This window comes from Rattus rattus, chromosome 6 (genome assembly GCF_011064425.1).
Source record: "Rattus rattus isolate New Zealand chromosome 6, Rrattus_CSIRO_v1, whole genome shotgun sequence".
NCBI lineage: Eukaryota > Metazoa > Chordata > Mammalia > Rodentia > Muridae > Rattus > Rattus rattus.
The window spans coordinates 56,760,518-57,016,535 of NC_046159.1; the positions used below are offsets into that span (position 1 = coordinate 56,760,518).

The following is a 256,018-nucleotide window of genomic DNA, read 5'->3' on the forward strand; positions in this document are numbered from 1 at the left end:
GAGCACACGTTTTGCTTTGTTTTTTTTTTTTTTTTTCTCCCAGAATTTTTGAAGCATGGTCATTAAGGAAAGGTAGTGACCAGCAGGCCTCCTCATTATAATACACCATTTACTGGTAAATAGTAAGACATCTTTCAAAACTAAAAGGCTGGGTGAATGGCCTGCTCCTTAACCTTCCGTCTTGTGGCTTTAATATGTTTTGATGATTTGGGCCAGCTTCATTAAATTTTACTGAGGGCAGCAAAATGGCAATTGAAAAAAAATCTTAATATTTTTGGCATTGACTAGCTGGTATTTTTATTTATAAAGAAGAGATTTTGGGGCGACTGAGATGGCTCAGCAGGCAATGGCACTTTGCCCAGTGTAATAACCTGATATCAAGCCCTGGACTCCACAGGGCAGAGGGAAAGAACTGATGTCCACAAGTTGTCTCCAGACTTCTACACCAGCTGTGGCATGCATGTGACCATACACACACACACACACACACACACACACACACACACACACACACACGCAGTCTTCAAAAAGGAAAGCTTGTATCCTTTTCACCATTTCTATTTCCTCTTTCCCCGTTACGATGGGATCATGGAGCTGATGAGTTGGCTCAGCTGGCTAAAATGCTTGCCTGATAATCTGAATTTGATTCCTAGAATCCGTAGTGGAAAGAGACATTCAACTCACATAACTTCTCTTGACCCCCACATGTGCACAGCGGTACATATGAGCTCCTCTTATATCGTGTGTGTGTGTGTGTGTGTGTGTGTGTGTGTGTGTGTGTGTGTGCACGCATGTGGCAGCTACTGGAGTGTTCAGTGCACACCCTCCCTGGAGGGCTTATGGTATCTCAAGGGTCCCCCAGGATCTCTTACAGCAGTGCAGAGGGCACCGTTTCAGGGGTTCCCTGGCTCTGACTCATTTTGTGGGGTGGGGGGGAGGTCATTATATTAATCACTTCATCATCTGATTCAGAATTTCCTGAATGGAGAAACCATTTGAGTCTCCTAGGAGAACCTGAAAATGTCTGGGCTATGTAATGGATATTTGAGGTTTCTCACTGAGATTTTATTTACTGACCATTTCCCAGTGCTGTGGTTGTGGGACATCGGGGAGTCACATATGTCACCTTCTCTAGGGAACTACCCTCAACTGCCAATGGCTGCCTGATATGGCATGGTCAAAGCTGGTGAGTGGCTTCAACCTGGTCCCATGGGAGCACTGAAGTACAACTTTAACAGAATTGTGCCCAGGTTTGAGCCCCACAGCACCCCACCCAGCTTATTAAGGTATAAATGACAAAGTAGGTATATTTAAGGCCTACAACAAAACTTGACAAATGGCGAAAGGGGTCACCACAATCAAGGTAGTTAATCTATCCATTGATTACCACTTAGTGTGTAGTTGTGATCAAATTTTAATCATAGAATAATATTCAAAAATATTTTACGTGTGTGAGCCTTTTTCCTGCATGTATGTCTATGCACTATGTGTATGAAGTGCTTAAGGAGGCCAGAAGAGGGCATCAGATCTCACACCTTTAATCTCAACACTCAGAAGGCAAGTTCAAGACCAGCATTGTCTACATAAAAGTTCTAGGCCAGCCAGGGTGTCATAGTAAGACTCTGTCTCAAACAACAACAATGACAAAGCCAATTACCTATATTTAATTAATAAAGATCATATGCATTCAAAGTGAACAAGGTATATGAATACCTATATGCTGTGTAATACTTATTCCAATCAAATTAGTCAATATGTCATTCACAACTCTAGCTGTACACTAGATCCCCAAGCCTTTTCATCTTATGACTCAAGTTTATGTCCTCTGATCAACACCTTTGTTTTCACTGCAGAGCAAATAACCTATGAGTTATAGACATTTGCTCCCTCATTGTGGCTACTACGGACAATGCTACATGGAACATGGTGGTACGACTTATCACTTTGAGACAATACTTCCTTAGAAGATGTGTGTGTGTGTGTGTGTGTGTGTGTGTGTGTGTGTGTGTGTGTGTGTGTGTATCCCCCCACTGTATTTTAAAAATGTGAGGAACTCTTGGCCCACAGCTGCCTGCTCCCAAACCCCGTGAGAGAGAGAGCTCATTACCCAGACAGGTGGGCACTCCGGAGACTGCAGGGCAGGAGAGACCTCCAGTACTGCCCACCATTGCCCAGATCCTTGGCCCAAGAGGAAACTGTATAGGGCCTCTGGGAACAGGAAGATAGGGGCACTCAAGCTGCAGGTGCCCTGCGGTCCAGACTGCGCCCAGATCTGAAGGGACCCAGTCAAAGAGCTCCCTGCACCCATATCCCGTGTGAGGGAGAGCTAGACCTTCAGAGGGGCAGACACACCTGGGAAGCCAGAGGAGACTACTCTCTGCCCACATTTCTGACTCTAGAGAAAAATGCCTAGTGTCATCTGGGCCCCCTGTGCACATGGACCCACGAGAAGGTGGGGCAGGCCCTTCTGGTTCCTGCCCTCAGGGAGAGCTAAAACCCAGCCTGGAGGAACAACTTCAGGCCCAAGACCTGAGGTAAGACCAACTTTTCTTCTCCAAGTGACCTGCCTGGTGGACTTAGGACACACACCCACAGGAACAGCAGAAGACCAGTAGACAGGAACAACTATACGCCTGAAACACTCTGTTCCCATAACTGGCTGAAAGAAAGCAGGAAAACAGGTCTACAGCACTCCTGACATTCAGGCCTACAGGACGGTCTAGCCACTGTCAGAAATAGCAGAACAAGGTAACACCAGAGACAACCTGATGGCGAGAGGCAAGCACAGGAACCCAAGCAACAGAAACCAAGACTACATGGCATCATCGGAGCCCAATTCTCCCACCAAAGCAAACACTGAATATCCAAACACACCAGAAAAGCAAGATCTAGACTTAAAATCACATTTGATCATGATGATGGAGGACTTCAAGAAAGTCATAAAGAACTCCCTCAGAGAAATGCAGGAAAACAGAAATAAACAAGTAGAAGCCTATAGAGAGGAAACAAAAAATCCCTGAAAGAATTACAGGAAAACACAATCAAACAGGTGAAGGAATTAAAAATGGAAATAGAAGCAATAAAGAAAGCACAAAGAGAGAAAACCCTGGATATAGAAAACCAAAGGAAGAGAAAAGTAAGCATAGATATAAGCATCACCAACAGAATACAAGAGATAGAAGAGAGAATCTCAGGAGCAGAAGACCCCATAGAAATTATCGACATAACTGTTAAAGATAATGTAAAACAGAAAGAGTTACTGGCCCAAAACATACAGGAAATCCAGGACACAATGAAAAGATCAAACTTAAGGATAATAGGTTTGGAAGAGAATGAAGACTCCCAAAGAACCAGTAAATATCTTCAACAAAATCATAGAAGAAAATTTCCCTAACCTAAAGAAAGAGATGCCCATAAACATACAGAAAGCCTACAGAACTCCAAATAGATTGGACCAGAAAAGAACTCCTCCCATCACATAATAGTCAAAACACCAAATGCACAAAACAAAGAAAAATATTAAAAGCAGTAAGGGAAAAAGGTCAAGAAACATATAAAGGCAGACCTATCAGAATTACACTAGACTTCTCACCAGAGACTATGAAAGCCAGAAGATCCTGGACAGAGGTCATACAGATGCTAAGAGAGCACAAAGGCCAGTCCAGGTTCCTGTATCCAGCAATACTCTCAATTAACATAGATGGAGAAACCGAGATATTCCATGAAAAAAACAAATTTACACAATATCGTTCTATAGATCGAGCCCTACATAAGGATAATAAATGGTAAAGTCCAACACAAGGAGGCAAGCTACACCCTAGAAAAAGCAAGAAACTAATCGTTTTGCAACAAAACAAAGAGAAGGAAAGCACACAAACATAATCTTACCTCAAATACGAATATACCAGGAAGCAACAATCACTATTCCTTCATATCTCTCAACCTCAATGGACTCAATTCCCCAATAAAAAGACACAGATTAACAAACTGGACCCAGCAAAGAGGTCCCAGCATTTTGTTGCCTACGGGAAACACACCTCAGAGACAAAGACAGACACTACCTCAGAGTAAAAGGCTAGAAAACAATTTTCCAAGCAAATGGTCTGAAGAAGGAAGTTGGAGTAGCCATTCTAATATTGAATAAAATCGACTTTCAACCAAAAGTCATCAAAAAAGGTAAGGAAGGACACTTCATATTCATCAAAGGAAAAATCCACCAAGATGAACTCTCAATCCTAAATATCTATGCTCCAAATACAAGGGCACCTACATACATAAATGAAACCTTACTAAAGCTAAAAGCGCACATTGTACCTCACACAATAATAGTAGGAGATTTCAACACCCCATTCTCATCAATGGGCAGATCATGAAAACAGAAATTAAACAGAGATATAGACAGACTAACAGAGGTCATGAACCAAATGTACTTAACAGATATTTATAAAACATTCTATCCTAAAAGAAAAGGATACACCTTCTTCTCATCACTGCATGGTACTTTCTCCAGAACTAACCATATAATCGGTCATAAAACAGGCCTCAACTAATACAGAAAGATAGAAATAATCCCATGCATCCTGTCAGACCACCACGGGCTAAAGCTGGTCTTCAATAACAATAAGGAAAGAACGCCCACATATACATGGAAGTTGAACAATGCTCTATTCAATGATAACTTGGTCAAGGAAGAAATAAAGAAAGAAATTGAAGACTTCTTAGAATTTAAAGAAAATGAAGGTACAACATACCCAAACTTATGAGACACAATGAAAGCTGTGCTAAGAGGAAAACTCATAGCTCTGAGTGCCTGCAGAAAGAAACAGGAGAGAGCATACATCAGCAGCTTGACAGCACACCTAAAAGCTCCAGAACAAAAAGAAGCAAATACACCCAGGAGGAGTAGAAGGCAGGAAATAATCAAACTCAGAGCTGAAATCAACCAAGTAGAAACAAAAAGGACTACACAAAGAATCAACAGAACAAAAAGCTGGTTCTTTGAAAAAAATCAACAAGATAGATAAACCCTTAGCCAGACTAACCAGAGGACACAGAGAGTGTGTCCAAATTAACAAAATCAGAAATGAAAAGGGAGACATAACAACAGAATCAGAGGAAATTCAAAAAATCAGATCCTACTACAAAAGCCTGTATTCAACAAACTTGAAAATATGGAGCAAATGGACAATTTCCTAGACAGATACTAGGTACTGAAGTTAAATCAGGAACAGATAAACCATTTAAACAACCCCATAACTCCTAAAGAAATAGAAGCAGTCATTAAAAGTCTCCCAACCAAAAAGAGCCCAGGTCCAATGCAGAATTCTATCAGACCTTCATAGAAGATCTCATACCAATACTATCCAAACTATTCCACAAAATGGAAACAGATGGAGCACTACCGAATTCCTTCTATGAAGCCACAATTACTCTTATACCTAAACCACACAAAGACCCAACAAAGAAAGAGAACTTCAGACCAATTTCCCTTATGAATATCAATGCAAAAATAAATTAAAAATCAATAAAATTCTGGCAAACCAAATCCAAGAGCACATCAAAACAATCATCCATCATGATCAAGTAGGCTTCATCCCAGGGATGGTTTAATATACGGAAAACTTCAACGTAATCTGCTATATAAACAAACTGAAAGATAAAAACCACATGATCATTTCATTAGAGGTTGGTAAAGCATTTGAGAAAATTCAACACCCCTTCATGATAAAAGTCCTGGAAAGAATAGGAATTCAAGGCCCATACCTAAACACAGTAAAAGCCATATACGGCAAACCAGTAGCTAATATTAAACTTAATGGAGAGAAACTTGAAGCAATCCCAGTAAAATCAGGGACTAGACAAGGCTGCCTACTCTCTCCCTACTTATTCAATATAGTTCTTGAAGTTCTAGCCAGAGCAATCAGACAACAAAAGGAGATCAAAGGGATGCAGATTGGAAAGGAAGAAGTCAAAATATCACTATTTGCAGTTGATAAGATAGTATATTTCAGTGATCCCAAAAGTTCCACCAGAGAAATACTAAACCTGATAAACACCTTCAACAAAGTTGCTCGGTATAAAATTAACTCAACTAAATCAGTAGCCTTCCTCTACACAAAGAGAAACAAGCCGAGAAAGAAATTAGGGAAATGACACCCTTCATAATAGTCCCAAATAATATAAAATACCTAGCTGTGACTTTAACCAAGCAAGTAAAACATCTATACGATAAGAACTTCAAGACTCTGAAGAAAGAAATTGAAGAAGACCTCAGAAGATGGAAAGATCTCCCATGCTCATGGATTGGCAGGACTAATATAGTAAAAATGGCCATTTTACCAAAAGCAATCTACAGATTCAATGCAATCCCCATCAGAATTCCAATCCAATTCTTCATAGAGTTAGACAGAACAATTTGCAAATTCATCTGGAATAACAACAACAACAAAAAACAAACAAACAAAAAAAAAACCCAGGATAGCTAAAACTATCCTCAACAATAAAAGGACTTCCAGGTGAATCACTCTCCCTGAACTCAAGCAGTATTACAGAGCAATAGTGATAAAAACTGTATGGTATTGGTACAGAAACAGGTAGATAGACCAGTGGAATAGAATTGAAGACCCAGAAATGAACCCATACACCTATGGTCACTTGATTTTTGACAAAGTAGCCAAAACCATCCAATGGAAAAAAGATAGCATTTTCAGCAAATGGTGCTGGTTCAACTGGAGGTCAACATGTAGAAGAATGCAGATCAATCCATTCTTATCACCCTGTACAAAGTTTAAGTCCAAGTGGATCAAAGACCTCCACATCAAACCAGATACACTCAAACTAATAGAAGAAAAAGTGGGGAAGAATCTCAAACACATGGGTAGTGGAGAAAATTTCCTGAATCAAACACCAATGGCTTATGCTTAAGATCAAGAATTGACAAATGGGACCTCATAAAACTACAAAGCTTTCTGTAAGGCAAAGGACACTGTTGTTAGGACAAAACGGCAACTAACAGATTGGGAAAAGATCTTTACCAATCCTCCAACTGATAGAGGCCTTATATCCAAAATATACAAAGAACTCATGAAGTTAGACTTCAGGGAGACAAATAATCCTATTAAAAATGGGTTTCAGAGTTAAACAAATAATTCACAGCTGAGGAATGTCGCATAGATGAGAAGCCCCTAAAGAAATGTTCAACATCTCTAGTCATAAGGGGAATGCAAATCAAAACAACACTGAGTTTCCACCTCACACCAGTCAGAATGGCTAAGATCAAAAACTCCGGTGACAGCAGATGCTGGCGAGGACGTGGAGAAAGAGGAACACTCCTCCATTGTTGGTGGGATTGCAGACTGGTACAACCATTCTGGAAATCAGTCTGGATGTTCCTCAGAAAATTGGACATTGAACTGCCAGAGGATCCAGCTATACCTCTCTTGGGCATATACCCAAAAGATGCCCCAACAAAAAACAAAGACACATGCTCCACTATGTTCATAGCAGCCTTATTTATAATAGCCAGAAGCTGGAAAGAACCCAGATGCTCTTCAACAGTGGAATGGAAACAGAAAATGTGGTACATCTACACAATGGAATATTACTCAGCTATCAAAAACAATGACTTTATGAAATTCATAGCCAAATGGATGGACCTGGAAAAGTTCATCCTGAGTGAGGTAATCTAATCACAGAAAAACACACATGGTATGCACTCATTGATAAGTGGATATTAGCCCAAATGCTCGAATTACCCTAAATGCACAGAACACATGAAACTCAAGAAGGATGACAAAAATGTGAATGCTTCGCTCCTTCTTTAAAAGGGGAACAAGAATACCCTTGGGAGGGGATCCGGAGGCAAAGTTTACAACAGAGACTGAAGGAACGCCCATTCAGAGCATGCCCCACACGTGCATACATATACAGCCACCAACCTAGATAAGATGGATGAAGCAAAGAAGTGCAGGCTGACAGGAACCAGATGTAGATCTCTCCTGAGAGACACAACCAGGATATGGCAAATACAGAGGCGAATGCCAGCAGCAAACCACTGAAATGAGAATGTGATCCCCGTTGAAGGAATCAGAGAAAGGACTGGAAGAACTTGAAGGGGCTCAAGACCCCATATGAACAACAATGCCAAGCAACCAGAGCTTCCAGGGACTAAGCCACTACCCAAAGACTATACATGGACTGACCCTGGGCTCCGACCGCATAGGTAGCAATGAATATCCTAATAAGAGCACCAGTGGAAGGGGAAGCCCTGGGTCCTGCCAAGACTGAACCCCTGTGAATGGGATTGTTGAGGGGAGGGTGGTAATGTGGGGAGGATGGGGAGGGAAACACCCATATAGAAGGGGATGGGTAGGGGTTAGGGGGATGTTTTCCTGGAAACCGGGAAAGGGAATAACAGTTGAAATGTAAATAAGAAATACTCAATTTAATAAAGATGGAGAAATAAATGTGAGGAACTTCTCTATCCTTTCTCACATTGGGTGTGCCACTTTATATTTCCATCAACTGTGTGCAGGAGTTTCCTTTCCTTCGTGTTTACCCATAGCAGTCATCGCTTGTCTTTTTGATAAGAGTTATCCTAACAGACGGTGGTGATAGACTGTGGTTTTGATCTGCACTTCTGAGATGACTGGTAATGTTTGACACTTTTTTCATGTGTTTAGTTGCTATTTGCATGATCTTAGGGATTGGGGGGAGACTATTCCAGTCCTTTGTACATTTTAAACTTGTTTTTGAGTTAATGTCTTGGATATTATTAACGCTTTAGTATAGGCTATCTGGCTGGCAAATAATTATTCTTTAGGTTGCAATTCACTTTCTTAGAAGCTTCCTTTGCTATGTAAGTCTTTTTAATTTTAAAATTACATTTGTCAATGTGTGTGTTTGTGTGTGTGTGCGCGCGCGTGTGCTTGGGCACATGTGTGTGCATGCATGAGCACACATACCACATTCATGGCAAGCATGTAGAAGTCAGGGAACAGCTCATAGAAGTAGTTTTTTGATACACCATGCAGGTCCCAGGGAACAAACTTGAGCAGCAAGCACCTTTGCCTGCTGGATTATCTTACTGGCTTGTACAAAGCCTTTCCTGTTTTGTTGTTAGAAACTGTTTTAAGGTTTATTCTATTTTATGTGTATGAATGTTTTACCTGTGCCCAGAGAAGTCAGAAGTGGGTATGGGATCCCCTGAAGCTGCATGCATGGATGGTTGTGAGCCACCACTTGAGTGGTGGGAATTGAATCTAGGTCCTCATTAAGAGTAATCAGTGCTCTAGACCACTGAGCCATCTCTCTTTAATGTAGTCTTGCTTGTTTTTGCTTTTGTTCACTGTGGTTTTTGGTGTCATAGCTAAAGGCTTAGCGTTAAGATCAACATTAAGGAGTCTTTCTTCTATACTTTCTTTTAGGGGTATTTCGGGTTCAGATCTTACATATGAATTTCTAACCTATTTGCAGTTGACTTTTTGTGCACAGCACAAGGAAAGTTGTATTATTTTTGAATGTGGAAAGCAGTGTTTGTAACATCATGTATTAAAGACTTTCACTTTCCCACTGTGGGTTGGAACCAAAATTAGCTGCCAGACTTTTATTCCTAGGCTTTAGTCTGTGTTCTGCTGTTTGGATCACATTAGCTCTGCAATGTCGTTTGAAACCAGGGCGTGTGATGGCTAGTGTTAGTCTTCTTCCTTAGGATAGCTTTAGTTGGGTACCTACCAAAATGGGCCATGTTCATACCAAGACTGTAAGAAGATAACCTGGGTCATCGTCAAGAAGTACTATATGTACCCAGTCCAAGTGCGTGTATGAGGAGATCACCATTATCACCAGCAAGAAACTCTGCAACAAGCTCGCCAGCCCTGCCATGCCTTTGATGAAGTGGATTCAGAGAGGTTCTGTAAGAGGCATTTCTATCAAGTTACAGGAGGAAAAGAGAGAGCGGAGAGATAAAATCAGTGTTCCCAAGGTTGCTCAGCCTTAGATCAGGAGGTCACTGAGAGAGCCTGATGCCAAGGAAATGCCGAAGGGTCTAGGCTTTGGCAGCCTAGCTCTTCTTTGTCTTTACTGATTTTGTTAAGCTGTAGCTATTTTGATAAACTGAATCATACAAGGAACGGATGTTCTACAATGGTGTACTGTAAAAAGACCAGAAAGTATAAAGTTACCATACTCCCTAAGTACTGTATTTATAATTCAATATTTTATTCTGATAAGCTTTATTTAGTTCTCTGCATATATTTTCAAGGTTAAACCTAAAACCAGAAACTAAAGAACAAGTAAGGTTCACTTAAAAATCAGGTATACTTAATACATGGCCCTCAAAACTTTTCAGAGATCTACTAAATACAGCATTTAAAATGATTAACAGAAATATTCTTTCTATGACAGATAGAAATGCCAGCTCCCAAAGATGATGCTGGGGTACAGATAATAACCAGTGTGAGAAACTGCCCCTGGCATCAGAACTCTGCTCACACTGTGTGTTAGGTTCACCACTCCACTTCATCCCAGTGGGCCAGTTGTCCCAGGTTCCTCCTCCACAGGAAAACCTCTCAAACCTTGGTCTGGCAGCCGGATGTCTATTAAACTGAAGATGTAAAACTGCCTGTGTGACAGCTGAAGACCGACTCCTTCTGTGCCCCCAATAAAGCCACGAAGACCACAGAAGCCTAAGGTACCTACCATGGTAGCGGTAAGTTGGTGTCATTTTGGTGGATATGTAGGCTATTTGGTTTATACTTCCTGCTATAATTTATCCTTCTCAGATCTCTGATGGTGATGACGGCTAACGGTAGCTTTATCAGTTTAGCAGCAGCTGCCTGGTCAGTGCATTTCATATATAAAAACCAGGCTTTGCTTTCCTAGAGCTATTATGTCACCTAATGAAAAGAGCAAACTCACAGAAAACTGGTGCAAACCAGTCCCTTTGATGTGACTGCTTCCTGTCTTCAGCTGAGTCAACGAACCAGATAGATTCTTCTGATGAATGCCCCATTGCCTGAATCCCCTCTGGCCTTTCACCAACAATCTATCCTTCCTGGGTCCTAATAATCATGTCCTGATTTCAACAGGAAGTAGTCACAGAAGAGAATACTCACCCATTATCCTCAACAGATGGCTGGAACATTAGATCAAGAGGAAACTCCCTGGCAGAAGGGACAAAATGGCTACCTATAGTACATATTGGTGTGCTGAGATTATATGGCCTTAAAATTTTGGTTATTTCTATGCTAACCAAATAGATATAAGTTATGAACGAGCATTTGTACTGACTAGTTTTGTGTGTCAACTTGACACAAGCTAGAGTTATTACAGAAAAGGAGCTCAGTTGTGGAAATGCCTCCATGAGACCCAGCTGTAAGGCATTTTCTCAACTACTGATCAACATGGGAGGACCAGCCCATTGTGGGTGGTGCCGTCCCTGGGTTGGTAGTCCTGGGTTCTATAAAAAAGCAAGCTGAGCAAATTAGGGGAAGCAAACCAGTAAGTAACATCCCTCTATGGCCTCTGTATCAGCTCCTGCTTCCTGACCTGCTTGAGTTCCAGTCCTGAGTTCCTTTGGTAATGAACAGCAATGTGGAAGTGCAAGCTGAATAAACCCTTTCCTCCCCAACTTGCTTCTTGGTCATGATGTTTGTGCAGGAATAGAAACCCTAACTAAGATAGCATTGTATCTTTGTTGGATTGCAAATTTTGCACTACCTCCGATAAAAAATGCCAGGACCCTATCAATAACTTGGCAGGGACACATGAGACAAAGGAGAAAGATGAGCTAACCTGCTTCTACCTTAGGCTTGAAAGCCATCTTATAGTAAAGACAAACTAGGTTATTTTCAGTTTATGATTAAATCTCTGTTTCTCAAGTATTAGGCTACACTCCACCTATAACATTACCTACAAATGATTCTGTACTGCATGCTCCAGGAAATGTCAACCATGCTTTTGTTTCAAGAGTTTTTATGACCACCTGTTGCTATGATCACCTTCTGTAGGCATAATATTAATGTGCACTATGTAAAGATTATCCTTGTTTTATTCAAATGCTGATTTCTGTGCTTCCATATCTAGTCACAATCCTTATTCTGAGAATCTCCTGTTTCAATGTCATGTAAACATTGTTCCTCAATTATTCCCTTATTGGTCAGCAAAGAAGCTCATCAGCCAGTGACTGAGTAGAGAAGAGAATGTGGCTGGACTTCCTCCTAGCCAGGGGAGGGGAAGAGAGAGAAAAAGTGGGGATTCACCAGGAATACAGGGTCCAGAAGACAACATGAGAAAATACATGAGCAGAGAGAGTCAATTCAGTACTGAAATGCAAGTATCTCAGGGATTTTGGCTTTGAGTTAGCCAGATTAGTTTAGAGGATTAAAATAGATTAATACTGCTCAGTTGTTGTGCCTTAAAGCTGTTAAATAAATCTAACAGTCCTGTCTCCATTATTTAGGAGCTATCTGGGTTAAGAGTAAAATGTCAACACATAAATTCTCACTAACAATCTTGTTATGCGTACCTGTTGTTATGACCACTTTGTCATGAGTACCTTATTAGGATCACCTTGTGAGAGGATCTAACCCACTCCATTTTAGAACAGACAGCCATGTTAGGCCTTATGTTTCAGTTTCCCAAAGAAACAGGCAAGGCTCCTAGGGACAGCCACAGACAATGGGCCATTAGTCAATATTGACCCTGACTTTTGGTAGAGAGGGAGGACCACAGCTGAGTCAGTTCCTGAAATTTCTCTAAGGCCTGACCAAAAATGATAAAACTAATATAGCAACCAATCAGAAGTTGTACTAATGTAACTGCCACATACCTAGCTAATCATGTTAGAGATTACTTAACCATTTAAGAAAATTCCCTAGCCCTGCATTAAAAGAGCTCCTTTTCTGGTCACCATTTTGATGAATGGTTGACCCATGCATGCTGGTTGTTTCTGCAGAATAAATGTTCTTTGCCTTTACACCCTATTTGAGTCTGGGGTCTTCCTTCAGTGATTCTCAGACCCTAACACTTGCAACCATGTTGTGGTAGTTTTAATAGTAATGCCCCCTATAGATTCATGTGTTTGAATACTTGGTCCATAAAGAATGGCACTACTAGGAGGTGTGGCCTTGTTGGAGTGGGTGTGACTTTGTTGGAAGAGGTGTGTCACTAGGGTGGTATGCCTTCTGAGGTCTCAGAACCTCAAGCCATCCTACTTCCTACTGCCTGTCTTTCAGGATGCAGAACTCTCAGCTCCTCCTCTAGCACTATACCTGTCTATATGGTGTGTTGCTTCCCATGTAATGGACTAAATATCTGAAAACATAAGCTAGTCCTAATTAAATGTTTTCCTCTTGTTTTTTTTTTTAATTTTGTTTTTGTTTATTTTTAGACAGGGTTTCTCTGTGTAACAAGCCCCGGCTGTCCTGGACTCTCTTTATAGACCAGGCTGGACTCAAATCCACAGATATCTGCCTATCTCTGCCTCCTGAGTGCTGGGATTAAAGGCATGGGCCACCACACAATGGTAAATGATTTCCTTTTTAAGGGTTATCCATGGTGTCTCTTCACAGCAATAGAAACGCTAAGACACATGTCTTTTGTTTCACAAGAGGTTGTTAAGACCAACTAGTTATATTCTGCTTCTATTTGCCTGCCATACTCCCACACCTCAGATTTGGAAACCCCCTACCCTTGAGCTGGGAAAACCTTTTCCACCTCAAAGGCCATTCTCTAGGAGGAGGCAGCCCTGTATTCAAGAATAAAGAGTTTACTTTAATTAATTGCTTTGCTCTAATTTGCCCAGGATGGTTTGGGTTGGTGGTCTTTCTCCTCTCATCTTTGGGATTAACAGTTGGTCCCTAGCATAGTCTTCTCTCCATCTTCTCATGGTGAACTACACTCACCTTTAGATCTTAAAGACTCCATCTGTGAGGTTACCATAACTTATTAATTCATCTCGTGGTATTACAGTGCAGTTTCCCATGCACTACAGTAAATTCAGGTGTGTTTGGAATTTTTTTCTTTCAAGACTGAAGCTGAGGGAGGCAGGTCACACGGAGTGGTGCAGTACATGCTTGCTGAATGCTAACATGAACATAGATCATTAACAGTTGCCTCAGTATCCTTGGTAGTTTATTCTCAAAACACGATTTTTACTTTGCTTCAGGGATAATATTTATAAGAAACCTTGACCTCGCCTCAGTGGCTGGTTTGGCAGGCCCTCTATCCAATTTTCCAACTCACAGGCACCCCTGCCTCAGGGAGCCACGCCCTCTTAGGAAGCAGAATGCTGGACTACAAATCCCACAAAGCAACGCGCTCCAGTCTCAGCAGCCAATAGAACGAGGTATTGCTGGCCCGTGTCCCGAGTGACGAGCGCAGGCCGCTGAGCAGCGTCATCCTGGTTGCTGTGGAGCCGGCTCGCGTGGCCACACGCCTTGCCCGCCTCCTGACATGGGCAGCGCTGAGAGCGCCGAGGCCCGAAGGGTGTCCTTCGAGATGGATGAGGAGGAGCGGGTCCGGGTGCTGCAGGGCATCCGGGTGAGCGGCGCGGCGGGAGGGCGCGGGCTGTTGGAGTGTGCGGGCGGGAACGGGAGCCGCCTTTCGGGGACCGGATAGATGGAGGGGGCCGGTGGCACGTGGGGGGCAGCCGGCCGCCTCAAGTCCGTTTCCACCGCCTTGTATCTCCGAGTTCCGGATTTGTCCTGTGCTCTACCCGGTTTCACCCTTGTGTGCATTTTGTTACGTGTGTTGCATCACTTCTTGAAGGTTTTTGCCCGTTTCCAATCTTGTTCACGTGCCTTTCTCCGTGAGGCAGCAAAAAGAGAGTTTTAGCTACCATCTATTAGGTCATATACCTTCTCCGCCCTTCACCTAAAAGCCTACAGTGAGTCCCTACCACATCGAAGAGGGATAACCTCATTTGTTTTTACAAGATGTCCTGGACCCTTCCCCGGCCTGTACCCTCATCTTCATAATATACTTATTTTGCCTCAGAACCTCCTTGTTCTTCCCAGAAGATCCCAAGTGTTTGATGTTTCTTCTGTTATCGCTAGCCTGGCTGTCTTCATGGTACAGCTCAGATGTCATCCAAGAATCCTTCCTTGACCACAGTCTCAAGCAGCTTCCCACACCATTGCCACAGCTTTTATGATTTTCACAGCATTCAGCACAGTTTGAAACAAATTGTGTTCGTTGCTTTTCCCATTAGAGTTCTAGTTGATAGCTTGGCTGATGTTCTGTGTGATTCATGACTTTATTACCAGAACTGAAGAGAGTAAAAGCTCCTGTTTTATTGCAGACTGGCAGCTCTTTACAGGTATTACTTAATTTTCAACAGATCAATGAGAAGTAGAATTGTTAGTACCCCTTATTCTGTTTTGTTTTGAGACAGGGTCTTGATATTTAGCTCGAGACCCCGTATCTACCTGTTTCCTGAGTGCTAGGATTAAGGAGGGCATATACCACCAAAAGTCTGATTAGTCCATTTTGTAGCTTATGGGGAACTGAGGTGTTAGTGGCATATGTTGTCCAAGGTCACAAGGTAACCAAGTAGGAGACCTAAAACTATAAAGTAACTCCAGAGCTGTCTGTTAAACTTCTTGCTATACCTCCTTCTACACCTGTGCATATGACATGTAGTGGGTACTTGGTCAATAGTTGTTAAGTAGTGACGTGAGTGGACTCAATGAAATAAGTCAAACAAATTGCTCTGCATTGGGGCCAGGTGAATTAGAGAGGAGGTTCGGAAAAAGACTTCAGAGGGTTTGCCATCTAAGCTCCTTAGTTGTGTGACCTTACAAGAGCGAGTAGTTTTTTGAGTTTCACTTGCAGAGAGAGGGGGCAGGGGACGGGGAGGGAGAGATAGATGGTGGGAGGTTACCCTGGGTACTACCAAGGATCAGATGAAGATGTATGTGAACTGACGGAGAAGACATGCAGAATGCTCCGTGGGGGCCTCAGAATGAGCAGCACATCAGGTGCTGACCAACTGGAATGATTGACCTGGCTTGTGGCAAGAAGTAAGCTGGGGAAGAGAGTTTCTGTTGAAAGGCCAAGAGGTAAGGAGTAGGGTAGAATTTAGGAAGAGAGCTTTAGCTCAGGATATTCTCCACATTTGTTGCTGGGTCTCCCATCTCAGGGGGATACAGGCCTGAGTATTCAGAGGTTCAGAGAAGCACCATTGAAGGTGGCTCAACTTTTCTAGTTCTCTTAATAATTCTGTAGAGTACCAAGTCTTTACACTTTTTTCCCTCCTTAAAAAAAATGTGTGTGTGTGTGTGTGTGTGTGTGTGTGTGTGTACCTGCTTGCTTGTCTGTAGGTGTACCACATGCATGCAGGTGCTCAGGGTGGGAAAAAGATGTCAAATCCCTTGAAACTGGAGGTACAGATTATTGTGAGCTGCCGGTTCTGGATGCTGGGAACCAAACTCAAGTCCTTTTGAGGAGCAGTAGCATTTTAAACCACTGAGACATTCTTCTACACTCTAGTACAAACTATTTAAAGATGGAAAGTCAAGTTCAGAGACAGGAAGGACTTCCTAAGGCACCCCTTGAGTAGCCTTTGGAACTAACCTATCAGACGTCCCTCCAGCCGGAGGGCACGTCTTGGTAGTCTGAAATTTTAACACTGCTTCTACTTGGCCTGAGAGGGATGCTAAGGCTCTGCTTAGTTTTACCAGGCAGTTAAACTGGAGGGAACTTCAGTAGTTGTTAGCTTTCTTTTCTAGTTGATCTGAGAGAATAATGGCTTGTCCAGAGGTAGTCAGTGGGGTGGTTGGTCCAATGTTGGGAAAACATGTCTAGTGTGCCTGGTTTTAAAGAGGAAGATGGAAGAAAACATAACGGTAAATATTTTGGTAGGGAGGGTCTGTTATTAGTAATTACTTGAGGACTTAAGAGTTCTTCTGGTCTTCAGAGAGATCAGTATAAATAAATAAATATTTTTAAAAAATCAGATCAATAAAGTAGTTGCCCTACTGAACACATGAGAAGCCATAAGAGATAGAAGATTCCAAAAGAATATCTGCCCTGGTTCCTTCAGAGAAAATTAAATATTCTTAGAGACCACTTGTATTTAATCCCTGGGGCCTGATCCCAGCGCTCTCGTTTCCTTAAAATTAAGTGTTAGGGCCTTGCTCATTTGTGTGAGAATTTGCATAAATTTACATAGTGAGTTCAAGCCCTAATTCTGTGGAAAGTAAAAGAAATTTAATTGATGCAAAATGCTGCAATTATATTCAACTCCTGATTTCAGAGCAAGCATGCACAAAATACATAAAGATTGTTTCAGCCAGTACATTGACCCTCATGGTCTCCTAAGAGAAGGCAACAATATCTTATAAATGTCTATTTTTCTCTTTTCCACCCTGTATAAGCAGCCTTCCTCATCATTCAGCTGAGCTTGGTTGATTGTTGAAATCCAGATCCCTTGAAGTTCCCAAACCACTCCCTTTTCATCGATTTACCTCTTATTTTGCCACACACTTTGGGAACCTAGCATGGCGCTGGCTGCCTACGCTTATTCCAGGCTCACTCCATCCTTCTGGCTAGATCAGCTTTATCCTTACTCATTGCTCCTGTGTGGAGTTCTGGACCACTGGGGAAGGGAAATATGATGACAGATGTGTCCGATACACAAGAGACAATCAACATTCACATGCCAGGGAGGCTGCTTGCCAGTGTACTGCCTGGGCTCAGCAAGCTGCCAGTGTGCTATTTACCTGATACTGGTCTGGTCCTACAGAGATGGGAACAAAGCCAGGCTCTCTGCCATCTTGGAGACCGGAAAGAAAACAAAAAGGAAAAAAGAAAGCTGCAGGTTCTGAGGAAGAATTAAAAGCATGCAAAAGTAGTAGGCTTTAGATGTCTTTGAAGTGAGTTGGTAAGAAAATGCCTCTCTGGTATGTATAACCTGAGCTGAGCTACCCTTAGGAAAAAATACGTATGTCTACTGTGCTAAGTGCTGTACCAAGTGTATTAAGGACATTTCTTCAGGTTCTGCACATGCTGACCTTGTGCAGTGTCATCGCCCTCATCCATCTTAGAGGTCAGATGTCACATAGTTAATTAGTGGACGTTTTGGTTCAAGCTCTGACTCTGAAGCAACATTAAGATGATTGGCCTCCACAAGGGTAAGGATACTTAAGGTTTGCCATGTGGCGGGGTCAACCTGGGCTCTGGATGCCAGGCAAGGCTGTGAACGCATTAGTCTGGAGGCCACAGTGCAGATCCCTAGACAGTAGCAGTTGGGTGGTCAATTTTTTTTTCATTTTAAATAAAACTGTATTGAGACATATTTTAAATATAAATTTACCACTTTTTTTTTAAAAAGTAAATGTACAGAACTGAGCAACTGTCACCTAATCTACTTATAGAACATTTACAAGATGTGAGAGCTATCTTGTTCCTAAGACACTTCCTATTGCCGACCCCAAACCTGGGTAACCATATTCCTCCTTCCTCTACAAGATTGCCTTTCTCAGATGATTCATATAGGTGAATTTGTGTATCTTGCAAACCTGGCTTCTTTTGCTTAGTGTAATTCTTTGTGCAGTGTGGAGGTAGAACCTAGCATCTTGTGCATTCTGGGCAAGTGCCCCACTACTAAGCCACACCTAGCATGCTAAAGTTCCTTTTTTCCTTTTTCTTTTTTATTTTATGTGTGTGATTATTTTGCCTGAATGTACATCTGTGTGCTACATACACATAGTGCCCACAAAGGCCAGAAAATGATGTCAGATCTGATGGGACTGGAATTATGTACTGTTGTCAGCCACCGATGTGGGAGTTGGGAATTGAACCCAGGTCCAAAAGAGCAGTCAGTGCTCTTAACTAATGAGCTATCTTTCCAGCCCGTGTTGAACCATTTTGGCATTGCTCTGTTGGTAGGGGTGTTTGCCTGTCGTATGAAAGTTTTAGTTGCTGAATCTACTGTGTTGTGTGGATTAATGGTGTATTTGTTTCTCCAGTTGGTGGGCATTTGTATTGTTTCCATTCTAAGCTATAACGAATAAGGCTGCTGCAGACATTTCTTATTTTTTTCCCTGTCCTCCCACATATGTTGTCTTTTTGTATGGATAGAAACTCAATAGTCTATTTTCAGGGTCATTCTTATATGTTTAACTTTAACATTGGAGAAGCTTCATTTGTTCCTCAAGATAGCCCGTTTTCTGGTTTCACCAGCCACACTTGAATGTTGTTCACGTCCTTCCCAGACTTGTTCTTGCTGTTTGCTTTGACTGCAGTGACTCTAGTGCTGAGCGATAGCATTTAGATGGTGATTTGAACTTGTTTCTCCAGGAAGTCTCGGGGGCATCTTTCATGGGCTTTTTTGCTACCCACATACTTTGTTTGGTAAAATGTTTATTCAGACCTTTTTGCATTTTAATTTGGTTGTCTTTTTTAACATTGAGTAATGTTTTGATTTTGCTAGATCCAAACCCTTTCTTATATTCTAATTTGAAACCATTCTCTTCCAATATGTGGCTTGCTCCTGTTTTTATAACAGTTTTTGAAGTGCAAGTGTTTGCAGTTTTAAACTTCAAAAAATACTGATTGTACCTTTGGTGTTATATCTAGGAAAACTTTGCCTGCTTTAAAGTCATAAAAATGTCTTTTGTTTTCCTTCTTAGGACTTACAGTTTTTGCTGTTTGGGTCTATCATATGGGTTAGTTTTTGTGTATGGTGTATATCACAGCACTTTTTAAATCGGGATTGACAGAATCATCCTAGGAAGGACATAGTAAATACTTGGGTTTTGTATATCAAAAAGTCTTTGTCTTAACTGCCTAGTTTTGCCATCATGCATGGCTGAAGCTATGTCCCACTGAAAATCTGATTAGGAGGTCAAGTGGTTGGCTGGACTTCACTTAATAATGTTTGCCAAATTCTGAGAAATACAGCTCCCCCCCTCCCCAAGGAGATACCTTTTTTTGGTACTGTTTATTAAGAGGGCTTGTTTTTCTCACTGAGTTACCGTATTGCCTTCATAAAATGCATTGAGTGAACACAAGGTTATATCTGGGTGCTCAGTTCTTTCCATTGGTCCCTGTGTCTGCCTTTGGGCCTGGACTACACTCTCCAAATTGCTTCAGTTCTGTACTTTCAGAAGTTGGCAGTGCACAAACTCTGACCTTGTTCTTCAAGATTGTCTTGAACCCTTTTCATTTCTATGTACATTTTAGGATTAATTTATTGAATTTTATAAAAAGCCTGTTGGGATTCAATCTGCACTCTATTTTGGGAAATTACTGGTTTTATTTTGCATGTGGATGTATGTGGTGTACATACATATGCACATTTGTGTGTGAATGGCATGTACATGTGTGCATGAGCTTGTAGAGGCTCAAAATTGGCTTTGGGCCCTTGCTCTCCATTTTCCTTTCCTCTCAGAGTCTCACTGTGAACCTGGAGCTTGCTGTTTCTAGCTAGTCTAGCCAGTCACTTTACCCCGACTCCCCTGTCTCTGCTGGGAATACAGGTGGCCCCACCTTTTATTGCCTTTTACCTGGCTCCTGGGGTTCCGAACACCAGCCCTACTTGAGGGGCAAGTGCTTCATCTACTGAGCCATCTCCCCAGTCCCCATGTTGCTTGTTTGACAGTGGCACTGCCTATGGATCTGAGTTCTCCAGTAGGAGGGGAGTCTCATTTTCCTCTACAACACCTTTTTGCTTTGAGTGCATAGAAGTGTGCTTCTTTTCTTCAGTGTAATCCAAAGGTTTTGTTCTTTTGGTATATTGTGAGTGAAATTATTTTCTTAATTTTATCTTAGTTCTGCCTTTGCTTGTATGTGGTTGATTATTGAATATTGATCTCGCAGACTGTTTAGTCCCTTTATCCTAGTGGTTTGTGCAACTTTTAGTTTGTGTTCTGGGAATTGAACTCAGGCCATCAGGTTTGTATGCCAAGTTCTTTTATCCTCAGAGCCATGTTGCCAACCCTCTTTTTCTTTTCTTATTCCATTGGCTAGACTCAGTAGTGTATGCTGAATGGAAGTGGTAAGAGTAATGTCCTTGCCTGATCGCATGGAGAAAGCACTGAATCTTTCCTCACTAAGCGTGTTAGCTACAGGTCGTGTTGTAGGCTTCCTTTAGGGCTTGATGGCCTTACCTTTCAATCATCTGTCACCCCTCCCTTCCAGCTCTTGTTTACTGTTTTTCTCTTGGAAATTCTAAGAGTACAAAAATTAACTTTTAAAAATTGGAATGTCTAGTTTATCATGCTGTACATTTTAGATTCCAGACTTGGCTTAAGGAGTCGACAGCCCTTTTATCCAAGCTGACACTGTGGCAGCTGAGTTGGAGATTCATATCTTTCCAAAGCTTTATGGACTTGTTTCATATTCGTGCAGCAGACTCCTTTCTCCCATGCTAACATCAACCAGTGTTGCACTGGCCTCCTCAGATGATGCACATTAGTGCTGTGTATCATGTTGTATAACATCACACTGTCCTGTTCCCTGACTTTCTTTTGCTCTTGTTAGATATTACTCTGCTTAGGATCCTGTCCAGTCTACCATGTCCGCTCTCTGGTTGCATCCTTTATTTTAGTTCGACTTGCTTAAAGTCAGAGACAAACCAGTGATCTCAGAAAACCTGAACAATGGCCTTGCTCCTGGAGAGGGGCAGACGGGATGTATCATTTTCATGCACCATTTAAGCACAGGTGCACATAAGACCTTGAGCACAGGTCCCCTCCAGTGTTCTTCAGCTGTAAAGGTGAGTATAGTTTGATGGAGCCACAAAATGCCAACTTAGAAAGCCAGGAGACAGGCAGCTAGCTTCTCTTCCACTTTTGGAGTTTGGATTTAGAGTCCAGCAGCACATAGTCCCTGAGTGCACACTGCCTGGGCTAAGTGCTTCCCACGTGCAGTCCTGACCAATGCTCTGACACTAGTCCCATCTTGTGGATGGTTTAGGTTTTAGAGGACAAAGCAGAGCAAGCTCTAATGGGAATTGGAACATTTTAGGCCTTTCTGTTCCTTCTCAGCTGAGGAGACAGAGGATTTGAAGGCCCAGCCTTCCCTTTGGCACCCTCCATTCCCCTTGCTCCCGGTTCCCTGACTGACGGTTTGTGAGATGGCAGCCAAGGACTGTGCATGCAGTTTGAGATACTTTTCCCGATTTTGACCCCTTTATAGCCAGCAGTAGTGTTTAAACAGCACAGAGAGATGCAGGGACTTCCATCTGACCTTCTGAGTTGGGGTGCTACCTTCTTGTAAGATGAAATTCTGCAGTACCCTTTAACTGTGGCACAGAACCCCCAAAACAGTGTCGATATAGGGATGGCTGTTGGAAGGCTGATGCCTTCATTTGGGAAGGAAAAGTGTCACTCTGGAGGCATCCTTGATCCTTGAAGATGTCAAGTCCTGTTTTTTGGCAGGCAGAGCTCTGCTTTTTCTTAGTATTTCTGGGTCTAGGATGAAAACTGCAGTTTATGTATGTGGTGCCTAGTTTTGGTTGTCAGGAAGAGAGAACTTCAACTGAAGAATTACTTTCATCAAGTTGACCTGACCAGGTATTTTCTGGCTCGCTACCTATTGTAGGGTTGTGATGCTGTGAGCAGTAGTATCCGCAGGCAAGTGGCCCTGGGCTGTACAGGACCGGCAGTTGAGCTTGAGCCTTGATCAGGCTAGTAAGCAGCTTTCCTTCATGGTTTTCCCTTTGCTCCTGCCCGAGTTCCTGCCCTGTGATTTGTAATAAGCCCTTTCCTTCCCAGTTGCTTTTGGTCAGAAAGGTATTTAGGATACTGCTCTTTGCCTGGGTCTGACAGAAGGTTCAGGATATTTTCTTGTTCAGTCTTCTGCCCCTCTTGTACCCTGACCCCAGTCATTCTTTGTTGTCTTCATTCGTTAGCTGATAACATTTGGAGTCTTGAGTTTCCAGCCCAAAGCTGTTACAAATGGCCTGTTCATGTCCCCTTGCACAGCACATGTGCTGTGTGTCCATCTCATTCACTGTCCACATGGGATCTGCCTGCACTCGTCCTTACCTCCCTTAGAAAGGACCCATTTCTTAGATTAATGGCTCTGCCCTCCTGTCTGTCATCTATAAAGTCAGCAGTCTCCTTCATTTTTTTCAACTTTTAGTGACAAGTCTTTCCAGCAGTTTCTGTTTCATTGTCCTTTTGTCTTTACTATTCTTCCCCAGCTGCCTGTACCAGGGATGGGTCAAAGGCCTGTGCCTGCTAGGCAAGCTCCCCTGAACCACGTCTCCAGGCCTCTTCTTATTACTTCCCCCTCAGTTCAGGTCCACACCTCCCTTCTTCATCTGACTTTTGGGCTGGTTTTCTGGCAAATGGTCATAAAACTCAGGTTCAAAGGAGGCAGGTCAAGAAACTTCATCCCTGTGCCCTGGTCTGTCCTCCTCTCAGAAGCAGCCTGTTTCCTTTTCTTCTGTCAGAGATTCTGTTCAGAGTCAGGGCTGATTGTGTCACAGTTGAATTCTGCTGCTGGCTTAAAGGCTATTGCTGTGCCAGGCTTCCTGGGAGCCCCATGTGCTGGCACACTTTCATCCAGCTGGCCTGCAGACAGCACTCTGCTGCTGCTGTGCTCTGCGCTAGTCCCTGGCTGGCCTTTGGCTCTGCCCTCTGGATTGTTTCTTTTCTCTCTTTGATTGGCTGAATCTCCTTCTTCCTTTGGACACTGCAAAGGGACTGCCCTCTGAAGGAGCCTTCCTCGGTGGCACCTGCAGACCTACTAGCTTCCTACTGCTTCCTGCCCTGAGCCAGAATTGCTCTTACTTGTCCCTTTATTTCTGTCTGGTGAGCAGGAGTCACTTGGATATGGCACAGTGCCTGCTACAGATTTGTGTGATACTAGCTGGATAGAATTTGAAGACATTGGCTGGTTTTCTTGCCCCCAACTGTGAGCCCAGAAACTTTATGTTATTAATAGGTTTGAATTAATTGCTACCAATTAAAAATTGGGAGGCTTTACATAATTTGATTCTTAGCATTTTTTGGAAGGGGGAAAAAAACCTATTGACAGTCTGGTGTCTTTCCGTATGGCAGCACTTTGTGTGAGCGACAAGTCAGTTGTCCCCCTTTTGCCCTCAGCACTCTTCCCACCACAGAGCCTTACATGATTTGTTTTTCTTTGATATGCCTGTTTTGTTTGCTTCTGTCACCTACCTGGCCCCAGTAGACACTTATGAGTGCTGCACTTGGTGTCGTGTGCCGTGCTTGGTGTTGGAGGTCCCCGAGGGCTTTTCTTGTCCTGACATTCTGGGATTTACATCTGTGCTGAGCAGCCGGTGGGTCTAATTTCAGCCCATAAGAAGTTGAAGGACAAGGAACGCTGTCTCCAAGGCAACAGCCCCAGCTAGTAGAGAAATCTTAAGTGCTACAGGAATAGGCAGTGCCTCTTCAAGGATTGGGGTGTCTGGGTCCTAGGAGCATCACCCAATGAGATGTCACGTAAAACCGCTTCCTTTAGAGATCATCTAGTTGATATTGCCTTGATGCAGGGCTGAGCCTGTGCCCTTGCCCACAGGAGCTATGGACCTAGGCAAGGAGAGAGCATAGAACAGATTTGGTTTTCTAGTTGTCCTGGGCTTGCACAGTGCCTGCACTCAGGGAGACCTTAGAAAACATGGTACTGCATGGGCAGAACATGTTCACATAGGCCTGGATGGCCTGCTAGCTACTTCTTATCTCTAGTGACTGTGGTGACACCTCTCCTGTCTGTAAGGGAGCTAATATCTTACCTATTTCATGAAGTGACAAAACTGCCTCCACACTGTTAGCTCTTAGCTGTGTCTATACAGTGAGATTTGTGAGGCTAAGAAATGCACTAACGTTCATACTGACAGCTTGCTGAGCTCTGTAAAGCCCATCAGTGGAGGTAATGTGGCTGAAAATTCCTGAGCTAGCCCTTGCATAACATGGTTTGTCCACCTCCAGGAGCACCATGTTCTACCTTCCTTTGTACAGGTGTCGACATTATTGCCAGAGTTCAGGTTGGGCCTTAGCACCTAGGACATCTGTGATCATGGTTGGCTTTTTAGCCTCCCTTACTGTTTTGTGTAAAATAGCAACGCACAGGAAATACATTTAGCTGGAGCCTTGCATGTGGTGTGTGCTCAGGAGTCCCTGTGATGCACAGTGCTTTTTCATTTAGGTCTGGTGCTGCCTCTAGTCCAGTTTTGTCGCCTGTATTAGTCAAGGCTCTAAAACTGTGGGGGACTCCTTCGGAGGTTGTGTGACCCTTTCACAGGGGTTGCCTAAACCATCTTCATATCAGATACTTACATTATTATTCATAACAGGAAAATTACAGTTATAAAGTAGCAACAAAATAATTTTATGGTTGAGGGCCACACAACATGAGGAGCTATATTATTAAAGGGTCACAACATTAGGAAGGTTGAGAACCACTGCTCTAAAGTCACAGAGAGAGAAAGGGATTTTTTAGATTGATTTACATGCTGTGGTCCAGCTAACCCAACAAGGGCTGGTTGTGAACAGAAAGTTTTAAGAGTCCAGTAGTTGTTCAGTCTATGAGGCTGGGTGTGTCTCAGCTGGTCTTTAGTATATACTGGAATCCCAAAGAAGTAGGCTCTAATGCCAGTGAAGGAATGGACTTGCTAGCAAGGAGAGGGCAAGCAGGCAACGAGCCAAAGCTTGCTTCCTTCCATGTTCTTCTAGTAGAAGGTGTGGCTCAGATTAGATCTGGATTAAAGATTTGAATTAAAGGTATGTCTTTCTGTCTCAAGATCTGAGTTAAAGGTGGCTCTTCCTACTTCAAAGATCTGGATTAAAAGAGGATCTTTCTATTTCAGATTAAGCAAAACTCCTCACAGGTATATCCTCCATTTTGGAGTGTTAGCTTCAGATGCAGTCATGTTGACAACCAACGATAGCCATAATGTTGCCCTCTTCTGGAGTTTGAGAAATGACCTCCTCCTTCCAGTCTGCCTCTGTACTCTCTCACAGGGTCCTTCCATGACTTCTTCCCCTATGTTCAACCAGTTTTGCTTCTGGAGTGGCAGAGGGTCAGAGCTACTGGGGTGCATTCGGAACACTTCACACATCGGCTGTTCTTGGCTCAGCCATGACACCTCCTCCTTTACAGCAAGCCAGGCTGGGAGTCTCACTGTCATCTTTTCTCTCCTCCATTGCTTTATGACTTTTTTCTTGCAGAATACATCTTATTTTTAAATGCCAACTGTTCACAATTTCTCATGAATCCTTTCCGACTTTCCTCAAACTTCTATACAATGTGCTCTTCCCTTCAGCTTGTGCAGTGAGATGTGTTCTGTGAATTGCTCTCACCTCTCTGTGCTTCAGACAGGTCTTAACTAATTTCTCTTCCTTTGTGTCTTCAGTGTCCACCCCTTCTGTCCACCGACCAGCCAGTGCACATCTCAGCCTCTCCTGTGCACCCCTGTGTCCTCACACTTTCTCCGTACTCTCATTTTCTCAAGCCCCCTTTCTCCTTTGCTACTCTTGAGCAGAGAAAATCCTGGCTGGACCTTTTCAGAAGCTACAGTGGTTCTAGTTGATGGCAGAATAAACTCTAGCTTCTCGTCATTTGGAAGCCTCATCAGGTGGAGCCCAGCAACCCTCTGCACCTTAATTTTTGATAAACCCATTGTGCTCTTTGTGACTGAACTTCAGGACCTCTGTATTTTTGTGGGTATTTGTTTGTGCCATTCCCAACTCTGGCAGGCCACTCTCTACCCGACCCCTGACTACAAAGCATATTTTTGTTCTTCCGGTATATGGGATGTATTCAAGGCCTCATTTAGTCTCTCTTTAGGGGCTGGAGCACTTAGCTGAACTGCTTGTGTTTCTGTATGTTCTGTCTGTCCTTTTCACCTGTCTGATGACAAGCTTGCTGAGAAGTTGAAGCTAAAGAACTTGGCTTCTCTGGTTTGAATGTTGCCTCCAAGGCTATGAGCTGAAAGCTTGCTTCCACAGTCTTTGGTAGGACTGGGAGGTGGAGCTTTAAGGTGTGTAAATTCTCTGAGAAAGGAATGTAGGTCATTGGAAGTATGCCTCTGAAGGGGTTGTTGGTACCTCGCTCCTTGGTCATTGCTTCTCAGATGCTCTGGAAGTGAATAGGCTTTGCCCTAGCTTTCCTTCTGTTGTGATAAAATACTGATCTTAAGCAACAGACACTTCCAAGTCTCAGTTCATTATTAAGGAAGTCAGGGCAGGAAATTAAAGCAGGTACCTGAAGCAGAAACTGTAGATGAATATTACTTGCTGACTTGCTCATAGACTCAGTGTTAGCAAGCTTTCTTAGATAGCCCAGGACCACATGTTTAGGAATAATGCTGCTCACAGTGGGCTGGGCTCTCCAAATAATTAGTATTTAAGACAAACCCCACAGACATGTCCACATGCCAATCTGATCTTGGCAATTTCTCAATCTAGGACTTTTTCTCAGATGACTTGATCATTAAAGCTAAATTAGGATAGACTTCCTTTGCTAGAATGTACTGAGTTCAACAGGCCCAGAGCAGTAGAGCCAAGGCCCATGTGCTGAATGAAGCCAGGAATCAGAATAAGCATTTCTTCCGTTTAAGTCGATTTTCTCAGGTAATTTTTCATGATATGGAAATCTGACTGATAATACTCTGTCGCTTGCATGTAGTGTTATGTACATGAACCTTTACTACATACTTAATTTAACAAGTGTTTCAGCATTTCTAATGTGCCTGGGGACTTTTTCAGGCACGGAGGATGCAGCTAGAGCAAAGTGGAATCCTAGCAGTCATGAATGGGGCTTATATTTTGGGGTTGGTGTACAACTAATCAAGTGTACGTTGTGTCAGCTTGTTCTATGAAGAGAAACCAGGCAGAGTACTCTGAGTGGGAGGTGGAGGCAGGACTTGGTCAGGGAGATGTGCCAGGTTTCTTTGTGCTTAGCCTTCTCTGGACTAAATTGCATTCCCTGTTTTCTTAACTGTCTTGACATCTCTAGCTATTTCTGCCCTGTTGCCTGTGTGAGCCTTCAGAGGCTGTTCTAGTGTCTGAGGGTCATAGAGAGAGTTGCATGGAGAGCACATGTCTTCTTGCTCTTGAGAACAAATACTCCATTGCTCCAGGACAGAGGAACACAGTTTAGAACATGGACCCAGAATTCAAGTGATCTGTTCTGTGCTGGGGTGGCTTCTTCATGCACTTTGCACCTTGATTACCAGGACTAGGAGGTGGGTGTGATGAGCGCCAAGCATTTGCTCCCTGGCACGTTAATGCATACGCTATACTTCATTTGACTCTGATCTTTAACTGGATTAGAGGATGCAGCTCATCTGTCAACAGTTCTTCTATTGGATACTTCATTTGGTAAAGCAGCACTGGCTCCCCACAGCTTCCTTTCATGGCATGGCCACGTGATTTGACCAGACTATGTAACTATCTGCACAGTTCTTTATGAGTGACTGGAGAAAGTAGGAAAGAGGCCCTTCTTGGACTTTACCTCACTCTGGGGAATTTTGGAAGTGTCAGCCTAGCATGCTACAGTGTCAGGAAAAGACCCTTTCTCCTTAGGGTCCCCTGCTATGATAGCATGAGTTCAGGTCCAGGTTTCACACTTGGATGGTATCAGACCGGGAAGTTGCATTAAGTAGAACCCACCATCATTGTGTGTGAATTCTGGGCACTGTGGGAAAAGACTTGCACAAGGTCAGTAGAGCCTGGGTACACCACTTTCATAGTCCCTTTGTTCGATGATCCTCTTACTTACCTGTGTGCACTTGGCATGTGTGTGGCCTGAATTATAACCCATGTTGGTCTGGTGTGTACCAGTCATTCTGAATAGCTAACATTTATGGTTTTCTTTGTGCAACTGCTTTCTGCAGTTTACCTCAGTGAAGCCCTGAAGTCACTACTATTAATTATTTCCATATCACAGATGAGGAAACTGAGTTAGAGATAAGAAGGCCCCTGCCCAATGTCATGCAGCTAGTTAGGAGCTTAGCTGGAATTCAGACCTGGCTGGAGCTGACTACACACTTTTCTCCTAGGCTGTAGTGAAGCCAGCAGCCTGAGCATGCTTCTGTCTTAGGTCAGGAAAGTACAGATATAAGAAGAGATCCTTGTCCCTTGTTGCTTGTCCCTTGCCACAGCTCTCTGCTGGTCACACGGGACACTTTCTGTCTAACTCTGGTGGTACAGTGGCCAGAGGGCTAGTGGCACCGAGCACTCAGCCCTGTCTGACTTTGGAGGCCTCTGTTCTGGTTCTGTTGGTGCAGGGAGCATTGCCCAGATGGTGTTTATTCTCGCATGACTACTGTGTGTGTGTATTTGTTGATTAAAAATATTACTTGCTGTATTTTGTAGCAACATTAAAAAATATTACAAATTTCTTACCGCCAACAAGAACTGTGCCAATGTTTTCCTTAACCCTTCATTCAACAGGCAGTGTGGTTCTGTTGATGCCAGGGCTGGCAAATCAGAGCCTGTGACTCACCCGTGGCAGCCCTCAACCTTGACTTCCTCTTGTCCTAGAGTCAGGGTTGACCTCTTACCCTGATCTACTCCCCACTCTCCCCTCCAGAAAGAGCCCAATGGGTAGTGTTTGCTGATTTCTGAATTTCTGTAGTGGAAATACTCCCTCCAGGTCAATTTCAAATGACTATCATGAAGTCAGTCAAGTTTGCTAATATTCTGAAAACTTAAAAGTTAACTTTCAGGAGCTGTTTCCTGCACAGTGGTAGGATGGCCACATTCTCTTTCCATCTTGTTATGTTCACACCTCGGAGACTCCCTTCAGGAATATTTTACTCAGTGTACCCTATCCTGCCTTAATCTCAGAATGTGACTGCTCTTTCTTGCTCTGAAGCTAACTGTCACTTTCCCAGTTGTGTTCAGTTGCTATAGCTCAGAGAAGGCTCTTTCCCTTTTCTGATCTCAGGATTTTAGTATCCACACACTAGTGTGTTACCTTCTTAGCGGGTTCTCTTCCCTTCTCCTTTACCCATGTTCTTCCAGTAATGTGGGACTCACATTCCTTCTTCGTCTTTAAATCCTAGCTCTCATTCATTCCCACTAGGCAAGGCAGTGGCCACTGGGCTATTCATGTTTGCGCTCTCTCTCTCTCCCCCTCCCCCCATGAAATATGATTAACATGATGTACAACTTATTCCTCGCCCCAAGCTGCTGATAATTGTGTTTGTGTCTGGAGATGTTCCTGGATGGATGGATCACATAGGTCTATGTTATGCAAAGCTTTGGATGTCTATGTATAGCTTCTTTCACTTAGCATGTTTTCTGGGATTGTCCATGTTATGGTAGGCATCAGTATTTCATTCTTTTTTATTATTCAATAGTACTTCATTGTATAGATGTTTTTATTTTACTTATTCATGCATTAGTTGAACACCTGGAGCTCTCTTTTCGGCCACTCTGGATAAGCTGTTGTGAACATTAGTGTAGAGGCATGTGTGGGCGCGCTTCCTTGCTTTTTGGCTTGAGCTGATTGTTAGAACTGCTGGATCATTTGAGTAACTCGGTTTAACCTCTGGAGAACCTTCCAGACTCTTCCTAGTCCTGTCTATACTGTGTTATGCCCCACATTGTATGAGGCTTCTGATCTCTGTAGCTTTGCAGGCACCTAATGTGTGACATGTGGATGGCAGCTGCTCTGATGGATGTGAAGTGTTCTCTCAGCAATGCTTTGATTTTGTATCTCTGTATTGACTGGTGATATTAAACGTCTGCTCTTGTTCTTCTGTCTATTTTTGTTAGACAACTTTCTGTTCATATCTTTTGTCCATGGTATTAGCATTGGGTTATTGTGGCTAAATAAGTTAAGGCATCAGGAGACTACCCTGGCTCATGAGTCTGCTCCATGACTGCTGGTCTCATTGCTCTGGGCACTGATAAGAGTGGTGCATCATGGGAACATGTGCCAGAACATATGGTTCAATTCATAAGACAGGAAGGAAGGAGAGAACAGAATGGGATGCCTCAATTCCTGTGAGGGCACACATCAGTGACTTAAGGACCTTCTATTGGACTCCACTGTCGAAAGATTCCACCACCTCCCAGTAGTGTCACTTAAGTACCAGCCTTTAGCATGTAGACCTTCTGGGACACTGAGCCAAACCACACCACTCACTTTTCAGTTGGGCCATTTTTATTTTTATTGTAAGTTGTAGGCGCTCCTTGTATATCCTAGATATCTATTAGGTATTTTTTGAAAATGATTTATCCATTTTGTGGGTTATCCTTTCAGTTGCTTTAGAATGTTTTTTGATAAACAACTTTAATTTTGATGAAGTCCAATTATCCATTTAATTGGTTGCTTTTACTTCTGGTGCCACATCCAAGAATCTATGCCAAAAACAAATCATTCAGATTTGCCTCTGCTTTCTTCTAAGAGTTTTTGTTCTCTTACTTTTAGATTGCCAGTCTGTATTAAATGAGTGTTTTAGTGTGTACTTTAGTATGGGGTCTAACTTTGTTACTGCATGTGGGATATCAGGTTGTGTGCAGACCCTTAGTCGTGAGGCTGCTCTCTCCCCATTGACGTATGCTGGCAGTGGCACTATTCTGTATTTTGCTACTGTGTTGAAATACCCGAGACTGAGGACTCACAAAGGAAAGAGTCTCATTTAGCTGTAAGTTCAACCACACAGGATGCTTGTTGAGGTTTGCCGGTTGCTATGTATTATATTGCTGAATTCTATACCTAGAGGTCTAGGCCATGAGTGACTTCTCATGTTTATAAGCTTTTATTGTGCAAACCTTGTTCCTTGATTTAAAACCATTGGTTAAATAATATTGGCTTTGACAACTACTGGGGGGTAACCCCTAATCTACTCTTCTAACTGCTGGCCTGGCTACTTCCCCAGTGGTGTAGCCCAGATACTTGCTGTTTCTCCTGGCTATGTGTTCATGGTCCATTTTCTTTCATGGCAGCTTCTTCTCTCCCTCTTCTTCTTCTTCCTTCTCTGGTCTCTCTCTCCCCCAACTAGGTCATTCCAAACCCTTATACCTCTAATCCCACCAATAATTGGCTGTAGCCAACAAGGTTTGCACAACAAAAGCTTATAAACATAAGTCACTGTAGGCCTAGACCTTCAGGTATAGAGTTTAGTATTACAATGCATAACAACAGATCAAACCTTAACAGGTGCTAGGTCTGATGAGTGAGCCTCCGGCTGCATCAGCTCATGGCACTTCTGTAGAAGTTCGATTTCTAGAAGAACATGTTAGAGAGACATCATATTCCAGACTGCCAAAGAGTGGACAAGAGTAATGGTTGTCCCAATGCACGTCTTACAAGTCCGTCACCTTTCAGCATGGTCATACTGAACCATGGCCATAGACAAACAGGTTCATTCTGGGCCTTCTGTTCTTTTTTCACTGATGGGTGGGATTGCCCTCTATCATTAGTTACTTTATTTTATATCCTTATTTATTAATTATAATAATAATTATTATCATATCTTCAATTATTAATTCACAGTCAAAGAAATGATCATGGCAAGAAAAAAGTAAGGCATAAATTCACATACAAATACACATAGATATACATAAACATGCATACACGTCTTAGTTTGGGTTTTATTGCTATGAAGAGACACATTAACCAAGGCAACTGATACAGGCAAGCATTTAATTGGGGCTGACTTATAGTTTCTGAAGTTCAGGCCATCATCATCATGGTAGGAAGCATGCATTGTGCAGGCAGTCTTGATGGAGTTGCTGAGATTTCTACATCTTGATCCAAAGACAACAAGGATGCAGCCAGCAGGAGGGTCTGAATCATACTGGTCAGACCTGAGCATGTATGTGAGACCTCAAGGCCCCACCTCCAAAGTGACACACTTCCTCTAACAAGGATTCCGATAAGGCCATACCTCCTAATACTGCCATTTCCCCTGGGCGAAGCATATTCAGGCCATCACAAATGTACCTTGCCCATTTCCTCTCCAAGACTTTGGTGTGGAGCTATGTGACTTGCCCTTCTGAGCAGAACCTGTGAATTCATGTGTGCAGAGGTGTGAAAATGACTGGATTTGTGTTTATACATGTGCAAGTATGTATTCAGTTTAGTTAGATTTGTTTGCATCTCCATAGTCAGTGTCTTTTTACTGCTTTGAGATACAGAGTTCCAGGACTTGCTAATGGTCAGCAGCGGGTCACGCTCCTTCCTGATGGTGCCTACTTGCCTTGTCTCAGTCTTCTTCAGTGGCTCCTGATGTTTCACAGGATGTATGCACTGAGTTCTTTAATGATTTCCCTCCCAGATGTTCATATTCTGCAGCTTTTTTTTTCTATGCCTTTTGTTTTTTGAGGCAGGGTTTCTCTGTGTAACTCTGGCTGTCTTGGGACTCCCTCTGTAGACCAGGCTGACCTAGAACTCAGAGATCTAGCCTCTGTCTCTCAGGTGCTGGGATTAAAAACGTATGCCACCACACCCAGTCCTGCTGCCGTGTTTTGGTTTTGTCTGTCTCCTACAGTGAGCATCCTAGCACAGCCCTTCCCTCGCAGGGGACTGCTTTCTTTCCATAGGTATCTGGAAGTAGGACTGCTGACTGTGCCTTTTGTCCTGAAGCCATTTTTAATGTCTTTCCCTCAGCTGTGCTTTATGATGGCCTGTGAGTGTTAGGCACTTAATAAATATTTACTGAAGTGAACTCAAGGGTTTGTATCTGGGATTTATCTCTAGCTCACTACTTCATCTATGTAAACTGTTTTATGATACCCTCATGCCCATTTTACTTTCTTTGAAACAAGTGAGCTTCTCAGTTATGCAGGCTTCATTAGGGGAATCAGGTGAAATGAATCAACAAGTATTCTGATTATCTTCCCTGTGTGGCGGCTGGAGCAGGTGAGGAATGAGTGCCATTTGGCCCAGTGCTGGAGCTTTTCACACACCAGCCAGCCAGGCCTGCTGCCTCCCTGGCATGCATTGGACCGGTGGGCACAGGGGCATGGGAAATGGAGCTTCACCTGAGTGAATCGGAAAGCTCCTGTGAGAGGAACATGTGACAGCCCTCGATGGAGCCCTGATGATGGACTGCGGAGGCCATTGGGCTGCTGAGGCCGAGGGGGTCAGTGTGAGTGCAAAAAGGAAGGGATTTGAATCACGTAACACCAGGGTAGGGTGTGTAGAGAGTGACAAGATAGAAGAAGAAGCTGCCAAGTCCAGCCGGCTTCCCTGAGATAGGCTTGGAATTCCAGGTGGGCTGGCCCTGGGCCACCATGAGAGGCTTTTGAGTAGAATTATATTACTGGGCTGGTTTTCAGAAAACTTGAGTAGTTCTGGGGCGTGAATTTTCAAGGTTTCTGTGATGTAACTTTCCCTGTTCTTCTCTTCTTCACAAAGCTGTCCGAAAGTGTTGTGAACCGCATGAAGGATTGCAGCCAGCCTTCAGCAGGGGAACAGCTGGCTCCTGGTCTTGGTCCTGAGTGCTCCTGCTCCGTTCCTGTGCCCATTGTCCCTCAACCAACCATTCCAGCGCTTACTGTTCCTTCACCCTCTGTATGTGGGCCCGCAGAAGGCACCTATAAAGCCCCTCACGGAGGTATGTTGGGAGAGTGGGAACAGAAATTGGGAGAGATATGCCTGGCCACTGCTAGGCTTGCCTTTCTCCTTGAATGATGTGAGTCAGTGCCTTCTGAGACAATAGCCCTCCATGCAGCAGACACTGTCTGGTGTGGTCTAGGCTGCAGCATAGTCAGAGCTTCTGCACAGTGTTTTCATGTCTGCACATAAAACAATAAAAGATGAGGCAGAAGGTTGTGGTCTGACAGCTCAGGTAGGAAGCCATCTGCTTTTCAGGACCCAGAAGAAGCAGAAGTGTCAGTCACTCAGTTGTGGCAGCTCTAGTCTAGCTGCTAGTCAAAGAATGCGGTATATGAAAATGGGTCGTTGGGGTACATTAGTGTACTGGCCTCAGACACCCTGATCCGACCCTTCCAAGATACCTTGGCCACTGTGGAACTGGCATCTATTGAGCTCTTCCCCAATAATTGCTTGTAGCAAATACAAAGAAGCAAAAAGCCTTGAATAGAAGGCTGTGAGGAAGAGTAGAGACAGGGTATTCAGAAGGCTTTGGAGTGCTTGCTGTTCTAGTCAACGAACCCCTGTGAGAATGTGGTCTGTTACTTAGAATTTGTGTTTTGTTTGTTTCTGGTTTTGTTTTCTGAAGTAAACCACTGCAGAAGGCAGACTGTGCCCAGGGTAGCCCCTGGGTGTTAGTTTTGGCGTGTGGCCTCAAGTTGCTGCTGCCCTTCCTACCCATCTTCTTTGAGGATTGTAGTAGAGACTGGGAGTGTCCACTTTTGTTCAGTAGCATTGCTGGGACACAAGGCAGCTAGGCATCTCTCTCTCTGAGAGTGCACACAGCTCTGATTAAAGTCCATACATTCACCCTGGGGCTCATAACATGGTATCACTATGTCACATCAAAAGCTCATACCAGCTGCCTAAGGCCTGGGGTAGTGAGATAGGCAGAGGCTACCTGCATATGGGAAGACAAGGCTGTGGTGGGTGAGATTTTCAGGCAGGTGAACAGTAGGAGCAGAAGCTTAGAGCTGGGGTACAGCCTGGTCTGTTGAGGATGTAGAAGCAGTTTGCTCTCTCCAGACTACAGACTACAAAGGAAGGGGAGACATTGGTTGTGCTCACCTCCAACAGTGGCTGGAGGGCTCTGACACTCCTCTCACTGTGTTGTAAGCCTCAGGGCTTCTCACAGGTCCTAGAGCCAATCAGAGCCTGGATTTCACTCTGAGATCTTAGTGAAAGGGCTGCATAAGCTCACCTTCCCAGTCTCCATCTCCATCCCAGCATGCCTCTTCCCTAGGAGTCTTTTGCCCTAGAGATGAGAGAGACTGAAAGGGGTCTAGCTTGACCCAGTGAGCTTTAATAAGCAGATTAACTGAAGAGGGAGAGAACCATGGGAAAATGAGAGTGTCACAGTGCATTTGTCATTGCAACTGTGGAAAACACACAGACTTCAGTCTCACTAAGTTCCAGCTGTTTGAAAGGAGTAACAGGGCTTCAGTTGTCATTTAGTTTTAGCAATAACAAAAGATTTTGCTGAGCGTATTTTAAGTTTCTGAGTGTAGAAAAAGATTTGACAGGAATGGACCAGGTTAAAATGGACTAATTTTAAGGTATCTCCTAAGTATAGTTTTTGCCTTTATGTTAGTGATAGAACAAAGTTAGAAAACATGGTTAAAGTTAAATCATTCCCTCACACCGTTGCTCAGGTGCAGGAGCCAAGGCCATCGAGATGAGTGGGGTTTCAGCCATAGCAGACTACAAGGAAGGTGGAAAGCTCTAAGAAATTAGTCAGTTTAGAGGAGAAATAAGTGGTTAACAGATGACAGGAGGGGAGAATAGAATGCCGACAGAGTGCTGTCATTTGGTGTGTGGAGCGTGTGGAAAGTCTTTATGTTGGCTCAGGTGAGAATGAGCACAGGACAGGTTTGCTGGAAAAGTTCCTTATCACTGATACTTGCAGAAAGATTCTAGAAGATGCTTAGTCCTGAGGGATCAGGGAACCTGGTGGGTCCCACAGGAGGGAGGTTAGTGGGTCAGTGCCTCATTTTCTACAGCCAGGAAGCATTGCTGGTCTTTTCTACTTTGTGGGTCTTCTTTTTTCCATCCTTTATCCCCACACCCAGTTTCACCCCCATCACTAGTAGGAGAGAAGGATAAAGGGGAAAGAGAGAGAGAGATCCCTAAATCTAATTTCTTTCCTCTTACTCTTTGAGCATGAGTACTAACAACCTTCAACCAACCCTCTTGAATAATCAACAACCACCAGGGCCCCTCACATTTATATACACTCTGAAAAGTTTCCAATATTCCAAATGTCACACAATCACAGAAACTATCTGGGAAAGCAGCTGGGAAAACCATGCCTTTCCTAGAGCACAAGGCAAATCATAGGTGCTACAAACAGTTCAAAGTGGGTCCCCCCCATAACCCCACACCTGGGATTAAAACAAAAGCACATTCTAGTAGTGTTCCTGTGTGTGTGTGTGTGTGTGTGTGTGTGTGTGTTAAGAAACCAAAATTCCAAAATTGTCACTGTAGGGAAGGGTATTTTTAAGTTGGGAAAGAGAACATTTATTATTTTTTTGAGTTAGGGTCTCATGTAGCCCAGGTTGGTCTTGAACTCTTTGTGTAGCTGAGGATACCGTTGCACTCCTGGTCTCCTGTCCCAGCTGTCCAGTGTCAGTATCACAGGTATGCATCATAGTTGGTGTACAGGTGCTGGGAGGAACCTAGGGCTTCTGTTAGCAAAAGCTTGGAAAGCACCCTACCAACTGAACTAACAAAGGAGAAATTCCTATCAAAACCAAAACCAAGCAACACCATTTGTACACAAACACAGCCTTCAGCAGTGAGTGGGAAGAGCGTTACTGTAGAGTGCAGACCCAGCAGCAGGCTTCCTCTGCCTCAGTCCCAGCTGAGGAAAGCCTGGTATATTACCGAGGAGCATGAGGTCTGCCCTCTTCAGATCTCAGCTGTGCCACTGCCCTCACATGAGTGCGTGTGGCCATTTTGGACCTGCTTTTCCTCCTGGATTGGAGTAGCAGACCTGTGCATCCCCTTCCTGGCCCTTTGTTTATATTTGGTGCAGGTGTTCTTGCCTTAGAATCTTGGGCTAGAGGTGGGGGACTCAGAGAGGACACATGAGTTTGGAATGATGGAGGCTGGGGAGGGGAGGAGTGACAAGATCTTCACTGTCGTCACGAGAAAAGTCTCTAACAACCCAATAGCTCTAGATAATTCTGGAAGTAAATAAGTCTCTAACAACCCAATAGCTCTAGATAATTCTAGAGGTAAATAAGTCTCTAATAACCCAATAGTCTAGATAATTCTAGAGAGCGCCACACTAGCATTAGGAGTTTGTAGAAATGGATGCTGTTTTCAGTCGCTGTAACTAAATACCATAGGTGAGATAATTTATAAAGAAGTAAATTTCTACAGTTCAAGGGGCTGGGGACGTCCAAAATCAAAGAGCATTTGGTCAGGACTTTATTTCTGATGGGAACTGGGTAGAGTCCCAAGGCAGCATAAGATATCACCTTTTCCTCTGGTTCCTTTGCAGACTTTAAAGTGTCCAGGGCAGAGAGTAGTGATGGCCAGCAGTCCTCAGCAGCGAAGGAGGATCTCAAGAGGTAAGCCCAAGAGTCTGTATCCCCTCGCTGCCCCCAACCCGCAAAGCTGCTTTCTTCCGGTGCATCCCACGCCTACCCCTGACACCTGGAGCACAGTGCCTCATATTTTGTGTTGGCTTGTGTTGAAACACAGTGCCATGGTGGCTCTGGTCCATGAGAAGGGCACAGGGGAATTGGTTACCAAAGATGGATTCTTAAAAATCCATCCTTAAAATCCAGAATTGAAGAGGCAGGATCTTGGAAGAACGAAGGAAGTGGAGTTTGCCCAGTTCTGTGTGATGAACTTCCTGCCAGCACGGGCCGTGACCTTGAGAGCTCACAACAGTAATGAAACAGCACCTCTGTTCCTAGGATGTGTACAAAAGTGGCCAGGCACAGAGGCAGCTTCCTGACTTGTTGACCCACTAGTTGTCACCTGGAGAAATCACTGCCGAGGAGGATGTTCTTAGTGGGGGCATAGTCAGGAGTAAGCACAGTGCCTGCCCTCTGTGCTCTCTAATCCTGGGCTTCCACACCATCCTTGAGGAAATGCCCTCTGTATGGTCCCAGGGCTGAGTCTCAGCCTGTGGACAGGATCAGCCCTGGCTGGGGGTTTGCCCTCCGGCAGGACAACCTAGGTAAAGACTCATGGTCTCAAAATTTACCCTCCTATATCCCAGTGGTATCTCCAGGAAAGTACAACCCTCTCTGCTCCCTTCAGTAACTTTTAATAATTTTAAAGTAATTCATGCTGATAAAAGATTTAAAAAAATACATAAAACCAAACCAAATCCCCATAGACTCCTCATCTCAGTGTGACGGGTGCTCCTCTGTGTCTCTTGCACTTGCTGTCTTTACCTTAACTCTGCATATTAACATCATAGGCATTTTCATATCTTGCTGCTTTACTTTCTATTATAATTACTTTCCATCAGTTATACCTGTTTTCAGGCATGTTTATTGCTAATCAGATTGTTTGTTCATTCTCAGTTTTTAGATTCAACTTGTTACATATACATCCAAGTTAGCACTGAGACTGTGGCATAGCGTTTCATGATGCGTGGCCTTTTCTCTACTGTGACTTTGCTGAATGCTGCATGTGCTATTTTACTTCTGTGAACAACACAGAGAGCATCTTAGTCCTCCTAGCTTTTATTTGCTGTGACACACTAGCAGAATGCCAGGATAGGTCAAAGAATAGAACTGTACTCTGGACAAAGTTAGATTTTTAAAACCCAAAAGTGCTGCTGTCTAAAACCTTCAGGCTTTCAGCCAAGCAAGAAGGTCATACCCAACCCTGCCTACTTGATTGAAAGGATGGCTCACAAGGGATTCAGCCCTGCCCTGACACACTTCCACTGGCAGCTGACTACCTATTCTTTGCCTATGGCTAGCTCTCCTGTTCTTGATCTGAGTTGTCCTAAATGTCATTGTCTCCTTACTTCGGGGCTGTCACTGAAGTTTCCTTCCCCTCAGGTGCAAGAATTGGCTTGTGGTTTCCTATTCTGTTCTGGGCAGCCAAGGACTGGAAACCCCATCCCTGCTTAGATAGGTGCAGTGAGCAGGCAAGTCTTTTCCTGCCCATGTTCTTCTAGCCATGCCTTCTGTGGCAGCTTCTCTCTGTTTCTCTTTGGCCTAGGTTCCAACAGGAGCGGCTGGCAGTCCAGGATGAGCTGGTCAAGGTGGCAAGAAAGGAGAAAGAGGCAACTGAGAAGCACTTGAAGTCATCCCTGCCCAAGAAGAAGGCCACCCATGAGCAGCAGCAGTCAGATCGCCTAGTGAGTGTCTTTCTGAGCTGGCCAGTCTGCCAGTGTGTGCAGGGATGGGCGGCAGAGGCCTTGCGCTGGAAGCTCAGGCTGCTCCACAGCTGGCTACATCAGCTGCGGCTTTGAGGTGTTTTCTAGGCACTGGCAATTTGGAGTCTTCAGACTCTTGACTCACTGATTTGCTTTGCTACCTTGTCAAAGTCCATTCTTGTGGCTTCAGGCCTTTAGAGCCATGGGGGAATCGAGAATCTCATTTGTCATAGCTATCACTATGAGGTATGAGGGCTGCAGTCCTATGTGTGTCAGGAGGGCATGGGGTTAGGTTTGGGGGCATGCAGTGTATGATACCAAGAGCATCATTTTCATAGCTAGACAGCCCAGATTCAAAGCCTGGCCCTTTGCTTAGAGTTTCAGCACACTGAGCCTTGTTGGAGGATCATGATGCTCACACACAGGATTGCCCCAGGGGTCAGGGATAATAGCTACCCAGGGCTTAGGAGGAGCTGGCAAACAATGAAGGACTGTTGCTACCGTTATTAATGCATCTAATTGATCGGAGCTGTTAGTCAGGATTCTTCAGCTTCAATGCAAAGTTTATTTTACAAGTGAGGTGTCTAGGAGCACCTGGTGGGCCAGTTCAGCAGCTGCTGGCATCATTAGGGATTCGGCACTCCTCCTTCCCACTGTTTCCTCAGGGAACCAGTCACACTCAGGATGATTGTTGCCACAGCCATGGTAGCTGCTGCCTCCTCGTGATGTATCAGCCAGGACAGGTTGCTTAGAGTGCTACCTCCCAGCAGCATTTGTCTTCCAGTCCATTGGTCTGAACTGCACTGGGTGACCAGGGCTAACATTCAGACACAGAAGGACTAAGGAGACTGTGCTATCTGAAGCTAGGATCCTTTCATTGCCATGGTTGAGAAGTGGACAGACAGACCCAGGCTGATGGCAAGTGGGGTAGTCTGGCTGTTGGCAGCATCTAATGACACTTGCTTTGGAGACCATGGGTTTGAGACTAGGGCCAGTTTTGCCTCAGTTAGTAGGTCAACAGCCTCTGTACACAGAACAGTGAAGAAATTGGGATGAGATTGTAACTCTGGGATGAGATGAGCAGAAGGAAAAGCTAATGGCCCTGACAGTCACACAGTGCGTGGAATGCTCTGGAAGGTAGAAGTCCTTGGCTCCTGGCCCTCGAGACAGGGAGAAGATAGACGTTTGGAAGAGGCGAGTTGGTTCCAGCCCAGTGTTAAGTGGCAGAGATGAGTTATTTGGGAGCGTTGCAACCTGTGGTAGGCAGAAATGACATTGACCTTCACCCTGGGAAGATGGGCAGCCACTGGGACTAGGGAGCAGTTAGGACAGATGGTAGGATACAGGATGAGAAGGTCAAGGCCGGGCAGCCTGACAGCCAGTAGTACAGAAGATCACTTTACCGAGATATAAGGTTAATCATGGACCGAGCAAGGCAGGTGTCATTCACTTGGGACAGTTCTAGAGCAGAGCATGCTGTCTGCTTCATTCTCACCTGAAGGTGAGAATTAGTGAAGGGAGTTCACAGCCTCCCTTCCCTCCACCTGCAAAGGAGGTTCCCTTCTGCCTCCACTTTCTGACTGTCTCTAGGGGAAGCGTGGTGAGTGCTGAGTGCTCTGGGTGCAGGTGAGTAGATTTCGTTTTCGTGCTTGTACTGAGTTGCTACCTTAGGATGAAGAGAATGTGTCCCTGCCAGTTTCTCCCAGTTTCCTAGATGGGTGTTGTCCTCTGCAAACTACTCCCAGCGAATAGTAGAGCAAGTCCCTTCAAGCTGAAAATATTTTATGTACTTTTGTAGGCATTTCTACTTTTGGCTACTCAACATCTTTTTCTCCTGTCACTAGAGTTCAGATCTTCTTTCAGGAGCTTTTCTGTCTCCCGTGGTTGCGGCCTCAGAAAGATTCTAATTTGGTGCCTCTGTGGAAACTGGATCTGGGCATATGTCTCAAGTTCAGCCAGGGATAGATAGATAGCCCCTTCCTAGGGACTTCAGTCTGAACTGAGTACAGAGGGAGAGTGGGAGGCCAGGGCGGCAATTATTTATTGCAGACTAGGTGGGCTATGAGGCTCCTCATGCTGTTAGGTTATGTCTTTTGCTTTTTCCAACCCCTCCAGGGTACTGTTGTTTTTTCTGCTCCTCCTGCCATCTTGAAGATCATGTCATTTGCTGAGAGCTATCAGTTCATTGTTTTTAAGTTTGCTAGAGTTGTTTTCTGCTGGGCAGTGCTGCAGCAGGTGCACCTCTTATCCGAGGACCTGTGGCAGGTACATCATTGAACTGTCTAGAAGAGATGTTATAGCAGCTGGTTCTGGAGACCTGCAGTCACCTGTGGAAGGGAACTAAGGCACCTTTTTGTGTCAGCAGTTAAAGTGGTGGGCAGGTGCTCTTGCATCAAAGGAAGCAGCTCGCTGTGGATGGTAGGGTTGGCAAGTGCTTTCAGTAGAGAATATTTTATCTGTGGTACATTTAAATGAGAGGGGAAAACATTTAAATGAGAAGAGAAAAGATGGAGAAAAAACCTGAACTAAGTATGGAGATTTTTTTTTCTCCTTCGTGCATGCCTTCCATGCCTTCTGCATACAAGTGCTGAAAGGCTAGGGGTTGATTGGTAGACTTCAAGACAGAGCTCCCATGGCCTGGTAGTCTGGAAATGTGTGTATGCCAGAGCTGCTGCTTGCTCTGGAAGCAGGTAAACCTGAGGCACACTCAATGACTGTTGGAGTGAATTGGCTCCCAAGCCTCCTTAGGGCCTCTGTGACTTAGTGTCCCTGAGTCACACATCCTTGGACCTGTTGCCCTGTCTGGACATAATGAGAGGCATCAGGTATTTGATGTGTTCTTCTGCCATTGCTGTTTGCCTCTCACTTTTATAGTATTGATTTTTCATCCTCTTCTGCATGAGGGAACAATTACGCTCATTATTGGGAAAAGTTCATAAAATTAATGAGAAGGAAAAGTATAAGTTTTATAACTTGCTTCTGCTGACAGAAGTGTTAATGTTTCCCATCTAATGCAGCAATAATGAACAGTTCTGTGTGCAACACCTGCTCCTGCCCTTGCAGCTGAGTCCAGCCCCAGCTCCATTATGGATGAAGGCCATGAATGTCATTGGAGCCTATGTCAGCTGAGAATTTCCCTTTGTGTTTGTGGAGGAAGCCTGGAGTTCAAGTCAAACACTCTGGCAGAAACAGTTGAGAACGAAGTGGTTTAGGGAGCTGAGTCTTCTGTTCTGAGGCATAGTGGATTGAGAAATAAAGTCCTGGCAGAGTGAGCATCACAGTTTTATCTGGGTGGGGATTAATAGGTATGAGAGCTCTCAGTGCACCCAACACACCCAACAGCACAACCTCCCTTCCACCCTCCCTTTCTCCCTCCCTCCTTTCTTCCTTTCTTCTTCTTCCGTTCTTTTGTGAGTCAGCCAACCCCCTCCCCCAGCATAGCACTCTAGGCACTGAGCTAGTTTTCTAATAAATGGAGATAACTAGGCTGCTCCTGCGCTTAAGCAGGTGTATTTGTTAGGAGAGTGACAGAGTCTCATGAGGGACATTACAGAGTTGAAAGGAGGGACTGGAAGATGCTGGAGAAGCAAGGTGATGAGCTCTTGGAGGATGAGAGAGGCCTTGAGGAAAAGGAGACAGTTGAACTGGATCTGAAAGATGAGTAAAGGTGCTAGGTGAGGAAGATGAAGGATGCTGGGACTGAATAAGCCTGAGACAAAGGCTGGTGAGGAGGGGTTGAGTCTCTGGCCAGAGTGGAGGGTGTGACAAGCAGGGAGGCCACTGAAGCCAGTGTGCAGTAACATTCAGGAAGGTTGAGGGAGAACTTGATACCGAAGGAAGAGCTCAGCATCAGCTCTGGGAAGTACTCAATTCCAAACCCAGCCATGGTGTCAGAAGCTCTTAGAGTTGGTAAGCCTCTCCATTCTCAAACGTGGCCAGGCTAAGTCTGAGAGTTCGCCTAAAGTTCACCTAAAGACCGGCTATTTTGTCGACTCCTCAGATAAGGTTCTTTCGGTCATTATCATAGTTCTTGCATTGTTTGATTATTTGAATGCTTCCAGAAACTGCCACATACTTGAGCTGTGTGAATCTCTAGCTTATGATGTGAGGAAAACATTAAGAAGTTGCAATTTTCAAAAGTTAATATGGCAGAAGTTTTAATCCTTCTCCTAAATATCCCCCTCTTATAGTTTTGTAGGCCTTTCCACAGGAACCGTTAGAGAGAGAGAACTATGTGGTGGTGTGCTGGTCTCTTCACTCAGCATATAGACAGTGATTGGCTGGTTAACGGCAGGTCTGGAAGGCTACTGCCCTGTAGTGACAATTTTAGAATTTTGGTTTCTTAAACACCCACCCCCAACACACACACACAATAATGTGCTTTCCTTTCAATCCCAGGTATGGGGATGTGGAGCTGCTTTGGAAGCAGTTTATTATGATTTGCCATATGCTCTAGTAGAGGCATGGGTTTGCCCGCTGCAGAGTTTCTGAGATTGTGTGATGGTTGGAATGATGGGAACTTTGCAGAGTATATATAAATGCTAAGGCACCAATAAGCAGGGTTGGTTACAGTTTGTTAGTAGTCATGCTCTCCCTCACTCTTTTCCTCTCTCTCTCTCTCTCTCTCCTTCTCTCTCTCCCTCTCCTCCCTCTCTCTCTCCCTATCTCCCTCTCCCTATATCCCTCCTTCTCCCTCTTTCCCTCTCTCACTCTCCTCTTTCTCCCCTTTTCTCTTACCCTCTTTTCTCTCCTATCCAGTGAAACTGGGAGGATAAAAGGTAGGCAAAGAAGAGCCCTCAAAGTAGCACAGACTGGCTTCATTGCCCAGCTGTCCTTGGGTCTCCTTGAGGCCTGTTGTTAATAGTGGGAAGCAGGTGCCCATCACAGCTCTCACAGCTAGGATGGATAGCAATAGGAAATTTTAGCTTTTTTAAACAACAGCAGCAACCCCAAATCCAGACCTGGCTTGTTACACTATACTGTAATCCCAGCATTCAGGAGGCTGAGGCAGAAGGATTTCCATTAGCTTGAGGTTAGCTGGAACTGCAAGTTCCAGGTCTCAAAAGAGAGGTAGGAGGGCAGTTGGATGGTGGGTAACGGTGCTTGCTGCAAGCCTGATGATCTGAGTGCATCCTCTAGGGACCCGCATGGTGGAAGAAAGCTGACACTTGCAGGTTATCTTCTGACCTACACATGTGTGCCGTGGTACAAACACACAGAGAATAAATACATGTAATTAAAAATTCAAAGAAAATCAACTAAAAAGATGTTTATTTGATTTCTAACCAGTAACTTAATAGACTTTAAGCTTCATTTGCCAGGAAGCGGAACAAGTGGGTTTTGGGATACAGGCCTCATGTCATGAAGTTGGGATGACATTTAACTGAGCTTGCTGGCACCCAGATGGCTGATAAAAGGTTAAACTAGGACAACAGCCTTGCCATTCCTCTCTTCTGTCCTTCAAGTCCTTAAATATTTGTTTGTTTTGTTGTTGAGCCTGGTCTTTAGATCAAATCAGATCAGAGGCTGCTTTGTTTTTTTTTCTGTTAAGATCCAGAGAGGAAATACTCCCAGCTTTATAGGCTACACACAGCCTCTGCCTGCTTTTGTAGTGTTTGTGACACTAAAATGTGCCTGGAACATTCTTGGATCAGAGGCCATATCAAAAGATCTCTGGGCTGGATTTTACTGTGTTGCAGAAAACTGGCCCACAGTGCTCACCTCTGGTGGTTTGATTTTATTTTTCTGCTGTTGGAGACCTGGTCTCTGGAACTTACTATGTAGTCCAGCTAGCTTCAAAGGTGTAGCAATCCTCCTGTTTCAGCTTTCAGACTGCTAGGATTTCAGGCCTGGGAACCACACCCAGCTGGGCTTTTGGTCTTAAAACTGTCCCTGAGTACCCAGTTCATTGGCTATTGTATGCTGTGTTGATTCAGTTTTTTAGTGGATATGGTGACCCAGTCTTTCAATCTTTTGATTTTTTTTTTTTACACACAATAGAGTGAGCATTTTATTTTTTTCTGAAGAATTATTTATTTATTAAAAATAAGTACACTGTAATTGTCTTCAGACACACCAGAAGAGGGCATCAGATCCCATTACAGATGGTTTTGAGCCACCATGTGATTGCTGGGATTTGAACTCAGGACCTCTGGAAGAGCAGTCAGTGCTTTTAACCACTGAGCCATCTTTCCAGCCCAATCTTTTGATTTTTTTTATAAATAAAAAATATTTGTATGTGTCTAGAGAGGGAGGTGGGAAGGAGAGGGAAGAGAGGGGAAGGAGAGGGAATTGAGAATGAATGAACTTGTGTGTGTGTGTGTGTGTGTGTGTGTGTGTGTGTGTGTGTGTGTGTGTGTGTGTGCAGAAACCTGCAGTGGTTATAAGAGGATATTAGAGCCTTTGGATCTAGAGTTACAGGCATTTGTGAGCCACCCAATATGGGTGCTGAGATCTAAATTCTGAACCTTATAATAGAGTAGGGAGTGTTCTTTACCACTGAGCCATTTCTATAGCCTTCGTCTTTTTATCTGTGAAGTAACTTGGAGTTGGGTGGCCTCAGCTTTTGTAGTGGGAAGATTTTGTGTTGGCTGGTGTCTGAGCCCAGGTCTTATTTTCAATGAATATTTATTGTTTCTCTGGAGACGAAACAGTGATCTGTGTGGGGAAAGCCCCACATCCCCTTTCACTCTACTTTCCTTCTCTTGCCATTTTATATCATGTAAAAAGTGCTCGTCCCTTACAATCACTGCCACTCTTCTGTGCCCCCCTACCAACATACACTGTGCCACCCTTTTCTGTGCATCCTCTGAGCATAGGATCTAGAAGATGTACTTAGACCTTGGTCATCTCTAGATCTGACTGTCAGTTGACCAGATCCTAACACTGGTTGACAGAGTGTACTTGGCTTTATTTTCAGTTCAAGAACTGAGCAACGCTGCATTCCATGAAGTAGACTAGTGTTCTTATGGCTGGACAGGAGGTCCGAGCAGTCTGACCAGAAAGACTTTGTGAAGATAGTAGAAACAAACTCAAACAGGAGACTGATTGAACTATACCAGCCATTTCTTTCTAAGGTTAGGACAGAGAGACAGGACAGATAGATCACTTGAGAGTGCTGTGTTTTATGTAAGTATTTGGACATCAGGAGCTTCATGGTCAGTCCAATTTATACTGGTCTGTGTGTAAGCTTGGCTGTTCTCTTTCTAATCCTGTTTCTGGGAAGGTTGGATAAACAGCTTGGCAGAAAGGAATTTTAGCTTGAGTGACTCCATTTTCTTCTTAGCCTGGTCCATACTGGAGTTTAGTCCAAAACAATGGCTTCATCTTGATTCCACTTAACAGTTCTATTGGGTTTTCTTTTTTATAACAAGCCACCTTTTTCTATTTTTCTATAGATTTCTTGCCTGGACATCATCTGTAGAACAAATACAGAGCAGTGTTTTTTCTCTAGCCTAGGGTAGCTTGGGAAGGTAATCATCTGTCTCTAGGGAAGGGGTGCAGGCACTCTGAGCTTAGCCTTGTAGGAAATAGCTATCAGGAGTTTGCCATGGTCAGAAAATGATTGATTTTGATGATCCCTGGGGAATCCCTGGACTCTGAGCAGGACCTGCAGCCCAGGCCATGTAGGAGGCTACTACCAGAATGAAAAAGACCCTTTGCAAGCCATTCTGGGGCACATGAGGTATTATTGCTGGTCCTCTTACTGATAGGTCATTGGGGAATGTCCTTAGGCAGGCCCAATAGGCCTGCAGGTGGAGGTTTCAGCTCCTCTCCTGGGAAGCTCATTTCTCACCTGAATCAATGTGTAGTAATGACATCTACGCCATCAGCTACCAGGCAACTAGAGGCCCAGGAGGTGTAGTTCGAGAACAGGGCAGTGAGGCTGGGGTAAGTATTAGGACAGGAGTTGGTGTAGATAAGGTGGCCTGAGTTGTTCCACATAGGAAAGGCAGAGGTGGGCAGTGGTTTCCCTAGGATGAAGAAGGGAGCCTGAGGACCCATTTAAAGAAAGCTGTTGCTCTGTGGCCTGCTCAGAGTCACTTTCAGTGGAAGCCCCATTTCTCAGTAGCATAAGTGTGCATATTGTATTCCAATGAAATAGTAAGGATTTGGGGTGGGCTTTGAGCCTGACCCCTATCACAGGGTTATAGGTGCCTTCAGCATAGCCTTGTAGAGCTGTCTGGGGGTACCTTAGTGCCCTTCACTGTGTGCCCACAGAAGCAGCAAGTCCTCATTAGTGCGAACTTTGTTAGGCAAGTGGCTGATTGTGGTTCCATCCTTGACGTCGTTACTTTTAATTAGCAGATTGCATGTCTATGAAAATTTATGTTAGCGCTAGGCACAAATGAGCAGGCTGACAGCCGAGGCTGGGACCTGGAGAAAACTCTTAGGGAAGCATTTTCTCTTCAGTTTCTTGAAGATCAACCAGGCTGACAATTGCAGTCAAGCCCTTGGCCTCCGTGTATCCAGTGGGTTCTCAAGAAAGCAGCTGCCTGCCAGCTCTGGGGGTGTTAGAGTGGCAGGGATGCTCTTCTTCACTTTCTGCAACGTTCTTGTGGACGTTGTGGCTTGTGGACGGCCAGGCCTGACTGGTCCTCTGGGCTGTGATATGAGCAGAGCTTTAGGTGCCATGCATAGGCTTAAGCTTGTGGGTTAACTGGCTTCAGCACTGAATCACCCTCCTTGCTGGTGTGAGGTGGTAAACAGAGAGATACCCAGGTGCCCATTCTGCCCTCTTCCTGTGGTGGAAGTCACTCACCCTGCATTTGCTGCTCCTGTTAGCTTGTGTGCCTTTTTTTCTTGGTGGGAGGGCCTGTGCCCACCTCTGTACTGCCTCTGAGAGGCTGGTAGGTCTGGGTGTGAGTGTCCCTGTGACTGTGCACGATGCCACTTTTGCCTTGTTGCATAAGCAAACTGTTTGCCCCCTGGGTAGATGCCACTGCCCAAGGCAAGGCAAAGAATTGAAAAAGGTTAAGTTTACCCACCAATTGAACAGGAGCCTTAAGGTCTTAGATTCTCATCTGTGTTATGACCACTCAGTGGCTGGGCCACACCACCATCTCATGTTTTGATATACCAACATATGCACCAAATACAGAGAGTTTTTGCTGTCATCAAAGCCCATTTGTCAGTGGCTTAAAGAGTAGGGCATATTTATTTCATGCTTCAGATATCCAGGAGCAGATTGTCCAGGCAGATATGGTAGTTTTGTGTATCAGAAGGGGTGTAGTCTCTTTCTGGTCCTCGTTGTACCTTTCTTCTTGGATATAGAGTGCCTGTCACATCATTTTCTAATTCAAAAAGAGGGAAGGTCCCAAAGACCATTTCCTAATGAGGCTTTATTACTTTCTTTTGAAAAGATCCAGAAGTCTCTGGCAGAACTGTCACATGAGCACCTCTAGCTGAAAGGCAGGCTGGGATATTTTAGTTGGGCACAGAACTTTCTGACATCAAGACACTGGGGTTATGTCATTCAAGAAGTGGTAATCTGGTGACTGGTAATAATGACCTTCTGCAGTGTGGCAGCTTAGAAGCAGCTGACCTTTGGACTCTGACTTCAAGACTCTGCATGTACTGTTGCTGTGACCTGTGCCTGTTGTTCTGCCTCTGTGAGAGTCAGCTTCCTCTCTGGTCCTGTGCCATACTTCCCCTGGAGTCTGCAGGGTGCCTCAGCCCTGAATGGCAGACTCAAAGTACCCTCACTCCAGTAGGTCAGCGAATTCTTAGCATGGAGCCCAGCTTCCTCAAAATGCAGAGAAGACCAGCAGGTGACTAAAAGGGGACCTGAGGATCCTGGCAGGTCATGTTTCAATTTAGTAAAGAAGGGACAGGCACAGAGTGCTCCAGTGGCAGAATGAGGACTGCTTTAGGACACTGGAGATTTCTGCCTCCCGCTTCATCCCATCTCTTCTGGCCCTGTGTTCCCTCAGAGTCATCCACTTCTCTTTGGTGCTCCCAAGTCGATCTTGGAGCACTTGGAAAAAGGCAAGCTTTCAGTACTTGACACTAGGACTTAGGGTTGTTGTTAGCCATGGACCCATGTGAGGCTGAGGAAGGAGTTTTGGGTGCTCTGTTCGCTGGCTACCTCTGCATCCTCTTTGGCAGTCGCATGCCCTGTTGTCTTCAGCCCTCCTCTCAGTACCACATCTCAGTAGGACTTCCCTGTTGGACCCTTCTGTTGTGCTCTTGGCTGGAACCCGAGGGAGAGTGGACAGTACTGAGGAGAGCAAGCCTATTGAATAGTACATCCCAAGTGACAAAGATCTAATGCTATTGGGTTGAAATGCCCGGGGTGTTAGAGGTGCAGTGCAGGCTTCTGTGATTATACAGTGTCCTTTCATTTGGGAAGGATGATCCAGCACAACTCTTGCCCCTGGGTCTCCTGGTCCTGCCTGTTCCTCTGCCCAGCTGATCTGTCTGCACCTCTTTGTGGTGTATGGAATGGGTTGCTTGACCTGGCCTTGAGCTGATCTCTTTGATGCTGCCACACTGTGGTCATGGCAGCCAGTTCTAAAGCATACACAGGCAGTGGGGCCTCCACTCACAGGCATCCAGCGTCAGGCAGTGTTGAACATGGGCCCATTCTCTAGCTGACTGGTTGGACATGATGTCGGCACCTTATCTCCGCTCTGACACACACTGGACATTAATAGAAATACAACTCGGCAGTACGTGGGTGGAATTTCAAGCAGCCACACCAGGCCAGTGCTCTCGATGGCCATTGTGTGCTTAACCTCTGCCGAAGAGGTTTTTGATGAGAAACGAGCGAGCGAGACTGTTAACTCGGCAGCTGGGATATGGCAGGTTTCCTCCTTTGCTTTCTTAGCTTTCTTCATTCTTTACAGTGCCTCCCTAATCCCCCCTCAGGAGAGCTGGCTTTGCTGCCTCACAAGTTTTATTTAATCCACTGTTACAGGGTAACACTCTGTGGCCCAGGGACCTTGGCTGTTCACAGGTACAGTATTCCTGTGGTGGTTTCACAAGGTGGCGGGGGACAGCAGGAAAGCCTGCACCCTGTCTGGGATGTTTGACCCAGGCTTCCTGCCCAGGTCTCCAACTTCCTAAATGTACACAGTGGTTTTGGACCTGCAGCCTGCTTCCTTTCTCAGGCACACTCAGCTTTCAAAACTCTTTGCTTTCTCCTCTTTGCTTGCCTCCTGTTCCTCCTTAGGTGCTAGCTAGGATGATGTCCCAGCCCTTCTGACCAGAGTGAGGACTCAGTTCTAGGTGTATTGCATGGGAGCCAGTTGGCCTGCTAGACTGCTGATGACTTTGGGACAGATCCCCTATGCCCATCCCCCATTCTTACTGTGACAGAAGATAATAGGATGACAAACCCTCCACAATAGTGACCCCTAGATCCTGAGAGCCAGGCCAGCAGGGGGCCTTGCAACAGCATTCTTGATTCCCTTTCCAAATCCATCACTCGGCCTTTCTACATTTCAGGGGCATCCTTTTTTCTGGGCTACGTCTTAAGTCATTAACTATGTTTACTTTCTCCTCCTTGCTATACCAACTTCCTCCCTGCCTTTCTCTAAGGCTCGCAGTGTCTCCTAGTCTTAGGCATTATGTTTGACATGCAGAAGTGACATAGAACTATGTTTGTCATTCAAAAGTGACATAGAACCCACCCTGCTGAGGCCTAGACTTCCCTTAGAAAAGCAGACATCAAACAAGAAAACATTCTTGAGCGACAAACTGAGCTAAGAGTGATGTTAGTGAAGAGGACATTGCTTAGCGAGAGCAGTAAGCAGGCTGAGGTGAGCAAGAGGCTTCTCTGGAAACTGACACTTGGGCCAAGCCTGAGGGTTCAGGAGGACTGAAAGGGAGGAAGGGAGAGGTCTGAGGGTGAGGAGCAGCAGCACTGCAGTCAAGGTCAGAGGAGCATGTGTTGACAAGCCTGGGGGCACATGCTGAGAAAGCTGTGACTTAAAACAGCAAGCAAGGGGGCCCTCAAGTCCCAAGGTTTCTCCTCTCTGGCACGGGGAAAGCCGGGGTCAGAGATAGGAGGGAGCTTTTGGGAGGTTTTTATCAAGGGGAAGGAGGCCGCAGAGTGGAGGAGGCAAGATTGGTGGGAGGTTCACCAAGAATCCCAGGGAAGTTGTAGTGATCCAGACAGGCCAAGGATTGTCTTAGAGGACAGGCTGTTGACTGGGAGCCCAGCGGCACTGTAAGTGACGCACAGACACAGCCCTTTGTTCATAGCTTGGTGGTGTGGGCTCGTGGGCCCTCCAGCCTCAGCACATGGCTTCCAGGTGGTTGCTCCACCTCTCCCTGGTGGGGAGGGGGCCTGGTGAGATCATCGCCAGTTTAAAAGCAAGAAGAGAACTGAGTTCCGTTTCTGGACATATCCTGTTGGTTGGATGGTTGTCCTGTGGCCTCTCTCAGCTATAGGCTGTTGAGGAATTGTGTCCAGCTGGCATCAAGCTGAAGCTGTTATGGGGAGGAGGGAGGCATGCCTGCTGGGGACAGATGGAAATCTCCCTCTCTTCTGTTGCCTCTCACTGCCCCACCTTCAGCGACTCCCACATCCAGCTTGTTCTGAACTCTGTGTGGCTTCTGCTCTCCAGGTGCCATTAGGAACTGTGCTAGCTACAGTGACAAATACTTGACAGATACAGTTGAAAAGGAGGTGAGACTTGCTTGGGTCTGCCCATAGCTGGCTTCACTGCTGGCTGTATTTCTGGCAGTGAGGGGGCAGGTGGAAGGACATGGCAAAGCTAAGTTGCTCATATCATGGCCAGGAAGCAAAGAGAGACAGAGGGGCCCAGGATAAGGGCACAACCCTTCTGACCTCCTCCTCCAACTTGACCACACCTCTCAAACTTTCCATTTCCTCCCAATAATGCCATGAAATTTTAGGTTCATAAGTGGATTAATCCACAAATTAGGCATAGTCCTCATGATCTGGTCACCTCTCAATAATTAAATTGACTAAATGGAGACCAAGATTCAACACAGGAACCCTTTGGAGGGAACATTTCATATCCAAAGTATAACAGCTTCTCTTGAGCTAAGGGTACCTGTGAGTTTGTAGTCTCCATTAAACCTGCGCTTGGACTATGTATTGAGTGTTTGCTGCTATTGGCTCTGCCCACTCCTTCTTTAAGGTGCTTCTGAGGAGTGGGTATAGGGATTATTCCCCTGAATTGACTTGCTCTGACTTTTTCTTTCTAGTGGTCAGTTGGTCTTCTAGGCAGTGTCAGGCTTCCACCGAGATCTCAGACACATGACTCTTCTATTTTGAAGATTTTCTGTCAAGATGCTGACCCTAGCACAGCACACAGCTTTCCCCCAGCCATCTGTCTCCAGCTCTGGTCAAAAACCTCACCAAGAGTCATTGTTTTTTAGCATGAGGCAGACAAGTTAGGGCCTCCCTCTTGTGAATATGATCAGGACAGGGACTGAGAATGGGGCTAGGAAACCTGACTTCTGACTGTTAGAGATTTGGTTGAATGAGACCACCCCACTTCCTAGTCTAAAACTCAACCTATATACTACTAGTCTTGTGGGCCCCCGGCGAATTTCCCAGCTTCCTCTCTGACGTCCAGGTAAGTTGAGCACTCTTCTCAGCTTCAGTGTAGTCCACATGCCGTGAGCCCCAACTTCCCCGTTCAGCCAGAGCCAGGCTCTCCTGCTCCATGTATCACTGGACTGTAGATGGTCAGGTGTAACAGGTGGACAGACAGTACTCCCAGGACAGTGAGGAGTCTACAGAGTTCCTCCAGGAACTTGGGACATTGTTGTAGGCCCAGCCAGTGTCCTATTAGGAAGATATAACTGTCCAACAGCAGTTGGTGTTTTGTGTTAACCCCAGAGTGTCAGAGGGAGGGGGAGAGGAGGGCTAGTGTGCTCTCATGTTTCTCTTTCTCTCTTGTTCCTGGGGTTATTATCAGGGGGAGGGAATATGTGTTTTTATCTACTGTCCAGACTTGGTAGGGCCCCTGGGGCTGGCTTCCTTCCTGGACTTCATTGAACACAGTTGCTTTTCCCCTAGTAAGAATTTACCTTCTTGGCACACCTGATTCTTAGGCTTCCTTGGGGTGGCAGGAGTCTTCTCATTTGCTATGCTCTGGGCCAGAGTAGATCTGAGTTTTTAGGATGTGGGGGAGGATTTTATTTCTTCAGTGACAAAATTGTAATGACATAAGGTGAGATTCAGGAACCAGGCCACCTGTCCCACCCTGCTTCCCTCTGTGTTCTTGAGAAGCAGTGTTATTGCTCATAGTTCTTCTGCTGGACCAGGTAGAACTGGCGCTTTGTTTTTGGAACATCTCAAGGGCTCTTTGAGGGAATTCACAGACCAAGTTCAACAGCAGGTAGCATGCAGTAGTTCTCTGGTACTCCTGCCAGTTAGTGTCACCATCATGTACAATAGGTCTGTCCAACCCTCTGCCCTTTACCAGATACACACTCTCTAGGCTCCTATCTTTCTCTCAGGGACACCTCTTGTGGAAAATGTCCATGTGAAGTATTTTCTAAGAAGTTCATGTCCTTGAATATGTTTGGAAGGGGCAGCATAGAAGGGCATTTTGGAATTGGTGTGCTTACTCCATGAACTTCCTTTCCTGTATTGCCATGGGGCAGGTGTGGGCAGGAAAGCAGTTGTCTATTCTTAGGAAGAGTTGGGAAGAAGGACAGACTCATAAACTGGCTTCTTTCTGCTTTTCACGCTGACTCCTGAGTAACTGTTTCCTCAACAGTTTGGGTAATTGCACAGTCAGGGAGAACCCCATTGAACCTTGGGAATGAGGTCACACTCCTGTATATAGACCCCCAACCCCTCTGGGTTCTGGCCCTTCTCTGTCATGCTTATTGAGCAGAGCCCACTAGGTGGCAGTCCTGGGCCACTTGTTGGTGGGGAGGATTGGAATGCTGCAAAAGACCCAGTGGGGTGGAGAGCCAGGGTCCTCTTCCCCAAGTGCCTTTTTAGCCTACTGATTCTAGAGACAGTGAACCTGATTAGGAAGCCAGAGAGGCCTTTTCTCCTGGCAGACTTTCCACCTCTCCTAGCCTTCCATGGCTTTGATTATGCTATCTCTACTTTCCTTTTATTGTGGCTGCTCTAGGGTTGCTGTAGTCCTGGAGTCCAAGTGGTGCGCCTGGGGACCTGAGAGGGGATCTTCCAGCCCCTGTAATGCACTGGCTGGAGTATGGGCTCCCTCTTCTTGCTATGTTTTGCTTCTTACCCAGGGTGTTGCTGGTGGCAGCTTGGCTTGAGTCCAGAACAATAAAGGCACAGTTAGGCTTAGATGGGGGGCAGGGTGAGAAATGCTGGGGTTTAAGGAAGGATTGTCTGGGTCATTCTCTTATCAACTTTAGGTTACTGTTTTCCCAGGCTGTGTAGTCCCAGACTGCTCATTGCCTAATACCTCAAATTGGGGTGGGATTAAGGGTGGTTCTATGGACTTTGTCCTCAGGCAGATGGTTAGGAGACAGAGGGTTCCTTGCACCATCTTCTCTGAAGAGCTGGTGGCATCCTTCAAGTGCCTTTTCTTGGCTTCCTTGTACAAAACAAGCAGATTCTGACTTTCTGGTAGGCGGATGGACTGCCAGTTTTGGCAGCAAGGGAGATTTTTTTTTCAAGGCCCAGAGAAGACGCAGAGGGAACTCAGCTAACCTAGCAGTGACTTGAACTGTGGTGAGTACCAGTTAGGTTTAAGGATCCTAATGCTGGTTCTAAGTACAGCCACTGCTGCTCATTTCTCTGAAGAAGCCAGAGTCCAATGGAAGGAGTCCTATTCTGTGTCCTGGAGAGTCTCCAGGCGGATGGCATGGCACCATGGTGCGGATCATCTGTGACATTCCTATGAGCATGCCGTAGCTGGCCTGCATGCCTACCATAGCTTTGCCTTTCCCTGAAATGGTTGCTGCCAACTCCACAGCAGGGTGGAGTCTCTTGTAAATACGGAAGGCCTCTGTGGGGATGACTTCCTCAGAGCTGGTCCCAGCCTTACTCTCCTCAGGTTCTTGGCAGCCACTCCAAGGTACTGATTAACTGCTCCCACCTCTTTTGGCCTTCCTGCCTCTGTTGCATCCTAGTAGTTCCTCAGAGCCTTCATGGCTATCCTTTAGGTAGCAGTGGGTGAAGAGTCAGCTCTGGGTTTGACCCTCCTGTCCTGCAAACTCCTGTATTCCATAGTCTCAAGGGCACAGCATACATGTGTTTCCAGCCCACTGGAAGTTGGTGTTACTCACAAGGTGCCACAGTGTGGAGAAGACTGCCTTGAAAGTGGTGTGGCTATTCAAGTTCCAGGTGGAAGAAGGGAACTACATTCCTTTGTCCACATGAGTTCTTCAAGTCCACAGCAGTGCCGATGTTCCCAAAGTTTCTAAAATACAGGTAGAAAAAGGAAGGGACTTAATATGCATTATCTGTCCATAAATTATCCTAGCAGTTAGAATTCTGGTTCGTTGTGTTACAGTCTGAGTCGCCAAAGAAGTGAGAGTCAGGAGAAATCCCCCTGTAGGAAGAGGATGCCTGAAGCTGGCCATGGTCAGCTGTGCTTTCTTCAGCTCTCGGGACTGTATACTTCTGTGCTTGCCCGGACACTCCTTTGGGGCAAAGCTGGTGCTAAGGTGCTGGGACTTAGCAAATGGGGAGGGGAGGTAAGCGTATATAGGATAAGTTCCTGGGTTTATTCCTGATGTTTTATTCCTTATTCCTCAGGTTTCCTTCCAAAGCAGACTGTTTAACAGCCCCACTGCAAAGTGGAAAGCCTGTGTGCTATCCCGAATTAGTTTACAAAGAGATTGATTTCTGCCTCTGTGATGCTGCCAGGAACCCCAGGGTCTTTCTTTAGGGATCACATAACTCCAAATACATTCCATTTGTAGCAGCTTTAGAGATGGAACCCCAGAGATGAAGTGCTAGGCACCTTTAGCTGAGCCTCAGAGCAGTACCCATATTAAGAAGCTGGCCAGCAGAAGAGGAAATAAACGGCTACCATGAGAGAGCAAGGCCCCTGCCAGTCTTCCTGGGTCTGGCATTTGCTCAGAAGAGGTAGTTATTCTCTCCTGGAGAAGGGAGATTGTAAAGAGAAATCTGAGAGAGCATTCCTAAGTTTGTGCAGAAAATGTTCTGAAAGAAAGTGGCCAGCTTCCCTAACTGCCATGCACTGTGATAGGTATCAGCATAGGCAGTGCTAACCAGGAAAGGGAAGGAGAGCAACTTCCAGGGATGGAGGATGAGGCTTTCCACAGTGGCCTCCCTGCTTGCTGGCAGTAGATCTGTGTCTCCAGGGGAAGGTAGAGGACAGCCACAGAGCATCAGAGTGGGTATTCATCTTGCCAGTCCCAAGAGGGTCATGACAGTAGTTGTATCTGCAGGCTCCTGTGTCCTGACTTGGTACCCTATCTAGAGGGGCAGTCCCTTCTGACACTCCAGTGCACAGCAGGTATCTGAAGTATCTTTCCCTTCCTCCTGAATCCCTGTGGGTGTGCACTCCCCAGGGATTCTGCAGGGTGTCTGCATTTGAGTCATTGTAGCTCTGTTTTTGGCAGCTTGATTATTTAGGCTTGACAGGTAGGCACAACTGTCTCATTAGATGCAAATATATTTGTGTGGTTTGAAAAAAATGAAACAGTCCATTAATCTATAAAAAATACCAGTAGCCCCCTTTGTTATTAAACTCAGTATATCAAAATCTGTTGTCATTAAATTTAGGAAGTGGGAATGATGTCATCATTGGTGTCTTCTTTTCATCAACGCCTAGATGTTTGTGGTTGTGTTGTATATCTATGGGTGTGTACACACCAATGCCTGTGGGTTTCTGCTTGTTTTCCTGTGTGTGTGTGTGTGTGTGTGTGTGTGTGTGTGTGTGTGTGTGTGTGTGTGTGTATACATGCCTGGGTCTAGGCTTTGTATATGTTTCTTATTTGATCCTTAGAGTCCCCTGTCAGGTAGGTAGGAACAGTGTCACTCCCATTTTGTAGTTGACTCTGAGGCTGCCCTGACCTCTATAGTAGATGCATGTAGAACTGTATAGTGAAGTTCTGCTGTAGCCAGTGTCTATCTGTAGATGTTAACATTGGAGAAACAAGTGGATGTGGCAGCTAAAAAGCAGGACAGAGCTTCTGGTTTTGGATGCCACCTTACCTCATCCCTCCCTGGTTCATGCATTAGGATTTGTAATGGGAGTGGGAGGGGAAGTAGAGATTTCAGAGGCCAGGGTAGTTCTGTTAAACATGCCCACTATTAAGAATCAAGTTTCTGTAAAAGGAGAGCTAAGAACACTGCTAAAGCACTATGCCTTAGTGTCAGTAGAGCTGCAGAGAGCCACGCTGCTGTATTTTACCTTACCTCTACCTTATTGTCCTTCTCCTCTCCCCATCCCCAGAGAAGGTCCTCTGACCTAGAGGCAGTGGGATTAATAGGGCTTGTGTCTTGCCACATTCTCTCAGAATCTTTCAACATGTCCTATGTTCTTTTATACTCATGTTGTAGGGTGCTGGTGGACCATCTTGGGTGTGTGCCCTATCCCTCAGGGCCTCAGGCCCTGGGGCCTCAGGTGGTAGCTCATTTGTAACATTGAAGTTACAGAGTATAAAGATGGAGACAGGTGTTGCTCTTTCACCTACTTGCTACTCACCCAGCCATTACCTACTGCTTGGGGTAGGCAGGATAGGAAAGGCAGAAGCTCCATGGTCTACTTAATAGTGTAGGATTAGGGTGGGGCCACAAGGCTACCCCATGCATCCGGAAGACTTAAAGTTTCAAACTTTAAATTCTCTTCAGTGACAGAACAATAGGTCTAGCAGCAGTGAGGCCTGTTCTAGTTGAGCCCAGGGGTGCCGAACTGCAGGCACTGGTTCTAATGTCAGGATCTAATTCAGCTTTTAAAACAAGGGGAAGGATATCTGCAGAGCAGAAGCAAAGGCCAGCATGCCCAGCGCTGCTGGATTTAAGCAGGCTTGGGGGTGCAGGTGATAAGGTATTGCACTAGCATTACGACTAAGCTCTAGGACCCTGCTGATAACCTTCAGTTTGTCACCTGTGCAGCAGGCCACCACCAGCTGTTCCATGTCTGGGGAGCGTTAAAGTCTTGATTAAGAGGGCTCAGCTAAACAGAAGATGCTCCTGGCAGACTGACAGTCTTTCCATGGCCATCAGTGCCCCCTCAGCAAGTGCCACCCCAGTGTCCTCCGAAGCCTGTAGCTGTCTGCTATTTTTAGCTCTTGTGTAACTCCATTAACCACATCCACCTTCTCGTGCTGCTTGTCTTATGTTTAATTATGTAAATGGCATTACAAATCACAGTGGTGTTGAACTACAACTCATTTCTCACGGCAAATCAAATCATGATATGCTGCCCTGTTGCCTGTCCACTACATCCAAAGGGAGATGCAGCGGAGGGTTGTGTAAAAAAACAAATTGGGAAAAATGAAAGTATCTGTACAGAGTTCTCATGGGATGAGCACAGGCTCACCTCAAGACTGGTTGTATGCCTATAGGAGTCAGTTCACTGCCAATGTATTTTAGGGCTTTGGCTTTGATTCTCAAACCACTGCACTACTAGCGTGTGTGTGTGTGTGTGTGTGTGTGTGTGTGTGTGTGTGTGTGTGTGTGTGTGTCTGTGTGTGTGTGTGTGTGTGTGTGTGTGTCTGTGTGTGTCTGTGTCTGTGTGTGTCTGTGTCTGTTGGTAGGCTTTGGACTATAGAAAAGGGTCTGCCAGACCTGGAAGACTGTCCCTTGCTGGTTGCCTGAAGAAAGGACTCAGGATTCTTTTCCCCACCTCCTTGACAGGTTAAGTTCTCCAAGAGGATTTTCCTGCTGTCTGCATGGCCCTCTGGCTATCATGTGATGTGTCCTGGATGGACAGCTGTGAGAAGGCCTGGCTTCACTCTCTCAGTCTCTGACTGCTTCTTGTGTGCTTATGGATCTGTCTACTCTTGCTACTTCTCTTCCTGAGATGCAGTAGGCATCTGACTGCTCCTCCTCAACAGCCTCCCTGCTGTCTTCCCAGCCTCCTCTGCAGCAGTCCTCAGCTCTTGTTCATTCCTTTGTGCAACTTTTAATCTTTGGCCAAACTCCTTACTCTTTGGGTATGATCTTTGGGTGCCTTCCCTGCCCTCTGCATGCAGCATTTGTCTCTCTCTATCAGTGTTGTGATTATTGAGTCATGGCAGGGTGACTCGAGACCCTGTCATGTCATTCTAAACACTTAAGCTTGAGTCTCATTTCCTAGTACAGTGGACACACTGCATATCTAATGCATAGGCCATGGTTAGTCTTCCTGCCTGCTTCATTCTGTCTGTTGAAGTTCTTTCAGAATTCCATGATGTGATCAGAGCACACACAAGCTGTGTATTGTTATAACTTTTGGGTTCTTGAACCAAATGGGAAGGTTGTCCAGGCCTTGTTCAGTTGTTTATGATATAGATATTGCTGAAGAGTGCGGGACTCCGGTCTTGTAGACTGTCTCTCACTGCATTTATCTGACCTATCCTTGTGTCTAGATTTGGGTCAAAGCGCCAACCAAGTTCTCAGCAGGTGCATCAGGAGATACATGGCACTAGCTGCATAACTACAGGTGACAGTAAATTTGGTGACTTGGTTAAGGTGGTAAAGTTCCATGCGAACAGTTCTTTATTAGTGACTTTCTACCCATCAGTGTGTTCATGTTTGAGATGGGTTTCACTGTGTTGCCCAAAGGGTCCCAGAACTCCAAGGCTTCCATGACTCTCAGTGCCTCAGTCTCCCCAGTAGCTGAGATTATAGGCACACACTAGAGCTCCTCATTTTTTAAAGAATTCTTTTCTTGGGGCAAACTATGCCACTAAAATTTGTCATGTGGGACAATTTAAATACACAGTTCAGTGGCATTAGTTACAGTCACATGTGGAATGTCATTACAAACTGTAGCCATACATGACACTGTCCCCTTATCCCCTGTCAGTTGGCAACTGCCACTGTACTCTTACTCTGTAAATTTGACTGCTGTAAAGGTGTAATAACTTTGTTCTTTTGTAACTAACTCATTTCAATAAACATGATTTTTGAGTTTCATCTGTATTATAGCATATGTCAGCATTTCTTTCCTTTACAAAGTTGAATAATATTCCATTTCTGTGTATACCATAATTATCTTTCTTCATGGTTAAATTTCTCTACCACATAATAATTTTATTTTTAATATCTTGAAGACCTGCTATAGCAGGTGCATAACGTTTAACATTTTTTTAACTTAAAAATATGTATGGGTGTTTTACTACATTTATGTCTGCATATCACATGTGTATGGTTCCTTAAAGGCCAGAAAAGAGGGTCAGATATCTTGGGTCTGGAGTTACAGCCAAATGTGCGTGCCATATGGGTGCTGAGAATTGACCCCAGGTCCTCTATAAGAGCAGCTGGTGCTCTTAACCTTTGAGACATCTCTCGTGCCTCCACTTTTGCAATTTAAAGTAGCAGAAGCAGTTTCTGAGGGATCCAGTATCCCTACATGTTGGCTAGAATATTTGTCTTTTATAATATATAGACATTGCTGTCTTGGTACATACAAAGTTACTTCATTGAGGTTTTGCCTTGCATTTCTCTAAAGATGGCAACCATCTTTTAATGTGCTTGGTAGCCATTTGTATGTCTTCGTTAAAGATGTCTATTTAGAGTCTTTGCCCACTTAATTATCTTTTTATTATTGAGTTATGGGAAGAGTGTGTGTGTGTGTGTGTGTGTGTGTGTGTGTGTGTGTGTGTGTGTGTGTCTGTGTCTGTGTCTGTGTCTGTGTCTGTTAGAGTCTCACAAACCTCATAGGCCTATCAGCCCATTGGCCTTAAATTCCTGATCCTCCTGCCTCCCTCTACAAAGTTTTGGGATCACAGATGTGAGCTACCATGAGTTGTAGAAATACTTACTTTTAGGTAATCTCTTAACAGGTGAAAATATTCAACATCCCCCCCCCCACATCTTTTTGAGTAGACAAATATTTCAATTTGTATGAAATCTAACTTACTAACCCTGCCTTCCCCACCCTTTTGCTGGTGCTTTTGGTATTTATGCACTACTCAAGCCAGGCCTAGTGTCACTTTCTCTTCCTCCCAATCTGGATGTAGCACTCTCAGCTCCTTCTCCAGCACCATGTCTGCCTGCGTGTCATCATGCTTTCTGTTGTGACAATAGTAGACTGAAGCTCTGAACTTGTAAGCCAGCCCCAATGAAATGTTTTTCTTATAGGAGTTGCTGTAGTCATGGTGTCTCTTCATAGACATAGAAACCCTATGACAGTAACTGTATCAAAAACTTGTTTCTAAACACAGGGTCACAAAGATTTACCTCTATGTGTTCCTCTAATATTTATGATTTTAGCTCTTAGATTGAGATTATTTACTTTGAGTTAAGTTTTTGTATGTGGAGTGAAGTTAGGGTTCACAAACTTCTGCATGAGAAATCCCATTGTGACAGCATCATTGGTCAGTAGACCATCCCCCTTCAAATGGTCTTGATATCCTTGTCAAATTAATTAGTACTACGTATTTGGACTTATTTCTAGACTTCCCATTCAGTCTCATTATGCATGTCTGTTGTTAAGCCAGTCCCATATTGTGCTGGTAACTGTTTTCAAAGCCAGTAGTTAGCATTGAAACAGGTGTTTTAGTCCAGGTTCTCTAGAGGAACAGATGAGTAAATGGATGTGTGTTAAAGGGGCTTATTAGGTTTGCTAGGGACTGCACTGGGAGAAGCTTGAATTGGTAGCCGCTCATAGCACAACCCTAGGTTCCCCAGAAATTCTGGAATTGTGGGAATGAGGGATTCCTGAAAAGTCACTGCTCTTCAGTCCATGTTGGAGGCTGAAGAAGTAGGCTGATGTTAGGGCTGGACAGTGGATGGACGGCAGCAGCGGCAGCAGTGGCAGCACACCCCAGACAAAATGAAAAGTGTAGTAAGGCATGAAGGCAAGCAGCCAAAGAACAAGAGCTTTTCTCTTTGACTTCCTGTGTCTGGACCACCTCCAGAGGGTGCTGCCCATATTTGGGCAGGGTCTTCTCACTTCAGCTAACCTAATCTTGAAAATTCCTTGTGTATCTGGAGACTTGTCTTGTAGTTGAGTCTAGATCTGGTCACTTCAGACAATCAAGATTAACCATTACAGATCCTCTACCAATCTTTCTTCTTTGATCCTTCACAATTCTGTGTGGATTTGATTAACTCCTGCATTTCTACAAGCCAAGACTTGGAATTGGGTTGAGTTAGCACTAGATCTTTAGATTGCTCTGGGCAGTGTGCTCACTTTCCAGGGCTACTGTGACAGTGCTGTGACTAGCATGAATTTAACAAGCTCTGAGCCATCTCTCACAGCTCGAGAGATTGGAAGTCCATTGCTGGAGCCCATCTCAAGGATCTAGTTAGAGTCTGGCCCTCCTTGCTTTCCTCCTGGACTTAGCATTGTCTGGAAGTCATTACTGTGTCCTGTCTTGTACCTGAGTAATCTAGTCTGTCTCTACCTTTATATGGTTATTCATTCCTCCTACCTCTCGTCTTCCTACGCTTTTCCTTCTTCCCATCTTTCTTCTCCTCCCCTCACCCCTCCTTGTTTGCCTTTTTCTTCTGATAGGGTCTGACTATTCTAGTACAAACTGGCCTTCAGTTCTCAGATCTTCTTGCCTTGCCCTCCTGAATACTAGCGTTACAGAAATGTACCACTGTGCCCAAGTCTTAAGTTTTGTTTTGTTTTCCTGCAAATAGTAATTTTACTTTTCTGTTGCCAATTTGAGTACCTGCTGTTTCTTTTCTTATCTTATTGATCAGAAAATTCTGGTTAAAACCAATTTTGTCTCATTCCTAATTCTAGGGGAAGGCTTTTCCGTCTCCACTATTTGCATTTTCATAAATGACCTTTATGACGAAGTGTCCTGTGCTGGTTTGAAAATGAATGGCCCAAAGGCTCATATATTTTAATGTTTAGTCAAGAAGTGGCACTACTTGAGAGGGATTAGGAGATGTGGCCTTGTCTGGGAAAGAGTGTCACCCGGGGTGGGCTTTGAGGGTTCAAAAGCCCAAGCCAGGCATAGTGGCTCTGTCTTCCTGCTGCCTGCAATTTATATGTAGAACTCTTAGCTATTCTGTGTCTCTTCACAGGAATAGACACTAAGACATGTCTGTTTTAGTTGGGGTTTTCATGAGTCTAAGGGGGCAATTTCTATTCAAGCCACCACATGTCCTAAGGTGGGTGGTGGTTATTGTTATTGTTCTTTTAATCTTACCACGAAAAAGTACTATATTTTGTCAAATACATTTTCTACATCAAAATGATTGTGTGGATGCTTTTCTGTGTCTGTTAGTATAATTGAATGATTTTCCCACTGGGTTTTTAGTGTTGAACCAGCCTCCCCTTCTGTCACATCCCACTTTGGTTGTGATCCTTTTGACAAGATGTTAGACTTGCTGAGGATGTTACATTTATGTTCATAAGAGAGACTGGTCAATGTTTTATTTTCTTGTGATACCTGTAGCTGGATTTATTTTAAGCTGTTCCCATGGAATGAGTTAGAAAATTTTGCAAGAGTCCTAGAAGGGTTGGTATTGCTTCCTTATGAGTTTGATAGAATTTACCATTAAAGCCATCTGTTTATGAACTTTTCTTCAGGAGAAGCTTTTGGCTACCCTAGTTACTTTTCATGTGTTAATGGGTATTTAAACTTTTCTGTGTAGTTTTAGTCTAATAATTTGTGAATTTCTCAGAATCTCTTACTTTGTTCAGATCATTAGCACAATCTGTGATGTCTGCAGAGTGCTCTTACGGTTGTATTTTTACAATGTCATTAATTGTGCACCCACTCTGTTGTTCTGCTGTTTCTATCTGCTTTCATTTTTACCAGAGCAGCTGAAGATGTGTCAATTTCTTGATTTCTAAGAATCGATGCTTTTGTCTTATCTCTGACTTTTCTATCTTCTTTATTTCCACTCTGTTGATTATTTCCTTTTGTTAGCTTTGGATTTAGTTCGAGACTTTTTTTCCAGTTGTGGAATCAACTCTACTGCCTTACACATGCCAGGTAAATGCTTTGCTACTGGCTACATCCCTGCTGTGTGCTTGTTGTTGTTGTTGTTGTTGTTTTGTTTTTTGTCCCTCTGCATATAAATACGGGCCATTGGACTAGATGTCTTCCTTTAAATTCAAGCATTCTATATATTATTACAGCTCTCTTTAGTTGATTTTTGCATTTTATTTATTTAAAAACAGTCTTTCAGTTTTAGCCCATGTACTTGGTGCTAAAGTAATCTACCTGTAGGAAGCAGAGCAAACAGGATGCTTTCCATCCATTCTTCCTGTTCCTGCCTTGAAGCATTTGATCCATTTACATTTACAATAATGATTGAGAAGGATTTCTGCTTCCTGCTCCTTTCTCTGATTTGGAGTTTTGACTTTTGTTCCCCATTTCTTCTGTTACTGATTTCTTCTCTGTGGAGTTGTTTTTGATGGGATGAATCAGTTCTCTTTTTAGTTATTTTTGTTTATATTGTTTAGGCAGTTTCTTTCATTCACATTGGGGATTGTATTTAACATCTTTCAAAGTTGTAAAAATATGCTGTTAATAATTCATATAGGTAGAAAGTAGGCTGAGATAATGTGGGTCTCGGAGATGAGAAGGTGGTTTATTGTTAATTGATGCAGAGTTTGTGTCACATGATGACATATTATAGAAATGGATATAGCTTTACACACTTTATGTATTTTTATTTCCCAAGACAGGATTTCTCTGTGTAATCCTGGAACTTGCTCTGTAGACCAGGGTGGCCTCAAACTCAGAGATCTGCCTGCCTCTGCCTTTCACGTGCTGGGATTAAAAGCGTGCACCATCACTGCTACAACACTTTACATTCTTAAGGCTCCCTAAATCATGTACTTAAAAATAGCTGCTGTGGTGATTTGCATGTGCTTGCTCCAGGGAGGGGCACTATTGGGAGGTGTGGCCCTGTTGGAGTTGGTGCGTCACTGTGGTTGTGGGCTTTAATACCCTAGTTCTAGCTGCCTGGAAATGAGTATTCTGCTAGCAGCCTTCAGATGAAGATATAGAACTTTCAGCTCCTCCTGCACTGTGTCTGTGTAGATGCTGCCATGCTCCCACCTTGATGATAATGGTCTGAACCTCTGAACCTGTAAGTCAGCCCCAATTAAATGTTGTTCTTCATAAGACTTGCCATGGTCATGGTGTCTGTTCACAGCAGTGAACCCCTAAGACAGCTGCAATGGTAAATTTTAAATAATTTATATTTTACTATAATAAAGGTTCAAAAGTCAATATAACTAGGCCCTTACTTTTCTTACTGTCACAAATTACATTTATACATTGTTTCCTAATAGCATAAATTTTTAACTGTTTATGCTTGTCTTAAAAATCATAAGTAATAAAACAAGTGGGTATATAAGTCCAAAGCACAATACTACATACAGGTCTACCTGACTGAAGATTTTGATTTCCTCATGTAGAGCTGAGGTCTTGTCAGGTATTCTTTGCTCTAGTAGGAGAACTTCTTGGTACACATTGCTGTCACACAGATTTAAAACCCCTTCTAATTTTGTCTACTTGGAGTTTCCTAGGCTCTTCTTCATGTTTTGAATGAGGTTTACAGTTTGGTTGAATACAAAATCATTGGTATTTAAGTTTGTTATCTCCCAGCCTTCTTGTCAAGCAGAGCTCCAGGTGGGCTGACCATTAGTCTTTCTGGTGATGCTTTACACGTGACATGTCTCTACCTTGCTGCTTTGGGGATTCTGTTGTAGCTCTAGCAGTTTGCCATTGTGTATGGGCATGGATTTCCAGTTCAGCGCCCCTGGAGTTTACTGAGTATCTTACATTTGTGGGTGTTACCATCAGATTTGGGGAGTCTTCAGTCATTGTTTCTTACATGTGCTTTTCTGCTTTTCCCTCGTCTTGATTTTTCCTTTGTGGGACTTTTGTAAAGTGTGTTGCTATCACACTGTCCCCCTTGGCTGTGTTCCCTTTTGCGATGCCTTTTTCCCATTTGCTCCCAAGATGCTGTGACTTTCATTTCTACAGCTTTGTTTTCACACAATTCTTTCTTCTGCTTGTTGGGGTTGGGTGGTAGAGCACAGTTGCTCCTAGCTGGTATTTCATTCTTTGAGCATATCTAAAATAGTTGTTTGAGGCGTATCTGTTTAATAAGTTCACTATCTGGACTTTGAAGACATGTGACATCAATTAAATTTGTTTCTTTGAATGAATCATTCTTTCATGTTCTATGATAATGGTGACCATTAGGCCACAGTCTGGGCCTAAGCTGGAAAGACTCAAATGCCTGAGAGCTGCAATGTGCAGGTTCTTCACCCTCAGTGGGATAACTGGAAGGCTGCGCTCAGTTAAGAAGGCCTCTTATGGCCTTCCATGGGGCTTGGAAGGGCTAGAAAAGAGGGCGTGCAGGTACTCATGAGCAGTTGTTGTGCAGAGCTAGCTCAGGGAGAGGAGTGATCTGGGAAAGGGTCTCTGTGGGGTAACCTTCAATGACAAGTTTGTCTAGGAACTAACATAACTCGAGTGGTGCCGTCTCTGCCTTGTCCCATGAGTTGAAACAGTCATGATCTCATTCACATTGAGGAGAGAGACCCTTCACTTCAAGGGTCCTGTTTCAACTCATGGGACACAGGATTGTAAGACAGGTATATAAACAAAACATTTACCGAAAATAGACCATAAAGAAATTCATTTGAAAACAATTCTTTGGAACACAAATATTTTACCACTTATTAAAAACAAAAGAAAGTTTTGGAGTAAAAGAGATGGCTTAGCAGTTCAAGAGCTTGCTGTGCATACATGGGGACCCAAATTTGCATCTCTAGCCCCCATGTAAAAATCCTGGTGTAATGGACTACATCATGTTCTTGTACTTCTATTGGTGGGAGGTGGAGACAGGTGGATCCTGAAGGCTTGCTGGCTAGATCTTCTAGGCAGTCAATGAGCTCCAGGTTCAATGAAAGATCCAGCTCAAAAACTAAAGTGGAGAGTGATGCAGGAAGACACAGAGGGTTGACTTCTGGTCTCTACAGCTATATGCACAGACACATGTACCCATATACTTGTGTGTGTGCGTGTACACGTGCATGTGTGCACATCCCCACCCCTACCCCCACCCCAGTATACTTATGGGATTACAGTGGGAATTACTTTTTGGCTGAATAGTAGGACACGGAGCATCTGTAGTGTTTTTTTAATTGCTTGATATTTTTGTTTTATAATCAACAGTGTTGAGAACAGTGTAAACAGGACAAAATGGCAGAATTATGTTTGAGGCCATTTATGAAATTGTTGAAGACTGTGCCCTAATCCAAAATTTCTTTTAACAGTGTTTCAGGAAATACAAGTCAGCAACTTAGACAGCAATTTTTAAACTCATTCTAACACAACTCAATCCAAAGACATACTGATTTGCTACTTATATGCTGAGGAATGCTGGTAGGAAAACATTGAAAGCTGTTGTTTTCTATAACTAATCCATTATGCTTCTGTAAGAGCAGTAAAGAGCTGAGGGGTTTCAAACTCGCCATTGGTGGTATGTGGTGTGATGACACTGTGTGTTCAGAACCAAAGCTGCAGTGACGTCAGCCATGTGATGACTGAGTGCTGCCAAGCTGTCCTGCGTTCATTATGCATTTTATTTTGAATTAATTTTTGATCATTACAAACCTTTCACTGTACCATGCCATATGTAGTTTTGACCCACAGTTTAAGCAGTGGTCCTGGTGGTATTCTGAAATCAGAAGCAACAGAAACCCAGTGTACAAGCCCTCTGGTGTGGCTGCTCCTAAGCACATGTTTAAGGAGACTTGGTGCTGAGTCATGAGGCCTTTGGTCAGACAGCATTCCTTTTATCACAGTCATCTTCTGGTTTTGTGCCTGCTGACTGTGTGATTCTAGCTGTACTCACAGAAGGAATAGGAAGGCACGAGTCTACTGCATTGGTGCCTTTTTATTTATTTATTTATTTATTTTTACTTAAATTGCAAAGATTTGGGACAAATACCATCAGTTCCTTCTATAAACACACACACACACAGACACACACACACACTCACACACTCACACTATCTCACACACTCTCGCACACAAACACCCACACACCCCCTCACACACACACACACACACACACACACACACACACTCTCTCTCTCACACACGATGAGGAGATAATGTCTTGTCTATCAGCTATAATCAGCCTAGTCAGGCAGTAGAAACCACAGCCTTCTCTGGACAGAGAGGGTTTGACATAAGAGCTGATGAGGGTGCAGGGTGTTGGCAGGTTCCCAGGAGGGTAGGAGGAGGAGTCTAGCTGCCCATTCCCTCCAGTGGCAGGCAGCTGGACCAGCTGAGCTGGGATTGAAGAGTACTACCATCCAGGGCCAGGTCAAAGAATCCAGCAGAGAACAGAAACTAGAGCTTAAGAACTCAGTGTTGTCCCATGATGGGTGCTACCTGGGGCATATGTGGGGTGGGAGACCTGAATGAGCTGCGTACTGAGTTGTTTTTCTTTGAATAGTTCAGACATGACACCACACAGAATATGCTTTTACTGCAGATGTCTGGTTTGGTACAATATGGCCTCCTAGTTGCATTTTGCTCATGTATAGTTCACTTCATATGCAGATAACCATGTTGAGCACTACCATACAACTTCTTGAGAGAGGCCCAGAGCACATTTCAAGAGTAGTTTGGATTATAGTTGTTGTGTTATATCAGCTATAACACATCAGTCTATGAGGCACATCTCCAGTTATAACCCAGACAACCCGGAGGGTACATTGGTTAAGTATTGAGAGAAGTAGCCATGTGTTCTATATGGTTAGTGTTCACCAGTGCCAGCTGATCAGTAGTGACTAGTACTGCATCTAGGGTTCCAAGGTGAGTGTTATTTTCAGTCCTTCACTGTTGACTTGTTGGTGGTCTTACTTGAAGAGTGTGTGTGTGTGTGTGTGTGTGTGTGAGAGAGAGAGAGATAAAATGGTCATAATCTTTCTTACAGTTGTCTTACAGTTGGTAATGTTTTAGGTTTGCTTGGGTATAATGCTCTTCTTAAACCAGGAAGCCTAGGACAGGGGTAGAGTGAGTACAAATAAAGCAGCAGACTTTCCTCAAGCTTCAGAGTTGTTCCTGCCATCATCATTGACTGGCTGTTGCCTGCTTGCCTTGACTGAACTCCACACCAGCCATGTTTAGCTTAGTCCTCAGTGGCTTTATCTGCCCTCCAGGAAGCTCTTTTCTCCTCCTTGAGACCTACACATTTCCTAAGGATCCTACCTCGCTAGGCTTATACACTGAATTCTAGCTAGAGTCTGATCTCCCCAAGGCATGGAAGCCCCAAATCAGCACTTGAAATTAAAGCCAAGCATAGTGCAACTGACTGTGGCAGCCTCTGGGAAGGAAGTGTAGTGAAGTTAGTTAGGAGAATCCCTGTTTGAGCATCAGAGCAGAGCAGGTGCCTTCCTAGCAGGAGGCCCTGACCTAGCATCTCAGTACTTATTCTGCAGCAGTTGGTTGGAAGCAGGTGGGATCATCAGCAGGGTTTGGGACCAGGTCGAAGGAAGAGTTCTGATGACCAAAGCTAGACTTGGGAGTGTGGGGAAATGTCCTTTAAGAGAGCCAAGGACTGTGGCTGATGATGGACTTCTTCTTTATGCACAGTATGCAGTACCTCACACTCAGGCTCTGCCTCCCTGACAGCACTGCAAGGCTCCTTTATTTCATCTCCAAGGCCTTGTTCATTGAGATGATATCAACACTCTCCATTTTCCAGATATAAAACAATAAAATCGCCAGTGTGGTAGTGCACGCTGTTAATCCAGTGCTTGGGAGGTCAAAGCAGGGTAATCTATGTGTTTAAAATTAGTACCCCAAAGCAAGGACAATTCTTTGTTTCACTTACAGCCAGAGAAGTGCAACAGTGGACCCACAGTCATGGAATCCACTGGTCTTACCATGTTCCCCACTGTTCTGAAGCAGCTGGCCTTTAAAAGGGTGGAGTGGTCTTTTGAAAGCATAGTTACAATGGCAGTTAGATGGCAGCAGCCTAAAGGGCTGTGGCAGGATTTTCCAGAAAGAAGTATATACTTTGAGTCAGCATCCAATAAATATATGATAGCTTCTCCCTTAGTTAGGATCCATGGATCCAGGAATCAAGGGGTAGAAAAGGAAATACAGTTGTTCTCACTGTTAACCTTAGTGACCTACTAGAAAAAGTTTTACTTCCTGATCCTGTAACCTTAAGTTTTGCTGACTTAGAAGTTTTGGCCCCAGAAATGGGAAGGCTCCTGCAAGGAGCCATAACAAACATACCAATGAACTGGAAGCTTGGGCTTCTTCTGGCCATTTTGTGCTTCTGATGCTTGTAAGTCAACAGTCTAAGAAAGGAATAACAGTATTAAGAGGTATGATTGATCCAAAATACCAAGGAGAAATTGGACTGCTTCTCCATAATGGAGGTAAGAAAGATTATATCTGGTGTGCAAGAGATCCTTTAGGGTGTCTCTTGGTGTTACCATTGTTCTGTAATTAAAGAAATAGGAAACTACAACAACCTAGTCTAGGCAGAATGACAAAGGGCACTGACCCCTCAGGAATGAAGGTTTAAGTCACTCCTTTAGGAAAAGAGCCAAGACCTGTTAAGATGTTTGCTGAGGGTGGAGGAAATACAGAATGGGTAGTAGAGAAAGGTAGGTAGTTATAAGTACCTGCTAAGGCTACATGACCAGTTACAGAAATGAAGATTATAATTAACATGAATAATTGCTCTCTTTTGTTAAGAATGTGTTGTACATATATTTGTGTTTTCTCTCCTCAATTTCTTTATAATATAATATAATATAATATAATATAATATAATATCAGTTAAGAGAATATCATTGGTTATCAAATATTTAAGTTTGAGATACTAAAAGAATGTCCCTCAAGGGACATTGCCACCTATTCTAAATTTATAATGCTTTTGCAATTATATGAGAGATAGTTAAATAATGTTAGATGTAATTATGGCCTGGTTATTGTTTTTATTTGGAAATTAAGCATGACATAAGATTTGATTTTGTGTTAAGCTGACAAGGGTTGGACTTGTGATGGCTATTGTTGTCAACTTGACTACTTAACTATTAATTAAAACCCAAGTGGCTGGGCATAACTGTTCAGGATGTTTTCCTTTTTCTCTTCTCTTCTTTTTTTCTTTTCTTTTCTTTTCTTTCTTTTAAAAATAATTTATTTACATTCCAAATGTTGTCCTCCCTCCAGGTCCCCTCCCAGAGTTCTTCCCCTCACCCTCCCTCCCTTTTGCCTCTGAGAGGGTGTTCCCTTCTTACTTAAATCATTTGAAGTAGGAAGATTCACTCTTAATCTGGATTTTTGAGATGGGAAGATACACTTTTAATACAGATTTTTGAGGTGGGATTATCCACCTTAATCTGGGCCACACCTTCTGCTGGCAGCCTACATAAAGGACATGGAAGGAAGAGGCTTGCTCTTGCTCTTGCTAGCAAGTCCATCCCTTCACTGGCATTAGAGTTTATGGTTGGAAAGTCCAAGAATCCAGTAGTCATTTAGCTCAGAAGGCTTGCTCTCTTTAGTATGTACCACTAGGCAGAAGAAATAGGCTCTGATACCAGTGAAGGAATAAACTTTCCAGTGACAGTGAGGGTGAGCGGGCAGAGAGCAAGCTCCCTTCTTCTATGTCCTTATGTAGGTTCTAGCAAGGGAGTGCAGCTACTCAGATACCTTGACCAAAGTCCTCCTCTATTCGGGGAAGGTCGTCCTCTTCAACTGAGTGCAGCTTAAGGAAGGATGCCCATGAAGTGGTGAGCGGGGAAGGGGACACCTGCCTAGCCAGCCAGATCAGCTGAATCAACCCTGACGATCAATGGGGTGACAGATATCAAAGCCAGACCACCCTCGATGGCTCAGTGGTTGAGAGCACTGACTGCTCTTCCAGAGGTCCTGAGTTCAATTCCCAGCAACCACATGGTGGCTCACAACCATCTGTGATGGGATCAGATGCCCTCTTCTGGTGTGTCTGAAGACAGCAACAGTGTACTTATATAAATAAAATAAATCTTTTTTTTTATATTGGAATGGGTCTTACTGAGCCTGTGCAGTTTATTTTATAAGACGTACTAACAACACCTCAACTATGTTTTAGTTTATAAATGCTCTAGAACATGAAGAGATATCTTGTCTGTCCTTTTTTTTTTTTTTTTTTCCTTTCAATTCAGCTCAGTATAGAATGCACATCAGACTTCTGAGTGGGTGGAAACGAGTAAGAGCTTGCTTCCATGAGCACATGCCAGCATCCCTGCACTGCAGGATGTCCCAGGAAACCTGGCCTGGTTCCATACTGGCTGTCCTAGTGACTGAGTTGTTCCCTTTAACTTTAACTTCTGACTACTTAGAAAGACAAGCACAGTTTATCTTCCTGTTTAGTAGAGTAGGTGACAGGCTCAGGAGCTTGGGCCACCTCATGTAGACCCTGAGTGGTCCGTTTTAATCATGTCTACATGTTTTTACACATAGCTTCTATTTATGGCAAGTGACTGTTCTCATTCTTGCTAGTCTAAAACCAATTTAGGTTTTAAAAAGCGAAAGTAGATTAAAACCAAACAAACAAACCACACCAAAACAAAACAAAAAACCTCTACCAGACAAGACAGAGCACAAATTGGTAGCATCAACAGTGTAATGCCCACAGCGGAGTCTTTCCCTTCTTTGTTTGCTAATTCTATTTTTAACGTTATTTTTGAGTAGCTAATGCACTGAGATTGCCAAGTCAAGAACTTGGTAGGTTTACAGTAAAAAGGTACTGTTGCTTAAATATCGACCTGTGCTCAGATAAAGCACACTAAGCCAACAGGGTTCCACGTGGAGAGGTTTAATGAGAGAAGAGGAGGAGAGGAGAGGAGAGGAGAGGAGAATAGAGGAGAGGAGAGGAGAGGAGAGGAGAGGAGAGGAGAGACCTGTCATGAGCATGTGGAGGGAAGGGGGCAGGGATGAGGAGAGAAGGGACTGGGACAGAGGGGAAGAGAACAGAGAAGCAAGAGCAAGAGGGGGTAAGAGAAATGAAGAACAAAGGGAGCAAGAGGGAGAGGAGGGGGCAAGCAACTCCTTTTATAGTCAGGCACAGCTGGCTGTTGCTAGGCAACTGTGGGGCGGAGCATACCTGGCTGTTCCCAGGTAGCTGTGAGGGTGAGCTTAGACAGAATACCAACAGGTACTCTACCCAAGTCCTCCAGGTGCCTGACTCCCTGCTTTGGGAAAAGATCAACATTTACTTCTTTTGTTTTCATCTAGTGGCCAGTTGGTGATAATGGAGAAAATATCCTATTTAACGTTCCCCATTTGTTTTACCCAGATCAGCTCTTTACTGCAGGCCTCACTCTCCTCGCCTTGCAGAGTTACCTTCTTGCCCTGGCTGGCTTGGGTGGGTTTGTGGTGGCCAGGATGGCTCCTTTCATACCCTGCTGCTCTGCCCTGGGCATATTACCTCCTTACAGATCCTTAGCAGTGTTTCACAATGCTGTGGATGTGATGCCATAGGCTGTAAAGGGCAGGAGGTACCAGCAGAGGCTTAACACCAGTACCCACTGCATCTTCTGGTGAAGTACTAGGGGAAGGATGGGACTGTGGGTGTGTCTGCTCAGTACTATAAAATAGGTGTTTTCTCCACAGTGCTGTGGTCATTCCCTCAAGTGTCTTCAGCAGAAGGAGCAAGGAGGAGGGGGTACTGGCAGCTTCTACATAGGCCTCATTGGCTACACCTGAGACATGTGAGCATCTCTGAGCTGGATTGATTTGAGCTAGATTTCAAAGCCTTCCTCACAGTGGCTAGAGGGCTGTCTTTTGAGATGGAAGCTTCTACCTCCTGCAGACTGTCTTACGAGCTTTTATGGTAGAGGTGCACAGATGCAATGGAGACAGGCTGCCAGGGAGTATCCAGCTGGACCATGGAAAATGCCAGAAAAGACCCAGGCAGATGTCTGCTTTGAAAAGCCTCAACTGTCATTGACTTGCATAGCTCAGAAGAGGAAACAGAAGTGGTGTGATGTAGCCATGACTAAGGCAGTTTGGGCACTGGAGTAAGGCAGGCCCTGCTGCCTGGAGGCTTACTCATAGGCCTGTTTCCTCTTCAGGGTTGCCCAGAGGGAGGAAGAGCCAGGGAATGCCTTCCAAAGCACTTCTTGTGGAGAGATGGTGGTCTAGCTTGCTGTAAGAAGACAAAAGGGTCTGCCCTCCCCTGCAACTGGGTCAGAGGGAATAGCTGGACATGGGCCAAGGGGTCAGAAGTAGAGATGGGTTAACTGACGTCTGTAGGAAGATGCTGATCCAGAGAGGATCCCATGCTTTCTGAGCTAAGTGTTTATGCTGCTATCCCCTGGTTCTTCCGGTGCCCACCTAGCTCATCCATCTTTCTGCCTTTCTGTCATCTTGTCACAACCTATCCTCAACTTCTGTCCCACTCAAGTCTCCAGCCTGTGGAGCGGAGACCAGAGGCCAACAGTGTTAGGAGCCCTGTTGTCCCAAGCAGTGAAGGGCAGGACACTGCTAAGAAGGTGGAGACTGGGCAGGGAGGAGTACAGCAAATGGGAAACAGGCATGGGCTCTGGAGTGGCTGTAGGAAGAGAGGATGAAGGGCCTAGAGGCTGGACTTTGGTGATCACAGCCGTTCACATGGTCAGTGCTTCTGTGGCTTCATGTGCTCATGGAGTAAGCAGCTCCCACAAGGCAGTGCACAACAAGGCGATGATTAATTGCCCCTTTTAAATTGTAATTATGTCACTCACCAGAACCTGTGAACACTAATTCTTGATCTGCAGAGGGAGTAATTGGATAATGAAGGGCTGCCTGTTTGCTGGGCGCTGTTCTTGTCCTTGCATTCTCACCATGCCAGGCCCTTCTGTCTCTAGTCTTTGGATGTCGCTCACATCCCTGGAGGTTTCAGTGCCTATTCAAGCCTCCTGACTGTTGCTGCCTGGCACTGCCATCCACTGATGGCAAGTGAGGCTGAGGTTGTATGTGCCAGAGGAGAGGAAGCCAGTCGCTTGGGAACCCATCTGATGCTGCTAAGTTTTCTTCAAGCAACAAAACCTGCCGTGGTCAACTCCATCCAGAGAGCCAGAAGCCTTTCTTGGAAGCATGAAAAGCTTATGTGGGGCAAGAGGACAGCTGAAGAAGCACACCTTGAAGGGGACAGGCACCAGTCAGCAGGCAGACCACAGCACCACAGTGTGAGAACAAACTTCCATGCATTCAGCCTTCTCACACTTGGCCAGTTCAGGCTACTTGATCCAGACACAGAGACAACTTGACAGTGGGCACTTCAGCTGTCTGTCCAGCAGTTCAGGCGTTATGAGGGAAATGGTTCTCTTCCTGTACTTCATCTCTCACTACCAATGGGCTTTTAACCAGAGAGCGGAGGATGCTAGCAGGCAGTTATTGCATAGGCCCTGTTGGTTCCACCCCCAGCCTTGGGGGTAGTCACCTCTAATTTCCTGTCACATGGCGAAGTGTTCTCTTCTCCACAGGAAGTGAGCTCACAGGTAGAAAGACCAGCACCAAATGGGTCTGAAAGTTCTTCCTCTCTCTGGGCTCACATTTCAGTCCCCCTCGTCAGTTGACATTGTATTTGCTGAACTTAGACTATAAGAATGCACAAGTCACATTCTTCAGGTTGGGTACCCCAAATGTCCATTTGATCCCCCTGGACACCCTGTTTCACTCCCTACAATAATCATATGCACAAGCTCTGACATCACTGGTTTGTGTCTCTGCCTCCCTCTGTTTTATTGATCTATTAGTGATAGTGAAATTCATTGTCAAGGAGTCTATCTTTTGAGCCATGGTGTGCACAGTCACAGTAATGAGCACTGGCACCACAGTTCTTACTTTGGTGTGGAGTAATACACCACCTTTCCTTTTGTTAATTTCCAACATGTAGTGTATTATTGGTCTTAGTTACATGTTGTATGTTAAGTCCTCTAAATCTTTTTGGCTTATAAGTAAAAGTTCATTCAGACCCTTAATCACATCTCCCCTGTCCCTGTCTCTCAGCCCCAGTAGCCATTTTACTCTTTTTCATTGTCTATTCCAGATTCTGCATGTGAGTGAGAGCGGGTAATACTCATCTTTCTTTGACTGGCGTATTTCACTAAAATCCTTCATATAATCACCTCACTTGGTATATCATCCTTTTATAATACAAACTCTAGAACTCATGTCACTTGAGAACACTAAGGCATGTGTGACAAGCCCACAGCTGACACAGTGGTAAAGAATGAAAGCTTTTCCTAGAAAAAACTATATGGTTGCCCACTGTACTTCACTATTTCTATACAGCACAGTACTAGAAATACTAGCCATGGCACATAGGCAAGGAAAAGGAAGACATCCACACATAAAAGGATGTCAGTAGAATCTCTACACTTGAAATGACAACATTCATAGACAGTCCTTAATGACCTCAGACAGTGTTGGAACCAACAAATTTAGTAAAACAACAGGACCAGATGTGAGCATACGCAATCACTGTGTTTCTGTATGTTTACAGCGAACTATCTAAAAGGCCATTTGCAAAGTCCTTAGCTTTAAATTTTGAGAACTTTTTGCAGGATTGAAACTTTTTTGCCTTGAGTTTCTTAGACTTTTTTCTTGCTGTTATTGCTGTTTTTTAAAGTCCTGGAGCCTCTTGGCCTTTTTTGTTTGGTTGTTTGTTTTGTTGTTTTTTAAATCAGCAGCTGTCACAATAGCTGTGGGCACAGAGGAGACTGGGACTGCAGTCACACGTGTAGGCTTATCAGTATGGATGTGGTGTTGGACATAAGTTGAGATCCGTGATCTTCACCTTGTAGGTAAAGTATAAATTGTCGTGGAGCTGGAGAATTGTCACTCAGTAATGGTGTAGCTTTCGTAAACTACACATATGCATGCACAAGCACATACTGTTACCCTATGTGACCTGATGGAGCGACGTTGATGCTACTTGTATAAAACAGAGTGCTGTGGTTCTGAACAGTAAGACCCGTGATGTAGTGAGCACCTGTGTCTGTCGCTCCCTACCATATTGTGTCTCACTGAGCTGCCCAGTGTGTTCTTTCTGCCCACTCAAGAAAAGATGGTGTGGTAAGCTGTTAGGTGTCTACAGTACATATGTCTTGTGTTTGCTGTGCCTTTCAATTGTGTTCAATGCTCAGACAGAGTGACTGACTCATACTTTCATGGTTTGTGCCAGTGTGCTGTGATGCCCAGTGAGTGATGGGATTGCCCAGCAGCACATTTCTCAGAGTAGTTCCCATCATTAGTCAGCACAGGACTCATCATTGTTCTCTTTGTCTCTCCTGGAAGACACAGAGCCTTGTAACAAGTCTTAAAAAAGGGCCAACAGGGAGCTCCTGGGATAGCCTGTGGGATGCATGTCCTACAGAAAAGCTAGCTGTGGATTCCCTTCACATCCATGCATGGTCCAAGCTTTTCTTCTCCATTTTCCCCTGCCTGAGTAACCCAGACTTCTCCCATTGGCACCTTTAGACAGTTGAGTTTCTTTTCTGCTCTCCTGGTGAGCGAGGGCCTTTTCTCTGCTTCCATTGTACTCCCAATGCTTCCCAAAGCCTTGCTTTGTCTTGTCCCCGGGGCAGCCCCCATTGGCAGATTTCATTCTCTTCCCCAGCCTATCTCCCTCCCTTTAAATAACCTCGCCCTCCCAAAGCCATTTCCTTCTTTCCAAAATTATATCTTTTCTGTGTGAAGAACTTCCCTTAACAGTTGTGTAGATCTTCTGGGAGCAGCCTCTTCTTTCCTTTTACTTGAACTTCATTTCTACTTTTGGTTTCCACTTTTGGTTACCTTCTGGAGTCAGACTTCTGGTGGTTAACAATTCTTTTATTCCAGTACTTAGGAAATGCGCTGTCCCTTTCTGCTGCTCTCTAGGGTTCCTGCTGGAAACCCATCATCCTTTGTCCCGCCTTTCAGGGATAGCAGAGCATTTCTCTCTAGCCACTTTCAACAATTTTTCTTTCCCTTTAATCTTCATAAATTTGTTTACAGTTTCTTTGAGAGTTCCTTTGAAGCCTGGTGTGCGGGGTGCTCTTCCTTTGTGTTACTCAGCTCTTAAATTTGTAGGACTTTTACTTGCAAACTGAGAAATTTTAAACAGTTACTTGAGCAAAATTTTAATGAAACTTTTCTCCTTCCCTTTGGAATTGTAATGTACCTCCTACATTTTTGTTGTAAAATATTGTTTTCAAAAATTATAATTCATATGTATACATACGTGTATATGGATCGTTTGTAGAAGTTTATGTTGTCTAAGATTAGTACAGACTTTGTTGGGTTTGGTGGCATGTTCCTATGATCCTAGCAGTAGGAGACTGAGCTGGAAGGATTTTAAGTGTGAAGCCAGCCCATCTCAAAGACCAACCACAGCAGGAGAGGGAGAGGAAGATGGATCAGTATACCCCACAGGCACCTCTTCTTTTTGCTTGGTCACTTATCTATCTAGATTGCTCTATTAAGTAATGCTTTCAATTATGACTCTACAGTTGGGCCTTGTGAATCTTATCTGTTCTGATCTGAAAATCTACTTTATTCTTGCAGGCAATGTATACAACTTACAGGCTGTCTGAATGCACTAGCTCTTTGAGGAGTCTCCTCCTGCCTTCTGATGTCTAGCTTGGCCAGTGAGATCTTAGACACAGCATCCATCCTCCTACTGTGGGCACTCCCATAGCAAACATCACCTTCTACGGTCTCTGTTGAGTGATCAGAAGCCAGGGGGATTGTTTACTAATCTAAACAATGATTTTACTAGATAGAGCTAATAAGTCAATCAGCAGATAGTCCATGTAGGTTTGGACTGTGGGAAGCTACCAGGAGACATATACTTGACCTGGCCTTTAGGACTCTGGTCTTGCTTATTATTTTTTTTAATTATTTATTTATTTGTTTGTTTTGCTTATTATTACTATTAGGCTACTTTTTTTTTTTTTTTTTGACTGAACATACTCTTGTCACTTTCAGCTCTACAGTCCTGCCCTGTCAGGGGTATATATGGTTTTACCTTGTGGTGAATCTACCCATTTCTTGCTCACAGCAGCTGGTGGTATGATGAAAAGATGTAGATGGACTTTAAGTGCTAAGATATCAGCTGAGTCCTCCCTAGTTCTGAAGTTCATTAGGTGTGGCCCTGCCAACAGTGATATGTTTTGTAAAGCCAAGGATGTGTTTTGTAGAGCATGGTGGTGGGAGGGTTGCCTCAGAGGGTGCAGGTTCCAGCCACAGGACGAGTCTAGTGTAGAATAGAGTTTATTTAGGAGCATAGGAAGGGGAGTTGAGAAGGGAGTAGAGACGAGAAAGAAAGGGGACAGAGAAGAACAGAGGGGGAAGAGGGGGAGAGCGAGAGCAGGAGGAGAGGCCAGGCAGAACACATGGGCTGGGGCGGGGTGGGGGAGATGAGAAAGAGGGCAGAGAGAGCTAAGAAGGACCAAACAGTCCCATTTATAGCAAGTGAGGCCTACCTTGGGTGAAGCCTGAAGGAATGCTAGGGTGGTAACAGACCGGGTGCTCATCCTTTTCACTTCAGTTTTTCTCATGTGAAATGAACTCAGAAGTGCCAGCCAGGGGGTTATCCAGCAATAAATCAAGATGTCACAGATCTAGAGCTGGCAAGCAGGTGGCCTTCAGCAGATCCTGTTCTTTCTCCATGTCTTTCTGAAGCTTGAGAATTTCCCTTCCTGGCTGGGTTAGGAGTTGAGTGAAACACACTTGCCCACATTTGTTTGCTGGTGTATTACAACAGAGGAAGGAGAAAGAAGTTACTCATTAAAGATTCTACTAGAAATTTAAGAAGTCAGGTTTGGTATAACTCTTTGCATCAGAGCTTCATTGTCAAGCTTTTTGTCTTGGTGTCATCGTACAAAAGCGTCCTGTGAGCCCGTCCCCCAGGTGTTATGTATTGTTAGGCCTTATGTGAAGAGCAGCACAGGAAGTGAACGGTCTCCAGCTTTAGCCATACTGAATGTTCATTAAGTCCAGCGCACGCCTCTCGGCTTCTCATCTCCAGAGAGTACCTCTAAGAGAGTCCAACTTCTTCTGTTCTGGCTTGTCACTTACAGTCACGGGATCTATTAGGACATGCCTATGCATGTGTGCAAGTATGTATATCATGTTTGTGTGCCAGTGCATGCCTGGTGAGGAGGAGTACAGGTGAGAACTTACTTGTGGGTGGTTAGGTATGGGCTTCCCTGCAGCTAGATGGTGCCTATGTGTCTCTTCCCTCTTGTTTCTCACTTGTCAGGGACACACTGTTCTGTCTGCTCCTTCATTTGCCTGCACCCCCTTCTTTCCCTTTCCTTAAGTATATAATCCTATATATTTCTGGCTGAATATTTTACCATCTTCTTAGAATGGCTTAGAAATTTTTAGAGGGAAGTCCTTTGAGGAGAGCCATAGTCTCCAGAATACCCTGGACTGACTGTTGAGACACTCTGTGCCCTCCGATGAGCATGTTGTGGGGTGTTCCTATGGGCAAGGCTGGGTTCGGTAGCATGGGGACGTCTGAATCCTCCCAATAGTGTGTTAAGAGAGTTTTCTGTGGGAGAATCCCCTGACTTTTCCCCTTTCTTGGCCTCCCTGTGTGGCCAGTGAGGAGCTTGCCTTTGTGCATACTATGCTGAGGACGCACTCCGGATATGTGCAACCTTGGGCAGTAGGGCCAGGAGTCCCTTTGAACTTAACTACAAGCAACCCAAAGAAAGTGTTCTCAGACACTTTACTCTTCCTGCCATTTCCCTTTCTTTGCTCTTAGTGTTTGTCAGACACTCTGTGGGTAAGTTCTTCCCTCTTGGCTTCTTCGCTGGAAGGCAGAATGGTATGGTGGGCCCTTAGCTTAGCTTCTCAGGACTCTGCCGGGTGTACAGGAGAAGGAGGTAGCAGATAGACAATCAGAGAAAATCTCCCATTCCTAATTCCCTTGTTACAAATGTTAAGGATACCAGTGGTGATTAGATAGAGGCAAGGGCAGGAGAGGATTGGTGAAAGAAAGCAGGAATAAATGGGTCTGCCTAGGATGGTAGAATGGGGCAGGAAAACAGTATTCAGAAGTTGGTGTTACCTGAATGTTCTTGGTCTGAGGAGGTGATCTGTAGGTCTCTGTCTGGTAGCTCATCCCCTTGCTTGTGGGCAGAAAATGGAGAGTGCCAGGGATGACCTGAGACTGAGTCTACTTTAGGCTTCAGGACTTTTATTTACCTTAAGCTCTTTCTTTTTTTTTTTTTTTTTTTTTTTTTTTTGGTTCTTTTTTTTGAGCTGGGGATCAACCCAGGGCCTTGCCTAGGCAAGCGCCACCACTGAGCTAAATCCCCAACCCCTTAAGCTCTTTTCTTTATTCACAAACAGTAAATATGGTATGTGCTTTCAAGCATAATACACTGTTTTAAGATTTTGTTTGAAGCCAGGTAAAGGTGCTGCGTGCTTTTAATCCAGCACTTGGGAGGTAGAGGCAAGTGGATCTCTGTGAGTGTGAGGCCACTGGCGTACAGAGTGAGTTCCAGGACAGCCAGGACTACAGAAAGAAAGCCTGTTTCATGGTGGTGATAAAACTTATGTTTAATACCCCACCACCACCATGTGTGTGCCTCTCTGTGTGTGTATATCTGTGTGTAGGTGCCCACAGAGGACAGAGGCATCAGATGCCTTGGAGCTGGAGTTCAGAGCTGCTGGAGGTAGATACTAGGAATTGAACTTAGATCCTATGGAATATCGTTGCATGCTCGTAACTGCTGAGTCTCTCTTCATATCCCATTAAGCACCCTTTGAAATGCCCGGAAGTTCTTAAATAAGAAGTGGAGGTCTGTCTATGTACTCCCTTCCTCCCCAGGGTCATTCCTAGGATGGCTTGGAAGGATGGATTCATTCTGGACTTGTTTTTACCATGTGAGATCCACCACCAGGGCCCTCTGTCCCTGCCTTTCTGATGCCAGAGGTGGTGCAGTTACTTGGGAAGGGACAGGAGGGAAAGTGGCAGGGTGACCCATGTTTGTGCCTGCTGCCTTTGTCAGAGGCTGTTGGGAAGAGAACACTTTTCTAGCTGTGCTCTTTCCTCTCACGCCTATGCTGCTAATGTGCATTTAATAACATTTCCCTTTCTTAACAAATGCTTTATAGTTTAAATCACAAAGTTGTAGCAGAGGGAATGACAGGAAACCCAGGTAGCCTGCAGGTGGCAGAGGAGCTGAGCTCAGAGTGACAGTGCAGAGGGTCCCCTGCTCCAGTGTAAGACTTGGGGGCCACTCAAAAGTGAGGTTCCTGCTTCCTCTGCATAGACAAGTTAAAGAGAGCTGGTTCTTGGAGTGACTTTTATTTTTGTGTATTTAGAGAGTAAAGGAGAGAGTGAGCCCAGGAAATCCCTGTGTTGTTCAGACAACAGAAAGTGGTTTAGTGGAAAGAGCTTGGACTTGCCAAGGTCACCTGAGCGATTGGATCTGGACGCTAGTGTTTCCCAGAGTGCATGCTGTTCTCATCGCCTTGCTTTCTTTCACAGCTACTGCAGTCACAGGCCAGTGGTTTTCAAGTTCCCACACAGCACTGATGTCTGTTAGAGTGTGCTCAAAGTCCATGGCTAAGCTGCCCACTGAAATCTTTTGGTTTTGTTTTTAAAGATTATTTTTATATGCCTCTGTGTGTGTGTGTGTGTGTGTGTGTGTGTGTGTGTGTGTGTATGTGTGTGTTATCTCCCACATGCATGTAGTACCAGCAGAAGTCAGAAGAGGACCCCCTGGAACCAGAGTTACGCAAGGTCACGAGCTGCCACGTGGGTTCCATAAACTGAACCTGGGTCTTCTGCAAGAGCATCAAGTGTTTTAACTGCAGTGCCGTCTTTCCCTCTCCTCCTGTGGACTTCTACCAACAAAGGGAGGATCGTTGAGGTTTGCAAAAGACTGCTCAGCCATTACACACAGTTGCTTGGTGATTTTACACAGGACTCAGGCATGGCCAGCACCGTTCCACTCTGTGTGGCTCCCAGTGCTTGAGTCTAGACTGAAGAGATTTCTAGTTTTGAACAATCCAGGTTCTTTTGTTCCATAGGTAGTTGTTCCCATACCCTCAGACATGAGTTTCTTAGATTAAAAGGAAGCTGCCCAAGTCCCAAGGGCTGGTTAGATGTCCTGGTCCTGATTTCATCATTAACATTGTCATTTCCTCTCCTGAGTCCCCGAAGACATAGTCATCTCTGAGTCTGTAGCATTGGGCCAGGAACTTGGTGAGAACTCATAAAACAGGCACTGGGTGGCTGAAAGAGTCCTGTTCCTCACTGTCTTCGCTCCACAGGTAGGTGTAGTAGGGTTGTAAAATACACACACAATAGAGCCAGAGGGAAGGTCATGAGACTGAGTGAATGCTAGGCCCGAAGTTGTACAGGCTGTAGGAGTTTGTACCTGTGTCATGTAGCTCATTGTTTTTTTAAAGGGTCTGTTCATGTCCACAGTGTTTAGCTAATGAAATATGGTTCATTTTGCCTTGTCTGAAATTGTCCAAAGAGGCAGGACCAAAACCAATGCCAGCCAAGTTGTACTGACTTGAGACTCAGAGGAAGTGGTAGCCCTTCTGGTCTTGCCTTCCATCTTCTTATGCAAGGCCCTGTGAAAGCACCACAGTATAGCCACAGCACATTTGGTAGGTGCCAGACCGCTGTACTTTTCTACCTTATATCATTTCCCCTTCCAAGCAGCAAAAGTAGATAAACACCAGGACTGTGGTTCTGAGGGAGAAAGATACTATAGATTCTTGGCCCCTGTCTTTCAAGTGTACATGTACAGTATACCATTTGTAAACAGCCTTTCTCTTTGCAAATGAGAGAGAGAGGGGGAGAGAGAGAGAGAGAGAGAGAGAGAGAGAGAGAGAGAGAGAGAGAAACATGCGTATGTACCACAGTGAGTACCTGACAGAGAACAATTTACGGGAATTGGTTCTTGGTTCTACTGTGTGTATTATATATTCATTTTAGGAAGTCTTGGACATTTTTTGTTTCTGCCTTGACACAGTAGTCATTTGGTATAGAGTTGTTCAGTTTCCATGAGTTTTTAAGCTTCCTGTTGTTGTTGAAATCCAGCTTTAATTTGCGATGGTCTGGTAGGATACAGGGGATTATTTCAACTTTCTAGTATTTGTTGAGACTTGCTTTGTGGCTGAGTATGTGATCAATTTTGATAATGTTCCATGAGGCGCTGAGAAGATGGTGTGTTCTTTTTTTGTTTGGGTAAAATATTCTGTAGATATGTTATGTCCATTTGGTTCACAACTCTGTTACCTCTATTATTTCTCTGTTAGCTTTTGTCCGGATGACCTGCCCGTTGGTAAGAAGTCTTCCACTATCAGTGTGTAAGGGCTGATGTGTGATTTAAGCTTTACTAGTGTTTCCTTTGCAAATGTGGATGCCCTTGCATTTGGTGCAAAGATGTTAAGCATAGAAAGATTATCTTAGTAGATTTTTCCTTTGACGAGTATGAAGTATCCTTCCCTATTTCTTGGATTAATTTTGGTTTGAAGACTATTTCATTAGATATTAGTATGGGTACTCTAGCTTGTTTCTTAGGTTCATTTGCTTGGAAAATTCTTTTTCCATGCCTTTACTCTGAGGTAATGTCTGTCTTTGATGTTGATGTGTGTTTCTTGTATGCAGCAGAAGAATGGATCCTCGTTTCACATCCATTCTCTTAGTCTGTGACTTTTCATTTGGGAATTGAGTCCAATAATACTGAGAGATATCAGTGACCAGTGATTGTTGTCTCCTGTGTTATTTTGTTGTTGTTGTTGTTGGTGGTGGTGGTGGTGGTGGTGGTGGTGGTGGTGGTGGTGGTGGTGGTGTTTCCCTTCTTTTGGTTTTGCTGGTGTGAGATTATTTCCTGTATTTTTATAGGTGTAGATTACCTTAGGGTGGAGTTTTCCTTCTAGTACCTTCTGTAGGGCTGAATTTGTGGATAGATATTCTTTAAATTTGACTTTATGCCATCTCTTGTTTCTCCATCTATGGTGATTGAAAGTTTTTCTGGGTATAGTAGTCTGGGCTGGTGTCTGGGGTTTCTTAAAGTCTGCAGGACATCTGTCTAGGCCCTTTTGGTTTTAATTTTGGTAGGTCTGTCTTTATATGTTGCTTGACTTTTTTCCCTTATAGCTTTTAATTTTCTTTCTTTGTTCTATATGTTTAGTGTTTTGATTATTATGTGGAGAGGGGACTTTCTTTTTTTGATCCAATCTATTTGGAGGTCTATAAGCTTCTTGTTTGTACCTTTTTAGGCATGTCCCTCTTTAGGTTAGAAATTTTTTCTTGTATGATTTTGTTGATTTTGATCCAGTTTTGGAACTGGATTCTTCTCTTTCTTTTATTCCTATTATTTCTTTTTATAGTGTTCCAGATTTTCCAAATGTTTTGTGTTAGGAATTTTTTAGATTTAAGATTTTCTTTGATTGATAGATCTATTTCTTTTATCATATCTCCAACACCCGAGAGTTTCTATTCCATCTCTTGTATTCTATTGGTGATCCTTGCATCTGTCGTTCCTGTTAGCTTCCCTTGATTTTCTATTTCCAGAACTCCCTTGGTTCACGTTTTCTTTATTGCTCCTATTTCTTTTTTCAGGTCTTGAACACTTTTGTTTGTTTCCTTCATATGCTTGTTTTTTTTTCTTGGCTTTCTTGGATTTTTTTTAAAGGGATTAATTCACTTCTTTTTCCGGGCCTCTGTTATGTTTTAAAATTTGATTTAAGGTAGTTTGCTTGTGCTTCAGCTGTGGTGGAATATTCAAGACTTGCTGTAGTCGATAGCTAGACTCTGGTGGTGACAGATGGCCTTGGTTGTTGTGTTCCTAAGCTGGCATCTAGCATCTATGTTTGGGGTGATTATAGGTCTGGGAACTGATTTCTGAGTGTCTTTGTTGGATGGTCGCTTTGTCTTTGGTTTCTGTTTCTTCTTTCGTCTTCTGGCTGGAGTGACCTGTGCTTGCAGAGAGGGTCTCCACAAGAGTTGAGGGATGAACTTCTGGTAGCTGGCATAGCCTCTGGTTCAGCCAGGGGTCCTCTACTGGAGTTGGGACATGGAGCCTTGGATGTCAGCTTGGCCTCTGGTGGAGCAAGAGGTTTCTGCTGGAGTTGTAGGCCAGGATGTGGAGATGAGGAGAGGCAAGGCTGTCACCAGCAGGCTGGGTAGGCACTAAGGCAGTGGGGGAAATTCTCTAGGCGAGGTACTTATCCAGGCTTCAAGCAGCAAGTGTGGCCTCTGGTGGAGCAGAGGGTGTCCTTTGTTATTTTCTTTGGGTTAAATACCTAATCATGGAATTTCTTATTCACTCTCTAAGAAAGATCTCCAGAAAAAAATCAACTTAAGTCAATGTATTTGTTTCCTAGAACTGTTGTAACAAGTACCACAAACCAAGTGGCTTAAAATAAGTAAAAATCTATTGTGTGGTAATTGTAAAAGTTAGAAGTTTGGGGTCTGGAGAGATAGCTCAGTGGTTAAGACCACTAGCTGCTTTTCCAGAAGACCCAAGTTTGATTCCAGGCCCCCTGTGAAAGCTTATAACTGTAAATCCGGCCTAGGGGATCTGATCCCCTTGTCTGGCCTTCATGGACACCGGTATGAATATGGTGCATAGAAAATATATGCAGGCATACACACACACACACACACACACACACACACACACACACACACACACACACACACAGAGAGAGAGAGAGAGAGAGAGAGAGAGAGAGAGAGAGAGAGAGAGAGACCTTTTAGGACCCCTCTGTTCTTTTGGAAGCCTTAGACATTCCTTGGCCCTTCCCATGTCTTTACACCCATTCTTCAAGTACTGTGTGTATGACCCCCCCACATTTTGTCTGTTTTATCAGGACCATACTGGGTTGGGGTTTATCCTACTGACCTAATTTTTACTTGATACCCCATGCAAACAGCTTAGCTTCAAATAAGGTCACATTCTAGGAGTAATGGGAGTAGAACTTCCAATTTTTCAGGGCCACAATCCAGACCCCAATAGTTGGAAATAATATGGCTGACTTGTATTTTAATCTGACAATATGGATAGTGGCTTTAAGGGAGAGAGAGAGAGGCTAGAGGTCAAGGAAAGTGGGAAGCTGGCTGTACAAGGGCCTGGCCTGTAGAAACCAGAGTGGACTCGAGAAGAGACGATTAAGAAGATGCCCAGTGGGTTCGGTCCCCAGCTCCGAAAAAAAGAACCAAGAAAAAAAAAAAAAAAAAAAGAAGATGCCCAGTAAACAGAATGATAGAGCTCCGTGGCCATAGTGTATGAGGGTGAGAACAGCCATGGTCTGTGTAAATGGCATGATGAACACAACCAGTTCTCAGGTTCCATCCCCACGTCCAATTAGAACAAGAGCGAAGGTGGGGGCGGCAGCACAGTGAAGCTCTGACGGCAGGGCTGATTGCTTAGGGGACTCTGGCCAGTGGCTGGCTGCACTTCACATCTGCCTCAAAGGGAACCCTAGTCCTAACCCCTGTGGGGTTCCAAGAGAACAGAGAATGGAAGGACTGGAGACGTGGCTCAGTCAGAAAGTACGAAAAGACTCCTTAGACGTCTCCTTGAGACAGCTTGTCACATGACAGCTTGCTGTGTTGGTGGGGGCAAAATGGGCAGACAACAGTCCATCTCCCAAGTCTTGGGGGATGCCCTACCACTTTCACCCTGTCTGTTTTCAGAAGTGAGACCATAAGTCCAGCCAGCAGTCAGAGAGGAAGCTGCTATCAAAGGTGTGTTAACCAGTGCTTAGTCTGAACACTGAGATGCAGATGATGGAAATGCATGGAGAAGACGCAGATCACTGGGGCTTTTTTTTAGCAGGCTATGGAAAAGAGAGGGGGGAGAGATGGGAGAGATGAGAGGGAGGAGAAAGAGAGAGTAGGAAAGGGGGAGAGAAAAATGATAGGTTGTGTGAAAGAATCACTCTAAGCCCAGGGCACTGGAAGCCACAGGACAGAGCTGACAGAAGCTGCAGGAGGAACTGTCTCTTCAGAGTTCCAAAATGAGAACAAAATTTGATTCTGCAGGAAACAGTTATTCTAGAAAAGAAATCTGAGAACATTCCATGGCTCAGCTGTGAATAATACTGGCTCAGTCATAGCATGCTGTATCCTGCAAGTGATGAGGGCTATAGACATTGGAGAGGCATCTGTAAAAGTCAGTAACTGGCAGGATTAGAAACATGGAGTGTGTTGTTTGATTTTAATAGGAAATACTTGCTGAAGAGATAGGATCAAAATGTAAAGTGCTCTCCTATCTTGGATTCTGGAACACCAATGATAACAAAATGATGGCAGTGGGTAAGCTTGGGCTTAATAGACTTTGGTGGTGAAGTAAACTCAGTATGTCAGAGGAACCCTGCTATTGTAAGATTCTACCTCACGTTAGGAATGTGTACATACTCCACGGTGTCTTTACAACTCTTTATGTAAGTCTACAAGTATCTCTCACCAGAAAGCTTACTTAAAGAGAGAGGTACACACAGGATGAAGGTGTTTCTGTATTAATGCTGTCAAGCAACTAAAAAGGATGGTAGGTACCTCTCAGGCTCCTGAACACAAGAGGGGCAGGCTGGTCCTGAGCGAGCCTGGCTCAGCTGTGGACACCTCAAGCCTAAGTGTCCGGGCATATCAGATGTCCTTATAGGCAGGACTTCTAGTCTGAGACAGAGTGTCAGGCACCAGCTCATGGATAATTGGTCAGGAGCAGATGGGCTGTGTCTGTGGGAAATGAGAAGAGGAATTAAGACAACGCTAATGAGGACAAAAAACATTGGTGGGGGATGCTGTTCTTGCTGCTTGGTTTTTATTGCAAATTGTGCAGGCATACCTTTTCCCTGTGCTTTGTTCTGCTGTTTTTGTTTGCTTGTTTGTTTACAACTAAGGGTTTGTATCAGGCTACATCAGCAAATTTATCAGTAGTGCTTTCTCACTAATGTATGCTTGCTACCTATCTTTGTGTCATGTGGTGATTCCCATAGTATTTCAAGCTTTCTCATGAGTATTGTATCTTTTATGTTGACCTGTGATATCATGGTTGTAATTATTTTGGACTATGTCTGCATAAATCTGAATCTAATCAGTAGGTATTATATCACACTGCCTCCTGCTTTTCAGCCTTCCCTATTTCCTAAGATACAACAGTATTAGGGCAGTTATGACGTAGCCTTTATGTGTTCAGTCAAATACTAGATATGATTAAGCTTAGAGAAGAAAGATGTTGGATGCTGTGATGGGCCAAAGGCAAGACCTGGAAACAAACAAGCAAATTGTGAATGGTGAGAAGTGACTGGTGCTAGACAGGGACACAGGAGGAGGAGTGTGGAGCAGCCTTGCTGCTGATGTGGAGAAAGTGTTAGTGGATAGATGGAAGCTCAAACCACCCACAGCATTTCTTTCAGCCAAAGCCTAATCCAAAACAGCCCTAATTTTCTTTAGTCCTGTAGAGGCCAAGAAGCTGGCAGAGACTGGTTCATGGAATGTAAGGAAGGAGGTCTCTTTATAATAGTAAAGAGCAGGGGAAGCCGCAGGGGCTGATGTGCAGGTTGCAGCAAGTGACCCAGAATGTCTGGGAAGGGCGTTGGTGAAGATGGGTGCAAACCACAGTGGGCTTCCAGAACAGGTAATATGGCCCCGTATTAGAATACAGTGCTGTCCAGGACTCAAATAGCTATCAAAAAGAAGCCAGTGCCTGTCTTCAAAGCTTCAAAGGACAAGCAGATTCTCTTTTGAGGGGCTGATGCAGCTGGTGGATGACTAAGCCAACCAGCGCTCATTTGCCATTCCAAAAATCCTGAGACTTATTTATTCTGCCTGTGCTCCATAAATGAAACAGCAAAGTAGATGTGATAGCACATCTGTTTACAGCATGGATTGCTGGGCTTTTCAAGCTTATTATTTAGACCTGCTGCAACCTGACAATTCCTGTGGTCACCCAGAGCTCTGATGAAGAAGAATAGTGATGTCAGTGTTGGCACACCTCTATACATGGCATCCATTCCCCAGCCACACAATCAGGGAGTGATTTTGACGTTCGAGTCTCATATTTAAGAACTACTTTTAATAGGACTATAGCTACACCTGAGGCATTTCTGTTGGTGATCTAGCAGGTTCAGCCAAAAACTTTCTAGACAGGATTCACCACTCTGCCATTAAGAATGTCTGTGAGTCAAAGGAATGATGAGGTAATGGAGCTTTGGTAGTTGATTCCATCCTTTACAGATGATTTGCAGGGTTGAGCCTGAAATGGAGGCAGTGACTGCACGTGGTAGCAGTGACAGGAAAGCTAGAACTGGAAATAGAGCTTGAAGATGTGCTGCCTGACAGAACATCATAAGAAATGCAATTGAGCTGCTGCTTAGGGTAAGCAAAGGCAGTGGACTCTCCAGATAGAATCTGCTCCTTGCAGAGATGCTGGGATCCTTGTTGAGAACACACAGTGGGTTCAGGGTATTATAGAAGGACAGTTGATAAGGCAGCATCAAAGCCTGGGGGTTAAACTCTTAACTGTGAGCAGAAGTGCTATGCCAGTAAACTGCTGCCAAAATAGCAGAGTGGCCCAGAGAAACCATTTGTGAGAAGAGCTTTCCTTGCAGCCTGTAACAGCCATTATCCTGATTTGCCAGCAAATGTTAGGATGTAGAGACTAGCAAAAAAAATTAGGCCTCTCTGAAGACTCAGATGATCATAAGCACATTTACCAACAATGTTTTTTTCTTTTAAGATAGGGTTTCTCTATGTAATAGCTCTGGCTGTCCTGGAACTTGCCCTGGGTTCCAAGCTGGCAGAGATCTGCCTGCCTCAGCTTCCTTAGTGCTGGAATTAAAGATGTGCACCTCCACACAGCAAAATATATATTTTTTGATCCAGAAAATATAATTTATTGAGCTCCACAGTAATGGTTTAAAAACAATAACATTTACTAAGCAAATTGATACTCCACATTAATTTTCCATCAGACAAATGCACTCTGTGATATAAATGCAGCATGCAGAAATGTGTCATTACAAGTGCCTTCTTTTGGTGTTTTTTTTTTATTTATTTTTTAAACTTTTAACACTCCTTGTGAGTTTCATGTTATGCACCCCAGTCCCACTCATCTCCCTGTTCCCTCATATCCACCGTTCACCCTTGCAACCTCCTCTCTGACAAAATAAAACACATGCACTCGGGCACGCACACACACACATACAAACAAACAAAACCAAAGCATAGAAAAATGTCATTGTAGAAGCTATAATATATCACAGTATGTCTCATAATATATCCCTTTGTCCACACATCTTCATCTGCAAATATTCATTGCAATGAGTCACTGGCCTGGCTCTAGATCTTTGGTTTCTGTGACACTATCAATATTAGATCCTCACTGGGACTCCTCCCTGTCATCCCATTGTTGCCCTTGTCATGGAGATCCTACGGCTTTGGGTCAGCAAGACTGGCTCTTTCATGCATCCTACCCATTTGCGGATGATACAGATTTTTGGGGAGGCCAACTCAGAGCCCTTGGTCTGGGCCTAGGTGGCAGCTGAACTGGTCAGTGACCTAGTTCTCCCCTATCTGCACCACCAGTGTGAGCTCTCCAGTACTGCTCCAGCTAGGCCACCCAGTGAGAACATTGGCAAGAGGTGAGGTCAACTATGCTCTTATACCCTTGGGCCAGCTCACCTGCATCTTAGCCATCAGGGCCAGCTCTACTGTGTTGTCCAGGTAATATGCAGAGCTCACTCTCCTGGGTGCTACAGCCAGTAAGGGAGCAGAGCCAGCTCTCCCACTCAAGTGATCTCAGAATCAGCTCTTATGACTACTGCAGGTGGAGGGGCAAAAGAGGGAGAGCATCATTTCTGCACCTGTACCACTTCACAGCAGAGGAGTAGTGGGGCCAGCTCTCTATCACAGCCTTTGGGGTTGGCTCCTCTGCACCCCTTCTACCAGGACCAGCCCTACTATGTTGCTCAGGTGAGGTATGGGGCCAGCCCATCCACTCTCTTGATCTTGTGGGCAGCTCTCCTGATTTCCGCAGGTGGCAGGAGGGGAGAGGCAACACACTCACATCACTTCATGGCAGAAGAATGGTGGGTTCAGCTTTCTCACACTTAAGCCCTTGGGCCTTCTCATCCCTCTCCCTTCCCTTGCCATCAAAGCCAGCTCCACTGTGCTTCCTGGATAAGGTGCAGGGCCTGCTCTCCCAAGTGCTGCTCCCTGTGAGAGGTGAGGCCAACTCTCCAGGCCACATTAGCCAGTGAGGGACAGAACCAGGTCTACACAGCCCCTGGACATTGAAGTGGTCCCTGTCTGGTGCCCCAACCAGGGGTGTCCCCATGTTCTCTAGTGGTAATACAAGCCACACACATTGACACGTTGATCTCTGCTGCTGTGTAGTCATAGACCCAGACATAGCCCTTAGTGGCAGCTGGCACTAGGACCTCATTATGACCCCAGGTGGCAGAGTTGGCCAAAGGATATTCCTCTCCACCCTAGAATCTCCAATTGCACTCTCTTCATAATGCTTAAGCTGCTCCAATTCTCTTTCTTTCCCATCTAACCATGTGGTGGCTCCCACTGCCGTTTGTCTATTCAGCTGGTTGGCCCCTTGGGTGACATCCTCTGTGGTGGTTTGAATATGGTGGCCCAGCCAGTGACACTATTTGGAGGTGTGGCTTTGTCAGAGTGGGTATGGCCTTGTTAGAGGAAGTATGTACGACCCTCTCCTAGCTGCCTAGAAGCCAATCTTCTAGCAGCCTTCAAATGAAGATGTAGAACTCTTAGTTCCTCTTGTTCCATGCCTGCCTGGATGCTCCTATGCTCCTGCTTTGATGATAATGGGCTAAACCTCTGAGCCTGTAAGCCAGCCCCAATGAAATGCTGTCCTTATAAGAGTTGCTTTGATCATGGTGTTTGTTCACAGCAGTAAAACCCTAACATAACCTCTGTTCTATGTGGTGTGGCACCAAGTGGGTATCTATAGCCAGCCTGTGCTGTGTGCTGGAGGGCAGGTCTGTGGGTTGCATGGCGGTCTGCTGGCCTCTGTCTTCTTCCTCCCACACTGGGCTTCGTGGTGGTAGGTGGGGCTCTGTGTATCTATAACCCCCATGCCATCACTGGAGGGCAGGACTATGGGTAGCATGATGGAACAAAGGTCTTTGTCTTCTTCCTCCAGTACTGTGCTGGCAGGATTTGATTTGTATGTGTCCTATGCATATAACAGCTTGGGCACCAAGCTAGGATGAACTGGGGACTGCCATCTGCTCTGCCACAGACTGACTTAAGAGCAACACCACCAACAAGGTGTCTCTTTGCCTATTGCTGGGGGATAGAGGAATATTTTTTTATTAAGGTCTAAACATTGCTTTTCAGATTGTGCTTAACAGACTATAGGAGTGTATGCACTGACCTTCTTCCCATGATAATCACTGTACTGAGTGGTCTGGGACAGAACTGTGATGCCTCTGATATATGCCTGTAGTTCTTTCTGTTGATGCAGCAGTGTTTTGAGACTGGTCATTGAAATTCTAAATAACATAGTTCCAAGCACTAACCCCCACACTTCTAGAAATTGTGTAGGCTTGAGCAGAGTTTATATGTAATGGGCCGCATTGTTTTCTGTGACAACCCAAACTGTATGTGCTCTGTCCAGAAAGGTGACTTCATCTTCAATGGATTGTTGCTATATAGAAATAAAGGATCTTCTGTTGACATATTTCCTTATTTTACAAGTCAGAAATTAAGAAAGTTTTAAGAGCAGTTCATTAAGAAAGTTTTAAAGCAGTTCATTCATCCTTGATTGTATTATCAAGGCAGATTATGTATGTTGAAAAGGTGGCTTGCACATTGCCTGCTTGTTAACTCTATTCAATTCATTCCTGTGATTGTGGCTTCTTTCTGTTCCTGCTCTAAATTTTGCTCTATGCCCTAATTGACACTACACCCACAGCCTGGCAGCCAAGTGTTTGATGAAAGTTGTTGATAGGTTTGAACCTTTTCCTACACATCCCTGCTTACGAAGTCCCTTGCCTGCCCAGTCACAGACTTCCTGATGCTGACTGATAAAGCTGGCCAGACCTTTAGTTCTTTTCTTAGGCACTTTAGCTTATTGCCATGTGATGGGGAAAGAGTTTACTTTCCTGCCAAGAGAGACAGTGTGGTCCTGAGACCTGTGGGACTATTGCACTATCCTGGAAGTCCAACCCAGTCTTGTAGGCTAGTCCTTCACTCAGCCATAGTACAACATAGCAGGCTCCTTCAGATATATGTAGAGAGGTTTTGTTTTATTTCCACCTCTGCCCAACTGGTGATGGTAGAGGAAAGAGTATATCAGTATTAGAGAAAAATGCAAATTCTGAAATGAAGCTTGTGAGTCAACAGTTTTCCAGACTTTTGAGAAAATTAATTTTATGTGTGTATGCACCCACACATACATGTGCACAGGTGCATGGCACATGTGGAATCAGAAGGCAACATTGTTGGGCAGGAAGGACCAGTTTGATCCTTTTACCTTGTAAAGGCAAGTCCTCTCTTATATTTATGCCTAAGAGCTTCCAGCAGATCTTGTCTCTACTCCCATCTCTCCATAAGAATCCTAGCATTGCAGACTGGCACCACTGAAGCTAGCTTTCTTCCTGGGTTCTGGGGATGAACTCAGGTTGTCAGTCTTGTGTGGCTGGCACTTATTTGCTGAATCCCCCAGTCCATAGGTTTATTTTTCATACATACAAACACCACAGTGGCTCTTTTACAACTTCAAGCATATTTTCAGTCCTCTATGAAGCCTTATAAATCTAGGATTCCTGGAATCCTTTTCAGCCACTTTCTTGAGTGCTTTATGATACTAGTTTGGGGGCACAAATCTGATTTGCCTTCTTTATTAGTCAGGGTTCTCTAGAGTAACAGAATTTATAGAATGATTCTCCTTCAGTCCATCCATCCATCCATCCATCCATCCATCCATCCATCCATCCATCCATGGAATTTATTAGACTTATTTACAGGCTGTGTCTAGGTAATCCAGCAATGGCTGCCTATGAATGGAAAGCCCAAGAATCCAGAAATTGCTCCATCCACAGGCCTCCACAGCAGATTTTCAGAATATGCTGTAATTCCAGAAGTAAGTTTTAATGTCAGTGAAGGAATGGACTTGCTAGCAAGGTAAGGGCAAGCAGGCAAAGAAGAAAAGCTTTTCTTCGGTGTCCTTATATCAGCTTCCAGCAGAAGTTGTGTGTCTTTCCACCCCAAGATCTGGATTAGAAGAAAATCTTCGTACTTCAGATTAGGCAAAAATCTGTGACAGGTATGCCCTCCATTTTTAGAATTTAGTTAATTCCAGATGCAGTGAAGTTAACAACCAAGAACAGCCATCACACCTCCCCCTCCTCCATGTGGTCAGGTCCAAGCATTTGATTCACAGATGACCTTGAATCTAGGGGAAATGAACAGGATTAGTGCTTCTCATGGGAACCGTTATCAGCATTGATATAAAAACTGGCCAGAGCCTCTTTTTCTGGCACCTGACATCCCTGGAAAGCCCACTGGTGCTAATGTCTCCTACTAGAGAGTGCACTGGTGTTTGGGCCTTTTGATCCAAATGTAACTTTCCTGTTTCTCCCTTCTGTGAAGGATTGATTCCTCCTTCTCTCTACTGATTGATATCTTGGGAGTTTTACATGCATCTTTGAATGTTCCTCTGTCTTTTGTCTCCTGCTTGAAGAAGTGCCTGGCTATCTTGTAACCTACCATAATTCTGTGTTCATGTATTATAGAGCTGATTGAATTAGCAAAAATGGAAGTTTGTAGGTCTGGATTGTTTTTAAGATTTAATGTAGTGTTTTGAAAGAATACCAACGCAGAATGAATTAGTTCAGATATTTTACATGAAAACTCTTTTGGCAAATAAACCTTAAAATGTTGACCATTTTGAACATTTTGAGTGCAGAACTCCACTTTGCCTTTCATTGGCTGCATGGCCTTGGGCATGTCATGCTTCTCTGAGTTCTGGCTTCTCATCTTCTAAAGAGGATGCTCTCCTTACTTCACTGACCATGCTGGATTGTTATTAATATTCAATTGGATTATGACTGAGAAGTTCAAAGTGAATGTCAGTAAGTTACCTGCCTGTCCCTGTGTGTACACATTCCAGGTTACTTGATAAGAAGTTAAGAAGACATGAGTCAAGACTACAAGATGGCTCAGCCATTACAGCATGTACTGCTCTTCTAGAGGACTCAAATCAGGTTCCCAGCACCCATGTCAGTGATTCACAGTCACCTGTAACTCCAGGTCTGTGGACTCCCTTGTCTTCTTCTGGCCTCTGTAGGTATCTGTTCATGTGGAGCTTACACTTACACAAACATGCTGGCACATAAATAAAAATGAATTTTAAAGACACGAGTGGACACAGGATATGAATGGTTGCCTTCCTTCAGTGAACTTCCTTAGAGCTTAGTACCTGTTAGGTGTGGCCACCATGTGCTGTGCTCACCTGGGTCATCACAGATACCCTCGAGGAGAGCGTCAGCCTGGTTTCTCAACAGAAGCAGTCTCCTCTTCACTAGTGAGTACAACTTAACACACATGACTCATAGGTATGAGCACCACTCTGAGCATCTGGACAGACTCTCCCTGTATTGACTGAATGAACCCCAGTCCACGATGGACTGCTTTTGTCCTTCAGCTCCAGCGTACACCAGCTGTAAAGGCATAGAGTTGGTTTAGGTTGGTCACAGGAGTTTGTTGGCCGGAGTAAATTGCATTAGTGACTTGAAGGCTACTCACTGTAACTTGAGGAACTTCAGGAGCTGTTAGTTCTAGATCCTAGTTAGGGTCCAATTCCAACCCAGACTTTGTGGGGTAGACTCCCCAAAGGGACTATTTGGAACCATGTTTGTTGTAAATAACTTTGCTGATGACATCACACCAAACATGCTAATTTGTAGCTTTATTTGATTTTGCACTTGTTCATTGAAGAGCTCCTTCCTAAGAGCTCTGGAATGTGGTTAGAAAAGGTACAGGTAGGGAAGGTATAAAGCGGAGGGGACATGGGTTTGCTTTATAAGGTTGGAGGTAGCCCCTTGTTGCTCCTGTGCCTCATTAGCCCTGGTTCTCTTGTGATTGCCGTAGTTTCCCACCAAAAACTATGCAATGGATGTCTTTCATGTTTGTGACCAAATCTTCCTCTCTATAACCTGGAAGTCAAGGTATGTGGCTGTGCCTCTGCTGGCCTCACCCCAGATTTCTTCAGGAGAAGACACAGCTTTGTTGGATATACAAGGAACCCCTCAGCATGTGCAGAGCAATTAACAGTCCTGAATGCCCTCATGTCTACCAACCCCTCCATGCCCTCTGCATTCTTCCCATGCTCTCTTTCCTTCTCATCTCCGCCTGTCCTAGCCCTACAGCAAAGCTGGTAGGACACTCCTGTGCTCATAGCCCTGCATGAGGACACACTAGCCGCCTATGAGCAGGAGCACTATTTTAACAATCTCTGCCAACCACTAGTTGGATGCTTGAGAAAGATTTTTCAGGGGAATTAAGGGAGCTTACATGGAGGCTTAGTGCTTTCTTGTTGGCTATGTTAACAGCCAGTTCGAAGAGTGATCTTGTGGCCATTGTTGTGATCTGATGGGGTGTGATGACCAATGGCCTCAAGTGGCCAGCACTCACTGTCACTGAGGGAAAACTGATGGCCTTCTAAAGGAGCTTGTTCTCAGAGATTTAGGCCTCCATTAGTGCTGAGTGGGCCTTTTCTGATTCAAGACCTGACTGTTGTTGCACTTTATCTTGAGATAGATTGACCTAACGTGGACAGAGCACAATGGGCTCTTGCTTCAGACTCACAGAGGATCCACAGCTGGGAACTTGTAAGGATGAGGAGGCTTCTGCAGCCTCGACCACCTCCTCTCACTTTTAGTAGCTTGTAACATGTGATCTGGGTTCCAGCAGCCTTGCAAAATGTTGTTGCCTGTCTGTGCTGATGCCTGAAAGCCAGAAGGCAGCAGAGTCTTATGCAAGAGAGAAGTGTGGTTGGGTTGTTTTCTCTTTACAATCAAGTATGTTGGGGCTTTGCCAGATAGATTTTCCTCTTGCCTTTAAAAAAATTTTTTCAACAAATGAAAAGCTTTTCTTGGCAGATGTCGTAAAGCCACTACTAGGGCATTGATAGTTACCTAAAAAAGCCCCTGGCTTCCTCCTCCCGCCAGCTGACTGTGCATTTCAGTGCCCCACATCTGTGCTGTCTTCCACAGAAGGCTGAGACTGCAAGTGCCTGCTCTGGTGAAGGCCTGGCCTGCGCCTGCGGCGCCCCCAGCACGGGTCTGTCCCTCCTGCTTAGTCTCTTATGACCTCACTTTCACCCTCCCTCTGCTGGACCTGAATCTGCTGCAGCTCCCACATCTCTTGTGGCATTCAAGGCCCTGTGAGAACTGCCTGCATCTGGCCTCTCCTATACTCCTCATTGCTGCCTCAGCTTAACTCTTCCTTCTCTCATTGGCCCCGTGCTGTGCTGTCTCTTTTACTGTCTGCCCTGATCATCCTCATACACCTTCTTCCTCCACTTCCTATTAGAAGAGCAGTCTATCCAGATCATGTTACATGACACTTATGAGCAGTAGAATGTACCTGGGGACAAGGCAGAAAGGCCAGGGTTTGTGTCCTGTGTCCAGTCCAGCTCTTGACAGAGCCTTTTCTTTTAAGGACAGGGTGAAATGCCCTGGTAGACTTGGTAGGAAGAGTGTATAAGGTGACCTGTAAAGCAAAGAGTAGCATCAGGACATGCCTCCAGGTGTCTGTCTGCTGTAGATGACTCTCTCCTATGCTGCTTGACTGAAGTACTTCTTTCTGTACCCATGCCTTGGCAGCTGACAGGTAGAAGTAGCATTTCTCAGTATATTGCAATTGTTTTCAGAACGACTCTTCTCTTTCTTTAAACAGGTGCTTTGACTTGACTATGTTGGGCTCATCCTCCACAAAGCCACTCAAGCCCTTCCTAGATGCCTTGCTCCATAAGTATGTGCACAAGGTGTACCACTAAACTCAGAGGTTCAGAGTCAGGCTCTCAGAGGTGGCTGCTCCCCATGGAGATAGGCAGCCCTCCTCTCTGCCATTCATTATCTTTATTACTTGAGCTGATTTTGACTCTGTATCAAAATGTATTTGTAAAGAGAAAGGAAGTGAAGGCCTTATAAAGGAATAGTCTGTCAGTGTGGGGCCCTGTGTTCTCTAATGCAGATCACCATGGCAACGTAGTAGCCTTAACATTTCACTAGTTAACAAAATGAACTCTTCTGTCCACAGAATCCGACTGGATTGGCCACCATCACTTAGTGTTCTGTGCAGCAAGTCTTCCTGAAAGCCAGCAGACCTTATTACCAGGGACCTTTCCTCAGCAGGGCTCATCACCCAGCTGCCGAGGCCCTTCATGTCCCCCCTCTTGACCTGCATCAGGCCTTGTAGCGCTGTCTAAAGCAAGCCTGGAGTGAGCAGTGGCCCATATGGCTTTTATCTGCATACCTGCTGCCTCTGTTCTGGGCCTGTGAGGGCATGATGAGGGGGGAGTAGATATTTCCAAGATGTTTGTGTAGTAAATCAGCCTGACTTCCAGTGTGGTGTCGTCAGCCTTACCACACCTCTCGGCAGCTTCCACATCCTCTGGCATCTCTCCGCACCGGAAGGTGCCAGTCTCTCTTCCGTCCTTATTCATAGAGAGAGTCACTGGGTAACACAGTCTCAACCTGAACTTTTCAGTCCTTGTGCTAACTCTTGAGTGCTAGGATTTCATATGTGCTACCATGGCTTGCATGGGCCCCTTTTTCTGTCAGCTCACTATCCTCTGAAATCTTCCTGCTTACTATTCCACTCTTTCATGATGGAAAGACAGGCTTATTTCTAGCCTTTCTCTGTTTTGTTTAATTTAGGGGAGGGCAGTAACAAGATATTAAGGCTGGGTGCAGGCACACTAAGTCTGGATTTTACCAGGAGCTCTCCAGAAGAACAGAACAGCTATCTCAGTCCCAGAATGCTGTGTGGCTCCTGGGGTTCTGCATGCTGCACGAATGCAACTCTGCTTGGGCTGAAGCTAAGGCTGGAGGATTCTAGTCCACCCTTAATATGGTACTTGCAACAGGAAGATAGGCTTTTCTGCTCCTCTCCCCCACTGTCAAGCTACAGCATAGCCAGGCAGAGACTACCATGAAGGAGTGGAAGCCAGCTGGCTGCAGTCCACCAGAAACCTGCTTTCCTTGGCTCTCAGCTGCTCTTTGTTGACTGAGGTCTTAAGAGGCCACACCTGACGGTGTGAGGTCTCTGGGCAGATGGAGGCCCATATGCCCATTAGAATGCTAGCTTTCGATGGTGGGCCCCCATGGAAGATTGGGAAAATCTTGGAATCATTTGGGCATAAAATATACTGAAGGATAATATACCTAAGCTGAGATTCTAGCCGTGCCTGGTTACCAATGTATAGGAACTTGCTGGACCCTGTTCTAAGGAATTCTCTGCTGATAAGGATATCTGAGGGTTGCCTAATAGAAGGCGCCTGGGAGTCTAGTTTGGATAGCTGCCTGAGCCGTTCTATCACAGGGAATAGTAGCTGTGATGGAAAGAACCAGCTCTGGAAATCCCCACTCTTCTACCTGCTGCTGTGTGTTGTTGGTATGGGTATAACTTGAGGAATGCATCTAGCGAGCCCTGAGTAATGCCTCTGGAGGCCATAACTGTGCTCCAGTTGTTTTCTAGCAATCTCTCTAGGAAGTAGTTATCACTGATTTTCTACTCTTTGGTCTCTAAAGCCCCATTGGTTGGTCAGGGTTTTTTTTCTTTTCTTTTCTTTCTTTCTTTTTAATATTTTTTAAGGTGTGGCAGTAAACATGTAAATTTGAAGCCGTTAGCTCCATACAGTTTTACATGGGCATAATTACTCTCTGGCCCAAAATGTAGACCATTTCTAGCATCACAGAAGGGCCCCCGTGTTGACCCTGCCATTGCTGACTGGTTTGTGATCCCGTGGAGATGTGTACCATGGTGCCTCTGCTCTGTACTGTGCTTGTGGAATTTACCTGTGTTGCATTTGACAGCTTTCTGTCTGTTTCCGGTGGTGCATAACATTTCCATCTGACTGTGCCATGGCTTACTTGTCCAGGACATGTGCTGGATGCCGAGGATAGGCTTGTATGAATAATGTTGCTGTGAATTTTCACATTTTTTATTCTTAGATCTATTTTTTGCATGTATGAATCTTTGTCTGCGTGTATGTATGTGTACTGCATGCTCACCTGCTCCTGCAGTGTCAGAAGTGTTGGATCCCCTAGCCTGGAAGTTTGTACGGTTGTGAGCTACCATGTGGTACTTGAAACTGAGTCAGATGCTCTGCAGAAGCAACAAGTGTTCTCAAGCTCTGAGCTGTCTTTCTAACCCTGCTGTGACTGTTGTATAGCTGAGCTTTGGTAGGCATAAGCATTTATTTTTGTTGCGTACTCACCTAAAAGACAAGTGCTAGATCTGAGTGTGTGTATGGCTTTAGTAGATACTACTGAATATTCCTCTGAAGTGATTGTGCCCGTTTGCACTCCCATAAGTAATGTCTACGAGTTCATTTATTCCATGTTTTTCTTTTCAGCGTTGATGGCTTTGATGTTCATTGTCTTGGGGGAGATTAAACATTAATTATCTTACTCAGGACTTGTTCCGTCCCCCAAACATTATTCATTAACTCTGGACTTCTCCATTTCATCCCTCAAGCCCTATACTACAATAGTTAGCTCTCAACCTTGTCTAGCCTGCAGGAAAATTAATACGCCTTCTGTCTCTGTAGATATTCCTGTTCTGGCCGTTTCATGGAAATAGGATTGCCTATTGTGGTCATATACCATGTAGCCCTTGTGCCTGGTGTCTTGGGCCACACATGTTTTGGGTGCATCTCTGCAGCATGTGAGTGTTCAATTGTGTGAATAGATGATATGTACTTACTCCTTAACTGACCAGTATTCGAGTCGTTTCTATTATCGAGTTTTTATGAATGGTGCTTATAAGAATCATAAACCAACCTGGGCAGTGGCGGCACACTCCTTTCATCCTAGTGCCTTGGAGGTGGAGGCAGTCTTGTTACTAATGAATGAGTTCTAGGAGAGTCAGGACTACACAGAACATTCCTATCTTGAAAACAACACCACACACCTAAAAAACAGACCAAAACAAAACAAAAATAAAAGAAACCAAAAACTAAGAAATGTATCATAAACCAGTTCTAGACTGTATGTTTATTCTTTTGTGTACTGGTTATCTGACATGGCAATTCAGGTTTAGCCCCTGAGACTCTGTAATGTCAGATACTAAAAGCTATTGTGTCCTCTCCATTTCTACCAGGAGCCAAGGTTCCTGTTCCTCGTGGCTCTGTCAGTGCCTGTTACTCTGTCTCTTTGATGATGGTGTCAGAGTGGTGTCTCACGGAAGCCCAGGTTTGCACTGTATTGAGGACTAGCAGGACCACATACCTTCCTACGTGCTATTGCACCTGTCTTTGAGGAAATGGCTGCTTCCTTTGCTCAGACAGATTATTTATCTTTTGGATTTTGGCTTAGGTTGAGTTCTCTCCATATTTCAGACACAGATTCCTTACAATGCATGACTGGCAAGTGCTTACTCCCATTCTGCAGATTCTCCCTTCTTGTTTTGTTTTTGTTTTTGTTTTTGTTTTTAAGGTGTGTTTGAGGTGTCTCACTGTGTAACCCTAGTTGTTTTGAGATCCTACCTAAGTCTACAAAGAGCCATGACTGAGCACATGTCATCAGGCTGGCTTGTCTTGTCACGTTTTTGGATGTTCTTTGAAACATGGAAGGTTTGCTTTGTCCGGGGGAGTTGAGGCATGGTTTGTGCTTTTGGTATTGTATCTAAGAACAGTTGCCAAATTCAAGATCATGACGGTTGATTCCTGATTTGTTTCTAAAAATTGTATAATTTTAACCTTTTAAATACTGAGTTTTTAATCTGTTTTGAGGTAGATTTCATTATGGTGTGGTATAGGGGTTTGCATTTTTCTCTTGGAGTAAAGTTAAGCATCACGCTGGTGTGGACTCAGCACTCCCTAGCAAGTCATTTGACTTAAATATGAAATATAGGTATCCTATACCAACCACACTGTCTTTATTTGTAGTTTTGAAGCCCAGAAATGCAACACTTCCAGATTTTTTTCTTTTTCCTAACTTAGTTATTTGGTGTTCTTTGAGACAATCAGTGTGAATTTAGGGTTGCTATTCTACTTCTGAAAAATAGGCAGCTGAACTCTTGGTGGCAATTAGACTATGAATCTATAGATCATTTTACACAGTTCTCGTTGGTCTCAGTCAGCCATCCGATGAATTAGGCCTATGTAAGGTGTTCAATGCAATGCCTATTCACTCATGGCACCCTTCTTTGGTTCATGGGACTACAGGAAGGCCTTGTGGATCATCCCACATGAGGGGGCTGCTTCTGGACTGTGTCCTGCTTAAGTCGTGTTACGCTGGTCTGTGCTACTTTCCTTAACTGAATGGTACTCTATTTTAGCTTTGTGATGTCTTGTACCTTGTGTGTGAGTCCTTCATTTTGCTGCACTTCAAGATTGTCTTTTCTTTTGCAGATCCTTGTCTTTTCTATATCTGTTTTAGAATCAGCTCATCAAATTACCATGTACAGATGGGTTTGGACAGAATTACTGTTGTGACATTCTTGGGTCTTGCAGTCCATTTTCATATGTAATGCTTGCATATAGAGAAGACACTCTAAGACAGTAGTCCTGTGGGTCTAGACTTCTTTGGGGGTCAAACTACCCTCACACAGTTGTTACATTTAAGATATCCTGCATGTTAAATATTTTGTCTACATGATGATTCATAATAGTAGCAAAATTACAGTTATAAAGTAGCAACAAAATAATTTTATGATGGGGTCACCTCAACATGAACACCGTATTAAAGGACTGAAGCATAGGAGTGTTGAGAAGCACTGCTCTAAGGTAACGATTGTATGTACAATATGTAATGCAAATCCACATATATGGTAGAGTTTATATTATATGTGTTATGTTTGGTTTCTATATTTGGGAATGTTTGCACTGGCCTTCTCAACGATGCTTCCTATATTTCTCCGTAGCATTTTAGATATTTTCTAATCAGATATATTCCAGTTTTTATTATATTTTTACTAATGACAATGCTTTTTTTTTTAAAGACAGAATCTCCCATATCCCTGACTGACCTCAAACTTGCTGTGTAGCTGGGAATGACTTTGAACTTCTGATTTTCTTACCTCTTTCTCCCAAGTCCTGGGATCACAGACTGCACCACTACACCTGATTTGTGTGGAGTCGGGAATCAAATCCAGAGCCTCCTACAAGCTAGGCAAGCACACAGTCACCTGAGGCCAAAATGCTATTGTTTTAAGCTTCATTTCCTCATTTCCAACTTTGTTTATTGCTAGTAAATAGAATAGAATTGATTTTTTCTTTTATGTTGCCCTCATCCTGCAGCCTTGATAAATTGCCTCATTACTTCTTGTCATCTGCAAGTCATGGTAAGCTTACTCCTTCCTTCTGGTCAGGAGGTAGAACTTTCAAAGGCTTTGTTCCTGTCTTTGGCAGCTATACTGTGGCACCTCTTGGACAGTCTGAGTGGAAGTCACTACAGTGGGCAGTCTCTGGGTCGCAGCCATGGTGTGCGTGTGTGTGCGTGTGTGCGTGTATGTGTGTCGGGGGTGCTGGTAGCTGACTGTCCTGTGCTGTCAGCTGTGGGTTCCTACAGATGTCCTGTCGGGTGTGTCTCCAGGTTGTTTAGGATAGTTTTCAAGACCACCATTTGCCTTTCCCGATGTCTTAATTGCAGTTCCGTTTCTGTCTCAGTTTCTGTCTCACCAGCTCCTCATTACTGCTGTTGACTCTCTTCTTTTGGGCTGGGCTGCTCTTTTCTTTACCAGCTTCTTGTAGTGGTGGTTTGGGCTGTTGATTTGAAGTGCTACTCTTCTCTGGCTGTCTTCTGACGCTGTGTGTGCTCCTCTAGACACAGTTTTGATGTTTTGTATTTATCGTTAGGTAGCTCAAGTTACTTTCTAATTCTATTGTAATTGTGTTTTGATTTGAGCCTTGGGTTTCAACACTTGGGATCTTCCCAACTGCTGAGCTGCCTCCCTGCAGTTGAAATCTATTTTGTTGGTGGTCGTGGATTTTTTTTGTAAGATTTCAGTTCATGACATGTGTTAGGACATGTCTTATGGCCCGTGATCAGTTCTGGAAAGTTCCCCTTATGCATGGATGCAGCACGTCTTTCTTTGGGAGTTGGTGGTTGCTGTCTGCTCCCTATTATCAAGCTGTCTGTCTGTCTGTCCTCAGCTCTGCCATCTGTTCTCACTAATATTAAAACACGTTTTTCCTGCAGGTCCCTGATGTCCAGTCTCCACTCATGCTTGTTGGTTTGTCTATTTCTCCTTTTACTCTTGCAAACTTTTAATATATAAAACATGTAAATTATCATTAATCACATATTCTCCCGTGTTGGAGGAAGATAGCATTTAAGTCTTTGTGTTTGCTGAATACTCTCCTTGCAGCCTTTATTATCTAAAGGCGTGTTCCTTGTGAATAGTCTCTTGCTTCACTCTTGGCTTTAGCCCGGCTGCCTCTGCACTGCTGCTTTCAGAACCGTGTAGGCAGCACATTCACCTGCACCTCAGGTGGTTCCTTCTGGCATTTCTGCTGTCTGGATCATTCTCTCCCTTCTGAAGTTCTTCCTGGGGATTTCATGTAGTAGTGTGTTATCCAATGGTCTGTCTCCTTGTAGTTTTTAACCGTAAGTAGTGCGCTAATCAGGATCATTGAAAATCAACCTTCACAAAAACTCTGTCATGGCTACACTTCATCTGCACAAGCCAAAGCTCAGGTGGCTTGTGCAGCTTACTAGGATCCTACACCCAGTGCCTTGGACTGGATTTGAACTTCTCATGTTCTGTGTGACAAGGGAATGATGACTAAATGAATGAGCAGCTAGCTATTTATCTGCCATTCTCATTAGCTAACTGTGTGAGCTTGAGATCAGGGAATGTGTTTCTGCTTCAGGGTCTGGCACTGGGTATATACATAAGAAATGTCAGGAAGAGAACAGCAGGTGAGGATAAGTGCTTAGCTAAGAAGGGAACCAGCATTCCCTTCTTGTAAATCATTAATTTGTTAAGCCTGTTCTCTCTCTCTCTCTCTCTCTCTCTCTCTCTCTCTCTCTCTCTCTCTCTCTCCTCCCTCCCTCTCCCCTCCCTCCTTTCCCCCCATCCTCCTTCACTCTCTTGCTGTTTTATTCTCAAGTCTACAGTCTATAAAAGGGAAAACATCTTTTGCTTCCAGACCTAATAAATGGCTAAGTTAATTGGGCAAATGGACAAGTTACTGGCTGAGCTCTAAACACAACTGAGCCATGAACTGAAGATCCCCTCTAATGTGTTGGGGAGATCGTGACACTCTATCCTTACGAGCAACAGAAAACAGTCCTCCTGCCTTAGTCTCTTAAATCCTGGGATTACAGGTGTGTACCACTACACCTGGCTCTTGCCTGGGCCTTAAACCATCCTTCGGTAAAGGACATAAGCCTCCCTTGGAAGAACTGCTGCATCTTCACTTCAGATGCTCCTCGGCTCCAAGGGGCTTCTCATGGGTGCTTCTCTCTCTGTTACTTCTTGGCCATGGGAAAGCTCAGCTGGACCTTCTGCCCATGTTGCTCAGTCCCTCTGCTGCAGTGCCGTCTATGCATGTCTGCTATTTGGACCTGGCCAGGGATGCTGAGTTGCGGCTGTCAGTTGCGACTTGTTAGTAAGCGACAATAGAGATCACCCAGCTTAAACAATAGGATGTGAGGCCTCCAGAGCTGACAGGCAGCTGATGAGTTGACCTGAATGGAGCCTGTCCTAGAGTGTGGGAAGCAGGAATTTGTCTTGCTAACCTACCCACTGGGTGGGAAGAGGCCAGCATTTTAACCTCTAGCACTTCAATTCACAGTAGCCCTCATGGGTTCCTTGAGGCCTCTGGCAATAAACGGAATGGTGATTAGCCTGGGGACAGAATGGGTGGCAGGTCCTTGTACATGTTTATTTCAGCCCCCCAACCCCTATATTCAGGCTCATCTGCCTTTAGGGAGAGGCTCCCCTCAAATATGGCTAGCAACAAAGCCCTTTGTATCCTACTCAAGCCTGGGAGCCTGCACTGGTTCCTGTTTCACTACTGTTATTTTTGGTTTGCGGGTAATGATTATACACTAATTGCAATATGATGATGTCCCTCTGTGGTCTCTTGCATGGATTATTTGTGTTCTTTACTTGTGAGACATGGTGCTGTCCCTCCTCTGTCTTGGGTGTTGATGGTTTGCATTCTTTGTCTTGATCAGTCGGGTTTGGGATATATTAATTTTTTTGATCTTTTCAAAGAACCGGCTTTGACTTCATTTTTCCCTATTTGATTTATTCCTCTGTTTCCTACTTTAAGTTTAATTCTTGGGTTTTGTTTGGTTTTCTGACCTTTGAGTCTACACTGTGTGGATTTGGTGCATTCCTTGTGTACCTGGGGCTCAGGTGCATGCTCCTTTTAAGGACGTCTTACTGTGTTTTACAAATCCTGCTCTGTGTGTAGTTCGGGGCCAGCAGATTTCAACACGTGGGAGGTAGGACTTCCTTTCTGGGGTTCTGTTTCTTCACGTGCAGCTGCTGTGGTGCCTCAGTCTTAAATTCTAGATATTCTGACTGATTTCCAAGCTTTTGGAGCACCGCCAGGTGATACCTTTTCTCAGGTCAAATCCAGAACAGTAGTGAGCTCAGCCAGTGCCTCCCTGCTCATGCATCAGCTTCCCAGCCTCCGCCTACTCTAGGCCATCATCCAGGGTTGTGATCTTCCAGTTTTGAGATGTTGTGAATCAAACGTCTATGTCTTCCCCAAATTCACAAGTTGAAATAATAATTCCCAGTGTGATGGTATATGGAGAAGGCCCCTTGTTGGGTAACAGTGGTTCCTGGGATGTCCTTACTGGCTTCATAAGAAGAGAAACAGACCAGCACTCTCACCCCATGTGAGGTTAGAACAAGAGAGCAGCTATGCGTCCGATGGACACCCTCTGTTTCCAGACAACAGCTCTGTTGACATCTTGATGTTAGACTTGTAGCAGCCAGAAGTGTATCCCATCAAACCACTCATTCTGCTCTGTTCACTTACAGCCAGACCTAAAAGTGAGGCTAGTCAGAATGAGCTGTGCTCCCACATGAGAGGAGGGTTCCTGTTTGTGCAATCTTGGAGCCTTCTCTGGCTCCCATGGAGCAGCAGAGACAGGTTTGGCTGACTCTTTCTTTTTCTCCACTGTGTCCCACTTACTCTCTTTGGTGAGGAAACATTTTCTATCCTTCAGTTCCTCTTGCAAAGGAACCTCATCATGGCCACTACTTAGCTCCAGGCTTCAAGATTGTGTCTTAGCCACACATCGGCTACGTGGTCTTCTCATCCTCATCTTTGCTCCCTTTGTCATCTGCTCTTCAGATGGACAGAGAGCAGTAGTGGGCTAGAAAGGTGTGGTTTCTCCCACTTGTGGTCTACTGACTGATGTGGGGTTGTCCTTTCATTGTTTTTAAAGGTTGGATCATATCCTACTGGGTGTGCCCCATGTGGTTAAGTTTAAAGGACTGGAGAGATGGCTTAGCAGTTAAGAGCATCTGTTCCTTTTGTAGAGGATCTAAACTCAATTCCCAGCACTCACATTAGGCATCTCATAACTCTCTAATTCCAACTTCAGGACATTTGATGCCTTTGGCCTCCTGTGCCCCTGGTACCCATGTGCACATAAGCACTTGCCCACACACGAACATGTACACATGCACATAATGAAAATGTTTTTTAAAAGAGGTTTACAGGAAAGGCACAGTGCAGAGACATGGTATTCCCAGGAACAGAACCAGGATTTCCCTAGGCACAATGGCAAGTCACTAGTTGACTGTATGTGAACTTGCTATCCCACAGGCATGTGTGTGCTCCCACACCCTAGGTGTGGGCATCAGTGTACATGCACACACATTCAAAACACAGACATACAAATGCATGTATGTGCCCCCCCCCGACATGAGCACAAGTGCACTTCAGTAATCTAAGTAAAATCAGAACCATACTTCAGAGGGCTACTATTGTAGAAATGTCTTTAACAGGTGGGTATACACTTGTACTCTGGCTCTGACCTCTTATGCACACTTCTTCCATGACCTAGAAGCAAGAAGATAAATAGTTCTTTCTAGAAACCTGGTAAGCCACTTAAATGTAAAAGTGCCATTGCTGTTAGAGGTTTCAGTGTGTGGTCATTCTAAGCTGTTTCTAAACAGCGCTTTGTGCAGCAGCAGCTTTGTGAAAACAGTTTGTACCATCCTCCATGTGTGCATTTGTGCATGTGTACGTGCCTGTGAGGGGCATTCTTCGATGATGCTGAGTGGAAAGAGCGTAGGTTTCACACCCACACCAACCTGGGTCCTCATCCAGCATAGCCACCTGACAGCTATGATGTCTGATCCCAGGGTCCTTATTTAGCACCTATTAGGTGGACAGTAGCTGTCAAAATGATGAGTTAGAGAATAAAGATCTGACCTCAGATACAATGTATGAAGATTACAGCACAGCGTTAGTTGGTCTAAGCTGTAATAACTACTATCAGTGCTTTTTGACCATTCTGTCTGAGAATGGACTAATTAGTGCAACTTGAAGATCTAAATCTATTCAACACATCTGTGTGGTATGTCACCTGCCAGGCCCCATGGCGTGGGGAGATTAGACAGAATTGACTGAAGGTTCTTGTGAAGCATCTGGATGATCAATAGCTATAGATAAATTAGTGTAATAATAATTAGAATAATTTTAAAAGATACTCAAGTGCTATAGGAGTGCAGATGGGAGATACAATTCTGTTCAGATAGAAAATAAAAAATAATGTTAAGCATCTTAATTGCAGTCATAGAAACCAGCTTGGGCCATCTTGAACACAAAAGAAATGGATTGGATTACAGGCCCTTACCAGTGGGTATTGGGAGTGGCCATCACACCTGCCAGTTGTGCCTGCCACAGCCCTTGGCCCTGTCAAATCAGTCTCCATCAGCTCTTCTATCTCTGTCACTTTACAGGATTTAGTTTTGTGAGATGGTGACTGTCTGAGTCAAGTCTGACATTTCTTCTTGACCAGTCCATAGCAAAAGACATACACGTACATATCTGGAAGTACTTGATTAGGTCCTAGACAATTGAAAAAAGCAGAGCATTTGAACAGAGCACTGAAAAGTCGCTAGGCAGCAAGCAAGAAGAGGTTTTTGCTTTTGCTTTTGCTTTTGTTTTTTTAGGCAAAGAGCAAAAGAAGCCAGAAGCAAGAACCATGAAAACCCTGATGTCTGTAGACAGAACTTGGCTGTGCTAATTAAGGACATTATTTTATAGTTGGCTAAGGCTTGGTCAGCTTCTGATACCTGTTCTTACAAGAAAGAGCCTGGACCTAGATTCTAAGTGGATCCAGTTTCTAAGTAGCTTTTAGGTTCCTAGTGGGACAGCTCTCCTAATGTCCAGATCCTATAAGCCCCATTTTCCCTCTGTGCAGCTCATTATCCACTGTCTCAGCCCAGACAGTGGACAGGACTAAGGCTCACATAGCCCCTGATACCCTTAGGAGATGGGTGACAACTGCCATCTTTGTAGGCTGAGGGTGGCTAGGGCCAGGCAACCTTTTTCTGGTTGGTTGCAGATTGCTACTCTTCTTAATCTCAGAGCACTCTAAAGACCCTTTCTAACTTGGTAAAAACCTCCACTCTGAGGCTGCAATGAGTGTAGGGCATATCTTGCTTTGGAGGCCCTGAGCCTAGAGCAGTGGTTCTCAAGCTTTGTGTTACAATACCATAAGCAGGGATCAAACTACCTTTTTATAGGGGTAGCACATCAGATAGCCTGCATATTAGATAGTTACATTATGGTTCATAATAATAGCAAAGTTACAGTTATGACATAGCAATAAAATGATTTTATGGTTGAAGATCACTACAACATGAGAAACTGTTTTAAAGGGTCCCAGCCTTAGGAAGACTGAGAACCACTGTCTTAGAGAAACCCATGGCTGGCTATGAATTGCCTTCTGATCAAAAGCTGGGGCTATCTCTCAGCTCTTGTTCTCTGCAAGGAGTCGTGATGTCACACTGTCACGTTAAGCAACTTCTCTGAACACATACTCCTCAGAGCTGCAAAGGGAAGCAGCAGGCCCCTGAACTGAGTACTCATCCATTTCCTCTCCCCCAGCTGCCTTTCTAGCCTGCAGAATCAGTCCACCCATGAGCTCTACTCTACCGGACTCTGGCTTGTTTCAAGTGGCACATTGTTACAGTGCACTCAGAGACAGCCCCTGCCTCCCTCACAGGCAGGGATTTTATTCTCCATCATTACTTTTTAAAAGGTGTCCAGCTAGAAAATTGCATATTATTTCCTCTGTAAAGGTTTCTCCTTGCTGCCTTTGTGCATCTACAGCTGTCATAACCACAGTTGATATTTTGTGTGCCTGTGCATACAAGTGCCTGGTGCGGAGAGAGATAATCAGGCCGTCCTCTTGGGCAGCCTCCTTCTAGTTTGGCTTTTATGAACTGGATTTAAAAAATAAGTAAGTCAGATCATATCATTCTGCGGCTCTCGCCTCATAGAAGTCAGCATGAACCTTTCACCACAGCCTGCTGGCCCGACACCTCTGGACATCAGCCTGGTTTTCATGCATTTGCTCCACCCCTTCCCAGCTATGTGCCATTGTGTTTGTCATGCTCTTATTTCTAGCCCTTGGATGTGCCTAGTGTGTTTCTGCTCTGAGGCCTCGGTATTTTCTGCTAGGAATAGCCCTGCCTAGACAAGTCCTTATCTTCTGCTTTAGCTCGTGTTCGTTCATCTTCCACCACTCCTTGTCTTCCTCAATTCAGTGTGCTACCCCAGCTCTGGGAGCAGTCCAGGACTATGGGTATTCATTCCGTGAGGTGTCCTAGCTCTGAGAGCAGTCTCAAGCCACAGGTATTCAGTGTGTTTTTGTTCTAGACTAACAGAGTAACAGAAGCTGAAAGTAACAGGATTGCAGTAGGACTTGGCCAAAGTGCTGGCAGGAGAAAGCATATTGCAGGGAGATACAATGGGCCCCTTGCTGACCTGGTCTCGGCTGCTTTGTCTCTGCTGGTCCTTCTTTCCTTCCAGAACTACACTCTGATGATATGGTATGGGAAGGCAGCAAGCTAGAGTTGCAGGTAGGAAGCACAGTGGTGGTGCAGGAGCAGGCTGGGTGTAGTGCCAGCAGTCCCACCCCCAGGCAATTTACAGTGTGAGGGGTCCTGTGTTGCTGTCATTCTGTGCAAACCTGGGCTTCGTCCTAGCCTGGGGCAAATGGGGCATATACTAAATGAGTGCTATGTCTTTTTCCAACCATGTAGTTTTCCTTCCTGGGACTTGATGAGACTGTAGAGTGATAAATGGCTTCTTACCACAATCTCACTTGAAAAATTATATACCAGATGGACTTTTTCAGAAGAAGGAACCTATTATGTGACATTTTTCTGTGTAGTCTTGCTAACCAACCCTACAGTGTCATTAAGAGGAAGAAGGTTCAGATGCATCCTCTCCCAGGACCAGAGGGCGTCAGCATTTGGTATGTAAATAAATACATTTTTAAGAAAAGAAGAGGAAGAAGGCACCAGTAGGTACACTGCATAGAATGTCTTAGACACATAGCTGTCTCTGGAGCTTTCTGTTTTCTCCTTTCTGTGGTTTTATTCTTTGCTTCCATGGACCACATGGAAGATAACCATGCTTTGGCTATGTAGTCCCTCACAGCTGAAGCCTCTTTTCTGCTGTCTCCAACATGGACAGTGCATGCCCAGTCTGGGTGGGAGTGGAGATGTACCCTTAGCATGACAGCCTGTGAATAGAGTTTTTGGACCAATATATCAGGCACTGTCTCCAAATGAGACCTATTTTCATGCCTCTTTCTCTGGTAATAAAAGGAAATGGGGGCTGCAGAGAGAGCCTACGATAGCTCAGCAGATGGTCTTGTAATAGAATGTTTTCTCAAAGTTTTCTGAGAGACATCAGTGAATCTCAGGAATGAACATGGAGTAATAAGAAACAAAAGACAGGACTTTGAATGTCCCTCTCAGCCGAACATTTATGAATAGGATCCTTTCTGGCACAGGTACATGGTTGGAAGATGAAGGATGTGATTCTAGAAAAGTGGGCTGCCCTGGTTACTTTATGTACCTGGGCAGTTGTCACCTTATCCTGTGATATCACACAGCGAGTTTTTCCTTGGCTCCTTCCTGTTGCATTTGGGTTTGATTTAGCTAGGCCATCTGATAATTCATAAAAGATGTCTGTACCTCTGTAAGCCCCTTCCTGAACAGTGCTGACTCTCAACGTGGGTATTCTGACACGGCTAGGATAGGAAGCCAGAAGGAAGGGAAGGACTAGATCCTGTAAGGTAGTTTCTCTTCAGACGCAGAGCAAGCAAACACAGGCATGTCCAGGATCCCAGCACTGGAGCATAAGTGCACCAGTCTCCCACGGCAGCATAAGTGCACCAGTCTCCCACGGCAGCATAAATGCACCAGTCCCCCCACGGCAGCATAAATGCACCAGTCTCCCACGGCAGCATAAATGCACCAGTCACGGCAGCATAAATGCACCAGTCTCCCACGGCAGCATAAATGCACCAGTCCCCCCACGGCAGCATAAATGTACCAGTCCCCCACGGCAGTGCTGCAAACTGAGGAGGCACGGAGCAAAGCAGCTCCCCGTTCAGTGCTCCTGACAAGTCACTGTTAGAGCCCAAGCCCCTGAGCCATCTCTCTCACTGTTCATGTCTTCCCCTACATCAGCAGAGTTGTATTCCTCCTGTCCTCTGACCACACACTAGCTGTGTGTGTGGACTTGGAAGACAGTATAAGGACCTACTGGAAGGGAAGAGTACTGGCAAGTAAGCAGGCAGACAGGTCCACATTCTCTTTCAGCTTATTTCCTAGCAGACACAAGAGCATACACAGTGAGGTCATTTCTGGCAATAATATGGCAGTTGGATGAGTATTCTTTATGCTAACTGCTGTGTTCTATGACTGTGGTGATGATGTGAGGGCCATTTAGAAGAGGAAGGCTGCAGACAGCATTTATTATTACAGTATGGGTAGGTGTGGCTTCCCATGTCAGGACAGAACCCCAGGGCCTTGTGTTCTGCATTCAGTGACAACAGAAGTAGCTGCTGCTGCTCTCTCTTTCTTCTCTTTCTCCTCTTCCTCTTTTTCCTTCTTGCCAATTTCTTATTCTGTATCCCTGGTTGACCTCGAAGTCACCCAGGAGTTCTACTGAAACCTGTGGTGATCCTTTTGATTCTGATTCCATGACGAAGACACACATACACAGTTTAGGGCTCACTCTTATTCTCCTGGATGCTGGCCTCTCCTTGGGTATTTCAGTGACTATATTCCAATATGCTCCATTTCCTTGGGTCTTCTATAATCAGTGTTGGTTTTGATATAGAGTTTCACAGCTAAGACCAACCTGGAACTCATCATCATACTGCTTAGGAATCTCAAGGGCTGGGATTATAGGGATGTACCACCACGCCTGGCTATTCTTTATTGAAATGTATGCCATGGAATCACCCGTGTAAAGCACTCTCTTCTATGGGTGTTGATATATTTGCTGAGGTGTACTAGCCATTAGCACAATTGAAGCTTAGAACATTTTATTACTCCCAAGAAGAATCCTGCTGATCTTAGAAGTCACATCACATCCCAAGTGCTGGCAGGTCTTCACCTACTTCTTCTTGCCTCTGTGTGTGTCTGGCAGGAGTCCCCATCTGAGCATGATTGTGCAGTATGTGGCTCTTTATATCCACCCTGTCTCCTCCCACTCCCCCAACACCCTCCCACTCCTGCTGTCCTCTCTCTCTTGTGTTTTGCATATTTAGTACTACACTCTGCTCTGACCAACCCCATTCCTACCCAGCCACTCATCTTTCTGGTTTTTTTTTCCCCACCTATCAAGTCAAATTCGTGCTGCCCGTATATTCCTGTAATATGGCCTTCCACTGCAGAGTGGTTGGCTTACCAGTGTCTATATACTTAAGGCTCCTTAGATGGGAGTGAGACTTCATACCCATCTTCCCCTTCACACTGGGATTTGATCTACCTTGAGCTTGCACAGGTCTTGTGTATGTTGTCACAACTGCTGAGTTTATGTGTGCAACCGCCTCGTGTCCAGAAAATACTATTTTATCATAGTCACCTCCATCTGTGGCTCTTGGATCCTTCCTCACCCTCTTCTGCAATGACCTTTGAACCCTGGGGGGTAAGGGTGTGACAAAGATGTCCCACTTAGTGATGAGCCTTCAATAATCTCTTATTCTCTGAACCTTGGAGGTGTAGGTCCATGTTAACTACCCTCTACTGTAGAAAGGAGCTTCTCTCATGAGGGCTGAGAAAAGCACCCACCTATGGGTATTGTGGTAAATCCTAGGAGTCAGTCAGAGGAGCCTGCTACTACTGTTCTGGTAAGTTGTGCATTTAGGAGAATAATAGTGTCAAGCTCCTCTAGGGCCTATACCTGTCTAACCATGGGTTCTTGGCCTAATAATGGTGTCCAGGTGTGGGTGTAGAGTGGGGCTCACGTGCAGTCAGAAAGTGGTTGGTTATTCCCATCATGTTTGAGCCACTATTGCACCAGAGGGCGTGTCTTGCCAGGACAGTCATCATTGTCCCTTGGAGGGTTCATAGGAGGGTAGGTTTGGTAATTAGTTTTCTCCTCTGATAGCAGGTAGCATGCTTAGCACCTTACAGCACTATGGAAAGAGCCAGTGAGGATGAATTCTGGGTTTATCCTTGATTTTCTCCATGTTCTATGACTCAAGTATGTGGTGTCTTCAGCAAAAGGATTTTACTCCCAAGTTTAGGGGACTCTGGAACATCACTGGCTAACAACCTCAAATGAGGTAGTGCTATTGCAGGCACTAAGATTTTTTTGTTGTCCTGTGGCTTATTTCTTGCTGGTTTTCAAGATTCATTTGTGTATCAGGGCTTTCTTCCTTGCACTGGCCAAATTGTATCCCATTGTATAGAAGATTACACTTCAAATCTGTTCAATAGTTGATGTCATTGTGTGTCTATGTGTAGGAAAAGGGAAGGGGCCTGCTTCTGAAGGTGGGATATATTGTATCGTGTTATATTGTTTTATATTATATTATATTTTATATTATATTATATTATATGCAAACTATATATTGATGTTTAAAGTACAAGAATGTGCCTTAAAAGCCTATGACAGGTCTGCAGGTGGCCACCTGGAGGCAGCGGGTCAGAAAATACAAGTAAACACATTACAGGCACTGACACCACCTCCCAGAGGTCTTCGTGCTGGTGCCTTAGTGGAGATGATCTCAGATCATCTCAAAATTCTATTTGTCTTTGAGATTTGGCTTTTTCCATTGAAAGCCGGTTCCCCATCGCAACAGTGGATAGGCATGCCTTTTTTCCTGATTGAATACTTAATAATAACACTTTTATTATCATGAAGGCAATTCTTGGCTGACATTTAACTTGAAAGCATTACATTGAATCAGATACTGTGTTGGTGCTTTATATGCACACTCTTAATTAACCTCACTGCAGCCTCATGAGACAGAGCTGCTGTCAGTCTTCTCGGTGTAGAAATTAAGAAACTGAGGCTTAGAGAAGCTGACCATGGACACTCAAGCAGAAGACAGATTCAGGTCAGGATTTCTGACTGCACAGCAAGCCTGTTGTCTGGAGCCCTTTTGTACATATCCTTCAGCGCTAGTGAATACCTTGACAGATGTAAAGGAGGGACTTTAGGGACAGTGATCTAGATGTCTTATATTTACTCTCTGCTTGTGTCCATGCCTTGCTGCCTAGCATCTGTGAGCTTTTGAGCTTATCTCTAAACCTGGTGCTTGACAAACGGCCCTTTATCAACATCCTGGGTAACTCAAGTGAGCACCAAGTGTTTGAGACACATTGTTGCCATACAGGTTATGCATGGCATCCAATTTGAGGGTCCATGGTTTTCTTTTATCCAATCATATCTCCAGATAGGCTGAGTGCTTGAAGTTGGTTACCTAAGTGAAAGAAATCTGTCTTCATAACTCCACATCTGTACCATCTGCACCAAACAACTTGCCCAGAGTCTTATTTTCTTTGTATGAGAGATTTGTTTAAATCTTAAGTTTTATAAAATATTTAAAGCTGGGAATTTACCTCGTATTCATTGGCTTGTTATGCAGTGTTTTGCTTTTATTTTTTATTAATTATTTATTTACTTTACATCCTGTCAAAGCTTCCTCTCCCTCTTCTTCTCCCAGTCACTCCCTCTCACCTCCCTCATCCACCTCAACCCCCCCCCACTGCACCCCTTACTCTTCCCCCATCTACCCATCTTCCCCTTCTCAGAAAAAGGGAGGCCTCCCTTGGATATCAGTCAGCCTTGGCAGATCAGGTTGCATTAAGACCAGGTGCATCTTCTTCTAGTGAGGCTAGACAAGGCAGCCAAGATAGGGAGGGGAAAGGCGGGCAGTGTAGTTTGCAAAGACAGCGCCTGCTCCCGTTTTAGGAGTCCCACATAAAGACCAGCTGCACACCTGTTACATACGTGCAGAGATTGGCCATGTACTTTTAAACATAAAATGTTTATCCCTTTTACAAATTTCAGAGTATTTATTTGACATAATAATTATGCATATTCATGGATAACAATGATAAGTTGACTGATGTATATAATGTCTACTAATTAAAATTTCTATTATATTCTCTTAGTTCCCAAGTCATTTAATAGGATGCATTACTAAAACTGGCTTTCAGTTATTCTTTTCACTGTATTGTGTAGTTGTGTTGTGTTGTACCTAAAGGAGTGATACGTCTTTACAGCTGGCAGATGAACTCTCAGGGAGTGGAAGCACTCAGGTAGAAGATGGCCAGGGGTGGGGGTTGGGGATTTAGCTCAGTGGTAGAGCGCTTGCCTAGCAAACACAAGGCCCTGGGTTCGGTCCCCAGCTCCGGAAAAAAAAAAAAAGAAAAAAAAAAAAAAAAAAAAAGAAGATGGCCAGGGGTGTGTGTGTGTGGGTGCTCTAGATGTGCCCATTCATCAATCTCCTTGGTGGATTTAGCAAACATTCTAAGCCCTTCCTCATTTCTCTTCTTTTATCTTGAGGGAAAGTGTTTCACTAAGCCAGTGTCAGTGTCACATGCCTTACTTGGTCTTCAAAAATGGTCACATTTTGGTAAATTGTGCTGGTCATTGCCCCGCCCCCACCAACAAAGATGGCTTTCCTCTTGAAAACTTACCTCATGTTTGAGATGAGCTTTTGCTTTTTGGAGAGCTAGGAATAGGGAGAGATGGTGACATGGACCAGTTAACTGAATCTCTAATGTGAGTTTCTAGCTGGCCTTAATCATTGGATCAGAACACAGATATTCAAAAGGCACACATATATAGACATTTACACAAATTATATCCATACACAGAAACTCATGTCTGCATACAGTCCTACTCTTACAGCCATCTGAAGCCTAGCTCAGAGCTCTGCTCTTCACTCTCCACAGCAGGACCTGAGGAAGGCCTTGCCTCCTGCAGGTTGACCCAGGCAAAGCCTCTGTCCTCACCTCAGCAGTTCTGCTGCATCTCCTTGTCTGCCATGTACTCTCTTCCTACGTAGGCTTGGTGAAAGGTACCAGGACATCATCTAGACCTTCCTGGTAAGTGTCAGAAAAACCTGCTTCTCACACACTAGAATTTAGAAAAATACCTGCATTACAAACCACACTGTACTGGAAGATGCAGTTTCGTGGTCAGAAAAATACTCATTTTTTCTACCCTCCAAAACATGATGCTGATGGACCAGTGATAGATAGCATTTGGGAGAAATAATGTGGTCTGGATTTCCTTTTTTCTTTCTTTATTTTTCCTTTTATTTTTAAGAAATCTTTCTCATACCCAAATCTTTGCTTTAGCTCTCTTCTTTCCTCCTTCTTCCTCTTTCCAAATTAGCCGTCTTTTTTCCTATTTTTCTTTTATCGAAAATAGATTTTTCCATATAACATATTTTGATTATGACTTTCTTCTTCCAAGATCCTCCTTGGCTCCCTTCCCACCCAAATCCACACACACCCTTCCTTTCCCTTTCTTGTGAGAAAACAGGCAGGCATCTAAAAAAGTAATAAAAATAATAAAATAAAACAAAACCAAACAGAGTAGGACAAAACAACCAAACAAGAAAAAGAGCTTAAGAACAAGCCCAAGAAACACAGAGACACAAAAATTCCATAAAAGCACTAACATATATATATATATGTATGTATATATATATATGTATATATATATATAAATCTCCATGGTTTAAAAAAAATGCCAAAGCACTAAGACAAGGAACCTCCAACACTGTCACTGAGTTCCTTTTATGTCAGCTACTTACTGCTGAGTATGGGGTTTCCACTTAAGTGGTTTGTATGCCCAGTGAGACCCCACTTGGGGAAAAATAATTTTTCATTTGCAAGCAGTTATCAATTGGAGATAGTTTGGGGGTTAGACTTGGGGCTTGTGTCCACTTCCTTGTTCAGTGCTGTGGACCCAGCTGGCTCAGATTTGTACAGACATGCCACCATTGTCTCTGTGAGTTCACATGGTGTTAGTCGTGCTCCTGGGCCTTGAAGTAGGCCATCCAGCTCCTCTGGCTCTCAGAATCTTTCCACCTTCTCTTCCAGAGGGCTCCCTGAACCCAAGGGTAGAGATTTGATGGAGCCGTGCCATCGTGGGCTGAGTGTTCCAAGGTCTGTCACTCTCACTCCTTGTCCAGCTGTGTGTTTCTGTATTCAGTCCAGTGTACTGCAGGAAGAAGCTTCTCTGTTGATGGTTGAGCCAGGCAGCCATCTATGAGTATAGCAGGATGTTGTTAGGAGTCATTTTATTGCTACATTCTGTAGCAGAACTGAAACATTTGGTTTGTCCTAGGTCCCTGGCCTCTCTAGTCTTAGGTTCTTGACTACCCAAGTGGTGTCAGGGTTGGGTTTCATCTCTTGAGAATGAGCCTTAAATCCATCAGATATTGGCTGTTACTCCCACAGACTTTGTGCCACTCTTGCACTAGCATATCTTGAAGGCAGGTCATCATTGTAGATCTAGGGGTTTGTCTTTGGGTTGATCTTTACCCTTCTCCTTTGATCGAGTGCAGAGTACTTTGCAGTACTATTAACACTACTGATCAGTAGGAGTCAAGACTCAAGGTAGGCTCAACCTCTCCACATTCAGTGAGCTGTGCAGGTATTGCCTTCAGCAATAGGGCCTTACCATTAGCTTGTAGAGAGCAAGCAATAGCTTTGGCAGTAGCCTGTGTTGTTTAAGGGTTTCCATGAGGCTCCTTTGACCAAGAGCTCGATTAGATGTAACCCCTATTCTCTAAACTGGAGGCTTAATTTGGTAATAAAGAGATGTCCAATTAGGACTCCATCTCTCTTGTTAGTGATTCCATTTAGATCTCATCATTATATATTTATTATATTTACATTTTAAAAGGGTTTACTGTAATAGGTTTCCATACCCTTCAAAGAGCCCTTAGTTTTAGCTATCCTTCCCCTTATTCCCTCTCTTACCCCCAATCCCCTCCCAATCCCCAGTTGATCCTCCTGTTCCAGTTCTCCACCCTATCCATCATAACTGTGTATTCTATTTTTCCATCCTTGCAAAATCCGTTCCTCCACCGAGGCCCATACTCTCTACTAACCTCTGTGGTTACATGGGTTGTCGCTTGCTTTTCCCAGACTGAACAGCTCACATCCACATATAAGTAAGCATGTAAATGTAACCATGCTTGTTAAAGTTTGTGCTCATGGTATCTGTGCTATAGCAAAGTAAGTCCCCATCGATTTCTTTTTCTTTTTATTATTTTTTAATACACTGAAGAAACCTTGGACTCCTACTTCAAATCCAAGTCATGGGGCATTAGCTTGCATTTTCTTTTAATCTGAGTAGAGCTGATTTGCCAACTCACTATTATTAGGAATTTTCCCTTCATTTTTCTTGGATGATTGGTCTGTATATGTCTTTTCTGATCATGTTCTTATCTGGTTTCATATCACAATTACTGTGGATTCTCAAAGACTAGGAGGCATCGTCTCCCTACTCAAAGAACTTGTCCTAGTATGGGCACTTCTCCCTTAGGAACCTGGTTACAGTCAGGGGGAAATTCTTCAGAGGGAACTTGATTTTTTAGAAATGCAGGAAAATGGTTTGTTTTAAATGATCAGGTACACAGTCTTTATATTTCTGCTTTAATCACATTGCTTTATTCGTGAGTTCATCATTGAGCTGGTTTGTGCTTTATAACACATATAGCAGGTCCAGCCTTTGTTCTTAGGCTCTCAGATGCTTTTCCGTTGCCTCTGTCCCCCAGGAGGCATGCGCCTCTCTGCTCCATGTGTTTTGAGCACTGAGTACTCAGTGGTGCAACTGTCCCTCAGTCCAAGCAGACTGTCAGTCAGGTTGTGTGGTCATGCTTATATATTCCTGTCCTCAAGAAGTCTTCTTATTCCATCAGCACTTCCACAGGAGAATATTGAGGCCTCCAACTGTGGTTGCAGAATTATTTGTGTTACACATTTCCTGTCAGCTTTGCTTTGAGTACTTTAGTTCATTTATTAAGTATGTGTACAGTTAGCGTTGTTATTTCTTTGGGAATACTGATCTGCTTTATTGGAAACTGCCTTCCTTGTGTTTGGGAACATTTTCAATCCCAAGCTTTCTTGTCTGATATTAACATATCCACACTGGCTTTCCTCTACCAGGGAGGTGTCTGTGTACCTTCCTTCATTCTGTTTTAGAATCTTGTGATTTGTATCCAAGGGCTCTAATTAGGACTTTGTGTTTTCATTAGGGAAGAGTAATGTGAACCTTTAAGATCTCTAGAACCTGTGACTATGTCCCATATGCAAAAGGGACTCTTCAGGTGTGATCAAGTTAAAGACATCAGGAGATGCAGAGGTTGTCCTTTTTTGTCCAAATGGCCTCAGAGTAACCCAAGGATCCCTAGAAGGTAAAATAAAAGAAAGTCAGAAAAGCTATAAAGAGGGGTGAGGTCAAGCTCAATGTATGGTCACAAGCCAAGAGAAGACAGCAACCCCTAGACCCTAAAATCCATAAAAGCCAGAGACAGTTAGGAAAAGAAGGCTCCCTCCCTGAGAATATCATGGCCTAAGGCAGGTACTCCTCATCGAAACATCTGTTTCTGCACCTGTAGGATACATATCATTGATGTGCTTTTAGTCACAAGGGTTTATTCATTTTGTTGGTGGTGGTTTCTTATACCAGCTGTAAGAAATGATACAAGAGTTCATCCACCCCTGAATAAATCGTTTTTTTTATAAATCTGTGACCTTTGTTGGTTTTTATTTGGTTACTTCTTTAGGGCTGCTATAAAAATTACATTATTTTTCTCTCTCTCTTTTTTAACTGTGATTTCCTATGATCAAGAATATTTGGTTCCTTTAGGACTTATTAAGAAGTTTACAGGGGTTGGGGATTTAGCTCAGTGGTAGAGCGCTTGGCGCAAGGCCCTGGGTTCGGTCCCCAACTCCGGAAAAAAAAAAAAAAAAGAAGAAGTTTACAATGCATTTGCTTAGGTTTTTTTGCATACCTCAGGTCTGTAGTTTGGAGATCCCCACCCCCTCCTAGGCTAGGTCTCTGCTTGTTTGTGTCTGAGCTCTGGAGGTCTCTATTCCATTGTGCTCACATCTAGCTGTTATTAATTTTTAAAGTGTTTTTCTTTGTTTTTCTATGGCTTTTAGTTTTTACAATTTTTAGTTAATTAAAATTAATTCTTCAATAATTTCACACAGTGTATTTTGATCCTATTACTCTCCCCCAATTCCTCTTGGATCTACCTCCATCTCCCTACCCATCTAACTTTGTGTCCTCATTTTATTTTTTTAAGTCCATCAAGTCCAATTTGTGTTGCCCATATAGCTTTAGGGTTAATGGCCATCCACTCGAGTGTGGTCAACACACTAAGGTCACATTCTAAAAGAAAACTTACAGTTCCTCTCCTAGCTACTATCAATTGCTAAAAGCTCCTTACTTATGGGTAGGACTTTGTGTTCCCTTCCTCCCTTCACACTGGGATTTGATCTACCTTGAGCTTGCACAGGTCTTGTGTATGTTGTCACAACTGCTGAGTTTATGTGTGCAACCGCCTCGTGTCCAGAAAATACTATTTTATCATAGTCACCTCCATCTGTGGCTCTTGGATCCTTCCTCACCCTCTTCTGCAATGACCTTTGAACCCTGGGGGGGGGTAAGGGTGTGATAAAGATGTCCCACTTAGTGATGAGCCTTCAATAATCTCTTATTCTCTGAACCTTGGAGGTGTAGGTCCATGTTAACTACCCTCTACTGTAGAAAGGAGCTTCTCTCATGAGGGCTGAGAAAAGCACCCACCTATGGGTATTGTGGTAAATCCTAGGAGTCAGTCAGAGGAGCCTGCTACTACTGTTCTGGTAAGTTGTGCATTTAGGAGAATAATAGTGTCAAGCTCCTCTAGGGCCTATACCTGTCTAACCATGGGTTCTTGGCCTAATAATGGTGTCCAGGTGTGGTTGTAGAGTGGGGCTCACGTGCAGTCAGAAAGTGGTTGGTTATTCCCATGATATTTGTGAAAGGTAGCCAGTGAGGATGAAGCTTCAAGGTCAGTACTCACTTGATTTCTCCATGTTCTATGACTCAGGTGTATGGGTTCTTCTTTAGAAAGATCTTACTGCAAATTTCTGAAGAGTAATCAATAGATTGGCATCGTTTAGGGACCTTACAGGCCAACAACAACTCCAAAAGAGGTCCCTGGCACTGAGATTTTTATTTGTTGTCCCATTATATGATAGTTCCATTAAAGTATTTTTTTTCTAATGCATATAGATGTTTTGCTTGGTATGTGCACCATGATGATGCAGTGCTCACAGAGAACAGAAGAGGACATTGAATCCCTTGGAACTGGAGTTATCCATGATTGTGAGCCAAGTGTGGCTGCTGGGAATTGAACTAGGTCTTGAAAAACAGTCTCTTAAGTGCTGAGCCATTTCTCTAGCCCCCATTTAAAGACTTTTTTATATGTCTATATTTTATGATGCTTTTATGGAAAGTTTCCACATAGCTCTTTTGTTAATTATCCCTTTTCATATTCCCTCCTTCATTTTGTCTTCCCTACCCTACCCTTAACCCTTTCTGTTTCATCATTCCACCTTAACTTTTTCTACCGCCATATTCTGTATCCTCTACTCTTAAGCTCTACTTCCCAATGGCCCACTACTAGTTCCCTGACCTCTATGGGTATGCCTAATAAAACATACATACCTAAAAGGTTAAAAGCTAACAATCACAAATGAAAGACAGCATATGACATTTTTCTTTGTGAGTCAGAGTTAACTCACTCAGAATGATTTTTTTTCTAGTTCCATCCAGTACTTGTGCATTCTATAATTTCATTTTTCTTAACAGCTGAATAATAATTCATTGTATAAATGTAACACACTATTTTTTATCCATTCATTAGTTGATGGACATTTAGCTTGTTTCTACTTCCTGGCAATTGTGTCTAGACCAACAATGAGCATAGTTGAGCAAACATCTCCACAGTAGGGTATCTACCCCTTCAGTATATGCCCAAGAGCGAAATAGCTGGGTCATGTGGAAGGTTTACTTCTAGCTTTCTGGGTACCTCTACACTGATTGACTTAACGTTTATGCACATTTATCCACCACTGTCAGCGAATCAGTGAATAAGTGTCCCCCTTTCCCATCCATGGTAGCATTTTTTTTTTTTTAAATCTTAGTCCTTTTGACTGGGATAATAAGAATCTCGAAGTTGTTTCAGTTTACATTTCCCTGATGGCTAAGAGTGTTGAATATTTTTTAAGAATATCTGTGTTTTAGGGGGTTGGGGATTTAGCTCAGTGGTAGAGCACTTGCCTACCAAGCACAAGGCCTGGGGTTGGGTCCCCACCTCCGAAAAAAAAAAAAAAAAGAAAAGAAAGAAAAAACAAAAAGGTACTTGCACTTATTCAGTCCTTTATACATATAAAAAAAAAAAGAATATCTGTGTTTTATCTTTTAAAAATTCTGTTTAGTTCCATGCCCTACTTTGGGGGGTTATTCATTTTGTAGATGTCGACTTTTTTTTTTTTTTTTAGTTCTTTATATACTCTAGATATTTCTGTTTATTTCTCCTGTTCTCGTCACTTGAATGTTAATGTCCTTCATTAAAGAGGTTCTTTAGTTGCATGAGGTCCAGTTTATCAATTGTTGGTCTTAATGCTTACAGTTTTAGGGTCCTGCTCAAAAAATATTTTCTCGGGCCTTTACTTTCAAACATTTTAAGTTCATAAGTTTCTGCTCTATACAAGTGTCAATATCTTTGATCCATTTGGAGTTGAGTTTTGTACAGGGTGAGAGATTAGATCTGGTCTCATTCTTCAGCCTGTAGCTATCTAGTAGAACAGTATACTCAGATAGCTGTAAGTGTGCAGGCTTCACAGGTCTGCCCTGTCGATCACGTGTCTCTAGACCACAGCATGCTACTTTTTGTTACTGTCATCTCTGTAGCACCTCACTGGGGTGCTGATAGCTCCAGCTTGTTTTAATTGTTCAAGATTGATTTTTGGCTACCCTGGGGTTTTTGTGTTTTCATATGAAATTTAAGGGTTTTTTCTTTTCAATTTCTGTAAAGAATTGCATTGAAATTTTGGTGGGAATTTCATTGAATCTGTAGCTCGGTTTTTGTAGGATGGCTCTTTTCACATTACTAATCCTACCAATCCGTGAGCACGGCAGGTCTTTCCGTCTTATGGCTTTGTCTTCAGTGTTGTTTTGTTCTTTGTCCAGTGCTCTGTTTTTATTATACAAGTCTTTTACTAAAATCATTCCAAGTTTTGGGCTTTTTTTTTTTTTTTTTGGGTGGGTGGGTTCTGATGCTACTATGAAAGGTACTGTTGCTTTGATTTCTCTCTTACGTTTGCCATTTGTATATTGGAAGACAAATTATTTTTTTAGTGTGAGTTGTGTATTCTGCTAGCTTCATGGATGTGTTTATCAGCCATGGTTTTCTGGTGTAATCTTTAGTGTCCTTCATGTAAAGCATTGCATTATCTGTAAATCAGGATGCTTTGACTCCTTTCCAGTTTTGGTCCCTCTAGATCTCCTTTACTTAGCTTAGTGCCTTAGCCAAGTCTTCAAGCCCTCTATTGAGAGACGGGGAAAGGTGAGTGGTTACCCTTGTCCTATTCCTGAACTTAGTGGAAATGTTTCCAGATTTACTCCACTCATGATATGGCCTGTGGGCTCGCTGTAGATTGCCTTTACTATGTTGAACTATGTCTTCTGTATTCCTGGATTTCCCCAGAAATCCAGGATATTGTACCATAAAGGATATTGGATTTTGTCAAAGACCTTTTCTCATCTTATGAGATGATCATATTGTTTTTGTCCTAGTGTCTTTTTATGTAATGGATTACTTTTTTTTCTTAATTTATGAACGTCAAACCATCCACGGTATCTCTGGATGAAGCTGACTTGATCATGGTGAATTATCTTTATGTGTTTGTAAATATTTTGTTGAGAACTTTTGTGACCATGTTCGTTATTGATATTTTTCTGTTGTTAGACATTTGCCTAATTTTCATATTAGAGAAGCATTGGACTCAAAAAAAAAGTTTGTATTGTTTTTCTATTTTATAGAATAACTTCTTCTTTGAGGGTTCAATAGAATTCTGCACTGAATCCATCTAGTCCTGGGCTTTTTGGGGTAGGGAAGGGGATTGTAATTACTGCTTCTATCTCAATAGATGTTATGGGGCTATTAAAATTATTTATTTCATTTTGACTTAGTTTTGGTAAGCCATATATACCTAGAAATTCATCCATTTCTTTTAGATTTTTCAGCTCCCCATTTTTATTGAAGGTTCTTCCATACAATAACATATTAACCATGTTGCCCTTCCCCAGATCCTATCCCCCTCCCTACCCACCAACTTTGTTTTTCTCTTTCAAAAAGAAAACAAACAAAAATCCTTAAGGAACAACAAAACTAAACTACCCCCCTAAAAATTAAATTAAAAAGCAAAGCAGAAAACCACTAGGACAAAAAAGAAGACCACTGGGACAAAAAAGAATGTCCAGACAAAGCAGATAAAGCAAAAAGTCCGTAAAATACCAGAGTTGCTTTGTAGTTGACCAACTACTCTTGGGCACGAGGCAGGGTCCTGGACTCCATTGGAAAAACTGGTTTTCTTTTTGCAAAAAAGAAATAATAGCAGATAGCTTCTTAGTTAGGGATTGGATCCAATCTACTTCTCCCTTTCAGTGATGAGACCCCCATCTGGCTTGAACCTATGTAGGTCTTATGTGCTGCTCACATGGGTTCATATGTGCATCTGTCCTGTTGTATTTGTAAGATACTGTTTCCTTGGAGTCGTCCATAACCTCTGGCTCTTATAATATTTCTTCTCATCTTCCACATAGAAATCTGATCCTTGAGGGAGGATGGCTTTGATGAAGACATTCCATTTAAGACTGGGTGTTCTAAAGTTTTCAATCTCCATACAGTGTTCAACTGTAGATCTCTGTCTTAATTCCCACGTGTTGCAAGAGGAAGCTTCTGTAATGTAGGTCAAGCAAGTCACTGATCTATGTGGTATAGCAGTATGTAATCAGGAGTCCTTTTATTGCTGTGTTCCTTGTTCAGAATAATAGTATTAGGTTTTTCCCTAGGCCCAAGGCCTATCTTGTTTCATATTTTTGGCCATTTTAGTAATGTCAGGTACGGGTTCCATCTCAAATAGTAGGCCTTCAATCAAGACATGCTTGTTCACTCCTTAACATCTGTGCGACCTTTGAAGCAATATATTTGTAAACAGGTCACTATTGTAGGTCTCAGAATTTATAGCTGGTTGATATGGCTAATTACCTTTCTCCTCTAGCAACATTCAGAATACCTTTGAGTATCACAGTAGTAGTAAAGCTTCTAGGTAGGCACCAGCTCCACTTCTCCATGTTTTTTTTTTCTTTTTTCTTTTTTTCGGAGCTGGGGACTGAACCCAGGGCCTTGCGCTTGCTAGGCAAGCACTCTACCACTGAGCTAAATCCCCAACCCAACTTCTCCATGTTTAATGACCTAAGTAAGTATTGTACTCAGCAATTAGTTCTCATCATCAGGTTTTGGAGGGTAATCAATAGTCTTCACAAACCCTGTGATATCTAGGGGTTTTCCATAAGGCCCCTCAGTCCAACAACTCAACAAGATGTAACCCATTCCTATTGCTTGGTGACAGAGATGTCTTACTGGGGCATTGTCTCCCTTATTATTTGATAACTACATTTAGATTCCTTTTATATTAGGAAGCTTCTACAGTATACTTCCATAAGGCTTTTCAAATGACCTGTTATGTTAGTTATCCCTTCCCATAGTTCCTCCTTTATACTTCTCTTCTATCCCCTTCCCAATTTAATCCTACTGTAGTTTCCACTTTGAATCTCCATAACAAAATATTGTGTTATCCTTTCCTTGGGAGATCTTTCCTCTGCCCTGTCCTTTTCTGAGTATCTCACCTCCGTGATTAATCAGATTATAAAACATTTTTAGAGCTAGCATAAATATAATAGAAAACACTATATTTGTGTTTTGGGGTCTGGGTTACTTCACTTAGGATGATTTTTTTTTTAGTTCCATGAATTTACCTTAGAATTTCATAATTTTATTTTCCTTAACATCTAAATAATGTTTTGTTGTGTAAATATACCACATTTTCATTATCTACTCATTAGTTGATGGACATCTAGGTTGTTTCTACTTCCCCGTTATTATGAATAGCATAGCATTCATAGAATTATTAGTGCTAATACAAGTAGATCTCATCATTTAATTAATCATCATTAATATTCTACTGAATGAGCTATTTGTGAGCAAAGCACATCTTCCTTTCTCCTAGGAGCTGTTTACAACTTCTGTGTACTAGGATGTTTGCTTACCTCTTGATGACTACATACAGCTGTAGCATTTTCTTTCTTTTTTTTATTCCATTTGTTTACATCTTGTATGATATTTCACTTCCTGGTTACCCTCTCCACCAACCCCTCATACCATAATATCCCACTTTCTGGTTACCCTTTCACCACCACCCCCATCCCACAGACACCCTCCCCTCTTCCCTTTGGCGTATGAAAGTGCTCCCTAACCCACCCACACTCTCCCACCCCACCCCTCCAGCACCCCTCTATGCTGGGACATCAAGCCCCCCTGAGACCAAGGGCCTCCTCTCCCATTGCTGTCAGGCAAGACCATCCTCTGCTACATATGTATCTGGAGCCATGGATCCCTCCAGGTACACTCCTTGGTTGGTGGTCTAGACTCTGAGAGAACCGGGTGGTCAGGCCAGCCTATGTTGTTCTTCTAGTGGGGTTGTGATTCCCCTCTCCTCCTCCAGACCTCCCACCAGCTCAGCCAGGTTCCCTGAGCTCTGTCTAATAGTTGGCTCCAAGGATCCACATCCAACTGAATTTCAGAGAAAACAACTTCCCAACAAGTGTTCACAATGGTCTAACAGTACTGTGAAATACAGTGCTAGAAGTGTCTAGCCAAGGAACCTGACCTAGGCTGGATTTGCAGAGAAAATGACACTTGAACTGCTCCTATGAGATGAAGAGCTGCCAGAGGAAGGAAGGAAGCTATTACAGCATGTGCAAAAGCCCTAAGACAAGAAGTCTTGTAGTTCACTTAAGGAACTGAAAGATGGCTGTGTAGCCAGAGTAATGAGCAGAAGAGAGGTGTAGGTGAAGTTCTAGAAGTAAGCAGGGGCTGTGTTGATATCACATGGACTATTTTACATTTGTTGTTAAGAATGCAAAGTGCATCCATGTGCTATTTTTATTTAGTAACACCTCAAACAACCTTGGACCACATGGGCAGTAGCCTAGAGGAACACAGTAGAGCTGAACACTTACTTCTACAGCATTGCACACCAGTGTGCACAGACCTCTGAGCAGCCAGTCTTGTGAGACAGCAGCACAGGACGCTGTGTACAGCACACCATGCTTGGTGATCACCGCTAATTTCTTATCTCCAGCTAATCAGCATTAATCGTCCCAGTAGTCCCTTTTATTTTTGACTAAAGCCAGAGACACATGGCAGAAGCTGCTGAGTTCTGCTGCTTGCAGGAGCTGGAACATGATCCCCTTGTTCTAATACATTATCACTACCTTCCTGGTTTCCAGCTCTTTCACTGCCTAAGTCTGGCTGTCCTGAATCTTGCTCTGTAGATTGATCTTAAACTCAGAGATCTGCATGCCTGTCTCCTGTGACTAAAAGTGTATATCACCATGCCTGAAGCAAGTTCACCAGGAACTCGCTCTCAAAAAAACTCAAAAATCTTCTGTTTGATCTCTTAGAACATAGGATTCGGCTCCATTTCACTTTCCGGTGGCCCCTTTAAGACTAGAAACATATATTTTATGTTTTTCCTTTCTCAACTTGCTACACTTGTTCAAAGTATTCTTCATGAGACTTAACCAGAGAACAAAGAGTATGATTGGCATCTCTGAAACTTTCTTTCTCAGTGTAATTAATCTGAGTCTCTTTACCTTAGCCTCAAGCAGACTCTTTAGACATGGGCAAAAAATAACCATATTCTTCACCAAAATATCACAGACAGTCTCTAGGCCACATACCAAAATTCTCCACTGAAACCATTTGGGCCAGGTCCGAATAATTCAAATCACTCTCAGTAACAAAGTCTTCCATATTCCTACTAGGATAGCTCATTAAATCCCATTTAAAGAATTCCACTGCTTTCCAAATCCAAAGTCCCAAAATCCACATTCTTCCATACAAATGCATAGTTAGGCCTATCACAGCAATACCCCAGTCCCTGTTACCAGTTCCTGTCTCAGTTAGGGTTTTACTACTGTGAACAGATACCATAATGAAGGCAGTTCTTATAAGCACAACATTTAATTGGGGCTGGCTTACAGGTTCAGAGGTTCAGTCTAGTATCATCAAGGCAGAACATGGAAGCATCCAGGCAGGCATTGTACAGGAGGAGCTGAGAGTTCTACATCTTCATCTGAAGGCTGTAAGTGGAAGACTAGCTTCCAGGCAGCTAGGGTGAGGGTCTTAAACTCACACCCACAGTGACACACCTACTTTATGAAGGCCACACTTCCAAATGGTGCCACTCCCTGAGCCGAGCATATGCATTTCATGTTCAATGAAAGCCATTGGCATTTCGTCTTTTGGAAACTCTGCTCAGTTTTGTTTTGTTTTGTTTTGTTTTGTTTTGTTTTTTTGTTTTTGAGGGTGCAGCAAACTTTATTGATGGTATTCAAGAGAGAATGGAGGGCTCCCTAGGCCCCTCCTGTTATTATGGGATCTGGGATGGAATTGTGAGGGAGATGCTCAGTGTTGGGGCTGAGGTGGGACAGGGACTCCTCAGGAACTGAGGATGCCTCTCTTGCTCTCAGTATACTTGCTGGGCTGGGTGGTCCAGAGTTTCTTACTCCTTGGAGGCCATGTAGGCCATGAGGTCCACCACCCTGTTGGTGTAACCGTATTCATTGTCATATCAGGAAATGAGCTTTACAAAGTTGTCATTGAGAGCAATGCCAGCCCCAGCATCAAAGGTGGAAAAGTGGGAGTTGCTGTTGAAGTCGCAGGAGACAACCTGGTCCTCAGTGTAGCCCAGGATGCGCTTTAGTGGGCCCTCAGACGCCTGCTTCACCACCTTCTTGATGTCATCGTACTTGCCAGGTTTCTCCAGGCGGCATGTCAGATCCACAACGGATACATTGGGGTTAGGAACATGGAGGGCCATGCCAGTGAGCTTGCCCACAGACTTGGCAGCACCAGTGGATGCAGGGATGATGTTCTGGGCTGCCCCACGGCCATCACGCTACAGCTTTCCAGAGGGGCCATCCACAGTCTTCTGAGTGGCAGTGATGGCATGGACTGTGGTCATGAGCTCTTCCACGATGCCAAAGTTGTCATGGATGACCTTGGCCAGGGGGGCTAAGCAGTTGGTGGTGCAGGATGCATTGCTGACAATTTTGAGGGAGTTGTCATATTTCTCGTGGTTCACACCCATCACAAACATGGGGGCATCGCTGAAGGGGCAGAGATGATGACCCTTTTGGCCCCATCCTTCAGGTGAGCCCCAGCCTTTTCCACGGTGGTGAAGACACCAGTAGACTCCACGACATACTCAGCACTAGTGTCACCCCATTTGATGTTAGCAGGATCTCACTCCTGGAAGATGGTGATGGGCTTCCTGTTGATGACAAGCTTCCCATCCTCAGCCTTGACTGTGCCTTTGAACTTGCCATGGGTAGAGTCATACTGGAACATGTAGACCATGTAGGTGAGGTCAATAAAGGGGTCATTGATGGCAACAATCTGCACTTTGTCAGAAGAGAAGGCAGCCCTGGTAACCAGGCGCCCAATACGGCCAAATCCGTTCACACTGACCTTCACTATCTTGTCTATGAGACGAGGCACTGCACGAGAAGATGCAGCTGTCTCTGGAACAGGGAGGAGCAGAGAGCCTCTGCTCAGTTTTTAATTGATTTTTGGTCATTGTTGTTTTAATGCTTAGGTTTTTTTTTTAGTTCTTTATATATTCTAGATCCTAACCTTCTATCAGATATATAACTGTTTTAAAAATGTTTTTTATTTTGTTGGTTGCCACTTTGACTGAATGATAGTGTCCTTTGTAATACAGAAGTTTTTCTGTACCATAACAAATGAAAATTAATTTATTAATTGTTAATGTTTGGCACATAGATGTTTTTCCCCTTAGATTATATATCCTCTTGTTGGATTTTTCCTTTATTGAGTATATATTATCTTACCCTGTTTCATTTTAGTTTTTCTGTTTTTTCAGATATGAAAATTGCTACTATACTGCTTGTTTCTTGGGTCCATTTGCTTGGAATACCTTTTCTCTTTTTTTTACTCTGGAGTGATATCTATCCTTGATGATGAGATATTTCCTGGATGCAGCAGAAAGATGAATCCTGTTTTCTAGCAGTCTGTGAGTTTGTATGTTTTACTCAGGAGATGAGACCATTAATGTAAAACTTGTTAATGAGCAGTGTTTCTTGATTTCTATTATTTTGTTGTGGCCTGGAAATTTTTCCCCTTTCTTTTGATTTACTCTTCTGGGGTTATTTATTTATTGTATCCTTTTGGGTATGGTTAACCTCCTCAGAAGTAAGTTTTCACTGTAGTTTCTGTACAACTGAATTGGTAGATAGGAATTGCTCAAATTTAGTTTTGTCATGAAATGATTTTCTTTCCCTGCTGTTTGTGACTGATGGTTCTGCGGGGTCTGTCAGAGTTTGTAGTACATCCATTTAGATCCCTCTGGCTTTCACAGTTTCCATTGAGAAATCAAGTGTTACTCTACTGAGTCTGCCTCTATATGTGACTTTGTCTACTTCCCTTACAGCTTTTAATATCCTTTTCTTATTCTCTACATTTAGTGTTTTGATTATTGTGTTGTGGGAAATTTCTCTTTGGTCCTGTCTATGTGGTGTCCTGTATGGTTCATGTACCTTGATAGGCACCTCTTGCTTAAGATTGGTGAATTTTCCTTCTCTGATTTTGTTTAAAAATATTTTTATGCCTTTGACCTAAGTTTTTTCTCTTTTTCTATACCTATTATTCATAGGTTTAGTCTTTTCATGGTGTCCCAGATTTCCCAGATGTTTTGTGCCTAGATATTTTTATATTTAACTTTTTCTTTGACCTATCCATTTCTTCTTCTTTGTCTACACGCTCTGACATTCTGTCTTCCATGCCTTGTAATCTCTTGGTGAGGTTTCCCTCTGAGGTTTTTGTTTGACATCCTAAATTTTTCATTCCGAGTTTTATTTTGGTATGTATCTTCTTTAGTGATCCTTGTAAAAGTAACTTTAATTCACTTGTAGGAAATGTTGTCTCTGCAGCTTATAGCTTCCCTCTGCTAACCTAGGCCTAGTCCTGGAAGCTTCTACCCTTCGTACAATTTAACCTAGGCCTAGAATGTGTTCAGTCTCTGAGTCTTAATGCTGGCAAAGGCCACCCTTTCTAGTTTTCTCTTAGCTCTGCTGACTGGTCAGCTCAGCTGTCCCGGCTCAAACTCCTCTCCAAGCTGACTGATTTAAATGGCCTTCCCTCACTTCTGAGTTACTCCACGTGGTCTCAAACTAACTCTCTAGCAGTCTGTACTGATCTTCTGGCTCATTTTCATTCCCTGGCGCATTCTGTCTTCACCTGTGTCTAGCTGCTTCTCTCTTCAACCTGTCTCTGTACAACTCTGCTGGTAAAACTGTCTCTGAGGTCCACAAACTGACTGAGTAGAACTGACTAGAATTCAGATATCTGTTTGCCTCTGTCTCCTGGGATTAAAGGAGTATGTATATCTCAGCCAGATCACATAGACCTAGAGAGGTCTTTGGATGTGATCTCTTGCCAGGGCAGCCATGTTCTGAATTAAAATTCCTCTACAGATCCTGTTTTTACTTCCATGTGTTGAAATGTTTCCATTATTTCATTCATTTTTGTGTTTTCACTGCCTTAAGGCATTTATTCATCTTCCAGGCCCTTGAACATACTCATAATTACTATTTTGAACTTCTTGTCCTGTGCTTCAGCTGCATTGCATTTCTCAGGGCCCATTGCAGTAGGGCTGCTGGTTTCTGAAGGAGATGTTTGTGATTGTGTTCGGGGGCTGGGATCTCAACTCTGGAGTTATGGTGTTGATATCCAGTTTGGTCTTTGTTGAGTGACTGTTCCATTCTTTACTTGCTGTTTCCCACTCTGGATCCTGGGCAAATATGGTGGCCAGAGGGTCTCTAGTAGAAAGTGCTTCTATAGGTTGACACAAAGGGATGGAGATGAGCTAGGAGGAAAGGCTAATGGCACCAGACAAAAGAGAACCATGGCTCTGCCCTGGTGGTGGAGTATCCAGGTAATAGAGTGTGAAGAGGGGCTTCTTCAGGCAGACTGCAAGGACTAAGTTTGGAGAGACAGGAATGAAAAAGCTAGAGGTACCCTGAGTCTCCACCCAAAGCCGAATATGGAATTTTAAAATATATCCTAATCCTCTGAAATTCCTCAATATCTATTGTAATGTCTCCATTTTCTTCTAATTTTATTATTTTAGACCCTGGTTTTTGGTTAATTTAGGTTTGTCAATCTTGTTAATTTTTTAAAGAACTAACTGTTTCTACTTCATTAAGTTAAGCTCTGAGTTTATCTCTACCTATCTACTTGTTTTCTTTTTCTTTCCTTTTGTGTGTGTGTTGGGGGGGGTTGTTTTTCTAAGGCCTCCATGTGCATCATTAAGTTGTTAATTTGAGATCTCTCAAAAATGTTTATGTGGGTACTTAATTCTGTGAACTTCCCTTTTAGGACTGCCTTCATTGTATCCCATAGTTTTAGATGTTGCCTTTCCATTTTCATTAAAGTCTAGGAATTTCAAATTTCCTTCCGAATTTCTTCCTTGACCCAGTTATTGTTTGCCCATGTGCTGTTTAGTGTCCGTGTATTCGCATGCTTCTTGCCATTCCTATTGCAGTACATGCCTTTCTTTATTGCATTGTGGTCAGATAAAATGCAGAATATTTTCATTTTTCCTGTATTTGTTGAGACTTGCTCTGTGTCCTAATATGTAGTTAATCTTGGAGAATGTTCCTTGGGCTGCTGTGAAGTACACGTATTCTTTAGTGTTTAAGTGTTATGTTTTGTAGATATGTTAGGTCCATTTGGTTTGTGATGTCATTCAACGCCAGAGTTTCTCTGTTACCTTTTCTTCCCAGATGGCCTGTCTATTGATGGGAGAGTGGTATTGACATCACACTATCACTCTGATGCTGTGAATATATTATTTCAAATCTAATAATGTTTCTTTTATGAAATTGGGTGCTTTAGAGTTTGATGCTTACATGCTAGAGTTTTAATACTCTCTCCTTTAATGACTATGAAATGACCCTCCTTATCCCTTCTGACTAGCTTCAATCTGGTCTGTTTTGTCAGAGTTTAGAACAGCTGTGCCTGCTTGCTTTTCAGTTGTTTGAGGTGTTCATTGGGAATACCTTCTTATATCCATCTACCCTAAAGTGGGGGGTATCATTGTGGCGAGGTGTATTTCTTAGAGGCAGAAAAAATATAGACCTTATTTTCTGATCTAATCTATTTGTATCTCTTTATTGGGAAATTGATATCACTAAAATTAAGAGTTATTATTGAATAGTTAATCAGTGTTAATCACTCATTTTGTTGCTTTTGTGGTGTTTCCTTAGACCTCTTTTGATTAAATGTTCTGGGTTTATTCACTCCCGGTTCCTTCTTGTGCGTGGGTTTTTTTTTTTTTTTTTTTTCTTCAGAATTACATATTGCTTAAAGTAGTCTCTGTAGACTGGTTTAGTGGCACTTCTTAAATCTATTTTTACCTTAGGGAATTTTTCCTTCTTCAGTTACAACTGATAGTTTTGCTGGTTATGGTAGTCTGGGCTAACATATGCTATCTTTCGTAACTTTTTGTAGGACATAAGTTCAAGCCCTTCTTGGAATGAGAGGCATCAGAAGAGTGGTCCACTCTGTTTGGTCTGGATAGAGACTTGTTCTAGGTTCATGATACTTATCATGGGCTGTGTCTTCCAGTGTGCCAGTAACCCCTGATTTTATATCATACCATCTGCCTGTCAGTGCAAATGGTGGACTAAGGTCCTCTGCCAATCAATAAAAACATTGCCAAGTATTGAAAACAATTACAGAAATAGGGTTTACGTTTTCATATTTTTTAGACAGGGTCTCCCTATGTAGTCCTTAGTCTAGAACATACTATGTAGACCTGGCTAGCTTCAAGCTTGTAGAGATCTGCCTGCCTCTGCCTCCTGAGTGCAAGTAATGGGATATGGGATTAAAATGTGTGTCACCACACCTGACACTTTGCCACAGTTCTGAAACCCAATACAAGAACATTGCATGGCGGTGGGAGGGGGGGAGAGGATAGCGGGTTTCTGGAGGGCAAACCAAGAAATGGGATAACATTTAAAATATAAATAAAAATGCAATTAAAAAATAAAGGATCATAATAGCAAAATATGGGATACTTTTCAGTCAGAACAGCAAAGCTTTGGTCGTTTTTTAATTTTTTTTTAGATGGTTGCTTTCTTTCTTTCTTTCTCTCATTTACTGGATTTTTTTATTTACATTTCAAATGTTATTCCCTTTCCCAGTTTCCTGTCCATAAACCCCCTATCCCTTCCTCTCCCCTTCTTCTATAAGGGTATTCCCTTCCCATCCACTCTCCCTTCCTGCCCCTCCCCCCACATTCCTTTACACTGGGGGTCCAACCTTGGCAGGACTAAGGGCTTCCCTTCCTTTGGTGCCCAACAAGGCCATCCTCTGCTACATATGCAGCTGGGCCAGTCCACGTATAGTCTTTGGGTAGTAGTTTAATCCCGGGAGCTCTGGTTGGTTGGCATTGTTGTTCTTATGGGATTGCAAGCCCCTTCAGCTCTTTCAATCCTTTCTCTAATTCCTCCAACGGGAGTCCCGTTCTCAGTTCAATGGTTTGCTGCTGGCATTCGCCTCTGTATTTGATGTGCTCTGGCTGTGCCTCTCAGGAGAGATCTATATCCGGTTCCTGAGAGCATGCACTTCTTAGCTTCATCCATCTTATCTAGTCTTGGTGGCTGTATATGTATGGGCTATATGTGGGGCAGGCTCTGAATGGGTGTTCCTTCTGCCTCTGTTCTAAACTTTGCCTCCCTATTCCCTACCAAGGGTATTCATGTTCCCTTTTTAAAGAAGGAGTGAAGCATTCACATTTTGATCATCCGTCTTGAGTTTCATGTGTTCTGTGCATCTAGGTAATTCAAGCATTTGGGCTAATAGCCACTTATCAATGAGTGCATACCATGTGTTTTTTTCTGTGATTGGTTACCTCACTCGATGATATTTTCTAGTTCCATCCATTTGCCTATGAATTTCATAAAGTCATTGTTTTTGATAGCTGAGTAATATTCCATTGTGTAGATGTACCACATTTTCTGTATCCATTCCTCTGTTGAAGGGCATGAGTTTTTGGTTTTTTGGTTTTTTTTTTTATCTTAATCATTCTGACTGGTGTGAGGTGGAATCTCAGGGTTTTGATTTGCATTTCCCTGATAACTAAGCATGTTGAGCATTTCTTTAGGTACTTCTCAGCCATTTGATATTCCTCAGCTGAGAATTCTTTGTTTAGCTCTCTACCCCATTTTTTAATAGGGTTATTTGGCTCTCTGGAGTCTAACTTCTTGAGTTCTTTGTATATTTTGGATATTAGTCCTCTATCAGATGTAGGATTGGTAAAGATCTTTACCCAATCTGTTGGTTGCCGTTTTTTGTCCTAATGACAGTGTCCTTTACCTTACAGAAGCTTTGCAGTTTTATGAGGTCCCACTTGGCGATTCTTGATCTTAGAGCGTAAGCTTTGACCATTTCAACTGGCTCTATTTCATCTCTTCCTCTTCAAAGCTCCTTGATAGTCTCAAAAACCAGCAGCTCACAGATAGTGTGTCAGCCTCTTGTCAGACATCGTCAGACACTGGAGCTGGAGCTCCTGTCAGTGTTGTTACTGCCTCCTGTTTCTCTGAAAGACCCCACTTACAAAGTGTTCATCTGACCCAACTCAGTCTCACCGCAGACCTCCCTGTACCCCCAGAGATTTTGTGTAGAAGCAACCATAGATAATTGTGGAAAAGTAGCCATTTCTCAGCAGCCTGCAAAGGTGACTATTTAGGCAGCAGCCTGGTGCCAGGAAGTCTAGAAAGAAAAGCAAGGGCTTTGAAATTCCACTACAGGTTCCTGGAAATTTAGACTATGTCGATGTCCACTGTGTGAGATACCAGAGACCCAGACCTAGTCCCCTGGTAATCGGGTTGGAAGAAGCTAAAGTCAAATCTCAAAGGAAGCAAGGTAGCCACACAGGAGGTGTCCTCAGCAAGATCAGGTGCTGCAACAGATTTGTATTAATTGGAGGCCATTTCTGTCAAGGTAAAACTCTGTCTTTTCATTCACATCTTCCCTTCTCTGCTAGATCCCTCAAATGTCAGCATTCTGATGTCTGAACTGTTGGGGATTGGGTCCTAGTATTCTATCTCTTGGTGGTGGTAATGTACTCACTCTTACTTTCTCCCTTACAAATTTTAGGGTTTTGATGTAATACTAGCCAATACACAAAATGGCATACACTACAGTATTTATTTCCTTCCAGTGAAGGGTTTGGTGGTGCTCTGTATGACTGTATGGGTGTCTGGATCTCTGTATGACTGTATGGGTGTCTGAATCTCTGTATGACTGTATGGGTGTCTGGATCTCTGTATGACTGTATGGGTGTCTGAATCTCTGTATGACTGTATGGGTGTCTGGATCTCTGTATGACTGTATGGGTGTCTGAATCTCTGTATGACTGTATGGGTGTCTGGATCTCTGTATGACTGTATGGGTGTCTGAATCTCCGTATGACTGTATGGGTGTCTGGATCTCTGTATGACTGTATGGGTGTCTGGATCTCCGTATGACTGTATGGGTGTCTGGATCTCTGTATGACTGTATGGGTGTCTGGATCTCTGTATGACTGTATGGGTGTCTGGATCTCCGTATGACTGTATGGGTGTCTGGATCTCTGTATGACTGTATGGGTGTCTGGATCTCTGTATGACTGTATGGGTGTCTGGATCTCTGTATGACTGTATGGGTGTCTGGATCTCCGTATGACTGTATGGGTGTCTGGATCTCTGTATGACTGTATGGGTGTCTGGATCTCTTGAAAGTAACATCTACTTGTTTTTTTAATCCAAAGTAATCATCTTTTTTTCCTTAAGGATGAGATTAATCAATTTAAATTTTACAATTATTTATTGGTAAATATCAATTTAAAAAATTAAGGGGCTTTAGTCAGTGGGTGGTGTGTGTACTGTTGGATCAGAGATCTGGCGCAGTGGGTGGTGTTTGCACTGTTGGATCAGAGGTCTGGCGCAGTGGGTGGTGTTTGCACTGTTGGATCAGAGGTCTGGCGCAGTGGGTGCGTTTCAGCCTCCAGGCATCTCAGTGCTGCTGTCCAGGTGCTTTCCAGGGCAGCCATTGCATCGGAAGGCCTCCTGGAGAAGAATCTTTGCACGTTTCCTTCTGGCTGCTGGAAGCTTGATGGTCTGCAGCCCTTAGCCTCCCCCTTCCTCACAGCCCTCGGTTCATTATCATGTGGGTGTCTCCCTAGGGCAGCTCATAACATGGAAGTTTATGGGCTATGAGTAAGCAAGAGGGACAGGAGAGCAGCAGAGCCGGAGATCAGAAGTGACATCACACTATGTTTGACATACTTGCTGATTAGCACTATCTCCACGTCCAGCACACTCTTAGGGAAGGGAGCCACACAAGGCCTGAGCTGGAACTGAGGAGAGTTTTTGCTTCATGGCTGCTTACCATATATTTCTGTAATAGCTCGTTTATTTTTTCTATAGGTTTTTCAGTGTTTTCTCCTTGGTGTTGTCTGCCCACCTTTCTCCAACCCCTGTCTCTCTCCTTACTTCTGTATCTTGTCTCCTCTCCCTATCCTTCCTCTCAGCATGTTCCCTGCTGCCTTCTTGACTGCCTTCTACTCCCAGGGGCCCCTGCCCTCTGCCTCTGCCATTCTTTTGCTATGCTGGTAGCCATCCGCCTGGGCTGGCCAGGTCCAAGCTTCCCCTTCTGTGTTTATGCCACCCCCACCTGCTACACTCAGGCCCACTTCTCTTGTTTCCCTTTACTGCCCAGTGCTTAGTTCTTATTGTATCACACTGCAGTTTTTATTTTGAAGAATTGAGTACTTATGTCCTCTGGGGTTTGCCTATTTCATGCTCATAATTTCTTTTTTATAAATTAGAAGCCATTCCTTTGTCTTTGGGGCAACTTAAACAGTATATTAAAATATTTCATCAGGTGGGAGACTTTGATACCCTGCATTTTTGATGAGCCTATTTTATTTGTAATGTGATAATTTTGTACTGTTTAAGAGCATAAAAGTCCTTGTCTTCTAGAATAGCTCATTGAAGCCTACACAGATGAAGTGACTTACTGACATGCTTGGGACAGGTGTTTGTGCATGTCTGTGTGTTTGAGAATGTATGTGTGCACACTGCTGTCTTAGTTCTTGGTCGTTGAAGCTTGGTGATATCATTTGACTTTTTATTACATCATTTTGTCTTGTATTTAAAGCTTTCAGAGTAAAAAGCTTTTTGTCCTTGTGATATTGTCCCATGACATTAATTTGATCTAGGTTGAAGCTGCGTCTTGGTTACCACTTTTGCCAGTATATTTCCTCACCCGAATGAACCTAGATTCGCAGTGCGAGACTTGTCTGGCTGCTTTCTTTCCTGCTCACCTCTAGCATGGCCTTTGTATTCTGGTGGCATTTTTCTAACTGCCTATACCTACCAGGTCAGGCCCAGCTCCTCCCTCTGTCTGCACAGCTGAGATGACGCACTGCAGAGGCCTCAGAAAGCAGGCGCTGGTCTTGTCCTGCATTGGCTCTGGGGCCTCTCACCTGTGTGGGTTGAGGCAAACAAAACCATGTGCTGGGGGAAGGGGGCTGTCTAAGGACATTTGTAATGCTACTTTTTTGCTTCAGGCTTCACTTTCAGCTCCAGATGTCCAGGTTGGTTCCTGCTCTTCCTCTGAAGGGCAGAGTGTATTTTTATCCTTCAGATTGTAAGGTTGGGCCTGGCTGCCCAGCCCAGCAGGCCTGTGGTTCCTACTCTGCCCACTGCTTTGAGTATCCCTTCTGTGTTGGCTCTTTAATCTTGGTTTTGAACCTGACTGTGTCTTTTCAGGCATGTGTTCTCTCTGCCCCTGCTGTGTGTGGAGCAGCAGTGGTGCATCAAAGTGCATACTCAGTGTTGTCTGATAGAAGGAGGTCCTCTACTTATCCACTGAAGATCCTTCCACTCCCCTCAAAGCCTCCCTTCCACTGTGCACATTGTCATGATGGCGATATTTGTCCTGTGTATTGGAGGCAACATACTTGGTTTGACTAGTATTTATTTTCCTCAAAGACTTGGTTGGGAATTTCTTTAGACAAAATAGCAGCCTGCCAGCTGCTATTGGGTTGGTTATTGGGTCATAGTTTCTCCAGCACATCAGACTCCAAAACTATCGGTGTATATATTTGCTTCCCCACCAGGACTGAGTTCAGTTAGCACATCTGATACAATTGAGGCCCCTTTTCAGGAATCTCGTTTATAATAGACACCTGGGAACAGCAATGAATTGCTGAGCCAGTCACTGGGACCATGAGGCCACTTCACTATCACCTGGAGAAATGCCTGTTTCTAGGAAGCCTTCTGACTGTGAGCTTTGTCTGTGTTACCTCCTGTCTATTATTGCTCTGGAAGTTTCATTACCAGCCTCACAGGTGACGAGAGTAGGCAAGGACAGTAAGTGCCTTCCCTGACCTTACTGTTGTCTTTCGCACGCAGACATTGGTAAGTTTCAGGCTCTAACCTGGGCAGTAAGTCTATGGTAAGGCATCTCTGCCCAGCTTTACTCTGCAGGTGTTTGCTGCTGTGTGTCCTAGTGGCTGCAGTCTGAGCATCCCAGAAGACTGACTGGAGACAGCATTGCAGTGTGTCATTTGGAGGCTGGGTACGTGCCTGGATGAGCCTCCTTGTCCTTCCTGCCCCAGGCTCCCCTAGGGAACAGCAAATGAAGAGTCTCATGATAGTTTTACCTTCAGATGTCATATTTCTGCTTGGCTGGAGCTACAGGTCAGGAAATGGCAGGTCTGCGCCCCGCAAGATCTTCCAATACTGGCTGCTTAATTGTATCAGATGTGCTTCTCCTCGGATTGTACCAGAGATCATTCACGGTTGGTGCTGGGCTGCTGAGAGGCCCCACACATATTAGCCATGCCTGTGTGGCTGGGACACAGCCTCATCAGCTCATCATCGTGCTTTGAAAGATCCTGTGAGAAATCCCTGGCATTCAGTCCGCTGTCTATGTTTAGCTTTGCTGAAGTGTTGGCATTCCAGAGGCATTCCAGGGGCCTTCTTGAAAGAACCTCTGAGAAATCCCGACTCGTAGTCCCTTGTCTGTGTTTAGCTTTGCTGGAGCATAGGCATTCTGGGACCTTCTTGGGATTTTTGGATTCTTCAACCTCTGGGGAGCCAAGTTGTTTCTTAGCTCCACTTGACAGGTAAGGGAAAAATACGTAAGACGAAGGCAGCTTACCCAGGATTAGAGAGGCCACTGCCTCGCTTTCTCCTCAGCCCCTAGCCTGATATTGCCTGAACCTTGGCTCTTCCTCCAGCCCTTTTAGCATGTGCATGCTCACACTGTTATCTAGGCAGCTCTTATTGCTCTGTTCTGGAAGGTTCTAAGCCAACAGGTACATCACTGAGGAAAGGGGCTTTCAGAACTTATGCCTCTTTTTTTCTCTTGTATTTTTGAGGGATTAAGACCCTTTGCAGATACTACAGTGTATCTTAAAATAAAAAGCTCGGGACTTGGAAATTGTGTACACTGATGTTCACGGTAAGCCTCAGTCATTGATAAGGCTTATACTCTTGGGGATGATGAGGGTAAGTGCCACCAGGAGCCTGGTGCAGTGCTTGCTCACACAGACCTCATATGGGTAGATGACAGTTAGGAGTCATGTTTCTCCTCCATGTACCCCAGACTGTTCCAACTCTCAGGCCTTTGATGACTACAACTGGGTAGTGAGGACAGAGGCAATGGAATGTGATTCACAGTACTGGAAGGCCTAATGAAGATGTGTGTATTCCAGTCCATATTCCCAGCTGCCCTAAGCTCCTAGCTGCCCCAGTGCTGTGGACCTGTGTAGAGGCTCTGGTCTGACCTGCTCGTTTCTGTTGGGATACCCTCAACCTTCAGCCAGTCTTATAGGTATGGGAGACAGAGAACACTTCTGTTCTAGTTTTAGCCATTGCACCAGAGCAATGGTATGTGCAAGCAAGGACGTAGTTCAGGTCATCCAGCTACTTAAGTAGAGGACTGGCTGCACCCCAGGCGCTAACTCCAAGCTGCTTACCGTGGCTCTCAAAGTCATAACTGAAGGAGGGAGGCTCTGTTAAGCTGGCTTCAAAGGACTCATTGAAACACATCCCTTAGGTAGGTAGAAACATATACCCTCCTCTTTAAGGCTCTACCTCTCTTGCTGTATGGGGAGTCCTACCATGATAGGTCAGCATACAGGACAATGGCATGGTATACCACCAAATATCAGGACTCCAAAAACAGTACCAAGCTCTGCTCTTTCCCAACTGTGAGGTTGGAGGCAGCTTGGTGCTTTAGCCAGGCCCAAGTTCATCTCTGCTCTGCATGGCTGTGAACTGTTGAATAGTTACTTGCCCCCTCTTCTGTGTTTCCTGTCATGGGGATCCATTGTGATTCTTGACCCTGATTAGCTTAGTATATCCTACTTGGAAGGAGCCTGGAAATGTTCAAGAAGCATGTAGAATAGGACTTGGCAGACGGTAAGCATTCAATAAATGTTAATGATTACAATCTACAAAATGGTTGTGCTAATTACCCACTTTGAGAAGGGCTGTTGTGAAAATTGAGGCTAACACATGTGCATGACCTGCTGCAGCTTAGGCTCTCTGTGCATTACCACTGTCCTCCTCATTGAGCACGGCTGTGAGCAGAATGTCAGCTACCTTCTCCTCATGGCACTAGTTCAGCACCACTGTTGCCAGCTAACTCAGGCTTTGTTCTCCTCCAACTAGACCAGGGAACTGAAGAACAGAGAGGCCGAGCTCAGCCGCCGTGACGCCTTCTACAAGGAGCAGCAGGAGCGCATCCAAGAGAAGGTAAGGCTCAGGCTGGTTCCTTCTAGGTAAGTCCCAAAGGTACCTGACCAGAGCATACCACCATGATGGGAGAACAGCAACTCCCTTGCTGGCTTATCCAACCCCAGTCACCCGCGGGCTTGCCCATCCTCCTGCCTCCACAGGAGCACCAGGATCCCAGCCTTTCAACAAGTTGCAATCACAGAGATAATTGCTTTTTAATTGGCCATTTTCTGTGAACGTGGCTGGCTCTACTACGATCTAGTTTTAGAAAAATAATTCACTTTCACCACAGGGCGGTGCTGAGACCCAGTATACCCTTTTTACTTGAGTTAAGCAACATTGGATAAAAATAATAACATGAAGCCTTGCTGTACAAATGCATTAAAGTTGTATCATCGATTTTCTCCTGGGACTTGGGAAGATCAAAGTACTCTGCTGCTGCATGCTTGCTGCTGTTCTGAGGACGAGCCTGAGAATGCCAGAGTCACAGGCACTTTTACCTGGTTAAAGGCTAGCAATTCATGATTGAAAATCTCTTTGGTAATGTGCTTACTTTGGGAGCTTTAATTTGTTGATTATGACAGATTTTCCAAAGAAACAGCTTATAACATGAGAAAAGATGGTTGAGAAATTAAAAAAAGTATTCTCCCTCATGCCTAAGAAAAGTATTCTTTCTCATGCCAAGCAATCTGAGCCACCAGCTATTGCAGGCAAGTCTTCTCCTGTCATTTGTCATGGTTTGGAGCTTTGAAAGTGACAGTTTGCTTGAGGGGCCTGCTTTCCATGGGGGTTTTCTCCTGCAGCATGCCACAGCAGAGTCTGGCAGAAGTGTGGGTTCTGGATTTCCAGGTAATGAGGACGAGAGGGCGGTGGCTCCCTGCTTCACAGCCACCTGCTTGCCCACTTCTGCCAGGCATGTAGAGGAAAGCCAGCATTGAGGATAGAGCCCTGACAGTGATATCCTGCAGTCCTAAGCACGTGCCTGAGCAGTGCCAAGTGGCCTTTAAGGAGCCAGCTTTCACAAAGCAGTGCGTGTACAGGTTTGACTATAGCATGCCATGTTAAGAATTGTGATTCGGGATTACAAAAAGGAGTTTAAAAAAAAATCCACCAGCCATGGCTCTAATTATCACAGTCGCCCATATGTTCTCAGGCATGGAGATATTCCTTCTGGTTGTATGTGCAGTACTGTTTCCTGCTGTGTTCTTCTCATCTCTGATTTGGGCTTGGCGACTCAGAGCTTGTGCACATGCTTCTGTAGGATGGGAGGAAATGGTCTTGCAGCAGCTTTCCTCCTCTAAATCTGTTTTCCTTTCATCACGTTCCTCTTCCTCCTTGGTGTCTCTGTAAGGCCAGTCTTCTGCTCTGCCACAAGAGAGGCAGTTCTCCCACCAGGCTCCTCCACCAACGCTCTTCCTCCCTACTTCTGAGAAAGGGGAGCCCCACTCCTCACACACAGAGAATTTTACATGCTTGTGAATAGTTCTCTGCTTTGACAGGAGCTGTCAAAGTATGCTCTCCTTTCTGGTAGTGCTTTGCTGGCAATAATGGAGAGGAAAACACGCCACATCACAGCAGATGGAGATCAGGCCAGAGGTAGTAGGGTTGTGGGGAGGCCAAAGAGTTAGGCTTACCTGTATTAGTTCTGAAACAGGGTTTTGATCCTTTCCATGGATAAGTTTATTCTGGTAATGGTTGAGAAGAGGAAAATACAGCCTCTGACAATCTCTTTATAGCTGCTGCTTTTCTTCCATTTGACTTCTGTTTCTGAACACTCTTAGACCTTGCCATTTGCAGCTCCCAGACCTCCCAACCATCGTGTTCATCCCTTCTCTGTCCTTCCTCACCCCTTGCTCAACACCTCCTTCCTGTTTCTTTCTCTCTTTCCTTTCTTTCCCTTTTTTGTTTCTTTGAGTATAGACACTGAGAGCAGAGCCTGATCTAAGAGGAAGTGGAGAAGATGTGGACAGTGGAACCCTATCTGGTTCCATGACATGGAGAGTAGACTCTTGCCCAGGAGGAGAAGGGCTCATTCTGGAATTCTGCCACCTGACATCCTTGGGACCAGTCCTGGAGTTCCTTGTGGGCCTCCCCTGGTCACTATAACAGGCAGGAAAAGAAAGCTTGTATGGTCCAGGCTCATGGTCTAGGAAAAGGAGACTTTGTGGTGCTTTTATACTGCTGTTTTTGTCCTGCCATGATGGCCTTTTAGTGTGGAAGTAGAGGCTGTCATATTTAGCAAACTTTACAAATAATCACACTCTGTACCACATGGAAAGTTCTAAGTGTAAAGCATTGAATTTTGCCAGGGATAACAGTGAACTGCTGAATACATGGGCCAAAGGAATGTTCTCATGCACCTAAGGGAGAACTGTAGGCATCCTAGTCACAGGGGACAATCATCTATCCAGCTGAGCTGACGAGCCTGGGTGTCAGAATCTGAAGGGCTAGGTTGTCTCTGTTGCTCTGCAGTTACCATTTCTCCCTATGTCTCCCTTTCTTCATCTTTAAGATGGAGTCATCTGTGTTGTCTGTGAGGAGGGAATGAGGACTGATGTAGGCAGTGGAAGTGTTTCCCTGGACAAGGTGCTAGTTTTGCCCTGTAGCCACTCGGGATCCTGTATGGTGTCATAGTGAGTGCTTCAGTTTTGGATTAGTACATGGACATGGGTATGTACATGTATGCTGTGAATTTGAACCTAGGTATGCTGAGGTGAGTTTCAGTACTGAAGATGATCTGTCCCCATCTCCTGCTCTCTGGGATGGAGGCTCCTCCTCTCTGGCCTTCATAAGGCTTTTTATGAATGCCTGCCAGGAGTCCCACAAGCAAGGCATTGTGCAGGGGGCTGGGACTAGTTCATACTAGCATTTCTCAATTTTCTTATCCTTGAAGTGAGGTGCTAATCTGCCCATTATTTTATCATGAGTGATTATTTGTGCAAAGCAAATATCAGAATGCATACTGACATAAGTAATAAGTTCTCTTTAATGTTGTTTTCACCCTGTCCCTCTTTTTAATTTTAAGTACATAGCCATTCATTAGTTCCACATCAATTCAAGTTTGTTGTTTCATGGAAGCCTCAGGTGTAGAAGAGAGGTGATGAGGCCACAGGTTATCTGGTGTGGAGGGGAGATGGTAGGGCATAAGCAAAGTGTGGCTCCACCTTGTGGAGTCCTTTGGAATAGAGAGAACTGATGCCCATGCTCTAACTTCTGGGCCACAAAGACCTCCCAGTTCTGTAAAACCTCATCTTACTTTCCCAAACTTTTCAGCTGCATGGAGGGAAAAGCCTGTAAACTAGCTTCCAAGACTGAATTTTGGAGAAAACACAAAACTTAGAAATGTTTGTATTCTTCCTGGACAGCACAGACATCTGTACACATCCTGCTTCCCTGTTCCTGAGTGGTGAATCCTTTCTTCCTCCTTTTCCTCTGATAAAGAAGGGCTGTAAGCAGATTCAAACAGTCCTAATCAGCCTTCTTACTAACACACAAGCCTACCTGACCTAGGCACGGGTATCCTTGTTTCTTGGGGTGTCGATCAGTGTATTCATAATGTTTTCATTTGCTAGTGACAATCCTGTGGGAGTACATTGACAAAGCCACCTCAGAAAAACTAAGGTCCAGGTCTGTTACAACCAGGTGTGCACACACCTAGTGGTACAGCAGATTCTCCAGAAGAAACCATGTGCTCAGGAAAACCTCAGACCACAATCATGGAATCCTGATACCTTCTGCTGCTTTGTCCCTTCTCCTGGGACCTGGAGCCCTCCCACAGATTGTAGCGCACACAGCACATACCATGTTGACTAATCCATGCTAGTGTCTACGGCTTCCCCCTTCTTCCTGTAAAAGCTGTTGAGCACAGTCCTGATTAGTGTCATTCAGAAAGGGTGATTCATCAATAGGGCCAGGAATGCAGTGCTGGGCATATAATAGGGGCTTAGTAAATATTTTCCAGAGTAAAGAGAGGGAAGTGTGTGCACATAAACAGGAAACAAACGCATTCGGGTTTCTGGAGGGGAAGAAGAGAGCTTTGCCAAGAAGGCTGTTTAGTAGAAGTAGTGTTTGGAGAATGACCAAGATGGCCATGGCAGCCTAAAAGGTGGAGGCCCAGCCTCCTCAGCAGAGGTGCTCCACACACAGGCCATGGTAATATGCTGAATAGACATATTAGCATCTGATCTTGGGGGACCTCACTGAAAATGTGGCCTTAGATAGTTTTAAAGTCTGCACGGCCTGAAAGCTGGAGAGAGATTTGAGCTTGAAAGCCCGGGAGAATAATGGTACCATTTAGGGAAAGAAAGTCATGTGAGCTGCTGCTTTTGGGGGCAGAGATGAGCCTAATTCTAGACATGTGGGTATGAGGCAGAATGACCAGTGAGAAGTGTTAAGCAAGAGGAGTGGGTCCCACAAGACAGTAGTCAGTCTGATTTTGTGAGCCTGCACCATGTGCCAGGCCCCTTTCATAAGTTATAACTGATCCTGGCTTCAGCCCTGCAAGCTAGATTATATTACATGTGTTCTACAAATGAAAGAACTCAGAAACAGGCTGAGCAAGCTGCCAGAAGCCGTGCAGCTGATAGATGGAGTCTGCTCCTTCTACCACACCATGCTGCCTCTCTACATCAGCTTGGAAGAGAATGTGGGAAGCAGGCCGATGCCGTGGGGGCAGAGAGCATAGACCCAAGAAAGCCTGTGTAGCAGGACTTGTGAGCCACACCCAGGGAACCTTGTCAGTTCCCCTCTGAAGACAAGCTAACACTGGGCTTTATAGGGGTGAGGTAGGCATGTGAAGAGGAAAGGCCTGGGCTGGAGAGATAGCTCAGTGGTGAAGACTGATTGCTCTTTCAGAATTCCTGAGTTCAAATTCCAGCAACCACATAGTGGCTCACAACCATCTTAAGTGAGATCTGATGCTCTCTTCTGGTGTGTCTGAAGACAGCTACAGTTTGCTTATAATAAACAAACAAACAAACCTTTGAAAAAAATATATTGGTAGTTAGGAGTAGAAAACCAGTATATCTGAAAGGAACCCTCCCGTCACCTTTTGGAGAGGGATCCGGCAGAAGTTAGTCCCGAGTCAGAGGCAGGCATGCCAACAAATGGCCACAGGTTCTCTAGGAGTGAAGATTTCAGGCCACATGGTGGGAAAGCTGCTGCTGCAAGGACAGCTGCACAGGCATGTCCATTAGACACCTCTGCTGAGGACAGGAGGCCTATCCTGTGTCACAGCCCAGAGATGCCACCGAGATGCAGAGCAGGGCACTTTTGTAGAGATGAAACAAGTGACAAGGACTCCCAGAGAGAAGCCTTGAGAGAGGCCAGAGTGGTGGGGATACAGCATAGTGATCTGAAATTAAAACAGTGGCAAATGGGGACATCAGCCCCAAGGACAGGAACTGCCTCCAGAGCAAGCGAGAACATGTATCACCCACTGAGCAAAGGAGACATCTGAAAAAAACCTGAAGCCAGAAGTCTTTTACCTCAGTACCAGGCTGGGAGCTAGAGCAGTTGCCTGCCTGCTGTTCACTGCTGCCTTGTTTTGGTCACAGCACCTCACATTTATGTATTCTCAGAAGCTGTGAGTGGGAATGGATTAAGTACATTGTTTAGAAATGCCTGAGCACCAAAGAGACAGAAGATGCAGTGGGCTGGGGACCTGTGCCATGTGTCCTTTCCCGAATGTGAGAAAATAGCCCTGCACCTGCGTGCCTTAAGAAGCACATGGCACAGTATCAAGTGCTGGGTTTCAACACCACTGACAGCTTTGCGGACTTCACCACGTCACACAAGACCTGAAGGTTGGGAGTCTGCATTTTCACAAGGACAGCATTATTAGCTATGGTTACAGGTTACATAATGAAGACATTGCATGGAGCCCGTTGCCTTGTATCCTTGCATCAGCTGAAGCCACCATTGGTGATCCTAGCTAGGGATAACAGAACAGAACAGTTTAACTGCTGTTGTCCTCACAAAGCAGGGACTCTTGTTTCCACGTCTGTCTACAGCCCTCTAGCTTTTCCATGGTAGTGTGAGGAGAATGTTAAGCTCCCAGTCACTGGAGTTAGATGCTGTCTTAGACTAGTCACGTTAAATACGTTTCTCACTGCTATGAGCAAATACCCTTCATAAGCAACTTACGGGAGGATTAATGGCTCCTGGCTCACAGTGTCCAACCCATTTATGGTGGGGAAGGAAGTCACAATGGTAAGAGGTTGTGGCACAACTTGCTGGCATCTTGGCAAACCACAAAGCAGAGATGAAGTGGAAGCAGGGCTGGGGTATAACCCTTACTGTCCATTCTTACTGTCAGTGTCAGCTAAAACCTTTGTGCTGAGGGTTTCACCACTTTCCTAAGTGGTGCTGCCATGCGGGGACCAAATATTAAAGCAAGTAGTGTGTGGAGAACAGTTTGTATTCAAGCCATGACCTGTCTCAACAGGTATTCAGGATCGGCATCCCACCTCTACCTCCTCTATTAGCACCCTTCTATCTCCTCCACCTCCTCTTCAACTCTGTCTCTATCATCTCCATCTCCATCATCTCCACCTTCCACCTATCCCACCTTACTGCACGTCATCCACCACATACTTTACTTCCATCACCACTACACTGCTACCATCCCCTCCTCCATCACCTCCATTTTCACCATGTCTAATCCTCTACCTCCTCGACCTTCAGCCGCATCTGTGTGGTCATGCACCATGTCCACCTCTGCCTTTGCTTCTACCGTCAGGGCCTACACCAACTCCAGCACCAGCACATACACCTCCTCCAACTCGGTCTCGAGCTTCCACCTCGGCTCTACCTTTACCCCACTACTTGCACCTCCTTACCACCCACCCACTCCACCTGTCACAGCTGACATTACTGCTACCAGCATCGCTGTGCCCATTTCCTTCTCTGCACTACTTCTGCTTTGTCACCTATCATGGGTTCTTTGCCACACAGTCGTATCTCCTATTTTGCTAGAACTTTCTGTACCTGACACCTTCCAAGCTGAACACAAAAGCTATGGGCTTCTATAAACTTGGAGAGTCTGCTGCTCCCTGACTGTGCAGCCCCTCTTTGGACAGATGTCTAGGACGGCTGACATTGCTGTGCTGTGCTTCGGTGCCTGAGTGCTGTTGCTCAGGTTTTGTTGTGTGCCCTTGGGCGTGGTCACGTGAAAATGAAGATACAGAAGAGGCTAAGTGGCAGCCTGATGTTTTATAGCTATCAAACTACAGTCAAAGGCAACCAGGTCTTCCAAAATCTGCTTCAGGAAAGGGTAAAGGCTCTGACCTCCTAGGTAACTTTGGTAATTATGTGAGTTAATATACAGCAAATTAAACCAATCTCCAAAGCTGCTTTTCCTGGTGCCCGGCAGCTAATATTTAGTGAGTGTATTCAAATTCAAAAACATTGCCTGTCTCCTTTAACCTTCAAAGTGACCCTGAAAGCTGGATGACAACAGTGACTGCTGACCTGGCCTCAGTGCTTGCTGGGAAAGCACCAGGTATGTTGCGAGTGAGTTATTCCAATTCCTTTTGTTCCATCCTCAAACAAGTCCAGGAAGTGGGAACTCACCAGCCTACTGGGTAGAGAACCATCTACAGCAGTGGTACCACGAGTTGGGTGGAGTCACAGCTGGCAGTTAGAGTTTGCTGCTCTGAGGCCCTGGCTACCCGAATTCAGAAAATCTATACTTAGCATCTACAGGGCTCAAGTCAACACTGTTTCTGGGGAAGGTTCCCAAGTGAAGCACACAGGGGCATGTAAGCACCTCTCCCCATGGCATGGTTGCTTCTGCTTTTCCATACTGTTTTTTGCTTAAGCACCTTAAAGCCAATGCCCAGCAGCATGGCCTTTCTCCCCTGTACTTCACATAAGTCTCAAAAATGTAATCCTTATGCAACTACAATGTCCTCATCTTACACAGGACAGACATTAATTCATTTGATATTTCTTTCCAAAATTCTCTTCTTCCAGAATATTTGGATTTCTATTTGTTTGGGGTATAAATCTTTATCCAACAATCACATTATAGTTGATTCTTAGTTCTGAAGCCCATGGCCGTGGTCATGTAGTTTAGACTTGTTCATGACAATGGCTTGATCCCTTTTTCCTCCTTCAGTGCATGGAAGTTAAATGCTGGGAGAGCCTGTTAGGAAAGGGAGTTGCCAGCCAGGTCAAAGGCTAGCCCTGTGGTTAAACTGCTGCTTCTGGTTTACGTTGTTTGCTCTTTAGTGTTGCTACGGTCCTTTTCAGCCCAGACTCAATCAGTAACTTGGAGTGGTTTCTATGCATTTCTGCAGTAGCCATAATATGCAGTGCTTCTGCTCATGTCATTGTATGTTGGTCCCCACAGCACATTAAGTCTCCTAAATAGACACTTATAGGGTAGCTTTTCATCACACATGCAAGTTGTCACCCATTCCAGTTGGAGAGAATTTTATTAAATAGTTTTGATAGATAGCTGCTCCAGGACTTTCCTACTTTTTCCTTTTTAGTGCTCCCCTCACAGGCCAAGATCAGGTGGATTTGACCATGTGAACCCCTTAGTATTTCCTGCTGGTGTGGTAGTGAGAGGCCAAAAAGGGGCCTCCTGACATCGGGATTCAGGATACTGTGACCTAGTGCCAGAGACTAAGTGTCCTGCTCATATCACTGAACTAGTGCTTCCTGGCCCACCTTGATCCTCCCTCCATCATGGCAGCCTGGTAGAGTCTCTCACATGAACTGAAGCCATGTCTTTCCTTCTAATTATTGTACTTTTTTTGGACTCCACCCATGATCCAGCATCCAGTTGTGCAGCAAGATCTTCTGGTGGTTTTCATTGTCTTTCCACTGCAATCAGGAGAAGGCCAAGATTCCTCAGCCTAGGCTGCAAAACTCCGCTTTGGTCTGGTTTGTGTCTCTGGGCCCTTCCCAGCCTGACAGGTATTGCCTGTTCTGAAATCTCCTTCTGACCACTCCCTGTGCTGCCTACCTGTGCTTGCTGTCCCAACAAAGCTGTTCCCTGTCATGGCTTCACCTAATTCACTTTTTGGCCTCCCTCCCCCACCTATTTTCTTTTCTTTTCTTTTCTTTTCTTTTTTTTTTTTTTTTTTTTTTGTCCCTAGAGGTCAGCTTACAGCAGCACACACAGCCAGACCTGTGTGGACCAATGAGATGGAGGGTATTCTCTGAATGGTACTGGCTGCTCTTTGCTGCCTTCTCAGTCCCCAAACTCTGCTTAAGTACTTGTGTCATAGGAATCACTGGGCCATCTGCTTGGAGCTTACCCAGCCATGGAATAATATTGCCTGTTGTTTACTTCTTAACTTATATGTGTTCACAGAAGAAACACAGGAAATACAAATAAGCATAAAGATTAAACAGAAATGAATGAAATCACCCTGCCCTTAAAAAGAAGTGACAGTTGTTTACCTCAGTGCTCACTTATCCAGCCAGACCATAAGCACACATGCTTCCCAGTGTCCTTCAGTTCTTGGTTCTGCCATCAGCCTTTCACATCCAGTTTAATCTCAGTCTAACTAGCAACATCCTGCCCCTTGTGCCTTGACTTACCAGTCACCTGTCAGTACAGTGTGTTGTTCTAGGTCTTTCTAGCATTAGAACCATCTGGACTGGTCTTCTAGAAAAATGCATATTTAGACTTAAGATTTCTGGGTCATGAATTCTGTATATCTCCAGGGCCGGGGTGATGCATGCAGAACAGGCTGATGTAGCTTGCCCTCCACTGCAGGTGTGTGACAGTGCTGGTCTCCCCTGACCTTATGTACATGGTATTTTTCTCATCACCTTTTAAATGAATTACAGATATAATGCATGTTTGTTTGCAGAAAGCATGGAAAACATGGCTGGGTACAGACCCAATGCTGGAGCAGTTCCTTGCAAATACTTCCTCTGCTGAGTGCTTACTGTAGCCTTACTTAGACTCTCACAGATAGGCTTGCACACGGTATGTCTTACTGCAGACAGACAGACTCTCACAGGTAGGCTTGCGTACGGTGTGTCTTGGACAACTTTACATACCAACTTCCTCTGCACATCAGTCTCACTTGTTCCTTTTGACAAGTGCATGATGGGAATTTCTTATGTTTATTTGGTGGTTTCCTGTTAATGACTTGGAAGGTTATCATCTCTGTTACAATTGGTTTTAATGGTTACCCCAGATTTCTCTTCAGGAATGTATTCCAGTGAAAAGACTTTGAGGTTCTCCCCCTGCTTGTGCCATCGCAGCATCTTATCCCTTGTAAGAATGACTACACTTTACAATTATCAACATAAATATGTTTTTAAACATTGTTTTGATCCCATATTTATTTGGAGGGGGAATAGCCTCTTTATATCAGCCAGCCATTTTCTTTTAGGTCATTTGTGTTTTTTAATTGATTTGTATGTCTTTAAAGAATGATATGTTTATTAACAAGTGATTAAAATATATTATCGTTAGAAAAATCCTTTTTCCTGGTATGTTTATTCATAGATACTCTTTGTGGGATTTATTTATTTATGATTTACAGAGTCACTATTGCCCAGGGTTGACTTAAATGATCCTTCCACCTCAGTGTCCTGTGTAGCTGAGATGACAGGCTGTTTGGCTAGCTAGATATTGGTAATCTATCTGTTTTGTGATAAATTTAAATGCTCTTCCTTCTCCATTTTTTCTCTTTTTGTCATTTATGATTATTTTGAAATCATGTTTATTAGTAGTTCATAGTTCCATTTCTTGATTTGAAACTCTGGTCCTGTCTTAAAGCTCTTGTGTATAAGAGCTCTTACAGATGCTACAAGCCTCCTGTTATCTCCCCTTCGGTGATTATCACCATGGGAATCCGTAGCCTCACCCAGATCTGACTTCTGCCCTGGCGCTGGCTAACTGACCTTATGTCAGTGAGTCACCTATGCTGAGTTTAGAGTCCTTTCTTTTAGGGAATTGAGGACATGAGGTACTGAGTGGCCAGGCCTGCCAGGATGTAGCTAGTTAACTAATAGTCTCCTTTGCTTTCCCTCTGTGTTCATTGGTTCAGTTCATCTAATTGATAGGTAATTGCTGTGGTTTACATGAAACTAAATTGCTTTCCAGGGACAATGGTGGCCACTGGTTCTACTTCTACTCTGAAGAGTGACAAAGTTGTTACAAGTCACCGTGTCCCCACTACCATCTGGCCATGAGTGTCTTGTCAAGAATTGGAAAGAGCTGCTCTTCACCCTCATTTTCGTCTGGAACTCATGACCCTCCTGTCTCTTCATTAGAATATGTGAAAGCAAAAGCAGGGACGGGTTCTGGGCTAGGCAATGTCTGACTTCCTACATTTGCTCTCCTATCTGTCATTCGTGATGCTCTGTCCTTTTCCCCTTTGATAAATTGGACATTGCTTGTCTTGGGCATCTTCCCATTTACTCTGAATCCTCTGGAGTGCTGCAGCCCCAAAGTCTCTCCTGCGAGTGAATCCAAGCTGAGGCTGGAAGCATCTGGATGGGGAGATTTGAATTCATTTAGTGTGACTGAATGTTCTCTTGCAATCTCTCCTGCCTTGAGTTTCAATTCCCTCATATCAGTGCCTGATTCAGTCTCAGTCAGGAGATTGTTCTCTTTGATAACAGAAGGAGTTTAGGAGTCCTTTCTTTCCATCTTGCTAACTGGCCACCTTTCACCCCAATATGAGTCCAACCCTTCCTGCTCTTATCACTCCTAATCCAATTTTAAAAGCTTCCCCAGCCCCCTCTTTCCTTTTTTTAAAGGCTCAACTTTCCAGGCCTCAGCTCTCCTGACCCCTTCCTTACATGCCTGGACCATTCCTTAATGTCAGTTCTCTGCTTTCCATTGGAAGCAGGTATTTCTAGGAAAGTAACTACTATGTCAGATCTAGGAGAGGCCTTCGGGGCCTTAGGGGCCTCTCCTAGAAGCATAAGGAACTCATGAACTCCCTTTCTACAAACTGGTCTGTTCCTCTGGGCCCTGTACCTACCTATCACCCTGTGAGCTACAATCTGTAGGGGGTAGGGTCAGCTTACAAGCTCCTTCTTCCTTTTAAGAGCATTCATTTTATTTCTCAAGAGTATTTGTTTGCATGTTTGAACTCCTGCCCTTACGGAGTGTGGTCTTCCCTCTGGGATGGTTGTGACTCTAGGGGATGTTTGGTAACATCTGGAGACAGTTAAGGAGATAGTGTTGTAGTCAGATAGTGAGGGACCAAGGGTGTGGCTTTCCACCCTGCAGTCCAGGACAGGGCCCTGTGAGGATCGTTCAACACGAGACCAGCAGTGGTGCCAGAATGGCCCAGTAACTCCAGTGCAGCTTCTAGCACCTCACCAGCCTGAGGTGTTTGGTAAGGGCTGTAGGCTTTACTAGGCCTGATGACACATGCCCATAATTGGAGACATTGAGTCACAAGCCTTCTGAAGAATCGCTGAGTGAAAGAATTTGCTGGAATGCACAGTGGTGATGGTCCCATGCCTGACTTCCCTTTTAGTCCTTTACTGAAACCTCTGCACCTTGCTTTGTTTGCTGCCTCATTGTAGCTCATTATTCAGGACATGCTTCACAGATATCAGCAGGGTGTGCCCAGGAAGGGAGACTTTAGTCTCTGATGACAGAAAGGCTCCAGGTATGTTTAGTGTCTTCCCTTGGCCAATGGGTACCAATTCAGCCAGGACTTGGTTTGGGTTGGCTAACCAGGGGAACCTAATCCAGAGTCAAGGCTGCTGCAGTGCAGTGATAAGACCTGCTAGTTCGTGCTGCTTCTGGGGCCTCTGCAGGCTGCCTAAGCATCACCTCGTTCAGGCAGGGAGGAAGGTTTCTCTCCTATGGCTCCTTTTCGGCCAGCATGTAGGGAACCTTCTCTCGCTTCCATTTGTAGCAGGTCTCAGTACTTGGCATTTTGCCAGGGTCTTTATCTCTAGTTGCCATGGTTCTTTTGGGTGTATGCAGCCATTCCCATTGTATGGTGGGACTTGGTGCATAGAGTTGCTTGGTAGATGATGAAAATAGAGTTTAAACGTAGCACTGGCTGATCTGAAGTCTGTGCTTTTGCCTCTACTGTTGAACTGATTTCTATATTGTAGTGATAGGAATATGAGCCATCAAGAATGGGAAGTGAGCTGGCAGCCAGCAGAATTGGACACCTCGTTCTAATTATTCTGCATCCCAGGTCCAATCATGTCCCCTTTAGACTGCTCTCATGTCACCTGGGCATAGTTAGTCACAGGTACATCTGGCTCATCCTTGGGATGACCCTCTTGAGATGCCTGTGGGATTCATTTCATCTGCATTGCCATTTATCATACAGATTTATTTGCAAAATAAATTTTCTACAGTTTTATCACACTCTCAAATTGGTTCAGGTGTTCACAGTGAAACCTTAAATAGGTTTTAAGGACTTAGGTGGAATCAAGCAATGGTGGCACACACCCTTTTTTAAAGAATTTTTTATTTATTTTAAGTATATGAATACAAGGTTGCTGTCTTCAGACACACCATAAAAGGGCTTCAGATCTCATCACAGATGGTTGTGAGCCACCATGTGGTTGCTGGGAATTGAACTCAGGACCTCTGGAAGAGCAGTCAGTGCTCTTAACCACTGGCTACTTTAATCCTTTAATCCTAGCACTCAAGAGGTAGAGGCAAACAGATCTCTATGAGTTTGAGGCCAGCCTGGTCTACACAGTGAGTTCCAGGAGTTCCAGGACAACAGCCAGCACTGTTGTACAGAAAAACCTGTCTCAAGGGGAAAAACAAAAAAAAAAACAAGCAAACAAATAAAACAGAATCTGAATGGAGTTGTTGACTGAGAAGAAAAATGTCATGAAACCAATTATCAGAAGCTTGTGCCCGTAGCCTGGGCTATAAGGAACTAGTGTCATCTGAAATACAAGGAGGCCAGCTCTACTCAAGAGTCAAGATTCGTGCAGTATTACCATGTGAGGGCTCTCTGTCTTCCAGGTGCATATACTCCACTCACACTGTTACTCCCAGTGGATACCCTCCTGACCAGATATCAGGAAACGAAGAGTCTAGTGGTCCCTTCCCCCCACTACCCATGTCAGTCATTACTAAACTGTTAAAAACTATCCCCTTTCCATCCGTGCTGTCAGCATCTATTCACTGGGCCTTAATGGATGCCTAGCCTTTTGCTCCCAGTGAGTACACAAGGTGACCTTGCCTGTGCCCTGATCACAGGATACTTTTATCACATGGCTACTACTTCACAGTCCCCAGCCTTGCCCATACTCCCACCAGCTGAACTGATCAGCTTCTGGGTTTACTTGATACTTATACAGACCCCTGAAAGTGCCAGTCAGATTCTACCCTATGACTCAGGATACCTTCCCTGAACCTTCCTGGAGAAATCCTGTGCTGGCCTCCATGTCCCAAGACTGAATGGGTTTTTTCCTTGTCCCAAACTTCAGGCCAGAAAAAAAAAAAGATCCTTATGTATCACAGCCTCAAACACCAGAATCTCAGGCAGAAGGGATGGGGATACCCTCTGGGAGAGTATATACTCAATACAGATCCTGGAGAGATTCATGCCTCATGTACCTTCAGCAAGGGACTGGCCATTGAAGACGGCCAGGTATGGGATCTTTCCTCCTGGTTAAGCCACCTGAGGTCCATTTTGAGCACAGGAAAGCTGAGGGTGGAGCTTTTAACTGGCCAGGTGTACACTGCTCAGCCACAGTGGCATTGTGGTATCTAAAGACCTAGGATAAGATGTGTGGGTATGTGTTTAGAATGCCGGTGGGGAAGGGGCCATATGAAGTGTGTTTGGGTTTATAGTGTTTTAAGGAGTGCTGGGTTGTCAGGTAAGTTGACATCATACTTCATGTTGGTCTAAGCAAAGCCAGCTAGTGCAAAGGTAGGCAACGCTTTTCAAATATGAAAGCCCAGAGTGTAGCCTCAAGCTCAGGGAGGTTCAAGTTACTTACCCAAGTCACAGGGTACGTGAAAGGCCTTCTTAGAAGCAGGATACTCTGTTTTGTTCCTGTCTGAGATGATCGGGAATATTATAAGTTCCTCAACTATCACAGATCTCCCTAAGGAATACTGCCTGAAAACCTGTAGGCGCCTGAGCTTCCTGTAGCTCCCGGGAGGAATGTAGGTCACTTCATTGTCGCTTGTTAAAACGGTCAGCCTTGGCAAGTATCTTTGCTGTTCTAATGGCATCTAATGAGAACACCAGCTTCTGGCAAAATAAGAGGCTAGAATGTAGAATCTGCTAATTTGCTGGTACTTCTTGGATATCAGCCAGTGACTTTGCCTGTCTAGAATAAAGACTGATATTTACTGCGCTTCTATGTGTGGCAGACACTGTGCAAGCATTTCATAAGTATTAGCTCTTGCAGCCTTAGCTCAGGAAACAGTCAAAAAATGCCTGTTGTGTGAACTCAGTGAGCAAGGAAGGGTCTTCCCAGCCCTGTGCTGAGGCTGTGCTGTGAGGGAGGGAATGGGAAAGAGGGCTGGCTTGTTCAGAGGATCCAGGAAAGAGCTAGTGTGAAGGGTGTTGCCTCCAGTGGGAAGAAGCCGAGTCAATTCCAAACCTCCAGGGATGTTTGCCTGTTCCTGTGAACTGGGTATGAGGTAACAGAGCAGCCTGCCAGCACTATGACAGTGTTCAGTATCGTTTCTATTTTGTGACATTTTAAAAAGTGGTGAAGTATAATTGTTAACATTTTATGTTTTATCGACTATATTTTATGGAAAATATCTCACTTTTCTCCTGAGCATATGATCTTGAAACACAAGCAGCACATCACATCAGTACCCAGTGTGTATATCCTCTGGCCACTCCTGTTACTGGACTGGAATGTGAGTCACTGAAAACTCTTCCCAGCCAACTCTAATGGATACTGCATTAGGATGCACAGATTTCTTGTTTCTGTCGAACAGACTCATACATGCAAATGATTGAAGAGCAAAAATTACGAGACAAGTCTGGGGAAAAAAGCACCCAGTAATATCAGAGGGGGATGGCAACAGTAGGGATGAGACAGACTGAAGAGTATAAGCGGAATGGAGGGAAAGGGTTTATGCAGAAAGTAGCCTCCGAGGGTGCTGACAGGAGAAGCTGCCAGGTTGGGAGAACTGGGAGTCTCTGGAGTGTCAATTATCAACTGCTAACAGATTCTCAGACCTCTGCTAAAACAGGGCAGCAAGGATGCAAAGATATGAACCTGCTTATTTTTCAAAAAAAAAAAAAAAGTGCAGGAAAAATAGGCATGAACTGATGTTTTACCACCAAGGCTGAAGAAGAGTAAGAAGACGACAGTGGGGTGCACTGGTCTGACTAGACATTTTATGTGTACTTTGAATTTTGAACCATACTGTTTTCTTTACTCAAAATTTTATCAGCAGTAAATAACCTCCCTCTAAACTGCCAGTGAGTAACTCTGACTAAACTCTAGGACACACACATACCCACACATACATGACTTCAAAGTAGGGGTACTTGTTAGAAAGTAGGGTTTCAGCAGAAGGTACAGTGAGAGAAATTAATAGAGGGTGAAAATGAAATTCCTATGTGTGCAGAATGTGTGAAACTATCAGCGAGTAAAAAAGTAAATTAAAATTACATCAATAGCTGGTTATGGTGGCACATACCTGAAACCCTTGGGAGCCCAGCCCTTGGGAGACTGAGCCAGGAGGATATATAAGTTCTAGGCCAGCCTAGGCTACAGAGTGAGACAAACAAAACAGGTAAACAAAGATAGGGGAAGTAAGTATGAACAGAAATAAATATCTTCCTGTGTTTCAAGGACATACTATGACCCTGTGAAATGAACATCAGTAGGCTTTTGGTCAAGGCAAGATGACTAAGACTAATTTCTCCCCACTCTTTCTTTCTAAGAACAACTATGAACCCTGAAAGTGTTCCTGGGCAGCCAGAGCAGTGCTCTGAAAAACATGGAGCAGTTCAGGCTGTCTAGACATCCAAGACTTAGCATGGGTGTCTGAGGCCCAGCATCTCCCAGCCCTGGTATAGTATCACATGTCAGGCACCTGTGCTCCTTTGGATTGAGAGGAGGTGAACTCAGTAGTAACAGTAAGGGGTTGGAGGCAGGAGGATATTAAGTGACAGGAACAGCACTCCATCCTACAGAGCAGACACCTCCTGTCCCCAGAGGGTGGTCTAGGGGCTGAGAATGCTTTCCTGAGAACCAGACTCCATTCTCCACATAGGGCTGTTCAACACCCACTAACAGAGAAGCATTCTGCCCTGCATAGGACATACTTTCATCTTTAGGGTCAGCAGGAAACCCACTGCCCTCAGGTGGCTGAGATGAACCCAAAGAGTGCAGTATTGCGTCTGATTCCAGAAGCTGAACATGAGTCACATAAACCCAAAGAAGTTCTCACCTGAAAATTAAAAGGGATATGAAATAAATTATTTTCCACAGCATTGTGACAAAATACTTGAGATTTATTTTTGGCTTACAGTTTCAGGTCATACATTTCACCATGGAGCATGGTGGCTGGGTAGGACCATTCTGGTGGTGGGAGCTTGCAGCCATCACCTTAATCCAAGGGGGCGGGGGGTGTACTTCAAAGACTTATCTCCAGTGACTCACCTCTACTTTTGTTATTTGGAACACACAGCACAACAAGACATCTACACCATAAACATATGGATAGGAGTGGGTGAAGGGAGGTCTCAGTATGAGACTGGGAGCAGTGCTGGTGAGATGTAAACCACTGGGAGGCACTGTCCAGGATACCTACCAAGCTACAGCCCATGCAGAGTCCAAGACCACCACCAGGCTGCAACCCTCATAGAAGACAGCTATGGAAGGGGCCTGGAGACAGTAATGGCTGAGTCTGCACAGTAGTAATGGGACCCAGTCTCTGAACTACAGCCACAGTTGAAGACCTAGATTGGAGGGCTGTCCTGCCTTCATCCTGGCATCACCTTCAGATAGGTGATAGACTGTCCTAGGGGATTGAGATGTGAGGATCCTAGGCAAAAGACTGTGTAGAGGGAAGGAGCAATAGAGCCATCAGTAGTCAGCTATGGCTTCAATCTACAATCTACAATCTTCTATTGTTAAATGAATGTGACAACAGAAACAGTTCAAAAATTCTGTATCCTGGCACGTTGACTCAGAGGATGCAGAAGCTGTACTGAGGACAACTAGGGAAAGGTTCTGTAGTAGGACCTGTGCTAAAGAGATGCTTAGACAAGTGCCAGGCTGCAGGAAGAGAGCTGCCCTGGGCTCAGAAGCAGGAACACTGCTGGCCCAGGCCAGAGAGCCAGGCGGCTGCAGAACAACAGAGAGCTGCTTGAGAGAGCTGAAGAAGCAGAGCTAAGGCTGAAGAAAATAGATCTTTAAATGAGGGGATTTTCATTGTGGGTAAAAGGATGCAATTATGGCACAGAGTGGCTCAGCAATGGACAATATGTTGTCACAATAGCGAATATCATCTTCATAGACGTGTGCAAGGCACATTTCTGTGGGAAGAGGCATAGAGAGTGAACCCTTACTGCCTGTCATAGGAAATTCATCTCTGATATTGCAAGTTGACAAATCATGAAATCACTGTAAAAACAGCAATTTAGAGACCCCAGAGTGAGTGCTGAGGAAAGGAAAATGGGTGGTAGTAGTAATAGTATTGGGGTGGGGGCAGAGTACTGCTGGGGTTTGCTCTACTCTGTATGTTGAGAGATCTGTGATCTGAAGGTGCTCCTCACGTAGTGATTACAGAGCTCTAGGCCCCCTTTTTATTCCCTCTGGTCTCATCTCCATCCCAATTGTTCTCAGTTCTCATGGCTCCAGTGAGGAAAGCAGCCCTCTAGGATGGCAAACCTTAAAGTGAATGTTTGGGCCTACTATGCATTGCTTCAGTGGAGTCCGTGGAGGAGTAATGTCCCCAGAAGACATGAGGCAGGTAAACCCAGGCCACACCAGGATAGGTGATCACCTGCCTGTGACCTGGTCATCATGGACCGTCTTAGTTAGGGTTATTGTTGTGATGAAACATCGTGACCAAAAACAAGTTAGGGAGTGGTTTATTCAGCTTATGCTTCTATATTGTAGTCCTCATCAAAGGAAGTCAGGACAGGATCTCAAACAGGGAAGGAGCCTGGAGGCCCGGGAGCTGTTGCAGAAGCCAGACCAGATCTTATGACGACACTTCCTTAATTGAGGGTCTCTCCTTTCAGACGACTCTGGCTTGTTTCAGTTGACATAAAACAACTGGCACATAGATATAGGGGTGGGTCACCCTAAAGTCTAAAATGAGCTATTCTAGCCATCTCTGGAGAGCAGAGGCTTCATCTGCCTACAGGCTTATCCCCTGCAGCTGGCTCCAGGACACAAGGACAACTAGCTAACTGACAGAAAGTAGTCCCGTCAAGGCTTACCAAGGTGCAGCCACATATCAGTCGTTCCTTTTCCTCTTTCTAGCCTGTCTACTCTCCTGGCTTACCGTTCCCAGACTGGGAGATGCCTGTCTGTTGCCAGCTACTCAGAGTTCATGGGGGAAGGAATGCCCCGAGGAGTGGTATGCCGAAGGCAGCCCAGGCCTCCCTTCTGTAGGAGGTTCTTAGCATCACAGGCCATCACATTTTCACATTTGGATTTTTCCAAGTTGCCGTATTTCACCAGACTCCTGATGTTTCTATTTAAGAGTATATTTCTTACATTTCTTACTTCTATATAAATAGGAGCAGATGTTTTGCAACCAGATATTTTGATTTGGTATCATATCCTGGACATCTCTCATTGGCAATGTGTGCAGGAGTCTGCACAGCATTTCTTCTTAGGATGCACCATAATTTATTTACGCACTCCCTCCATGGTGGTTACTAGGGTTTTTTTCCTGTTATAAACAGTACAGCTGTAGAATCCCTTTAATCTATATCTCTGTACTCTATCTGCTTCCTCAAGACAGTGTGCTCATTAACCATGCCAGTGCATATCCCTGCTACGCCTCCAGAAAGGCTGCATAGATGTGCCATGATAGCCGCAAGGACTGTGCCTAGTATAGCAGGCCTTTCATCTTGGCCAGTTTGATTGGCAAAACATTTCAAGTCTTCTTGGGATTTTTGTCAGTTAATAGTGGGGCTGTGTGTATATCCCTGAATTTATTGGTCATTTATCTGTACAGTCAGTTCTGAAGACTGTGCTACTAGCTTTGGGAACACTATGGCAAACACCTCAAGAAGAACAGTCCATTCCAAGGGAGAGAGTGTGAATGATGGCCTTTCCTGGGAGGATGACCTGGGGTGTGGCTGGCTGATAAGAGGCCTATAGTGACATATGACTAGATCAGACAGATTCCCCAAGGGGCCTCAAATGTGACCCATGATGGAGCTTCAATCCTGAACAGTATAGAATGCCACCTTTGGAGCCTGTTTATCCTACCTCTCATGTCCCCAGCTGCCCCTTTCTCTGTAGTTAGCCGCCAGCCCACCTCACAGGAAGGCAGGGACCTGTCTAGGTAGAGTCTTACTGTCATAGCTTCTGCCCAAGCTTCCAGGTTTGCAGGGAACTGAAAGAACTGTGACACAGCCACTCCCACAGGAGGTATATGGAGGGAGCAGTGGAAAGTGCAAACTCTAGGCACTAGCCTGGAATGTCTCTCAGCCCTGCATCTTCTTAGCTAGTGGACATGCGTGGAGATATATGGGTGCCTCTACCCTCCAAACCAAGAATCAAGCATCTAGATGTGATGTCTCAGAGCTATTGTCAGGATAGCGGGACAGAGTGCCAAATAACAGGAGCAAAGTGCTGTGTGGTAGCTGTGGTACTAATTGAAAGTCCTTCCTCCCCACCTGGAGACCTGGCCTCCCTCTTTAATTCATTCTGTCATGAATGCATTTCTTTCACCAGTCAGTGTTGATAATAATAATCATGACAGCTATAATTTACTCAATACCTACTGAGGCCAGGCCCCATATTAGACACATATTATATATGATCTTTTGTATTCCTTACATTCATCTGTAGGAAGATAAGTTACTTCCATTTATATAAGAACAATTTGAATAGCACCTTGCAGGAGCCCAGGATTCCTGTGTCTAGTGCCTTCACTCAAAGCCCATGCTTCAAAGGCTGTTCATGGGGACAGACAGTATCTTGAGGCTCTCTACTCACCTGCAGATAGGTGTGTCAGCCACACTGTCCCCTCTACCTTTAGGCTCACAGTTCCTGACACATTAGCTGCATAACAGGGTCAAACATACAAGAGGACTGTGGGCTATGACTTCTCACCCCAGCCCTGTTTTATTTATGAGTTAGTAATGCTTCTTAGCCATCTTTGCATATGCTGGGCTGTATTTGTGGATATGAAAATGGAACCTTTTAGAAAATACCTTTTCAAAGCCCCCAAACATTAGGATTATGTTAAAAACCTCTTGGTTTTCTCAGTTCGGTGACATTTCCTGTTTGCCTTTGCACAGCCGGGAGAGCAAATATGCACTTGGGGCTGCAGATTTAGTTCCTGTTCTCAATTGCATAGTTCAGGGCTTGGATCATCTGCTCTTCGGTTTTTTAGAAGAAGCAAAATACTTGAGTCTGTTACTTTTCTTTGTAACAAGTTTTACTTTTGTCTTTTTAACTATGATGGGTACTAGATACTAATACAGGCTAGATTGAATCTGAGGCCAGTGCTATGCCTAGATTCCAAAAGCAGTAAGGGCTTAAAAGTAGTGCAGGTGTCTTCTCCTGTCCTGTAGTAGGGAGCATCCAGCAATCTCTTTGCTGGGAGAGTCTTATAGCCTTGAATATATAAGCTAGGACCTTTTGTATGCTTGATATTGGTAATTTTTGCAATAAAAGAATTATTTTTAACTCAGATAATAAATTACATAGCCTACACAGTGAACTATATTATCCCCACAAAATCCCACTATCTACCAACATTTTGAAATTGTTCTAAAATTAGAAATTGGAATTGGTAGGAGTTGACAAACCATGAAGAAAAGCCATCTCATGAAGAAGAGAAACAAGTGTATTTGTTGTTCTCAGGTGAATTGACAGCAGCCAGGAAAGGGAAGGGTCCATGAGAGGGGCAGTGGAGTGAGAGGTAAGAGAGTGTTCCTGCAGCTTAGAGGGAGAGGGAGAAGGAGAAAGAAAGGCAGGCGGTCGTCAATTCTTGCCTACCTAGCAACTGAAACCGGAATACAAAGGCCCACAGTCCCAGTTTTGACAAGTTAGATCATAGCTTATTGGTGGGCTCTGAGGGCATGCTGCACACATCGCTCAACGGGTTTCTTGTGGGTTGGTTCTCGGAGCTTGTAGAAGAGCCTACCTCTTCATACTTCCTGACTTGGGTCTTTAGTGCATGGACTAGAAATACACATGGTAAGCAACCCCTTGTGACTGAAACTGAAAATGGACATACCTGGTGTCTGGGTCCAGTAGGCAGAGAGCCCATTCCCGGAAGCAGCATGTCAGCCTCACCTCAGGTAACGCTCCTCCTAGAGGGAGGGAGAGCAAGGAGGAGAAGCATGGCACTGACAGATGATGCTCAGGATTGTGGTTACCTGGGCTTATTGTCGCCTTGAATGCTGTTGGCTGTTGTTTGGTTCAGATATAAAAAATGCTGAGTGTTCCTGGCTTTCCTGACTCCTTAACAATTCCCGTTTTCCTTTGTCTTCCCTTTCTCTTCTGAGAGAACTTGCGCCCCAGTTTGATAAGGTTCCTGGTTGCCTCATGCTGAGCTGTACCCACTTGAAGATAGAGCACCTCAGTAGAGAGTGGTTGAGAGACATGTATCTGAAAGCCAGTGCAATCTTGGTTTTAAAAACTGTTTTGAGAAACAGGGTGGGTTTTTTTTTTTCTTTTTTAAAGAATATATTTGTTCAGAATGCATTTGCGGCAGAAAATCTTTTTTCCTTTAGACAGATGCAAAAGCTACTGAACTTTTTGTGGACCGTGAAACTGGGGGCAGCTGGCATGTGCTGTCACTCTGCCATGGTCTCTGTGCTGTTCCTACGTGAGAAGCAGAGGAAAGAGCCAGACCCAGGAGGGTAAGAACCACTGCAGTCCTAGAGAGAGGAAAGGAGAAGGAAGAGATGGGCTCTGCTGCCTGGATAGGTGAGCCTAGATCGGATGCCCAGGAGGGCGGCTGCCTGGATAGGTGAGCCTAGATTGAATGCCCAGGAGGGCGGCTGCCTGGATAGGTGAGCCTAGATCGAATGCCCAGGAGGGCGGCTGCCTGGATAGGTGAGCCTAGATCGAATGCCCAGGAGGGCGGCTGCCTGGATAGGTGAGCCTAGATCGAATGCCCAGGAGGGCCAGAGAACAGGCACAGTGGGAGAAGCACCCCAGCAGTTCTGGGAATAGGCCTCACCTCACCTGAAGACAGCAGAATCAAAGAGGCTACCTGACAGCCGAGATGGTAAGGTTCAGTTGTTCTTGTCAGAGCACCCAAAGTTAAAGAGCGTCAGCAAGCCAAGGCCTAGTCTGTCTCAAGGTCTTTGGCTTCCTTGTTTTGTTTTGAGGAAGGGACTTAACTTACCATGTTGTATGTGGCCTGGAACTTACACCATTCCTGACTCAGACTTTCAGTTGCTGGGACTTCAGGCCTACACCTCTGCACAGCCATGAAGCTCTTCCATGAGCAGACATCCTTAGAACTATAGCTGTGTGCCAGCATGGAAGCACATTAGCTTCCTCTAGAACAAATAGCCTGCCCAGCCTTCAGTTTCAGACAAGTGGACTCACAGGTGGTCTGAAGAATGTATTTTTCTGTCCATGTGTTCAAAGGACAGGAAGAGGCTATGGTAGCTTAGTGACAGAACATATGTTAAGTATGTGCTAGGTCCCAAGTCCCCAGCACCAAAGAAAGAAACTGGGAGGTGACTCTGTCCCCAGTGCAGTTTGGTACACACAGGTGTTCCATTTCAACCCTAGCTGTGCAGTGGGAGGAGGATCGGCTCTGCTGGTGTATCCTGGGCCCATCTTCCTCCAGCAGAGCCTGGTTGTTGAGCGGTCACTGCTTAGTCTGCAGATGACCATCATGCCAGAGCACAGCTCTGGTCTGGGGCTGGAGGGCCTGGGAGGCCATTGGTGAGCCAGAGCTCAGCACACACATATCCCTAGGGATAAGGGAAACATAGGACTTGTCTTCTACCCCTGCCACGTTTCAGGCAGAGTTTCTCACCTCAGGTAGAGACCTTAACATCCACCCTGCCTTGCCCATATTGGAAGAGACAGGATCATCCTCAGGTCCCTGGGTTCAACATCCTTGGAGACTTTCCCAGGGCCTGCTCTGCCTCTCACTACCTGCAAAGAAGATGAGCAGGTTCAGGAAAGCTCTGGAGCAGGACAGGAGTGGCTCAGAAAACACCCTGTCCCAAATCTTCCTCCCCAGTGAGTGTTGGAAGATGTGTCTAAGTGGGACAAGTAGCCCCTTAGAAATGACATTCTGGATAGCTACAGAGATGTGCATGCTACCCTGTTCAGGAGTTTTAACTCTTAAGGTTACTACCTTAGAGGTGAGGTAGACCGCATGGTTGGAACTGGTAAGGGTACAGGAAGGAGTTGGGGGCCTTCTTTAGGAAGCATTGAGGTTTGGAGTGTCACTTGGCATGGAATGGCTCAGTACACTGTGTCATGTGAGGCAGTAGAGGGGAAAGACAAGCAGAGGACTGCGAGTGGACAGGAAGGGAAGTGCTGGGTTAACTGCCAGCAGCCCCAGCCATAGTGCTGTGCTGAGGTTCCTGACCTCCCAGAGTGGGCAGTATCCCAACTCTCCACTTGGGACTAAATACCTAGGATAGCCAGCTGGTAAGGAGGACAGGCTTACTGTGGTTCATGGTCTCAGAAGTCTCTTCCCACACCCAACTCAGTCCTGTTGCTGTGAGATTGTAGTGGCACAGCACATCATGGTGAGAATGTGTAGTAGAGGAGTCTACTCATCTCATGGTATTCTGGGAAGCAAGAGGATGAAGAGCGGCAGGAAGGAGTAGTGCTGATGAGGCTTTAACACTCCTAGAATGATGTAGGCAGAAAGTAATAATGGAGGGAGACACACTCATTGTACTTGTCACACGTCATAGACTATTGACAGGTCTCAATGACCTTACAGATTATATGGGCCCAGGCTATGCCTACTAGGTATACGTAATTTCAGCACAGGACTCGAGATAGTTAAGACTGGGAAATAGGGTTCAGTGACAGTCAGTGCTTACCTGTCTCCTACAGTGCATATTCATTACAGTTCAATGTCAAGAGTCCTGTTATATGGCCTAGCAGGTAAGGGCGCTTTGCCACCAACCTGTTGATGACTGGAATTTGATCTTAAGAATCCACAGAAAATTGACTTCCAATTATTGACATCTGACCTATACACATACCCACACTAAATAGATAAAAAAAATGTTAAGAGTCCATGCGAAGGGTCTGCCTTAACACTTTGTATTTTTACTTGTACCATGAACATAGCTGGTACCCCTGTCCTCGGTACTCTAGGAATAAAGAACCAGTAGCCTGCCTCACAAGAATGTCTAAAGTTCATTTCCCAAGCCATTTGGTTTGGAACCATTCACACTCAAGAATTACTGAGGGCATAAAGCATGTGTGCCTCCATGGGTGATAGCTCTCCATTCTGGAATGGGTGATAGCTCTCCAGTCTGGGTACATCACGTCAAGTGAATCAAACCAGATACCAGAGGATGGAAACTCTGTGTTCTCACTCATCTGTGAATGCTGAGAGACAATATCGCTCAGAACCACTTGCTAGCCTCTCTGCCTGCTATCCAGGAGCCCACACAACCTCAATTCATCCAGAGACACAGGAGCAGGATCCTGCTGATTACGGGCCACTGCCTTCCTCTGGCTAGCAGAATTGGATGTTTGCTCAGGACTTGCTGAAGCCAGTATGGAGCTGGAGGCTGTGCTATCTGCAGGGTCAGCATGCTACCACAGCCTGCGTGCTGCCTTCTTGTGGGGAGAGCAGTGTCTGTGGTTAGAACCACTGTTGCTGCAAGCTCTCTGTTATCTGTGGCTGAATCTAACCATAACAGATTGATAGCTAGTCACTCATCTAGTTGTAGACCTTGCACATGGACAGGAACTGTCCCAGTGTCAACCACTGTGCCATTCCTTCCTGAGTCTGCAGGGCCCTGCCATGGCTGTGTTCCAGTTAATAGTGATGAAACAAGGAGATGTTCTCACCACTCTGCTCACTCCACAGCCTGCTGGGTTTTGTGGGATGGCATTTCCTGATGCTCCCCAGAGAAGGTTAGACAACAGCCAACAAGCAGAACAAGCCCTGCATCTGTGGGGCTCAGGAGGTGATGCACCCCTTGGGCAATACTAGGACTCTTGCCTATGCCTATAGAGGCTGCAGATTGAAGAATGGGGCTTATGGGAGAGGTATTTGTGGCCTGATGGTCCACTTCTAGGATCAGGTGCCCTACAGAAAAAAAAAAAAAAAAAAAAAAACCTGCATACTACTGTGTCCTCCTCTCCAGGGAAGCATACTCCTGTGCCCTTGGCCTTGGCTTCCTCCCCCAATACCCAGTTTTCCTGGGTTTTTTTTTTTTTTTTTTTTTCTCGGAGCTGGGGATCGAACCCAGGGCCTTGCGCTTCCTAGGCAAGCGCTCTACCACTGAGCTAAATCCCCAACCCCCCAATACCCAGTTTTAAAGGGCATGGCCCCTCCAAACAGAGGTTGTAAGAGTTAAAAGTTTTCTGAGAACGACCACACTGCAGTAGCCACAGATGTGCTCTGAATGTTAGTGGGAAAGTCACTGAGCAGTCACACCCAGGGATAGAGGACACCTCTCCTTTGTGAGTAAACAGAAGAAAGAGAGAGAGAGAGAGAGAGAGAGAGAGAGAGAGAGAGAGAACACACCTCTCTGGCCTGCATCCCAAGCCAGGTGCTTGTTTTTGATGGCAGAGCAAGCTGTGTCCATTCTTGCATGTAAACCTTTATGGCTTTGCATGAACCCTGGCCTCAGTAGACCCTGGGATTCTTCTGGACTTTTTCTCCAGGAAGAGAGCAGGCAAACCAACCCCTTGTCCCTATGAGTAGTCTTTCATGGTGATCATCCCCACAGACATATTCCACCTCTTTCCTGATCAGGTGTACAGACAACGGGATTCTACCCTGGGGTCTCTCGTGGCCTAATGAAAGTCTCAGGTCAAGTCTGTAGCCAAGATCTAACAGGACAGAGTGGTTAGTTAGTTCTGTCAGGTCAGAGGAGGCTTCTTGAAGGAGATAATGTGATAGCGGCTCATAAAGAAGGTCTAGGAATTGGCCTTGCTGAGAACATGGAGAAGAGGCTGGGTTGTCCAGTGAAGCAGGGTTGGTGTCATGTTGGGAGGAAAGGCTCCAGGTAGAGCAGCCAAGGGCATTAAGGGGCCTGGACTTGGCTGGAAGCCACATGCTGTTTTGCTCCTTAATGCCTTGCAGAGAATGAGCCCCTCCCCTGCTGTGTCCCCAGGGGTGACCTGCTATGGACTTCAAGCAGTTTGGGAACCTATTGCCCAGGAAACTAGGACTTGTTTGTGCCAACGAACCCTGACCACAGCTCTGTTAGACTGTGTAGTCCAGCCTTCTGCTGAGCCCCTGCCCTGGCAGGTGCCCATTAGAGCAGCTATTACACCAGTTCCTCCATGTTGTGGAAACACAGCATTCCAGTATCATCCCTGTGACTCAGTGGCCCTTTTGATGGATACTTCCATGTACCCTGTTATGCACCTGCTTTCCTTCTGTCTCTTTTCACTTCCAACTTGCAATTCTCTGAGGCTAAGGCCTGTAAGTGTCAAGAACATCATTTATGTGAAGAAGCCGGTTGCCACAGCAACCCGGCAGTCGACCTGCTGCCTGGTCTGAAGTCTCCAACTAGGTCCACAGAAAGTGCTCATGGAGGGAGGGGTGTAGCTAGCTGGGCCCTGCTCCTGTTCACAGTTTGCCACTCGTGTGGAGGCAGAAGCTTGCAAAGGAGCTACACCTGCTGCTCCAAGTGGGCAGTTCACAAGCCACTGCCTGGCAAGCTGTTTGTACAGGTGCGCGCTACAGCTGCCATGGTTTTCCTGTGGCCTGCCCAGCCTGTACAGAGTGGCCAGTAAGGCAAATATACTGAGCCCAAAGGCATGCTAGCTTTGGGGGGCTTTCTGGTTCTTCCATCCACTGCTTGGCAGTGAGGTGGTTTTCTTGAAACTGAGGAAACGAGACCCAGGATTCAACAGCTCTGAGAGGAAATAGTTCCTAAGAATATTGAAAATGCTTTAGTCTTCTGGATAAAGTGTAGTCCAGCAGCATAAGACTTATTGTGGTGTGCTAAGTACAGTAGGGGCTTGAGCTCAGCAACTTTTCAGGTGGGTACACACCTGAATAGCAGGTGATGCATGATGAATGACACAGGTGCACCACATCCCTCAAGGAGTTGGAAGCAGCAAAAGCATCCCACCCTGATATGAAGACACATTGGGTTAGGTAAGACCTTCTGAGAGGACCCTGCAGATGTCCCCAGAGGTCCTTGAAGCCCTCAGGGCAGCAGAGAGTGATAATAGGAGCTAAGGCTGAGCACTGTCCTATACTCATACAAAGCAGCAGACTCTTGGGTGTCAGGTATATCTGGCTTCCATGTAAGATTGCTTGCATGGTAGCTTTGCCACCTAACCTGTAAGGCCTTCGTGTCATGCTGCCCAGCACCTGCTGAGTCAGGATCATGAGGTGAGGCACTGCCATCACATGTGCAGCAAGAGGCCCATGCATTTCGCTACTGTAGTTCTCCTGCTGGGCTGCTGAGCCTTACTTTTGTTCCTGTCCCAACCCACCCTAAGGCTGTGATCTTGCTTTTGGGGCACCATCTGACATGGCAGCAGTTACCAGGGAGCAGGAAGGATGGTGACAAAGTATCTGACCAGTGCTCCTACTGTGTGTGAGATTTCTTGGTAGGCATTATACCATGGGACTGGGATTTATCTGTAGAGGGATGAGAGGTGAGTTTCTCAGAAGCTATGTGTCCTGGTTGCTGGAGGTTAGCAACAATAGCCCTGCCCTAGGGAACACGGGGCTTGGAGAGTAGTGCCAGACATTACAGAAGTTGCTTCTGAGGTTAATGGGGGCCCTAAGGCCTCAGAAAAGGCATGGTAAGATCATCAGCTAGGCTTGTGGAGTCATTTAAGGAGGTGAAAGGTATAGTTTAGATAAAGCATAAGTTTGGCTGTTCTTCTGAAGGTCTGGACACACTAGATGGCATTCTTTTAGAGATGCCACATAGCCTTCGAAAACATGAATTTTTTCAGGAGGAACCAGAAGAGTGGGCCTAGAAACTGGAAAGAGTAAGGAGGCAGCTGCTGAACCGTTCTGGTGTGAGAGTAGCATAGTCAGGGCTGAGGGCGTTGGAAGTAGTTGGGGTTAACATAGCATACCGAAGCCATCTAGGGATCATTTACATTACAGGCAAGAGCTAGCTCAAGTGTGGCCTGATACTCCTGTCTTAGACTGCTGGGTGAATGGGGAGCAGAGAGACTCAGCTTAGAGGTACAGATCTTTGACCTAGGCACTCTGAAGCATCCAGCCCATAGCCCCTGTGTACATCTGGGCTCTTTTGTGGTGATGCTTCCAGGCGTTTGAGAAGCTTCATACTTGAGCTGTGCTAGAGCACTTGAAAGAAGCATGCTGCAGAGCCTACACTAGACATCCCAGGGGACAGGAGCCCAGCTATTTCACTCAGAAAAACCCCATACCCTGTATAGTCCTCTGTTTTCTCTTATGGACCCCAGGCCTCTGTTCAGAGCCAAATATGAGGGGTATTCCCTATGCTTGTGGTTGCTCCTCCCTCAGAGGACTGCCATGGTGACCTTGGGGCCAGCTCTGCACCTAGGCTGTATAGCCTGGAAGTCTCTCGTGACATAATTGCAGTATCTAAGTGACTGAACTGAAACCGGGACCAGAAGCCACAACAATATCATAGCCAAGCTGACCTTCATCAGTGGACACCATCCCTGCCTCCAAATCCTGTCCAAAATATTCCTCTACAGCATCCCCAGAAAAAGCCCCTGACAAACCTTTCTCTCCCAGGGCTCCCAGCTCATAGTATGGTTCACTGCTTTGGACTACAGCCCTGACCCATGGAACTCTTATCACAGTATGTCTCTAGTCCACATCTGATCTGGAGATGACAGTATCACTTTTCTTATTGCTATAACAAAATACCTCACCAAAGCACATTAAGGCAGGAAGGATTTATTTTGGCCCATAGTGCTAAGTCTGGTCTCTCATGACCAAGATGGCACAATGACATGAGAGTGAGACCACTGGTCCCATGCCACTCACTGTCACGCAGAGATGAGCGCTGGTACTCAGCTTACTTCCTCCTCTAGTCATCATTCCCATGGATCTCAGTCCATGGGATGGCATTGTTCACGTTTAGGGTGGATCTATAAACCATGATTAACCTAATCTAGAAAATTCTGCACAAGCCTGCCCAGACATTTGTCACTAAGGTGATTATGGGTCCTGTCAAGTTGACAATTAATATGACCAATCATAGTGGCATTCGTGCCCCTGTCTGTGCATTAGCCCTGCTTCCCCAGCCTCTGACTTCCTGGTTTTATTTCCATGGAACGTGAGTTTAGAAACCTTCTGCTCCTGTTGCCACCTGCCTCAGGACCTGTCATACTGATTCCTCTGAGATCCAAGCTGAACTCAAGCCCTCTGATGTAAGGCCACATGTTCATCCCTTGACCCGTACTTCAGTCTTCCTGTGTCTCGGCTGGAAGTAGTGCTCATTGGCACTGACTTTCCGTTTCTCAAATAGCTCTTATTGCTTGAAAGTCACTTCAGATGATTCATATTTAATTGAGTGATCTCTGAGCTCTGGCAGAGCAGTGTGTAATGATCTGATTCCTGGGATGGGAGTATCATCCCCTGCTCTGTTACTGAGGTGTCTGTTAGCCCTGAGTAACTCATTCATATTCTCCACTTCGTCTCACCCATCCTGTGGGCTGGTGATGCAGCTTCCTGTGCTGGCCTACCTTGAATGAGGTCGAGACAGATGTTAAAGCATGCCCAACAACTATCAAGTCTTGCTGAGGAATTGCTCTGAAGGCCATTAATACAGTCAGTCCAATTCTTTATTATTATTATTATTATCAAAAAATGAAGTGATGCCATACAGTGAGCAAAGCTGCAGAAGAAGAAGTGAGTCTGTGACAGGAAGTCCCAGAGTTAGCAGAGATCCCTGGGGACAGATACTGAAGTCCCCTGAAGGTGATAGATGAAAGATTGGCTTGAGAGACCCCTGCAGCAGAGTGAAGATGCTCTCCCATTTCAGTGTCCAGCATGGCTCCGTTCCTGGGCCTGGGAAAGAATCCACCCAAATAGCTACCTTAGATCTGTGCAGTAGTGTGTATAGGGATTCAGGTGTCTCCAGATACAGAGGGTTAGGGAACAAGTAGAGAACAATTGCTGATCCTGCTGTCTGTTAGACACCAATTCCATTACTGAGTGTGAGAGTCCAATCTGAATTGTCTGCCTGGATTCATGTGGTCAGTACTGGTCCCCAGCTAGAGTCTTTTGGAGGCTGTGCCCTGGCCTAGAGGAACTAGTTCCCCAGGAGGCAGACCTTTCAGAGTGTGTCACATCAGGCTGTATTACCTGATTCCTGGGAGACTGTTATCCTCTCTGCCTTCCTCCTTTGTGATGGAAACCATGAACTGAGCTAAATCTTTTCCTTAAGTGGTTTCTGTCAGATATTGTGTTTACAATGACAAAAGTAGGTAACACAGGAGAGAGAAGTAACAAAGCCTTCCAGGACCACCTTGGGAGAGCTGGGTGGATTTGGAAGGCTTGTGCTTGACTGGCATTCCATTGTATTTCCAGTCTCCCCTTCCCAATTCCTTCCCCTAACCTTGTCACCGTGATTCCTCAGGCACTTGCCCCTCAAATGTCCCAGGCACACCTGAGAGTCCCACCCTGCTGAGTACCTTTGTTTGAGGACACATATTCCCTTCCCTGAAACACAAACTGGGAGAGATCCATACAGCCCTAACTCCCTCTGGGACTGGCTGCTTCTTCTTAACATTAAACAGGGAGCCAGAGGCTTGGGGGGCATGCAGCTCACCAGAGCAATACCTCTGAAGCTGAGCAACTTAGCTTGTCTGCTCTGTTGGGCAAGCCAAGCCCTTTTATTTTTTGCAGTAATTTATTTATTCACTTACATCCCAATCACAGCCCCAACTCCCTTCTCTCCTCCTAGTTCCACCCTTACAAATCCTTTCCCCCATTACCTTTCCCCGTCTGCTCAAAGAAAGAGAAGCCTCCCTTGGCTACCACCCTGCCCTGAGACATCTAGTCCCAGTAAAACTAAGCACATCCTCTCCCACTGAGGCCCAACCAGGCAGTCTAGTTAAGGAAAGGGGATCCAGTGTCAGGCAACAGAGTCAGAGACAGACCCGGCTGGAATTGTCAGAGGACCCAGATGAAGACCAAACTACACATCTACTACAAATGTGTAGGAGGCCTAGGTCCAGCCCCTGGATGCTCTTTGGTTGGTGGTTCTGTGAGCCCCCATGGGCCCAGGTTAGTTGACTCTGTACTTCTTGTGGTGTCCTTGACCCCTCCACTGGCTCACTTCTACCCTTCACTCTCCCACAAGACTCCTTGAGTTCTTTCTGATGTTTGGCTGTGGATCTTTGCATCTGTTTCCATCGATGCTGGATAAAGCCTCTCGGGAGACAGTTATGCTAAGGTTCCTGTCTACATAAAACAAAGGGCCACACAAGCAAGGGTACTGGGTTGTACTTCCAGCATGAGAGATCACAAGTAGAAATGGGGAGGCTTGCCAGAACACATGGGGTGATAGGTACTCTCTGGACTTTTATTTATTTCATTTAAAAGTCATATCTGCACACGGTCCAACACTCAAGCCATTGTAGAACTGAGCACTGCCTTTATGTCAGCCCCCCTATCCCACTTGCCACAGAGTTACCTTTCTTAGTGCTTTCTTGCATATCTTTCAAAAATTTTAATGCATATTCAAGTATATATTTTACCCACATGGAATCACACTGTATTGTTCTGCAACTTGCTTTTTTCCACTTTAATAATATGTCTTACAGTTCTTTCTGTTGGGATGGAGAAACCTTTCCCATTCTTGTTAGCTGTAACCTAGCTAAAATAATAAATTCTTCAAACTGGAAAGAACTTCCAAATCAATGTGATCTAATTGCCTCATTTTGTTAGAGCCTGGAGGACTGAGGTGACTTGCCAGAGGGTACAGTGTATTAGGGAGAGAAATAGATTCCTCTGAGAGTCCTCTAAAAGGAAAAACCTGCCTCACCAGGGCCAGCACTGGGGCTGACAAGTAGAAATGACGGTACCCAGCTGTCCATTTGCAGCAGAGAGGAAAGAGGACAGTGAAGAAGGCTGAGCTGCCCCTCTGCGTATGCTGAAAGAGGGCTTATAGGATTTTGTCCAAAGGTCCTGTAGGCTGCCATACCTGTACTGATCAGCAGAACTCACCATTATCTGGAAGTCAGGCATTCTTCTGAAAGTCACTAGGCCTTTGCTCTGCTCTTCTGTGGCTTTTGTAGGACATATTGGCGGGAAGGTGTGGCTCCTTTCTCCAAATATGGTCTTTTGCTGTTTCCTGGCTTTATCCCCACACACTACTGTCCCCTCTGGCACTGACCCACATGGCATAGGTTGGAGGGATCAAGGCTGAGCCATAGCCTCTCTAAGGACTGTAGGTGCTCAGGACTGTATGGTTGCCAGGTTTGAGGTAAGTCTGTTGGCCCTAAACTATCATATCCAGGACATTTGTACGCAGCAGAGCCCTCTGGTCCCTAATCTATAGGTGCAAGTTCTTGGCCCAGCTTGTCCCCCAGGTCCTTGCCCGTCAGTATGTGTTCCCACCCCAGGGATACGGGATGTGAGACGACAGACCTGAAAGGGCACGTCTTCCTGGTACATCCAATTGACACAGAGCTTTGAGAGGCGAAATGCTATTTTTATATTAAAGCAAACACTGATATTATGGAATAGCACAGAAAATTCAAGTTACATTTCAAGATAAAAGAGGCAATTTCAAAGCAATTTTATCCTTCCTTGCCTCAGGCATGTCAAGCTTTTCCCCCCCTGGACCCTGGAGGGTATGTGCTAGCTCCCTTCTCCTCGTGGGGACTTGACTGAAAGTGCATTAGTTAGATTGAAGTCCTTTGCCCCAGAAGTGGAAGTTTGTCTTAGCAGTTAAGAGGCCAGCCCTGATTCTCCTCTGTGCTGGGCTGTGTCAGCTCACCACTGCTTAGTGTCTGAGCACTCATTTGTTTTCTCTGGCTTCCTCAGAATTTCTCTTGGCTTTGTTTACCTTGATCCTGACTGCCATGGCTATCTCACCTCCATTGTTACTGGTCTGCTTCTCTGTTTACCTCTCTGGAAATCTGGCTGACTCATCTCCTTTTCTTAGGCCTGCTCATAGAACACTGGCCAGGCTGAGAATTGCTGCTCCTATAGGTTCAGGATCAACTTAATAGACACACTTAGCTGAGCCACTGATTGGGTTGCTGAGCAGACCAGGATGGTTGTTCTGGAAGGGTATGGTGATCAGCCTAGCATGTTCCCAGAGATATGAGTTCTTCTGCCCCCCAGCATATCCTGCAAACTCCATGGACATCCTCTCCAAGACTCTCCTGCCACTTTCCTGCCATACCGTACTTCCTACAGTGCACCATAGTTAGAAGGAGTACTTGCCCACCGCCACACAAGTGGCCATAATGGCTTTCTTCCCAACAAGTTGCCCAAATAGGCTTCCTCCCAGGCTAAGGCAGAGAGAGCATGGTGTCACTGGCAACTGGAGGAAAGGCTGAGGGAGCAGAGCCTCATTATAATATGGGGAGGCCCTGTTTGGTCTATGAGATCTGCTGCCAGGGCCAGAGGTACTACAGATGGACTGGCTGTTTGAGCAGGCTGGCCTCTTTATCAATGGAAGCTGGCTGTGTTTCAGTACCATTAGCCCTCTAGCATGTCTGTGTGCCGTGATATGTATGAGGTTCTCCTCACAAGAGTGTCATGTTATCTGTAGATAGCAACTCTCTTGTCTTTTTCTTCTCTTGGATTAACACAGCAGTGACACTGGTTAATGCACTGGAGACACTGTTCTTTTAACAGATATTAGGAACAGGGCACACTTGCCCCTCAAGTGACTCATCCTGTCCCTATTCCTCTGTCTTTTTACTGAAGGACTTGCTCACTATTGTGTAATGGAGAATGACACAGGGGATGACATGGGGAGTCACACAGACCTGAATTTTCACCTTGCCTCTGCTGTTCACAGGTTCTGTGACCTTGTGCAGGTTTTTTGTCTGTCTGAATCTCTTCTCATCTCTCAAAATGGCGCTCTTGCTGCTGGTGAGAGATCTTAATGGGGTCTGGTGTATTAGGTGATGAGACTCTTGAGCCATTCTGACCTTTTCCCAGTGCATCCCCATAGGGCGGATGCTGGAGGTGCCCTCCAGACCCTCTTTCCTCCATTCAGCTGGCATTGTAGACTCAGTTGGAACATGAGTATGGAACTTTCTCTGTGTGACCTGTCCTGTGTAATAAGTACTTGTGGTACCCTAAAGGAAGGTGGTAACTTCAGTCCTTGTAGGAGGAGACACAGAGACTGCCTTATGTTTCAATGCGGACCATGGTGTGGGAGATATATGTAGAGCTCCCTCCAGAACAATTGTCAGAATGACACTTTGTGGATGTAGCTCTGATAGGCCCTGGAAGCTTCAGGCCAGGGTCCTCAGGTCCATGCTTCAGCACTAAACTCACCCAGTTCACTTCCTGATGGACTTACTCTTCAAACACATAATAGGCAGACTGGGGACTAGAGCCAGACAGTTCCTCCTCAGCAGAGCTCAAAAGTAAAAACTAGGAAAGCTTGTTTTGTCTACACCTTGCTTGTCTGAGACCCCTTCTCCTCAAGTGGAAAGTTACTAGTTAACATATGATTATAAATACACAGAGCACTTGAGTATGCCAGGCACTGTTCTGGGCAGCGTGCCCTCCTCCCACCAGCAGCCATACTTCTTACACACAGATACCCAGGTAGCAGGTGAGGGAGCAAGCCCACTGAGCCTGGCCTTCACAACTGCACATAGTCACGGGGTAGCAAGAGATGGAACAGGCCTGCCAAGTATGGGCTGCTTGGCTCCTCATGGCAATAGCGATAACAAGTGAAGAAGCAGGCTTTCTAAGCCCTGATTGCTTGACTTTTTTCTCTCTCTCCTTTCTTCATCACTGAAGTCTCAGCACTTAGAGATGGTCCCTTCTAATCTGCTTTGCAGTGGTAAACGCCTACCTTTCCCTGCAGTTTACCTTGTCTGGCCCCCTCCAGCCCATAGCGCCCTGGGTCAGTGTGGTCCTTGATGAGCCAGTTCCTGATATTTGGGGGGGTACTACTGCATCCCCATCAGCTAAGTGATAAATGATATCTCCCATGGCAGCAAGGAGAGTCTATATTTGCTAGAATTCCCAGAACAAAGAACCCCAAGCTGAGTGTCTCAAACACAAAGCTAATTGCATCATGTGTGACTCCTGAGTCTGGAAGCTACAAGTCAAGATGTGGAAGATCATGCTGCCTCTGAAAATGCTAGGGACAGGTCTACTTTAGGTCTTCCTCTCCACTCTGGTAATCTCTTGGCCTGTGGGTATGCAACTCTAGTTTTCATGTGACAATTTCCGCGTGCATGTGTCTCTCATAACCAAATCCCACTTCTTATAACTATGCCAATCATTCTAGATTGGATCACCCTTCTCCAGTATGACCTCATGTAGCTAATTGATCTATAGTAACCTTTATTTTCTAGTAAGGTTATATAATAACAAATAATCAGAGCTGGTATGGGGGGCACACAGTTCACTTCATAAGTTGTACTGTATGTGTTGGATTTCCATCAGGCATCTTGTTTAGTTTATCTGGACCAAACCATCATTGGCTACTCATCGACCTGGTAATCAGGGCATTGGTACACTGAATGCCTGACCTTGGGCACTCCACATTAGCCTTAGACCCTGTAAAACCATATGGATTCCTCAAAGGAAATCAAGAGTACTTCAGAGAGAGAGAGAAAAGACAGGAAGAATAGATTTACTCAAGTGGACCCACCCTGAAAGCTCATAGTCTCTTAAGAGTCATTATATTGGATGTTGTGTGGCTATGACCAAATGCTTGGCATAAAAAACATAAGGGTGGATTTTCTCTTTAGTCCATGGTCACTTGGCCCTGTGTGCTTGAACAGAACATTACAATGGCAGCATTTTGTGGTGAAGGCTGCTTTTCACTCCTTGACAAACAGGAAGCAGAAGAGAGAAATGGGAAGAGACAAGGACTTGCTCCCAGCAGCCTCCTTCTTCTAGCTGGGTCCTGTGTCCTGAAGGTTTCATTCTAAAACCTTCTACCATAGTTGAAGCCTACATATTCAGCCCATGAGCCTGCAGGGACAGGGCACATCCTAATGTATCTAGCTTGCAAGAGGAGACAGCAGGCTCCAGACTCCAGCTCAAACTAATATTCCTCTCTGGACCTTAGGCTTTTTCTAAACAATGCAAGCAGAATTTGGGAATCACTTGACTTTGGGGATAACTTCTTTCATGAGGAAGAAGGGTTGGGTACTTAGTGGAGTTACTGTATGTTCCAGGTCTTCTGTGTGACCTTTATGAGAAGGTGAATCAGTTGTACAGTGTCCTCCCCTTCGTGGTCTCCCTGATTCATATATTATTTTGAAGGAGAGAAGAAACTTGCTAGGTTGTTTTTAACCACTCTGAGCAGTTGAAGAAACCAAGATGAAGTACAATTATGTATCTTGCCTAAAGGTACAGCAATGGTAAATGAAAGACCTAGGATATAAGCTCACATCTTAAGCTTGGGGTCCCCTGACCCTAGAAAAGTGATTCTCAACTTTAGCTTCACAGTAACATCCCTGAGAAGAGCATTTTAAAAATCCCTATGCCCACAGAGCCCAGCCTTCACCAATAACCAGCCTCTGAGTGTGGGCTCAGGCGTAGCTTATGAAAATAACTCAGGTAATTCCAGGGTACAGCCAGGGATGGGGACCATAGACCTATACTTTAAAGGCTAAGCTGAGGAAGACAGCACAGCTGCCCTTAGAGTCCTATGGGAACTTCAAGCACATGAAATTGTAGATATAAAAGCACAGTGGCATGTTAGGACCAGGGTAAACTGAAGAACAAGATCCAGTGAAGTAGAGCACTAAGAGGTCTGCTGCCTCATTCCTGTACCTTAGGCCTCAGCTATGCATGAATCTGCAGTTTTGTGAAGAGCAGGTATGTGTGAGTTCCAGGGGGGTCTTGCCTTTGATTAAATCCCAGTGGCTCAGCAATGAACTTCCAAGACGAAGGTGTTCCCCTCCCCTCCCAAGACCATCCAGCTAGAAAGGTTTCTTTAAATTCAGTGAAAGGGTTCTTCAGAGAGGGAAGGAAGGGGCAGGGTATGCTCAAAGCCACCTGCCTGGGGTGTCCTTCTCACTGAAGTCCTCTAGGAGAGATAGGACCTTTTCTCAGGAGTATCCCAGAAGGCCTTGTCACAAAGGGCTAAGAACTGCTGAATGTGCAGCCTTGCTTCTGTAATTCTTCTGCAAATGGAACCTTAGGATCAGCACAAAGAGCCAAACTGTCTTCTGCCTGCCTCTGTGGCCTGAATGCACAGCCTTCATGTGCTTTTTCTCGGTTTGAACAAGCTGGATCCCCAGGGCCTATAGCTATTCCTTAGCCATGGAATTCCAGCCTCTGACTTTTTAACTATGGGTTTGTCCTTGAGAATTTTTGATCTTTTTTTTCTGCAGAGAACGAGCATACCCCACAGCTTTAAGACCCTGTGTAATTTTATTGAGGGTCACATGAGTAGCAAAGCTAGAATTAAGACACATAACTCTTGGTTTGACTTTTAGATATTTGCCAGCCAAATATGTTGTGCAAATGTTAAAAAAAAAAAAACCAACAACAACAACAACAAAAAAAAACCCAAACCAACTAACAAGCAGCCCCAGAGCACGCCTGTGTTTGCTGTTACTCCCTGCTGTGCCTCCTCCCAAGCTCTGCTGGTGGAGTGATTCAGTCGGAGATTGCCTTGTCAATCCTGCTTTCCCTGCCACAGCCTTTGTACATCCGGGTTAAGGACTGCTCCTTTCTCATAACCGTACAAGCTCTGTGATGGCCCTGCTCCCTCATGCCTGCTCCCTGGCCTCACCAAATTTTGTGAATTTAGTACCAGCACATAAGCCCAGGACCTCTCAGTACTGCAACACTCTGTGAGATCAGTTTTCTCACATCACTTTAAACAGGACTTTGACCTTTTCATTCTTCACCGTTTATCAGGAACTTCTTAGAACTTTTTCTTGAGCAAACCCTGCATTCACCTTTTCAGACCCATTCTTATGTTCTCAAATACAAAACCTTCTGAGGATTCTTGGCTATCTCTTACTGGGTCAGGGCCAGGGCTGTCTGTTGCAGCTGCTCTGCTCTAGTAGAAGAGCCATACACACATGTGGTCATCTTGCCTTCAGTTCTCGTAAGTTCTGTGGTATCTGTCCTACCTAAGGAGCTACAAGATTCACACCCTCTGTCATTCCAGACCAGAATGCCAGGGGGTCACCCATATCTAGACACACATCTTGCCCTCACATAAAGAAGGAGTTTCTGGATGAAACCTCTCATTCCTGAAGGTCTGATGCCTCATGTTTAGTATTCAGTGCAAATCATTACAGAAAATGTGCAGCTATTGCCAATTAATACAGCTTTGCTTTTTTGTTACTATGTGATATATGTGTGTGTATACATATATACATATATATATGTGTATATATATATATATGCTATGTACATACATAAAAAAGCACACATGCCCAAGTAAATTCCTCTCCCACCCCAGCTACACACCTAGTAAAATATACACAACCCCAGGAGTGGCCAAAAGGCTGGAAGGATCCACCAAACCCATATAAGAGGCATGGTAGAGATTGCAGAACCAACGGAATGGCAGAAGGTTTTTGGTGTTTTGGTGTGCTGGTGGTGGTGGTGGTGGTGGTGGTGGTGTGTGTGTGTGTGTGTGTGTGTGTGTGTGTGTGTGTGTGTGTGTGTGTGTGTGTTTTCTCTCTACCTCTTCACAAATGCAAATACTTCTGAAAGGGTCTCACCTACAACCACCTCACCAGCACTCTAATTAGCAGTTCAGACTTGGAAGGGGGTGTGGGAGGCTTAGAAGGCAGGTATGTTAAGAAATAAGAGCATAGACTAATGTCCTTAGGAATGAGGGGTACCTGAAATAGTAAGGGTGGATGCCCTAGAAAAGGAAGGGGGGGTATGAGAATTGTTTTAGGAAAATGGTTCTGCCAGTTGAGGACCTATGTCTAATCACATAGGCCAAAGGTGGTAGGTACAGAGTGGTCTAGAATGAATTAAGATGTCCTTCAGCCATTCTTCAAGTACATTTTGGTTGGGCTGGGTGTGGTGGCACACACCTTTATACCCAGCACTCTAGAAGCCACGGCAGACAGCTCTCTGAACTTGAGGCCAACCTGTTCTACATAGTGAGTTCTAAGACAGCAGGCTACAAAAAGAGACCTTGTCTCAATAAGCAAGCAAACAAACCAATAGAAATAAATAACTAAAAATATTCATTGGTTCATCTCAGGGCTTGCCCAAGCATTGGCAATAAAGATACAAAGCTACCCTGGAGCTGAAGCAGTTCCCAAGGGAGATAGATAATTAGCAGATGCATAGTGAGAAATGCTACTGAAAAGTGTATCTTAATATAGAGCATGGAGAAGGCCATGAGAAGTCTGACTAGAGAGACCAAATACCATTCATTCAGTGGAAGGGATGCTACTGGACCTTAGGGCAGTACCAGGAGCTTCCCAAGTGGACAGGGAAGAATCAGCAGAGGAAGGAGTATTTAGATCATCCTGGAGGCTTCAAGAGTAAGTAAGGCATTGCAAGTGATGCATAGAGACTGAGGATAGTGCCAGGGTTGTTAGCAGAGGCCCAGTCTCCCAGGGGATTGGGGAGGGGGGTGGGGCATGTCTTTGCAAGTTCCCAGCCCAGAGTGTCAGTAAAGACCTCTCTTACCACTGCCTGGATGGGGAGCTGGAGGCAGAGGGTGCAACCACAGGGGACAGCAGAGGCATCTGCATGCAGAGCAGTCTGTAGTCTACTTTACAATGGGGAGGAATGAGTGAGAAGAGCACCGTGGGGAGAAAGGAAAGGCAAAGCCATTGTTGGCATTCAGCTGCAGCTTGACGTGGAGACCCCAGGGGCAGGAAGCAGTGATAATTGACAGTTAATCTCTAGGAGTTGGGTGGAGGGTGACATTCTCTAGTGCAGGAATGTAATAAAAACACCAGGGGTAGGAGTGTGAGAGAGAGGAGGCTCTCTTGAAGGTTACTGTTGAAGGGACAGAGAAAGGGAACAGTCAGATACAGTTCTGATAAGGACACAAAGGCTTTTCCTGTTCAGCCAATACTTAGCAAGTGGACCCTGCCAAAAATGCCAGCCTCGTCCTGAGTTTAAGCCATCTCCACCAGCCAAGGCAAAAATCTGTGCTTCTTTCCTTATCACTGCCTCAGAGGTTGTTTGTCCACCACTAAGTGACCTGGCCTTCTCACCAAGGTCGCTTCAGTAGCCTCCAGGTTGCCAGGCTGCCTCCACTGCTCTCCATTTAGGCTGCTGCATGCTGCCTGTGATCCTTCTAAAAGAGATCTCTGGTGCCTTATCTCATAGCATACCCTCCAGTGACTTCCTACTGTCCCTAATATAGGTTCTGCATGTGTGGACATCCCTGATGACCTTCAGTATCTATTCATCTCACCTTGAAAGTGTTTATTGTTTTATCAAGAATTCACCTAGGACAGTCACCCTGTCAGAACCTGCTCAGGCCGTGACTTCATGTCAGTTAAGGGAGAGGCCTTTCCTGACATCTATTGAAAACCACAGCCCCTTAAGTTTTGTGAGATCTTTTAAGTGGCATTGACACTAAGTGAAATTATCTGTTTACTTCTTCCATATCCAGACTGTTAGCTCTGCGGAGCAAGGACTCCATCCCCTCACCTGCTGTGCTCACTGCTTGTAGAGCAAGCCTTAGCAAATAGCAAGCACCCAATATATGCTTACTGACTATATAAAGAAGCAAGTGGTGGGACCATAGTGTGTTGGGTATGTTCGCATTCATTCATGGCCTGTGTTCAATTTGTTCCTCTCAGAGTATTCCCCTCGGCCTCCAGCTCTGGGCCCCTTCCCACCTATACTGATATTGCTAGGACACCATTCAACTAGTTGTACACTTCAGATCAGTGTTGGGTCTGCACACCTGTCACTATGTTTTTCCTGAATCACAGTATGGGACTGTTGAAGAAACCTGTACCTGCCCCACCCTGCTCTTTGGCATCCTGTCCTTTCACCTTGGTGGTCCCTTTGCCTGCCTGGGCCTCCTCGGTTTTTTTCATCTGCCAAGTTCTTACCTCAGAATACCTGCTGTGAGCTTTCCAGGAATCAGCCTGCTGGGCAGTCCCTACAATAGTGCCTGGCCAGGGAAGGCCAGTGAACCTTCTGACAGGACATATTTCTCACCCTCATTGGATACTGAGTCTGTGTACATTGCTGCTAGAGCCAGCACGCATGTGACTGTTGCCCCTTGCATCCTCCCACAGCATGTGTTAAAATACTCCCACCACTTGGGAAGGAATCCAAGTCACTGAGCTTCAATCTGCCTATCCTCTACAAGCCATTGTTCTTCTGTACCCTGTACCCTGGTCATACCATGTGTTACCCCAACTAGGTCTGCAGTAGCCTGCTAGACCTGTGAGTGCAGGCCCAGTGCTCAGCTGGAGCCGAGGAGCTATCTTGCTCCTAACTAGCCTGTGCATCACTCGCAAGGTTCTGGCCTTGGTTTGAGTTTATTCAGCAATTCTCATGCCAGGCCCTCTCACAGGCTCTGGGGATAGATCATGAGCAAAAGAGACTAAAAGCCCAATGGTGGTGTAGGTCACGCCCCCTGAAAAGCTTTCTTTCATTCCTCAGCTCTGAGAACTCTTCCACACTCTGCTGGCCTTATTGGTTCATACGCATAAAGTGAGGGATGTTTAAGTTCTTAAAACATTTATTGAATGTCCAGTGTATGCCAGGCATTGTGTGATTCTATAATGCATTGAACCTCCCCCACTCCCATCAAGCCTGTGCAGACTACTCCATCATCATTCTTACTGTGCAGAGGAGAGGACATGGCAGTGCAAGTCTTACCCATGACACACACTAGGAGGAAGGTCCTGACCTGAGCACCAGTAGCCTGGTGCTCATATATGGTGCTCTGATTCATATATGGCTCTACACCGTTCCCCACAGTGATGTCTGTTTAGGAACCTCAATTCTCTCTAATGCTGTGACCCTTCTCAAGCTAGGTCTCCATGACACACAGCCCTGCTTTCTTTCCCTTAGTAGTCATTCATGAATGCTTTTGCCCTAGGTGTGTGTGTTGAGGGCTCTGGCCCAGGAGCAGCTCTTTCCCAGGCATATAGGATATGCTCTTGTTTCTGTATCCATCGTCATGTACATGGACACATGGGCCTCCCCTGACCTGCACTGGTAGACTTGCTGCCGACCTCTGTGCCCCTACATCCTCCTACTCTGCTGCTTCCTCTAGCTCTGCCTGGGAGCAGCAGGTTGATCTCTCCTGCCCATGACAAGTTTTGATGCCATCCTCCCCTTCCCACCTTCCCACCTTGCTTCTCTCACCCTCACACTCTCTTTTGATCTTGCAAATCCAGGCCCTTGGAGAAATCAGACAGTATGAAATATGAAAACTGCTTGGGAAGTAATTGAAGAAACACTGCGACTTTTGAAACCCACAGAGATAATACTCACACCTTCTTACTCACGTTATTTAATTTTTAATGGCAGATTTAATTAATGGAGATCAGGTCTTCTGCCTTCAGATGTGCTCAAGAAGCAGCTGCAGGCAGCGGAGGAGGGGCAGCTGTCTAGAGTAGAGGAAAAGGCATTCCAGAAGTGGGGACCTGAGGACTCTACGGGAAGAAAAATCTCCAAAACTATCAGCTCCTGATGGTGGGCACAGATGATGTGCAGACAGTGCAGGCCCATCAGAGAGCAGTCAGAAAGCCTGTGAGCTTCTGTGGTAACTATAGCTCCCAGGCCCTGGTGGTCCAGGACCCTCCAATGCTGATGACCCCTCTAGGAAGATGGGACTCCATTGTCCACATATGCTACAGTCTTTTAAAAATAGGACTGCTTTGTTATTCCCTCACTTAAAAAGACAGGCATAGTAGCTGAGGACTGTAGTTTCAGCACTCAGGAGGCTGAGATAGGAATAGTACTGTGGCCCTCAGTCCAGCCCTGTCTACATAGTGAGTTCTAGATTAGCCTGGGCTACAGAGCAAAACCCTGTTTCAAACACACAAAACAAAGAAAGCCAGACTTTTATTCCCCCTTCATTGGACTCAGGCTGTTAGCCTGAAGTTGAATCTACTGTACCTACTGTGTCTCTTAGCCACCCCCACCCCCCACCCCCGCCCTCGATCCCACTGTTTGACAGTCCCTGCTTCCCTGGTGTACCTGCACTGCCCTTTGGGCACTCACATATTGTTCTCTCTCTTCATGAGACCTCCTCCTTGTTCGGCTCATATCTGCTCATCTTTTACAGTTTGTTAGAAATAAATCTAGTCTTTGTCTCAAGACCCTGACTTCTAGAATGTTCTCTGTAGATAAGCTCATTCGCACACAGAGCTGCAGGTAGGCACTTGTTCTCCTCAGCACTGTTTACAACAGTTGGAGAATTTATTGGCCTAAAGGACATTGTGGGTCCAAGGGAGCTACTTGACTTGGGGTGCAGAGGGCTTACTCACAGAGCCCTCACCCCCACTGTGCTGCTCCCTTACAAGGTACTCCTTCACAGGGTGTGCTCACTCAGTGCCCACTCACAGTGTGCCTCACAGAATGCTCTCTCATTAAAGTACTTGCCCACAAGGTGCTTACAAGTATACCATGACCTCACCCAGAGGTAGAAAGAAGAGGGGTGGGGCTAGGCTACAGGCCCTAGCAGGTTAGCAACTCACTATAGCCTCTGGCCTGCTTTCACTTCTGAAAATACTGATGTGACAAAAATTGTGTTGTAAAGTTGGGTGCTAGTCAACCATGAGCTAGGCCATGGACTCCATTGTTAGAACCACCAGAGGTGGTAAGGGGGAGCAAAAGAAATGCCTTGATTTGGTTCAGTTCAGGTATTAGCTCCCAAGAAGACAGTCTAATCAAGTTTGCAGGCTGCTCTGGTAGGTACTCCTACAGCTCGAACTACTGACCTTGTGCCTGTTTGTAATTGTGACATTGTGTTGTCTGAGCACCCCATATAGCCAGGGCACAGGCTCTACTTAACTTGGACCCCACCCCCATACCTAGTAGTTCTCAGGATAAACAAGTTGGCCAGTCCTCAAGAAGCCCACAATTACGACAAGTTATAGTCTGCAGGATACTTATCCTTAGTGAGGAAGGCTGGAGAACCAAGGGCTCATGAAGTAATGTAATGTATACCCCCCATTGTGGCTTGGAGACTTCTCCTGTGCTTCCGGGCCAGTGGTTGTTACAAAGCCTTTGGTCTGTATAGACAGTCAGGATAGGACCAACAGGGGATTTTCACTGAGTCATCATGAGGAAAATAGAGGAAGCTACAGTGGGGTGGCTATAACCACTTCTTGGCCTGTAGACACTTCCTATGACAAATTCTACTGACCACATGATTGGCTCCGTGTCCCCTGGGACAGATGCATGCTGCCTACCAGACAGAGCAAGGCTCTAGGCCTCTTCTGCCTGCTCTCGTGGGCCCCATCTCAGCCTTTGAGTCCTCTCTTTGAGAGGGGCCTGGAAGCCTGTGATATAACTCTGTGAACACATATAGAAGAAAAGAAACTCAAGAGACAGCTGAGCCAGGTGGGTTCCTTAAGAAAGTCCAGGCTCTGTGGAAACACGAGGTTCTTTTTGGCTTCAGAAGCTCTACCATGCTGTGTGGGTTGAGGGAGATCTGTGTGCCTGGTTTTCTCTCACTCTGCAGTTAAGAAATCAAAGCTTGGAGGAAGTAAGTGGTTTACCCAGAGACTGCAGCCAGCACACACCAAAGTGCTGTCATACTGTGGGCCCATGGGCCAGGCCACATCCTCAGAGGGCTCTACTAGAACCTAGTGATTCCAAGGAGGTCACAAAAGAATATGTGCTAGAGGAGTTGGGAGAGACTGATCAGGGTGTCTCTGCCTTTATCCTTAACCAGGACAGCTATATCAGGGAGTGTCACACCATTCTGAAGCAAGGATGGGAATGTAAGGACTCCAGAGAAGCAGCAGAAGGCTTCCGGAGTGTGACATTAGTATAGATCTTCCAATGCCAGTCTGTGATGAAGACTTGCGTTTATTCCATGCCTGTTGTGTGCTGGAGTTATTGGCACACCTTAGAGAAGGACCTCCCTGGTGTGGAGAGAGGAAACTAGAAGGGATAACCTAGATGACCTGCTCCACCTTCTAGGTTCTAGGTCTCCCGCCAGGGACTTTGTGCTTCTAAGCTTTCCTGCAAGTGTTTCCTTCTCATGCTGACCTCCCATCAAACCTGCCTGAGACTGTAGACAATGGAAATCTCAGAGAACAGGTAAAGGTGGAGCCTGATTCCAGCCCAGTCCTGCATTCATACTTGTAGTCCCCCAAGGAAGTCCTCTGCCTTAGTTCCCTTCCCTATAGACCTAATTGGGCTCCTCCCCACATAATGTACTCTCCTGGCAACCTGTGGTCAGACTTTTCTTTCCCTGATCATCCAGGGACTAGCTTGTTATTTTTCTTTAGCAGGTAGGTAGAGCCAGATCGAGCCTGACATACGTGCAAGGAAGCACAGCCCTGGGAGTCCACAGTCTGTGCACTGTCACATCAGCTTGTTGCAAGGACTGATGAACCTGAAGCTGTTTGCTTCTCTGAAACATGGAGAATCCCTTCTCAGGAGTAAATATAACTGTTATGTAAAGGACCTGACCACAGCACACCGCACAAAGGCATCTGTTACTGGCTTCATACCCCACTCAAGACATCTGACCACTTACCCTACACCTCTGTACAGGGGCAAATTGACCTCGCTGTCTCAGCCTCCAGGTGTGGCCTTCCCCTGCACTCTGATGTCTGACTAACTGTGCATGGGTCTGAGTACTCCCACCTGGAGTGCTTCAGCATGAGGCTGAAAGGATGTCAGTATCAGTCTTCTCAGGAGCAAATGAAGATGTCGGTGCTAGGAGCCTGTGTGACCAGAGTGACAAGTTAAGCAACTTACTGAAAATCACAATGTAACACCAGGATCAAACACAGCTGGCATGTTCTTGCTCCTGAGTTTTCCTTGCCAGCCTGACTCCATAGATGTATGTGTAATGGGTAACTGCAGGAAGAATAGTACATGCCTTCAGAACCTCCCACAGTGCATCATGGGACAACAGAGTATGCCCCATGTCCACTCTAGGAGTCAAGACCCTGGATAGCCCTGACCCTGCTGCTCACTGTATGACCTCAGCTTGTCACTTGATCTCTTTAGGCAGCATGGTCCACTTGTCCAAATAGGGATGGGAAAAGATCAATGTCGGCACATTCTTCTTTACAAGAAATAAATGTTTCGGGCTTTGCAGACCATGCAGGCACCACCATAGCCATTCCATGGATCCTGCAGCATACAAGCAGCTGGAGACATGGGTGTGTTAACCATAAAACTTTATTTACAAGCAAGGTAGCCAGCAGATTTAGCTTGTGGCCTGCAGCTTGCCGCTCTATGAACTACAAGTTATCATGGTTTGCCTTCAGCAGTCACTTTTCTGGGATTCTGTCACAGTGATCAGCATGCCGTGGGGGCTAAGACCTAGGCTGTGCTGACACCCGATAAGATATAAGCCCCTGTCCAGTTCTAGTGTGCTGTGACCCGCAGGCTCCTAGAAGGGGGTGGTGACCTTTGGTAACCAGTTCTGTGTTTTCTCTTTGTAGAATGCTGAGCTGTATAAACTGTCTTCTCAACAATTCCACGAGGCGGCTTCAAAAGCAGAGAGCACAATAAAGTAAGGATCTGCTTATTGTTCTTTGTAAACTTGCCTGCATCTGTAGAAATCCCCATGCGTGGCCTGAAACCTGCTGCCACCTGCCTGATGGCAAATTTCTCTAATAACAAGACAGCCATCTGTTCATCAGCCCCCTCAGTTGGGCTGAAGGTAGCCATTGGCCATCAGTAATTACCCAGATTAGCACACAGCTCTTCTCAGCTCCTTGGTGTGTTGCAGTGGGCTGCAGCCACTGCCTTTTTCTGGGGCAGCAGCTGCTTTGTTATCTAGCTAGGTGAGGGGCAGTGAACAGGCTCCAAGGGATCTGGGGTTCAGCCCTGGCCCACTACTTTATGAGGTGGTGGGGGATGGGGATCGGGGTGTCAGTGTGTCCCCTGTGGGAACCTCCTGCTCCGGCTGAACACACAGAGCTCCTCATGCTCAGTACACTCTTGCTGTCCTCCCAAATGAAAAAGGCTCAGAGAGGTCAAAGGCTCGTGCCAGTACTCAGCCCCATCTGCCACGTTCCTGTGCTGCTGTCCATGAACACTGAACCAGGTTGTCAGAAGCAGGGAGGTGTGAGCTTTTTCATGAATCATTTGGGGTGCAAATCCCTGGGAAAGGAAAACTTTAAGTGTGAAGATGGTCTGTGTGTCAGAAGACTGGGATTCTCTGATGAACTATCAACCCCTTCTGCTCCCTTGGCATCTCTCTCCCAGCAAATTAGGTGAGTCACCAGAAAAGCCCATCATGGTACAAAATGGTTGGATCTGGCACCATGAGAAGAAGGTGTCAGAGTCAGAGGAGGGTTGCATAGCTATGAGGTGACAAAGTACTTGTGAAAGAAAATACTATGGATAATTGTGAACCATGTGGAAAGCCAGGAGAATAGGGTGGAACTGATATACAATCAGAACAGACCTGAGGAAATGGTGGGGTAGCATAAGGAACGGGGTTCCCTTTGTTCCCACATTGTGAAACACTGGTGGCTAGGGGATGCTGATAAGCAGCACCAAGGAAGGAAAAGAAAACAACAGTCTTGAAACCTTAAGCCCTAGAGGGACAATGGGAATGTACAGTGTGGGAGGGCAGGACTTTCCCATCAGGTAGAAGGAGACAGGAAAGGGATGGGTACCCAGCCCTGAGGATGTTGCCCTTTCCCACCACCCCCAAGAGCCTAAATATTAATGTCTCCTGAATGGTGTGTGCCATCAGCCTGCAGGTGTCCTTGCCTTCGTGGAGGGACAGCAGGACCTATTTCATAAAGAGCCTTGCTTCACCCCAGACTGTGAAAGCCTCATGTCAGACTGAGAAGGAGGATGGGGAGCCAGGTGACAACCACTGTGGCAGTGTAACCCCTGACCGTATGAGGGACTTCTCCATCAACAGGAAAGTAAAGCTGCTTCACCCTTAAATACCCGGTGCCCTGCCACCTGCCTTCGCGAACCTGACTTGGTTGTCACAGGCCACCTTTGCATCCTCTTGACCTCGAAAGACAAGATAGAAATGGACCAATATGGTTTTTATGAGGTGAAAGACAGTGGTCTTGGGTGTTTGTAGCACGCCTGGATGGCCACTGCTTCTTGCTGAGCCTATACTGAATAGCTGTGCTTTGCTCACCTTCAGGTTGGTTCTCTAGTATGCTATTACTACTGTGTCAAGGACCCTTTGCCTGAGATCACAGCTGGTTGGTAATTTTGTATCACATGCCCCACCCACCCAAAGTCACAGGAATTAAAGACATGATCCAAGCCACAGTGCTGTTGTGAGATGGTAAAGCCATTAGAAGATACAATCTAGAAACGGGGAGTTAGACCATTAGAGGCATAGCTTTGAAGGGCATGTTGGCCTTCATCTCCTGCTCCTTGCTTTCCAGCTGCTATGAGGTAAGCAGGCCTCCTCTACCGCAAGTTCCCTGCATCATGTCTTATGCTGTCACAGGCCCAAGGCTTCAGTATCAAGGGACCATGTTCTAAAGCTTCTGAATCCATAGCCAAGTAGACAGATCCCTCTATTAAGTTGACCTGACTTACACAGTGGATGTGTAACAGGACGAGGGCTAAAGCTTAACTCAGACTGTTTCAGAGCTCTGTCTTTGCTTTGTCTTTGTCTTTGTCTTTGCTATCTTTCTTTTTTTTAAGATCTATTTTATTATTTTTAATATGCTCACACATAGACACATTGCACAAAAACATATTAAAAATAATGTTTTTAAAAGGGGGTTGCTGGAGAGATGAGATGTCTTAGTGGTTAAGAACTAACTGCTCACACAGGTTCAGTTCTCAGCACCCACATGGCAGCTTACAACTGTCTGTAACTTCTATATATAGACATAGATGTAGGCAAAACACCTATATACATAAGAAATAAAAAAGGTGTGTGTGTGTGTGTGTGTGTGTGTGTGTGTGTGTGTGTGTGTGTGTGTGTGTGTAACAGTGTAACCACTGTTGGATGTCAGGAACCAAACTCAGGTCCTCAGAACATGATTGTAAGCACCAAACATCTCTCTGGCCCATCTGTTCTTTCTGAGAACTCTCTGAATCTGGAGTGGGTGGTTGGGGCCTTAGGCCACCAGACCTGACAACAGACTGGCTTCAACCTCAGCTCTGCACTTACTAGCAAGTCACTCAATCATTGAGGTCTCCATTTCCTCACCTCCAACTAGGACACACTTTGTAATACCCTACACAGTGGCACACCGTCTCCTTACAGAAGGGAGGCATAGGATGGTGTCAGCTGTTAATGGTGGTAGCAGCATGACTTTTGGCTAGAGGCTGAGTCAGCAGTCTTCAGGGTCCATGAAGCAGGGCCATGGGCTTCACTATCCTGGAGCTGCCAGCCCTTGGGCCACATCGGTATCCTGCCTTTAGGACTGTGTTCAAAAAGTGGATGTTCTTTGTGATCCATCTGTGAGTCTCTTAGTCCAGCCAGTACTAAGAGATTTTAATAATGGCAGCCGTTGAGTCACTTCACAGCACTTGCTTGGTGGAGAAAGATTTGATGAATAGATTTCCAGAACGCTGTCTTTTCCCTCATGTAGTAAACAGTGCAAAGTTAGAAAGTATTTTCCTTAAATATCAAAGGAAAAAATGTTTGTGAGATTTTTCGGATTAGCAAATGATTGCAAATTGCATTGTAAATGTCACAGGAATGAATGCCAGCTGCTAGTGGCAGAAATGGTGGGAGTTTCCTTCCAAGACAGTGGAGCATTGCTAACAGCACTGAGCAAACCAAATGATTACTTAGATGGTAAACTCTGTCCATGTTTTCGTTCATTCATTTACCACATGTGGCATGGCTCCGATTCCTGGTAGCATGCTAGAACTGAGGTTCTAGCTAGGAACAAGACCACTTCTTTCTCTCCCAGGAAGAGCCTACTGACATTTGAGATATGAAAAACATTTTCTTAAACTGAATTGCAGAGAAAGCAACTTCCCAACAAGTGTTCACAATGGTCTAACAGTACTGTGAAATACAGTGCTAGAAGTGTCTAGCCAAGGAACCTGACCTAGGCTGGATTTGCAGAGAAAATGACACTTGAACTGACTCCTATGAGATGAAGAGCTGCCAGAGGAAGGAAAGGGAAGCTATTACAGCATGTGCAAAAGCCCTAAGACAAGAAGTCTTGTAGTTCACTTAAGGAACTGAAAGATGGCTGTGTAGCCAGAGTAATGAGCAGAAGAGAGGTGTAGGTGAAGTTCCTAGAAGTAAGCAGGGGCTGTGTTGATATCACATGGACTATTTTACATTTGTTGTTAAGAATGCAAAGTGCATCCATGTGCTATTTAGCAACACCTCAAACAACCTTGGACCACGTGGGCAGTAGCCCAGAGGAGCACAGTGGGGCTGAACACTTTCTTCTACAGCATTGCACACCAGTGTGCACAGACCTCTAAGCAGCCAGTCTTGTGAGACAGCAGCACAGGCCGCTGTGTACAGCACACCATGCTTGGTGATCACAAGTGGTGGTGCTGCTGGTTCAGTGCCCGGTATACCAGGCTACTGTTGGTCACTATTTTAATGTGTGCTCATTCTACTTTACAATGGAAATATCAGCCATAAGGTAGTGTGCTGTAGTATGACTTGGACTATGGCTTCCACCATCCTGTAAATGCAGGGTCTTAGTTGCATCAGGAGGCCACACCAAGTGATTGACACATGCCATCTAGATTTGCATTGTGTGATTTGGCTGATTTAAGGGATAAATAGTAAGCTGCTCTACTACTGTTCACATGATGTTACTAACAGCACATGTCTTCAGAGTAGCTCACTGTGGATAAGCAGTGGATAAGCTTACCACACCCAGCTTCATTCCCTTTCTTCTATCTGCGGTCATGCCTGTAAGTTCTCTCGAGTATATAGCTTTGCTACAGCATTTAAGTTCTGAGCTGATGTATTTTCATTACAATTTAATTCAATTTTTTAATTTTTAGTTCTGATTTCTCCTCTTGAAGAAATGTATTGATGATTTTCCAAACATTGGAGGATTTTCTACTTTTGGTATGATTGCTCTCTAGTTTAATTTGCTAATTAGTGACTTGAAAATAGGAAACTGAAATTGCTTGGAAGCTTGACTTATGATCCAGTAGATGGTCTGTTTTGGTAGCCCTCGATGGTTACTCTTCAGTGTTAGCTTCACTGGATTTGGAGTCACCTAGAAGACACCTCTGTGTTTTGTCTTTGAGTAGAGGTCTGCCTGAAGAGGAAAGACTTGTCCTAAATGTGGGTGGCACTGTCATCATGGGTAGGATGGGAAAGTGGGAAATGAGCTGAGCACTGCCTTCATCTCCCTGCTTCTGTTCCTGCAACCGTTTACTCCTCTGGGGAAGAATTCCTGATCCCAGAGCAGAGTGCTTCTGCCAGAACGTACAATCATCCCATTGAAGGAGAAGCCAAGATTTCCTGGCCACTTGGGCTCCTGGTGCCCTTCACAACTGTGATCCAGCCACTAAAGAGAAATCCAATGTTTCTCCTCAATGGAGGTAAGGAAAATGTGCCTGGAAGGCAGGAGATCCTTTAGTACCTCTTGGTGGTCCCATTGCTGTATGATTAAAGTCAGTAGGAAACCACAAGCCAACCCAGGAAGGATGATAAATGGTCCAGATCCTTCAGGAAAGATGTGAGTTACCCTCAAGGTAAAGAACCAAGACCTGCCTGCTGAGTATGGAGGGAATGTGGGGTGCGTAAGAGGGGAATGTGTTTTAAGTACCAGGGATAGCTAGTCAGAGAAAGGTGAGGACTCCCTTTGTGTGCAGGTGAAAGGGAATTCTGCAGTGGACACGTCCCCACATCCAGTGGGTAAAGTTGTTTGCTCACGGGCAGGTCACTGCTGTTGTTAGTAGACTTACACATTTATTGTTCCTTTTGGTCACTTCCCTTCTGACAAAAAAACTGATGGTGCCAGGCCTGATGCTGCACACCTGTCACCTCAGTGCTTGGAAGGCTGAGACAGGTGGTGGGCAGCGAGTTTGAGGACAGCCTGAGTTTCACAGTGAGACATGCCCCCCAAGGAAGGGGGCTTCCTTTAGCGTTTCTTTGGTGTAATTTTCCTAATAAAAAGTTTCTACTTGTAGTGTCTGGGGTGTCTGTACTTCACTGTCATTGGGAATCATTTTTCATCTCTGAAGAGATTCCTACATTAATGTATTTTTCGCTTGATATTGACAGTTGCCATCATTACACTGGGATCCTTTAAGATCTCTCTTTGCCTTTGCCTTTTAGCATATTTAATAAGGCAATAATTATAATAATAATTCAAGCATGGATTTTCTTGCTCTTCTACTTAGTGAGTAACAATAGCAGTGACCTGCCCGTAAGCAAACAACTTTTCCCCCTGGATGTGGGGACGTGTCCACTGCAGAATTCCCTTTCACCTGCACACAAAGGGAGTCCTCACCTTTCTCTGACTAGCTATCCCTGGTACTTAAAACACATTCCTCTCTTATCCACCCCACATTCCCTCCATACTCAGCAGGCAGATCTTGGTTCTTTACCTTGAGGGTGACTCACATCTTTCCTGAAGGATCTGGACCATTTATCATCCTTCCTGGGTTGGCTTGTGGTTTCCTACTGACCTTAATCATACAGCAATGGGACCACCAAGAGGTACTAAAGGATCTCCTGCCTTCCAGGCACATTTTCCTTACCTCCATTGAGGAGAAACATTGGATTTCTCTTTAGTGGCTGGACCACTCACCCCTGCTTTCATGACCTTTCTTCATGTTCCTGATAGTTCTCAGCTGCATGTCAGGCACTGTAGAGGCTTCAGTGATGGTTTCTTCTCAGAGATGTCCTTGGTGGCCGCTCAGATGAAGCAGGTCATCTTTTTTTTTTTTTTTTTTTTTTTTTTTTTTTCGAGCTGGGGACCGAACCCAGGGCCTTTCACTTCAGGGCCTTGCGCTTGCTAGGCAAGCGCTCTACCACTGAGCTAAATCCCCAACCCCGAAGCAGGTCATCTTATTCTCAGGGACTCAGCTGAGTAGCTCCAATAGTCTTCCTGACAGTTAGCTGAGTCACCCTATCCCAGGGTGTGGCTCTCCAGAATGTTTGCTTCTTAAAACTCTGAACCATGGTTTCAGTTTCTCCAGTCATGGGAACCTTCTGGAAACACCATTTCTGAAACCTTTACATGAGCTTCTTAGCTTCTTAAGTGGCTCAGGAATTTATAAGTATTTTAAAAGGAAAAAAAAAAACCCTAAGTTTCTAGCCTCCCACCTAGACTCCTGAGCCTTGAGCTAGCTATGTGGCAGCCTCCCAAGGAATGCTATTTCTTTGCATCCCTGTGAGATCAGCCTACTGACCTAAAGGCCTTCACTGAAGCCATGAGCTAATAGAAATGCTGTGGGGAAAGTGACTCAAGAATGCACAGCCACATATGCATGGCCCTTTCTCAGGTCCTGGCCTGTACAACCTGGCTTCCTTGGTATCAGACACCTGCAAAGACTGGCTTTTATGGCAAGGGAATGGAAGTTTCCCTGTGCTGCTCCACTGCTGCTGAGGCAAAGCTGACAGCCTCTGAGGAATGGCTGGACTCAGCCAGCAAGTTCAAAAATCAGGAAGTTTTAATATAACTTTGGCAGAGCTGCTCCAACAACACAGCAGGGTTGGTCCTAGAAACCTCCCATTATCTCCAGAGGCCTGAGTCAAGATTCCGATGACTCCAGCCTCCAGTCAGTGGAGGACTCTTTTTGATGAGGCCGACAGTCAGAATTTGGGGATTCCTGTTGGAAGAATTGAGTTGTTGGTGTAGATATGAATACCCGGTATGTATGCCCTCCCACCTCACCCAAGCACTGTGGACGGGATTGCTCTAGTTTTTTGAAAGAAGAGATTAAGACCCCAGGGAACATCCTGCATTTATTGTGCCACATCTATTTTTTATGACAACCTTCAGTCCTCTTCCCATGGGATTCATTCACAGCCTGCCTTGGCTTCTCATTGTCAGGAAGCTTGTGCTGTCGTCCTAGACCACAAAGAGCCAGCTTTAGAGACTCTAGAACAATCAAGCTAGGAGGAAGAGAGTTATTAACTATTTCCTGAAACTGAATCATTGTACTCCTAGGACTTTGATCCAAGGATCTCTGATTAATGTCCCTTGAAACTTGCTGCTTTAAACTGCTACCCTCCCTGGAAGATAATAAGATCTACTACACCAACTGTTGGGTGATCCACTGAGTCCTTCAGTTCCCATCTACTTAGTAAGCTGAGGATAGTTGACTTATTAAGATGTTATACATTGATTTGAACACAAAATAAAGAGGCATTCATTCAACATTCTTAGTCCAGGTAGCATTCAGCTCTATGTGAATTCAAGGGATGCCAGTGGCTCAGTTCTCACCAGAGGTGGATCCAGAGGGTGCATACCATGATATGGGTGCTTTGTGGCACCCTGTCTGCCATCTTTTTCCATCCTAAGGCAGAGGCTGTATCCATGTGGGCAGACCATGCAGGCATGGCAGGTTAATTGGCCTCTTAAATATAGTGTCCTGGTGTAGAAACTGAGACAAGTCTGGTATTTTCCTATGCAAATTCTTAACAGACCCACTTTGGTGGGCATGGAGGCAATTATTATCCACTTGCTTCTCCTTACTCTACCTAAGGCCAGGGACAAATTACTAATACACAGACTGACTGGATGCCTCAGTGTTGTCTGCGAGATGAGGGAGGGGAGAAGAGAAGAGAGGAGAAGAGGAGAAGGTAAGACATACTTGAGCTTTTCTAAGCTGCAGGGTCATTGGCAAGACTCTACTCCCATGCCACTGCAAAGTGATGTCTCTTGGGGAAAGGAAGAGCCATGAAAAGAATTGGTCTTCGGAGTATGGTGTGTGGGGGTAAATGGTTGAATGTTCACCTGTTCCAGTCAGCAATGGGGTACACATCACAATTGGACCCCAGTTCCCTCTCTCTGAATTTGCATGTGGTTCCCAGGCTCTTTTCAGCATTGCCCTCCTGTGCCCAGCAGCAGCAGTTGGATAAGCTTTTGAGCTGAAACCCATTTGCTGCCCATGGGTCAGATGAATTCTGTTGGTGGAATTGCAAGTCTAAGACTGTTTGGCTCTCAGTTTCAGAACACACATCACTGGGTTATGTGTTCTTACATATCCGGCTCTCTGTGAAGCATGTCCTCCCTTTCCTGTCTTTGTCATGCTTGCTTAGGCTCCTTTTCTGTGTCCTGTTATCCAGAGTTTATTGTATGAGTATAGTATGTATAGTATGAGTATCATGCTATGTCCCCACCAGCCAGCCCAAAACATGGTGTGGGAGAAGTGCACCATTGTCCCGGGCTAACAGGCAGGGTTGGGAGAGAAAACATACTGTTCCATAGAAGCCTTTGCCACAGGAAGCAGTGTCTCCCCAGGGCAAGGACGTCAAGGTCAGTCAGGTGCTTATCAGATCACAGTTGTGTACTGCTTAAGGTATGACTTGTGACAGATATCAGAACTACTATTGTGATTAATATTATTTTGGGGCGTTTTACCCCACTTGGATTATTAGTTCCCAAATAAAAGAAATGAACCTTTATATTTACAATAAACCTTAAAAGCACTAGAGCTGGGCAGCTATCAACCCTCTCTGCTGTTTTACCCCTGTTAATAACCCTGAGATATCATTTGCCTTGTTCTGTCTGGGCCACTCCTACTCCAACAGGCTGGCCCTCATGCCATTCGCTCACAATCCATGCTACCCCATGGTGACTTCTCTCTCCTTACTCCGTGGTGGTCCCTGCCTGAGACCCCAAACCCAGGAACCTTTGCTTCCCCCCCCCTTTACCCAGCCCACGCTATAGTCATCTTTAGTAACCAGTCAGGGATAACTTGGGGGCAAGGTTTACATAACAAAAGCTAGTGTATGTGAGGATCTCCTTGTCTTGGTCAACCACATCATGGGGTACAGAATTTAGCATTTTAATATATGGCAGCTTCTGACCAACCCACTACAAACTACTGAGACACATCTCTGCCCGTGTTTACACAGCATTGGGATGTGCTTGTTAAGCCTCAGCAGTGCACACGGTGCATTCACAGTACGCACTACTAGTGCTATATTACATATTAGCAAGTACACCTGCCCTTGATACCCAGAGTATGGTCACAACCGAATTTAGAGCCACAAGCGCCAGGGAGGGGAGGCTAGTACCTGGCAGCTGTCCTTGAAGAACCCTGCCCTAGAGGTACTTTGGATACAAGCAGCTATGGATGGAGCACTGCAGTTGTAAAACACCAGAACAGCTCACTGCAGCTCGATAGAAGGCCCCACAACTATTGACTCTGGAATAGCAGATGCCACAGAGGGTGAGCCACAGTGGAGCAGGCAAGCACAGAAGAGAGTCACTGGGTATTGGATCTATATGCCTGGATGCCACATGACACCTGACGCTCTCTTTGGGGGTGTGGGTGCATGATACAGAGAAGCAGGGAAAAGCCACCCTCCAGGTGGAGACTGGTACTGACTTCAGGGGAGCTCAGGTTTTTGACAGGACCAAATGAGACGGTAGCATTATGTAAAGTGCTCACTGTTAAACAGTGTGCATTTGTGAGTAGCTTGTATAATTGAACTAAGAGGATTATTACTGAAGGAAACTGGGGAGTAGAATAGAGATCAGGACTATTGTCTTCTTACCAAGCAGCAGCAGCAGCCATGACAATGGCTAGCCTGCTCTCCCTTGGACCTAGACTCTGTCTGTGGGGTTTTATCAGGGAAAAAAAAGATGCCCACTATGGCCCCCTGAGTGACAAGCTGATTGGAGTGCAGGCATGTAGACAAGGAGACTTCCCGATGCTCTGAGGACCTCAGGCCCCAAGGCCAGCTTCTAAGAATGCCAGGTTAGGGTCAAGTGGGATGAATGTAGGAATTGTCAGCAGTTTTGTGTTCCCTGCTCTGTCCTGTCAGCCTAAGTGATGAGTCCTAACTAAGTCCTAACTAAGTCCTGCAGGCCCCAGTGAGAGGCCCTATAGGGAAGGACTGCATGCCTAACAGGAAAGGCAGGTATAGTCTGTGGCCTGAAAAGAAACTGGCAGCAGGCCCTCTGGCACTCCTCAGAGAAGCAAACCTTATTTGAGAAGCATCAAGGCCAGAGACATGAACTGCAGCTATGAAAACTCAAGCAAGGTCTAGGAAAGAACTTCCTGACTTGCCATGAGCCTTTGTAATGTCCAGCCTTTGTCTTCTACCAGAGTGTTTAAGGAGAAGTAGTAGTATGATGTATACTCAGAGTGTGGCCCATGTTGTCCTCTGTCTCTCCTCCCCTGATGAACTATCAACATCTATTTTTCATGAAGAGGTGCCTAGTATTCTATTTTGGGGACATCTGGAACTAACTATGGCCTGTGTTCTGGTGCCTGGGCCTCCCATTGGCAAAAGGAAGCCGGGGGCCCTGTGTGTTTGTCTGGAAGCTTCCTCTCTTTACTGTCCTCATTATTCTTTCTCCTAAACATGAGACTGAGTAGTGTGACTTCTGACCTGGCACAGGCCTCCTTCCTTAGCTGAGGATGAGATGTGGTCCTTGCTGTCTCTAATATCAGGCAGCCCTACCTAAGCATACCCTCTCCCCATATCACTGCTTTTGCCTTGACCAGTCTCTGCAAAGTCATCTTGGCAATCCTCTTGACTCTGTACCACAGAACCCTATCTTTACTGTGCCTAAAGGTAGGACCCCTCCACTGCCCCTTAGTGTGGCTTTTCACCCATCCCTAGTCACCACAGTCTAGTCTGCAGAGTGCAGGCTTCTTGCTGGGGGAAGCTTTGCTCCCTTCATCTTCGTAGCCCCAAACCTTCCGAGCACTCAGGGGACTCTCAAGTGCCCAGAGACGCCTTGGGAGCAATGGAGCCATGGAATGTGGTGAAGCTCTCATGGAACAGAAGCCGTGGCACATCAGTCTCTGCCTGAGCTATTGAGTGGTGACCTGAGCCGATCACAGTGGGGCATCTGAGTCCCCTGAGCTCACCAGGTAGCCCCAGACAGATGGTCAGGCAGCTCTGTGCTCAGATGACAGGGCGAGTGGAACCTACAGGAGTGTTCTGGTGAGGTGTCAGGAAGGCAGGCCTGGGGTGGCCAAGGTATTCATTGCACAAAGCCAGGAGTTTAGGCTAGTTCTGGACACAAGACCAGCAGTGCACAAGAGCCATTTGGAACTTGTTCTGCAGGCTGCAGCAAGTCATAAAAAAAAGCTTTTAAGTGGGGAATTGGGTCTGTGCTTTAGAAAGATAACTGGCAGCCTTGGGGGAGGACGAAGTGACAGTGTCGAGAGCAGAGACAGGACTTAGCACTGCCAGCTGGAATGACTCACCCATCCTGCAGCCACAGGCTGCAGTGTTCCAGGGACAGAAAATGACAAGACCCTAGCCACCCCCTCCCAGGCAGCAAAACAGATAGTCCACAGTGAATGAGACAAATACTAAGAAATATACATATACATATACATTACATATACATATACATTACATATACATTACATATATATATATACATAATTAGAGAGGGAGAGAACAATATGGGGAAGGGTGGATAAGACTATGCTACTGAATGATAGAAAGTGCCATGGAGAAAACAAAGCAGGCCAGTGTGGGAGATAGTGACCAGGGCTGCACAATGGGCTTTGTGCAGCACTGATACAGGAGGAGGGTAGGTGGGTGCCATCGAGCTCTGGAGAACAGGGACACCTGACCAGGCCCTGTTTGTGCAGTTACCTCCTGTGTTGCAGGCTACAGGGAGAGGAGCAGGTCTGAGGACTATGGAGTAATATGTTCTTTATATCTGTGTGTGCCAATGGCCTGGCGCTCATGCGTGTCCAGCCAACACCTACTAGGTAGGTTTGGAAGCACTGGCCATGGGCTTATGGGAAGGGCTGCCTCAACCTCAGGCTTTCTTGCTGTTCAGAGATCCATGACTTAAAAGTGAGCTTAGAAACAACAGTTTGGTAATCCCCTCCCCTTACAAAGACAGAACTGGCATTTCATTCCCAGCTCTATTAATGGGTTCGCTTTGGGAATAAAGCCAGTCTCCCTGAAGGCAGGGCTGGCGCATCTCTTCTGTGCCACTTTTGTTTTCCTCTGAGTGTTACATTTAGATTAGCTTCTGGGGATTAAATGGTATTACAGTCCAATCTTTTTTCTCCTTTTTTAATCAGTAGAGAGGTGAGTGCTTAGCATTGTTGCTGTTAGATTATTTTTCTGGGTTGTGTCACCTCCCTTTCCTAATCTTTGGGAAAGCTTGGCTGAGGCTGCATGTGCTCTGACTTGGGAGGAGCCAAGCCTCCGATGCAGCCCTGTGGTGTGCACAGACTGTTCCTCTAGGGAGTGACCTGGCAAGTGGGGAGCAAAGTATCAGTGAAGGATCCCCTCAGTGCTGGGTGCTGTCAGCGAATGCTGCTTACCCAGTGCTAGCTGCTGGGCTCTCCCCCTGCCAGATTCCCAAAGGCCTGCCAGGCTGGAGGCAGGAAAGCCTTGTCTTTGGCCCTGACATCTTGTTCTCAGGAGAAGAGGGTGGATGTCACAGAAAGGTGGCTCAAAACAGTTGGAGATGTAAACAAGTGTCCCAGGTGTAGTCTCCAAATCATAGCAAAATAATCGTATCTCTAGGCCATGTAAGGGTTTCACCTTCCAAGTGCTGACATTTGTTGGGCTCCCTTAGTATAGGCAAGCTATTCTAAACACAGGGGTGGGTCATTCTTGGAGCACCCACATGTAAAGGTTGGGTCACCAGTTACCATCCTTATACTTCCCATCTCCTTCCAGCTTGGCCTGGAAGTTAGCAAAGAGCATCTATAAGGACAGCGGGTGATGCCCAGGCTTCCTCATTCCCTGTCTGCAGCTCTACAGCAGAGAGATACGGCCCTAGGTGACAAGAGCTTTCCTAGTCCCCTGCCTTGGTTTTCCCTTATCCTTCAGGGGAGACACACATCTCACTGGAGTCCTTTCCTCCCCTCCCACTGTGCTGTAGATAGCATCTCCCTCATCCAGAGACTGTGCTCTGTCAACAATGCCATACTCACCAGATCCCCCTTGGCACACTGATGCCTGCTGACTGCTCAGCTGACTCCACTGGCCATTGGCATAAGCTTCCTGCATGTCCATCTCCATATATGGCCAGCTTGGGCTTAGGATCAGGATCCAGTATTCATTCCATGAGTGGACTCAATCCAGCCTGGGGATTGATGTGTGTAATTTCATAATCTTGTGGCTCCTCATACTCCATCTCTTAGTTACTTGTTGGTCACTGTTCCCTCATACTTCAGGTAAGTCACTGATGAGCCTGGTACTTGTCCAAGCCTGAAAACCTCCATGGAGACTTCTACCATGTGAGCCTTTGTTCAGACAGCTGTTGGCCAAATCCCTGGCCATCAATGTGTGTTATTACTCCTGAGCTGCAGGCTGGATAGTGAAGGTGAACCTTCTAGGAATGTAGTTAGAGACTGGAGCTGTCAGGCCATTGGTGCCCACTCCCCTAGCCAGGATTCCTGGAGAAGGAAAGATGAGATTGGAGAAAAGGAGAGATGGATATGTGTTCAACAGACGTCTCTATGCATTCCTGATGGAAGAAAGGGGAGATGGGATGTGTGTTCAACAGACCTGTGCATTTCTGCTGCTTTCTCATCCTGTCCAACTCTTAAACCAGTCTCCTGAAGCCAACCCAGCGACTACTGCGGTGACCCGGCCCCTCTAGACTGTGCTGTGCCTGTTCTCTACTGAATGCAGCAGTAGTGGCACACTCTTCAGACTGCACCAACTGTGTTCTTGAGCACAGTTCAGTGGATGGAGGGGGTGGTAGACATGGGAAGAAGCATGATCCTCTGATCATCCTCCTGCCTACAAAGACCTTCTGTGCTTTCTTCTAGCATTTGTTCTGTTTTTCTATGAGGAAGCCAGCTCTATGCAGAAGCACATGGGCTTTGAGGCAGAGAACTCAAATACTATTGGTGTCTCTCATAATGGCCCCTCTCGGCCCCAGTTGTATTGTCTCTAATACTTGACCCTCTGACTTAGGTAGGGTTTCCATTGCTGTGAAGAGACACCAAGACCAAGGCCACTCTCATAAAAGACTAGCTGGCTTACAGGTTCAGAAGTTCAGTTCATTATCATCAAGGCAGGAAGCATGATAGTATCCAGGCTGGCATGGCGCTGGAGAAAGACTTGAAAGTTCTATGTCTTGTTCTGAAGGGACCCAGAAGTATGGCTTTCAGGCAGCTAAAGATGGGTCTTAAAGTCCATCTGCACAGTGACACTCTTCCTCCAACAAGGCCACACATCTAATAGTACCATTCCCTGGACCAAGCATTCAAATCACCACACCCTCAGTAGCTCCCAAGGGCTGTGGTGAGGACTGAGTCTATCCTATGTTCTTCTCAGATTTGTGATAGAATCTTCATCTCCTTTAGAAGGCAGATAGGAAATCGTTTGTCTCCATTTCATTCCCGCTAAACCCATCTGAGTATATGCCCTCCTTGTTTCTTTCCCAAGAGCCCCACAGCCTGGAGTACAGACAATGGGGACTGCCTTGGCTCAAGGTTCCTTTTCCTACTGCCTAGCAGCCACCTCCTTGGCCCAGCCAAGGCCATCAGCTTGTGTGCATCTTTATCTTGCTCAACACCTCTAGCCCTGCCTGGCCTCACCCCTGCAGGACTGCCCCTCTTCCCTTCACATAAAGAGTCAGGATTGCCTAGTTATCAGTAAATGTCCTTTAAGCTTTAACTCCATTCCAGATGTTCTTTGACTCCCCTCTGGTCCCCGCACATAGATCTGCTGATGAAGCTAACCTTGGTCTGTCAAGCTGACTCTCAGCCTTCTGAGCCAGTCTCTGGTCCCAGGAAGTCTGTCACGTTTATGCCTTTCTTACAGCCCTTGTTAGAAGGACTCTTGTGCTCTCACTATATGGCCCTTGAGACCAAGCCTTGGGTTAGGAGCTGGGGAACTCAGACCTCATGCTCTTCTACTCTGGCTATTAACACAGTCTTCCAATCCCAGATCATTTTAGCTTGCCTGGGTTTCCCCTCCTTCTCTTCAGCGTATACCCAACCCAGAGCTTTGCAGGCTCTAAGGTGATTATCAGGAGAAATGGATCAAACCCATGGAAACTCCAGCTTACAGCCCTCGTTTTACTGCGTATGACAAGAGATCTGGTTCAGATAACACACGGACAGAATAACAAGACCCACCCTTGTTTTATGAAGCACTAAACCTGCCTACTTCCAGGAGCTGTCCTTTCCCCATTCTCATGATGAGGAAACTGAAATTTTGTTTGTTTCCCAGTTCTGAGTTATCCAGTGAAAGAACAGGATAGATGCAGGATTCAGAGCCTACCTTGGAAATGTAAATTTCCATCTTGTAGCTGCTAATGGTCAGCTTGTGTGAGGGTCCAGAGGTTCTAGTCATGTGTGGCTTGAAGAGTAGAGCTGCTTCAAGGCCTTTGCTGTTCCCTGCTGCCCTGAGAGCCTCCCTCAGTAGCCTTCATAACCTACCACTGCTTCATAGCCTGGCTAGGCCAGTCCATGGGCTCATATCCGTCTATAAACAGGTCTGCTTCGAATCACATGGGTTGCAGAGTCCAACATTCTGCAAAAGCAGAGACCTCAGAACCTGCACTGCCGGCAAACTCCCAAGTGACCACTGTGTTCCCTGGAGTTAGATCAGCTGCCAAGGGAGTGTGTTATAGCCAACATATTAATCACTTGCCCCATAATGTCCCCCAGGGAAAGCCACTAAATCTAGGCTGGCTTCTGAGTTGCCTCAGGGACCCTAGAGATTGAAGAGACCTAGTGCTTTTTCCTGTGTGAGCAGCTGCCTCCTTTCTAGGGCCTGGCCTTGAATGTAGAGAGCATGGGTCCTTCTGGAAGAAAATGTTGTCCTATGCCCTGTGGCCTCCCTGACCCAGGCACTCACATTTGCACATGCCTTCCAACTTCCTGCAGAGTGCACATATACCCAATGGCCAGGCTCAGGGGGCATGCCAAGGGTATGAGCACAGGAAGGCCCTAGTGGTTGTGCCAGGCCTGTGATTTACCCCTGCTCCTCTATTGATCAAGACTCATTGTGGCTCAGAACTCCTGCCTTTTTTAGGAGTCTGCATTCCCCATCTGAAGGGAATTCTTTTACTGTTTCTAACAAGAGCCCAGTTCTAGGGTCAGGTTCTTGGGTGACTTCTAGGAAGCTTTGCTCCAAGACTGGGAATGTGAGATCAGAGTCATACTGGCCCTATTAGTGGGCCTGCTCACTATGCCAAAAACTCACCTCCCACCTTGGGCCTCAGATCCTCATCTGTTCTGTGATATGACTGTACCACAGGGTCTCAAGGCTCAGAGCAGTATTAGTTCCACTTGCTCCCCAGGCCTGCCTCCTTTTGAAGTGGTGGCTATGCCCCAGCCCTCCTTTCCTGCCGTTTCTAGGATCCAAATGAAGCCTCTGGAAGCTTGAGGTGGTTAATTAAGTTATGACTAGTAGTTATGTACTAGAGAGCAAACTCTGTAAAAGCCCTCATTCGTGGGTTACGGAATCTTTTTCTAAATAATGGACATTGGTTTAGCAACCACTGAAATACCTTCCAATAACATTTCTTCACAGTTCATGGTTTTTAAGTTGTATGTAATGCTATCACAATCAACTGCTGCTTTATCTGTAGTACAAAAGCCGAGGCAGAGATCACAGAGGTACACCTATGTGCCACCTTCCCGCATGCATGGACACAGCCCTGCATCAGCTCTCTTCATTCCCTGGTGGGATTCTGGGGCACTTCTCTCTGTGGTGCTAGTAGTCCCTAGGGTTCCAGGGACATACTTCCCTAGGGTTCCAGGGACATACTTCCCTAGAGCTGAGGAAGGTCTAGGAGGAAGGAGTGCCTACAGCAGATTCCTCACAGAGTTTGTTTGTACTTTTGTATTGTATTCACTGGTATGCCTTCCAGTGTTCTGTGATGATGGTTGTCAGGAATGCCTTGGAGTTTTACTTAAATTAACAAGTGATTGCCTTTCCCATTAGCTCTGCAAACAGACCCTAATTAGTGAACTGGCTAATGATGGTTGCCTCTGGGGTCATTAGTCCTGACAGACAGTGTTGGCCCGGTGCTCCAGGTACTGCTTCACTGTCACAAAGCCTGTTGTCAGGATCTACTGGAAGTTGAGTCTGGGAACACATGTCCTGTTGTCCCCTTCTTTTGTCTTTTACATTGTTTCCTTGACTCAGTAAATTACCTATGGATTAGAAGCATGGATTTTTAGAATGGAGACCAGAAAGTGGTTATATAGATTCTAGATAAAATAGTTTTCAAGAAACAGTTCGGTTAGTCTGGGAATCACTTTAGGAACAGTGCTTGGCCCTGCAGCCTTGAGCTTCCCCAGTGAGCACAGTTACCTTTCCTCCTCAGGCTGCACCGGATGCTCAGCAAGCAGCATTAAGGTGCCCCCAGCCCCAAGTTGTCAAAGAACAGGAAGGCAGCTCGGCAGGATGCAGAGGCAGGGCTTCTGTCTGACTTGCTACTTCTCAGGGCTTCTATCCTTTGTATCCTCCACAGGAGTGGACATCAGGCCTAGCACAGCCTGATACAAGATTGTTTGGTTTCTTTGATCTCTAGACACCCCGGGGATTTGCAGGTAGAGCTTCATAGTAACTCTGGAAGTCCCAAGCTGGTGTTTCAGAGGTGAGGACAGCCCTGCAGGGTGAAGCAAAGTTCTGCAGAGGCTAGCCCGCAGGGCCAGGAACCACCATGACAAAAAAGGTGCTTTGCATTCAGATGTTGTTACTGTACAGAATCTTCCTACATCTGCTCAAAATCTTGTGCTGTTTGGTCTAAATGTCTATTTAAGCAAAGGCTAGAAGGCTGTTTGAAGGCATAAAGGGGAAAGACGGTATTCACCATACAAAGCTTAAAGTGAGTCATAGATGTAAAATGTATGACACTTTCCATATGATAAAAATGAGCAAAACTGCATTTAAATGTTCATAAGTAGCAGAAGTGAATCTTATAGAATGTTTTAAAATTGTGCGAAAGGGATCAGCAGAGCACATCTTAACGAGCTCTCGCTGAATTACCAGCGTGACCATGAGTATTGAAAGGCAGATGCACAGTGTTGGTTGAGATGGGAAGGCAAGGTTTCTGCTTCCTCTTCAGACTGATGTGACAGAAAGTGCTGGGAAAGCCATAAGGGAAAGGCCTTGGCTGCTCCCATGGAGTATATATGCCTTCGATCCCTGCAATATGGATCATTCTATCCCTTCTCAACCTAGCAGTTCATGCCTCTGGACAACCACCTGGTGTTCTTTGCTTCTTACTCTCAGGACCAGACTGTCCCCTCTGAGAACAGAGCATCCCCACAGCCTGCAGCCATGCCACCCACCTTCACATCCCTTTCTTGTGGCTTCCTATCTTGGCTAAGGCACATCCATGGTTCCTTTGCTCTGAATCATTATGCTTGGGTGGGAAGATAGTGAGGCGTGGCTGTTAGAGCTTGGATAGAGAGTGTCCTCCACAGGCTCATGTCTTGAAGGCCTGGTCTCCATCTGATGCTAATGGAAGAAGGTGGAACCTTTAAGAGGTGAAACCTAGTGAAAGGAAGTCTGGTTTCTAGAGGCATACCCTTAATATGGGGATCCAGACTCCTCCTGTCTCTTTGCTTCTCAGCCACCATGAAGCAGCCAGCCTTTCTATCACCAAGTCCTGCTATGGTGTAGTATGCAAAACAACAGGGATGAGCACCCATGGACTGAAACATGCAAGATAAACCTCTCCTTCTTTCAGGCTCTGTGTCTCAGTGACAGAATGTGACTTGACATAGTCATGTGTACAGAGTTTAGAAAAGTGCCAGTCCTAGACTGTTCAGATACTGCCAGGCTCACCACATGCAGCTGTTGACATAGGACTCGTTCCCTCTGAGATGCACTGCCAGCCCCAAGTTCACATGAGTTTCAGCCACTCAGAACAAAACTCTACACTGTCTCATAATGTCTTCCTGTACTGCCATGTTGGAATAACACTTTGTTATATCTTATTAAGTGAAATACATTATTGAAATTAATTCACCTGCTTCACTTTTGCCAAGTAACTATTAGAAAATGTTTAAGTGTACATGTAGCTCGCCTTCCACTTGTACTGGGAAACAATACTGCCCTCCCTTCCTCATGACCTGCATGCTTCCTCCTTTAACATGCCTAAAACCATGAGAGAGCCCACCAAAAGAGAGCCTGTGTGTCCCCAATGGAGAGAATTGCACTAGGTCCTGCAGGCAACGATTGGAGAACAGCACCATTCTTACAAACAGCAGTTCCTCCATTTTTTTCTGCTTTGAGCACAGGGAGGTCAGGAGCCATCAGTAGGCAAGTGAGAACCCCCACCGAAGTGGCTTCTGACATCACTGTATGGCCACTAGTTTTCTTGGTTTGAGTATAGCAAGAACTAAACTGGCTTTGACATTCTCCACACCGAATCTAAGAAAATGAGCCGAGTTTACATGGCACGAGTACAAACGCACAAAGTACCAACCAGGGTCTGACTCAGGGTGAGGATGAGCTGTGTGGAGGTCTGCTTACTTACTGCCATCACTGACTCAGCATATAGTGCTCCATTTAGACTCTTCAAAGGTGCATGTGTGCATGCATACATGGGTGCATGCATGCATGTGTTTTTAACATCAATCTCATTAAAAGACCAATGCCAGGATTTAAAATGAATGCCTATCATTTTAAATCTTGTGAAGGGACAACTCTATCATCAGGGTATTCCTGTGCCCTTCCTCCTAGGACTATGTTAGTAGGACCTCATCCTAGTCTGCTTTCTGTTTCTGTGATCAAAAACAACTTGGGAGGAAACAGTTTATTTCAGCTCCTAAGTTACAGACTGTAATCTAGGGAAGCAGGGAGGGAGTTCAAGTCAGGAACTGAAGCAAAGAGGTGTTCTGCATTAGCTCCCAGGCTCACATTGAGTTACCTCTTGTTACAGCCTAAGTCCAGGGATGGCACTGCCCACATCAATTAGCAATCAAGAAAATGCCCCACGGATATGCCCACAAGCCAGTCCTCTTGATAGTTCTTCAGTAGAGACTCCCTCTTCCCATGTGTGTCAGGTTGACAAGATAAACAAGGATATACCACCAGTAGGCACCAAGGCAGTGGCAGACTGTAGCTTATCCTCAGGATTGACCTAGACCCCTCTCTGATCCCTACTTTGAAGTCTCTTCAGAAGATCTGTTTGTCACCAACATGACCAAGGAAGCCTCTGCTGTACAGCCACCTTCTGAAGCTTCCTTCCTTTGGATGTCCTCTCCAAATACCGACTCCTCCTGCATGCCTCTCCCTTCAGACTTCCTGTAGACAAAGGGGTAGAAGGGCAGTCATATTTATCAGACCCTTTCTGTGCTCTTGGGAAATGACATTGAATACATTATCTCCCATTTATTGCCTTATTTTATAGTCAGTAAGATGGGGAGTCGCCAAAGTGAAGGCATTCACCAAGGTCACAGAGCTGATGAGTAGCAGCCTCAGGTTTCTGTCCAAGTCAGCCAGCTTCCATCAGCTGTCACACAGGAGGTATGACAAGCGAGTGTGGCTGGCACAGGACTGACAGTGGAATTTTAAACACCAGGGGTTTGGGTTTGGTTTTGTCTTGGGAAGCCATCAAAAGTGCCTGAGCTTTGAAGTGACAGGATCAGATGGGTGTTTTCAGGAGATAATTCTCAGAACCTTGTATTGTCTGCTAAGCTACAACTGTACCATCCTAAACCCAAGTACAAGAAATTACATCCATCTATCCGATTACATGCATATGCCGGCCTAGTGTTCCAGCCTGCCTTTTTCAGTCTGTGTAACTGCCTCACTGTGTACACACACGTGTGTGCATGTACATACCCATCATGGGGGGGAGGGGCATAATTTGGCAGAAGACTGACTGCAGTTGGCTTCCTGTCATGCAGCCACCGGCTTATGACAACTGTGACTTGTGTTTTGCACATACCTGGGTAGTGATGGAACAAGATGGGGATAGTGAGAAAGAAGATAGTCTGCTCACAAATACCCTAGAATTCACACCTTTCCCCAGCAACATTATTTGTGACTTCAGTTTTGAATTTCAGAAGAACTGGCAACCTTTGCCTCATGTAATTCAGTGAGTGTTTATTGAGTTCATACTGTGTGGGCCAGGGCTTTTGTGCCTGGTGTTTCATGGAGGTCTGTGTTCTTCTATAGCTACTAAAGATGAGGTGTGTTTGTATGAAGCGGTGCTGTGACGATAGATATTCACTTAGGTCCCATGCTAACACTTGCCATCTGCAGTACATGTCTTTAGCATCTACCCTTAGTCTGTTTTGCTGTTTCCTAGAGCATCTTCAAATTACAAATAACACAGAATACATACCAAAGAGTTCACACATCTGTGTATGTGTGTAGTTATAGATAGGCTGCATCTTTAGATGTTTTTTAAGATGAAAAAAAGTGTCATGTTTGTGCCTAATAGTTATAAAAATGGTATATGAATATTAAATATATAATATTACTATATAATAAAATATAGAAAAATATAAGGAAAGTATTTTTTAAAAATCTAAGTCTCTCCCTGTTACTATATTGGGGCGATCATCACTCAGTTCACAGAACGCAGCCACAAACCAGGCAAATGAGACATGGGTCCCGTGCACTGCACATCTGTCCTTGGATTAACCTCATCCACATGTGGGCACCTTTCTGGTCAGTAGATGTCTAATTATGTCTTTATATTAATTGCCTGCCACTCTTCCATATGGTTATTTCAGAAAGTCTTGAGCAGCCCCCCACCACAAGCTGGGGTAGTTCCCAGCCCCTTCTTAAGGTAGCCAGCACTCTGACAAATGGTCTCGCCTGCCTCTGCACATTTGTGTAAGTTCATCTAGAAAAAGTGGCTAGTTCAAAACGTACACCAAGAGAGCCGGAAACACATATATTAGTATGCTTCTCAACTTGTCCTCCAGGAAGAACAAGTGCCATTTCCTACCCCACATAGTGATGGAGGAAGGTGTCCATTTTCCCAAGGCTTCCCAAGTCTGGTATTGTAACAGTATTTTGTTTTGTTTTTGTTTTAAAATACGTTTGCCAATTTCATAAGGGAAGAGAGCTCTGGTTTCTACAACTCATTTCTTCAGTTACTAAGTGAAATCCAAGCCTTTTCTTACATTGCCGTGGCTCACTTACTGGCAGCCTGTGTTGTTTCTCACAAGCCTATGTGTGCCTTAGTGTCCCACTCACCCTGGTGTCTTGTTGGCTGCTCTAGTTAACGCTTTGTGTCATCATTGCCTCTGGAGTCGATTTGTAGATAGGAACAAGTATCTGTTTATTCATGTTTTCATTTGTGATTTGTGTTGTATTGCAAAGGCTTTCCTTCCCCCAGGACTGTAATCCCAAGAAATAGTACTTGTGTGATTTTTCATTTTGTGCCCTTAAACTGTTACTCTAAATAGCCCACTGGGGTCCACTTGGGAGCCAGATGCGAGCACAGATCACCTTGAATTTTCTGAGTAGGAGTCGTTTGTCCTGTTAGTTCTGATCTAAGTTGCTTGACCACACGCTAAGTTCCACTTGCACACACAGATCTGCTTCTAGACTCCTTTTCAGGATCAACCCTGCATATTTTAAACACACTTAAAATGTATTATAAAACTGCCATGATTCAAAATATTGTATTTCTAGTAGAACAAGCTTTTCTACCTTGTTTATCTTTTTCCAGCTTGTTTTTTTTAAAGATGTATTTAGAATCATTTTGTCAAATTTCTCCAACCCTACTTACTCCTAGCTAGAAAAAGAAATGGAAATCTGGTAATGTCTTTTTTTGGATAAGTACATCCTCTTGAGTACATTCCATCCTATCAAGTTGCCATCCTTATTGTTTGGCTGCTTATGGCCAGGCTGAGGACAACACAGAGGAGTCCTGTGTCCCTTAACCAGGGCTCCTAAGTGCTGTATTGTCACAGGGTTGCTTCAGCACTGTTTCTCTGTGGAGCCATATCCTGGTCTAAGCTGGTAGCCCTTCGTTCCTCAACTGAGTGTGTCCTTCAAATACCTCCCAAAGTGTCCTCCATGGCACCACACAGCCTTTCCTTTATGAAGTCCATATCTGAATACAACTATCCCCTCATAAATCAGGTTCTACCTGCTTCCGTAGCAGCCTCTCCTTCCTTTCTGATCCAGAACAGAACATTGTCCATGAGTCTGTCCTGACTTAGTTGTTAGTTCCTTCACACAGACCTGTTCTTTCACCTTCCCTGCCACTAACAACCTTGATAATTTTAAAGAAAGTACAGGACTCTCATCTGTAGGGTGACACCCTGGCCTGTGTTTGCCCAGTATCCCCTCACAACCACAGTCAAGCCATATGTCCTCGGAGATCAATGGTATGCTCTAACAGGGTTTTGTCCCATTGGGAGACCTAAGTCTTCCATCTACTACTTGACCATGTTGACCTAGGCCTATTCTGCTTGTATTAAAGATCCCATGTTCTCTGTTGCCAGCTAGTATTTTGTCAAGAAGTACTGTGGTAAGATGCCAGTGTGCTGACACTCTCCAGACTGTCACTAAATCCTGAATGTATTGACATTCTCACCCAATCAGCCACCACAGTGATGGCTGCTAAAGGGTGATTACTTATGCCCAGAGTGTCTCCTGTGTTTCTGGATCGCTATTGTATCGCAGGAGAGTCTCACCTCCTTCCACCTCAACTCTGCATTCACTCACCTGGTTCTATGTGGGAGGCCTGGAAGCCACATTGTTCATTGGGTTGTAATGCTTATTCTCAGTTCTTTAATGGAATGGCCTAGATTTCGGATTTCAGATTAAGACTTCCCCTCTGTCTTTTCCCCCATCTCTTCTTTCTCAAAGTACATCTCAGCTTGTGGGAATGGGGTCCCCGTGTGGTCTTAATCTCCCTCTGTTCCAGTCATGGAGCCTGCCATTTAAGGAGTCAAGTGATTAATGGTATTGGACACCAGCTTCTGGGCCTGGGTGTGCTTGGTGCTACTGTGCTGCTCTCATTGTTCTGGGTATTCTCAGTAAGTGAGCTAGGACATGTGTATGCATGGACTACATAGATAATCACATATGTGCACATATGTAGAACTGTATCCTTCAGGATTTCCATTTCTGTCTATAGATTATATCAATATTCCCAACACCTAAGAGTTCTTAGCCCTTCTCCATGGTTCCCTCAGCATAGGAGCCACTCTTGGTCAGTGAACTGTTGTGTTCAGCCTAAGCTCTCTCCCAAGTACTTAGACTGCTTTTGGCCCTCTGCCTTCATTTCCCCTCGCCCCTCTTGGCAGTATTCCACTAGTATTCTCATAGTATCCTCTCTATCAGGACCCCACTTCTCCCTCTCATGCTGAAGGATTAGACGGCTGGGAAAGGGCTAGTCTCCTGTTTCAGGAAATAGCCCAAAACCCTTCAAGGACTGCCAGGACAGTTTCAGAAAACAGAACACCATTGACACCATCACATGGCTGGTAATGGTCAGTTTCCTCTCCAGGAGTCAGAGTGTCAAGGGTCCTGCTGGACCCTCCCAGCACAGGTTATGGCCAACCTTGTGACTGTGAGGTCAACTCTGGTTCAAAGTCAAGATCAGATATCAGAGGATAAGATTGTCTGGGGGTGCCTTCTGCACTGAGAACGCATGGCTCCTTTTGTCCTGAGTGGCATCTGAGGTTCAGGAGAAGGGACGCTCTGGAGAAGATCCTCTTTGGCCCCTTGTGATTCACAGGACAGGGAGTGGGACTGTCACCCTGCTGCCTGCCTGCATGTAATGGAACAGACCCAGTGACCAGGTGTCTTCCTAGGAAACACACAATCCAGGCTTTTCTGTGTAGCCCCAGTATCTGCATATGTCCAGGTAAGTGGGGAGGGCAGGACCCACAGGTGGGATGAGTTTACATGTGAGGTGTCAGTTGTGTGCATTCCTAGAATCCCCAAAACAGTGAGTTTCACAAAAAATAAATAAATAAATAAATAAACAAACAAACAAACTAACTAACTAACTCTGAATAGGTCACAGACCTAAATGTAATACACAAACTCCCAGAAGATAAGAGAGGAGTTGAGATTAATGGTGACTTTTTAGATTGAATGGCAAAGGTACAAGCCATGAGAGAATGGATTGACACTGGACTTCATTAAGACAGAATGAGGGGGCTGGAGAGATGGCTCAGTGGTTTAGAGCACCAACTGCTCTTCCAGAGGTCCTGAGTTCAAATCCCAGCAACCACATGGTAGCTCACAACCATCTGTAATAAGATCTAATGCCCTCCTCTTCTGGTCTGAAGACAGCTACAGTGTACATATATAATAAATAAATCTTTAAAAAAAAAAAAAAGACAGAATGAGGATGGCTGGAGGAAGGGTAGGTACAGAATGGCCACTGATCTAGTTAGGTCTCATCTGGAAGGATCAGAGAGTGAGCAGAGCTCTAGGAAAAGTATTAGCAGACAGCATGGGAATAGGGTGCAGGTGGCAGCCTGGTGGTGCCAAGACAGGGTGTGCATGGCCAGGCTAGATGTATAAGGTAAGGCTGGGTAAAGTACTAAAAGTAGTCAGTGTTTCTGTGGCCGAGAGTGTGGAAGTCTAGGGTGCTGATGGCAGGTATGAGCCCAGATTTTGAGAGGTTCAAGAGGCTGGTTTGAGTATACTGCACAGTGAGGCTGCTAGAGGTCCAAGTTGGAGAAAGGGTCTGGCTGTGTTGAGTGTGCAGACCCAGCTTTAAACCACCCACAAGGAAATGTCTAAGTCTCACAGACCCAGTGCTTGCCTTCCTGTCTTATGTCTGTGAGGTGACAATGTTTTCTCAAGAGCACATGGCATGAGATCCACTCTCCCTTTTGGGTGGCAAACTGAAGCAGAAAATCCCCATCACCTGAGCTCTAGGCTAGTCTAGCCAGCCACACTAATTGGGTGGGTGACTACTCATGCCTTTGGAGGAAATCCTGTCGTACAGATGTGCCCTGTACTGGCTAGTGTTGTGTCAGCCTGACACAAGTTAGAGTCTTCTAAAAGGAGGGAACCTCAGGTAAGAAAACACCTCCATAAGATCAAGCTCTCATAAGCCTCTAGGGCATTTTCTTTATGAGTGATGGATGGGGGAGGGCTGAGCCCACTGTGGGTAGCGCCACTCCTGTGCTGGTGTTCCTGGGTTGTATAAAAAAGCAGACTGAGTGAGACAGTAAGCAGTCCTCCTCTCCCACAGTGGCCTTTTGCATCAGCTCCTGCCTCCAGTTTCCTGCCTTGTTTGTGTTACTGCCCTGACTTCCTTCAATGATGGACTACAATTTGGAAGTATAAGCCAAATAAATTCTTTTCTACCCAATTTGCTTTTGGTTATGGTGTTTGGATATGGTTTGAATATGGTCGTCATATCAGTAGTACTTCTTCTGGATACTTCTAGATGCTACTGTGTTGCATTTGGCCCAGGCTGGGCAGGTAAGCTCCAGAGCACTTCATAGCAGGCCACTGCTGCTTGAAGGTCTCCCATGTGTACAGGTTCCACACACAGGACCAGGATATAGCAGGAACTCTTGCCTTGGCAAACTCCTCAGATCTGGAGGAGAAAGGAGTCTGAGTCACCTAGGACAGAGGCTGCCAGGCACAGAAAGGGTGGGAGGTGAGTATCAGGAAAACTGTGGGCTGCAGAAGAAAACACTGTCTGACTGTCAGAGAAAGTAGGCAAAGCCCAGCCAAAGGTAGAGCCCATGTAAGTCTCAGCCACAAGAACCTGTGCAAAGTCGAGCCCCTGTGACTCTTAATTATTGATGCCTTGCCAACTTCAGATAAGCAATGTCTGCTTTCTGCTAGGTGTTCTGTGCAGACCTGCAGAAGCAACTGTACTATATTATGGTTCCTGCCTTTCAGACACCCTGGTTTAATGGAGAGACAGCTCTTACATGACCTGCCTGCAGCATGCATGTGTGGTTTTCAAGTGGGTAATGGGCAGTGCCTAGGACCATCAGCAGCAGCAGCCCAGCAAGGGCCACAAATCCTTAGGTGACTGGAGAACTGGAGGCAGAGACAGTCAAGAATACTCCCAGTGAGGGGAACCAGAGAGGCAGGAGGCCAGTCCATGCTCTCATAGGTGGGCAGTAGTGAGACAGTATGAACCAGCCCCTCTCTAGGATCTTTGTAATAGCATGTGTGAGATATAGAAAATGTTCTGGGTGGTGGGGAGCATGGGAGCTATGGTACAGATCCAGAAGAGCATGGCACATGTTAAGAGAATGACCTGTAAGTAGTGTGTTCTCTTACCACCAGCTCATTTAGCAGCTGTTAACTGCTGCAGTGCTGCAGTGCTGGGAGTAAATGAGCAACAGCAAGAGTTGCAGAAAGAAAAGAAACGGAAGTGCAGCCAGTGACAACTCAGTACACTGAAGGTCACCATGTCCGTTCAGTTCCAGCTGCATGGGGTAGGATACAATGTAAACCTACAGCACTGAGGTTCTCTATAGAAAAGAGCAGAGCGGGGTTGGGGATTTAGCTCAGTGGTAGAGCGCTTGCCTAGGAAGCGCAAGGCCCTGGGTTCGGTCCCCAGCTCCCAAAAAAAGAACCAAAAAAAAAAAAAAAAAAGAGCAGAGCAATCTGCTGGGTGAGCACAGGCCTTAGGTGACTGGAGAACTGGAGGCAGAGAAAATAGCCAGAGCCCCTGGGAACTAGAGCTCAGGAGATAGCAGTTTCTATGTGAGAGGGCAGACAAGACTCATAGAGCCATGTATAGACTGTAAAGGGCTCTGAACATCCACTAAGGGTTCTCATCTCTCACAGGCAACAGGAACCAGTGAAGAGCTGGGGGCTGCCTTGTAGTCTGATGATCTGCCTCCCCACTAGTAGCAGGACAGTAAACCCAGAAGCCAAGGAATTCTTGAGGGCCCTGAATCTAGATGGCCAGAACAGACAGGTGAGAAGAGGTTTTTCTGAGATTCAGACTCTGGATAGCTCCAATACAATCCCACTCTGCACCATTTGGGCCTTTGAGAAACTTCTTTCCTATTGTCACCTGACCCAGAACAGCTTAGGGACAAATCCTATGAAACCAGTTGTTTTAGTTAGGGTTTTACTGCTGTGAACAGACACCATGACCAAGGCAACTCTTATAAGGACAACATTTAGTTGGGGCTGGCTTACAGATTCAGAGGTTCAGTCCATTATCATCAAGGTGGGAACATGGCAGCATCCAGGCAGGCATGGTGCAGGAAGAGCTGAGAGTTCTACGTCTGCATCTAAAGGCTGCTAGCAGAATACTGGCTTCCAGGCAGCTAGGACAAGCGTCTTCAAGCCCATGCCCACAGTGACACACCTATTCCAACAAGGCCACAAACTCCAAATAGCGCCCCTCCCCCGGCGGAGCATATGCAAACCATCACAGCAATGCAGTCCTTTGATTACAAACCAGACTACCTCAGAGTCTATGCAGGCTCAATGCGTTGGCTGCTGAGGTTGGAGTGAGGCCGCTACTTCATGCTTTCATGGCTCCCTCAGGGCTGAGGTAGGCTTGGTCTCTTCACCAGGATACTTTACTGGTACGTGGAGTCAGTACCCACATACACCACATTCATAGATGGGTGCATACTCAGATGGAGGGCACATCATAGAAAGCAAGAACTGGTGTCCTTGGGTCGAGAATGATGCGGGTGCTAGTGATGAGTTGTCGAGACAGAGAGGAACAGAATAGATAATCTGATCATGCATTATTTCCTGTTGTTACAACAATCACGTGGATTCTGGATACGAAGTTTAATATCGGACTGAGCGACTCACAGGACTATTAGGAGAGATGCAAAACAGAAAGTCAAGGGAGACAAGTCATAGGTCAGGAGGAGTGGTAACTCAGAAGACCTCAGCCTCAAGCACTGAAGTTGGTAGCTCTTGGGGAAGGTGCCAGGCATCTCAAAAGTCTCTGAGCCTGCATATCTATAAGCCAATTGTATGGCTCTCAAGAGCCCCTCACAGCCACTGGGTTGGCTTCAGGCTGCTGGGCCAGAGCCCTGAAAAGTGGAGTTTTTCTCTGCAGTGGTCCAGGACTTGACTCTGGGGTTGAACTGGGCCCGCCTGCTCTGTGTCAGTCCCTGACAGGTCCCATTCCATCACATAGGGTCTTTCTATGTAAGTCAGCTAAACTGTCTTAGACCTAGGGTTTCCTTACTAAGCAGCCAGCGCCAATGGTTTGCTTCTTTCCACAGCTCCATTAGGGCCATGCTTCCCTAGCTTCTTGTGGCAGAGCTTCAGCGTCTGCAAGTCAGCCAGCCTGAGCAGCATGACCTCCATCCAAAACACCCTGTACACCAGGATTCCCAATGCCCTGTACTTCCAACAACATTCCTAGTATTTGGCTTCCTTTAGAATAGACTTAACACATGAGAGCAGTCAAAGCCACTGTAGGGCCCGACACAGTGTGACAGCCACTGTGAGCTACTCCACAGGGGCCATGGCCACTATTGGTGCCCTCTATTTTTGGACCCTCAGAACCGTATACCACATGTACCCCCAGGTTCCTGCAACATAAGCTGGTCAAATACACTAGTCTTTGTGGAGGACAGCACTTCCTCCTGGAGCCCTGGTACATCTCCCAACAGTGACGGGGGAAAGTTCTGGCATGTTTCCATGTACCCTGAGAGGTACTGTCCTGGCATCTTCATGCAAGAGAAAGCTAACTCCAGACTGCATCATGGAGAAGCCCAAATGCCACCCTAAAAATGCCTCTGGGCCTCAGGCTTATGAGTAGGTGGACAATATCCACTCTAGAAGTTACCACAGTGACTAGGGTGGGAGGCAGGGTAGAGGGACTAGGCTCAAAACTAAGCTCTGTTTTTACCCTGTCACACTCAGCATTACTCAGCAAACACTTAAAGTTTCCAGATCTGTACTGGGACTTTCTCACCGAGCACCTCAGCTTTGTGGAAGAGGCTGAGCGGGACACAGATTTCTTGACCTGAACATAGCTGGCTGGGCCTTGGGTACTGAGCTTGTCACTAGGACTAAAGCAGAGCTCAAAAACCAGGTCCAGGTGGCTGGCCATGGTCCTTCAGAACAGCAGTGTGACCATGCTTTAGAGAGATCCCTCTAGTTAGTGTCAGAGGGCTGGTTATAGAAGTAACCAGATGAGAGTGTGATGAACTAACCAAGATGGACAGAGGTTCCAGGTGTCAAATGACCAAGGCTCCAGAGAGAAGGGGTTAGGAAAGGCTTTGCCTTGAGGAGGCGAGAAGAGGGCATCTGATCCCCTGAAACTGGAGTTACAAGCGATTGTGAGAAGCCACGTTGAGTGCTGGAAACAAAACTCAGGTCCTCTTGAAGAGCAGCAAGCTCTCTTAGCTACTAAAACATCTAGTCAGCCCCAACTGCAGGCCCTTCTTGATTATGCCTGAGAGCCTCAGACCATAGCTACAGAGGCTACTGTGGGACATCTATCCCAATATAGTCACCCTCAGACATTGGAGACCACAGTAACCTGCTGTTTCCCTCCGTACCTCTGAGACTCTGAAAGGGCCCTGCTCTTTCACACATTGGGGGTGGGGAGGATGTACAAGTACACATACAGCCCCTCCCTCTCATCCCACTTAGCCCTGTGCCTCTTAGGGATGGGCATCTGAGGGCCAGACTGACAATGATCCCGAGTGGCATGTTAATCAATAGTGGGTCCCTGGGTCCCATTTACCCAGGTTGAGTGGCACAAGGTCGATAGTAGCCAGTTAACCCACTCCCTTGAAACCTGCCTGTCTGAACAGTGCCTGCACCCTGGCCACGGGATGGAACAGAAGTTGCCTTTGAGCAGCTGGGCAAGACGTGACGGAGATGAATGGCTAGTGCATGTGGAATCTCGCTGCTGCTGCTGTAATAAAAAGCCTGCTCCAAGGTCCCCACCAATGTTTCCTTGAAATTAAATATGAGGAGGGCAGATAATAGCCAGATTCCATACCAGACCAATATTATCAGATTGATGTCAGCAGTGATAATAGGAGAAGGATAAGTTGATGAGATCCCATTTATTAAATAAAGTGAGCGAGACAAAGGACGGGGGCTGCATGTGAGCAGGTGTACAGTGAGCACCTCATGAGAGGCAGCTGGGGAAGGAGTAGCACCCTGGATTTGCTGCAGGAACTCCCCTTGCCTGCTGAGGCTGCAGGGCAGGTGACTTCCTCTGGCTTCCTATTGTCCTGCCTTGCTGTGTTCCTTGATTTACTATGAACTTGCCTTTCTTTGTGTGGAGCCTTCCCTGCTACACCCCTTTCCAAGTGGAATCAGCAAGTTTCCTGCCATTGAGAAGCCCTGCATACCTTGTGGTATAAGCCTGTATTTTGTTTCTTTCTTGTATCCTTGATTGTCTCTTCTTTTGAATTTTGTGGCATTTTCTAGAAGTTACGTGCATTAGAGAGACATGGGCTTTGGAAATGGACACCCGGGCTCTTGTTGCCATGCTCCTGTCTTACTGCTGCATGCCTTGAGAAAACCACTTAGACTTTTTGAGACTCATCCCTGTGTACAGAATGAGGCAGCAATGCCTACCTCACAAAGCTGCTGTTTGTATTCTGGGGAATGTTACAGTTTTAGTAATGTATGTTGTCGGGGACACAGAAGTCCCTGTAGTTCCTAGCACAGTCAAGTCAGTCAGAGTAGCAAAGACTTCACCTACATGCACTCCCATTTGAGTCTGGGTTTTCTTCCTAGGCTGTTTACTTGGATTAGATGTCCTCTTTGCCCTCTCCTTTCCCCAGGCTGTTCCCCCAGGTGAGCCCCAGATTTCTCCCAGGGAGTGGACTACTTAGGGAGCAAGGTCATCCTTTAGAGCCACTCATGAGATACTTGCCTTCGCTTGGCCACAGTCACTCACCTCTCAGTGTAGATGGTGTCTGTCTTCGCTGGGGTTACCATTACTGTAACCACTACTGAATCACAACGACCAGAAGCAACTTGGGGGGGAAAGGTTTCTTTGGGCTACACTTCCACATCACTATTTATCATTGAAGGAAGCCAGGGCAGGAACTCAAATAGGGCAGGAACCTGGAGGCAGAAAGCGATGGAGAGCTACTTATTGTCTTGCTCAGCACCAGCCCAGCAATGGCACCACCTACACTAAGCTGGGCCTTTCACGTCAATCGTCAACCAAGCTTCCCCTCTTCCAAAAAGACTCCAGCTTGGGTCACGTTGATATAAAACCAGGGAGGACACTGCCTCACAAGGTTGGGGCAGAGACATTGCTGGGCCTGGCATCTATCCTGGTGCATGCACAGTAGGTGTTTGGTAGCCCAGAAACTGGTGCTATCCTCCACTCCACCACTTTCACACTGCCCCCTGTGTTCTGTTGTGCTGCCACTCAAAGCCACCAAAGGTCACATGTTCTCCCAGTTTTAGAGACTGAGAGTCCAAGTGCAAGGTGTGTACAGTTCCTGCCCCTCTCATCCAGTGCAGAAGCTGCAGATACTCCTGGTAGCCCCTGCACTCCTTGGCTGATAGTGGAGGACAACCTTCAACTCTGTCCTCGGAGCACAAACGTCTCATATGTCTGCCTCTGTCCTTGTTCTTCTCATGAGAGTGTGCACTAGACTTCCACTGGGTGTGACTCACTCTACTTCTGTCACCTGTCTTTACTAAGTGTACCCATAGCCACACTGTGTCCAAATAAGGTCATGTTCCCAGGCCCAGGAAGGATGTGGAAAGTGAAGAAACTCCAAGCCTCTGACTGACTTCTAGGTGTGCTTATTCCTGGGCTACCCACTCTGGGCACCAGTCTCTATCTTGGTGGATATGTAGGATCCAGATTGATGTAAGCTCAGCAGAAACATAGATGTGTACTTCAGAAATGGAAAACCTGACGGGCTTCTGACATGTTAAGGCGATGTGTGATCTGAATGAGGGCTGTGGCTACTAGGGACCTGATTTTTGAGCCATCTGCTATAAGGCTCTGCATTTACTGAGTGTGTTCAGACCGTGTGTCAGCTGAGCAGGACGTCCACAGCCACCTAAGCTGACACCCATTCACAAGATCATTCTTATCTGTTGGAGCTGTTGTGCAGCACTCAGTAAAACAGGTCACCTTGAATGGGGGAAAGCCACCCAATACCTGTTTCCAAATGGTTTGACCTGACTAGCCCTACCCTATTTCAGAGAAAGATTCACTTCAGTAGCTGTGCCTCTCCTCAGATTGTTCTGTGCACAACAGATAAAACTTCTGTTGACATTCGCCTGCCTGTGTGTGTTCCTACTGTGCTGAAGTCCCAGCACAGCCTCAGCAGTAGCAATGCTGTGCAAGAGATAGAATTCACACAGCCCAGTTTCTCCCTACCTACAAACCCACTATGTGTTCTCTGAAGTTTCCTCTTAGCTCCCAGGCCCTCTTATTAGGGAGCAGTTGTCAGTGAGGTGGGCAGCCCTAGGGGCCATGAGAAAAGAGGCTAGTGATGAAGCCACTCCTCTCCTCACTTGCAGCTCAGCCTATATCAGCAGCTCTGTGGGGGATGTGAGTCAGAGCTCTGGCTCCCAGTGTGCCTCTCATACTGAGCCTAGGAGCCTGATAGGGTACTTTCTCGATAAGGACAGAAAGCCTCATACCACTTAGAGCTGAGGTAGTAGCCACTAGTGTCTGCCTGGTGCCTGTAGACGATGACTATGCAAGGTTAACTCTGCAGGGAAGATGCCTGCGCCTTCCCAGGTATGAGACAGAGAACAGAGTCAGAAGAGGAGACAGTGGGATAGGGGTGCGAGTTAAGACTTGAGGGTGATCTTGAGGGACCTCAGAGCAGTGCTCATAGAGAGCACTTGTCTAAGACATGAAGCTACTAAGAGCTCTGTCTTCCAAGACCCCATACAGCTCCAAAAGGCCCATAACTGGACAAGCTCTTAGGAAGTTACAAAAGAGGTGATGCACAGCACACACCGGGCCTCTCTGTACATCAGGTAGAACCCGGCAAGGGGGTCTTCAAAACACCAGGAGAAAGACACCTCTCCCTCATGTATCTGAAGGTGTGATATATAAATGCAGAGGCAAAGACCTCAGATGACCTCATTGGAGCTTGGAGGAAGCCCCCTTGAGCAGCATTGGGCACAACTATGAGGTTTGGGGGCTTCTGCCCTATAAGTAGGTTTTCTCTCTTGTGGCTTGGCAGCTTGCCACAGTATCCCAGCCTGCCTGCCCACTTGTGTTGCAAACCCTCTATCTGGTTCTTGTCTCCGTTGACTCTTATTGTTCCAGCTATATATGGGTTCCTCACTCCTTCACTGGCACATTTCTGAGGGATAGACCTGTGACCAAGTTCTGCTCAGCAGAGAAAGGTGAACTGGGTGAGTGAGGGTTCTAGAAAGAGTCAGGCCTGATTAAATGAGGCACCATGTCTACAGAGAGGATAGTGCATGATGACTGTGGTCCGGGGCTGGTTCAGGAAGAAGGGTGGACCACAGGCAGCAGCATCATAAAGCAAATGGCAGTGGTGGAAGGGCCCATTCAGACCCCCGAGCTGGGCATGAGACTTTGCAGACTGACTTCCCAAGCCCTTGGTTACTAGACCCCGAGCTGGGCATGAGACATTGCAGACTGACTTCCCAAGCCCTTGGTTACTTTGCTGCTGGTTCTTCTTAACTGATGGCTCTCACGTGGTTGAATTATCTTGACAACAGCATTCTCTTCTCTGATGTCTGCTGCATGGCTGACACTCTAAATTCAGAAGTGCTGGGCAGGAGAACAGCATGCTGGCCTGAAACACAGCTTGCCGAATACTCATCCTTTTTATTGCCAAAGAATGTGAGGAATGGCTCACTGCAGCTTTATAACTGTCAGGTGTCACTCAGGTCCACCACAGCTGCTACAAACATGGGCAAGCTTTGGCGAAAACCCTCTGGAAAGCTGATGGGTAGATGGCACCACCACAATAAATACACCCTCCCCATACACTGCTATGTGATGTAACTTCTCTATACCACAGTTTTCTCATGTGGGAGAAGGAGGCAGGGAAGAATAAATAACGTGCCGCATAGAGCCAGGAGAGGTTAAGGGAGCATGTTTTTACCAGTATGCAGCTGTGAGAGCTGCTGGGGTGGGGCGTGAGAGAGCATGTGTGCACAGGACCCTGAGTAAAGACGGTAACGGAGGTTCGTGGGAGGGGAAGGATGAGTGTGAGAGAATGGGTGCAGGGAGGAGTGGTGTGTAGATGTGGGAGGGGTGTGAGAGCAAGTGCATGTGAGTGGGGAACTCTGGAATCATAGTCAATGGTTGTGTGGCGGGACTGTGGGAGTGTGCGTAAGGTGCATGAGAGTATGTGTAGATATGTGTGTGTGAGTTGTGGGAACACTGGATATGTGACAGTAAGGGAGGCAGGGGGAGGAGAGCTACGTGCAACAAAAAAGGCATCTGGTAGTGGACATGTCACAGGAGGCCTCAGGGAGCTGGGAGGGGCACCTGTAACAGTGTAATCTGTTGTTTACTTTCTTATCACTTGTTTTGCATCATAATTGTAGAAAGCCAGCATATTCATTTGTTGTAGATTCTCAAACTATTTTGATAAAGGAAGAAAGAAAAGATAGTAAAATGCTACCACACATTGCTACAGTTATCTCTAAGAAGTGTATCTTTGTTTTATCTTTTTGACATCTCTGTAGGATTCCTTGTTACAGTAGTAAAATGAGGACAAGGGTTTTGAGGGTAAATGGCATTCCTAACACATAGCTGTGGCATCAGGTCAACAATGCACAGAAGACTTCTCAGACAGAGGCTGACCCAGCCAGCTGGGAGGTTGTCCAGTGTTATGTCCTCCAACTGAGGCCCTGCCCACCAGGCCCCCTCACCCTTCCTGGTTGCACTGGATACTCATGGCAGCAGTCAATCAGCATATAGCCCCATTCCCCAGTCCATTCAGTACTGACCACTGGCCACAGGACCAGACCCTGCAGCTCCTCACTTGTAGAGTGAACTGAGCATGGATGGATAGACATCCAGAGCTTATCAAGTGTCTTTCTGGGTGTTGAGTGTGAGTTCTTGCCTTGCATGCCTTCTAATGCCAGCCATCTGTCCTTATCATTCCCCAGGCCCCGCAGAGTGGAGCCTGTATGCTCTGGCCTACAGGCCCAGATCCTCCGCTGCTACCGTGACCATCTGCATGAGGTACTTCTATGCTCCGACCTGGCCAAGGCATACCAGCACTGTGTGAGCACCGCCCGCAAGGTAAGGCCATCTGCTTTAGTGTGTAAGCATGAGACAGCCTATGCCTGGGCCCCTGCATTTAGATGCCCCATCCTCCACCTGGCTCAGAGCCCTTTCTCACTACTCTTGGGACCCCAGACATGTCCATGGGAGCAGTATCCCCTGTGCTGCTCTACCTGATTGGGCTTATGAAGTCTGTCCACCTTCCTGGAGCAAATGTCAAACTTCTCACCTTTCAGCAGAGGGGCTGAGAGGACTACCCAGTTATACCCCTAGCTTTCCTTGGCAGAAACAACTCTAAGCCTTGCTCCATCCACCCTGTGTCGGTGGCCATTTTCAGTCCCCATGCCCCCTTAGTATATCCCGAGTGAAAACTTGGAAAAGGTGGTGCTGATGATGTTGGACAGACCCCAGGAAGTTCCAGTGTGCCTCTGTCACTCCACATGCCTAAAAGAGGCTGGGGACTTTCCAGGCCCAGCCTCTCCTTCCTGGCCCTGCATCTAATGCTCCTAGAAACATCAGAGGCCAGCTCCGAGCCACCTCTAGACCATGCATACAGTCTGGCACAGTGTGGGCCTCAGTACCCAGGCTCACAGGGCACCCTATGACTGAGATACACTTACTGGAAAAACTTGGTGTCATCTGCCAGCTCCACAGAACATGTTCCCTGGCAGAGGTGAGATAGGAGTGAAGGATCCCAGGAAAGATTAGCTTCCAAAAGCAGTTAGATAGCAGAGGCATTCCTGGGCCAGCTCAGGACACCCAAGGGCTTTCCTCCAGGTACAGAGCTGTATATGCCTGCCTGGAGGTATGCAGAGCTCCCTAGAGCAGGAACCTGACTGCAGTTGCATTCTCCCAGTATCTCGCTTAGAAAACGCCGAGTTGCTAGAGAACAGAGAGGGCCTTGCTTAGACAGAGCAGAAGTGAGCAAGGCCACACTAGGCCAGGGTGGGGTCAGCCATACCACTGTAAGAACAGAGAAGGGAGCTGGACCTCTGGGGATAAAGAGGTGGTGCTGGCTATTGTTGCTGCAGAATGAGTTAAGTAAGAGCCTGTGCCCTGCTGGGCAGTGATGAGAGACCTGGTCTAGGTCTCAGGCCAGCTAACTGACTAGTAGCCAGTTATGCTCCAGGGAGATGGCCACTGTCCAGTTGCATTCTGCAGGAGCCTGGAAAGCATGGGGCTGGGGCTGAGGGCTCTTGCACCTGGGCCTGGGCCATCTCTGGGGAAGAAAAGGGCTCAGCTGAACTCTGGCTGTTCTCTTTGAAGGGCTGAGGAGCAGCATCCTTCCTGGAGCCTTGAAGAAGGGACCGATCATGAGACCACAGACCATGGTCCCCATGCCCTGCAGTCTCTGACTGAGCACCCATATGCCTCTGAGCATGGGGCTGCCATGCTCAAGAAACAGTATGTGCTACTGATGGAAAATAAATAAAGCAGATGTCTTTGTTTGCAGTCATTCACTCATTGGCACCCAGTCACTTCTGTTGACTCTGTGTCCAGCCGTCTGTTGGTCACCAATGACACAGAGCCTCACAGGACAGACTGCCTGTCTGGGGGAGTAGTAGGCCTGGGAGGGGGATAGCATGGAAACCCATAACTGCATGACCACACAAAAGCCACCATGGAGCAAGTATGAGAGGAAAGAAGGGAGGTGGTGTTTTCTTGGGATGGTGCCAGCATCCAGGAGGACCTTCTCTTTGCTCTCAGGAAGGCTGGTGGGTAATTGCAGGGCAAAGCAGAGCCGTGAGGAGTGGGCCCCAGGTGGGGAGGAACAAGGTGCTCTGTAGCTAAGGAGGCAGTGGCATGAGAAGAAAAGAAAAGTTGGGGAAGAGGGGCATTCTGGCTGGGGAAGCTAGGCCTTGAGCAGAGGCAATGCTGCTCAGGCACCTAGAGCCATGTCCTCCTTTCACAGGAAGGGCAGACTGAGGTAGGGCCAAGGCAGAGAGCACTGTGGTCTGCACTGCCTAGGAGAATGAGGCTACCCTGCTCTTCTGGGCCAGAGCAGGTGTCTGAATAGGAAATAGAAAGGATGGACAGTTTGTTTTCAGGGCTCTGATACAGTGCAGGTGGCAACACTGTGGTTCAAGCGTGAGGACTGAGATGAACAGGCCTAAATACCAGCCTTTCAGTGCTAGGCCTTCTCTGTTACAACACACCAAACACCAGGACCACACTGTGGCTTGCACTATGTCCTGTCCTGACAGGGGTTTGGGTGGAGCTTGGGGTTCTCTGCCCTCTCTGCTGGTAGCCTTGTATTTCCCATTCAGTTTGCTCATGGAGTCCCTGGGCTATCTGGAGCTGAGTGCCCCACACTCAGGCTTAGCAGCTCATCTCTGTACTCCTCCCTCAAAGCCCAAGGGAAATTAATGTTTGGGAGATGCCCACCATCTAGCCAGGTTTGCCTGGTGGTCTTATTTAGCCACACTGTGGGAGTGGCAGTCAAGAAAGGCAGCAACAGCACCCTCCCTCAGTGTTCTAGGTGAGTGCCTCACAGTGTATAGAGAAGCTAAAGGGTGCCCTAGCTTGAGCCCTGCAGGGAGGGAAAGACCTGCTAGGATAAGAGGGGTCACAAGTCACATGGCTTATTGACCTTAAGTGATACCACAGCAGTCCTCCTTCTAGGAACAATGATCCTTTCTGAGCCTCCCCCAGAGACCTGGCCACTAGACATTGTCTGTCTTGGAAATCCCACAGCAGCAATACGCAAACATCCTTCCTATTCTGCAAGCTCAGCTGGGCTCCGGGACTGGGCATCAGACACTGCCAGGTGTGTGAGCACCTGGAAACTAGGCTGCACAATCCTGTGCCAGCTCACTCTGCTGGGAAACAGGCCTCCCCAGACCTGGCATAAATGACACCATATATGTGGCTTCCAGCACTGCTAAGCAGAGCTTCTATCCTGCCCCCTTTCAGCTTCCCTGTACCTTGTATCTGCAGACACTGGCAGGTCAGCAGGCAGCCACTGCGCCCTAGGATCTCCCTCTCACTCCACTGCCCAGCAACTGCCAGGCTATATAGCTTCCTCCAAGTGTCCCTCTGCAGGCCAGGACTGGTCTTCAGGCTCAAGTCAGATGTGCAGGAGCCCCAGCAAACACACACTCCCTCACCCCTGGCCTACAGCCTCTAGTTGAAGTGCTCTGGTGGCACTGCTGGCTGCTTGAGGGGGAGAGGGAAGTCTGTCTTGGCCTAGAGCCCTGTTGAACCATGTTCTTCTCTGGGAATGGCAACACTGACCAGCCTCAGCTGGGGTCTGTCTAAAGAAACCCTGCGGATGGAAGACAGGAACCTCTTGACAAGACATCTCACTGACAACAGGTGGCTTGAGGTTTATCTAAACTACAAAGCCTATAGCGTCTTAGGCAAAGACCAAAAGGCAGAGCTCAGAAGAAGCTGACTTGGAATAGCCTAGGGAACTCCAGTCTCTAGCAAAGGTCAGGATAGTATAGGGCGTACAGGTCCTAAGGCTATGTAGTGTCTGCAGTCTGCCTGACCCTCCCTGTGCCCTTTATCTAGAGTCTCAGCCTAGCTCCCTGGTCACCCCCACAGATGGCAGCCACAGAATCCCAGCAAGGAGGAAGATCTTAATTGGCTTTCACTTGTCATTCTAAAGCTGGGAGCTGCCTTGTCCTATGAAATGATGAGTGTCTAGAGCCAAACAAAGGAGGCTGACTTCCTAGAAAGTGCTGGGGAAAGCAGAAACCCAACACAGGAGATTAGCCATTTAGAGTTATTCCCCATAAAGAAAGCACAGAGGGGGGCAGTGCAGTGAACTTTCCCTTGTGATTGGCCACTGTAGGGGCTCCTGATCTTGGAAATCTGGCCCATTTCAGAGTTCAGCTTGAGGACTTAAAACCCAGCAGGAGTAGCTTCATTCTAGAATGGTCTTGTCTACTAGGGCCCTAGAGAGGCTAATCTGAAAGATGGCCATCTGTGAACTATAACAGTGCTCTTAGCCTGAGCCTCCCAGTATAGTCTCTCTACACCGCACACAGCACACTCCTCACACATACATATACACATACACACACATACATACACATACATCACATCTTTCCGCTCTCCTTAGCTCCGGTGCTTAGTCCTGAGAGCAGGTTGTACTGTTCAACTGCAAGTGGGCCTGACTCTCCCCCACTACCTCCCCAGAACTCAAGGTACACTCCCCCACCCCCAGCCTCTACCCTCCCTTCCCACTGTACCACAAGCATCCCTCATTGCAGCAGGACTTCAGGGAAAGCTTTGCATGAAGCCTCTGCCTCCAACCCCCAGCACCACCCTGACAAAGCCGGCCTATCCAGACTGAGGTCCTCGAGCCTCCACAACTCCTGAGCCTCGGTGCCAGAGGGGAGCCAGGACAGGAGTGGACAGACTACCTCTCACGAAAGCCTCCATCCGTCATTTCCTATACTACACTGTTTGCTTCTCGAATGGTTTTGTCTCTAACTCAGAGTGGGAAAGTTGGCATGTGGTTACCAGAGAAAGAACTTGGGCCTCAGACCTAGGGACCTCAGTCCAGCAAGTCCCTGAACTTCAATTTCCCCATGGACAAAACAGCTAAAGCAATGTCCAGGATTCCTAGGGAATATCTATGACAAACAGCTGAAATTTACAAGGAATGTCCCCTCCCAGTCCTAGTCTGACATCCACCCTCACCTCCTCCAGAGGAAGAGGGTACCCAAAAGTAGATCATACAGAGGCATACAGCCTGTGGTCAGAGAGAGCCTGGATGGACTAGACCTGAAGTTGACAAGGCTGTTTCCTTCCCAGGTGTGTTGGTCACAGGTTTTCTACCATTTGCAGCAGAATCCCCAGGATAGAGCATGGTGATAGAAAATACCCTGTCACAATATCTTGGCTTACCTTCTTCCTGAGCCAAGCTGTTGGGCTGAGGAAGGGCTGCATAGATGAGGCAGCACCATCTTCCACAGGCACCTAAGGAGTACTTGGACTCAGCTTTGGTCGAGTCAGAGTTGCTAGTGCAGGGAGAGGAAGATTACTTTTTTGAGTGGTCATCTTAGCTAGGCCTCCTACCCACCCTTAGAGGCCCAATGTTCACCATAGGTCCTGTGTCCCCACCCCAACCTTAGTGCTCCAAAAGAATGAGGGTGTGTTACCTGACTCCCATCAGATTCCCTGTCTCTGCTTGTTCCCCCTGGTAGGATTGGGTGAGGGAGGAATGCTTGACTGACTTTTCACTGTACTTTTCTCTTCCTGGGCCACAGAGGTCGCATACACATGGCATGTGTGTACACATGATATATGAGTGTGTAAGTGTGAGTATGCGGGGTTGGGGATTTAGCTCAGTGGTAGAGCGCTTGCCTAGGAAGCGCAAGGCCCTGGGTTCAGTCCCCAGCTCCAGGGAGGGGAAAAAAAAAGTGTGAATATGCACATGTCCAGTTTTGCATGTGCATAGAGAGTGGGAGTTCTGTGCTTCTGTGTGTCTGTATGTCTGTGGTGTGTGTTCTCCTGTGTGTGCTTTTGTGGGCCTAGGTCTGTACGTCTGTTCTGTACACAGGTGGCCAGCCTCCCTGAGCACACCTGCTGATAGAGGCTAGATGGAGGCTTGCCCCTGCTGGACCTCATCCCATTTCCATGCCTTCCCTGATGCCAAAAGCAAGCTCACCTTTAGGAAGGGTGCTGTGGGAGTGGGGGGCAATGCATGGTGTGTTCCTATGTATGTATGTTGGTAGCCCCAGTACCTTGCCTAGAGGAGGGGTATGTTAGAAAGACCGTGCAAACTTCAAGAATGTCCTGGAGCATTGTTGGTAATTCCTGCTGCTGGGGAACAATGTGATTTGTCGTCCTCAGTCCAACTAGGAAAGCAGAAAAAGCCATGATTATTGAGGCCAAAGGGAACAGAAGGACCTAGGAGCGGAAACCTCAGCTGGGTGTCGTGATGAACTCTAGGTGAGCAGCAGCAGGAAGCTCCTGGCCCACCAGGGCTAGAGACACAAGGAGAAAGGTTTGCTGGCACCATGGGGGTGCGAGGGGGTGCTGCTCAGAGGGCAAAGGCACAGCTACAGAGGAAGGGCTGCCCTTGGAGGAGAAAGAACTGTCCCCTGCTTCTTCTCAACTAGACCTCCTACCCACCCTTAGAGCCCCAATGCTGACCATAGGCCCCGTGACCCCACCCCAACCTTAGTACTCCAAAAGAATGAGGGAAGAAAGCCTCAATTATGGAGACCGAGGGGAAGCTTCAGCTGGGTATTGTGCCCATCACCCATCATCATCAGGCCTCCCAGAGCTGGACACAGCAGGGAACCAGAGGCTCAGGCAGCTGAGGGAGACACAGCTGCTCACTGCTCACCGCTCTGTGGTGGCTTATGTGCCAGTGCCTAGATGGCTGTGAGCAGTGGGTGTCAGTGTAGGTATGGACATGGACCTGTGTGTTTTTTACCCTGTCTGGGCAGGTAGTGGACAGCTGGCAGAGAATGATACCAACAGCCAGATTTAGCACTTAGCAGACTTTAAACAGGAACCAGAACAGTGTGCATGTTTGTTTAAAGCCTTACACAGCGATATGGCATAATTACTGCTATAATCATCTCCTAGATAAGGACAGTATGGCGTAGAGAATGTGAGGAACTTGCCAAAGAGCACACAGGAAGATCCAAAGACAGGACTCACAGCCGCCTGGCCTTCAACCCCTGCCCTTAGACTAACACTGCACCACGTACTGGAGGTGGGCTTTGGCTGTGTCTGGGACAGAGCTACCCTGAACCTGCTCCTGAAATGCCCTTGCATTTCTGGTTACCCAAAGAGCGACCCTGACACAAGTCCAGTGTTGGCTGTAGAGGTTATACATGACAGCCCATTCCTCCTCACAGGGCATTACTGTCCATGACAATGAGTCAGTATCAACAGCCTGGTGGCCTTGAAACTCTTGCAAATTGGGACAGACTAGATCTGCCCCACCCTGCCCTCCCATTGCACTGAAGGTGGACACCCAGAATTAGTGCAGGGGCCTGCAAGAAGATAAGAGTACAGTACAAAGCAAGGTGGTCACTGACTTCCTGGGGAGCTGGCTGGGTAAAATGCATCAAACTTTATCTTTTAAAATGTCGGATCCCAGGGCTGAAGAGATGGTGCAGTGGTTAAGAGCACTGGGCGCTCTTCCAAAGAACTTGGATCTGATTTTCACCACCCACATGGTGGCTCAACACCTTCTGTAACTCCAGTCCCCAGATCAAACATCCACTAGCCTCCGCTAGCGCCAGGCACGCGCACAGATGAAAAACCACCTGTGCATAATTAAGTAAATGCAGTCTCACAGAGCATAGTGGTGCAGACCTGTAATCCTGGCTACTTGGAAGGCTGACAGGAGGACTGCAGGATTGAGACCAGCCTGGACAACTTAATTAACAAGACCCTGTCTCTAAAATAAAATATTCACAGGGGCTGGGGATGTAGCTCAGTGGTAGAGGACTTGCCTGGTAGCCAGGCTCCCGGTCTATTGTCCCAAACTAAAAACAAAGTTTCCAAGTTCACAAAAAGCAAGCAAACAAAAGCTTTCTGTGTGCCGTTTACAGAAGATATCACCCTAGTTCTGAGGGCACACGGTGACTGAAGAAAAAGGGGTAGGGATAGAAAAAGATAGACCTGCTCTGCCTTCAGGAGAGCAGAGGAGACTGCAATCTGAGACAGAGGATACTTCCAGACAGCCTTGCAAGCAGTAAGGGGACATTTGGGACAACAGAGGGACAGTTCACAGGAGCCTTACATACCTTACACAAAAGCTACAACAGAGGGACAGTTCGCAAGAGCCTTACATACCTTATGCTAAAGCTGCAAAATACACAAGGTCAAGTTTGCAGAATGGACTGATTAAATCAACACTGCATTTACAGATTTAGGATTTGCATGACTCGTGTCCAGTGGTTGTCAGAACTGGTGCTAGAAGTGTAGGTGGGTGGAGAAAGGGAGAGAAGGAGGGAGGGGGAGAGGGGGAGAGGGAGGGAGGGAAAGGGAGAGAAGGAGAGAGGGAGAGGGAAGGAGAGAGTTTTCTCATGGATGCATAACAACATTGACTCAAGCATCTGCTCAGGCCAAGGTGTAAAGGCCTGACAGATAAGCCCAAGTCAACTCTTCCGTTGGCCATGAGCAGCTCTTGTGCCATCTACCTTCTCTCTTTATATGTACTGATAGAAGAGTGGAAGGAGCTGTGACCCCACTTTGTTCCTCCAGACCTGCCACTGTGGGCTGCTGGTAGCCCTACACTGAGCTTCTCCTCCAAGAAGGACAAGCTGAGGACCGGATCCTACATCTGATGGGGAGTAACTCAGGCTGGCTCTTGTGCTCAGCATGGAGTGACTTGAGAGGCTGTCCTTGCAGGATTGGGCAAGGGCCATGGAGACTCTGGTTGCCCTGCTTCTCCCTCTGCCTCTACTGCCTGCCCTTTGCCAGTACAAGGTTTCTCTATAAATATCCTCAGGCTCCTCCTTGCTTCCACATCACTAAACAGGAGACGAGTGTCCTAGCATAATCACTGTGTCCTGAGTACTCTCAAGGAAGGGTCATACCCAGTCCATTTTCTCATGTCAGAGTCCAGCAAGAGAGATGGGTATCCAGTTTCAGGTATGGTGAGTCCATCAATGGGAAACCCTGAGAGCTCAGAGCCTGGATCCTCCAGCTCAAGGATCGAAGTGGAGAGGGGTGGAGATTAGAAAGGGAACATGGAAGTCAGAGCTAAACCAGAACTGACTTGGTGAAGTAAGTGCCTGGCAAAGGGCAGGAGTCAGTCTACATGCCCGGGGGTGGGGGTGGGGGGACGGACACGAGACAGTGTGGTCAATCCATAAGCAGAGCCACTCAACAAGAGTGTTAGCTACTTGCTGTGTGGTACAGAAATGAATGCAAGCCTCTTAGAATTAAAAGCAAAACAAAACAGAACCTTACCAGGCCACAAAGATGAGTGCCCTTCCAGAGTAAAGGGCAGAGGTTCACAGAGCATGTTATCAGCTCTTTCTTTGGAAATGGGATGATGGCTATGTATGTAATTAATGCTATTTTCTTTTTTTTAATACTATTTTCTAATATTCTAAACTGACAGCTTTTTTTGAGTTAGGGTCTTACATATCCCAGGATGTCCCAAAACTCAACTGTGTAGCTAGGGGGTGGCTTTGAATTCTTTTTTTTTAAACTTTTTATTGATTGTGAATTTCACATCATGCATCCGAATCCCACTCATCTGTCTGTATCTTCACTCTGCCCTGGCAACTTCCCCCAAAATAAAAAATAAATAAAATAAACAAAAAAAAAAATCTCATTGTGGAAGCTGTAGTGTGTCACAGTGTGTCACACAGTGTACCTATGTCTAGGTCCACACTGCAAATGTTCATTGCAGTGAGTCACTGGTCTGGTTCAAAGCTCTGGCTTCTGCTACAATATCAATACTGGATATTGCCCTCTCTAGGACTCCCCTCGGATATCCTGTTGTTGCCTTGTGCTGTGGAGATCTACAGAGCTTTAGATCTACAGAACTGGCCCCCTCACATGCTCCAGCGGGTCATAGATAGGGTAGTTATGGGGTTGGCCAACTCAAAGCTCTGGAACTGGGCCTGGGTGGTAGTTGAGTTGGTCAGCCTACCAGCTCTCCCGCACCCACATCACCAGGAAGAGCTCTCCAGCACTGCCCTAGCTAGCTCACCCAGTGCCATAGCCAGTGAAGGGCAGAGCCAGCTCTCCCACCTGCCACAGGTGGCAAGGGGCAGTGAGGATGAGAGTGTCTCTCTCTCACCCATGCCATCACACAGCGCATGAAGGGTGGGGCCGGCTCAGCACAGTGCTTGAACATCAGCATGGCCTCAGATAGCAACCCAAACCAGGGATATCTGCATGGACTTTGGTGGCAGTACAGGCCTCAGATATCAATGCAGTCCCCTGCTGCTATAGTGTCATGGCCGGGTGGCAGTGTGGGCCCAGATGTCACTACGGCCTCAAGTGGCAGCACAGGATCCTCATATCCACCGTTTCTCACTGCCATGGAGTCTCCAGTTCACATCCCGCCAGTGTAAACCCCTCAGCATCACTTCCTCTCCCATCTCTCATTGTAGTGGTGCCTGTAACAGGTGCCTTGGTGTTTAGCTGCCCCCTGGATTCCTGATTACCCTGCCTTCCACGTACTGAGATCACAGGCCTACACTACCTAAGTTTATGAATGCTTCAGTATCAAGTCCAGACCCCCTGCATGTTAGGCAGGTATCTCCCAACTGAGCTTTCTCTAAGTTCCAGCAATGGGAAATGAGAGGGTGTGGCCCTTGACAGCCTCAGGTCATAAGACAGGCAGCTTCTTCCCTCCTTTGTATCCGAGCCCTTGGCTCGAGTTACCAAGGCTAGCTTTGTTCCAACCCTGGACAGTTTGAGCCTCCTTGAATAACAAAGTGTTTCTGTCTTCTAAGCAGAGCCAGCAGAGAGGCAGGGTCTGGGGTATTAGACCAGGCAAGAGGCCTTTGTGCACTATGAGTACCCATACAGACTGCCTTGGTGTGCATCACCGTCACTCTTAGGCACTTGCTAAAGACTGCACAGAGTAAAACCAGGGGAGGGGGCCCTTGAGTGTGGAGACCAGTTGAAAGATAGATGATAAAAGGAAACTAGTGGGGTCATGGAGTGCCTGAGGTGGACTCTGGTTCTCTGCCTTTCCCATCTTCAGGTTCCTACTGCAGACGCAGGCCAGCCTGCAATCACCCTAGGTCTGGGGCCAGGAAGACCAAAGCAATTCACTCTGAAGGAAGTACATTCCACCTCACATGAAAACCTGCCTCATTAAATTTAATGTGCTGGTTATTCCTGTTAAATAAACATCAACTAATTATGAAAAACATATTTGCTAAAGTTTGACTATGGAATGTATGAACCAATTACATGGTTATTCAGCCTCAAAACACACGTGGTAATGAGGTGGGTTACAGACTTGCAGCAGGTAGGGACGGCTAAGCCTCTTCTCCCTTTCCTGCTCCCTTCCCAGAGAGTATAGGAGCCCTGAAGAATGCCCATGCCGTGGAGAGTCAGGGTCTGGGCATACTGGGATCATATGTCAATCAATCACAATCCTTGACCATGAGCAACTGACTCTGACCTGCAGCCAACTTAAATAAAAATTATCAGATTGAGGTATTCAAAAGGAAGCCTCAGGCATAACTGGATCTAGGGGTTAAAACCCATTTATTGAGACCTGGTCTCTTCAGCTGTTTTTTCTCTATGGCCCTTGGGGAGGGAGGTTCCAACAAAGCCTCAGTTTATCCCTATGAAATTTCTTTCCCCTGTACTTTCACATTGTGATTCAAGATCTTTTTTTTTTTTTTCTGGTTTTGTGTAGCCCTGGTTTTTGGTTTTTAGGATTGTCCTGGCCTGGCAATCCTAGAACTCACTCTGTAGACCAGGCTGGCCTCGAACTCAGAGATCTGGCTGCCTCTGCCTCCAAAATCCTGGGATTAAAGGTATGTGCCACCATAGCCTGGTGATTAATGCTCACTTTTTAAAGCCACCTTACAGTTAAATATCTAACATTATGAAACTCTTGAGAGTTTCGTAGGAATAGGTTGCAGCTCAAGGGAGCTGAGTTCTGGACTCTGTTCTGGGAAGGCAGAGTCATGATGTCTTAGTGAGGAAATGCAAAATAAAACCATCAAAAAGTCCTACGTACCCAGCCAGGACAGAAATGAAGGGCAAACAGGCTCCCTGATGCTGCTACTGGGGAAAGTGGTGTAAAAATCTTGGAAGTGACCTCGTGGGTTTTGGGGGAAAGGGGAATTTTTGGTTTGGTTTGGTTGTTTTTTATGTGTGTATATATGAATGTTTTGCCTGAATGTATATGTCTGGGTAACACATATATGCGGCGCCTACAGAGGCCAGAAGAGGACATAGTGTCACCTGGGATTGGAGCTACAGGAGGTTTCACGGCACCACATGATGCTGGGAAATGAATGCTGGTTTTCTGGAAGAACAGTCCGTGCTCTTAACCAGCTGGTGGTTTCTTAAGGAGCTGAGATGCCGTGCTTCACCCTTGGCTCGGCACTCAAGAGAATGACCATCTCTGTCCTCTCTGCCCTTACAGGAGGTCACATAGATTTATTCACAGAAGTCAAGGACTTATAGCAGTCCCACCCTACCTGTGCTCCTGGGAAGTCACACTGCACAGTGAGGAGCTAGAGCCACGCAGTCCTGCAAGAGAGAGAACGTCACAGAGCCCACTGCTGTGTTTGCTTTCAAGATAGTGTGCATTTGTGTGTGTGTGTGTGTGTGTGTGTGTGTGTGTGTGTGCGTGCGTGCGTGCGCGCGCGCGCTTGCACGTGAATGCAGGTTCCTGCAGATGCACTGGATCCCTCTGGAGCTGGAGTCTCAAGCAGTTATGAGTGACCTGGTATGGATACTGGGAATCAAACTTCAGGCCTCTGGAAAAGCAGTATGTGGTGTTAACAGCTGAGCCATCTCTCCAATGCTTGCCTTTATTTTTCTTTCCCTCCCCAACAGGACCACAAACCTGGGCTAGCCCAGCACACATCTCAGCAATCTGGGTTAATGCTGGGCACAGTCAGCTGCATCATCAGTCACTCAGGCTGCAGAGTGGTTGTGTCCAGGCTGTTCCTCAGAAGCAAGACTTCACTGTGTGCACCTGGCTGCCACCAGCATCCATTTCCTTGCAGCTGTCTTTTTGCTGATGCTGGGCCCAGCTCCTGGAGCCCACCAGCTGCCTCATGGCCCTCGATTTTATAAGGCTGTCTCTTATCTTGCATAACATATATGTTCAGAGCATCCATGTTCCTTTGCCCTATCTAGAAGCTAGTCACACACCTAAGAGGAGGTAAAGATGTGACATAGTAGTCATGATCATAGATGCAAGACGATAGCACTCATGTTGGCCTGGGACAGGTGGGCTGTGTGTGTGTGTGTGTGTGTGTGTGTGTGTGTGTGTGTGTGTGTGTGTGTGTGTGTGTGTGAGTGACAGGGCCACCTGGAGAAGCATCCCTGGATACCTTCCTTTCCTTTGTCATCTCCACTCCCACCCTAATGTGGAGCAGGTGGACGGTGCTATGCCGGCAGGAATGAGGGACTCTCATATATGTACGTATTATAAAATGATGTAAGCTGTGTGTTTAAGCCTGTGTACTTTATGGAAATGAAAGGGAGGAAAGGGGAGGTGTGGAATGGAGAGGAGGCAGGGTAGAGGAAATGGGGAGGGGAGGGAGGTATCCATCTCCAGGCACTCCTGAGGAATGGTCGCTCAAGAGGAAAGGCAGACTAAACACATATATGGAAGCTTCTGAGCCACAGACTATCTTTGGAGAACTGGAGGTGTCCTAGGCTTGGCTATGTGAGCCCAGGCTGCTATCATTTCTCTCCTGCTGTCCCAAGTGGGGCTTGGAAGACAAGCTTCTCATTGTGCTCCATTTTATGTACTACTTGAATAAAAAGAAAAGAATACCTATTTTAATCATTAAAACATGAGTTGTTTTAACCGAAGGCTGGACTGCATGGAGGTCCAGGGATCTGGAGCTGTTACCATGCTGCCCCATACAATGGCACAGTTGAGAGGTATGTACTGCAATGGTTTGAGGCTAAGAAAAAATTCTTGTATTTTCTAAACTGTAGCAGCCAGGAAAGGACTGTTTGTGTGGTTCTATTGCATCAGAGCCATGTGAGAATGACGGTTCAGCCGTGCCTGAAGCTCAGTGTCCTTGGTCAGAATAAAGTTAGTAAAGCCACAAGGACAGATATCGGCCAGCACACACCTGTGAGTTCCTGCCCATTGCTGATGTCTGATGCCCATTCCAGTTATTAAATAGTTGGAATGTCATTTTAGAGTCTGCTTCTCGAATCAGATAATGTTGCTACTCTAGATGGCGCTTCCAGGGCATGGAGTGTGGGCCAAGTAGTATGTGCCCAAGAGGAGCAGGCTAAGCAGCTGCAAGTGAAGCAATGACTTGGTACCTTCATACAGTCCCTGTGGATCTAAGCCCGTGCTGAGGAATGCCGAGGCCCATGACGGCTACCACTGCCTTTGAGCTACTGCCAGCACAAGCCAGAGAGCAAAGGATGCTGATATTCAGTCCAGACCTTTCTGGTCCAAGCAGAGGGTTGGGGAGTCTGAAGCCACAGCTAAGATCAATAGGGTGACTCCATGGAAGGAAATCCTTCCAGAACGGAGTACCTCCAGAACACAGCACATAGTTTCAGGGAAATCCCTAGAGACTAGCAGGGGCAGAGCAAGTCTTCAGGGTGGAACCAGCTGCAGAGAAGAGCCTCTCTCCCCACAATCTGTTCTGTCACAGGTTCTTTGGGTTTGGTGCCTGGCTATCCAGGGTAGCTTGCTCTGTGACCTGGTGCATGTCACCGTGCTTCTTGATGATGCATACTCACACCCCCTTTCTCCCTGTTGGTCATAAAGCCTGCATCTTCACCTTTTGCTTTTGCTCTAGTCTTTAGTGACCCTGGATCTGCCCATGAGCCCCCAAAAAGGCTTCAGATGTCTGCCTGTGTTTGTGCTTATAGGCCTGTGCTGTTTCAGAGGGAGACTATGACTGCTCTGGGCCATTCCTGTAATGGGGGGCTTCCCTGTAGAGTTGATACAGAAGGAACAGAAAGTGACCAGACTACCTAGAAAAGCCTCCCTGGTTACCATCCTTTCCTTTATCATCTCTATTCCCACCCTACACTCACGGCAAGTGAACAGTGACAGACACAGAGCAGCAAGTGGCATAGGTGTGGGTCATGCTCCAGGCCCTGCTGCCACCCCAGGGCCAGGCTATATCTTCTGGTGTCTTAACAGGACTTCCAGGTGCTCACATAGGCAGGAATGAGGCCAAGATTGGCACTCTCCCCATGTAGGTAGAGATGCTGCTTCCCATGCCCCCTTCTGTCTCTGGGAGCTAACATGTCAGAAATCATACCCTGAAGCCACAGTGCAGGAGGAGCCATGTCACAAGCCACACAGGAATCAGGTGAGGCACCAAGGACCCCAGCCCCAGGAAAGTTGTAACATGTTAGTGGTCAGTGATGAATCACAGCCTGTGGAGGTCCTGCTTTAAGGATTCAGCTGCTGGAGCAGAGACTGCCCTTCCTACTGCCTCTCTGAACCAGGAATACCAGGGATCAGGGGTACCACGCAGCTGCTTTCAGAAGCCTTTCATCTCAGGGGCTGAGGACATCCATAAATGCCATATGCAATCCCTAACTTAGCCACACTCCAGCTGGGGCAGACACTGAACTACTTGGTAAGGGTGATGGAGATTGGCTGCATGGAGTTCCCATTCTGGGGTGACCAATGACAGCTAAGTTAATAAGGAAGCACTGAGAGCTGAGGAATGTGTGCTGTAATGAACGCAAGTGGGAAGCATCTCCCATGAAGGACTGGGTTTCTGGAGAAAGGATGTGAACCAGCCCCAGAGAATGAAGAGATGAGATCTGGGATCTGGGGACTGGAGCTCTCTGAATCTCAATAGTAGCTTCCGAGGGTGGACTCTGGAGGCCCTGTAGCAGCCTTGTCCAAGAAGCAAAACTTGCAGCTAGCTGGGAAAGGGTCAAAGTAACAGCCAAGGAATTTTCTAAAACTTAATTTTGAAATCGTAACTATTATAGACTCACAGGAAGTTGGAAAGAGCAGAGGGACTCTTGTGTTTACTGTTCTCAGTGGTCACACCATCTTGAGATGAGGGCATTGAACCTGGTGACAACAAGTTCTGTGTCATTTTGTCATGTGGACTCATGTCACCATCACCAACATCAAGTTATGCAATCATTCCCTTGAGTTGGAAATGGTAGCTTACTCCTGTGACCTCAGCATTCCAGGGGTCGAGGCAGGAGAATTGCTGCAAGTTTGAGGCCAGCCTAGGCTACATAGTGAGTGCCAGGCTAGCTAATGCTACATGGTAAAATCCTGTTTCAGAGGGGACAGCAGGTGAGAGGGGGAAGGAAGAGAAGAGAAAATTGTCTTGGCTTGAAGTTCTGGAGGTCCAAGGTCAAGGGTATCTTGGTGATGGTCTCTTGCCATGGAGTCCTGTTGCTCAGGGTATCATGTAAAGAGAGTCAGGAAGCATGAATATGTGTGTGTCTTCTTGTCCTGCCTCCCTTTTCTTTTAAAGCCACCAGGATTCAAAGGGGGTCTACAATTGACATTCTATATCTTAATCCTCCCACAGGCCCTGGCCCTCAACATAACTCCTTAAAACTCCACAGGGGGATTAAACTTGAATGCACCATCTTCAGAGTCCTCCTCTAATCACAGCCAGACCAAAGCACACTCATAACCTCCAGTTTACCCCCATCTCTGTAATTTTGTCATCCTAGAAATATTATACAAACAGAATCATGCCATTTGCGTTCTGTAACTACTGTCTGCCATTTTAATGTTGCTTTGCTTCCAGTTGTTTTTGTTTTCTTTTTCCTGTTAAGTGTCTAATTTTGTCTTCTCTACCTTGTTTTCAGTGTGGTTAGTGTTGCATCATCTATTGGGACACCAGACAACATCTAAATTTCGATACTCTGCAATTGTCTATTGCATTTACATGTCATCTTCAATATTTTTTATCATTTCCTTTCTGCTATGTCATGGCTTTCTTTAGCCACAAGGAGCATATGTATGGACTGGGTAGTATGCTGGTGAACACCTCTCTTCTTTCTCTTTTGCCTGTAGATGTCTCCATTGATGTCCCAGAAGGATAGTTTCACTGGGTATAAAATTTATGATTAGCATGTCTTCTTTCAGCATTTAATAATGTTCTACATCTTTCTGGACTTATAATTTCTAATGAGAAATCTGTGTTATTTGAATTGCATACTTCTCTAGGGAAAGTGGGATTCCTGTATAGAGGCTTTCAATTTTTTTTTTAAGTTTTATGAGTATGTTATGTCTTAGTGTGGATTTCTTTAGGTTTTGCTCTTTGGGGTTCATTCAGATTCTTGAATCCTTATGGCTACTTCTTTTTTGGTAGAGTTTAGAAAATTTCAGTCATTATCCTAGCTTCTCTCCTTTTTCTTCTCCTTCTGGTACTTGGATGATATGGATGTTATATGTTGTTCTATCCCAAGAGGCTTAAGTTTCTCCCCTCACCACATAACTATTTTCTCTCTGCCTTTTAAACTGGGTAGTTTCTACCACTCAGATTTCTACCACTAGATTGTTCCTCTGTCCCCTCTGTCATATTGTGGCACTATCATTAAGGGAGTTCTGTTTTTGTCTTTATACAATATAGTTATTTCCTTAGTCACACTACATATTTTCATTGTTCTATGCATGGTCATAACTGCTCATTGAGACATCTTTTATGATGGCTGCTTTAAAATCCTCAGATCATGCCAACACTGATGTCATCTTTGTTGTTATCCTTTATACCATTTGAGATGTTCCTTGCTATGACAGGTGATTTTTAGAAATCTTTTCACTGAAATAGAATTATATCATGTCTCATTCCCTTTCCTTCCTCCAGCTCCTCTCAGTTACCCTCCTTCCAATGTCTCCCTCCCACCTTCAAGTTGATAGCTTTTTTCTCTTTAGTGTTGTTACATGCATACATATATAGGTATGTGCATATGCACACATCTATATAATAGAACCTATTAAGTTTGTTTATGTTGTCTGCGTGTACATAGTTCCAAGGCTTACCACTCTGTACTGGACAACCAATAAGAGAGCTGCTCATGCCTAGGAGAGGCTAAGTCTCCTTTTCCTAGCAGTCATTAGTTGCCTTTAATTCTTTGTCTATGGGTCAGATCCCCTTCTGTGTTAAGATGTCTATAGGCATCACTATTGTTCCAAGAAACCTCCTTTCAAATGGTTGGTCAGGGTAGTTAAAGTAACTCTCTAAATAATAGACTAGAAAGGGAGCCCTTGGTTGCCTCTCAAGTTTTTATTTGTTTGTTTTTTAATCAGCCCTTGAATATTTTGGGTTTGGTTTGTTGAGACTCTAGATTCTGCTTCCTTCTTCTGTGTCATACTCTCCTACCCAGTGCCTGTGGGCAGAGTGGCACTGCCCATCACTATCAAGAGGGAAGGGAAGTCTAGCCTCTATACTTCTGCCTAGTTGTTTATAGAATAGTGGAGGGGGACAAAACAAAACAACAACAACAATCTTCTGTGCACCCAGGAGGTTCATGTCTTGGTACTGCAGTGGCCTAGAGCTCCCATGTCTTATAGTGGGGGCGTCTGGAGTGGCTGGAGAAGCTTTCCATCCTTGAGGACATCATCAGAGCCACTGACTTGGAAGGAGTGCCAAGGCCACATGGCCACAGGAGATCCTGCACACTTGCCCTCCAGTTCTTCAAGCAGCAATATCCTGGTGAGCCCAGGCCCTGGTGAGCAATATCCTAGTGAGCCCAGGCCCTGGTGAGCTGCATCCATCTGCCTGAAGAGATTAGGCAGGTTATGGGGGTGCACAGGGCCAAGCAAGTCGTCTGTCTGTAGTACCAACTCCTAGCCTAGGTGCTACTTCTCTTTTTAGAGGGCTGGGCTAGAGCCAAGACCAAACATGGGTCTGTAAATACCTTCCACTGACACCCTCCTGCTTCTCCGTGGAGCAGAGTGGGCTTTCCAGAGTAAGGTGACTATACCTGGCCCATTATGAGGCTTCCCATGGCCTGAGGTGTGAGGACAAGCCAATGGACGAGAAGCTCTTCTCTCACATACCTGCTCAATAAACATCAAGGAAACCAGGGGACTGTGCCATAGGCTGGGTAGATTGGGTATGCAAAGTTCATACAGAAACAGTAGAGGAATGTTGTCAGAGGCTGGAGCAGGACTGTGGGATTGTGTGTGTGTGTGTGTGTGTGTGTGTGTGTGTGTGTGTGTGTGTGTGTGTGTAAGAGGAAATCATGCATGAACTGGACAGGGCATTTACTGGTAAGCCAGAGGGATGAGCAGGCCAAAAGGTGGACATATGGAACCCTCTGTGCTGGGGAGCTGTACAAATGAATGTTTGTGAATATGTTTCTGTATACATAAGTGTTTCACATGTATGTACATGTGTCTTTATGTGAGCTCATGTTTGTATGTACATGACTACATAGGTGGGTGGATGCAATGTGTATCTGCATGTACAGTGCATATATGCATGTGAATGTATGCCTGAGTGTATGTACATACATGAATTATGTATGTAGGTCTGAGTGTGATTGCATGCATGTGTACATTTTTATGCATACATGAGTGTGAGTACATGTATGTATACACATATGTATGCCCATGCATGAGTGCCTGTGAGTGCATGTATGTTTGTATGTCTGAGTGCATGTATATATACATATATATGTATATATATATACATATATATATACATGTGTGAATACCTGTGTGATGTGCGTACATGTGCATGCCTATGTGTGTATACATGCATACATGTAGGTGTGGAGGGTTCTGAACAGGAAAACCCTTTACTTTGACCCTTAGGTCATGGGTGGAAACCAGAGACAGGAAGAGCCCACAACCTCCAGAAAGGAGGTAGCAGGTGGGAAGAGAGTGAAATGGGCAAGGAAGCACTGATGTGGGAACAGGGGAAGACTGGAAGAAGTGGGTCCTTTAGCATGCCTGGGCTCTCCCTATGCCTTTCCTCCTTACCTCTTACCACTAATATGGGGCTGTCTGTAGTGAGGGAGAGACAGCTGATCCCATCTGTAGGAGAGACTCTCACAGGTGCAGAAATGACCCTAAAACTGTCTGGGGCTGGACATGTGAGGAGAGGGGTCTTAAGAATCTTATTAGGCCTCCTTGACCAGAACCTTGCTTCTGGGAGTCCTCCTCTCCTCTCCAGTTCCTGCAGGGAAGTGACCCCAAGGGGGAAACCCAGAGGGAGGAGCCCTGGCAGCAGCAGTCACAGCAGCTGTGCTGACTCACTTCCTCTCTAAAATGTGGTTAAGAGCCCTAAAGCTGCAGACCCAGGTTCAATCCCAGCTTTTCTATGGTCACTGGCTTTCTTCTTCTGCTTCTGGGGACTCAGTAAGGCCACATAAAAATGAGCTGAGACATCAGCAGAGGCCCACAATGCAGCTGAGAGGGATCTGTGGAAACTATTAGCATCAACTAGTCCAAAGCAATAGCCCCTAGCTGGTTTCAATCCAGAAAAAGGGTTGTGGAGGTCATCTATCCCCTCCTACAGGATGAAGCCTTCTTCATGTTGATATGCTGTTTTTCATGTGTTCTGGACACCTATCCACTGTGTGTGGATCACAAAACAGGAAGAGCTTGGAGTGCTTACCTAGCTGTACTTTGGAAGACAGGTTGGCAAAGGCAGGTGTGGGCAAAAGTAGACTGGAGCCAAGGAGCAGAAGCAGCTCAGGGAACAGCTGGATAGGCCCATCCCCAGTGTGCCGTGGCTTTCACACTGTTACCTCTCCAAAGTGTTGCAAGTGGACTACCAAATCTGTGAGGAGGTGAAGCTGTGGACTGGACAGCATAGCCAACTATTGGAAGGAGACACATCAGCTCTGTACCAGGTGTGCAACTGCGAAGCCCATGGTTTGAACGGCACCTCTGGGCTAGGTTCCAAGCTCTAGGGAGCGTGGGCAGGACACACGGCCTGTGCAGTCTCTGTCTACCCCATTTGTACAGCACAACAGAGATTTGTACATTCAGTATATTTGTAGTGCCTGTGGAATCAGACGGTAAATGTAACCGTGGGAGAAGGGTCTCGCCACCATTCAGAAGTAGAGAACCAGCGCCTATTCTCAGCCTGGCAAAATCAAATCATAACCGTTCCCACTATTGCTGATATTTCTTCACCATGCAGAGGGGTGGGTTTCACTGGGGAAAACCAAGTTTTCAGCATCTGCTGAAGCTAGAGACCTAACTACCAAGGTCTAGAGTGGGGGAATCCCAGTCCAGTAGCAGAAGGGAGGGTTGATTATCCAAAACGGCCCATGCCACACAGTGAGAGCAAAGACTAACCACAGGACCCAGCATTCCTATCAGAGAGGATGGTGGGACACCATTTCTATAGCATCCCCAAACAAGCTACACAAAAGAATATGTCATTCAGGGAGACAGAATATAAACGGTCACACCCAGAGAAAAGCCAGGCAAGGATGAGCACAGGGAAAGAGGGTGATGGCTGCCTGGGAGAGGATTGAGTAGGGACAATGGGCCTTACCGGGTGAGCTGCACTGGGTCCCCAACAGGCTGTGCCCAGTCAGCGCTCGCCCCTCCCACGACCACCTTTTCTGGTTGCTCTGTTGTGTTCTGCGTGCAGCTGCATGCTTTGGTCTGGATACCTTGCACTGGGTGGCCTTATTTAGAAAGATTCTCTACACGACCCAAACCTGGCGCACCCAGCTCTGCAGGCCAGCCCCGCGCCCGCGGTCGGCCCGACGAGGTCTCTTATCTTTCTGAGGTAGTTCTAACACGCACAGCTGCAGAACCGTGTATGGGACGGGTCAGTCGTTCCCTGAGCTTAGGCATCCTGGCACGCACCACGGCCTGGGGCCCGCGGCACCTAAGCGATCGGTGCGCAGGCCGAGATGAGCAATAGGACCAGGGCAAGTGCTTCCTCTGGACTCAGTTTACCCTTCCGTGGACGAAAGCTGTATTTCCAGTCTGTGCTCGTCGTAGAGTGCACCGACTCCTGGGACCACCCTCACCCACCCCTACCCTAGTCCAGAGTTTTAAGGCTGATGTGGCCATCGCCCTTTGAAGGCAAGCGGTAGGGCCCGGCGAGCGCGCTCTCGCCGCGGGGCCGAGCGCCCCCTGCAGGCCATCGCAGGTCCCGCCCGCCCCCGGCCCCGCCCCCCGGCTTCGGCCAGCGCATGCGCGCGGCACGGCGCTCCGCGGGGCGGCGAGAGCGAGGCCGGTCCGCAGCCGCGCGGAGCTCAGCGCCCCATTCATGCTGGGCAGCGGCGACGCAGCCACGCAGCGGAGCGGAGCCCGGGCGCGGCGGCCTCGGCCTGGGCGGCCTGCGCGCGTGGGCGGCCCGCAGAGGGGCGAGCGGCGGGGCGCAGCGATGGCCAGCGGCGGGACGCGCCGGGGGTTGGCGGGTGAGTCGGGGCGCAACTTTCCCCGCGGGCGGCGGGAGGCTCGTCGCGGCCCGGGGTCCCGAGTGGTCTGGGGGCGCTGGCGGTGGCCAGGGGGGTGTGCGCGGGGACTGCGGCGCGCGTGTCCGCGGCTGGCGTGTCCTGCGGTTCCGGCCGGGCGCCCGCGTGTGTCCGGGCGCGGTCTCCGCTATGGGCTGCCGCGTCCCGGCGGGTCGCAGCGCGTTCGGGGCCCTGCGATCCGGGCGGCGCAATGTCTGTGGCCGCAGTCGCGGCCCCTTCCTCCAGGCAGGAGAGAAAGTTTGCAGTGGCCCCGCGGGAAGGGCCCTGCGGGTGCCCATGTCGGCCCGTGTCGCGCCGGGTCGGACCGGGCCGCGGGTGGGGACGTGGGCCGCAGGCGAACGCCGCGCTGGGCAGGCCCGGGCAGGGCCGCGGGATTCGGGGCAGGTCCCAGGCTGCGCCTCGGGCCGGCCTGGGGCAGTGGGGTGGAAGTTGCAAGGCTTCGTGGGGACCCCCGCCCCCTCCGGCTCCGGCGTGCGAGTGGGCGCCGCAGCCAGCCCAGGCCCGCAGGCCCTCCACCCGGCTGCAAGGGGCGGTGCGGTGCCACCGGAGAGGACGCCGGCTCGGGCCTCCTCGGCCTCCCCCTGCGCAGGGCCTCCACGGGTCATTCCTTCCCTGGAGGTTTTCCCCCTTGCTTCCTGGACGGTCCCAGGCCTGGTGTGTGGCGAGGACGACGGCGGTGTTGGGCTGACTCTGGCTGCTGTGGGGAAGGGCGAGTGTAGCCTCCAGGGAGGCCCCTCTGCCTGCAGAGACCCCAGGTGCAGCCCTGGAAGGATATGAGAGGGCTTCTGAGAGGCTACTAGGTGCTTGGAGCTGTCTCAGTCTCATCTGTGGGGTGCTGGGGCCACGCCCCTTGAAAGAAAGGGGTGTGTTGGGGGGGATGGGAAGGAGCTGAGCCTCTGCCCCTCTGCCCCTCTGCCAGGCTCCTACCTCTGTCTCTGTCTCCTGGTGCTGCCTACCTCTTCCAGCAGGTGCTGCGGGTCTTCCGTCTCGGCAGGGTGGTGCTATCTTGTGCTTCTCCAGCCCTCCCGGAGCACCCCCAGTTTCCCAGGTCCCTTGCTTGTTGGGGTGAGCAGGAGGATGTGGTGCTGCATTATTAGGCGGGCCAAGAGTCTGCTGGGTTTGGGAAGCACTCAAGCCAGTGCCCTAGGCAGAGGTGCAAAGCAGGGTATCTGCTTCAGGGCGAAGCTGTCAGGCAGTGGGGAGTTGGCAGCTTGGAGCCCACCAAAGGTGTCTTCAGGCACAGAGGACAGCATGGGTGGAGGCTTGGGGTGTGTGTACAGTGTTGGCTGAGGAATGTGATTTTGGGTTTGGGACCAGACAAGATATGGTGGACAAAGCCACATCCCATGGAACTCCTTATCAGGAGTATGGGACCCCAGGGAGCACCTTTTCTGGAGAGCAGGACTCTGAAGCCTCCATGTAGAGAGTAAACCGTTGGAGACCAACTCCTGTGACCTCCCACAGGGTGGGGCAGGGTGACAAGGCAGGGAGATCCTTCTCTTGCAGCTGATGGGGAACCAGTAGGTGGATGTCAGCAAGACCAGCCTGTCTACAGCCATAAGGCTCCAGAGCAGGACACAGGGAGCAAGCTGTCCTTCTGTGAGGGCTCTGAGGTCTTTGTTTCTGAGCAAAAACCATGGTGTTAACCAGGGTTGGGAGAGGGCAGGATACCAGCTCTGTGTGGTCCACTGGAGGCCTGTTCCAGAGTGCCCCTGGCTGAGTCCCCGAACCTGCAAGCCCTGCTTCTCTCTCCTGGTCCCTGCCGCACACACCCAGCACTACCGTGACCCTCCTGTTCAGCTTCTCACTTGTCCATTCTGGGGAAGCCGTGGCCATTTGTGCTGCTCCCATCTACATGTCTAGCAGGTGTGTTCTCCATGTCATCCCACTAGGACACCCCCACCCCACCAGCATCCAGTGGACCTGGTTGTTCTAGAGCAGATGGAAAGGTGTCGCCTGAGAGTTTTTGTGAGCTACAGTGGCCAGGCGGCTCACAGAACCCAGAGCTTGTCTGTCTCTCCCCAGCCTAGCTCAGCACCCAGTATCAGGTCGACATCATTATCAGGGACCTTTGCTGGCCCCTGTCCTGCCTGGGGTCTCCACAGAAGCTCTGGTTCCTTTCTCTCAGGGCTGGCTGTGTGACCTTGGATCTGTCTGAATCCTGAGTCTTGTCTTTCTATAGGGAGAAAGTAGCCCAGGCGTCTTTGCTAGTCTTTGTGCAGAGATAGGTGTAGGCTTGGGATCCCCTCTTTCCTGGCTGGCAGCCCTGTGCCCCTCAGGCCAATCCCTTCCCAGCAGCTTCTGTTGGGAGGCGGGGGAGTGGGCCCAGGGCCAGGCTGGAGTTTGGATGGTGGCTTCTTCAGCCAGGTCCCTCCTGTTTAATATAAAAAGTAGGGCCCGTAATTGCATTAAGACGTGTATAATTATCCCGGAGGAGGGGAGAGCCCAGCCCCTGGTAATTGCAGGCCTGCTTTGAACTGATAAACGGTGAGTGATTCATGTTTTCTTTAGAGTTCACATGGACTCAGTGCTCAGCCTAGGCCCGTTTTGTCTGCAAGCAACCTGCTCTGTAGTCTGCTTTGGTTTTGAGGGTGGGAGGCTGATGGGGGTGTGCTCCCCTCTGGCTGCCAGTGGAGGCCCCTGGTGGCTGCTTGTCTTGGGGCATAAAGCAGCCGTCAGCTTCTTGGGAGGGTTCCTGCAAGGTGGTACCACCCTGCATTTGCTCTGGGATGTAGGCCAACACTTTTCGCTGCCCTGAACCTTAGTTTCCCCATCTGCATGTAGGTTGAGGATAGCTTTGCCCAGGCCTGGCCACTCCTAGTGTCGTTACTTACTTGATCACTTAATCACTCACTTGCTGAGTCTGCCTGAGCCGGGTGGCTCTGGAGAGAGAGCGTGGCTTATGTTCTTTGGGAGAACATTTGAGCACTAAGTAGCCAGAGCTATGCCTCAGATTAAGACAGGTCACCAACTACTGCCTGCACAAGCAAGTCAGAAGGCGCATCTCAGGCTTCCTGAGGAGGTGTGGGGGCAGAGCAGAACAAAGTGCCTGTGCTCTAGAGTTTGACCAGAGGATTAAGGCTGAGCACCTGTGACTAGCTTCCTGCCTCTGGCTAGTTCCCCACCTGAAATTAAAGAAGGCACCATCTTTAAGCCTTGGTGTCCTCAGCTATGAGTGGGGCTGTGGGGGAGGGCGTGTGTGGGAGTATCAAGAAGCTGTGAATACTGGCTGACGGCCACTCACCACACTAAACACTTCCATGGTCAGATATCAGCCAGAGAGTGGGGTAAGATACCCCCCATCCCAAGCTCTGTGGCCCTGCTGTCCTCAAGAGTGTGGTGCCTGCAAGCACCTGTCAATCAAGACATGATTTGAAACGAGTGTTGTCATTCCTTTGGCAGCTAGGGAAACCGCGGAAAGGGATTGTCCCCATTGGGGAAGTTACATTTAACCAACACTACGCAATCCTGGGAGGTGGCACTTTCCATGGACAGTGGGTGTACAGCTGGATTTGAGGTGTCATGCCAAGGTTTGGGAGGCAGTGCAGATCGCAAAAGTGGCCCAAACTGTGTCATGGCTGTGGGTAGACATTGTGGAGGTACCAGG

At 45.8% G+C, this 256,018-nt stretch overlaps 1 protein-coding gene and 1 pseudogene across 1 annotated transcript; one reads left to right on the plus strand and one right to left on the minus strand.

Annotated features, from left to right (window-relative positions):
• Nucleotides 1–14,387: 14,387 nt before the first annotated feature.
• Chchd6 (coiled-coil-helix-coiled-coil-helix domain containing 6) lies at nucleotides 14,388–231,863 on the plus strand. Its single transcript, XM_032906118.1, has 8 exons — nucleotides 14,388–14,541; nucleotides 34,294–34,492; nucleotides 38,036–38,105; nucleotides 39,724–39,862; nucleotides 145,735–145,818; nucleotides 193,756–193,826; nucleotides 230,286–230,421; nucleotides 231,670–231,863. Exons 1-8 carry the CDS (start codon nucleotides 14,455–14,457, stop codon nucleotides 231,673–231,675), a joined length of 792 nt encoding a protein of 263 aa, XP_032762009.1. The 5' UTR covers nucleotides 14,388–14,454; the 3' UTR covers nucleotides 231,676–231,863.
• On the minus strand, nucleotides 94,075–94,204 carry LOC116904700 (annotated as a pseudogene).
• Nucleotides 231,864–256,018: the final 24,155 nt, after the last annotated feature.

What these genes read in the sequence shown, in the direction of transcription:
- Chchd6 (XM_032906118.1), top strand. Translation starts at nt 14,455, where the DNA reads ATGGGCAGCGCTGAGAGCGCCGAGGCCCGAAGGGTGTCCTTCGAGATG. An exon ending in CTATAAAGCCCCTCACGGAG is followed by an intron (nt 34,493 to 38,035) that starts GTATGTTGGGAG and finishes GTTCCTTTGCAG; the next exon opens with ACTTTAAAGTGTCCAGGGCA. An exon ending in AGGAGCGCATCCAAGAGAAG is followed by an intron (nt 145,819 to 193,755) that starts GTAAGGCTCAGG and finishes TTCTCTTTGTAG; the next exon opens with AATGCTGAGCTGTATAAACT.